The 288,358-nt window shown below is 48.2% G+C and overlaps 2 protein-coding genes across 2 annotated transcripts in view; both read left to right on the top strand.

Annotated features, from left to right (window-relative positions):
- Window positions 1-48,530, top strand: part of LOC139234800 (tetraspanin-15) — a 319,258-nt gene extending 270,728 nt beyond the window's left edge. The window contains exon 8 of the mRNA XM_070865490.1: window positions 46,614-48,530. Coding sequence (XP_070721591.1) covers window positions 46,614-46,883 — 270 coding nt within the window. The 3' untranslated portion in view covers window positions 46,884-48,530. The remainder of the gene's footprint in view (window positions 1-46,613) is intronic.
- A 71,450-nt stretch (window positions 48,531-119,980) lies between these two features.
- LOC139235136 (electrogenic sodium bicarbonate cotransporter 4-like) lies at window positions 119,981-271,255 on the top strand. Its single transcript, XM_070866348.1, has 27 exons — window positions 119,981-120,053; window positions 124,954-125,100; window positions 132,724-132,758; window positions 140,938-140,944; window positions 144,237-144,366; window positions 155,312-155,472; window positions 161,205-161,360; window positions 168,199-168,294; window positions 168,549-168,604; window positions 180,394-180,551; window positions 184,217-184,304; window positions 188,152-188,306; window positions 193,968-194,093; window positions 196,318-196,492; window positions 201,061-201,194; window positions 203,917-204,188; window positions 211,081-211,142; window positions 213,845-214,045; window positions 215,118-215,231; window positions 219,682-219,843; window positions 220,786-220,964; window positions 230,821-230,893; window positions 232,227-232,295; window positions 237,715-237,888; window positions 243,782-243,949; window positions 266,356-266,426; window positions 270,188-271,255. Exons 1-27 carry the CDS (start codon window positions 119,981-119,983, stop codon window positions 270,351-270,353), a joined length of 3,408 nt encoding a protein of 1,135 aa, XP_070722449.1. The 3' UTR covers window positions 270,354-271,255.
- Window positions 271,256-288,358: the final 17,103 nt, after the last annotated feature.

Genomic DNA, 288,358 nt, shown 5'->3' with positions numbered 1-288,358 from the left:
GGTGCCTCAATGCAAGGAGTATTCGGAACCCAGGAGAGGGCTCTGAGCTAGTTAGAGTGGGTGAGAACAGGACCCCAAGAAAGAATGCAAAAGGCAGGAGGCAACAGAGCAGAGTAGCACTGGGGTAAGTGTAAACCACAAGGTGACAGGAAGAGACAATATGTATGAATATAAAGGGGCTGCAGGAGGCCCTAACTAAAAATCATGGTTTAAAAACTAGTATTAAAACACTCTACCTAAACGCATGCAGCATTCGAAATAAAGTAAATGAGTTGACGGCACAAATAATTACAAATGGGTATGATTTGGTGGCCATTACAGAAACATGGTTGCAGGGTGGCCAAGACTGGGAATTAAACATACAGGGGTATCTGACAATTCGAGAGGATAGACAAGAAGGGAAAGGAGGTGGGGTAGCTCTGTTAATAAAGGAAGATATCAGGGCAGTTGTGAGAGACGATATTGGCTCTAATGAACAAAATATTGAATCAGTGTGGGTGGAGATTAGAGATAGTAAGGGGAAAAAGTCACTGGTGGGCGTAGTTTATAGGCCCCCAAATAATAACTTCATGGTGGGGCGGGCAATAATCAAGGGAATAATGGAGGCATGTGAAAAAGGAACGGCAGTAATCATGGGGGATTTTAACCGACATATCAATTGGTCAAATCAAATCTCATGGGGGAGCCTTGAGAAGGAATTCATAGAATGCATACGGGATTGTTTCTTAGAACAGTATGTTAAAGAACCTACAAGGGAGCAAGCTATCTTAGGTCTGGTCCTGTGTAATGAGACAGGAATAATAAACAATCTCCAAGTAAAAAATCCTCTCGGAATGAGTGATCACAGTGTGGTTGAATTTGTAATACAGATTGAGGGTGAGGAAGTAGTGTCTCAAACGAGCATACTATGTTTAAACAAAGGGGACTACAGTGGGATGAGGGCAGAGTTGGCTAAAGTAGACTGGAAACACAGACTAAACGGTGGCACAATTGAGGAACAGTGGTGGACTTTTAAGGAGCTCTTTCACAGTGCTCAACAAAAATATATTCCAGTGAAAAAGAAGGGCGGTAAGAGAAGGGATAACCAGCCGTGGATAACCAAGGAAATAAGCGTGAGTATCAAATTAAAAACCAATGCGTATAAGGTGGCCAAGGTTAGTGGGAAACTAGAAGATTGGGAAAATTTTAAACGGCAGCAAAGAATGACTAAGAAAGCAATAAAGAAAGGAAAGATAGATTACGAAAGTAAACTTGCGCAAAACATAAAAACAGATAGTAAAAGCTTTTACCGATATATAAAACGGAAGAGAGTGACTAAAGTAAATGTTGGTCCCTTAGAAGATGAGAAGGGGGATTTAATAATGGGAAATGTGGAAATGGCTGAGACATTAAACAATTATTTTGCTTTGGTCTTCACAGTGGAAGACACAAAAATATTGCCAAAAATTGCTGGTCACGGGAATGTGGGAAGGGAGGACCTTGAGACAATCACTATCACTATGGGGGTAGTGCTGGATAGGCTAATGGGACTCAAGGTAGACAAGTCCCCTGGTCCGGATGAAATGCATCCCAGGGTATTAAAAGAGATGGCGGAAGTTATAGCAGATGCATTCGTTATAATCTACCAAAATTCTCTGGACTCTGGGGAGGTACCAGCGGATTGGAAAACAGCTAATGTAATGCCTCTGTTTAAAAAAGGGGCAGACAAAAGGCAGGTAACAATAGGCCGGTTAGTTTAACATCTGTAGTGGGGAAAATGCTTGAAGCTATCATTAAGGAAGAAATAGCGGGACATCTAGATAGGAATAGTGCAATCAAGCTGACACAACGTGAATTCATGAAGGGGAAATCATGTTTAACTAATTTACTGGAATTCTTTGAGGATATAAAGAGCATGGTGGATAGTGGTGTACCGATGGATGTGGTGTATTTAGATTTCCAAAAGGCATTCGATAAGGTGCCACACAAAAGATTACTGCAGAAGATCAAGGTACGCGGAGTCAGAGGAAATGTATTAGCATGGATCGAGAATTGGCTGGCTAACAGAAAGCAGAGAGTCGGGATAAATGGGTCCTTTTTGGGTTGGAAATCGGTGGTTAGTGGTGTGCCACAGGGATCGGTGCTGGGACCACAACTGTTTACAATATACATAGATGACCTGGAAGAGGGGACAGAGTGTAGTGTAACAAAATTTGCAGATGACACAAAGATTAGTGGGAAAGCGGGTTGTGTAGAGGATACAGAGAGGCTGCAAAGAGATTTAGATAGGTTAAGCGAATGGGCTAAGGTTTGGCAGATGGAATACAATGTCGGAAAGTGTGAGGTCATCCACCTTGGGAAAAAAACAGTAAAAGGGAATATTATTTGAATGGGGAGAAATTACAACATGCTGTGGTGCAGAGGGACCTGGGGGTCCTTTTGCATGAATCCCAAAAAGTTAGTTTGCAGGTGCAGCAGGTAATCAGGAAGGCGAATGGAATGTTGGCCTTCATTGCGAGAGGGATGGAGTACAAAAGCAGGGAGGTCCTGCTGCAACTGTACAGGGTATAAGTGAGGCCGCACCTGGAGTACTGCGTGCAGTTTTGGTCACCTTACTTAAGGAAGGATATACTGGCTTTGGAGGGGGTACAGAGACGATTCACGAGGCTGATTCCGGAGATGCGGGGGTTACCTTATGATGATAGATTGCGTAGACTGGGTCTTTACTTGTTGGAGTTCAGAAGGATGAGGGGTGATCTTATAGAAACATTTAAAATAATGAAAGGGATAGACAAGATAGAGGCAGTGAGGTTGTTTGCACTGGTCTGTGAGACTAGAACTAGGGGGCACAGCCTCAAAATATGGGGGAGCCAATTTAAAACCGAGTTGAGAAGGAATTTCTTCTCCCAGAGGGTTGTGAATCTGTGGAATTCTCTGCCCAAGGAAGCAGTTGAGGCTAGCTCATTGAATGTATTCAAATCACAGATAGATAGATTTTTAACCAATAAGGGAATTAAGGGTTATGGGGAGAGGGCGGGTAAGTGGAGCTGAGTCCACGGCCAGATCAGCCATGATCTTGTTGAATGGCGGAGCAGGCTCGAGGGGCTAGATGGCCTACTCCTGTTCCTAATTCTTATGTTCTTATGTTCTTATGACCTATTTCCCTTAGCAGAGGTTTCAACAACCAGGGGCATAGATTTAAAGTAATTGGTAGGAGGTTTAGAGGGGATTTGAGGTGAAATTCCTTCACCCAGAGGGTTGTGGGGATCTGGAACTCACTGCCTGAAAGGGTGGTAGAGGCAGAAACCCTCACCACATTTAAAAAGTACCTGGTTGTGCACTTGAAGTGCCGTAACCTACAGGGCTACGGACTCAGAGCTGGAAAGTGGGATTCGGCTGGATAACTGTTGGTCAGCCGGCGTGGACACGATGGGCCGAATGGCCTTCTTCTGTGCTGTAAATTTGTATGATTCTATGCTAATATCTTTACTCTGAGTGTTTTCACTTTAACCTGCTTGATTCCCATGTAGAACAGACAACCTTCCATGCAACTATGACCAACTGCTTTTTTCTGGTGACTGATTTGCAGTTACACAGCTCGGCAGAGTTTTCGCTATTTTGCTATTTAACTTTTCACTAATATTACGCGGACTATACGGCACAGAAACAGGCCATTGGGCCCAACCAGTCCATGCCGGCGTTTATGCTCCACTCGAGCCTCCTCCCGTCTTTCCTCATCTAAATCTATCAGCATAACCCTCTATTCCCTTCTCCCCCATATGCTTGTCCAGTCTCCCCTTAAATGGATCTAGCATTCTCGTAAAAGCATTCCCATAAAAGCATTCCCGTGGAAAGGGTGCTGCACTGTCGGAGGTGCCATCTTTTGGCTGAGAGGTACGACCTAGTCTGTCTGTCTGTCTGTCTGCCTGTCTGCCCGTCTGTCTGTCTGTCTGTCTGCCCGTCTGTCTGTCTGTCTGCCCGTCTGTCTGTCTGCCCGCCTGTCTGTCTGTCTGTCTGTCTGTCTGCCCGTCTGTCTGTCTGTCTGTCTGCCCGTCTGTCTGTCTGTCTGTCTGCCCGTCTGCTCTCTCAGGTGGACATAAAAGATCCCATGTCACTAATCCAAGAAGAGCAGGGGAGTTACCCCCGAATGTCCTGGCCAATATTTATCCATCAACCAACACCTAAAAGTAGATGATCTGGACATTATCACATTGCTGTTATGGGAGCTTGCTGTGTGCACATTGGCTGCGGCGTTTCCCACATTATATCGGTGCATGAGTTAGAAGTGCAACAAAGTCTTGCACAAGCTGAAAGATATGGAGCAAGTTGTGGAGCAAGAGAGGGATCAAACCAGACTAGTTGTAATGTATTTGCTTCATGGGTTCTTTGCTTAAGTTGGTTTATTAGCAAAGGTTTAACAATCGCACGACACATTACCAGCTCATCCACCAGGCTCACAACCACCTGCCCCATCGTGGATCCCCTGAACCCAACTGGCTGGGGTTTTATTGAGCCTTGTGGACATCACGTGACTGGCTAAGCCACTCCCAATGCAACAGCTCTACAACTATTTTAATTGTAACTTTAAAACAAATGCCCCCTTTTGGTAAGGGTACTAGAACCCACAAATTTCTGAGTAAAAACTTTAAAGGAAACTTAGTTCATATTAAAATTCTGTTCCTGGGGCGATGATGCACTCCAGTCCCTCCAGCGCCCACCTCTCGTGGAAGGCCACGAGCCTACCAGTGGACACCGCGTGCTCCATCTCCAGGGACACCCTGCCTCGGATGTAACCATGGCAACAGCTCTACAAACCCGTGAGCATAGTCACAGGTGCATACATTACAGGATGATATAGAACCATGAGCATTGTCCTTATACAATGGCCATTGAGCCAGAAGGTTGTAGGTTCATTTAGAGATTGCTGTTTATTCCAAGGAACATCTTTGAGGCTAATTACTGGGTTTTGTAGGCTCAGACAAACAGTACAAGATTATAATTGCTGGATTCAGCTTTCCTTGGCTTTTTGGAGAATAAAGAGTGAAGGTTATTTTCATCCTTTGTCAAAGTCCCGAGCTGTGATTGGTGTTTGTAAATGAATCCAGATATTCCTGCTGTTAGCACAGGAAAGGAATGTATGAATGTGGTGTGCTAGTGGTTCACTGATACACCGAGAGGCAGGCTATACATAGCAAGGGCACTGCAAATATCCCAGATGGGAAGCAGTTATTCCTCCCATTGAAGTCCATCCCCGCCCACAGCCCAAATGTGTCCATTTTAGCAGTCGGACCTGATTGTGTGTTTGTGCCTGGGATTAATCAGGAGCCGAGTTACCATTCCAGGCTCTCCCTCTCCGGTAGAATCGCAGAAACCCACCACGCCCAGGGAGTCCATTCGGCCCCTGGTCCAGTGCTGACTCTCTGAAAGTCGAGTTGTGCTTAATCTCATGCCCCCGCTTTCTGTCCGTAAGTTACTTGTCCTCTCCCTTTTAGAATGATTTATCAATCAGCTCCCATCACCTTTTCAGGTAGAATGTTCCAGATCCCCACAACTCTGAGTGAAAACAATTCTCTTCATCTCCCCTCGCGACCTTTTGCCAGTGATTTTGGATCTGTGACCTCTGGTTATTGGCCCACTTTCCAGAGGGAATCATTGTTCTGTCGATACTCTTGTCCAAACCTCTCATCATCTTGAAAAGCTCGATTAAGTCACCTCTTCACCTTCTCTGTTCCAAGGAGAATGGTCCTAACTTTTTAAAGCTAGCTTCTTCTTCTTGTGTTTTGGTTGACTGTCGTTCATCCAGTTGCTATCCCTGCCCGAACCTTTGCAACGTAAGACATCAGATCCTTCTCATCAGATGCAGGGACAGTTATGTCATGATGTACATTAGTCTTTCTGTACGAATGTCCGACTTCCATTAGGCTTTAGTGGTAGGCTTTGATTTATGACGTTACTCAGGAGTACTGAACTCATTTAACACTGGCTTCCCATACTTTATTAATGGCACCTATCCATAAAGGGTTGCAATATCTCGATCTGCATGTAAGATGTTCAATTAGTATAAATGATTTTCTAATATCCTGCGAGTCATTGCACAATACACTGTTTGGGGGAACCAGTATATGTCACAATTAGGCCTCAGACAGCTTATCAGCAAAAGTGGAGTTTTATCTTTTTTCTGTTGAATCTTTTTCAAAGTTGGCTTCCGACCACATGACAATCTTGGGTCTGATAGTTAATCAGAAGGCTGTGGGTTCGAGTCCCACTCCACAGACTTGAGCACAAAAATCCAGGCTGACACTCCCAGTGCAGGGCTGAGGGAGTGCTGCACTGTCGGAGGTGCCGTGTTTCAGATGAGATGTTAAACCGAGGCCCCGTCTGCTCTCTCAGGTGGATGTAAATAGATCCCATGGCACTATTTCGAAGAAGAGCAGGGGAGTTACCCCAGTGTCCTGGCCAATATTTATCCCTCAATCAACATAACAAAAACAGATTATCTGGTCATTATCACATTGCTGTTTGTGGGAGCTTGCTGTGCACAAATTGGCTGCCGTGTTTCCCACATTACAACAATGACTACACTTCAAACTGTACTTAATTGTGATAAAATGCATTGGAGCATCCTGAGGTTGTGAAAGGTGCTATATAAATGCAAATCTTTATTTTATTCTTTTACTTGGTGCAGAGATAGAGCCTATCCAGCCCGGAGGAGTCTTTCCTTTGGGAGGTCCCATGCAGCCCCCAAGAGAAAACTCAAACAACGATTTGCTGTCCTCTGCCAATATTAGAAACATAGAAACATAGAAAATAGGTGCAGGAGCAGGCCATTCAGCCCTTCGAGCCTGCACCGCCATTCAATGAGTTCACGGCTGAACATGAAACTTCAGTACCCCCTTCCTGCTTTCTCGCCATATCCCTTGATCCCCCGAGTAGTAAGGACTTCATCCAACTCCCTTTTGAACATATTTAGTGAACCGGCCCCAAAAATTCTCTGTGGCAGAGAATTCCACAGGCTCACCACTCTCTGGGTGAAGAAGTCTCTCCTCATCTCGGTCCTAAATGGCTTACCCCTTATCCTTAGACTGTGACCCCTGGTTCTGGACTTCCCCAACATTGGGAACATTCTTCCTGCATCTAACCTGTCTAAACCCATCAGAATTTTAAACGTTTCTATGAGGTCCCCTCTCATTCTTCTGAACTCCAGTGAATACAAGCCCAGTTGATCCAGTCTTTCTTGATAGGTCAGTCCCACCATCCCGGGAATCAGTCTGGTGAATCTTCGCTGCACTCCCTCAATAGCAAGAATGTCCTTCCTCAAGTTAGGAGACCAAAACTGTACACAATACTCCAGGTGTGACCTCACCAAGGCCCTGTACAACTGTAGCAACACCTCCCTGCCCCTGTACTCAAATCCCCTCGCTATGAAGGCCAACATGCCATTTGCTTTCTTAACCGCCTGCTGTACCTGCATGCCAACCTTCAATGACTGATGTACCATGACACCCAGGTCTCGTTGCACCTTCCCTTTTCCTAATCTGTCACCATTCAGATAATATTCCTCTTGAACCGGCTGTAAGAGGCTGAGCGGGAGTGACACAAGCTAACTGCCTCAGTTTCTGATTGGCCGCACTGTTCATAGGGCCAGCAACACCAGGAAAATACAGACAGCGAGATTCATGATGAGATGGAGTGGCACAGATGTCTAACCCACTTAAACATGCGAGACTGGGTCTCACTTTAGGAGTGGGTTGCAGCAAAATGGATGACATTTTTGGGCCCAAATGAATGGGCCTCACTCCGAGTAAATAAGGCCAGAATTGTTTGTACCTCGTCGGGTCTAGGGTGGGCGATGTCGTTGGCGGGTCGCGACCCTGCTGCTGGCTTCATCCCGCTGCCTAAAAGGAGCTTGTTAAGCAGGTCTGGTGATGTCATTTATGACACATCATCAGCCAGTTTCCTTAAAGGGACTATGGCCAACTTTCTTTTGACAGTTGTGCTGTCAGTGTTCTACAGCATTGAGGTGCTGCAAACATGGACAATCAGCACAGAGGGACACGGCTGCACCCAGACTCTCCCATCACTCCCTCAAGATGCTTATGGAGGGAGTCACAGCAGGCAGGGAGGTCCTCTTCCCTTCCTATGGGCGGAAGAGACCTCCCCAGGAGACCAACGCAACCTGGTTGCACATTTTTACAGGAGGGCACAAGCAGGGATGTGGTCAGGAGGACCAGGCTGCAGTGGTGCAAACCTTTCAATGATCTCAGTGGATCACAAAACATTAGTACAAAGCCACACTCACCTTCATCCTACTGTGCCTCTCACCACATCCACATTACTGTGCCTTCCCTTACGGACTCCTGCACATCCTTACTCCAACTTACCCTGGACCTCCACCCATCCCTCTCTCTCTATCTACATTATCACATCCCCATCTCACTAGCCACCCCTCACACTCACCCTCATCCTTGTCCAATCATACCCCCAACTAACAACACACAAGGCACTTGTGTGTTTTATCCAATGTTCAGAAAGTGTTGAAAATAAAGATCTCAGTGTTCTGTTAATGTGTTGTCAAACATTGAGATCTTTATTTTCAACACTTTGCATTCTTGGACAGATTTGTATGCACCTTTGGAAGTGGCTTAGTGAGTTGCAGTGAATGGCGAGACATAACGGTGACCTCCGCAATGGTCACGAGTGTGAAAGGAATGGGTTGGGCATTGAAGGATGCTTTATGGAGCTGGTGTTGGGTGGTGCCAACCTGGTGCATCATGTGGCAGCCAGGGTGTACAGCGTCCAGTGAAGTAAATGTGACCATGGTGAGGCCATCCCTGGCCTCCCAGGCAGCAATGTGGTCGGTTTCTGATGTCCTGTGTCCTGTGTAGCATCAGGTGATTGTGGAGAAGGTTGTTATTGTTGTTGATGCTCCTGGTGTGTCTGGCGATGTTGGTGTTGGGGCTGATCATGGTCGGATTCTGAGGACCAAGGTGAGACAGTATGAAGGACACCCATGTTGATGGGATAGATGGCAGGTGAAGTAGAGATGACAGAAGCGATCTGTCGATGGTGAGAGAGTTGTTCTAATGAGGTGTGAGTGGATGGAGAATGGAACGTTGCAAGCCTGCAGAATCTGCGCTGCAAATGGACTGAGAGACAGCTTGTGGCTGAGGAAAGTGATGTTCTGTCAGGTGGGAGCTTTTAATGTGCATTTGAAGCTGTCAAGTAATCAGCTGGAGCAATGGCCACTGAACTCCTGCCTCAGGTTCACAGACATGGACCCCGAGCAGCGTGGGCAAGCAGTTAAAGTGAGAAGGTAAGGTTAAAAGCATTATTAAGGATCGATCAACAACCCAATAATTGGTTTAATTGGGTTGTCCACCTCTGCGGGTCAGGTCAGGTCAGAGGTCACACACGCGACTGTGGGTCCCGCTGTCAAAGAAATCAAATTTCCCACCTGAGCCGCCACCGATCCCGCCCATTGACCCCACAGAAAATCCCCTGTAAAGGTCTGCCTGACTGGGACCACAAGGGTTTAACTGGTCGAAGGAACTCGCCATATACATTGCCCGGGGTCTGGAGCTGAAAGATTCCTGTCATTCTATGTCTCTGTTCTTCAGCACACAATTACTCGGCAATTAGAATGAGCTGGCTTGCATCACTTCTCAATTGTCTTCTTTCCGATGATCCTCACTACAGTATGCAAATGACGCATAATTGTTGCATTACAATTCGTGTGCTTCATTAACCTACAGTTCAGATTGATACAGAGGCAGCTAATAATATTCAGCTTGCTCTGACTTGTGAATTAGCAATTCTTGTTCATTGTCATCTTTCTTAAGTCTCGCCTGCCTGGAACAGCTGATATTTAACATGTGATGTCAGGCCCCTGAGGGCCAGAAGGGCCTTAAGCTGGTTCTGATACGGAGCTAGGGGAAAGATATACTATCAGTGGTTTCCTAACTGCAAGCTTGGCCGGTGCCAGTTATAGAATCGTCTTCTGATGCAGTCCCTCGGAGTCGAGTATGACTTGCTGCCACACTAACATGAGTTCTCAGGTGACCGATGAGACCAATGTGGGACCTACAGACTCTGTCACAGGTGGGGCAGAGGGTGGTTGTCGGGATGGGTGGGTGGGGGGCTTGGTTTGTCGTGCGCTCCTTCCGCTGTTTGTACTTGGCTTCCGCGTGCTCCCGACAAAGAGGCTCGAGGTGTTCAACGCCCTCCCGGATGCTCTACTTTGTGCGATCTTGGGCCGGGGATTCCCAACAGTCGGTGGGGGATGTTACATGTTTTCAAGAAGGCTTTGAGGGTGTCCTTGAAGCGTTTTCTCTGCCCGCCTGCCGTGACGTAGCTCGGAGTACAGCGCTTGTTTTGGGAGTCTAGCATCGGGCATGCGGACAATGTGGCCCGCCCATCGGAGCTGATTGAGTGTGGTCAATGCCTCGATGCTGGGGATGTTGGCCTGAGCGAGAACACTGACTGGCAGGATTGGCAGGATTTTGCAGAGGCATGTTGGTGGTACTTCTCCAGTGCTTTGAGGTGCCTGCTGTACATAGTCCATGTCTCTGAAGTTATAGAATGGTACAGCACAGAATGACGCCATTCGGCCCATCTTTGGTAGAGCTATCCAATTCATTCCACTCCCCTGCCCTTTCCCCATAGCCCTGTAGATTTCCTCCCTTCACGTATTTATTCAGTTCCATTTTTAAAGTTCTGATTGAATCGGCTTCCACCGCCCCTTCAGGCAGCTTCATCCTGTAGCACGACTGCAAAGCAATTTATGGTGCTTATGAATGGAGATCATTTTCAATTTTAATGCATTACAGATCCATAATATCTGATAACCTGCAGGATGTCCTGCAAGTCAGAGCAATCCGTGGCGGGATGTATGAGGTGAAATGCTGCCTTGTACAGTACGTTTATTAGAAAAAAATTTTTAAACCTGTTGCAAAATGGAATGGATTGCATCCATATTTTTAATAAGATTGTGTCTCAGGAGCTTACTGTACCCGCGCAGACTGACTTTATTAGTTTCTTTGAAGGAAGAGATGAAATAAAATCCAAAGAATGAATGTTTGCGGAAGGCATATTTAATACTATACCAGTTATTGAATGGGTAAATCTCCTTAGATCTGTGGAACTTAATGCAGCCTGTCTCAAAGAATGATGTGTAATTGTTGATAGTGTTGCCGGTGGGGTTATGCACTTTTTCTATTAAAACAATATCCTGTTCACCCATCGCCGACCTACATGGGCTCCTGGTTAAGCAACGCCTCGATTTCAAAATTCTCATCCTTGTTTACAAATCCCTCCCTGGCCTCTCCCCTCCCTATCTCTGTAATCTCCTGCAGCCCCACAAACTGCTCTAATTCGGCTCTCGTCAGAATCCCTGATTATAATCGCTCACTCATCGGTGGCCGTGCCTTCAGCTGCCTGGGCCCCAAGCTCTGGAACTCCCTCCCTAAACCTCTCCGCCTCTCTACCCCCTTTAATACGCTCCTTAAAAACCTACCTCTTTCATCAATCTTTGATTCATCTGCTCTAATTTCTACTTACACAGCTCGGTGTCAAATTTTCTGTCTATAACGCTCCTGTGAAGCGCCGTGGGATGTTTTACGATGTTAAAGGCGCTATATAAATACAAGTTGTTGTTGTTTTTATGATGGTGCTCCCTCAGCTCCCAGTTGGAGATCTCCCCTTACAGCAATGTCTCCTTTGGCCCCAGAACGCCTGTAACAGTTTAACAGAGGCTTCTTTTGAAACCTGTTAATTATGTCAATGGTGCAGACATAAGATCAGTGGGCATACCTGAGAGGGACGGAGGCAGAATTGGAGTGCTTGTTCACAGATCCCTGAAAGTAGCAGGCCAGGTAAATAAAAAACATAGAAAATAGGTGCAGGAGTAGGCCATTCGGCCATTCGAGCCTGATAAGGTGGTTAAGAAGGCATACGGAATGCTTGCCTTTATTGGCCAAGGCGTAGAATATAAGAGCAGGGAGGTTATGCTTAATACTTATAATACTTTGGTTAGGCCACAGCTGGAGTACTGCATGTAGTTCTGGTCGCCGTATTATAGGAAGGATGTGATTGCACTAGAGAGAGTGCAGAGGAAATTTACTAGGATGCTACCTGGAATGGAGAATCTTATGAGGATAGATTAGATAGGCTGGGTTTGTTCTCATTGGAACAGAGGAGGTTGAGAGGAGACTTCATTGAGGTGTACAAAATATTGAGGAGCCTGGACATAGTGGATAGTAAGTGTCTACTTCCATTGGTGGAGGGGTCTATTACGAGGGGGTATAGTTTTAAGGTGGTGGGTGGAAGATTTAGAGGGGATTTGAGGGGGGCTTCTTTACGCAGAGGGTTGTGGGGATCAGGAACTCGCTGCCTGGAAGAGTGGTGGATGCAGAAACCCTCACCACTTTTAAGAGATGGTTGGATGGGCACTTAAAGTGCAGTAACCTGCAGGGTTACGGACCTAGAGCTGGTAATTGGGATTAGACTGGATGACCTTTTGTTGGACGGTGCAGATATAATGGTGAGTACTGCAGGGAATAGAATACGGCCAGGGTGATCTCCTGGACTAGTGTCGATCACCTGGATGGGTCGGAGAGGAATTTTCACAGATTTTTTTCTCCCTAAATTGGCCTGGGTTTTTATCTGGTTTTTGCCTCTCCCAGGAGATCACATGGCTCCGGTTGGGGTGGAGTGTAAAATGTTTCAGTATAAGGGGAGTCGCAGTTGTGTGAGGCGGACTGGTTGGGCTGGGTGCTCTTTGCCTTTCCGTCATTGTTCATAGGTTTATATGTAACCTTCAGGGCTGCTGACTGAGGGCCGTGCGGCTCTTTGTCGGCCGGCGCGGACACGATGGGCCGGAATGGCCTCCTTCTGCGCTGTAAATTTCTATGTTTCTAATTACTCAGTGTAAACCCAGCTCAGCCAGCAGAGTCGATTCATCCGGTGCTTTACCTCCTGTCTGGCACTTTATCAAATGCCTTCCAAAAGTCCACATACATGGCATCTACTGCATTACCTTGAGCAACCTTCTCTGTTACCTCATGAAAGAATTGAATCAATATTCTTTTATTAGTGCAAATTTTTCTCTCTTTTGTTCTGTATTTTTAATTTTTATTTCATTAACTGGCATTGGAGTAAGTTCCAAGGAAGCTGTTGACATACTTACCAATCCACACAGATCTATTTATCAGCTGCAAAGTGATAGATAAACTGATACCATCATCATATCACCATCATAGTCAGTCCCTCGAAACGAGGATGACTTGCTTCCACACCAATAAAGGATGAGTTCACAGGTGTTTCACTGAAGAAACTGGATACACCACAACAGTGACAACGCTTCAAACATACTCCATTGGCTGTAAAACGCTTTGGGGGTGTCCTAAGGTCGTTGTAATGTATGCACCTGTGCTGCAGGTTTGTAGAGCTGTTGAGTTGTGAGTGGCTTAGCCAGTCACGTGATGTTCACAAGACTCAATAAAACCCCAGCCAGTTGGGTTCGGAGGATCCACGATGGGGCAGGTGGTTGTGAGCCTGGTGGATGAACTGGTAATGTGTAGTGTGATTGTTAAACCTTTGTTAATAAACCAACTAGTTCTTAATAGCAATGTATTGCTATGAATTCATAAGCAAAGAACCCATGAAGCAAATACATTACAGTCTTGAAAGGCACTATATAAATGCACGACATTCTCTCTTTTGAATGCTGCTGAGTTGATTGCTCTTGACGTTGAGTTTGAGTGAGGTGTCTTGGAGGAAATCTGTTCCTCGAGGCTGACGGTATGATACGCCTTGGCTTTTCTCTCACTGTTTAATGCAAGTGAACGCTTGTGAATAAACGAGGAGATTTCAAGATCTCACCACAGCTTCCAGATATTAACCGCACCAAGTAAATCGGAAAGATTGCAAGTGCCAGTACGGTTATTACTTGAAATCAGTCCTTTAGGATAAATCATGGCATCGATTATAGCCTAGACCCAGATTACAGATCAGAGAGGCAAAGATCGCCGCTGGCATTTATCGCTTGCATTTACCGCAAGAAAGTGTTGCACGCAGCGGCCGAACGGTGCTCGCTGTTCATTACACGTACACATGCCCGCAGACTTTCTGTTGGAGGGAGGGGGAGGCGGGATTTTTATTTACTGATGTGGTGAGAGCAGCGGAGGCTGTGGTCTGATGCGCAAGCTAAGTCCGAAAGTTTGGGTTGTCTCCTGCGGGCTGTGGAGATTTAACACCACAGGGTGCGTGTGACGCCATTGACACATTCCCCACCTTGCAATTGATCGGCTTGGCTTCCAGTCGTGCAGCGGACTCTCCAGAGGAGGCTACAGGACTAGGAGGGTCTGACACTCTACCTCAGGGTTTGGCGGGGGAGGAGGGGGGATGTTAGTGGGGGGGGGGAGTGGTGTGATAGTGGGGCAGTTTGGGGGTCCGGGAGGAAACACTCTCTCTCCTCCCGGCCCACAAGGATTGCTCTCCGAGGTTGTCCTTACGTCGCTGCTGCTGCCGGGTTTCCCGAGGCCCAGGAAACGGGGCCGGCCACAGTTAAACCTGCTCAGCCAGTTAAATTTAAGGCTTCCATCCTCATTAACATATTTAAATGCCAGCCCGCCCCCATGTCCTGCCTCGGGTAAAACCCGACACTCCTTGAAGTCTTGTGCATTTAACCCCCCCACCCCGCCATATCCTCTCCCATCTGCTCACCCATGTTAAAATTCCCCCCTCTGTAGGGTTTTGCACTGGAACTTGCTGTAATTCGAAAACTATTTAGGCGCAGCGCCCTCTCCAGGGATCTCGGACCTGTGTGAACAGGCCAAGCAACTGTGTGTCTCCTTAACCAATCAGATTGTAGAATTGCTACTGAGCAGCAGGACGTGTCAGTGGAATATTAAATCCAATGTCAAATCAGGTAGAAAAAGCAAAATAAAGAGAGGGAAAGAAAGATTGGATTGAGAGAGAGATAAAAGAGACAGAAAGAAAGAGTTAAAAGAAAAATATAAATTAAAAAAAAAATCTCCAACAATAATTAAAATCTGAAGGATTGAGACGCCACACTTGTCAAAGTTAATTTTCAGGGGCAGAGAAGTTGTTTGGCTGTAAACAGGACTGAGCACGCTGTTAGCAATTTACTTATACTGGAATGGACAAGCCCTAACATTTTCTAGCGCGTTTAGAACATAAGAACATAAGATTAGGAGCAGTAGTTGGCCATACGGCCCCTTGAGCCTGCTCCGCCATTCAGTGAGATCATGGCTGATCTTCGACCTCAACTCCACTTTCCTGCACTATCCCCATATCCCTTGATTTCTTTAATATCCAAAAATCTATCGATCTCTGTCTTGAATATGCTCAAAAGACTGAGCCTCCACAGCTCTCTGGGGCAGAGAATTCCAAAGATTCACCTCCCTCTAAGTGAAGAAGTTTCTCATCTCAGTCCTAAATGACTGACCCCTTATTCCGAGACTGTGACCCCTGTTTCTAGACTCCCCAGCCAGAGGGAAACATCCTCCCTGCATCTACCCTGTCAAGCCCTGTAAGAATTTTATATGTTTCAATTAGATCACCTCTTATCCTTCTAAACGCTAGAGAATATAGGCCTAGTCTACTCAATCTCTCCTCATAGGACAATCCCCCCATCCCAGGAATCAGTCTGAAATCACTAATTACAGTAAGACGTCTTTACTCTTATACTCAAATCCTCTTGTAATAAAGGCCAACATACCATTTGCTTTCTTAATTGCTTGCTGTACCTGCATGTTAACTTTCAGTGATTGGTGTACAAGGACCCCCAGGTCCCTCTGAACACCAACATTTCCCAATCTCTCACCATTTAAAAAATACTCTGCTTTTCTATGTTTCCTACCAAAGTGGATAACTTCACATTTCTCCACATTATATTCCATTTGCCATGTTCTTGCCCACTCACTTAGCCTGTCTATATCCCCTGAAGCCTCTTTGCATCCTCCTCACAACTTATATTCCACCTAGCTTTGTATCATCAGCAAACTTGGATATATTACATTTGGTCCCTCATCCAAATCATTGATATAGATTGTGATTAGGTGGGGCCCAAACACTGATCCTTGCGGTACCCCACTAGTTACAGTCTGCCAACCCGAAAATGACCCGTTTAGTAGATAAGTGGGTAAGTACCCCAACTTCAACCCGTTCCATGGTTTCAATGCCGAGTCTCTCGACGAGCTATGGGGATGGTGAAGCTTATGGAGGAGGAGACCTCTCAGATAACAACTTGCTGATTTCCACATTTAACTGCGCACGTGCAGTTGGCGAAAGTTGACGTCTGATTTACACTTTAACGGTGGCTAACGCTGATAGCCTCACCATTATCTTTACCGCAAAATCCAGGCCAAGGTTGTGAAATGTCATAGCTCGTGCGCTGAAGGCACTTACATGTTTAATTGTGCCTTAACAATAAAAAAAAAGCTGCGCCGAGGAATTTGCATAAGATTAAATCTGGTGCATAAAAAAAGATGTGATTGAAACCTTAGTGCAGTGTGGTGCTCAATGTTCCATTGATAATTGGCTCAACCGACCATAAGACAGAATACATGTAGGACACACTGGGCTCATTAAGCACTGAATAAATAATACAAATTTTATCTGTATTACACCCAAATGTCCTCCCACACCCAAAAAAATCTCTTCTAACCCCTTCATCAATGTTACCAGACCTTCCTCTGAGAAAGACTGGAGTTCAGTAGTTACTCTGCCATTGCTGAAAAGCGTGATGCATTACCATGGATACAATCTCGGCTGATGGAGCCCCTTCTCCAAATGATGTATTTTGTAAGACAATATTTTTAAAGGTGAGTTTATCGAATGCACTGCTGTTGTGTTTTGGAGGGAACTCTGTGGCACAAAGTGCCTTTGTGGCCAAGAGAGAATATTTGCATCCCTAATGTTGTGCCTCTGATGGAGGGGTATTCCTGGTGCAGTGAAGCTGGTAATGGCATTCATAACATTCTAAAACTCACTAAACATTGGGATGAATTCTGTCCTTTCCAGAGTTCTTCAAAGGCTTCTGTGAATCCCAGCTGAACACAAGCATATGCTCCCATTCTGACACCACAGGATGGTAAGAATTGTTGGACAAAAAAAGGCTAAGGTTCATCTAGTTCACCTTCTACCATCCCGGTTGTAATGTATACACCTGTGAGGATGCTCACAGGTTTGTAGAGCTGTTGGCCTGCCGCGAGAGGTGGGCACCGGAGGGACTGGAGTGCATTATTACCCCCGGCAACCAAATTTTAATTTGATTTTATTTATGTTAAAGTCTAATTTATTTTAAATGCCGGTTTTAGTGTCCCCCTCCCCTTTTATAGGGGGCACTTGTAAAATTTATGATTTTATTGCCCAATAAAAAATCACAAAAAAAAAAGTCCAAAAAAAAAAGGGCAGTTGAAAAAAGTCTGGAGTGTCCCCCAGATTGGGGGGCACTTGACTTAACTGGTTTATTTTGTCTCCTATCAAAAGAGTTGTAGAGCTGTTGCATTGTGAGTGGCTGAGCCAGTCACGTGATGTTCACAAGACTCAATAAAACCCCAGCCAGTTGGGTCTAGCTCATCCACGATGAGGTATGCAGTTGTGAGCCTGGTGGATGAACGGGTAATGTGTCGTGTGATTGTTAAACCTTTGTTAATAAACCAACTAGTTCTTAATAGCAATGTGTTGCTATGAATTCTTAAGCAAAGAACCCTTGGAGCAAATACATGACACTGGTAATCACATGATGCAATGATAATGGAGTTATTGACTATCATAGGCTCAGTCGTTGAGCATATTCAAAACAGAGATCGATAGATTTTTGGATATTAAGGGGACAGTGCAGGAAAGTGGAGTTGAGGTCGAAGATCAGCCATGATCTCATTGAATGGCGGAGCAGGCTCGGGGAGGGGCAAATGGCCGACTCCTGCTCTTAGTTCTTATGTTCTTACAGTGATCAATCTCGATCAATGAGTCTACAGCAGACCCAGACATGAGGCGAGGAGACCTTTAGTGGTGGAGACCTCTGAGTACCACAGTCACCTGTTCCTCACAAGCTCGCTACACTCCCCACACCTCAGGTCTCAAATTACTCAGATGCTCTATCCCAAAATGTTATTTTCTGAATGAAATCTAATTTGTATTTGCATGAATCAACACAAACTACATCCACTATGTCCCGGGGTAGTCTGCTCCATAGATTGACCACTTGCTCACTGAAATTTTGTTTCCACGGATTAGTCTAGACTTTACGCAGAAAATACTGAAAACACTCAGCAGGTACAGCAGGCGGTGAAGAAGGCAAATAGCATGTTGGCCTTCATAGCGAGAGGATTTGAGTATAGGAGCAGGGAGGTCTTACTGCAGTTGTACAGGGCCTTGGTGAGGCCTCACCTGAATATTGTGTTCAGTTTTGGTCTCCTAATCTGAGGAAGGACGTTCTTGCTATTGAGGGAGTGCAGCGAAGGTTCACCAGATTGATTCCTGGGATGGCAGGACTGACATATGAAGAAAGACTGGATTGACTGGGCCTGTATTCACTGGAATTTAGAAAAATGAGAGGGGATCTCATAGAAACATATTAAATTCTGATGGGATTCAACAGGTTAGAGGCAGGAAGAATGTTCCCGTTGCTGGGGAGTTCTAGGACCAGGGGTCACAGTCTAAGGGTAAGGGGTAAGCCATTGAGGACCGAGATGAGGAGAAACTTCTTCACTCAGAGAGTTGTGAACCTGTGGAATTCTCTACCACAGAGAGTTGTTGAGACCAGTTTGTTCGATATATTCAAAAGGGAGTTAGATGTGGCCCTTATGGCTAAAGGGATCAAGGGGTATGGAGAGAAAGCAGGAATGGGGTACTGAAGTTGCATGATCAGCCATGATCATATTGAATGGTGGTGCAGGCTCGAAGGGCCGAATGGCCTGCTCCTGCATCTATTTTCTATGTTTCTATGACACCGAGCCACATAAGAGATATGAGGACAGGTTGGTCAAAGAGGTAGTTTTTAAAGAGAAAAGAGAGGTGGAGAGGTTTAAGGAGCGAATGCCAGAGCTTAGTGCCTAGGCAACTGAAATCAATGGTGGAGCAATTAAACTGGGGAGGTGCAAGAGGCAGAATTGGAGAGCTTTACACTCAGCCAGAGTCAACAACAAATCAAAGCTCGTGATCTTGCTCTCTGTTGGTCAGGAACATTTCTTGCTTTGCCTGCCAGTTACTGACCGACACATTCTCAATCAGTGACACTGGTGTCTGAACCACTTCCCAATCTGTGCTCGGTGTCCTTTTAGTTCAATCATATACTTGTATTCCCGAAGGCTTTCTTTTCCTCTGTGAAGGATTGGCTTCCTTTGATCATTTCCCCAGTTTAATGCATCCTAGTTGTCTGCTTTACGTGGCATGTGCAGAATAATTATCATTCTTGCAAACGGGTTCCATAGTGGGAGACCATTGCGAATATTAATCGCCCCATTAACAGGGTCCCTATGCCGTGAAATAGCAGCGCTGGACTCTGTGGCGAGTTCAGTCCGTTGATTAACGGCACAAATATAGTAATTGGTTCACACCCCTGGGGAGGTTGGGGGCGAGAGCCTGTTTTTGTGAAACTAATGGCTGAGCGTGCAACTCATGGCAAATCGCTTCCTCACCACGAATGGGTGGGTTACACCGGATATACGGCACAGAAACCGTCCATTCGGCCCAACCAGTCCGTGCCGGTGTTTATGCCCCACTCGAGCCTCCTCCTGTCTTTCCCCATCAAACTCTATCAGCATAACCCTCTATTCCCTTCTCCCCCATATCCCTGTCCAGTCTCCCCTTAAATGCATCGATACTATTCGCCTCAACCCCTCCCTGTGACAGCGAGTTCCACATTCTCACCACTTTCCCACATTACAACTGTGACTACACTCCAAAAGTACTTCATTGGCTGTAAAGCACTTTGAGACGTCCAGTGGTCGTGAAAGGCGCTATATCAATGCAAGTCTTTCTTCTTTCTTTTTCTCTTTGGGTAAAGAAGTTTCTTCTGAATTCCCTGTTAGATTTCTTGGTGACTATCTTATATTAATGGCCTCTAGTTATGCTCTTCCCCACAAGAGCAAACATTCTCTTTGTCAACATCATAGGCTTTTGGAATTGAGGAAGACTTGCTTCCACTCTTAGAATGAGTCCTTAGATGGCTGAACAGTCCAATACGAGAACCACAGTCCCTGCCACAGGTGGGACAGATAGTCGTTGAGGGAAGGGGTGGGTGGGACTGGTTTGCCGCACGCTCCTTCCACTGGCTGCGCTTGGTTTCTGCACGCTCTCGGCAATGAGACTCAAGGTGCTCAGCGCCCTCCCGGATGCACTTCCTCCACTTAGTGCGGTCTATGGCCAGGGACTCCCAGGTGTCGGTGGATATGTTGCACTTTATCAGGGAGGCTTTGAGGGTATCCCTGTAACGTTTCCTCTGCCCATCTTTGGCTCGTTTGCCGTGAAGGAGTTCCGAGTAGAGCGCTTGCTTTGGGAGTCTCATGTCAGGCATGCGAACTATGTGGCCTGCCCAGCGGAGCTGATCAAGTATGGTCAGTGCTTCAATGCTGGGGATGTTGGCCTGGTCGAGGACGCTAACGTTGGTGCGTCTGTCCTCCCAGGGGATTTGTAGGATCTTGCGGATGCATTGTTGGTGTTATTTCTCCAGCAACTTGAGGTGTCTACTGTACATGGTCCATGTCTCTGAGCCATACAGGAGGGCGGGTATTACTACAGCCCTGTAAACCATGAGCTTGGTGGTAGATTTGAGGGCCTGGTCTTCGAACACTCTTTTCCTCAGGCGGCCGAAGGTTGCACTGGTGCACTGGAGGCGATGTTGAATCCCTGCATCAAAGTCTGCTTTTGTTGATAAGAGGCTCCCGAGGTATGGGAAATGGTCCACGTTGTCCAGGGCCGCGCTGTGGATCTTGATGACTGGGGGCAGTGCTGTGTGGTGAGGACAGGCTGGTGGAGGACCTTTGTCTTACGGATGTAATCTGTATCCACTCTCTGTATCCACTCTATCGAAAACTTTCATAATTTTAAAGACCTCTATGAGGTCACCCCTCAACCTTCTTTTTTCAAGAGAAAAGAGACCCAGCCTGTTCATCCTTTCCTGATATGTATACCCTCGCATTTCTGGTATCATCCTTGTAAAGTTTCTCTGCACCCTCTCCAGTGCCTCTATATCACATTATTCACACATTAATAACGGTGTCCACCATGAACTGACTCAATTCTGGGCCGTTGGGTCTGGTAAATGAAAGAGCTCTTCGGGCCCACATTGACCATTAATTGATGCTAGTGTAACAATGCTCGGTGACAAATCACATGCTGGGATCTGTTAAACTGAGCTGGAACAGTGCGGTAATCCCATGAGGTTGCTGTTAAAGGATTCTAAAGGGAATATTTACTGTAAATGATGGCGAGCTATTTCACCGTGTCTAGAACAGGAGAACCAGAGGACACAGCCTGAGCTTGAAGAGGGCTTAACTCAAAACTACAAAAGCAAAACACTGCGGATGCTGGAAATCTGACATTGAAAACAAAAACTGCTAGAAATCTCAGCGGGTCAGGCAGCATCTGTGGCGAGAGACGGAGTTAATGTTTTGGGTCGATGACCCTTCATCAGAACAGGATCGTAAGAGATACAACAAATTTTTAAGCAAGTGCAGGGGCGGAGAAAGGGGGGAGAGGGATGTCAATCACAGACCTTCCCTTTTGTTCTTTCCTCCCCTCCGCCTTTCCCTGACCCTGAACTTGCTTCAAATCTGACACCGCTCCAACTTTTTCCCGTTCTGACGAAGGGTTATTGAACTGAAACGTTCACACTGCATCCTTCTCCACAGTTGCTGCCTGACATACATAGAAACATAGAAACATAGACAATAGGAGCAGGAGTAGGCTATTCGGCCCTTCGAGCCTGCACCACCATTCAATGAGATCATGGCTGATCATTCACCTCAGTACCCCTTTCCTGCTTTCTCTCCATACCCCTTGATCACTTTAGCCGTAAGGGCCATATCTAATTCCCTCTTGAATATATCTAATGAACTGGCATCAACAACTCTCTGCGGTAGAGAATTCCACAGGTTAACAACTCTCTGAGTGAAGAAGTTTCTCCTCATCTCGGTCCTAAATGGCTTACCCCTTATCCTTAGACCATGACCCCTGGTTCTGGACTTCCCTAGTATCGGGAACATTCTTCCTGCCTCTAACCTGTCCAATCCCGTCAGAATTTTATATGCTTCTATCAGATTACCATTCTTCTAAACTCCAGTGACTACAGGCCAAGTCGATCCAGTCTCTCCTCATATGTCTATCCTGTCATCCCGGCTCCAGGGACTCGAGCACAAAAATCTAGGCTGACACTCCAGTGCAGTGCTGAGGGAGCGCCGCACTGTCGGAGGTGCCGTCTTTCGGATGAGACGTTAAACTGAGGCCCCATCTGCTCTCTCAGGTGGATGTAAATAGATCCCACGGCACTATTTCAGATCATCATCATCATCATAGGCAGTCCCTCGGAATCGAGGAAGACTTGCTTCCACTCCTGAAGTGAGTTCTTGGTGGTATACAGTCCAATACGAGAGCCACAGACTCTGTCACAGGTGGGACAGATAGTCGTTGAGGGAAGGGGTGGGTGGGACAGGTTTGCCGCACGCTCCTTCTGCTGCCTGCGCTTGATTTCTGCATGCTCTCAGCGATGAGACTCGAGGTGCTCAGCGCCTTCCCGGATGCACTTCCTCCACTTAGGGTGGTCTTTGGCCAGGGACTCCCAGGTGTCGGTGGGGATGTTGCACTTTATAGGGGAGGCTTTGAGGGTGTCCCTGTAACGTTTCCTCTGCCCACCTTTGGCTCGCTTGCTGTGACGAAGTTCCGAGTAGAGCGCTTGCTTTGGGAGTCTCGTGTTGAACAATGCAAACAATGTGGCCTGCCCAGCAAAGCTGATCGAGTGTGGTCAGTGCTTCAATGCTGGGGATGTTAGCCTGAGTGAGGACGCTAATGTTTGTGCGTCTGTCCTCCCAGAGGATTTGTAGGAACTTGCGGAGACATCGTTGGTGATATTTCTCCAGCAACTTGAGGTGTCTACTGTACATGGTCCACGTCTCAGAGCCATACAGGAGGGTGGGTATCACTACAGCCCTGTAGACCATGGACACTGTAGACCACTTCCTCCATCTCAGGAGCCTCCTATCAACAAGAGCAGGCATTGACGACGAGATCCAATGTCGCCTCCAGTGCGCCAGTGCAGCCTTTGGCCGCCTGAGGAAAATAGTGTTTGAAGACCAGGCCCTCGAAACTGCCACCAAGCTCATGGTCTACAGCGCTGTAGTAATATCTGCCTCCCTGTATTTCAAAGAAGAGCAGGGAGTTCTCCCCGGTGTCCTGGGGTCAAAATTTATCCCTAAATTAACATAACAAAAACAGATTATCTGGTAATTATCACATTGCTGTGTGTGGGAGCTTGCTGTGCGCAAATTGGCTGCTTTGTTTCCCACATTACAACAGTGACTACACTTCAAGAGTACTTCATTGGCTGTAAAGTGCTTTGAGACGTCTGATGGTCGTGAAAGGCACTATATAAATACAAGTCTTTCTTTTGATTTCGGAGAGGAAGGGAAAGAAACATCGGACTACACGGGATATACGGTCCAGAAACAGGCCATTGGGCCCAACCAGTCCGTGCCGGTGTTTATGCCCCACTCGAGCCTCCTCCCGTCTTTCCCCATCTAAATCTATCAGCTTAACCCTCTATTCCCTTCTCCCCCATATGTTTGTCCAGCCTCCCCTTAAATGCATCGATACTATTCGCCTCAACCCCTCCCTGTGGCAGTGAGTTCCACATTCTCACCACTCTCTGGGTAAAGAAGTTTCTTCTGAATTCCCCATTGGATTTCTTGGTGACTATCTTATATTGATGGCCTCTAGTTATGCTCTTCCCCAACATTCTCTCTGTATCCACTCTATCAAAATCTTTCATCATTTTAAAGACCTCTGTTAGCTCACCAAGAGAAAAGAGACCCAGCCTGTTCATCCTCTCCCGATAGGTAGACTCTCGCATTTCCTGCTATGTATACCCACAAACCTGGGGGGAAAGACCCGGGGGTTGAGCAGGAGAGGAAGACAACTGTGAAATGACCGGGGCCCATACAACGCTGTAGTTGGCCTTCGTTGTGTGAATTGTTGAGCATGTCGGTCCCGTGGGCACCGAGACTCACCATCTGGAGGCCGAACCGTGCATAGGTCAACCTTCCCGCAATTGTGCCATTCAGTGAGATCCATCTGCAGCGTTTGTGTTGATTGCCAGAACAAACCCAGTTACAATTGGTGACAGTCGCACTGTATAACTGGCGCAATTAAATAGGACATTGAAAGATCACAAATCGCGGCCAATCATATAAATGACTTTGGTGCGGCTTTAGTAAGTAGTTAACAATTAGCCAACTGCTCATTTGAATGTTGTTTTGAGAGCACTGTTGTGCAGTTCTCCTGTCAGCAGCTATTAAATCACCATCTGTTTTCTTGTCATTTATCCATTCGAGCAAATGGAACAAACGGTAACTGCAATTGTACATCTTGGCACACATTCGCCCCCTGCCTCCATTAACCCAATCTGTTCCAAGCCGCAAGACAAGACTTGCATTTATATAGCGCCTTTCATGACCACCGGACATCTCAAAGCACTTTACAGCCAATGAAGTACTTTTGGAGTGTAGTCACTGTTGTAATGTGGGAAACGCAGCAGCCAATTTGCGCACAGCAAGCTCCCACAAACAGCAATGTGATAATGACCAGATAATCTGTTTTTGTTACGTTGATTGAGGGATAAATATTGGTCCCAGGACACCGGGGATAACTCCCCTGCTCTTCTTCAAAATAGTGCCATGGGATCTTTTACATCCACCTGAGAGAGCAGACGGGGCCTCGGTTTAACGTCTCATGCGAAAGACGGCACCTCCGACAGTGCGGCACTCCCTCAGTACTGCACTGGAGTGTCGGCCTAATTAGGGACAACAGAAAATAAAATAGATTCGGTTTACAGACTCAGGTTCTTCAAATTTTGCATGACTGTGGGAGGGTACCTTGATGCTCCAGCGCACCACATTATGGAATGTTAAGGCACTATTTTATCAGGTGCAAGAGTTTTGAGGACATTTGCCAGGCAAGATATGGGTAAATCCCGCAATCTTGCCCCGTGCGACTGTCCACACTCCCGAGATGCGGAGGGTCTGTCCAGCTGGAGCTTGACAGATTGGAAAAGCCGCTTTTCAGCGCATGCGCATTGTGCACTGAAAATCGGCTTTTGCGATGCCTCCCCGGGTCCGTAGACACTCCGTACGGACCCAGGAAGGCCGCGATTTCTGGGCCATTATCTCCTTATGTGGATCGGTGTCAAAATTTGTTCCCGCTCCTGTGACGTGCTGGGATGTTTTACAATGTTGCGGGTGCTATATAAATGCAAATTGTTGGTGTTGGTTTATTGATTGCGGGCTGGAAGCAGGTTGGCTTATCCGAAAGACGGCCCCTCCGACTGTGCAGCACTCCCTCAGTACTGCCTCTCCGACAGTGCGGCACTCCCTCAGCACTGCCCCTCCGACAGTGCCGCACTCCTCCCTCAGCACTGCCCCTCCAACAGTGCGGCACTCCCTCAGCACTGCCTCTCCGACAGTGCCGCATTCCCTCAGCACTGCCCCTCCAACAGTGCGGCACTCCCTCAGCACTGCCCCTCCAACAGTGCGGCACTCCCTCAGTACTGCCCATCCGACATTGCGGTGCTCCCTCAGTACCCCCCCTCTGACAGTGCAGCACTCCCTCAGTGCTGCCCCTCCGACAGTGCAACGCTCCCTCAGTACTGCCCCTCCAACAGTGTGGCGCTCCCTCAGCACTGCCCCTCCGACAGTGCAGCACTCCCTGAGCACTGCACTGGGAGTGTCAGCCTGGATTTTTGTGCTCAAGCCCCTGGAGTGGGACTTGAACCTACAACCTTCTGACTCAGAGGCGAGAGTCATTGAGCTATGGCTGACACAGGAGGATGTTGAACTGGGAGGTGCATTTCAGGATTGGATGCCTAGTAATTGCGATTTGGTTTTGAAGACAACAGCAAACATCTGGTTTTCCGATGCTGGATGAAAGGAGCCAATAAATTTGTGTGCCGCTGTCCTATTTAAATGAGGGTCGGACATTGATCCTGTTGGTGTGCATGCGCTGAGTCGAATTATTTTGCTTATACACCCAGTTTGCTTTGTAGATTGTCAGCCAGTTTTAGCCTGGGCAGAAAGACTTCATCTTACCCAGTAGTTCAGTCCAAAATAATAATGTTGCAGCATGAAAGACAAGCGACACTGTCCATCGGCAAAACACTGGATGATGGAACATCAGTGTTTGAACTAAATCCAAGCACTTGAGTCAGGCCTGCTATACTCACTGAAGCCCTAAACGCCCTGGGATACATGGGTAGCAGTTGTTGTGTCCATTGAAACTGGTTCCAGTGAGAATGTGGAATCGCTCCACCATCGGTGGCCGTGCCTTCAGCTGCCTGGGCCCCAAGCTTTGGAACTCCCTCCCTGAACCTCTCCGCCTCTCTATCTCTCTTTCCTCCTTTAAGACGCTCCTTAAAACTGACCTCTTTGACCAAGCACCTGCCGTAATTTCTCCTTATGTGGCTCGGTGTCTAATGTATTTGTTTTGATTTATAACCCTCCTGTGAAGCGCCCTGGGACATTTTACTACGTTAAAGGCACTATATAAATACACGTTGTGCGGTCTGGTTCCTGTGGGGATGTGTGCAATACACCGAGCAGCAATCTTCTTGCCATGTGTCCCAAACTAATGGAAAAAATCTGTGCACGCAATCCTTCTGCGGGGAGAAACACGGCCTGAGAATTAGAAGACTTTCGGCGGGGTTGCTAAACCGACTGAGAAGTTCTGTTGATTCCGGATTAACTATTGGACTGCCAAATAGCCGCTCAGTGTATGGGCTCAGCGTAGCTGGAATCTTTGCATTGCATGCCATTGTCATCTTACATTTCTGGTCATTTGTGTAACAAAGCTCACACCTCAGAATCTAACAGCATAGATACAGCTGGCAATTGGTGTCAGTGTCTGAGTCCTGGGTCACCAGGACAAAGCAAGTCCCATTCCTTAACCCCAACTCCCGCCCACTTAACTACCTTTCATTTCCCCAGTGCTCATTGACATCATAAATGGCATAATTCACTGCCCCACTGCCTCTTGGGACACTGCTGTTGGCACCCCCTCCTCAAACACACAACTTCATCCTCTCCAACTACCATTGTTTATCTGATCTTCCTTTCCTCTCCAGAGCCCTTGAGCGCGTTGTCACTATTCAGCTGCGGTCCCATGGCTCCCAGAGTTCCCTTTTCAATCAGGATTCCACCCTGCCCACAGCAATGAGAATCACAGGGGGATAACTTGGCCTCAGTCATGGGGAAAATGTTGGAATCAATTATTAAAGATGAAATAGCAGCCCATTTGGGAAGCAGGACAGGATCGGTCCAAGTCAGCATGGATTTATGAAAGGGAAATCATGCTTGACAAATCTTCTGGAATTTTTTGAGGATGTAACTAGCAGAGTGGACAAGGGAGAACCAGTGGATGTGGTGTATTTGGACTTTCAAAAGGTTTTTGACAAGGTCCCATACAAGAGATTGGTGTGCAAAATCAAAGCACATGGTATTGGGGGTAATATACTGATGTGGATAGAGAACTGGTTGGCAGACAGGAAGCAGAGAGTCGGGATAAACGGGTCCTTTTCAAAATGGCAGGCAGTGACTAGTGGGGTACCACAGGGCTCAGTGCTGGGACCCCAGCTCTTTACAATATACATTAATGATTTGGATGAAGGAATTGAGTGTAATATCTCCAAGTTTGCAGATGACACTAAGCTGGGTGGCGGTGTGAGCTGTGAGGGGGACGCTAGGAGGCTGCAGGGTGACTTGGACAGGTTAGGTGAGTGGGCAAATGCATGGCAGATGCAGTATAATGTGGATAAATGTGAGATTATCCATTTTGGGGGCAAAAACGCCAAGACAGAATATTATCTGAATGGCGGCAGATTAGGAAAAGGGGAGGTGCAACGAGACCTGGGTGTCATGGTTCATCAGTCATTGAAAGTTGGCCTACAGGTACAGCAGGCGGTGAAGAAGGCAAATGGTATGTTGGCCTTCATAGCTAGGGGATTTGAGTATAGGAGCAGGGAGATCTTACTGCAGTTGTACAGGGCCTTGGTGAGGCCTCACCTGGAATATTGTGTTCAGTTTTGGTCTCCTAATCTGAGAAAGGAAGTTCTTGCTATTGAGGGAGTGCAGCGAAGGTTCACCAGACTGATTCCCGGGGTGGAAGGACTGACATATGAGGAGAGACTGGATCAACTGGGCCTTTATACATTGGAGTTTAGAAGGATGAGAGGGGATCTCATAGAAACATGTAAGATTCAGATGGGACGGGACAGGTTAGATGCGGGTAGAATGTTCCCGATGTTGGGGAAGTCCAGAACCAGGGGACACAGTCTAAGGATAAGGGGTAGGCCATTTAGGACTGAGATGAGGGGAAACTTCTTCACTCAGAGAGTTGTTGACCTGTGGAATTCCCTGCTGCAGAGAGTTGTTGATGCCAGTTCATTGGATATATTCAAGAGGGAGTTAGATAGGGATCAAGAGGTATGGAGAGAAAGCAGGAAAGGAGTACTGTGGGAATGATCAGCCATGATCTTATTGAATGGTGATGCAGGCTCGAAGGGCCGAATGGCCTACTCCTGCTCCTATTTTCTATGTTTCTATGTTTATTTGCACCTCCCATTAGCGCCTACGGGGGGGGGGCGATAATGGGGCGCTAAGGGTTCACAGACCAAAATCACCGACGCACGGGAAATTTCCTGCCGGTTTTGCGCTGGTGCTAACACTTACCGCCTCGCTCTCTCGCGTCCCGTAGTTCGTGACATCATCCGGTGCGCAGCGCCCCGTCATCGCCCCGGATGCAATATTCGCTTCCGCACCCTGCAGTATCAGCGAGCGAAAACAACGGCAGCTGCAGGAGGCGTTGCCCCCTCGGCCGGCCGCTTGGGGAGCGCTAATTAAAGGCCGTGGTGGGCAGGTCGGGCAAAGTTTATTTATCTCCCCATTGCGGTGCCTCCTGATTTCCTGCACCCGCGATTACTCAGCCTCCTCACTCAGAGAGCTCAGCCTCCTCACTCAGAGAGCTCAGCCCTGCTCACTCAGAGAGCTCAGCCCTCCTCACTCAGAGAGCTCAGCCTCCTCACTCAGAGAGCTCAGCCTCCTCACTCAGAGAGCTCAGCCTCCTCACTCAGAGAGCTCAGCCCTCCTCACTCAGAGAGCTCAGCCTCCTCACTCAGAGAGCTCAGCCTCCTCACTCAGAGAGCTCAGCCCTGCTCACTCAGAGAGCTCAGCCTCCTCACTCAGAGAGCTCAGCCTCCTCACTCAGAGAGCTCAGCCCTACTCACTCAGAGAGCTCAGCCTCCTCACTCAGAGAGCTCAGCCTCCTCACTCAGAGAGCTCAGCCGTGCTCACTCAGAGAGCTCAGCCGTGCTCACTCAGAGAGCTCACCTCCTCACTCAGAGAGCTCAGCCTCCTCACTCAGAGAGCTCAGCCCTCCTCACTCAGAGAGCTCAGCCCTCCTCACTCAGAGAGCTCAGCCCTCCTCACTCAGAGAGCTCAGCCCTCCTCACTCAGAGAGATCAGCCCTCCTCACTCAGAGAGCTCAGCCTCCTCACTCAGAGAGCTCAGCCTCCTCACTCGGAGAGCTCAGCCTCCTCACTCAGAGAGCTCAGCCCTCCTCACTCAGAGAGCTCAGCCCTGCTCACTCAGAGAGCTCAGCCCTGCTCACTCAGAGAGCTCAGCCCTCCTCACTCAGAGAGCTCAGCCTCCTCACTCAGAGAGCTCAGCTCTGCTCACTCAGAGAGCTCAGCCTCCTCACTCAGAGAGCTCAGCCTGCTCACTCAGAGAGCTCAGCCCTGCTCACTCAGAGAGCTCAGCCCTCCTCACTCAGAGAGCTCAGCCTCCTCACTCAGAGAGCTCAGCCCTCCTCACTCAGAGAGCTTAGCCCTCCTCACTCAGAGAGCTCAGCCTCCTCACTCAGAGAGCTCAGCCTCCTCACTCGGAGAGCTCAGCCTCCTCACTCAGAGAGCTCAGCCCTGCTCACTCAGAGAGCTCAGCCTCCTCACTCAGAGAGCTCAGCCCTCCTCACTCAGAGAGCTCAGCCTCCTCACTCAGAGAGCTCAGCCTCCTCACTCGGAGAGCTCAGCCTCCTCACTCAGAGAGCTCAGCCCTGCTCACTCAGAGAGCTCAGCCTCCTCACTCAGAGAGCTCAGCCTCCTCACTCAGAGAGCTCAGCCCTGCTCAGTCAGAGAGCTCAGGGTTGCTCACTCAGAGAGCTCAGCCTCCTCACTCAGAGAGCTCAGGGTTGCTCACTCAGAGAGCTCAGCCCTGCTCACTCAGAGAGCTCGGGGCTGCTCACTCAGAGAGCTCAGGGTTGCTCACTCAGAGAGCTCAGCCTCCTCACTCAGAGAGCTCAGGGTTGCTCACTCAGAGAGCTCAGCCCTGCTCACTCAGAGAGCTCAGCCTCCTCACTCAGAGAGCTCAGGGTTGCTCACTCAGAGAGCTCAGCCCTGCTCACTCAGAGAGCTCAGCCTCCTCACTCAGAGAGCTCAGGGTTGCTCACTCAGAGAGCTCAGCCTCCTCACTCAGAGAGCTCAGCCCTCCTCACTCAGAGAGCTCAGCCTCCTCACTCAGAGAGCTCAGGGTTGCTCACTCAGAGAGCTCAGCCCTGCTCACTCAGAGAGCTCGGGGCTGCTCACTCAGAGAGCTCAGGGTTGCTCACTCAGAGAGCTCGGGGCTGCTCACTCAGAGAGCTCGGGGCTGCTCACTCAGAGAGCTCAGCCCTGTTCACTCAGAGAGCTCGGGGCTGCTCACTCAGAGAGCTCGGGGATGCTCACTCAGAGAGCATGATAACTCAGTCACCCCAGCATTGGCCCTTTAAGCGAGGGAAGGAGCCTGTGCAGACAGCAGCGTTGCACTGAACATTGTTCAGTGCTCTGCCCATACAGCGCTCTGAGGGAAGGGGTAACAGTTGATTTAGCTCCACTTCCCACTGGGATTGCTAAAGCGGAGGTTCCCGTCAACAGCAAATATTTTTCGCCCGGTGATACTTTTGCGTTCCCTGAAAAGTTATCGCCCCAAGCAGGGCGCCAAGCAATTCCTAGCCCCAAGTCACCAATGACATCTTCTATGACTGTGACTCCCTTGTCACTTCAGGCTCACTGTCTCTGGGGTATTCATAAGAGAATAAGAAACAGGAGCAGGAGTCAGCCATTCGGCCCCTCGAGCCTGCTCCACCATTCAATAAGGTCATGGCTGATCTGATCTTGGGCTCAGCTCCACTTCCCTGCCCGCTCCCCATAACCCTTCACTCTCTGATTGTTCAAAAAACTGTCTATCGCCACCTTAAATATATTCAATGACCCAGCTTCCACAGCTCTCTGGGGCAGAGAATTCCACAGATTTACAACCCTCTGAGAGAAGAAATTCCTCCTCATCTCAGGGCAACCCCTTATTCTGAAACTATGCCCCCTAGTTCTAGATTCCCCCAAGAGGGGAAACATCCTCTCTGCAGCTACCCTGTCAAGCCCCCTCAGAATCTTATATGTTTCAATAAGATCACCTCTCATTCTTCTAAACTCCAATGAGTATAGGCCCAACCTGCTCAACCTTTCTTCATAAGACAACCCCTTCATCTCCGGAATCAACCGAGTGAACCTTCTCTGATCTGCCTCCAATGCAAGTATATCCTTCCTTAAATAAGGAGACCAAAACTTTATTCAACAGACCAGAGCTCTGCAGCCTCAGGTAAGAGTAAAATATTAGTGGGAATGATATCAAGACACAGATGAGATAAGATAACAGGTTGTGAGATGACAGTAAGACGTGCAGTAATGTTCCGTGGTTCGAATCCTATCCTGGGCTAAGCTAGCTAACGGCCAGGCCGCAGTTGAGACATTACATTTGACCTCGGAAGCTCTGCTCCCGATCGCCTTCCTGTGACACCTGCTGTGAGGAGCACACATGGCCGTTGGGTGAGAACAGAAAAAAGAAAGCCATGAATTAATTGTCAGCTGTGGCTCAGTGGACTCGCCTCTCAGTCAGAAAGTTGTATATTCAAGTCCCGCTCCAGCAGCACATAAATCTTGGAGCGCTGCACTGTCAGACGTGCTGTTTTTAGGATGAGGCCCCGTCTGCCTTCTCAGGCGGAAGTAAAAGATTCCATTGCACTGTGTCAAAGAAGAGGGGATTTGAGTACAGGGGCAGGGAGGTGTTGCTACAGTTGTACAGGGCCTTGGTGAGGCCACACCTGGAGTATTGTGTACAGTTTTGGTCTCCTAACTTGAGGAAGGACATTCTTGCTATTGAGGGAGTGCAGCAAAGATTCACCAGACTGATTCCCGGGATGGCGGGACTGACCTATCAAGAAAGACTGGATTAACTGGGCTTGTATTCACTGGAGTTCAGAAGAATGAGAGGGGATCTCATAGAAATTAAATTCTGATGGGTTTAGACAGGTTAGATGCAGGAAGAATGTTCCCGATGTTGGGGAAGTCCAGAACAAGGGGTCACAGTCTAAGGATAAGGGGTAAGCCATTTAGGACCGAGATGAGGAGAAACTTCTTCACCCAGAGAGTGGTGAACCTGTGGAATTCTCTGCCACAGAAAGTTGTTGAGGCCAATTCACTAAATATATTCAAAAAGGAGTTAGATGTAGTCCTTACTACTAGGGGGATCAAGGGGTATGGCGAGAAAGCAGGAATGGGGTACTGAAGTTGAATGTTCAGCCATGAACTCATTGAATGGCGGTGCAGGCTCGAAGGGCCGAATGGCCTACTCCTGCATCTATTTTCTATGTTTCTATGTTTCTAAGAGCAGGGGAGTTGTTCCCCGTGTCCTGATCAATATTTATTCCTCAATCAACATAACAAAAACAGATTATCTGCTCATTATCACATTGCTGTTTGTGGGAGCTTGCTGTGCATAAATTGGCTGCTGCGTTTCCCACATTACAGTAATGACCACACTCCAAAGGGCTTTGAGATCGGTGGTCGTGAAAGACACTATATAAATGCAAGTCTTTCAAAAAATGTATATCGTGCCTTTTATGACCAATGGCGTGCAGTCACTGTTGTAACCTGGGAAACCAGGATATGTTTTGGCTGGTGCACTCTGCCAGCCAAGAACCTGCTGACACTCAATGCCTAGGCTCACCCCTGAAAAATGGGCACTTGGGTGAGGTACCGGGGTGAGCCTAACAACACCCAGTGTACAATAGACACAAGAGGCGGTGAGGGAAGGCCAGCACACACATGTACACGGTGCATTTACCGGCATGTGTTCTTCATCTTGATCTGAACTCTGTCATTTCCAAGAGCACTGTTAATTAGACTCTCCAATCTGCAGTTAAAGAACACGGTAAATATTTAGAATTGACAAAATGAATTTGGTCTTTGGCTGAAAAATGGAGCTAATTAAAACATGTTGGCTCAAATGTAATGACGATGTTAGCTGTATCAAATCGATCAGAAATGTGTTTACGGGTGACTAGAAGCTGAAGTTAATGGAATCTGCTGAATTACTGAGTTGTTAATAAGGACTTCTTCACAAGTATTCATCATCTATACGGCCTTTCGTTTTGAAGTCAAGTTGTCGTCACGGCAACACAGGCTGTCCAGGAAGCCAGACAAGCGACCTGCATCCAGTTCCCACCAGAGCCTCTGTCCCGGGCACTCGCCTGGTGACTGTGCCCACCACGGCCCCCTTTGTCTGAGGAAAGTACCAGGTCTCGGCCTAGTACGGCTTCCTCTCTCCCTACAATCCCCACATCCCACCGTCGTTCCCAATCCCATCCCACCCAAATCTCCACCCCACCCCTAACCTCACCCCCCCCACCCCTAACTTCCACCCCACCCCTAATCTCACCCCCCTGCCCTAACTTCCACCCCACCCCTAACCTCACCCCCCCACCCATACCCCCCACCACTTGCAACATCAGAGAGCAGCCATGAGGGTGCCCACTGTCACATTCAGGGTGCCCTGTCACACACTCAGGGTGCCTACTCTCACACTCAGGGTGCCCACTCTCACACTCAGGGTGCTCACTCTCACACTCAGGGTGCCCTGTCACACACTCAGGGTGCCCACTCTCACACTCAGGGTGCCCACTCTCATACTCAGGGTGCCCACTGTCACACAATCAGGGTGCCCACTCTCACTCTCAGGGTGCCCACTGTCACACTCAGGGTGCCCACTGTCACACTCAGGGTGCCCACTGTCTCACTCTCAGGGTGCCCACTCTCACTCTCAGGGTGCTCACTCTCACACTCAGGGTGCCCTGTCACACACTCAGGATGCCCACTCTCACACTCAGGGTGCTCACTCTCACACTCAGGGTGCCCTGTCACACACTCAGGGTGCCCACTCTCACACTCAGGGTGCCCACTCTCATACTCAGGGTGCCCACTGTCACACAATCAGGGTGCCCACCTCTCACTCTCAGGGTGCCCACTGTCACACTCAGGGTGCCCACTGTCATACTCAGGGTGCCCACTCTCACTCTCAGGGTGCCCACTCTCACTCTCAGGGTGCCCACTGTCTAAGAAAGCAATAAAGAAAGGGAAGATAGATTTCGAAGGTAAACTTGCGCAAAACATAAAAACGGATAGTAAAAGCTTTTACCGATATATAAAATGGAAAAGAGTGACTAAAGTAAATGTTGGTCCCTCAGAAGATGAGAAGGGGGATTTAATAATGGGAAATGTGGAAATGGCTGAGACCTTAAACAATTATTTTGCTTCGGTCTTCACAGTGGAAGACACAAAAACCATGCCAAAAATTGCTGGTCACGGGAATGTGGGAAGGGAGGACCTTGAGACAATCACTATCACTAGGGGGGTAGTGCTGGACAGGCTAATGGGACTCAAGGTAGACAAGTCCCCTGGTCCTGATGAAATGCATCCCAGGGTATTAAAAGAGATGGCGGAAGTTATAGCAGATGCATTCGTTATAATCTACCAAAATTCTCTGGACTCTGGGGAGGTACCAGCGGATTGGAAAGCAGCTAATGTAACGCCTCTGTTTAAAAAAGGGGGCAGACAAAAGGCAGGTAACTATAGGCCGGTTAGTTTAACATCTGTAGTGGGGAAAATGCTTGAAACTATCATTAAGGAAGAAATAGCGGGACATCTAGATAGGAATAGTGCAATCAAGCAGACGCAGCATGGATTCATGAAAGGGAAATCATATGTAACTAATTTACTGGAATTCTTTGAGGATATAACGAGCATGGTGGATCGAGGTGTACCGATGGATGTGGTGTATTTAGATTTTCAAAAGGCATTCGATAAGGTGCCACACAAAAGGTTACTGCAGAAGATAAGGGTACGCAGAGTCAGAGGAAATGTATTAGCATGGATAGAGAATTGGCTAACGAACAGAAAGCAGAGAGTCGGGATAAATGGGTCCTTTTCGGGTTGGAAATCGGTGGTTAGTGGTGTGCCACAGGGATCGGTGCTGGGACCACAACTGTTTACAATATACATAGATGACCTGGAAGAGAGGACAGAGTGTAGTGTAACAAAATTTGCAGATGACACAAAGATTAGTGGGAAAGCGGGTTGTGTAGAGGACAAGAGAGGCTGCAAAGAGATTTAGATAGGTTAAGCGAATGGGCTAAGGTTTGGCAGATGGAATACAATGTCAGAAAGTGTGAGGTCATCCACCTTGGGGAAAAAAAACAGTAAAAGGGAATATTATTTGAATGGGGAGAAATTACAACATGCTGAGGTGCAGAGGGACCTGGGGGTCCTTGTACATGAATCCCAAAAAGTTAGTTTGCAGGTGCAGCAGGTAATCAGGAAGGCGAATGGAATGTTGGCCTTCATTGCGAGAGGGATGGAGTACAAAAGCAGGGAGGCCCTGCTGCAACTGTATAGGATATTGGTGAGGCCGCACCTGGAGTACTGCGTGCAGTTTTGGTCACCTTACTTAAGGCAGGATAAACTGGCTTTGGAGGGTGTATAGAGACGATTCACGAGGCTGATTCCGGAGATGAGGGGGTTACCTTATGATGATAGATTGAGTAGACTGGGTCTTTACTCGTTGAAGTTCAGAAGGTTGAGGGGGAATCTTATAGAAACATTCAAAATAATGAAAGGGATAGACAAGATAGAGGCAGTGAGGTTGTTTCCACTGGTCGGGGAGACTAGAACTAGGGAGCACAACCTCAAAATACGGGGGAGTCAATTTAAAACCGAGTTGAGAAGGAATTTCTTCTCCCAGAGGGTTGTCAATCTGTGGAATTCTCTGCCCAAGGAAGCAGTTGAGGCTAGCTCATTGAATGTATTCAAGTCACAGATAGATAGATTTTTAACCAATAAGGGAATTAAGTGTTATGGGGAGCGGGCGGGTAAGTGGAGCTGAGTCCACGACCAGATCAGCCATGATCTTGTTGAGTGGCGGAGCAGGCTCGAGGGGCTAGATGGCCTACTCCTGTTCCTAATTCTTATGTTCTTATGTTCTAACAGTCAGGGTGCCCACTCTCACTCTCAGGGTGCCCAGTGTCACACTCTCAGGGTGCCCACTCTCACTCTCAGGGTGCCCACTGTCACACTCTCAGGGTGCCCACTCTCACTCTCAGGATGCCCACTCTCGCTCTCAGGGTGCCCACTCTCACACTCAGGGTGCCCTCTGTCACACTCTCAGGGTGCCCACTCTCACTCTCAGGGTGCCCACTCTCACACTCAGGGTGCCCTCTGTCACACTCTCAGGGTGCCCACTCTCACAGTCAGGGTGCCCACTCTCACTCTCAGGGTGCCCACTCTCACACTCAGGGTGCCCACTCTCACACACTCAGGGTGCCCACTCTCACTCTCAGGGTGCCCAATCTCACTCTCAGGGTGCCCACTCTCACACTCAGGGTGCCCACTCTCACACTCTCAGGGTGCCCACTCTCACACTCAGGGTGCCCTCTGTCACACTCTCAGGGTGCCCACTCTCACTCTCAGGGTGCCCACTCTCACACTCAGGGTGCCCACTGTCTAACACTCAGGGTGCCCACTCTCGCTATCAGGGTGCCCACTGTCTAACACTCAGGGTGCCCACTCTCGCTCTCAGGGTGCCCACTGTCGCACTCTCAGGGTGCCCACTGTCTAACACTCAGGGTGCCCACTCTAACACTCAGGGTGCCCACTCTCACTCGCTCCTGCAGCCTGGCGGGTGTTCTGCCTCCTTTCTGCACAAAAGCTGCAGGTGACAGTAAGATTTTGGGGAGTGCGGTCAGAGCTACTCCCCCACAGTACGTCACATCGTTTGGAAAACCCAAATGTAGGTAACCGATGCTGCCTGTAATTAGTGTTTGGTGTGCTGCAGGGCCGGGGCCTGTGATGGGCCGGGGGAGAGGCCGGGGGCGGGGTCTGTGCCGGGCCGGGGGTAGGGGGCGGGGCCTGTGACGGGTGGGCCGGGGCCTGTGATGGGCCGGGGAGAGGCCGGGGGCGGGGTCTGTGCCGGGCCGGGGGTAGGGGGCGGGGCCTGTGACGGGTGGGCCGGGGCCTGTGATGGGCCGGGGAGAGGCCGGGGGCGGGGTCTGTGCCGGGCAGGGGCGGGGCCTGTGCCGGGCCAGGGCAGGGCTTGTGCCGGCCCGGGGGTAGGGGGCAGGGCCTGTGACGGGTGGGCCGGGGCCTGTGATGGGCCGGGGGAGGGGCCAGGGGCGGGGCCTGCGACGGGTCAGGGCGGGGCCTGTGACGGGTGGGCCGGGGCCTGTGATGGGCCGGGGGAGGGGCGGGGCCTGTGACGGGCCGGGGCGGGATCTGTGCTGGGCCGGAGGGCCGGGGGCGGGGCCTGTGACGGGTGGGGCGGGGCCTATGACGGGATGGGGCGGGGCCTGTGACGGGGTGGCGTGCGAGCCATTCCATTTTCGAGCAGGTATGGTTAATTCCAAATCACGAAAAGTTGTGACACGGGTTAGCAAGGCCATAAAAAGCAAACCAAGCACTCGTGTTTATTTCTGGAGGGATAGAATTGAAAAGTCGGGAAGTTATGCTAAACCTGTATCGAACCTTGGTTACACCACACTTGGAGCACTGCGTACAGTTCTGGTCGCCATATTATAAAAAGGATATAGAGGCACCGGAGAGGGTGCAGAGAAGATTTCCAAGGATGATGCCAGAAATGCGAGGGTATACATATCAGGAAAGGATGAACAGGCTGGGTCTCTTTTCTCTTGAAAAAAGAAGGTTGAGGGGTGACCTAATAGAGGTCTTTAAAATGATGAAAGGTTTTGATAGAGTGGATACAGAGAGAATGTTTCCATTTGTGGGGAAGACCATAACTAGAGGCCATCAATATAAGATCGTCACCCAGAAATCCAATGGGGAATTCAGGAGAAACTTCTTTACCCAGAGAGCGGTGAGAATGTGGAACTCGCTGCCACAGGGAGGGGTTGAGGCGAATAGTATCGATGTATTTAAGGGGATGCTGGACAAACACATGGGGGAGAAGGGAATAGAGGGTTATGCTGATAGATTTAGATGGGGAAAGACGGGAGGAGGCTCGAGTGGAGCATAAATGCAGGCATGGACTGGTTGGGCCGAATGGCCTGTTTCTGGGCCGTATATCCTGTGTATATGGTCCTGTGTTTATGGTCCTGTGTATATGGTCCTGTGTATATCATGTGTATATGGTCCTGTTTATATCCTGTGTATATGGTCCTGTGTATATGGTCATGTGTATATGGTCCTGTGTATATCCTGTGTATATGGTCCTGTTTATATCCTGTGTATATGGTCCTGTGTATATGGTCCTGTGTAATGTGGGTGAGCAGCCTGCGCAGGACCCTGCGGAACGCTGCGAGGTCACATGACCGTGCAGCTTCGTGGGAATGTTGGTGGTAACTCTCTGAGCTTATTAAAGAGAGGAATGGCACCTCGTTCTTTGTGCCTTCCTGCTGTCTGCTCTTCCAGTGAGACATCACAGCCGTGGCTCCGTAGGCAGCACACTTACCTGTGAGTCAGAAGGTTGTGGGTTCAAGTCCCACTCCAGGGACTTGAGCACAAAAATCTAGGCTGACACTCCCAGTGCAGGGCTGAGGGAGTGCTGCACTGTTGGAGGTGCCGTCTTTCGATGTGCTGTTAAACCGAGGTCTGCTCTCTCAGGTGGATGGGACCGATCCCACTGCACTATTTGAAGACGAGCAGCGGAGTTATCCCTGGTGTCCTGGGGCCAATATTTATCCCTCAATCAACATAAACAAAAAAACAGATGCTGTGAGTGGAACTGTTCTAAGTGCCAATTGGCTGCTGTCAGTTCCTACATTACACCAGTAACTACACTCCATTAGTTATAAATCGCTTTGGGATGTCCTGAGGTCATGAAAGGCGCTATATAAATGCAAGTCTTTTTTCAACTAAACATATTGCAGATAATGTGCAGCATTGGTGAGCGGCCTTCAGTGAACAAACTGATAGTTGGAGATCACCCAAAGAATTCGTGGGTTCCCCCAGGCAACAGAACTACTGTGATTTATTCTTCACAGTCCTCTGTTGGTCCATGAGGCTGATATTGTTCTCCCAGTCACAATCCCTGATTTGCAGCACAAAGTAAGATGTTTGCAAATTAGACCTTTCTCCATCAGGGTCGTAGTTTTTCCTCTGAAGGATTATGGATGAGCAACTGACCCAGGTTACACTCTCGACATAATTATCGCTGCCGAGGCATAACGATGTAACGTCAGTCCTGAGTGATTCACTTCTCAATTAATGATAAGACACATCCAATTATCCTCAGCCCTTGTTTCATGCTGCACCAGCCTGTTCACAATCTCATTGTCCTTAACCCCGAATTCAGCTTCCGAACTCATATCCTCTTCATCACAAAGACCACCTACTTCCAGCCCCATAACATCGCCCTTCTCCGTCCCTCCCTCAGACCGTCTGTTGCTGAAACCCTCATCCATGCCTCTTTCACCTCCAGACTCAACTATTCCAATGCTTTCCTGGCTGGCCTCGCACCTTCCACCCTCTGTAAAGCAAATGGGATGTTGGCCTTTATTACAGGAGGATTTGAGTATAAGAGTAAAGACGTCTTACTGCAATTATACAGGGCCCTGGTGAGACCGCACCTGGAGTATTGTGCACCGTTCTGGTCTCCTTACCTAAGGAAGGATACTTGCCAAAGAGGGAGTGCAACAAAGGTTCATCAGACTGATTCCGGGGATGGGGGGATTGTCCTATGAGGAGAGATTGAGTAGACTAGGCCGATATTCTCTAGCGTTTAAAAGAATGAGAGGTGATCTCATTGAAACATACAAAATTCTTACAGGGCTTGACAGGGTAGATGCAGGGAGGATGTTTCCCTCTGGCTGGGGAGTCTAGAAACAGGGGTCACAGTCTCAGGATAAGGGGTCGGCCATTTAGGACTGAGATGAGGAGAAACCTCTTCACTCAGAGAGTGGTGAATGTTTGGAATTCTCTGCCCCAGAGGGCTGTGGGGGCTCAGTTATTGAGTATATTGAAGACAGAGATCGATAGATTTTTGGATATTAAGGGAATCAAGGGATATGGGGATAGTGCAGGAAAGTGGAGTTGAGGTCGAAGATCAGCCATGATCTTATTGAATGGCGGAGCAGGCTCGAGGGGCCAAACTATTTCTTATGTTCCCTGAATGCCCTCCATTGCTCCTGTACTGGGAGGGCGCTGAGCTCTTCGAGTCTCAGTGCAAAGAGCGTGAAGAGATCAGGCACAGGCAGCGGAAGGAGCGCGCGGCAAACCAGCCCCACCCACCCCTTCCTTTTACGAATGTCTGTCCCACCTGTAACAGGGACTGTGGCTCTCGTATCAGACTGTTCAGCCATCAAAGAACTCACTTTGGGAGTGGAAGCAAGTCTTCCTCGATTCCGAGGGACTGCCGATGATGATAAAAAAAATCAAAGAGCAAGTTATTATTTAAATGGAGAAAGATTGCAAAGTGCCGCAGTACAGCGGGACCTGGGGTTACTTGTGCATGAAACACAAAAGGATAGTATGCAGGTACAGCAAGTGATCAGGGAGGCCAATGGTATCTTGGCCTTTATTGCAAAGGGGATGGAGTATAAAAGCAGGGAAGTCTTACTACAGCTATAGAAGGTATTGGTGAGGCCACACCTGGAATACTGCGTGCAGTTTTGGTTTCCATATTTACGAAAGGATATACTTGCTTTGGAGGCAGTTCAGAGAAGGTTCACTCGGTTGATTCAGGGGATGAGGGAGTTGACTTATGAGGAAAGGTTGAGTAGGTTGGGCCTCTACTCATTGGAATTCAGAAGAATGAGAGGTGATCTTATCGAAATGTATAAGACTATGAGGGGGCTTGACAAGGTGGATGCAGAGAGGATGTTTCCACTGATGGGGTAGACTAAAACTAGGGGACATAATCTTAGAATAAGGGGCCGCCCATTTAAAACAGAGATGAGGAGAAATTTCTTCTCAGAGGGTTGTAAATCTGTGGAATTCGCTGCCTCAGAGAGCTGTGGAAGCTGGAACATTGAATAAATTTAAGACAGAGATAGACAGTTTCTTAAACGATACGGGAATAAGGGGTTATGGGGAGCGGGCAGGGAAGTGGAGCTGAGTCCATGATCGGATCAGCCATGATCTTATTGAATGGCGGAGCAGTCTCAAGGGGCCGAATGGCCGACTCCCGCTCCTATTCCTTATGTTATTATAAAAGCAAAGAGATCATGCTGGAACTTTATAAATCACTGGTTAGGCCTCAGCGGGATTATTGTGGACAATTCTGGGCACCAACCTTCAGGAAAGATGTAAAGGCCCTAGAGAGGGCACAGAAGGGGTTTACCTGGATGTTACCGGGGATGAGGGATTAAATTATGAGGAGAGGTTGGAAAAGTTGGGATGTTCTCCCTGGAACAGAGAAGGTTCAGAGGTGACCCATTCGAGGTTTTCAGGATGATGAGGGGGTTTTGACAATAGATCGAGATAAACTGTTCCCTCTGGCGAGTGGGTCAGTAACCAGAGGCCGGAGATTCACAATCATTGGCAAACCATCGAGCGGGGAGGGAGGGAGGGAGGAGAACGGTTTCACTCGGAGCGTTGTGGGGATCTGGAACGTTCCACCAATAATTTTAAAAGGGAGTTGGACAGGTGCAGGAGGATGAAGAACTGAGGGTTACGGACGGAATGCAGGGGGTGGGACTGGGCACGACTGGACTGTCAAAGAGCCAGCGCAGGCCCGATGGGCCGAATGGCCTCCTTCTGTTCTGTTCTGTAACCTTCTATGATTCTATAAATCAAACTACATTCAGCAAAATGCTGCGGACGCTGAAAATCTGAAAAAAAAGCTGAAAATACTGGAAATACTCAGCAGGTCAGGCAGCATCTGTGGAGAGGGAAGTAATTGGGGGGAGGTTTAGAAGGGATTTGAGAGGAAATGTCTTCACCTAGAGGGTGGTGGGGGTCTGGAACTCACGGCCTGAAAGGGTGGTAGAAGCAGAAACCCTCACCACATTTAAACAGTAATTGGATGTGCACCTGAAGTGCTGTAACCTACAGGGCTACGGACCGAGAGCTGGAAAGTGGGATTAGGCTGGGTAGCTCTTGGTCGGCCGGTGCGGACACAATGGGCCGAGATGGCTTCCTTCCGTGCTGTAAATTTCTTTGATTCTATGAAACAGAGTTAGTGTTTCAGGTCGACGACCTTTCGTCAAGTTGGAGGTGTAACTGGTTTTAAGCAAGTACTGAGGCTGAGAAAACGGGGCAGGGAGGGCTGTGACAGGGTGGAAGGGAGGAGAGATTAAATGATGAAAGGGATGATTCTTCGCAATTCATTGTTGACTTTCTCTCTGGAACTTCATAGCAGATCTGTGTTGAATTCAGAAGCTGCATTCTGAAAGTTGAAGGCTGCAGTCTGCAGTAACAATATGTCAGCTCCAAGCTGTTTTAGTAAAAGCCGACCAGTGTTTCAATAATAAACATGACTGCAATGCAATAGTAAAAGCTTTGCTTATCTCTTTATTTACTTTCCTTCAAGCTTTTCCTCCTCACTTGACAAGGATTACACTGTTTTAATTAAAAAGGAGCCTGACTCAATGCTCGGTAACCTTATTCCATGGCAAGCAAAGTGCCTGTCTGGGTTTAATGAAATCGATGTTGCTTTCTCATTGCCGTTCAGTCAGATGGTATCGCAGTGAGCTGTTTGTGTGAGTCTCAGATCACTGGTAATGAAGGCTATCTCACTGGAGTTGAGGAGTTGTTTCACACAAGTGAAAGATAATTCAGATATTGTAATTAGAATGAGATACATCCGAAACAAACAATTTCACAAGGGATGAAGACACAGTCATGAATGTGTTTGTACGGTTGGTCATATGATTGGAATAATATGTGCGTTTCACAGTTCCCCATTGAGTGCTCTGTCTATAAAAGTGATTTAGCAATATTCCCAAATTAATATTATTTTGCCCTGTAAATCTGATTTGGACAGTTGCCAGACTGGAAGAGGGATTGACACTTTTCCCCGAGTCACGCAAGCTTCTGTCTCCAGTGCACATGCCTGCCATCTTAACAATGTCTTCAGTTAGTAGGATGGCATGGTGAACAAAGTATCGAGGAGGGGGCATTAAGGCTAGATTTCCCCCTGTTACAGAGTGCCCCACCAACTCCCCTCAAATACTGTGCTAAGGCTGGGGTAGGTGGCAGTGGGCGGCTGAACATGATACGCTTTTCTAGTATCAGCTGTGGCTCAGTGGGCAGCACTCTCGCCTCTGAGTCAGAAGGTTGTGGATTCAAGTCCCACTCCAGGGACTTGAGCACAAAAATCCAGGCTGACACTCCAGTGCAGTGCTGAGGGAGTGCTGCACTGTCAGAGGTGTTGTGTTTTGGACCGAGGGCCCCATCTGCTCTCTCAGGTGGATGTAAAAGATTCCAGGGCACTATTTCGAAGAAGAGCAGGGGAGTTATCCCCGGTATCCTGGCCAATATTTATCGCTCAATTAACATAACAAAAACAGATTACCTGGTCATTATCACATTGCTGTGTGTGGAAGCTTGCTGTGTGTAAGTTGGCTGCCGCGTTTCCCACATTACAACAGTGACGACACTCCTAAAGTATTTCATTGGCTGTAAAGCGCTTTGAGACGTCTGGTGGTTGTGAAAGGAGCTGTATAAATGCAAGGCTTTGTTTCTCTGTTGTGTAAACCCGGCCAGCTGTGTTGCAGCATCGCCTGCGAGATGGGAGCGGGTGATTTAATTTATCGCATGGCTTCAGGAGAAGAAAGAGCTTGCTAGCAGACCAGCCTCCTGTTTTACATTTTGCAAAGAGGTGTCACTTGACTTGAGAGTTGTCTCGAAGCACAATAGACCATATGGAGCATGGACTGAGAGAGAGGGAAAGGACCCGTGTACCTGCCCCTGCTGGGAAATCTCAGAGCCAGGGAAAGGACCCGTGTACCTGTCTCCGCGGGAAATCTCACAGAGCGAAGGAAAGGACCCGTGTACCTGCCCCTACTGGGAAATCTCCCAGAGCCAGGGAAAGGACCCCTGTACCTGTCTCCGTGGGAAATCTCACCACAGTTACCTCAGATTTCATTCTTGTTGCTTTGGTTGTGCCACGAAAATTAGTTAAAAAAAGATAGGTTGAGAGAACAAAAGCTGGCAGAGAAAGAAAAGACTTGCATTTATATAGCACCTTTCATGACCACCGCACGTCTCAAAGCGATTTACAGCCAATGAAATACTTTTGGAGTGTAGTCACTGTTGTAATGTGGGAAATGCAGCAGCCAATTTGCGCACAGCAAGCTCCCACAAACAGCAATGTGATAATGACCAGATCATCTGTTTTTTTGATTGCAGGATAAATATTGGCCCCAGGACACCGGAGATAACTCCCCTGCTTTACTCTGAAATAGTGCCATGGGATCTTTTCCATCCACCTGAGAGAGCAAACGTGGCCTCTGTATGACATCTCATCCAAAAGACGGCACCTCTGACAGTGCAGCACTCCCTCAGCACTGCACTGGAGTGTCAGCCTAGATGTTTATGATCAGGTCTCTGGAGTGAATCTTGACCCACGACCTTCTGACCCAGAGGCGAGAGTGCTGCCCACTGACTGAGATGATGTGCACCAGATACAATGGGCCCAAGTTTCGGCCTCAGTTGCTCCTGATTTTTTGGAGCAACTGGTGTAGAATGGAGTATCTTAGAAATTCAAATTCTCGGCATTTAGTTTGCTCCAGTTCGAGTCAGTTAGAACAGTTTCACTTTGGAACAGAATTTTTTTTTCAAAAGGGGGCGTGTCCGGCCACTTACGCCTGCTTTCAAAGTTTCGGCAGTGAAAACTTACTCCAAACTAACTTATAATGGAGTAAGTGAAGATTTTTGTACGTTGGAAAAAACCTTGTACAAAACTTTAGAAAATCAGGCATAGGTTACAAGTCAGGCGTAGGGAATTGGGGGGGGGGTTTAAAGGGAAGTTTACAAACATTAAACACTTCAGTTTTACAAATAAAGAGCCATCATCAATAATAAATGATAAAAACATCAATAAATCAACCAATAAATCAATCAAAAGAAATTAATAAGAAATAATTTTTTTTTAAATCAATAAATAAAACATTTTCTACATACCGACTGCAGCACCGGGAGCCCTCCAACAGCGTGCTGGGATCCCCCCCCCCCCCCCCCCCCAGTGTGTCTCTGTCAGTGTCTCTATCTCTCTGTCTGTCAGTGTCTGTGTTTCTGACAGCGAGGGGAGGGAGGGGGCAGGGGGAGGGAGTGAGGGAGGCAGAGGGGGAGGGAGGGAAGGGGGAGGGATGGGAGAGAAGGGGGGAGGAGAAGGGGAAGGGGGGGAGGAGGAGAAGGGGAAGGGGAAGGGGGGGAGAAGGGGAAGAGGGGGGCAAGGAGAAGGGGGGGAGGCTGAACGGGCTCGGCTGGGCCCAAGACTTCGGGCAGGACCCGTCCCCAGCATCAGATTTACAGGTAGGTGGCGTTGGGTCGGGTCGGGTCCGGGGTCGGGAGCGCGGGTCGGGTCGGGTCGGGTCCGGAGGGGGGTCGGGAGTCGGGTCGGGGTCAGGAGCACGGGTCGGGTCGGGTCGGGTCGGGAGGGGGGTCGGGAGTCGGGTCGGGTCAGGAGCTGGGCGTGGGAGGCAGCCTTATGCACGCAGCCCCAGTGAGGCCATTCGGCCAGGGCTAGGGGGCTGCGTGCTTCGGGCCCCTCCCACTGTAGTGCGCTTGTGCAGAGGTCCCGGCACTGTTTTCAGAGCAGGGACCTGGCTCCGCCCCCTACAGCTCGTGCTGCACCGCGCCTGGCTCCAGAGGACCAGCAGGAAGCCGGAGAATAGGTAAGTTTTTTTTAGGCGCACTTTGTGGCGCGAAAAACGGGCGTCCAGGTCGGGGCTGCGCCATTCTAGGCACGGCCCGAAACTTGGGCCCAATATATGCATCGGGAAAAGTTTTTTTTTAATGAATCGTCTATGTTTGAAGGGTATATTTGTTGTAATAAGCTGTGTAACAGCAGGTTAAGCTGGCCTGTTATCTGTTGCAGGTTTTGGGGATTGTGCTGAGCTGCCTGTACCTGGAGAAACTACCCGGACTGATGGACCAAGTGGACGGATTCACAAGGTCCATTCCGTACCAGCAGCTGGATCTGTCAGGGGCCGGCTGGTGCCTGTGTCTGCCCAGAGAGGAAGGTTACCAGCCAATGGAGGATGCTGACATCCCAGGAGCGATGCAATCTCTCCAAGAAATGCAACTGATCGGCACTGAACATGAAGAGGCCAATTGGGAATCGGCTCCAACGTCCAACATGTGTTGAAAGCGGTCACCAGCCAGTTCAACAACACTAAACAAAGATATACCGGGTTTGGCATTCTGCATATGTAGTGGGACTGGCTTTTATTCATTCTGGCTGGGACAACATCAAGAAGGTTGTGGGTTCAAGTCCCACTCCAGGAAATTGAGCTAAAATAAATCTAGGCTGACATTCCAGTGCAGGGCTGAGGGAGTGCTGCACTGTCGGAGGTGCCATCTTTCAGATGAGACGTTAAACCGAGGCCCCATCTGCTCTCTCAGGTGGATGTAAAAGATCCCACGGCACTATTTCGAAGAAGAGCAGGGGAGTTAACCCCGGTGTCCTGGGGCCAGTATTTATCCCTTAATCAACATAACAAAAATAGATTATCTGGTCATTATCACATTGCTGTGTGTGGGAGCTTGCTGTGTGCAAATTGGCTGCCACATTTCCCACATTACAACAGTGATTATACTCCAAAAGTACTTCATTGGCTGTAAAGTACTTTGGGGCGTCTGGTGGTCGTGAAAGGCGCTATATAAATGCAAGTCATTGTTTTTCTGTTAGTGATGGTGTCCCAATAAGGTGCTCAGTCACCACGCTAGCAAAAAGCCAATGACAAAGGGCTGTGTGCTGAGACGTGTAGATGTGGAGAAGGTCGTGTAGGTCACGTCTGACCCATTCAGACCCCACCGCTCCTGATTGTCAGTTCTGGGCCTTCCACCGCCAAAATACAGTGCAAATTAAATCTCTTTTAAAAGAAAAGGTCTCTCTAAATTTCTCAGCTAAACTTGTTGGAGAGTAACACAAGATGAAAGGTTGTACCATCTTGCCAGCAACTTCTCAAACTGCAATCTCCGATGTTAGTTTTCACTGGGCCACTGGGGAGTAGCAGAGCAGAGGGCACGTATTCCTGTTCGAAGACGGAGAGAATACTGCTCATGCGTTAACCCGGCCACTTTTACACTCCTCCTAACTTCAATTTGTGCAGCATTCAAATCATTTCTCAGTGCCATATTATTTTGCGTGCTTTTCCGTTATTGGTTAGCCAGTGCACACTTTATGCTAATGCCAAGTGATTTTGTCTTCTCATCTATGCAAATGGTGTTAGTTGATGTAGGTGGACATCACGCCAATCAGATGTACGAAGTGGTTGTCAGATCGCCCTCAGTGGGTAGCCTCGTACTGTTTCAGTTGGCATCGGCAGCAGTATAATTACAATCCAAGCAATGTGAAGTCCATACAGTTCCTGTGTATCCACAGCACCATCAGAGAAGTGTTTGTGAATTTAATCTTCTGACTTTTTAATGTTAGCAGGCACTTAATCAGCCTTTAACATTCATTCAATTGGAATTCTAACAGCAGTAAGGTCTCCATTTTCCCTAGTCAGGGATCAATGCGAACTCAGCAATATAATGGGGCTGTCATCTCTGTGTCGATCTAATAGCTACAGGTGTGACCCCTGCTGCATCACAATGCACAGAGTCTGTTGTTCTGTGACATCTTTGTATCTTAACTGAGTTATCCCGTGTCACAGCCCTACACTGAGTTATCCCGTGTCACAGCCCTACACTGAGTTATCCCGTGTCACAGTCCTACACTGAGTTATCCCGTGTCACAGTCCTACACTGAGTTATCCCGTGTCACAGTCCTACACTGAGTTATCCCGTGTCACAGTCCTACACTGAGTTATCCCGTGTCACAGTCCTACACTGAGTTATCCCGTGTCACAGCCCTATACTGAGTTATCCCGTGTCACAGTCCTACACTGAGTTATCCCGTGTCACAGTCCTACACTGAGTTATCCCGTGTCACAGTCCTACACTGAGTTATCCCGTGTCACAGTCCTACACTGAGTTATCCCGTGTCACAGTCCTACACTGAGTTATCCCGTGTCACAGTCCTACACTGAGTTATCCCGTGTCACAGCCCTACACTGAGTTATCCCGTGTCACAGCCCTACACTGAGTTATCCCGTGTCACAGTCCTACACTGAGTTATTCCGTGTCACAGTCCTTCACTGAGTTATCCCGTGTCACAGCCCTACACTGAGTTATCCCGTGTCACAGCCCTACACTGAGTTATCCCGTGTCACAGCCCTACACTGAGTTATCCCGTGTCACAGTCCTACACTGAGTTATCCCGTGTCACAGTCCTACACTGAGTTATTCCGTGTCACAGCCCTATACTGAGTTATCCCGTGTCACAGTCCTACACTGAGTTATCCCGTGTCACAGCCCTACACTGAGTTATCCCGTGTCACAGCCCTACACTGAGTTATCCCGTGTCACAGCCCTACACTGAGTTATCCCGTGTCACAGTCCTACACTGAGTTATCCCGTGTCACAGTCCTACACTGAGTTATCCCGTGTCACAGCCCTATACTGAGTTATCCCGTGTCACAGTCCTACACTGAGTTATCCCGTGTCACAGCCCTACACTGAGTTATCCCGTGTCACAGCCCTACACTGAGTTATCCCGTGTCACAGCCCTACACTGAGTTATCCCGTGTCACAGCCCTACACTGAGTTATCCCGTGTCACAGCCCTACACTGAGTTATCCCGTGTCACAGCCCTACACTGAGTTATCCCGTGTCACAGCCCTACACTGAGTTATCCCGTGTCACAGCCCTACACTGAGTTATCCCGTGTCACAGTCCTACACTGAGTTATCCCGTGTCACAGTCCTACACTGAGTTATCCCGTGTCACAGTCCTACACTGAGTTATCCCGTGTCACAGCCCTACACTGAGTTATCCCGTGTCACAGCCCTATACTGAGTTATCCCGTGTCACCGTCCTACACTGAGTTATCCTGAGTCTCGTGCTGCTAACTTACACCAGATTATTGTCACTGACTCTGGTCTCATGAGAAATTGCCGGAGTAATCAGTTATATTGCACCATCGGAACTGTGGCACTGGATCTATCAGCACCGCACCACTCATGAGTAATAGGAGAAAGATTGAGGAATGCACTAAAAACTAATTATATTAGCTATGGCACCACACTTCAGACCAGAGCAGTTTAGCCTCCATTACTGGTTGTTTTGAAGAGGGTCTGGATGAGTTCAATAGTCAGGACATTCTCTGTTCACCTCACAGAGCTGCACTTTGAATCCAGCCCAGACTGAGTAGTCCTCTATCTTTCCCCTTTCTACCTGCAAGGACCTCAGGCCACAGCGGTCAACACTGCAAAATTGGACACTGAGTTGTCTTGTTGCTCACAGTATCAGAAATGTTGTTGTCGGAGGTGGTATAACATACACACGGGCTGGAGGGGTAGGTTTTGGCATGTGACTGGGACCTATTGTTGGGGAGAGAATCCAGGAACTTTTACTCTGCATATGGCCTCTGAGCGTTTGATGCTGACACTTGATGAGCGCACAAATTCACCCGAGCAAAAGACCATTAAGAAGTAGTTGGATGACTATTTATCGCAGTATTAAACATTTTGGCTATAATTTAGAAGCAATTAGTGTGCTTTGGTTCCAGTATATTGGGTCCACGGGAGCGTGGTTTGTAGGGTTTAACAGGACAGGGTTGAAGGGTGACTAGGTTGATAATCGCAGCATTTGACTGATGTGACACTAGAGACTGATAAATTTATCTCCTCTTAAAATGTTTATGGCCGCTTTTAGCAAATTAAATAAATTTAAAAATCCGCAGTGATGTAAACCTTTGGCTGGCTTCCCTGGAGTGTGTCCCTCCATCATTTAAAGGCAGAGAGGGCGATTGGAACAGATTCAGGAGATTATTTTAGCAGAGCTTTATTTGAGTGGGCGTGGAAGAATGCCCCAGGATAAATGGAGCAGTAAAGATTTCCTGTAAACAATACTGAGTTCCTGCAGTCACCTCCTTTCAGGCGAATTCAGTCAATTCTACTTCATTGTAACGATGGATGCTGTCATCAAATCTAAGAGGGACCTGGATCAATAATTGACAGGGGCAAGTGATTAAGGGGTACGAGATTTAATAGTGTGTTATTTTTCAAACTTTAGCAGCCGGATGAAAAGCGGTGGCCCTGTACACTACAATGTTTATCTGACAAACAAGTGCAAATGACTGAAACTCTCGATTGTCACAGTTCATACTTGGCCAAATCCCATCCAGTATGAAAATATCCATGGTACGGGGTTGAGGAAACAGATGGATTAGTTATATTTAGTATGAACCTACAGGATGGGGTTGGATCCACTGTGACATTCCGTCCCCACTTCTACACAGCGTGCCATTCCCTCAGCAGCCCTGATCATCGGGGTCCCAATGTTGTCGAGACCTACCTGGGCAAAGTTACATGTTTAGGGAAATGTTGTAAGATGATTCTTTGCGGGAAGAGGCCGTCGGAGAAAAAAATTGTGTTTTTAAAAACCTGGAACGGTGTTGGTTCTCATTTGTAGATAACATTGATTTTCAAATACAAAACTGAAGGTGTGTTTTGAAATTAAATTATGAGAACATAGACTCGTGTCTGGCCACTGATGATGTTGTGACAGCTTCTATCACCTCTGTCGTGCTCAGATTTATGGTCCAATGTTGGGGTCAAAAAGTCACTGTTGGATTTTGTGATATTACATATTGATGGATCTGTTTTATAAATTGAATTGTTTCGATTTTGGGGACAAAAAAAGTCAATTACTCACCTACATAATTTATACAGGTGTCAATATTGTCTTTGATGGTTGTTAAACAAATTGAAGAGCAGAATGAGCTGGCCTGAACTGACTCCCACATACTCGCTAAGTGAAACTTTTTGGTAACATTTAGATCGTGGTGATTGGGGCATCTTCAGATTCTTTGTGTGGTGACCCATTGAATGTTGACCATCCATTGATTTTGTGGGAGTTCAGCAGATTTGATGCTGGTTGGATTTCTATTACTCTCCTATTTGTCGTTAAAATATAACAGGATCACAGAGCCTTAACCCATTGGCTCATTGTAACCATGCCAGCTCTTTGCTAGAGCAATCCACTGCCCCGTTCTTGACCCATAACAACAACCACTTGTATTTATATAGCGCCTTTAACGTAGTGAAACGTCCCACGAAGCTTCACAGGGTATTATGCGATTAAAATTTGCCATTGCCACATATCAACCTCTGCTTTAAATCTGTATCTTGCTGCAATCATTGTGCATGAGTGAGCTTAACCAGTGAGGCTGTTTGGCCACAGGATCAGCACCGCAGAAACCAATCCTGCCCTCACCCCACACAACGCGGTTCCAGCAAGGGAGAATTGATAGCAGTCAGGAGAGTGAATACTGGTCTTATTTCCATCCCTAATCAAGGGGCTGTCTGACCAACCGTAGTGTCATTGTGGCTGAGATCAGCACTGACCAGCACAGTACAGGACATAAGAACATAAGAAATAGGAGCAGGAGTCGGCCATTTGGCCCCTCGAGCCTGCTCCACCATTCAATAAGATCATGGCTGATCTGATCCTGGCCTCAGCTCCACTTCCCCGCCCGCTCCCCATAACCCTCCACTTCCCTATCATTAAAAAATCTGTCTGTCTCCACCTTAGATACAGAAAATGCTGGAAATCTCAGCAGGTCCGACAGAATCTGTGGATATGCTCTCTCTCCACAGACGCTGCCTGACCCGCTGAGATTTCCAGCATTTTCTGTTTTTATTCCAGATTCCAGCATCCGCAGTGTTTGGCTTTTGTATCCGCTTTAAATATATTCAATGACCCAGCCTCTACGACCCTCTGAGAGAAGAAATTCCTCCCCATTTTTGTTTTAAATGGGCGACCCCTTATTCTGAAACTATGGCCCAAGTTCTAGATTCCCCCACGAGGGGAAACATCCTCTCTGCATCTACCCTGTCAAGCCCCCTCAGAATCTTCTATGTTTCAATAAGATCACCTCTCATTCTTCTAAACTCCAATGAGTACAGACTCAACCTGCTCAACCTATCATGAAGACCCCCTCATCTCAGGAGTCAACCGAGTGAACCTTCTCTGAACTGCCTCCAATGCAAGTATATCCCTTAAATAGGAACCTGGGCTCATCCTGCTCTTTATAACTCAGCCAACCAGTGGACAAACTCATCTTTTAGTTATGTGGCCTCAATGTGCAAGGTGGGAGCTGTAGAGGCAGGAAGTTTGACGTGAATAAATACAACTTGTGACCCTCCCCATGATGGGACTGTTGACCTTCACTTGGTAAGTCGCTGTGCTGTGGCATCACGGAGCCAGGCATGGGGCAACAAAAGCTGCACTGGCTCCAGTGCGACATTTCGCAGCAAGCGGCTATTCCGCACATCACGGCTCACTTCAACAATACTTAGAAGTTGAAATAAGATTGGAACGTTTACATGGCTGAAGGAATCTAATTTGGATTTGAGCCCAATGGTGTGCAACATCACTTTGGTGTCTGAAAGGGGCAGGGAGCCAAATGTGTGGCTGGAATTGTTATTGATGGGGCAGGTGTGCACCTTTAACCCCAATTCAAAAAATAAAAGTGATGCTGCCTGCTTGATGGCTGGCTCACAATAAGCTGGAGGACACACAGACCAATCTGTTCTCTGCAATCATTTCCATCTCATTTCAGAGTCCTGGACTGTTATCAGCCACTCGAGGCTGTTTAAAATGAGTCAGTCATTCAAGCCTTCGACTAAAGTTCCAGCTCAGACCTGACGGTGCATTAAGCAGCGAAGAAATGCTTAATTCTTCCTTCTTTTATCCTGCATTTACATCCGGGCTTCCCCAATGCTCTTCTCAGTGGCCTCCCCTGCGTAGAATCTAACTCGCCCAAAACACACTTTCCCAAACTAGGTCCCACACTCAACTCTCGTCCCCAGCCTGTCCTCGCTGATCTGATCTGTACTTGCGTGCAGTCAGTCGAAGGCATTTGACCAACTGTCTCCCACCGTCATATCCTGCTGGGAAATAAAGATATCCCACACTTCCTCTCGGGTGGGCATAAACGATCCCACGGCACTACTTCGAAGAAGAGCAGGGGAGTTATTCCTGGTGTCCTGGCTAATCATCATCATAGGCAGTCCCTCAGAGTCGAGGAAGACTTGTTTCCACTCTAACTGAGTTCTCAGGTGGCTGTACAGTCCAATACGAGAATTACAGTCTCTGTCACAAGTGGGACAGACAGTGGTTAAGAGAAGGGTGGGTGGGACTGGTTTGCCGCACGCTCTTTCCGCTGCCTGCGCTTGGTTTCTGTATGCTCTAGCCGACGAGACTTGAGGTGCTCAGTGCCCTCCCGGATGCACTTCCTCCACTTAGGGCGATCTTTGGCCGGGGACTCCCAGGAGTCAGTGGGGATGTTGCACTTGGTCAAAGTCTTCTGGCCAATATTTATCCAGCAATCAACATAACAAAACAGCTCATGACCAAATAATCACATGGGAGCTTGCTGTGCGCAAATTGGCTGCCGCGTTTCCCACATTACAACAGTGACTACACTGCAAAAGTACTTCATTGGCTCTAAAGTGTTTTGAGACGTCCGGTAGTCATGAAAAGCACTATATAAGCTGTGGCAAGTGCCCGATTTCAGCCATTCTCCATCCTCCCTGTGACAAGCTCACCGGCATCGGCAGAAACACCACTATGACACCATCAAGTAATTTCATTCAAGTTCACCCCAGGAAATTAGGCGAGGTGAATTACATAGAGCGCCCAGCACAGATGCCGGCCGTTCAGCCCAACTGATCTAAGCCGGTGTTTGTGCTCCATACAAACCTCCTCTCACCCTATCAGCATACCCTTCTACCCCTTTCAACCTCCTGTGTTTATCTAGCTTTCCCTTAAAGGCATTCATGGTCTTCACCTCAACCACTCCCTGTGGTAGTGAGTTCCACATTCTCCCCACTCTCTGGGTAAAGGACTGATGGTCAGCTGCGTTTTTTTATATTTGTTCACCATGTGGGCATCGCTGGCAAGGTTGGCATTTATTGGCCATCCCTAATTGCCCCTCGAGAAGGTGGTGGTGAGCCGCCTTGTACAACTGAGTGTCGCGCTGGGCCATTTCAGGGGGCAGTTAATCATCAACCACATTGCTGTGGGTCTGGAGTCACATACAGCCCAGACCGGGTAAGGGCGGCAGATTTCCTTCCCTGAAGGACATTCGTGAACCAGATGAGTTTTTATGGTGACCATTACTGATGCTAGCTTTTTCTTTTCAATTACAGATTTATTTAATGAACTGAATTTAAATTCCCCAGCTGTCGTGGTAGAGATTTTAACTCACATCTCCAGGATCATTAGCCCAAGCCTCTGAATTACTAGTCCAGTGATATAACCACTATGCTCCCGAATCCCATGAAACATGGACTCCTTTCAGAGAATCATATGGGCTAGACTTTCCCGAGAGCCCCTCTATCGACTCTGGATCAGTCCCTATGGACTGGAGGGTAGCTAATGTAACACCACTTTTTAAAAAAGGAGTGATAGAGAAAACAGGTAATTATAGACCGGTTAGCCTGACATCAGTAGTGGGGAAAATGTTGGAATCAATCATTAAAGATGAAATAGCAATGCATTTGGAAAGCAGTGACAGGATCGGTCCAAGTCAGCATGGATTTATGAAAGGGAAATCATACTTGACGAATCTTCTTGAATTTTTTGAGGATGTAACTAGCAGAGTGGACAAGGGAGAAACAATGGATGTGGTGTATTTGGACTTTCAAAAGGCTTTTGACAAGTTCCCGCACAAGAGATTGGTGTGCAAAATCAAAGCACATGGTATTGGGGGTAATGTACTGACGTGGATAGAGAACTGGTTGGCAGACAGGAAGCAGAGAGTCGGGATAAACGGGTCCTTTTCAGAATGGCAGGCAGTAACTAGTGGAGTGCCGCAGGGCTCAGTGCTGGGACCCCAGCTATTTACAATATACATTAACGATTTAGATGAAGGAATTGAGTGTAATATCTCCAAGTTTGCAGATGACACTAAACTGGGTGGTGGTGTGAGCTGTGAGGAGGATGCTAAGAGGCTGCAGGGTGAATTGGACAGGTTAGGTGAGTGGGCAAATGCATTGCAGATGCAGTATAATGTGGATAAATGTGAGGTTATCCATTTTGGGGGAAAAAACACGAAGGCAGAATATTTTCTGAATGGCAGCAGATTAGGAAAAGGGGAGGTGCAACGAGACCTGGGTGTCATGGTTCATCAGTCATTGAAAGTTGGCATGCAGGTACAGCAGGCAGTGAAGAAGGCAAATGGTATGTTGGCCTTCATAGCTAGGGGATTTGAGTATAGGATCAGGGAGGTCTTACTGCAGATGTACAGGGCCATGGTGAGGCCACACCTGTAATATTGTGTTCAGTTTTGGTCTGCTAATCTGAGGAAGGACGTACTTGCTATTGAGGGAGTGCAGCGAAGGTTCACCCGACTGATTCCAGGGATGGCTGAACTGACATATGAGGAGAGACTGGATCAACTGGGCCTTTATTCACTGGAGTTTAGAAGGATGAAAGGGGATCTCATAGAAACGTATAGGATTCTGATGGGACTGGACAGGTTAGATGCGGGAAGAATGTTCCCGATGTTGGGGAAGTCCAGAACCAGGGGACATAGTCTTGGGATAAGGGGTAGGCCATTTAGGACCGAGATGAGGAGAAACTTCTTCACTCAGAGAGTTGTTAACCTGTGGAGTTCCCTGCCGCAGAGAGTTGTTGATGTCAGTTCATTGGATATATTCAAGAGGGAGTTAGATATGGCCCTTACGGCTAAAGAGATCAAGGGGTATGGAGAGAAAGCAGGAAAGGGGTACTGAGAGAATGATCAGCCATGATCTTATTGAATGTGGTGCAGGCTCGAAGGGCCGAATGGCCTACCCCTGCACCTATTTTCTATGTTTATATGGCCCACCCAGCAAAAACAGCAACATTTTGAAACTAATGCTGGAAAAAATTTCCATAATTAATTTAAAATTAATCGTCCGACGAGAAAATGGATCTTGCACGAATATTCTCAGCAGTTTCTCGGCAATTAAAGGGGAATCTAAATGAAACGGCATTTCCTAAAATGTTTTTAAAAATATAGTCCGAGCTGTGGTTGGGCCTAGGGAGGGGGAAACTTAAAAAAAAATTCACAAAAAAAAAAATTTAAAGTTAAAAAACATTCCCAAGACAGTTTTACAGTTAATCGCCATTTTACAATTTAACATAAATAAAGAACCTTTAACTTACCTCTCTTTGCAGAGCGCTCACCTGCCGCCCTGTTTAAGCTGCTTTGACCGGGCGGTTCCCTCGGCGACCTGGACGGGCTTCCGTTGAGGCCAAACTGACACCCTGGCGATTTTCTTGGCAGGGCACGTCGACGGGCGTTTTGAGATTTGGACAGTTCCATTCAAAAAGTAAGGGGGAACTTTCGTTGGCGGTTTCTCTCCCAAAAACAGCCGTACCACTGAGGAAACCACTGAAAATAAAGGTGAAAGTTTAGCCCATAGAATCATAGAAATTTACAGCGCCGGCCGACCAAGAGCTACCCAGCCTCATCCCACTTTCCAGCTCTCAGTCCGTAGCCCTGTGGATTACATCACTTCAAGTGCACATCCAAGTACTTTATAAATGTGATGAAGGTTTCTGCCTCTACCACCCTGTCCGGCAGTGAATTTTTAGAAGTTGAATTAACCGAGTTCCATGTCACTAAGTTACGTGTCATTTACATTGAGGATAGGTCCAAAAGTATCTGTGAGTAGAGTTACTCTGGTGGGGACCACAGAAGTAAGCACGAGTGATACTTAATGCCACACTGCTGTCAGTGGGGAAATTCTCAACCCCTCACCATCAGTTATTACTGAATAACCCTTTTCTGCATAAGAACATAAGAATTAGGAACAGGAGTAGGCTATCTAGCCCCTCGAGCCTGCTCCGCCATTCAATAAGATCATGGCTGATCTGGCCGTGGACTCAGCTCCACTTACCCGCCCGCTCCCCATAACCCTTAATTCCCTTATTGGTTAAAAATCTATCTATCTGTGACTTGAATACATTCAATGAGCTAGCCTCAACTGCTTCCTTGGGCAGAGAATTTCACAGATTCACAACCCTCTGGGAGAAGAAATTCCTTCTCAACTCTCTTTTAAATTGGCTCCCCTGTATTTTAAGGCTGTGCCCCCTAGTTCTAGTCTCCCCGACCAGTGGAAACAACCTGCAGCAGCTCCTCCGCTAGCCTGTCAGCTTTGCTATGTTCATGGTGTAATGTATTTGCTCCATAAGTTCTTTGCTTAAGAATTCAAAGCCACACATTGCTATTAAGAACTAGTTGGTTTATTAACAAAGGTTTAACAATCACACTACACATTACCAGTTCATCCACCAGGCTCACAACCTCCTGCCTCATCGTGGATAAACATAAGAACATAAGAATTAGGAGCTGGAGTCGGCCATTCAGCCCCTCGAGCCTGCTCCGCCATTCAATAAGACCATGGCTGATCTTCGACCTCAACTCCACTTTCCTGCACTATCCCCATATTCCTCGATTCCCTTAATATTCAAAAATCTATCGATCTCTGTCTTGAATATACTCAATAACTGAGCCTCCACAGCCCTCTGGGGCAGAGAATTCCAAAGATTCACCACTGTCCGAGTGAAGAAGTTTCTCCTCATCTCAATCCTAAATGGCCGACCCCTTATCCTGAGACTGTGACCCCTGGTTCTCGACTCCCCAGCCCGGGGAAAACATCCTCCCTGCATCTACCCTGTCAAACCCTGTAAGAATTTTTGTATGTTTCAATGGGATCACCTCTCATTCTTCTAAACTCTAGAGAATATCGGCCTAGTCTACTCAATCTCTCCTCATAGGACAATCCCCCCATCCCAGGAATCAATCTGGTGAACCTTCGTTGCACTCCCTCTATGGCAAGTATATCCTTCCTTAGGTAAGGAGACCAGAACTGTCCACAATACTCCAGGTATGGTCTCACCAGGGCCCTATATAATTGCAGTAAGACGTCTTTACTCTTATACTCAAATCCTCCTGTAATAAAGGCCAAAATACCATTTGTTTTCTTAATTGCGTGCTGTACCTGGCTGTTAACTTTCAGTGATTGGTGTACAAGGACACCCAGGTCCCTCTGAACACCAACATTTCCCAATTTCTCACCATTTAAAAAAATACTCTGCTTTTCTATTTTTCTGACCAAAGTAGATAACTTCACATTTCTCCACATTATATTCCATTTGCCATGTTCTTGCCCACTCACTCAGCCGGTCTATATCCCCCGAAGCCTCTTTGCATCCTCCTCACAACTTACATTCCCACCAAGCTTTGTATCATCAGCAAACTTGGATATATTACATTTGGTCCCCTCATCCAAATCATTGATATAGATTGTGAATAGCTGGGGCCCCAGCACTGATCCTTGCGGTACCCCACCAGTTACAGCCTGCCAACCCGAAAATGACCCGTTTATTCCTACTCTCTGTGTTCTGTCCATTAACCAATCCTCAATCCATGCCAGTATATTACCCCCAAAACCATAAGCCCTAATTTTGCTTAATAACCTCTTGTGTGGCACCTTATCGAATGCTTTCTGAAAATCCAAATACACCACATCCACTGGTTCCCCCGAACTATTCTGTAAGTTGCAACCTTAGAAATCTCTAACATGATTTCCCTTTCATAAATCCGTGTTGACTCTGCTCAATTTTATTATTATTTTCTCAGTGCCCTGTTACCACGTCCTTAATAATAGATTACAGCATTTTCCCTACTACTGATGTCAGGCTAACTGGTCTGTAATTCCCCGTTTTCTCTCTCCCTCCTTTCTTAAATAGCAGGGTTACATTAGCTACCTTCCAATCTGCAGAAACCGTTCTAGAATCTATGGAAGTTTGGAAGATGACAACTAATGCATCCACTATCTCTATAGTCACCTCTTTCAAAACGTTTGGATGTAGGCCAACCTCACAGGTTGGGGGAGCTGTTGCACTGTGAGTGGCTTAGCCAGTCACGTGATGTTCACAAGACTCAATAAAACCCCAGCCAGTGAGCACATGTGATCATCCTCACAGGAGCATACATTATGCATGGCAGATTTTGGCTTCTGCCAGCTCAGTGTTGTTGAGCTCAGGGTCTCTCTTGCCCCGGGGTCCTGTCTTCCTGAGCTTTCGGTCACCGACCTAACAAACAGCTGCCTGCGACTGAACACAGCTGTTATTTACCTTCAGTTTTCTCCCCGGAAACTTTCAAGGGCTGTGTGACAGACTGTCAGCAACCATTCTCCTGAGAGTGACTATCCGCTCCAGTTTCAACAATACTTTCCTCCCCACTCCTGAACAACAGGGAAGCTCATCTCAAACCTTTATCTCCAGCTATCGAGCACAGTTCAGTGCAGAACTAAGTGGCTGAGGCAAAAGAATTGAAAAGAAATCTTCTCGTCCTCGTGTTTATAAGATGCCATCCCCTGGAGGTCTGTCTCCATTCAGGTATTAGAAGGAATGACATTCAGAAATCCGAATCATGAATTAGAGGACTGTCTTCCTAAGAGGCCCTCAGGATGTGTCCGTGTGTGATTAAATGGCAATAACGTTACACGTTATGAGCAGGGACGGTGCCACATGCTGAGAGATGTCAAGAATCACTTACTTTAACTGAGGAAGTACAGATGTTTTTGATGATGAACTCCACAAACGGAAGGATATAATCCCCCAATACTTTCATTTTTGTGTTTTGTGCTTGTCAAAATGAGGGTTACTGTCGCCAAGAACAGAATACTTTGCCATTTGAAGTAGTCAGAGTTGACGTCAACTCCTAGCTCAGGCACAAACTTAGTCCCCTAAAGAGTCAAGTTTCCACAGCACTCATCCCAGCTTTGAAAATCCCTTGCCCTGGATTGACATCTGTGCTTCAGTTACACAGAGGGCCTGCAGAAATTGGGGGCGTTCTCCTTCGAGCAGAGGAGGTTAAGGGGAGATTTAATCAAGGTGTTCAACATCACGAAGGGTTTCGATGCAGAAACGGTTTCCAGTGTCAGTAACCAGAGGGCACAGATGTAAAGTAATTGGCAAAAGGACCAGAGGGGGGAATGAGGATAAATTTTTCGCAGCGAGTTGTTGTGATCAGGAATGCGCTGCCTAAAGCAGATTCAGTAAGAACTTTCAAAAGGGAATTGGATAAATATTTGAAGGGAAAAACTTTGCAGAGCTGTGGGGAAAGGGCAGGGGAGTGGGACTAATTGAGTAGCTATTTCAAAGAGATGGCACGGGCATGATGGGCCGATTGGCCTCCTCCTGTGCTTTAACATTCGATGAAAAGCTGCTTTGAAACTGCATCAAAGTCATTTCACTGATGACGAGGACCAATGGCTGACTGTGACTGGATTGCCTGGATTTCCTGATTGGGATCATGGTAATGAAGGCAGTAACCGTGGGTTATTGACAATCCCAATTGGAAAATCTAGGCAAACAAGTTGTTTTATTGGTGTTTTGGGGATTGGATTCCATTCATTTTTCCATGAAAGATCAAACATCGCTGGCCTTTCTGATGATCATTAATGTGAGTAAAGATTTATGCTCGGGCTCAGACGTCACGGGACATTGTTCTCAACTAAAATACAATTGTTTATTTTGGTTATTTACAGCTTATCGTTTTATCTTGCTGATTATTTGTTCTTAATCTCTTGATTCAAAATGAGACGAGATGAAAGGGATTGGCAGACAGTGAAGTGCCGGGTCAAACACTTCAGGTTAGCGAATTGGGCAGACAGGTGGCAGATGCAATTTAATGCAAAGAAGTGTGAGGTGAGGAAGTCTGGGAGAAAGGAGAGCTCCCACTCGATGGAAACTCACTGAAGGGACAAAAATAAACTCTTTCTTAAATGTGTGAATAAATGGGGGTAAAGCCACACAAAAAAAATCACTCGTCATTTGAGCTTTATCAACAGGGCCACAGAGAACAAGATGACGTTTGTACAAACCAGTGGTTAGAGTGTCGTGTGGTGTTTGGCAGCTGATTATAGAGAGAACATTGAACCGATAGAGAGCACAGATTCACCAGCAGAGAAGCTGTGATCATTATGAGAGACTTGAGATACTGAAGCATTGCAGGCTAAGAGGAGATTCAGTAGAGTTTGTTTTTAATTAAGAAGGGTTTTGGTAAGATTGAATGGGGAAAGATTATTTCCTTTGTTTGGGGAGGCACTGAGAATGATGACAGAGGTTTGGAGCGATTTCTTTATGCAGCAGGTTGTTAGCGCATTGAATGCTTTGCCAGAGTGGGTTGAAACGTGTTCTAAGGTAAAACTGGGCAATATTTAAAGCAAAGATCCGGAGCTTATGGGGAGACCAAGGGGTCATGGTATTCATTTTGGATTACTCTAATGCTTTAATGTCAGCTGTGGCTCTGTGGGCAGCACTCTTGCCTCTGAGTCAGAAGGTTGTGGGTTCAAGTCCCACGCCAGGGACTGGAGCACATAAATCTAGGCTGACACTCCAGTGCAGTGCTGAGGGAGTGCTGCAGGTTCAGAGGTGCTGTCTTTTGGATGAGATGTTAAACCGATGCCCCGTCTGTCAGGTGGACATAAACGATCCCATGGCACTGTTTTGAAAAATGTCCAGTGTCCTGGCCAATAATTACTCCTCAATCAATGTAACAAAAACAGTTTATCTGGTCATTATCACGTTAGATTTGTGGGAGCTTGCTGTGCGCAAGTTGCCTGCCACATTTTCCACATTACAACAGTGACAACACTCCAAAAGAACTTAATTGGCCGTAAAGTGCTTTGAGATGTCCGGTGGTCGTGAAAGGCGCTATATAAATGCAAGTCTTTGTTCCTTTTAGTAAAGAGCGGGTACGACTGGAAGGGCCGAGTGACCTTCTTCTGTGCTGTAAACTTGTGTAGTTCTATGGATTAAACAGCAAGGGGTCTGACAGTGTCACTGTCAGTGCGTACCTTTAAAATAATCTTGTAGATTTGTGTTTGTAGATTTGTTTTATTGCTTCCGTATTGATCTTGAGGGGTGTAAGACAAAGGTTCATTGAACTCCCTGCCTCTTTTCCCTTGTTGTTTGTACGTGGCATACAACGCAGTGTGCTTCTCCTAGAAGATCTTGCTTGACCAACCTCATTGAATTTTATGAAGCAGTAACAGAGAGAGTAGACAAGGGTAATGCAGTAGATGTAATATATCTAGATTTTCGAGAAGAATAGGGAGGTCACTTATTACTGGGAGGGTGGAGTCTGGGTGGGGTAGAGGAACAAAGGGATCTCGGATACAAATACACAAATCACTAAATGTTGTGACACGGGTTAGCAAGGCAATAAAAAGCAAACCCAGCACTCGGGTTTATTTCTAGAGGGATAGAATTGCAAAGTCGGGGAGTTATGCTAAACCTGTATCGAACCTTGGTTAGACCACACTTGGAGTACTGCGTACAGTTCTGGTCGATATATTATAATAACGATATAGAGGCACTGGGGAGAGTGCAGAGAAGATTTACAAGGATGATACCAGAAATGCGAGGGTATCAGGAAAGGATGAACAGGCTGGGTCTCTTTTCCCTTGAAAATAGAAGGCTGAGGGGTGACCTAATAGAGGTCTTTAAAATGATGAAAGGTTTTGATCGAGTGGATACAGAGAATGTTTCCATTTGTGGGGAAGAGCATAACTAGAGGCCATCAATATAAGATAGTCACCAAGAAATCCAATAGTGAATTCAGGAGAAACGTCTTTACCCAGAGAGTGGTGAGAATGTGGAACTCGCTGCCACAGGGAGGGGTTGAGGTGAATAGTATCGATGCATTTAAGGGGAGGCTGGACAAGTGTATGGGGGAGAAGGGAATAGAGGGTTATGCTGATAGATTTAGGGAGGAGGCTGGAGTGGGGCATAAACGGCGGCATGGACTGGTTGGGCCCAATGGCCTGTTTCTGTGCCGTATATCTCATGTAATCCGAGATTCAGATTGCTGGAGTGCAGATGTTTAAATGCACTGACCTTTACTGCACTGTCTGTGCAACACTCGGGTTAATGAACAATTGTCCCGCAGTAATTTCAAGCTGAATTCAAAATCTCAAAGTTCCAGTGTCCTGCAGCTAACTCCCAGATTTATTTCATCTCAGTTATTGATTTTCCACAAACATTGGCTCGGCCGTATTAAAGAACTACTTAAGGCAATCAATGAAGCGCTCGTTTGTAAATTGACTGGTGCAGCCAGTAAATTAAAGAACTGCATGGTACTGTCTTGTCATTATCCTTAAAGACACAAAACCTGCAAAAGTGCATATTCCAGGAAGTGGCCTCACAACAGCGGATAAATCACTGGTAATTTGTCGGCAGGAATCGGATTAAATACTTAATTTAAGTGAACTGGCCTTGTTTGTCATCCAGCTGGAATGGCCCTGCTCTAACCAGAACAATAGACAAGTTCAATGGAAACCAGTGAAATTCATCAGACTAAGCCCGATTGGAATGAAGGAGAGAAGGTGGCATGTTTCAATGGCCAATTATATCTGCCACGACTAGAAATCAGAATGGATTTGTTCAAAGTCGGTTTGAGGATGAACACAGTTGGGTGTTTGATTGCTCGAGAGGACTGAGGGTGATGTGAGTTACAATAAGTCCTTTCAGTTTTAGGATTTGTGAACCTCGATGGAAGTGAAGTCTCTTCAGCTTGACCTACTGCAGGGCGACTTAGTGACACTGGACAATCTTCACCCTGTTCCTCGCCGTGGGTTGATGTGAAGAAGATCACAGATAACGAAGCAGCCCATGCCAGCTTACAGCAAGACCTGGCCAACAATCAGACCCGGGCTGTCAAGTGTCAGGTAACATTCGCACCACACACACATCCAAGGTAATGAATATTGGAAACAAGAGAATGTCCGCCATCTCCCCTTGGTTTTCAATGGCACCACCATTGCCGAGCCCCTCACCATCAACATCTTGGAGGCCGCCATTGACCAGAAGCTGAACTGGACCAACCATATTCTCACCATGATTACAAGAGCAGGGCAGAGGCTGGGGGCACAGTGACAAGTGGCTCTCCTCCTGACTGCTCAAACTCTCGCCACCAACAAAAAGCCTCAAGTCAGGGCATCTCTTGTTCTTGCTTTCTGCCTGTTCGACTCTAAACTATGTTCTCCTTAAAAGTTCTCATCATCATCATAGGCAGTCCCTCAAAATCGAGGAAGACTTGCTTCCACTCTAAAAATGAGTTCCCAGGTGGCTGAACAGTCTGATACGAGAGCCACAGTCCCTGTCACAGGTGGGACAGATAGTGGTTGAGGGAAGGGGTGGGTGGGACTGGTTTGCCGCACGCTCCTTCCGCTGCCTGCGCTTGGTTTCTGCATGCTCTCGGCGACGAGACTCGAGGTGCTCAGCGCCCTCCCGGATGCTCTTCTTCCACTTAGGGCAGTCTTTGGCCAGGGACTCCCAGGTGTCGGTGGGGATGTTGCACTTTATCAAGGAGGCTTTGAGGTGTCCTTGAAACGTTTCCTCTTCCTACCTTTGGCTCGTTTGCCATGAAGGAGTAATGGCAGGATTAGGTCTTTTATTTTAAATATTCATACTATACAAAACCAGTATGAAAGTTACTGAGACACTTCACAAAGCCAGTGTAGACACACACCTTCCAATCTCGAGACACTCCATAGTAATGTCTCTCCTCACTCTTATACAAAATCATAGTATCAATGGTACATGCAAATAATTAACATACAGACAATGTAGACTAAACCACCATTGTCCTGAAATCACGGCTAACGGCTTCATGAATTACTGTACACAATCCAGGTGATCAGCAAAGTTTATTCAAAATCAAGTCTTCGATTCCATGCATAGTATCAATGATATATACAAATAATTAACTTACAGATGATGTAGACTAAATGACCAGCTACCCACTGTCGTAAAATCACGTCTCATTGCCGCAATCGGCCCTTGCCATGAATTACTGTAAATACACAGATGATCAGATCGACACATTTGATCAGCCGAATGGCTCCACGTCACCGAGCATTTTATTTTAGTGTGACATTCACTGCTTTGATCCAAACTTCAATACACTCCATGTTCGTCAGAAAGCTGCTTCAATCTTTAAAGCAGCCTGTATCATCTCCAGACTGCGTTGAAAGCGAGGGAATTCAGAAATACGGGCTCTCGCTCCCACATATGTTATTCAGCTCACGGCAGGGACACTTTGGGGATAAAATTTAAACGCATGACATCAAGAAGATTGTCAAAGATTCCTTGTGAGCCAAAATGCTGGTGAATGTCACCGGGACCCTGAGGCCCAGCCACCTACTCAGATAAAAAATGGGGACACACATGAGCAAACTGACTTGCAGCCTTCCATTAATGAATAACCTGAGCTCTCAAGAACTATGTTTAACCTTTTGTGCAAGCCCTATTGCTGGGCCAAGGAGTTCCAAAGAACTGCGATATGTTGCTTCTGAGGGGTTAGGGAGCTGATGCCGTGGCTATCTTGTGTGCCAGGTTGGTGCGAAGATCCTTTCTTTCAGCGTCTCTTCGAATTCCCCAGAATTTATCCAGGAGTGTGTTGTCTTAAAACGAACTGCTGTTTGTTCACTTGAGCAGTGCCGAAGGGCGGTAAGAGAAGGGATAACCAGCCGTGGATAACCAAGGAAATAAGGGAGAGTATCAAATTACAAACCAATGCGTATAAGGTGGCCAAGGTTAGTGGGAAACTAGAAGATTGGGAAAATTTTAAACGACAGCAAAGAATGACTAAGAAAGCAATAAAGAAAGGAAAGATAGATTACAAAAGTAAACGTGCGCAAAACATAAAAACAGATAGTAAAAGCTTTTACCGATATATAAAATGGAAAAGAGTGACTAAATTAAATGTTGGTCCCTTAGAAGATGAGAAGGGGGATTTAATAATGGGAAATGTGGAAATGGCTGAGACCTTAAACAATTATTTTGCTTCGGTCTTCACAGTGGAAGACACAAAAACCATGCCAAAAATTGCTGGTCACGGAAATGTGGGAAGGGAGGACCTTGAGATAATCACTATCACTAGGGGGATAGTGCTGGACAGGCTAATGGGACTCAAGGTAGACAATTCCTCTGGTCCGGATGAAATGCATCCCAGGGTATTAAAAGAGATGGCGGAAGTTATAGCAGATGCATTCGTTATAATCTACCAAAATTCTCTGGACTCTGGGGAGGTACCAGCGGATTGGAAAGCAGCTAATGTAACGCCTCTGTTTAAAAAAGGGGGCAGACAAAAGGCAGGTAACCATAGGCCGGTTAGTTTAACATCTGTAGTGGGGAAAATGCTTGAAGCTATCATTAAGGAAGAAATAGTGGGACATCGAGATAGGAATAGTGCAATCAAGCAGACGCAACATGGATTCATGAAGGGGAAATCATGTTTAACTAATTTACTGGAATTCTTTGAGGATATATCGAGCATGGTGGATAGAAGCGTACCAATGGATGTGGTATATTTAGATTTCCAAAAGGCATTCGATAAGCTGCCACAAAAAAGGTTACTGCAGAAGATAAAGGTACGCGGAGTCAGAGGAAATGTATTAGCATGGATCGAGAATTGCCTGGCTAACAGAAAGCAGAGAGTCGGGATAAATGAGTCCTTTTCGGGTTGGAAATTGGTGGTTAGTGGTGTGCCACAGGGATTGGTGCTGGGACCACAACTGTTTACAATATACATAGATGATCTGGAAGAGGGGACAGAGTGTAGTGTAACAAAATTTGCAGATGACACAAAGATTAGTGGGAAAGTGGGTTGTGTAGAGGACACAGAGAGGCTGCAAGGAGATTTAGATAGGTTAAGCGAATGGGCTAAGGTTTGGCAGATGGAATACAATGTCGGAAAATATGAGGTCATCCACCTTGGGGGAAAAAAAACAGTAAAAGGGAATATTATTTGAATGGGGAGAAATTACAACATGCTGCGGTGCAGAGGGACCTGGGGGTCCTTGTGCATGAATCCCAATAAGTTAGTTTGCAGGTGCAGCAGGTAATCAGGAAGGCGAATGGAATGTTGGCCTTCATTGCGAGAGGGATGGAGTACAAAAGCAGGGAGGTCCTGCTGCAACTGTATAGGGTATTGGTGAGGCCGCACCTGGAGTACTGCGTGCAGTTTTGGTCACCTTACTTAAGGAAGGATATACTAGCTTTGGAGAGGGTACAGAGACGATTCACTAGGCTGATTCCGGAGATGAGGGGGTTACCTTATGATGATAGATTGAGTAGACTGGGTCTTTACTCCTTGGAGTTCAGAAGGATGAGGGGTGATCTTATAGAAACATTTAAAATAATGAAAGTGATAGTCAAGATCGAGGCAGAGAGGTTGTTTCCACTGGTCGGGGAGACTAGAACTCAAGGGGGCACAGCCTCAAAATACGGGGGAGCCAATTTAAAACCGAGTTGAGAAGGAATTTCTTCTCCCAGAGGGTTGTGAATCTGTGGAATTCTCTGCCCAAGGAAGCAGTTGAGGCTAGCTCATTGAATGTATTCAAATCACAGATAGATAGATTTTTTAACCAATAAGGGAATTAAGGGTTACGGGGAGCGGGCAGGTAAGTGGAGCTGAGTCCACGGCCAGATCAGCCATGATCTTGTGAATGGTGAAGCAGGCTCGAGGGGCTAGATGGCCTACTCCTGTTCCTAATTCTTATGTTCTTATGAATTCAGTTATAATCATTGTATTTTTTAACTTCAGCATAAAATGCAATGTACAAGCGGAGTACAGTCACAGATAGAGCACACGTACCTTGGCATGGGTCTTTCCGTGCCACCTGAACAAAGGAAGAAGCTTACATTTATACACAGTTTTCTTATCAAACTTGGAACAGGCATTGCCTAATATGGCCGCCTCTGGCTACTGCATAATCCAGAGACACAAGTCTGCATTTTCTTCAACATATGGCAACAACGTTGGAAGCACATAAAAATATCGTGGCCTTCCTGTGGTATTCTAGTCGCTTATTCATCCTAACTTATTTACTTCATTGGCTGTAAAGCGCTTTGAGACGTCCGGTGGCTATGAAAGGCACTATATAAATGCACGTATTTCTTTCTTTATGCTGTGCTGCCCTGGTCTCTTTCTTATGCTAACATAAGTCAGCAAAGAACAACTAAAACAATGATTAAGAAAGGGAAGATAAATTATGAAAGTAAACTAGCACGAAATATAAAAACAGATAGCAAGAGTTTCTATAGGTATATAAAAAGGAATAGGGTGGCTAAAGTAAATGTTGGTCCCTTAGAGGACGAGACCGGGGAACTAGTAATGGGGAAGATGGGGATGGCAAAACTCTGAACAAATATTTTGTATCAGTCTTTACGGTAGAGGACACGAAAAATATCCCAACAGTGGATAGTCAAGGGGCTATAGGGGAGAGCAACTTAACACAATCACAATCACTAAGGAGGTGGTACTCAGTAAGATAATGGGACTAAAGGCAGATAAATCCCCTGGACCTGATGGCTTGCATCCTAGGGTCTTAAGAGAAGTAGCGGCAGGGATTGTGGATGCATTGGTTGTAATTTACCAAAATTCCCTGGATTCTGGGGAGGTCCCAGCGGATTGGAAAACTGCAATTGTAACGCCCCTATTTAAAAAAGAAGGCAGAGAAAAAGCAGGAAACTATAGACCAGTTAGCCGAACATCTGTGGTTGGGAAAATGTTGGAGTCCATTATTAAAGAAGCAGTAGCAGGACATTTGGAAAAGCAAAATTCGGTCAGGCAGAGTCAGCATGGATTTATGAAGGGAAAGTCATGTTTGACAAATTTGTTGGAAGTCTTTGAGGATGTGACGAAGAGGGTGGATAAAGGGGAACCAGTGGATGTGGTGTATTTGGACTTCCAGAAGGCATTTGACAAGGTGCCACATAAAAGGTTACTGCACAAGATAAAAGTTCACGGAGTTGGGGTAATATATTAGTATGAACAGAAAACAGAGAGTTGGGATAAATGGTTCATTCTCTGGTTGGCAATCAGTAACTAGTGGGGTGCCACAGGGATCAGAACTATTTACAATCTATATTAACGACTTGGAAGAAGGGACTGAGTGTAACGTAGCCAAGTTTGCTGATGATACAAAGATGGGAGGAAAAGCAATGTATGAGGAGGACACAAAAAATCTGCAAAAGGACATAGACAGGCTAAGTGAGTGGGCAAAAATTTGGCCGATGGAGTATAATGTTGGAAAGTGTGAGGTCATGCACTTTGGCAGAAAAAATCAAAGAGCAAGTTATTATTTAAATGGAGAAAGATTGCAAAGTGCCGCAGTACAGCGGGACCTGGGGGTACTTGTGCATGAAACACAAAAGGTTAGTATACAGGTACAGCAAGTGATCAGGAAACCAATGGTATCTTGGCCCTTATTGCAAAGGAGATGGAGTATAAAAGCAGGGAAGCCTTGCTATAGTTATACGGGATATTAGTGAGGCCACACCTGGAATACTGCGTGCAGTTTTGGTTTCCGTATTTACGAAAGGATATACTTGCTTTTAAGGCAGTTCAGAGAAGGTTCACTTGGTTGATCCAGAGATGAGTGGGTTGACATATGAGGAAAGGTTGAGTAGGGTTGTAAACTCGCTGCCTCAGAGACCTGTGGAAGCTGGGACATTGAATAACTTTAAGACAGAGATAGACAGTTTCTTAAACGATAAGGGGTTATGGGGGGCGGGCGGGGAACTGGAGCTGAGTCCATGATCGGATCAGCCATGATCTTATTGAATGGCGGAGCAGGCTCGAGCGACCGTATGGCCTACTCCTGCTCCTATTTCGTCTTATAATATTTCTAATCTAACCATTCTATAATGAATATGCAAGGCCAGCTATGGCAAAGTGAAATCTGTGGGTCTCTCTGTCTCCAATGATACCAACCACATTTTTTCCCTATATTAAATGAATTGTATTGTTTTATTTGTTACGGGATGTGGATGTTGCTGCCCATCCCTAATTGCCCTGAGAAGGTGGTGGTGAGCCGCCGCCTTGAACCGCAGGGGGCAGTTAAGAGTCAACCTCGTTGTTGTGGGTCTGGAGTCACATATAGGTCAGACCGGGTAAGGGCAGCAGATTTCCTTCCCTAAAGGACATTAGTGAACCTGTTGGGTTTTTATGACAATCCGGTAGTTTCATGGTCACCGTTACTGATACTAGCTTTTTATTCCCGATTTATTTAATTAACTGAATTTAAATTCACCAGCTGCCGTGGTGGGAGTTGATGTGTTGATCTCAGTCTTCAAAATTTCAATTGGTCCCCAGCATCCAGAGCCGTCTGGGAGAGAAACATAGAAACATAGAAAGTAGGTGCAGGAGTAGGCCATTCGGCCCTTCGAGCCTGCATCACCATTCAATAAGATCATGGCTGATCATTCACCTCAGTACCCCTTTCCTGCTTTCTCTCCATACCCCTTGATCCCTTTAGCCATAAGGGCCACATCTAACTCACTCTTGAATATATCTAATGAACTGGCATCAACAACTCTCTGTGGTAGAGAATTCCATAGGTTAGCAACTCTCTGAGTGAAGAAGTTTCTCCTCATCTCGGTCCTAAATGGCTTACCCCTTATCCTTAGACTGTGTCCCCTGGTTCTGGACTTCCCCAACATCGGGAACATTCTTCCTGCATCTAACCTGTCCAGTCCCATCAGAATTTTATATGTTTCTATGAGATCCCCTCTCATTCTTCTAAACTCCAGTGAATACAGGCTCAGTCGATCCAGTCTCTACTCATATGTCAGTCCAGCCATCCCTGGAATCAGTCTGGTGAACCTTCGCTGCACTCCCTCAATAGCAAGAGCGTCCTTCCTCAGATTAGGAGACCAAAACTGAACACAATATTCCAGGTGAGGCCTCACCAAGGCCCTGTACAACTGCAGTAAGACCTCCCTGCTCCTATACTCAAATCCCCTCGCTATGAAGGCCAACATGCCATTTGCCTTCTTCACCGCCTGCTGTACCTGCATGCCAACCTTCAATGACTGATGAACCATGACACCCAGGTCTTGTTGCACCTCCCCTTTTCCTAATCTGCCGCCATTCAGATAATATTCTGCCTTCACGTTTTTGCCACCAAAGTGGATAACCTCACATTTATCCACATTATACTGCATCTGCCATGCATTTGCCCACTCACCTAAACTGTCCAAGTCACCCTACATCCTCTTAGCATCCCCCTCACAGCTCACACCGCCACCCAGCTTAGTGTCATCTGCAAACTTGGAGATATTACACTCGATTCCTTCATCTAAATCATTGATGTATATTGTAAATAGCTGGGGTCCCAGCACTGAACCCTGCGGCACCCCACCAGTCACTGCCTGCCATTCTGAGAAGGACCCGTTTATCCCGACTCTTTGCTTCCTGTCTTCCAAACAGTTGTCTATCCACGTCAGTACATTACCCCCAATACCATGTGCTTTAATTTTGCACAGAGCCCCAGAGTCCCAGATTTCCATTACTTTTTCAATGCAGCCCAAAATGAAGCATGAAAATCTCTTGCTGGCAACTCTGAGCACCCAAGGTGCAACTAATACAGGTTGAATCTCCCTTATATGAACACTCGGGACCTGGTCTGTTCTGGATAAGGGATTTTTCCGGACGAGGGGTGGTTCCGGATAAGGGAGTTCTGTATAAGGGAGGTTCAACCTGTATAGGTGACGTGGTTCTTGCTGATGGAAGCCCAGAGCCCAAAGCTGCCTATATTTGGGTGCTGAACTCTCACTCTCACTCATAGACCTCACATTGTCGCTGGGTCACAATCCTGGAACTCCCTCCCTAACAGCACTGTGGGAGCACCTTCACCACACGGACTGCAGCGGTTCAAGAAGGCGGCTCACCACCACCTTCTCAAGGGGCAATTAGGGATGGGCAATAAATGCCGGCCTTGGCAGCGACACCCACATCCCAGGAACAAATTTTTAAAAGACAAAAATTAAAATCGATCCGTTTAAATGTGTTTGGGGATCAGAAGCCAAAGTAGGTCAGCGAGGGTGGGGTTGCTGGGCAAGGGACAGAGGAAGAGGAGGAGGCCATCAGCCCTTGGAGCTTGTTCCGCCATTCAGTGAGATCATGGCTGATCTCCGGCCTAACTCCGTTTACTTGCCTTTGGCCCATATCCCTTAATACATTTGGTTAACAATCTCCGATTTAAAATGAACAATTGATCTGGCATTAATTGCTTTTGGTGGAAGAGAGTTCCAACCTTCTCCCACGCTTTGTATGTAGAAGTGTTTCTTAACTTCACTCCTGGAAGGCCTGGCTCTAAATTTTAAGACGTACGCCCCTAGTCCTAGAATCCCCCAGGGGGCCTTGGGGTGGGATAGGAAACGAGCTATTTTCAGATGTTACGTAGCAATCAATTCAAGGCGGCTGGTTACTACATTGACCGTGTTCCAGCATGTCCCTGCCACAGGCCACATTGCCCATAACTGTAAGCGGAGGCCGGTGTAAGCGGAACGAGGCCCGGCTCACTCAGAGTGTGTGAGGAGGGAGAATTAGAAATGTTTTGCGAGGAGAAAGTAATTACAGGATCAGGAGGGGAGGGTGGAAAAGGAACTCCAGGGGGTGAATTTCCGGCCCCTCTGCACTCCGTTTCTCGTCCCGGAGTGGGGGCAATGGCGGGGGTGAGGTGCTCTGGGCGGGCGGTAGGCCTCCAGCGCCCCGCGGCGATCCTCGGGTCCGGTTTAGCGGCGGCGCGGAGCAGCACGGCCCGGAAGAGCTGCGCCCGGTGTGTAACGCCCCTGGTCGCGACACCGGCGCGAGTTTTGTCTTCCGCCCGACCCGTCCGCCCCGCAGCGACCCGCAGTGACCGCCTGGGAAATCAGGGCGGTCCCACCATCCCGACAGCAGGGAGGTGAGTAATGGGCTCCTGAGGTAAGTGCGATGGTTCTTTATTTTAATATTTTTGTGATTTGTGTTGTGGTGGCGTGGGCAAGGCGTCTCTGGGAGTGCTCCCGGCCCGGCTCTTTACTCGGGAGTTTCCCATCCTAACGCCCCGAGAGCGGGGTACAACGCCTCCCTTAGCACTGTGCCCCCTGACTCAGGGCCCAGCTGACCAATGTTACTGACTGAGGCGCTAAACTTTCCCGCCCCACCGCCATTACCGCCCCGAAATCAGCAAAGCCGGAAATCTGTCCCCCTGGGGACTGCAGAATAATTTGGAGTTGGGAAAGAAAAGAATCTGTCGTGTTTCTGTGGAGAATGTTTCCCAGGAAAAGCAAGATGGATGGTGGGTTGGTGGGATGGGGCTGAAGGGGTCAAATGTTCATGTGCTCACAGCGGATCTTAATAAACGTGCTGTCTCGGGGGAGGGGGAGACTGAAAGCATTAAATATGTTGAGGAAAATAAGAGAAAACCACAGAGACAGACTGGAATACAGGACCAGTGTTTAAAAAAAATGCAAATATTCGTTTACTGAGGATAGTCCTTTCCACCAATCACAGGCGGATGAGAGAGTTGGAGGGAGGCGGAGTGACACAGGGGGAGTGACAGAATGCACTGACATCTGCCGGAGAGCACACTGAGACCACGACACGTTCCGCTCGGATTGTAAACTATCCGTCATTTGAACTTGGGGATTCCTTCCTCCCCACTTTTGTTCTCTTTGTTTTTTCCGTCTCTCTGGGTGAGAAATTCATAGAAACATAGAAACATAGAAAATAGGTGCAGGAGTAGGCCATTCGGCCCTTCTAGCCTGCACCGCCATTCAATGAGTTCATGGCTGAACATTCAACTTCAGTACCCCATTCCTGCTTTCTCGCCATACCCCTTGATCCTCCTAGCAGTAAGGACCTCATCTAACTCCTTTTTGAATATATTTAGTGAATTGGCCTCAACAACTTTCTGTGGTAGAGAATTCCACAGGTTCACCACTCTCTGGGTGAAGAAGTTCCTCCGCATCTCGGTCCTAAATGGCTTACCCCTTATCCTTAGACTGTGACCCCTGGTTCTGGACTTCCCCAACATTGGGAACATTCTTCCTGCATCTAACCTGTCTAACCCCTGGGGGGCACTAGCGGGACATGAAAATGGTTTAATCCCCCTGGGGGGTGGGGGCGTGATTGGCTCTCGTGAAATTGCGCGGGAGTTAGCGGAGGCGTGGAACCGGTAACGTCACCCCCGCTGGTAGCATCCCAGGCCGCTGCGTCTCCGACGATGCCGTCATCACCGTGCGCGGCAACCCCTTTTGCCACGAGGCAGTGATTGGGCAGTGCCGCCGCGGGGCGATGTGAGCGCCAGCCTCGTGGGACGCGACCCAGGCCGCACTGCGCTCGCGGGGCAAAACTTAAAGGGGAGGTGCGTGCCGCCATATTGCTAACCCACCGATTTACCGGTCTGGCTTCAGAGTCCAGCGATCGCGGGGTCTGTGCCGCGATCATGCCGCCCAGCGCTCCGTTTCCGTGCCGGGCTGTGGCCACAGCGCCCCGTGTCTCCAGTGGCCCATTTAACGGAAGGGGAGGGCACTTGGAATGCGTCAGCGCGATGCGGAACGCCCAACATTGCGCTCCCAGGGGCGGTGATCCCAATGTAGGTCATGGGACGTCCTGCCTTGCGGGGGTTACGGCCCCCGAACGGGACGGCCCCAAATGTCGACCCTCTGTCCTATGAACAACAACAACTTGTATTTATATAGCGTCTGTATCATAGTAACACGTCCCAAGGTGCTTCACAACCGTGTTATAAGACTAAATATTGGACACCGAGCCACATTGGGAGGAATTAGGGCAGATGACCAAAGATTCACCACCCTCTGAGTAAAGACATTTCTCCTCATCTCTGTCCTAAATGGCTGACCCCTTATCCTGAGACTGTGTGACCCCTGGTTCTAGACTCCCCAGCCCGGGGGGGAAACACCCTCCCTGCATCTACCCTGTCAAGCCCCCTCAGAATCTTATGTGTTTCAATGAGATCACCTCTCATTCTTCTAAACTCCAGAGAGTACAAGCCTGGTCTACTCAATCTCTCTCATAGGACAGCCTCTCATCCTAGGAATCAGTCTGGTGAACCTTCGCTGAACCGCCTCCAAGGCAAGTATATCCTTCCTTAGGTAAGGAAACCAAAACTGTGCACAGTACTCCAGGTGTGGTCTCACCAATGCCTTCACTAAATCGCAACAAGACTCACTGGCTGTGAAATTCCCCCTCTTAGCGCCGGTATTTAAGAGCCGTTATTTAAGGCAGAAAATGGCGGCCACCTCACTTCCAGCCACCATTTTGGGCAGACCGATCGTTCGGCCATTGTCATAGTCTCAGGATAAGGGGTCGGCCATTTGGGACTGAGATGAGGAGAAACTTCTTCACTCAAAGGGTGGTGAATCTTTGGAATTCTCTGCCCCAGAGGGCTGTGGAGGCTCAGTCTTTGAGTATATTCAAGACGGGGATCGATAGATTTTTGGACATTAAGGCAAGAGCTGGAAAGTGGGATGAGGCTGGATAGCCTCTTGTTGGCTAGCACGGACATGATGAGCCGAAATGGCCTCCTTCCTTGCTGTAAACTTCTATGATTCTATGATATGGGAACAGTGCAGGAAAGTGGTGTTGAGGTAGAAGATCAGCCATGATCTCATTGAATGACGGAGAAGGCTCAAGAGGCCGAATGGCCGCCTCCTGCTCCTAGTTCTGATGTTCTTTAAACCAAGGAATTAACGTCCAGGCAGCAGAGTGACCAGCACTCACGTGGCACTTGGTCCTTCTTCTGGTGAATCTTCCTCCAATTGGCAGAATTTGTTCGGCTCCATTGACTGCATTCCGTCACCGTGTCTCATTTGTATATTTATTCTGCCAGTTGGGCAGAAGTAAAAGTTAGGGGAAGATCCATTTTGTCCCATCAACCACTCTTTCTAGGCATCCATGATGGACGTTTTTATTTGTGTCACTCAACCTCCCACGATGCTAAACCAGGTGCAACCCTTCACCCACAGCCTCCAGTGCACCAGTGTGCATCCAGTGTGTGTCCAGTGTACGTCCAGTGTGTGTCCAGTGTGTGTCCAGTGTACGTCCAGTGTGCATCCAGTGTGCATCCAGTGTGTGCCCAGTGTACGTCCAGTGTGTGTCCAGTGTGTGTCCAGTGTACGTCCAGTGTGCATCCAGTGTGCATCCAGTGTGTGCCCAGTGTACGTCCAGTGTGCATCCAGTGAGCAGGTGTGCGTCCAGTGTGCGCCCAGTGAGCCAGTATGTGTCCAGTGTGCGCCCAGTGTGTGTCCAGTGTGCGCCCAGTGAGCCAGTGTGCGTCCAGTGTGCACCCAGTGAGCCAGTGTGCATCCAGTGTGTGTCCAGTGTGCATCCAGTGTACGTCCAGTGCTGCCAGTGTGTGTCCAGTGTGCACCCAGTGCTGCCAGTGTGTGTCCAGTGTGCCAGTGTGCGTCCAGTGTGCCAGCGCAGCCTTCGGTCGCCTGAGGTAGAGAGTGTTTGAAGACCAGGATCTCAAATCTGGAACCAAACTTATGGTCTACAGGGCTGTAGAGATACCCGTCCTCCTATAAGGCTCAGAGACGTGGATCATGAGCGCTGGAGAAGTACCACCAGCACTGCCTCCGCAAGATCCTGCGAATCCCCTGGGAGGATAAATGCACCAACGTCAGTGTTCTCGATCAGGCCAACATCCCCAGCATCGAAGCACTGACCACACTCGACCAGTTCCGTTGGGCAGACCACGTTGTCTGCATACCTGACACAAGACTCGCAAAGCAAGCGCTCTGCTTGGAATTCCAACATGCCAAGTGAGCCCCAGGTGGGCAGAGGAAACGTTTCAAGAACATCCTCAAAGCCTCCCTGATAAAGTGCGACATCCCCACCGACACCTGGGAGTCCCTGGCCAAAGACCGCCCTAAGTGGAGGAAGAGCATCCGGGAGGGCGCTGAGCACCTCAAGTCTCGTCGCCGAAAGCGTGCAGAAACCAAGCGCAGGCAGCGGAAGGAGCGTGCGGCAAACCAGTCCCACCCTCTCCTACCCTCAACCACTGTCTGTCCCACCTGTGACAGAGACTGTAATTCCTGTATTGGACTGTTCAGCCACCTGAGAACTCACTTTTAGAGTGGAAGCAAGTCTTCCTCGATTTTGAGGGACTGCCTGTGATGATGATGGTTTTATCTCACTTGTTCCAGATTATGGAATGTATAGGCCCAGTTGTCAATATCCAAACCCTCTCAAAGACTTGCTTTGCACAGAAATGGCCTGTTTCTCCCAACAATTTCTAAGTGACACAACTGTGTCACACAAAGGATTGTGTTACGTTGATACATTTTGTTCTATCAGTGTTTTTAGGCACTGTTCCTGATTTGTGCTTCTACAAAGAGGCTTGCACAGGCTGTTTTCACATTCTAAATTCAAAATGTAAAAGGTGTTATTGATATCCATGGGGCTGTTAACCCCTTCCTGCACTTTTTAGCTTCATATTTGCCAATCGTATTGCCACGTTTTCACTATGTTGAAGCCGCTTATATCTACATTTATATCAGCTGTGGCTCAGTGGGTCACACTCTCACCTCTGGGTCAGAAGGTTGTGGGTTCAAGTCCCACTCCCGGGACCTGAGCACAAAAATCCAGGCAGACACTCCAGTGCAGTGCTGAGGGAGTGCTGCACTGTCGGTGGTGCTGCATTATTGGAGCCTTTCTTCATAAGACAACCCCTTCATCTCAGGAATCAACCTTGTGAACCTTCTCTGAACTGTCTTGAATACAAGTATATCCTTCCTTAAATAAGGAGACCAAAACTGAGGCCCCGTCTGCTCTCTCAGGTGAATGTAAAAGATCCCATGGCACTATTTCGAAGAAGAGCAGGGGAGTTATCCCCGGTGTCCTGGGGCCAATATTTATCCCTCAATCAACATAACAAAAACAGATTATCTGGTCATTATCACATTGCTGTGTGTGGGAGCTTGCTGTGCACAAATTGGCTGCCACGTACAGCACTGAGCTCATTGCCCCGCCTGCTGCCCATCGCGCTCCAGGAAGGAAGTACCTGATTGAAGGCTCCACTTCCTTCCTGGAGCGCTAGCCCCAAATGTTTTTAAAGTAGAAAAAGATTCGTGCCTGGTGCCCATACAGGGTGCTCCCGAACTCGTCCCCATATCCCCAGTGAGGGAAAGGATGTGGTATGAAGCGTCCTTTTCTATACACATAATGTCTCCCTGGTGTTTAGGTTGCTGGTTACAGAGAAACATAGAAACAAAGAAAATAGGTGCAGGAGTAGGCCATTCGGCCCTTTGAGCCTGCACCGCCATTCAATGAGTTCATGGCTGAACATGCAACTTCAGGACCCCATTCCTGCTTTCTCGCCATACCCCTTGATCCCCCGAGTAGTAAGGACTACATCTAACTCCTTTTTGAATATATTTAGTGAATTGGCCTCAACATCTTTCTGTGGCAGAGAATTCCACAGGTTCACCACTCTCTGGGTGAAGAAGTTTCTCCTCATCTCGGTCCTAAATGGCTTACCCCTTATCCTTAGACTGTGACCCCTGGTTCTGGACTTCCCCAACATTGGGAACATTCTTCCTGCATCTAACCTGTCTAAACCCGTCAGAGTTTTAAACGTTTCTATGAGATCCCCTCTCATTCTTCTGAACTCCAGTGAATACAAGCCCAGTTGATCCAGTCTTTCTTGATATGTCAGTCCCGCCATCCCGGGAATCAGTCTGGTGAACCTTCGCTGCACTCCCTCAATAGCAAGAATATCCTTCCTCAAATTAGGAGACCAAAACTGTACACAATACTCCAGGTGTGGCCTCACCAAGGCCCTGTACAACTGTAGTAATACCTCCCTGCCCCTGTACTCAAATCCCCTTGCTATGAAGGCCAACATGCCATTTGCTTTCTTAACCGCCTGCTGTACCTGCATGCCAACCTTCAATGACAGATGTACCATGACACCCAGGTCTCGTTGCACCTCCCCTTTTCCTAATCTAACACCATTCAGATAATAGTCTGTCTCTCTGTTTTTACCACCCAAGTGGATAACCTCACATTTATCCACATTATACTTCATCTGCCATGCATTTGCCCACTCACCTAACCTATCCAAGTCACTCTGCAGCCTCATAGCATCCTCCTCGCAGCTCACACTGCCACCCAACTTAGTGTCATCCGCAAATTTGGAGATACTACTTTAATCCCCGAGTCTAAATCATTAATGTACAGTGTAAACAGCTGGGGCCCCAGCACAGAACCTTGCGGTACCCCACTAGTCACTGGCTGCTATTCTGAAAAGTACCCATTTACTCCTACTCTTTGCTTCCTGTCTGCCAACCAGTTCTCAATCCACGTCAGCACACTACCCCCAATCCCATGTGCTTTAACTTTGCACATTAATCTCTTGTGTGGGACCTTGTCGAAAGCCTTCTGAAAGTCCAAATACACCACATCAACTTGTTCTCTCTTGTCCACTCTACTGGAAACATCCTCAAAAAATTCCAGAAGATTTGTCAAGCATGATTTCCCTTTCACAAATCCATGCTGACTTGGACCTATCATGTCACCTCTTTCCAAATGCGCTGCTATGACATCCTTAACAATTGATTTCATCATTTTACCCACTACTGAGGTCAGGCTGACCGATCTATAATTCCCTGTTTTCTCTCTCCCTCCTTTTTTAAAAAGTGGGGTTACATTGGCTACCCTCCACTCCAGAGGAACTGATCCAGAGTCAATGGAATGTTGGAAAATGACTGTCAATGCATCCACTATTTCCAAGGTCACCTCCTTAAGTACTCTGGGATGCAGACCATCAGACCCTGGGGATTTATCGACCTTCAATCCCATCAATTTCCCCAATACAATTTCCCGACTAATAAGGATTTCCCTCAGTTCCTCCTTCTTACTAGACCCTCTGACCCCTTTTATATCCGGAAGGTTCTTTGTATCCTCCTTAGTGAATACCGAACCAAAGTACTTGTTCAATTGGTCTGCCATTTCTTTGTTCCCAGTTATGACTTCCCCTGATTCTGACTGAAGGGGACCTACGTTTGTCTTTACTAACCTTTTTTTCTTTACATATCTATAGAAGCTTTTGCAGTCCGTCTTAATGTTCCCTGCAAGCTTCCTCTCGTACTCTATTTTCCCTGCCCTAATCAAACCCTTTGTCCTCCTCTGCTGAGTTCTAAATTTCTCCCAGTCCCCGGGTTCGCTGCTATTTCTGGCCAATTTATATGCCACTTCCATGGCTTTAATATTATCCCTGATTTCCCTTGATAGCCACGGTTGAGCCACCTTCCCTTTTTTATTTTTACGCCAGACAGGGATGTACAATTGTTGTAGTTCATCTATGCAGTCTGCCATTGCCCATCCACTGTCAACCCCTTAAGTATCATTCGCCAATCTATCCTAGCCAATTCGTGTCTCATACCTTCAAAGTTACCCTCCTTTAAGTTCTGGACCATGGTCACTGAATTAATTGTTTCATTCTCCATCCTAATGTAGAATTCCACCATATTATGGTCAATCTTCCCCAAGGGGCCTCGCACAATGAGATTGCTAATTAATCCTCTCTCATTACACAAAACCCAGTCTAAGATGGCCTCCCCCCTAGTTGGTTCCTCGACATATTGGTCTAAAAAACCATCCCTTATGCACTCCAGGAAATCCTCCTCCACCGTATTGCTTCCAGTTTGGTTAGCCCAATCTATATGCATATTAAAGTCACCCATGATAACTGCTGCACCTTAATTGCATGCACCCCTAATTTCCTGTTTGATGCCCTCCCCAACATCACTACTACTGTTTGGAGATCTGTCCACAACTGCCACTAACGTTTTTTGCCGTTTGGCTCTACCCATATAGATTCCACATCATCCAAGCTAATGTCCTTCCTAACTATTGCATTAATCTCCTCCTTAACCAGCAATGCTACCCCACCTCCTTTTCCTTTTATGCTATCCTTCCTGAATGTTTAAATACCCCTGGATGTTGAGTTCCCAGCCCTGATCATCCTGGAGCTTACGGACTCCTCGAGCTCTCAGCTCTGGCTCCATTACCCTCTGTTGCTTAACGGGTACTGTTCATAAAGCATGGATACTCAACAAACACGGCCTCTCCTATTTTATGATGAAGCATCCACACAGGATAGTCAAAGTGGGGCCAAAAAGGCATTCTTGAACTGGAAACAGCAACACAACTCAAGAGCAAAAAAGCAGCTCTTCCAACGTGTGAAGGCCGGGGTCCAACATATACTGGAATTCTTTGAGGATATAACGAGCATGGTGGATAGAGGTGTACCGATGGATGTGGTGTATTTAGATTTCCAAAAGGCATTCGATAAGGTGCCACACAAAAGGTTACTGCAGAAGATACGCGGAGTCAGAGGAAATGTATTAGCATGGATCGAGAATTGGCTGGCTAACAGAAAGCAAAGAGTTGGGATAAATGGGTCCTTTTCGGGTTGGAAATCGGTGGTTAGTGGTGTGCCACAGGGATCGGTGCTGGGACCACAACTGTTTACAATATACATAGATGACCTGGAAGGGGGCACAGAGTGTAGTGTAACAAAATTTGTAGATGACACAAAGATTGGTGGGAAAGTGGGTTGTGTAGCGGACAAAGAGAGGCTGCAAAGAGATTCAGATAGGTTAAGCGAATGGGCTAAGGTTTGGCAGATGGAATACAATGTCGGAAAATGTGAGGTCATCCACCTTGGGAAAAAAAACAGTAAAAGGGAATATTATTTGAATGCTGAGGTGCAGAGGGACCTGGGGGTCCTTGTGCATGAATCCCAAAAAGTTAGTTTGCAGGTGCAGCAGGTAATCAGGAAGGCGAATGGAATGTTGGCCTTCATTGCGAGAGGGATGGAGTACAAAAGCAGGGAGGTCCTGCTGCAACTGTACAGGGTATTGGTGAGGCCGCACCTGGAGTACTGCGTGCAGTTTTGGTCACCTTACTTAAGGAAGGATATACTAGCCTTGGAGGGAGTACAGAGACGATTCACTAGGCTGATTCCTGAGATGAGGAGGTTACCTTATGATGATAGATTGAGTAGACTGGGTCTTTACTCGTTGGAGTTCAGAAGGATGAGGGGTGATCTTATAGAAACATTTAAAATAATGAAAGGGATAGACAAAATAGAGGTAGAGAGGTTGTTTCCACTGGTCGGGGAGACTAGAACTAGGGGGCACAGCCTCAAAATACGGGGGAGCCAATTTAAAACCGAGTTGAGAAGGAATTTCTTCTCCCAGAGGGTTGTGAATCTGTGGAATTCTCTGCCCAAGGAAGCAGTTGAGGCTAGCTCATTGAATGTATTCAAGTCACAGATAGATAGATTTTTAACCAATAAGGGAATTAAGGGTTACGGGGAGCGGGCGGGTAAGTGGAGCTGAGTCCACGGCCAGATCAGCCATGATCTTTTTGAATGGCGGAGCAGGCTCGAGGGGCTAGATGACCTACTCCTGTTCCTAATTCTTATGTTCTTATGTTTTATAAAGCTCACAACCTAAAGAACAGGTGGAGAAAGTGCAGGAGATCCAGTAACTGGCCACCAAGCACGACGTGCGAGGATTCGTTAGCGCAGTCAAGTCGACCTACGGCCCAAGCACCCAAGGCCCTACCCCTGTTGGCCAAGAACGGAGAGGTGCTCATCAAGGACACCAAGGCAGTCTGTTTCCGCTGGAAGGAGCACTTCGAGAATCTCCTTAACCGAGACTCTGTCTTCAACGTGAGTGTCCTCAACTCCATCCTGCAGCATGCCACCCATCACCATCTCAGCACAACCCCAGCCCGGAACAAGGCCATCCAACAACTGAAGAACAACAAGACCTCAGGAGCAGATGGAATCCCCGCCGAAGCAGTAAAACATGGCGGAGAAGCACTATTGGCGAAAATCCATGAACTCATTTCTCTTATTTGGAAGGAGGAGAGCATGCCTCTCTGAGGGATCTCTGAGATGCAGTAATCGTGAGCATCTTCAAGAAAGGTGACAAGTCCGATTGTGGTAATTACAGAGGAGTTTCCCTGCTGTCTGCCACAGGGAAAGTCATCGCAAGAATCCTCCTCAATCACCTTCTCCCAGTGGCTGAAGAGCTCTGCTCAGAGTCGCAATGCGGATTCCGCCCACTAAGGGGCACAATGGACACGATCTTCACCACCAGTGAGCCAGACCGGGTGGGGCACATCCGAGGTTGTTGAGGGAAGTAAGGGTGGAAATTGCATCGCCTCTGGTCACAATGTTCCAACTCTCCTTGGATATGGGGGGAGGGGCGGGGGCGGCGGCGGGGGGTGGTGCCAGAGGACTGGAGTACAGCAAAAGTGGCACCCCTGTTTAAGGGCAGAGGGACAAGCCCAGCAACTACAGGCCAATCAGCCTAGCGTCAGCGGTGGGGAAATTATTAGAAATAATAATCCAGGACAAAATGAACTGTAATTTGCAAAAGTATGAGCTAATAAATGAAAGTCAGAATGGATTGTTAAAGGCAAATCGTGTTTGACTAACTTGATCGTGTTCTGTGATGAAGTAATGGAGAGGGTTGATGAGGGTAGTGTGGTGGATGTTGTGTGTATGGACTATCAAACGGCTTTGGACAAAGTGCCACATAATAGACTTGTTAGCTAGATTAAAGCCCAAGGGATTAAAGGGGCAGTGGCAGAGTGGGTATGAAATTGGTGAAGGGACAGAAAGCAGAGGTTGGTGGTGAACAACAACAACTTGTATTTGTATAGCGCCTTTAACATGGCAAAACATCCCGAGGCGCTTCACTGCAGTGTTATAAGACAAAATAAATGATTTGACACCGAGCCAGATAAGACAAATTTAGGGCAGGTGACAGAGGTAGGTTTTAAGCAGCGTCTTAAAGGAGGAAAGAGGGGTAGAGAGGCGGAGAGGTTTAGGGAGAGAGTTCCAGAGCTTGGGGCCCAGGCAACAGAAGGCACAGCCACCAATGGTGGAGCGATTATAATCGGGGATGCTCAGGAGGGCAGAATTAGAGGAGTGCAAATATCTCGGGGGGTTGTGGGGCTGGAGGAGATTACAGAGATAGGGAGGGGCGAGGCCATGGATGAGAATTTTGAAATCAAGGCATTGCTTAACCGGGAGCCAATGTAGGTCAGCGAGCACAGGGGTGATGGGTGAGTGGGACTTGGTGCGAGTTAGGACACGGGCTGCCGAGTTTTGGATCACCTCTAGTTTCCTTCCTTTATTGTCCTCAATTTGTAAATACGCTCCTTATGTTTACACACTGTGCACGGCACAACAGCGGATTTGGATCCAATTTGTCCAAACCTTTCATAATTTTAAACTCCTTCCATTTATCATCTTTGTACAGCTGTTGCCAGAACTAAACTGAAATGAAGGTGCTTGTCACAGTTTTGAGTCAGCAAGCAATGAAGGATTAAAACTGACTTCAGAACTTCCCGACTTTATTACACTCTGAGCAGTTTGATTAGAAAGGTGGTGCGTTATTAATAACCGTACAGTATTCCCAACGCGTTTATTCTGCTGAAGAACTGAAATTCATTAAATCAAGGCTGGGAGGGAGTTCAATGCTCTGCTGCCACCTTGTGCTTGCTTTGAATGAGGAGACACTGCACATTCAGGCCTCAACATCACAAGGCGCAGTCCCGATTTTAACCCACACCCCACGGTGGCAATGGTGCCTTTGGGGAATTCAGAATGGCGCTGGCTGTTACCCACTGTGTTCCCATAAGCGTTATCACCCCGAGAACTGGCAGGCAGGCATGGGCCTTGGAAATATTTAAATTTTATTATATCATTTGGACCCCGGAGCCAATTGAATTGCGCTGAGTGCCGGGGCCACTGGCGGAAGCTCGTACGAGCCAGGTGGCAGCAAGAATTGGCCCCGGTAAGTTCTTTTGTCGGGCTCACTGTAAACAGGCGTGTGCTTCCTGTGTAACTGGTGTGTTTCTCCTGTGTACAAGGTGTGTGCCTCCTGTCGTACATGGTGTGTCCTTCCTGTGTACATGGGATGTGTCTCCTGTGTACATAGGGTGTGCCTCCTGTGTACATGGGGTGTACTTCCTGTGTACATGGGCTGTGCTTCCTGTGTACATAGGGTGTGCCTCCTGTGTACATGGTGTGTGCCTCCTTTGTACATGGTGTGTGCCTCCTGTGTACATGGTGTGTGCCTCCTGTGTACATAGGGTGTGCCTCCTGTGTACATGGGGTGTGCTTCCTGTGTACTTGGGATGTGCCTCCTGTGTACATGGGGTGTGCTTCCTGTGTACATGGGATGTGCCTCCTGTGTACATGGTGTGTCCTTCCTGTGTACATGGGGTGTGCCTCCTGTGTACATGGTGTGTGCCTCCTGTGTACATGGCAGTACCTGGGGGTGGGGGAGGAGTGGGTTGGAGGGAGGGGAAGGGAGGGAGTGGGGAGGTGTGGGAGTGAGGAGGGGAATCAGGAGGGAAGGGGTGTGGGAGGGGAAGGGGGGTGAGGATAGTGCAGGGTGGATGGGGGGGGCTTTGGGAAGGGTATGAGGACAGGGGAGAGGTGGAGGTGGGGTGTGGAGGGGAGGGAGTGGGGGGAGGGTGTGAGTGTTATGTATGTAATAACTCGATAGACTGAATGCTTAAACTAACACAGATACAAACCTGGCTCTGCTTTATTAGGGCCCAAAGTGATCACATTACATGATGGCTTGCCTTTTATACCTGGGCCACACAGACGTGCGTACAGCCCAATGAACTCCGACAGTGGCACCACCTGGTGGCCAGTAACCCCAAGCTTACACAAATGACAATATCCCCCTTTAAGATATTAGTAACAGTCTTTTTACAAATTGAGACGGTCCGGGACTTTCCACTCCCGAGTTGATCGTCTCAGTTCAACTCCAGCCTTGGGCGAGTGTTCTGAGTCTGTTATGACTGGGGGCTGGGTAGCCGATCTGATGGGAGTGGCAATGACCATGTCAGGGATTGAAAGTCCAGATTCATTGCTGACAGCGGAGTCCTCTGATGACTGGGGGTAGGTTGGTTGGTCACTGATTGCGTCTTCCTCAGTCTGTTCCGGTTCATCCGTGTGCCACAGCTTTATCTGATCGACATGTTTCCTGCATTCTTGAGCTTGACAATAAACACTCTGTTACCCTCCTTGGCCGTAACAGTACCGTCGATCCACTTGGGACCTTGACCATAATTCAGTACATACACAGATCGTTAACAGAAATATCCCGTGACACAGCAGCGCGATCATGATACCACTGCTGACTTTGACGTCTGTATTCAACATGATCGTTCAAGTCAAAGTGGACAAGAGAGAGCTTGGTCTTGAGACCTCTCTTCATCAATAGTTCAGCAGGGGAGACCCCGGTAAGCGTGTGGGGTCTTGTCCTGTAACTAAGCAATATGCATGACAAGCGAGTCTGCAGTGAACCCTGAGTTAGACCTTTCATACTATGCTTGATGGTTTGGACAGCACGCTCTGCTTGACCATTAGATGTGGGTTTGAATGGTGCTGACCTCACATGTTTGATACCATTGAGTTTCATGAACTCTTGAAACTCCAGACTAATGAAGCAAGGTCTGTTGTTGCTTACAACGATGTCGGGCAGACCATGAGTGACAAACATGACACGAAGGCTCTCAATGGTAGCTGTGGATGTACTGGATGATATGATTACACACTCTATCCACTTGAAATATGCATCCACCACAACTAAAAGCATCTTTCCCAGGAAGGGACCTGCAAAGTCGATGTGGATCCTGGACCATGGTTTAGATGGCCACGATCACAGACTCAGCGGCGATTCCACTGGTGCTTTACTTAGCTGCATGCAAGTGTTGCACTGATGCACACATGATTCCAGATCAGAGTCAATTCAGGCCACCATACATGAGACCTGGCAATAGTTTTCATCATGACAATACTGGGATGAGTGCTATGTAGATCATGTACAAATTTCTCTCTGCCTTTCTTAGGCATAACAACACGATTACCCCACAGTAAACAATCTGACTGAATGGATAATTTGTCTTTGTGACGGTTGTAAGGTTTGGTCTGATCACCCATTTGCTTGGATATGGCAGACCAATCACCACTAACGACACAACGTTTCACAACCGATAATATCGGGTCCTGGCTAGTTCAGATCTTAACTTGTTGAGCCGTGACAGGGGTTTCTTCACTTTCAAAAGCATCCATAACTAACAGAAGGTCTGCAGGTTGTGGCGTCTCCAACTCCGGTGTGGGCAACTGCAGACGGCTCAATGCATCGGCACAATTCTCGGTGCCAGGCCTATGGCGAATGACATAATCATAGGCAGATAATGTCAGCGCCCACCTCTGGATGCGGGACGATGCATTGGTATTGATACCTTTGTTTTCCGAAAACAATTAAATGAGTGGCTTGTGATTTGTTTCCAGTTCAAACCGAAGACTAAACAGGTACAGATGCATGTTTTTAACCCCATACTAATGCTTCTTTTTCTACCATGCTGTAGGCTCTTTCCACCTTTGACAAACTTTTAGCAGCATACGTAACAGGTTGTAGTTTACCCGACTCATTAGCTTGTTGGCGCACGCAACCAACTCCATATGACGAAGCATCACAGGCCAATACTAGACGCTTACATGGATCATAATGTACCAGCAGCTTGTTAGAGCAAAGCAGAATAGTAGCTTTCTCAAAAGCTCTATCTTGAGACGCACCCCAAACCCAGTTGTCGTCTTTTCTTAGCAGTATGTGCAGTGGCTCTAATGAAGTGTTCAATCTAGGTAGGAAATTACCGAAGTAGTTGAGTAGACCAAGGAACGAACGCAGCTCCGTCACATTCTGAGGCTTGGGTGCATTTATGATGGCCTTGGTTTTCGAGTCCGTAGGCCTGATGCCGTCAGCAAAAACTTTCTTCGCCAGGAATTCGACTTCCGGTGCCATGAAGACGCACTTCGAATGTTTCAGTCTGAGTCCCACTTTGTCCAGACGATGTAGAACCTCTTCCAGGTTGTTCAGATGTTCAGCAGTGTCACGACCTGTGACCAGGATGTCATCTTGGAACACAATGGTTCTAGAGACAGACTTCAGTAGACTCTCCATGTTCCTCTGAAATATGGCTGCAGCCGAGCGAATTCCGAAAGGACACCTGTTGTAGATAAACAGTCCTTTATGAGTGTTGATGCATGTAAGTTTCTTCAATGTGTCGACCAGCTCCTGTGTCATGTAGGCCAACGTCAGATCCAGTTTCCCCCAGCTAGCGTTGCAAACAGGTCATCAGCCTTCGGTAACGGGTATTGATCCTGTTTCGAAACTCGGTTGATCGTAACCTTGTAGTCTCCACAAATCCTGACAGTGTCATCAGTCTTCAACACAAGAACAATGCGACTGGCCCACTCATTAAATTCGACCGGTGATATGACCCCTTCATGCTGGAGTCTGTCCAGTTCGATTTCGACCTTCTCCCTCATGATGTGCAGAACTGCCCGAGCTTTATGATGGATGGGTTTTGCATCCGAGTCCACGTGGATCTGCACCTTGACTCCTGTGAAATTGCCGATGCCTGGTTCAAACAGCGAGGGGAACTTGCTCAGCACTTGAGCACATGGAGTATCATCCTCCGACGATAACGCTTTGATATCGTTCCAATTCCATTTGATTTTTTCTAGCCAATTCCTGCCGAACAGCATTGGACCATTGCCTGGAACAATCCATAATGGTAAATCATGAACTGCACCATCGTACAACACCTTGACTACTGCACTGCCAATCACCGTTATGTGTTCTTTAGTGTATATACGAAAATTGGCATTGACTGGACTCAGCTTAGGCCTCACAGCCTTAGTATCCCACAGCTTGTCGAATATCCCCTGGCTCATTATTGATTGACTCGCATCCGTGTCCAATTCCACCGGTACCGGCACACCATTAAGTTTCACAATAATCATTATCGATTGGCTCTTTCTTAGGAACGAATACTGTCCATTCTCTTCCTCCTCTGGTATTTCAGATTGCATATCCGGATCCGCGCTGTACTGGTCATCATCCTCCATGTGGTGTGTTGCAGCACGCTTGCTCAGTTGCAGATACATGCGCTGGAGATGCCCCAGTCTCGAACAGCCTTTACAAATGTACTGTTTAAACTGAAACTGATGAGGCCGATGATTGCCCCAGCAATGCCAACACGGTGAAATTGGATTAATTCCCGTTGGCGAACTTTGAGCAGCCACAGGCTTCGCATACGCAGTCGAGTAGACCCTGCCATATGCAGCTCTGCCAAACGATGATACAATCTTATTTACAGTACTTGCCGAGTTCCAATTTTTCAATGAGATCTGCTTTAAGTTTTTGTCCGTCGTCATGCATGATTGGGCAATCGTGATGGCCTTGCTCAAATCCAGGGTCTCCGCTGCCAGTAGCTTACGCAGGATCACCTCGTGGTTGATGCCTATTACAAAGAAGTCCCGCAGCATGTCTCCCAATGCGTTTTCGAACTTACATGGTCCAACTAGACGTCTTAGGTTGGCAACAAATTCCGATACATCCTGGCCCTCAGAACGGTCATGCTTGTAGAATCGATATCGTGAGATGATGATGCCTTCTTCTGGTTTGAGATGGTCACGTATCAGAGCACACAATTCCTCATAGTCCTTGTCCATTGGACTTGCAGGCGAGAGAAGATTCTTTATGAGTCCATAGATTTTCGGACCACAAACCATGAGGAAGACCGCCCTGTGCCTAACTGCGTCAGTGGGTTCCTCCATTTTATTGGCCACGAAGTACTGGTCCAGGCGAGCTACAAAATCTGCCCAGTCCTCACTCTCCACGAATCTCTCCAGAATTCAAATTGTGCTCATTTTTGCAAGTGAAGGTTCTTAAGTTACCTCGTCGCCAACTGTTATGTATGTAATAACTCGATAGACTGAATACTGTAAACTAACACAGGTACAAACCTGGCTCTGCTTTATTAGGGCCCAAAGTGATTACATTACATGATGGCTTGTCTTTTATACCTGGGCTGCACACACGTGCCTACAGCCCAATGACCTCCGACTGTGGCGACACCTGGTGGCTAGCAACCCCAAGCATACATACATGACAGTGAGGACGGGGGAAGGCTGGGTGGTAGGGGAGGGGAAGGGAGGGGTGGGGAGCGGAGACAGGAGTGGAGGGGGGGAGGGGAGGGCTTTGGGGAGGAGAGGGAGTAATGAATGGATCAGGGACCTGTTTCTACTTTGGAGAAAGTCAGATAAAACCTTTGTTTTCCAAAGACATGTATCAGAAATCTCATTTGCGACACACCTTTTCCCTAAGTGCACTTACTGAAAACAAAGCCAGCCGCTTGCGTTCAGGCAACAAATCATTCACAGTCTCAGAGTTTAGGGAAGTGCCAGTGAGTGTGGAGTTGTGGGAAGTTTCGTGCATACCAAGAAACAAATTGAGTGAGACTAGCTCAAACTCATTTTCTCAGGACTAATGCCAACTTGCATCTTTTGGGCCATTATAGCAGAAAAGGACTTTCCAAGGCACACCACCGAGGTGTAACGAAATAGGAGGCGCACTGATTAATAAGCATCCTTTCTTAAAGAATTAGGATAAATTTTTCCCATCAGATTCATTTGAACTGTGAGCGCTGATCACATTGTCAGATGTGGGGGAACGATGCATTGCGGGAGTCACTGGCTCTGACAGTCAGGGATCACAATAAACATGTTCTTATGTTCTTAACATGGAGTCATTAAAGCCAAGTGAGCCATCGCCTCTCAACATAGAATCATGGGGACCAATCGATGGTGTTACACCTCGGTGGTGTGCCTTGGAAAGTCCTTTTCTGCTATAATGGCCCAAAAGATGCAAGTTGGCATTAATCCTGAGAAAATGAGTTTGAGCTAGTCTCACTCAATTCGTTTCTTGGTATGCACGAATCGGCCCGGGTAAGCGAATGGGCCCAGGGAAGGGAATGGGCCCAGGTAAGGGAATCGGCGCAGGTAAGGCAATCGATCCAGGAAAGGGAATCGGCGCAGGTAAGGGAATCGGCCCCGGTAAGGGAATCGGCCCGGGTAAGGGAATCGGCCCGGGTAAGGGAATCGGCCCAGGTAAGGGAATCGGCCCGAGTAAGAGAATCGGCCCAGTAAGTGAATCGGCCCGGGTAAGGGAATGGGCTCAGGTAAGGGAATCGGCCCGGGTAAGGGAATCGGCCCGGGTAAGGGAATCGGCCCAGGTAAGGGAATCGGCCCGGGTAAGGGAATCAGCCCAGTAAGGGAATGGGCCCAGGTAAGGGAATCGGCCCAGGTAAGGGAATCGGCCCGGGTAAGGGAATCGGCCCGGGTAAGGGAATCGGCCCAGGTAAGGGAATCGGCCCGAGTAAGAGAATCGGCCCAGTAAGGGAATCGGCCCGGTAAGGGAATGGGCCCAGGTAAGGGAATCGGCCCGGGTAAGGGAATCGGCCCAGGTAAGAGAATCGGCCCGGGTAAGGGAATCGGCCTAGGTAAGGGAATGGGCTCAGGTAAGGGAATCGGTCCGGGTAAGGGAATCGGCCCAGGTAAGGGAATCGGCCTAGGTAAGGGAATGGGCTCAGGTAAGGGAATCGGTCCGGGTAAGGGAATCGGCCCAGGTTAGGGAATCAGCCCAGGTAAGGGAATCGGCCCAGGTAAGGGAATCGGCCCGGGTAAGGGAATCGGCCCAGGTAAGGGAATCGGCTCAGGTAAGGGAATCGGCCCAGTAAGGGAATCGGCCCGGATAAGGGAATGGGCCCAGGTAAGGGAATCGGCCCAGGTAAGGGAATGGGCCCAGGTAAAGGAATCGGCCCGGGTAAGGGAATCGGCCCAGGTAAGGGAATCGGCTCAGGTAAGGGAATCGGCCCAGGTAAGGGAATCGGCCCATGTAAGGGAATCGGCCCGGGTAAGGGAATCGGCCCGGGTAAGGGAATCGGCCCGGGTATGGGAATCGGCCCAGGTAAGGGAATGGGCCCGGTTAAGGGAATCGGCCCGGGTAAGGGAATGGGCCCGGGTAAGGGAATGGGCCCGGGTAAGGGAATGGGCCCGGGTAAGGGAATAGGCCCGGGTAAGGGAATCGGCCCGGGTAAGGGAATCGGCCCGGGTAAGGGAATCGGTCCGGGTAAGGGAATCGGCCCGGGTAAGGGCATCGGCCCGGGTAAGGGAGTCGTCCGGGTAAGGGAATCGGCCCGGGTAAGGGAATCGGCCCAGGTAAGGGAATCGGCCCGGGTAAGGGCATCGGCCCGGGTAAGGGAGTCGTCCGGGTAAGGGAATCGGCCCGGGTAAGGGAATCGGCCCGGGTAAGGGAATCGGCCCGGGTAAGGGAATCGGCCCGGGTAAGGGAATCGGGCCGGGTAAGGGAATCGGCCCGGGTAAGGGAAAAGCCCAAGTAAGGGAATCGGCACGGGTAAGGGATTCGGTCCAGGTAAGGGAATGGGCCCGGGTAAGGGAATGGGCCCGGGTAAGGGAATCGGCCCAGGTAAGTGCAGCAGATGCCCGGACAGCAGCAGCAGGAAAGATAAGAGAGAGGGGGAGAGGTGGGCGGGGGGGGCGGTGGTTGTAGGGAGGGGAGGGGGGGGGTGAGGGAGAGGAGTGGGGGGAAGCCTTTCGGGTGTAGTTGGGTGCAGGGACTGGAAGGGAGGAGGCCATTCGGCCAGGGCTAGGGACGGGGGAGCAGAACTGGCTTTAATAATCGGAGGTAAGTTGCTGCAATATATTTAATGTGTTTAAGTTGATGCAATGTGTTTTAATGTGTTGGGAGCTGGCTGTATGTTTCACTTTGCAGCCTCAGCTCGCATTGTGTTCCTGGTCACCGAGGCAACCCGATCTTTTTGGCGCAGATCAAGGTTCCACCCCCAGAACTAAAGGACAGGTTAGGCCGTGCCAAAATGAAGAAATCCAACGGGGGAACTTAAAATTTTTTTTTGGCATACTTGGGGCCAAAAAAAACGGGTGTAACTCTTCAAGTTCGCCAAAAAAAAGCTTTGGGGAAAATTGAGCCCTTAGAACGGTTACAGCACAGGAGGCCATTCGGCCCGTCAAATCCGTGCCGGCTCTCTGCAGGAGCACCTCAGCCAGTCCCACTCCCCCGCCCTTTCTCCGGTGCCCTGCAATTATTTCCTTCAGCTACTTATCCAACTCCCTTTTGAAAGCCACGATTGAGTCTGCCTCCCCCGCCCTCTCAGGCAGCGCATTCCAGATCCTAACCACTCGCTGCGTAAAAACGTTTTCCCTCGTGTTGCCTTTGGTTCTTCTGCCAATCGCCTTAAATCTGTGTCCTCTGGTTCCCGACCCTTCCACCAATGGGAACAGTTTCTCTCGATCTACTCTGTCCAGATCCCTCATGATTTTGAACACCTCGATCAAATCTCCTCTCAACCTTCTCTGCTCCAAGGAGAACAACCCCAGCTTCTCCAGTCTATCCACGTCACTGAAGTCCCTCATCCCTGGAACCATTCTCGTAAATCTTTCCTGCTCCGTCTCTAAGGCCTTCACATCCTTTCTAAAGTGCGGGGCCCAGAATTGGACAATACTCCAGGGCATCATAATTCACTCCAATTAACAATAACTCTTTATCCAAATAATGATTAACATAAGTTTTTTAGCAATGAGTCAGCTGTGGCCTCTGAGTCAGAAGGTTGTGGGTTCAAGTCCCACTCCAGGGGCTTGAGCACAACAATCCAGGCTGACACTCCAGTGCAGTGCTGAGGGAGTGCTGCACTGTTGGAGGTGCCATCTTTGAAATGAGACGTTAAACCGAGGCCACGTCTGCTCTCTCAGGTGGACGTAAAAGATCCCAGGGCACTATTCGAAGAAGTGCAGGAGAATTATCCCCGGTGTCCTGGCCAATATTGATCCCTCAAGCAATATCAGTAAAAACAGATTATCTGGTCATTATCACACTGCTGTTTATGGGAGCTTGCCGTGCACAAATTGGCTGCCGCATTTCCTCATTGGCTGTTAAACTCCACGGTCGTGAAAAGTGCTATATAATTGCAAGTTCTCTCTTTTAACACCTGCCCTGGAGGTTAAAGGTTTTCGATCCATCTGTGGCCAAGGGGGCCATTAACCGGTCCATGCAGCAGGCGGTCGAGGGGGTCATTCAGCCCGACTGCCTGCCTCTCTTCCGCGGTTACATCCGAGCCAGGGTGTCCCTGGAGACGGAGAGCTGGGCGCCGGAGGGACTGGAGTGCATCATCACCCCCGACAACCAAATTTTAATTTGATCTAAGTTTCCGTTAAAGTTTTGCTGGAGATTTGTGGGTTCTCGTGCCCTGACCAAAAGGGGGCACTTGATTTGAAGTTAGAATTAAAATAGTTGTAGATCCATCTGGAGCACTGGCAATCCTGACAGAGTGTGACCCTTCGATTGATATGAAGCACCATCTGACACAATCCCATCAGTCAATATTCTCCGTGCTGCTCACACTGGTGCTGCGACAACTGGTGCTCAGTGCAGAGAGTGTTCGGCTGGGACGATGCTGCCAGCAGTCTGGTCCATGGAATGAACCTCGCTCTGGTTCTGTCTCCGCCACAGTCTGAAGGTAAGATTGCCACATGTCAAGTGGGAGCGGGGCTGTTTCAGAGCAGTAAGGGTGATAGAGCCGGTTATTTATCAACGGTGGGACTGACCAGATGGGTCACCAACACTTTTGTACCCACAAACGTTCCTGCTTACTTTACATCTCTGCCGTCCTGCAGGACTGCATTTCATACAGAGCACGTTATCGTCGGATGAATGAAAATTACAATATCGAGCATTGTCAAAATTTAATTCTGAACTTCATGACGCATGTTACTGGGGTAAATGTCTGATAGCTGATTTTATGAAGTGGATGCATATATACACACGCAGTCATACTGAGCACCTTTACACATATACACACACAGTCATACTGAGCACCTTCACACACAGCCTACAGAGATCATACAGACACAGACAGAGTGTACAGATACAGACGCTGAGTGTACAGACACAGACACTGAGTGCACAGACACAGACGCTGAGTGTACAGACACAGACACAGAGTGTACAGACACAGACACAGAGTGTACAGACACAGACGCTGAGTGTACAGACACAGGCATTGAGTGTACAGACACAGACGCTGAGTGTACAGACACAGACGCAGAGTGTACAGACACAGACACAGAGTGTACAGACACAGACATTGAGTGTACAGACACAAAGTGTACAGACACAGAGTGTACAGACACAGACACAGAGTGTACAGACACAGACACAGAGTGTACAGACACAGACACTGAGTGTACAGACACAGACACAGAGTGTACAGACACAGACGCTGAGTGTACAGACACAGACGCTGAGTGTATAGACACAGACACAGAGTGTACAGACACAGACACTGAGTGTACAGACACAGACACTGAGTGTACAGACATAGACACTGAGTGTACAGACACAGACGCTGAGTGTACAGACACAGACACAGAGTGTATAGACACAGACACAGAGTGTACAGACACAGACACAGAGTGTACAGACACAGACACTGAGTGTACAGACACAGACACAGAGTGTACAGACACAGACACAGAGTGTACAGACACAGACACTGAGTGTACAGACACAGACGCAGAGTGTACAGACACAGACACAGAGTGTACAGACACAGACACAGAGTGTACAGACACAGACACTGAGTGTACAGACACAGACGCAGAGTGTACAGACACAGACACAGAGTGTACAGACACAGAGTGTACAGACACAGATGCTGTCTAAGAAGCGGTAACAGTCCGTTCTGCACGGGGACAGATGGGGGGTGGCAACCCATCTGCAGTTGCCCTCGGTCCGGGGGCGGCAGTCACGGGTTTCCGTCGCTCTCCGTGTTTACGCCCGGCCTGGTGCCTACCCCTTACTGCCCGGCGAGGGAAACTGACCAGCGGGAGCGTGGCCGCCTCACATTGATGCCCCCGCCAGCTTCGCGTGGCAGGAAGCTGCCAGTGGCTGGGCGGTGTGGCCGCCCTTAACGAGAGAGCGCATTGATGCGGCCGCCATTTTGTTTTAATTGTCGGCCAACACCTGAGTCAGCCCGACAATGGCCACCCGGCCAAACCCCTCCCTGGCGGCCCACGTAAGCCTCGCAGCGTTCCTTGTCTCTAAGTGAAGCGAAGGGCCATTGCGACGAGTCAGCGTGATGTGGCACATCTGCGTCACGCTGATTGACACCGTCCTGATACTGCCCCGAGACCGGCCTGACAACGTCCCAACATCGCCCCGACACCGCCCCGAGTCCGCCCGGATACCGCCCCGAGACCGCCCCGAGACCGGCCCGAGACCGGCCCGACATCGCCCCGACATCGTCCCAACATTGCCCCGACACCGCCCCGAGTCCGCCCGGATACCGCCCCGACACCGCCCTGAGACCGGCCCGAGTCCGCCCGGATACCGCCCCGACACCGCCCCGACACCGCCCGGATACCGCCCCGACACCGCCCCGAGACCGGCCCGAGTCCGCCCGAACACCGCCCCGACACCGCCCCAAGTCCGCCCGGATACCGCCCCGAGACCGGCCCGACACCGCCCCGACACCACCCCGAGTCCGCCCGGATACCGCCCCGAGACCGCCCCGACACCGCCCCGACACCACCCCGAGTCCGCCCGGATACCGCCCCGAGACCGGCCCGACACCGCCCCGACACCACCCCGAGACCGCCCCGATACCGCCCCGAGACCGCCCCGATACTGCCCCGAGACCGCCCCGATACTGCCCCGAGACCGGCCCGACATCGCCCCGACACCGCCCCGAGACCGGCCCGACATCGCCCCGACATCGTCCCAACACCGCCCCGACACCACCCCGAGTCCGCCCGGATACCGCCCCGAGACCGGCCCGACATCGCCCCGACATCGCCCCGACATCGCCCCGACACCGCCCCGAGTCCGCCCGGATACCGCCCCGACACCGCCCCGAGACCGGCCCGAGTCCGCCCGGATACCGCCCCGACACCACCCCGACACCGCCCCGACACCGCCCCGACACCGCCCCGAGACCGGCCCGAGTCCGCCCGGATACCGCCCCGACACCGCCCCGACACCGCCCCGAGTCCGCCCGGATACCGCCCCAACACCGCCCCGATACCGCCCCAAGTCCGCCCGGATACCGCCCCGAGACCGGCCCGACACCGCCCCGACACCACCCCGAGTCCGCCCGGATACCGCCCCGAGACCGGCCCGACACCGCCCCAAGTCTGCCCGGATACCGCCCCAACACCGCCCCGACACCGCCCCGAGACCGGCCCGACACCGCCCCAACACCACCCCGAGTCCGCCCGGATACCGCCCCGAGTCCGCCCGGATACTGCCCCGAGACCGCCCGGATACCGCCCCGATACCGCCCCGAGACCGCCCCGAGTCCGCCCCGAGACCGCCCCGACACCGCCCCGAGACCGCCCCGACACTGCCCCGAGATCGCCCCGACACCGCCCCGAGACCGCCCCGATACTGCCCCGATACCGCCCCGAGACCGCCCCGAGATCGCCCCGACACCGCCCCGAGACCGCCCCGATACTGCCCTGACACCTCAATAACGTGAATGAAAAGCAAGGCAGAAAGACCCAAGGATGTGAGTGTGGAGTAAAACTTCTGTCCAACAATAACCGCGAAAACAAAATGGGATTTCCCTTTGTGCATTCACAACTGTTGCACTAAAACTCTGCACAGCAGCAATGTCACTGAACTATTCCCTTCAATCCTCGACTGGTGCAATGTACGATAACCCCACAGTGTAACCAGCTGTGGTATGTATTAGTAACACCTGCCAGTTCATATGATGTTCAACTAAACTGGCTACGTTTTTTACTCGGCTTATATATCAGTGAATAATATTCTCAATATCGGGTGTACAATGACTATCCGTATGGATTATGAAGTGACACATTCAGTATCTGCTATGTAATCACATTACCAGCATACACTAAAAATTAAATCTGTATGTTCTGCATTTCATCATCGGATATATTTCCTGTTCTCCCAGTGCGAGGCGTGTGATTGGTCGATCTTTGCTCGGCGAGGGTATTAAGGGTTTCGGGAAACAAGGCGGGTAAATGGAGAAGAGGTACAGATCAGCCAAGATATCATTGAATGGTGGAATGGGCTCAAGGGGCTGAATGGCCTCCTGTTCCTTTGTCATCTGTGTCTCAGTGGGCAGCACCCTCGCCTCTGAGTCAGAAGGTTGTGGGTTCAAGTCCCACTCCAGGGGCTTGAGCACATAAATCTAGGCTGACACTCCCAGTGCAGTGCTGAGGGAGCGCTGCACTGTCAGAGGTGCTGTCTTTCGGATGAGACGTTAAACCGAGGCCCCGTCTGCTCTCTCAGGTGGATGTAAAAGATCCCGTGGCACTATTTCGAAGAAGAGCAGGGGAGTTATTCCCGGTGTCCTGGGGCCAATATTTATCGCTCAATAAACATAACAAAAACAGATTATCTGGTCATTATCACATTGCTGTTTGTGGGAGCTTGCTGTGCGCATATTGGCTGCTGCGTTTCCCACATTACAACAGTGACTACACCCTGAAAGTAATTGGTTGTAAAGCGCTTTGAGACATCAGGATCACTGAATATATCCTCACTGCAGACCATTATCAGTGTGCATTTAATATTTGCTTTTGGTTTATGTTAGAGATTTATTAGCAAATTATGCTTTCCAACCGAATAAGTGAAGGCAGACTGTTCGGGAAAGCAACAAAGATTGGATCTGTTTTTTAAGCTTGGGGAGGAAATGAAAACGTGAACCTTCGCCCATGTAACGTGACTTTACTGCGCAACAGGAGGTTAATCGCACGAGGCTGGCCGCGAATGGTGTGGTTACGCTTGCTCTGAAAGCGCCTTTGGTGACAGCATTGATTCTGTCAGTGCGGGTAACATCTATCCCAGTGCAGCCGAGCATAAAGGACATTGTCCTGAACTACATAATCAGAGGAGCCCTCATTAGGAGAATGCGTTTGGCCTCTCTCACTTTGGCAATGCTTCCCTTCTCTGTGGAGCTCCATGTCAGCCACGATAGGCGGAGGTCTCCCAGACTGCGTCGTCTCCAAGACGTCTGTCTTTGCAAACACAGGTTCTAATCCAGTGGCAAAGTACTGCGTGATGCTGGAATCTGGAATAAAAACAGAAAGTGCTGGAAATCTCAACGGGTCGGGCAGCATCTGTGGAGAGAGAAACAAAGTTAACGTTTCGGGTCAATGACCCTTCGTCAGAACGGGAAATGTTCGAGATGTAACAGGTTTTTAAGGAGGTGCTGGGGCAGTGAAAGAGGGAAGGGAGGAAAGATAAGGGAAGGTCTGTGATAGGGTGGAAGGCAGGAGAGATTAGAGAGACTCATCTTTTATTTCCTAACTTGTGCCATTACCATCTCATTTTTGGCCATCACCCCGTGTGTCTCTCTAATCTCTCCTGCCTTCCACCCTATCACAGACCTTCCACCCTATCACAGACCTTCCCTTTTATTCTTTCCTCCCCTCCCCCTCACTGCTCCTACACTTAACAACATAAGAAGTAGGAGCAGGAGTCGGCCATTTGGCCCCTCGAGCCTGCTCCGCCGTTCAATAAGATCATGGCTGATCTGATCATGGACTCAGCTCCACTTCCCTGCCCGCTCCCCATAACCCTTGACTCCCTTATCGTTCAAAAATCTGTCTATCTCCGCCTTAAATATATTCAATGACCCAGCCTCCACAGCTCTCTGGGGCAGAGAATTCCACAGATTTACAACCCTCAGAGAGAAGAAATTCCTCCTCATCTCAGTTTTAAATGGGCGGTCCCTTATTCTGAGACTATGTCCCCTAGTTTTAGTTTCCCCTATGAGTGGAAATATCCTCTCTGCATCCACCTTGTCTAGCCCGCTCATTATCTTATAAGTTTCAATAAGATCACTCTCATTCTTCTGAACTCCAATGAGTATAGGCCAAACCTACTCAACTTATCCTCATAAGTCAACCCCCTAATCTCTGGAATCAACCTAGTGAACCTTCTCTGAACAGCTTCCAATACAAGTATATCCTTCCTTAAATACGGAGACCAAAACTGTTTGCAGTACTCCAGGTGTGGCCTCACCAATACCCTGTACAGTTGTAGCAGGACTTCTCTGCTTTTATACTCTATCCCCCTTGCAACAAAGGCCAACATTCCATTTGTCTTCCTGATCACTTGCTGTACCTGCATACTAACTTTTTGTGTTTCATGCACAAGGACCCCCAGGTCCCTCTGTACTGTAGCACTTTGCAGTTTTTCTCCATTTAAATTATAATTTGCTTATCTATTATCTCTGCCAAAGTGGATAACCTCACATTTTCCCACATTATTCTCCACCTGCCAAATGTTTGCCCACTCACTTAGCCTGTCTATATCCCTTTGCAGATTTTTTGTGTCCTCCTCACAATTTGCTTTCCCATTCAGCTTTGTATCATCAGCAAACTTGGCTACATTACACTCGGTCCCTTCATCCAAGTCATTAATATAGATTGTAAATAGTTGAGGAACCAGCACCGATCCCTGCGGCACCCCACTAGTTACAGTTTGCCAACCGGAAAATGGCCCATTTAGTTAACCAATCCTCAATCCATGCAAATATATTACCTCAGCTCTGTGAGCTTTTATCTTGTGCAGTAACCTTTTATATGGCACCTTATCACAAGCCTTCTGGAAATCCAAATACACCACATCTACTGGTTCCCCCTTATCCACCCTGCTCGTTACATCCTCAAACATGATTTCCTTTTCATAAAACCATGCTGACTCTGCTTGATTGAATTATGCTTTTCCAAGTATCCCGCTACTGCTTCCTTAATAATGGACTCCAGCATTTTCCCAACGCCAGATGTCAGGCTAACCGGTCTATAGTTTCCTGCTTTTTGTCTGCCTCCTTTTTTAAATAGGGGCTTTACATTTGCGGTTTTCCAATCTGCTGGGACCGCTCCAGAATTCCTTAAGAATCTGTTACATTTTGAACTTCTGCCAGTTATGAGGAAGGGTCACAGACCCGACACTTTAACTCTGTTTTTCTTCACCGCTGAGATTTCCAGCATTTCCTGATTTTATTTCTAATCCAGAGGGTTTTTTTTCCCCACATTAATATTTTGGGAATCTCTGTGCTCATCAAAACAAGTTACATTTGCCATTTCACACAGCCAGGTTCGGCGTAGAATCAATCGTACAGCACGGAAGGAGATCATTTGGCCCTTCGTGCCTGTGCTGCTTCTTTGCCGAAAGTGCAATTATTCCCACTCCCCACCACCCCTCCCCCTGCTCTTTCCCCGTAACAAGACAATTTTTCCTCATGCGTAATCACTGCATAATCGTTTTCCTCATGTTGTCTCTTGTTCTATTGACGAACTCCCTAAATCTGAGCTCTCTGGTTAGCGACCCTTCTGTTACTGGAAACAGTATTCACTCTATCTAAACATTCATGATTTTGAACATCTCTTTCAAACCTCTGTAACCTTCACCATTTTCTAGAGAACAACCCCAGCTTCTCCAGTCTATCCACTTAACTGAAGTCCATCATCCCTGGTACCATTCTAATAAATCACCTCTGTGTCCTCTCTAAAGCATTGAAAGTCTTCCTAAAGTATGGTGCCCAGAATTGGACACAATACCTCAGCTGAGGACTAACCCGTGTTTTATAAAGGTTTAGTATAACGTCCTTGCTTTTGTACTCAACTCCTCTATTAATACAGCTCCAGGTCTCTCTATCTCTGCACCCCCTTTAAAATTGTAACATTTAGTTTATATTCCCTCTCCTCATTCCTCCTAGCAAAATATCACTTCACATTTCTCTGCGTTAAATTTCATCGACCATGGGTTTGCCCATTTCACCAGTCTGTCCCTGTTCTCCTGAAGGCTATTACCATCCTCCTCATTGTTTACTATATTTCCGGCTTTGCAAACGTTGAAAGTACGCCCAGTATACTCAAGTCCAGGTCATTAATGTATATCAAAAAGAACAGTGGTCCCACACCGACCCCTGGGAACCACGACAGTATACTTCCCTCCTGTCTGAGAAACAATCATTCACCCCTACTCTCTGCTTTCTATCCCTTCACCAATTTTGAACCCACACTGTTGCTATCCCTTTAATCCCCTGAGCTTTAATTTAGCTAACAAGTTTACTATGTGGCACTTTGTCAAACACCATTGAAAGTCTATATACACTACATCAACCACACTGCGCTCATCAACCCTCTCCATTACTTCACCAAAGAACTCGATCACATTATTTAATCATAATTTGTCTTTAACAAATCCGTGCTGACTTTCATTTATTGGCCCATGCTTTTCCAAGTGTCAATTACTTGTGTTCCGGATTATTGTCTGTAAAAGTTTCTCCGTTAAACTGCCTGTAGTTACTGGGTTTATCCCGCTCCCCTTTTTTGAACAGGGGTGTAACATTTGCAATCATCAGTCCCCTGGCAGCACCCCTATATCTAAAGAGAATTGGGAGATTGTGGTCGGAGCCTTCACAATTTCAACCCTCACTACCCTCAGTAACCGAGGATATATCCCATCCGGACCAGGTAACTTTTCTAATTTGAGGACTGTCAACCTTTTAAATACATCCTCTTTATCTATTTTTATCCTGTCCAATCTCTCTACTGCATCCTCCTTTACTGTGACACTGGCAGCATCCTCTTCTCATTTAGTATGTCGGTTACGCCCTCTGCCTCCACAAGTAGATATAATTTTTGATGCCTAATTGACCCCACCTTTCCTTTGACTAACCTTTTTCTATTTATAGAAACATAGAAACATATAAAATAGGAGCAGTAGTAGGCCATTCGGCCCTTCCAGCCTGCAACGCCATTCAATATGATCATGGCTGATCCTCTATCTCAACACCATATTCCCGCTTTCTCCCCATACCCCTTGATGCCTTTTGTATCTAGAAATCTATCTATCTTCCTCTTAAATATATTCAGTGACTTGGCCTCAACAGCCTTCTGTGGTAGAGAATTCCACAGGTTCACCACCCTCTGAGTGAAAACATTTCTCCTCATCTCGGTCCTAAATTTCCTACCCCGTACCCTGAGACTGTGATCCCTTGTTCTAGACTTCCCAGCCCCGGGGAAACATCCTCCCCGCATCCAGTCTATCCAACCCCGTCATAATTTTATACGTTTCAATGAGATCCCCTCTCATTCTTCTAAACTCTAGTGAATACAGGCCCAGTCGACCCAATCTCTCCTCATACGACAGTCCTGCGATCCCAGGAATCAGTCTGGTGAACCTTCGCTGCTCTCCCTCTATGGCAAGTATATCCTTTCTTAGGTAAGGAGACAAAAACTGCACACAATACTCCAGGTGTGGTCTCACCAAGGCCCTATATAATTGTATTAGGACATCCTTGCTCCTGTACTCAAATCCTCTTGCAATGAAGGCCAACATACCATTTGCCTTCCTAACTGCTTGCTGCACCGGCATGTTTGCTTTCAATGACTGGTGTACAAGGACACCCAGGTCCCTCTGTACATCGACACTTCCCAAGCTATCACTATTTAAATAATACTTTGTCCTTATGTTTTTCTGACCAAAGTGGATAACTTCACATTTATCCACGTTATATTGCATCTGCCATGTGTTTGCCCACTCACTCAACCTATCGAAATATCCTCACAGCGTCTTTGCATCCTCCTCACGACTCACAATCCCACCTAGTTTTGTGTTGTCAGCAAACTTGGAAATAGTACATTTGGTTCCCTCATCCAAATCGTATATATATATTGTGAATAGCTGGGGCCCCAGCACTGATCCCTGTGGTACCCCACTAGTCACTGCCCACCACCCCGAAAAAGACCTGTTTATTCCTACTCTCTGTTTCCTGTCAGTTAACCAATTTTAAATCCATGGCAATACATTACCCCCAATCCTATGTGCTTTAATGTTGCACACTAACCTCTTATGTGGGACTTTATCAAAGGCCTTCTGAAAATCCAAATACACTACATCCACTGGTTCTCCCTTATTTATTCTATCAGTTACATCCTCAAAAAACTCCAGTAGGTTTGTCAAACACGATTTTCCTTTCATAAATCCATGTTTACTTTGTTTAATCCCATTGATATTATCTAAGTGTGCTGTTATCACATCCTTTATAATAGACTCCAGCATTTTCCCTACTACTGATGTCAGGTTAACCGGTCTGTAGTTCCCCATTTTCTCTCCGTCCTTTTTTAAATAGTGGGGTTACATTTGCCACCCTCCAATCTGCAGGAACTGTTCCATAATCTGTAGAATTTTGGAAGATGACAACCAATGCATCCACTATTTCCATGGCTACCTCTTTTAGTACCCTGGGATACAGATCATCAGGCCCTGGGGATTTATCGGCCTTCAGTCCCATTAGTTTCTCCAGCACTATTTTCTAACTAATAATCATTTCCTTTAATTCGTCTTACTCACTAGACCCTTGGTTCCCGAGCATTTCTGGGACGTTATTTGTGTCCTCTGCCGTGAAGACAGAACCGAAGTATGTATTTAATTGTTCTGCCATTTCCTTGTTCCCCATTACAAATTCTCCAGTTTCTGTCTGTAAAGGACTTACATTTATCTTCACTAATCTTTTTCTTTTTACATACTTGTAGAAACTTTTGCAGTCGGTTTTTATGTTCCTTGCAAGTTTACTCTCATACTCTATTTTTCCCCTCTTAATCAATCTCATGGTCTTTTTTTGCTGAATTCTAAACTGCTCCCAATCCTCAGGCTTGCTACTTTTTCTGGCAACTTTGTATAATTCCTCTTTGGATCTAATACTATCCTTAATTTCTTTTGTTAGCCATGATTGGGCCACTTTTTCTTTTGTGTTTTTGCACCAGAAAGGAATGTATAACTGTTGCAATTCATGCATTCATTCCTTAAATGTTAGCCATTGCCTATCCACCGTCATGCCTTTTAATAAATCTTCCCAATCTATCGTAGCCAATTCATTCCTCATACCTTCATAGTTTACTTTGTTTAGATTTAGGACCCAAGTTTTGGATTGGACTACTTAACTTTCCATCTTAATAAGAAATTCAATCAAGTTCTGGTCACTCTTCCCTAAAGGACCCCGCACAACAAGACTGTTAATTAACCCTTTCTCATTGCACAATACCCAATCTAGGATAGCCCGTTCCCTAGTAGGCTCCTCAACATACTGGTCTAAATAACCATCTCGTACACACTCCATGAATTCATCTGCCACAGTATTATTACTAATTTGGTTTGGCCAGTCTATATGTAGATTAAAGTCACCTACAATTACTGTAGTACCCTTGCTACATGTATCTCTAATTTCCTGTTTGATGCCGTCCCCTACACTACCACAACTGCTTGGAGGCCTATAGACAACTCCCACCAATGTTTTCTGCCCCTTGGTGTTCCTTAGCTCCACCCAGACTGATTCTACATCTTGATTTTCTGAGCCAATATCCTTTCTCATTATTGCTCTGATTTCATCCTTAACTAACAAAGCCACACCACCTCCTCTTCCTTTTTGCCTGTCCTTCCGAAATATCGAATATCCTTGGATATTCAGTTCTCAACCCTGGTCACCCTGCAACCTTGTCTCTGTAATTGCAACTGTATTGTATGCATTTACATCTATTTGCGCTGTTAATTCGTCTATCTTATTACAGATGCTTCGTGCATTCACATACAATATTTTAAATTTGTCTTTTTAACATTATTAGACATCTTAACATTATTTTGTACTATAGTCCGATTTGTCTTATCGCTACTTTTTCTTACCTGGACCCTATTTGCTAGTGCACTCTTTATGCATTATAAAATACTTTTGGGTTTCTGTTTATGTTAGCCGCTAATCTATTCTCAAACTCTCTCCTTGCCCCTATTGTTCCCTTTCTTAGATCTCCTCTGTACTGTCTTTATTAGGCTTGGTTCTTTACTATATTACCAAACGAACATTTGTCATAAGCTTCCTTTTCTCTATGAACAAAAAGATTCTGGGGTTTAGTGCCACCTGTTCCGGCCATATTCGGGGAAAAGATCTCCCGCTGCCGATGGGTACCGCTGCGGTCGCCATTGTCGTCAGGTCGGTAGCGCAGCCAATACCTGCATTCACGGAAAATATTGAAACGAGTGGGAACATGACAGCAATCGGCATGCAAGGTCGGCTTGACTCCCACTTATCCGTTTCGGATTTGGTGTTTCAGCGGTGTTAACGGCCGTGGGCAGTCTGGCAAGACTTGCCGATTATGGACGTGAATGGACACCTGAGACGGACGCCGGAGCTTCAAAGGCCTCCTTTGCAGAGGTTCTTCATAGAATCATAGAAATTTACAGCATGGAAGGAGGCCATTTCGGCCCATCGTGTCCGTGCCAGCCGACAAACAGCTATCCAGCCTAATCCCACTTTCCAGCTCTTGGTCCGTAGCTTTGTAGGTTACCAATGTTGGGGAAGTCCAGAACCAGGGGTCACAGTCTAAGGATAAAGGGTAAGCCATTTAGGACCGAGATGAGGAGAAACTTCTTCACCCAGAGAGTGGTGAACCTGTGGAATTCTCTACCACAGAAAGTTGTTGAGGCCACTTCACTAAATATATTCAAAAAGGAGTTAGATGTAGTCCTTATTACTAGGGGGATCAAGGGGTATGGCGAGAAAGCAGGAATGGGGTACTGAAGTTGCATGTTCAGCCATGAACTCACTGAATGGCGGTGCAGGCTCGAAGGGCCGAATGGCCTACTCCTGCACCTATTTTCTATGTTTCTATGTTACGGCACTTCAAGTGCACATCCAAGTACATGCTAAATGTGGTGAGGGTTTCTGCCTCTACCACCCTTTCAGGCAGTGAGTTCCAGACCCCCATCACCCTCTGGGTGAATAAATTTCCCCTCAAATCCCCTCTAAACCTCCTACCAATTACTTTAAATATATGCCCCCTGGTTGTTGACCCCTCTGATGAGGGAAATAGGCCCTTCCTATTCATTCTATCTGGGCCCCTCATAATTTTATACACCTCAATGAGGTCTCCCCTCAGCCTCCTTTGTTCCAAAGAAAAGAACCCAGCCTCTCCAATCTTTCCTCATAGCTAAAATTCTCCAGTCCCGGCAACATCCTCGTAAATCTCCTCTGCACCCTCTCTAGTGCAATCACATCTTTCCTGTAATGTGGTGACCAGAACTGCATGCAGTACTCTAGCTGTGGTCTACCTAGTGTTTTATACAGTTCAAGCATAACCTCCCTGCTCTGTATTCTATGCCTCGGCTAATAAAGGCAAGTATTCCGTATGCCTTCTTAACAACTTTATCCACCTGTCCTGCTACCTTCAGGGATCTGTGGACATGCACTCCAAGGTCTCTCTGTTCCTCTACACTTCTCAGTGTCCTACCATTTAATGTGTATTCCCTTTCCTTGTTAGCCCTCCCCAAATGCATTACCTCACACTTCTCCAGATTGAATTCCATTTGCCACTGTTCTGCCCACCTGACCAGTCCATTGATATCTTCCTACAGCCTGCAGCTTTCTTCTTCATGATCAACCACACGGCCAATGTTAGTATCATCTGCAAACTTCTTAATCATACCCCCTGCATTCAAGTCTAAATCATTGATATATACCACAAAAAGCAAGGGACCTGGTACTGAGCCCTGCGGAACCCCACTGGAAACATCTTTCCAGTCACAAAAACACCCGTTGATCATTACCCTTCTTTTATACTTTCATTATCTGCCCATCAGTGGGGGAGAAGGGGGGTGGGGTTGCATTTTCAGGCGGTTTGCTGGGGTGCCTCCCGTGTTCGAGGGTCAGTAAATCAATGGGTGAAATCTCGTGGGAGCTCAGAGCTGAACACTTGCACAAAACTGCAAATCCCCGGTGGATTCCCAGTATATAAAAAACTCATTCCTGAAGACCATTAGACTGCCCGGAACTCTATCGCAACGTTCGAAGATCATCTCTGATCCGATCGCTGTCACCACAACGTCACCCCCGAGAAAATCTGGACTCAGCTGCTTCAGATTTTCAGCAATTATAATTAATTTATTCAAAATTCCATAACCAATTAGTTATCAAATAATAATTTTGTGTTGAGTATGCAAAGCCCGCTAAAAGCTGGCATGGTTACTACACATTTAAACACTTTGAAGAGTGACCATTGGGGAAAGATTCGTGTTACAGAGAACACAGACGCATTCATTTCATGAACTCCTTCTAGTGTCAGCTATGGCTCAGTGGGCAGCACACTTGCCTTTGAATCAGAAGGTTGTGGGTTCAAGTCCCACTGCACTGTCAGAGGTGCTGTTTTTCGGATGAAATGTTAAACTGAGGCCCTGTCTGCTCTCTCAGGTAGATGTAAAAGCTCCCAGGGCACTACTTTGAAAAAGAGTTGGGGAGTTATCCCTGGTGTCCTGGGGCCTCAATCAACATCACCAAATCAGGTTATTATCACATTGCTGTGTGTGGGAGCTTGCTGTGCACAAATTGGCTGCTGCGTTTCCCACATTACAACAGTGACTGCACTCCAAAAGTACTTCATTAGCTGTAAAGTGCTTTGAGATGTCTGGTGATCATGAAAGGTGCTATATAAATGCAAGTCTTTCTTTTCTTAAAAAATCAACAAACCTCAGTTAGCAGGTGATAGTTTTGTAGCAAGTATGCCAAATGTCCAGTCCACGGGCGGCAAACTCGGCCCTCAGCCTCCTGCAGAGCTTAGATCTGGAAAGAGCCCGTCACACCACAAAATCAATGCTCCGCTGATGTTAATTATTATGCGTTCTCAGTGGGCGGCTGTTAGCCTTGGCCAGGATTGGTACCAGCATTCTCGAATGATTACATAAGAGCATAAGAAATAGGAGCAGGAGTAGGCCACCTGGTCCCTCGAGCCTGCTCCACCATTCAATAAGATCATGGCTGATCTGATCATGGACTCAGGTCCACTTCCCTGCCCACTCCCCATAACCCTTTACTCCCTTATCGCTCAAAAATCTGTCTATCTCCGCCTTAAATATATTCAATGACCCAGCCTCCACAGCTCTCTGGGGCAGAGAATTCCACAGATTTACAACCCTCTGAGAGAAGAAATTCTTCCTCATCTCAGTTTTAAATGGGCGGCCCCTTATTCTGAGACTATGTCCCCTAGTTCTAGATTCCCCAAGGAGTGGAAAGATTCTCTCTGCATCCACCTTGTCGAGCCCCCTCATTATCTTATATGTTTCGATAAGATCACCTCTCATTCTTCTGAACTCCAATGTATATAGGTCCAACCTACTCAACCTATCTTCATATGTCAACCCTCTCATCTCAGGAATCAACCTCGTGAGCCATCTCTGAACAGCCTCCAATGCAAGTATATCCCTCCTTAAATACGGAGACCAAAACTGTACACAGTACTCCAGGTGTGGCCTCACCAATACCCTGTACAGTTGTAGCAGGGCTTCTCTGCTTTTGTACTCTATCCCCCTTGCAATAAAGGCCACCAGTCCATTTGCCTTCCTGATTACTTGTTGTACCTGTATACTAACTCCTTGTTTAGCCCATAAATATAACTTTAGTCATCCAGGTGACTCTCTCTTTGGTTGCCCTTCCTTTCCCCCTCCTGGGAATGTATCTACTCTGTACCCAAACTATCTCCTTGTTAAGGCGTCCCATTGTTCAATTACTGTTTAGCCTGCCGGAGGATGGGATTGTACTCCTTTGAGCAGAGAAGGTTAAGGGGAGACCTAATTGAGGTGCTGAAAATTACGAGGGGCTTTGCTAGAGCAAGCAGGAAGAGACTGTTTCCCTGGCAACAGGTTGGCAACCAGAGGGCAAGACATAAAATAATTGGCAAAAGAACTACAACAACAACAACTTGTATTTATGTAGCAGCTTTAACATAGTCCCAAGGTGCTTCACAGGAGAATTATGACATTAAAAATTTGACAGCGAGCCGCATAAATAGAAATTAGGTTAGGTAACCAAAACCCTGGTCAAAGAGTTAGTTTTAAGGAGCGTCTTGAAAGAGGAAAGAGAGGCAGAGAGGTAGAGAGGTTTAGGGAGGGAGTTCCAGAGCTTGGGGCCCAGGCAGCTGAAGGCACGGCCACCGATGGTGGAGCAATTATAATCAGGGATACTTAAGAGGACAGAATTAGAGGAGTGCAGATATCTCGAGGGGTTATGGGGCTGGAGGAGATTACAGAGATAGGGAGGGGTGAGGCCATAGAGGGATTTGAAAATAAGGATGAGAATTTTGAACTTGAGGCGTTGCTTAACCGGGAGCCAATGTAGGTCAGTGAGTACAGGGGGTGATGGGTGAGTGGGACTTGGTGCGCGTTAGGACACGGGGCAGTGAGCACAGGGGGTGATGGGTGAGTGGGACTTGGTGTGAGTTAGGACACGGGCAGCAGAGTTTTGGATCACCTCTAGTTTACGTAGGGTAGAATGTGGGAGGCCAGCCAGAAGTGCGTTGGAATAGTCAAGTCTAGAGGTAACAAAGACACGGCTGAGGGCTTCAGCAGCGGATGAGCTGAGGCAGGGGCGGAGATGTGGGGGAAGGAGGAGACATTTTTTCACGGAGAGTTGTTAAGATCTGGAACGTATGACCGGAAAGGGTGGTGCAATCCGCTTCCATAGGAACTTTCAAAAGGCAATTGGACACATACTTGAAGAGGACTCATTTGCAGGACTCTGGGGACAGAGCAGGAGAGTGGGACTAATAGGATTGCTCTTTCAAAGTGCCTGCACAGGCATGACGGGCCGAATGGCATTCTCCTGTGCTGCAAGATTCTATAAGAGTCTGCCTTGTGCACCAATCAGCCACCACAACTCTTTTGGAGGGGGGAACAAAATAAACGTTAGAACAAGTGCTCCCCCGATCTGGGGGACACTCCAGACATTTTTAACTGCCTCTTTATTTTTTTTAATGTTTATTTTTGTGAATTTTTTGGGGGGGACATTAAAACCATATATTTTACAAGTGCCCCCTATAAAAGGGGAGGGGGACACTAAAATCAGCAATTAAAACAAATTAAACTTTAAAACATATAAAATCAAATTAAAATTTGGTTGCCGGGGGTGATGATGCACTCCAGTCCCTCTGGCGCCCACCTCTCGCGGAAGGCCACGAGCGTACCGGTGGACACCGCGTGCTCCATGTCCAGGGACACTCTGGCTCGGATGTAACCGTGGAAGAGAGGCAGGCAGTCAGGCTGAACGACCCTCTCGACCACCCGCTGCCTGGACCGGCTGATGGCCCCCTTGGCCATGCCCAGGAGCAGTCCTACGAGGAGGCCCTCGGACCTACCCGCTCCCCTCCGCACAGGGTGCCCAAAGATCAGGAGTGTGGGACTGAAGTGCAGCCAGAAATTGAGGAGCAGCCCCTTTAAATAATGAAACAGGGGCTGCAACCTCACACATTCCATAAAAACATGGAACACGGACTCTTCCAGACCGCAGACAATGCAGGCGGCCTGGGAGCCTGTGAACCGACTTAAAAATTTATTGCACGGGACTGCTCCGTGCACCACCCTCCAGGCCAAGTCCCCGATAAATAGTGGGAGGACTCCCGCATAGAGTGCCCTCCATCGGGGACCCCCGCCTCCTCCGGACGGCAAGATGGTACGCCATGGCGTGTCCGGACGGCAGGCGAGGATGGCAAAGTTGAGAGTGTGCAGGAGCAGCCCGTACAGGAAAACCCTCCGCGCGGAACTGAAAGGCACGGAGGGGATTTCCCCGAGGCGGCTCAAGTTGTGCCAATCAGCCACCAAGCTCAAGAATACCTGAGCAGGTTATTTCAATTTGGCAATTATCAGGAACTTACCTGGTTTGGCAAAATACGTCCCAAACTATTGGCAACAATTGGATTGGCCTTTCTCAATCTCCTGCTTTGCATTAGCTCGGGACAGTTCAGAATTTTAAAGACACTGCGAAAATAGCAGACTGCTGATACGAACAATCTTTCCAATGCAGGAAATGTTCAGGCCCAGAAACCCTGTTCGGCTGCTTCCCGCGAGCGATCGAGGGAAAAAGTTACCAAAGATGCGTACCTACCTGTTCCTGCTGCTCTCGCGCGAGTTCCCGGTCCTGAGGCCGCCACTGACTGCGCGTCGCAGTGCGTGTACGTTGGGAGTCACATGACTCTGGGCAGCCAATCAGGTAAAGTATGTTCTCATTCATAATAATGGGAACTCGGTAAGTTGGACTTCCTATTATTATGAATGAGAAACAGCCCCCAAACGCACAAAACATGAATAAAAAATAGGAAAAATACACCACATATTTTTAATAATTAAAATTAAAGTTATTTATGTATTATAAAAAAAACTATTTAAAAAAGGTTTTTTAAATTATGGTTTAAAATAAACTTACCGTAGTGGGGAGGGTTTTTAACAATAACATTTGTTTTTTAAATTTATTTTATAATGTTTTTGTGTATTTTAAAACGCTTACGACTGTAACAGAAGGCTATGCGCCTGCTTTTACCAGGCGCAAGAGTTTTCAGGACATCCGCTGGGCAAGGTACGGGTAAATCCCGCAATCCTGCCCGTGCGAATGTCCTGGCTGTGGGGATATGGAGGATCTGTGAAACTGGAGCTGGACAGATCAAGTCCTCCGAGGTGATGTAAAAAGCCATCTAAAGCGGAATCTAAGCAAAGCAATCCCTTAACACGATGCTCATTGATAATAGATCCCTCGTCAACAGTGAACTCAAGTAAACCACACGCTCCCTCACACACACATTGAGCTGCCCCTCTCTCCAGTACAGAAATCAGATAGCCGCTGGAAGATTGCGTCCCAATCATCCTTTAACACAAGCGTTTAGTGTCTCTCAGAAACTCACCATTCTGAGGCATTGGCTAGTTTACTCAACAGATTATTGTCTTCATGCAACAATATATCCCTTCTGGTTGTCTGCTGTGAATTTGGTGCAATGTTACAGTTCGCAGAGTGATCTGTCTTGAACACCAAGCGCCAGTCCGCACCAAGTGACTGAAAGACCCCAGCTCACAACGCACAAAATTGCTTCCCAATGACGTTTAGAATGAATGTGGAAATTTCCTGTTATTAAAAGCAACTCGCACTCATTTCTACAGAGGGGCGAACATGTGGCAAATGTGCTGGGCCGTGCAATTTTCATAATTCTGTCAGCTTTATGAATTCGTCACAATATATTTGTGCAAATGAAATGACACGCTAACATTTGACATGGAACATGCACAGATCTCAATCAATGAGTTCTGGAAGCGTAGTGCGAGGGATTAATCGGGGTTGACAGCTGAATCACACTCCAAAGGGAAATATGGATTTATAGAGGCAGCGAAAATCAAAATGCAGATCCTTATATTCAATTCCAAGCTAATTAAAGGGGCAGCATTGGCCTGGTGAAAAATGGGCCATCGGTTTCGAACAATTTCGGCCCGTTTGTACGATGCATACATTCATACAGATGTAATGATATATTTTTTTAATTTATTAATTCCTGGGATGTGGGCGTCGCCGGCAAGGCTAGCATTTATTGCCCATCCCTAACTGCCCACGAGAAGGTGTAGTATTAGGCAGTCCCTTGTGTCGAGGATAACCTGCTTCCACTCCAAAAAAAATAATTCTCAGGTGTTTTCATGAGGCTCCTGACATTCCGGATCTTGAACTACATCCTGAAGAGTGGAAGATGCCTGTGCATGGATTTTTTTAATGTATGGTGGCCATTGCACACCAGCCACCACACGGGCTTGACGGGCTTGGTCCAGTGCAAGGGTTAACCAAGATGACTGGAGACCTGCTCTGCTGCACGGGCCCAGTGTGCACACATACTCCTTCTGTCCTTGGGATTCATAGAGGATTCGTAGGCAGAGTGGGCCTCATGGCCTCGCTATTGGCCCGTGCTGCACCTTCCCTGGGCCCCGACCTTGCCAAGGTGCCGGTGAGGAGCCTTACATAACTGAGTGTCTCGCTGGGCCATTTCAGAAGGGCAGTTAAGAATCAACCACATTGCTGTTGGTCTGGAGTCACATATAGACCAGACCAGGTAAGGACGGCAGATTTCCTTCCCTAGAGGATTGGCTCACTAACAGAAAACAGAGAGTCAGGATAAATTATTCATTCTCCGGTTGGCAATCAGTAACTAGTGGGGTGCCGCAGGGATCAGTGCTGGGACCCCAACTATTTATAATCTATATTAACAATTTGGAAGAAAGGACAGAGTGTAACATAGTCAAGTTTGCTGACGATACAAAGATGGGAGGAAAAGCAATGTGTGAGGAGGACACAAAAAATCTGCAAGTGAGTGGGCAAAAATGGAGAAAGATTGCAAAGTGCCACAGTACAGCAGGACCTGGGGGTCCTGGTGCATGAAACACAAAAGATTAGTATGCAGGTACAGCAAGTGATCAGGAAGGCCAATGGAATCTTGGCCTTTATTGCAAAGGGGATGGAGTATAAAAGCAGGGAATTCTTGCTACAGTTATACAGGGTATTGGTGAGGCCACACCTGGAATACTGCGTGCAGTTTTGGTTTCCATATTTACGAAACGATATACTTGCTTTGGAGACAGTTCAGAGAGGTTCATTCAGTTGATTCCGGGGATGAGGGGATTGACTTACGAGGAAAGGTTGAGTAGGTTGGGCTTCTACTCATTGGAATTCAGAAGAATGAGAGGTGATCTTATCGAAACATACAAGATTATGAGGGGGCTTGACAAAGTGGATGCAGAGAGGATGTTTCCACTGATGGGGGAGACTAGAACTAGAGGGCATGATCTTAGAATAAGGTCCATTTAAAACAGAGATGAGGAGAAATTTCTTCTCTCAGAGGGTTGTAAATCTGTGGAATTTGCTGCCTCAGAGAGCTGTGGAAGCTGGGACATTGAATAAATTTAAGACAGAGATAGACAGTTTCTTAACCGATAAGGAAATAAGGGGTTATGGGGAGCAGGCGGGGAAGTGGAGCTGAGTCCATGATCAGATCAGCCATGATCGTATTAAATGGCGGAGCAGGCTCGAGGGGCCGTATGGCCTACTCCTGCTCCTATTTCTTATGTTCTAATGTTCTTAAAGGGGAATAGTGAACTGAACAATCGATAGTTTCATGGTCATTGAATCACTGGTCTGCCAATCTTCACAAATTCACTATTTTTCCCTCCTCCCATCAGAAGACCTCGGGGTTGAAATAGGTTTTGGGCGGCAGTGAATGGAAGTGATAATCGGGCGGGGTGTAAAACGGACACGCTGATTCCTCATCACCCAGTTGGTGCGACTGGTCATGACCAATTTCACCGCCACTGACTCCTGTTGGCGTGAGGGCAGGGGTTCCAAAATCCGCCCGCTGCCTCACCCAAGTAATCATTCCTCAAATGTGAATCTCGATGGTGAGTGGCAGAAGCTTATTCAACAATGGGGGACATCACCCAATCCTGCCGTCATCCCACCATCGACACTCGTAGATTCCAGTTTGAGGTATTGGATAGGAACGTAGGAACAGGAGGAGGCCATTCAGCCCCTCGAGCCTGTTCCGCCATTCAGTGAGATCATGACTGATCTGCGACCTAACTCCGTATACCTGCATTTGCCCCAGATCTCTTAGAACCTTTGGTTAACAAAAATCCCAATGTTGGGGAAGTCCAGAACCAGGGGTCACAGTCTAAGGGTAAGGGGTAAGCCATTTAGGACTGAGGTAAGGAGAAACTTCTTCATTCAGAGAGTTGTTAATCTGTGAAATTCCCTACCGCAGAAAGTTGTTGATGCCAGTTCGTTGGATATATTCAAAAGGGAGTTAGATATGACCCTTACGGCTAAAGGAATCAAGGGGTATGGAGAGAAAGCAGGAAAGGGGTACTGAGGTGAATGATCAGCCATGATCTTATTGAATGGTGGTGCAGGCTCGAAGGGCCGAATGGCCCACTCCTGCACCTATTTTCTATGTTTCTATGTTTCTATACATGTCCACTTCAAATGCTGATAAATGTGGCAGTGACAGACCATGCTAAACTAATCGTCACGTCTATTTATAAGTGAGACACCCACAGAAAGGCAAGAAAATAGCAGTGCAATACCTGACTTGCACAGTGCATAAACTATTTCAAAACAACGATGCTCCCTCTACCTCTCGCGCACTCACCTCTGCATCAGAAGGTTGTGGGTTCGAGTCCCACTCAGGGGACTTGAGCACATAAATCCAGGCCGACCCTCCAGTGCAGTGCCAAGGGAGTGCTGCACTGTCAGAGGGGTAGTGCTGAGGGAGTGTTGGACTGTCGGAGGGGCAGTGCTGAGGGAGTGCTGCACTGTCGGAGGGGCAGTGCTGAGGGAGTGCTGCACTGTCAGAGGGGCAGTGCCAAGGAAGTGCTGCACTGTCAGAGGGGCAGTACTGAGGGAGTGCTGCACTGTCGGAGGGGCAGTGCTGAGGGAGTGCTGCACTGTCGGAGGGGCAGTGCTGAGGGAGTGCTGCACTGTCGGAGGAGCAGTGCTGAGGGAGTGCTACACTGTTGGAGGGGCAGTACTGAGGGAGTGCTGCACTGTCGGAGGGGCAATACTGAGGGAGTGCTGCACTGTCGGAGGGGCAGTGCTGAGGGAGCACTGCACTGTCAGAGGGGCAGTACTGAGGGAGTGCCGCACTGTCGGAGGTGCAGTACTGAGGGAGTGCTGCACTGTCGGAGGGGCAGTACTGAGGGAGTGCTGCACTGTCGGAGGGGCAGTGCTGAGGGAGCGCTGCGCTGTCGGAGGGGCAGTACTGAGGGAGTGCCGCACTGTCGGAGGTGCCGTCTTTCAGATGAGATGTTAAACCGAGGCCCCATCTGCTCTCTCTAAAAGATCCCAGGGCACTATTTTGAAGAAGAGCAGGGGAGTTATCCCCGGTGTCCTGGGGCCAATATTTATCCCTCAATAAACATAACAAAAACAGATTATCTGGTCATTATCACATTGCTGTGTGTGGGAGCTTGCTGTGTACAAATTGGCTTCCGCGTTTCCCATATTACAACAGTGACTACACGCCAAAACTACTTCATTGGCTGTAAAGCACTTTGAGACTTCCTGAAGGAGTGAAAGGCGCTATATAAATGCAAGTCTTTCTTTCTCTCACGCCCTTCCTCTCTTCCATTGAGACCTTCCATAAGGCTCAACTCTTTGATAAAGCTTTGGTCAGCCATGATCTCATGGAATGGCCAAGTGCCTACCTCCTGCTCCTATTCCTTATGTTTTTATGTCCTGAACATCTCCTCGGTTGATTCGGCATCTGTTTGTGTCACTGCCTCTGTGAAGCACCCTGGGCTGCTTTTGTACATTAAAGGTGCCATATAAATGCAAGTTGTTGTTGAATCATTAGAATTCAATTGCAATAACTTCTGAACAGAGTCTCTGAAGAAACGTTGCGAGTGGTTTATAAATCCCTCCAGGACCTCGCCCCTCCCTATCTCTGTAATCTCCTCCAGCCCCACAACCCCCCTGAGATGTCTGCGCTCCTCTAATTCTGCCCCATCCCTGATTATAATCGCTCCACCATCGGTGGCCGTGCCTTCTGTTGCCTGGGCCCCAAGTTCTGGAACTCCCTCCCTAAACCTTCTCCACCTCTGTATCTCTCTTTCGTACCTTTAAAACGCTCCTTAAAACCTACCTATTTGACCAAGCTTTTGGTCACCTGCGCTAATTTCTCCTTATGTGGCTCGGTGCCACGTGTATCTGTTTTGTCTATAACGTTCCTGTGAAGCGCCTTGGGACATTTTACTACGTTAAAGGCGCTATATAAATAAAAGATGGTGTTGTTGTGGTGACTCTCATGGGGCCTCTCTTCTCCATCTCAAATGGCATACACGATATCAGTAATCATACAATGAGGGTATTTATCATTTCGACCATTCCAGTAGATAAGGTGTGAACGGGAGACCCTTGGCTGTCCATTGAGTCAGTTATTTTGGACAATCAGCCACCAAAGAACCTACTGTAAATGTCTGAAATGGCCAGAAGTTTGGACCTATCAGAAGCGTGAGTAACAAACTTGATCTGATTGAGTCACAGGTCAGCTAGTTGTAATGTATTTGCTTCATGGATTCTTTGCTGAAGAATTCATAGCAACACATTGCTATTAAGAACCAGTTGGTTTATTAACAAAGGTTTAACAATCACACTACACATTACCAGTTCATCCACCAGGCTCACAAGCACCTGCTCCATCGTGGATCCCCCGAACACAACTGGCTGGGGTTTTATTGAGTCTTGTGAACATCACATGACTGGCTAAGCCACTCACAATGCAGCAGTTCTGCAACTATTTTAAAGTTGAAACATTAATCCAAGTGCCCCCTTATTAAAGGGGGGGGGACACTAAAACCAACACAATAAACAAATTAAACTTTTGACAGTAAACTAATTCAAATTAAAATTTGGTTGCCGGGAGTGGTGATGCACTCCAGTCCCTCCGACGCCCGCCTCTCGCGGAAGGCCGCGAGCGTACCGGTGGACACCACGTGCTCCATCTCCAGGGACACCCTGGCTCAGATGTAACTGTGGAAGAGAGGCAGGCAGTCAGGCTGAACAACCCCCTCGACCGCCCACTGCCTGGACCGGCTGATGGCCCCCTTGGCCAGGTCCAGGGGCAGTCCTACGAGGAGGCCCTCGGACCAACCCGCTCCCCTCCGCACAGGGTGCCCAAAGATCAGGAATGGGACTGAAGTGCAACCAGAATTTAAGGAGCAGCCCCTTCACCTCACACACTGTACATACACGTGGAACACGGACTCCTCCAGACCGCAGAAATTGAAGGCGGCCTGGGAGTCCATGAACCGACTTAAAAACCTATTGCACGGGACTGCTCCGTGCACCACCCTCCAGGCCAAGTCCCCAATAAATAGAGGGAGGACTCCCGTGTAGAGAGCACTCCATTGGGGACACCGCCTCCTCCGGACGGCAAGATGGTGCGCCATGGAGCATCCAGACGGCAGACAGGGATGGCAAGGTGGAGGGTGTGCAGGAGCAGCCTGTACAGGAATCCCCTCCATACAGAACTGAAAGGCGCGGAGGGGATTTCCCCGAGGAGGCTCAAGTTGTGAGGTGCCGTACAACCTGTGACCATTCTCACACGTGCATACATCACACTAGTGAAACCAAAGAAAACCTGCTGCTGAGACTAAGGACTATCTCTTTGCTCTTTTGTATATTGTTTCCCTCCCCTGATACCAAGACGGTAGAACCCTGTGTCAGACCCATGGCCAACTAAAAGGCAATTTTAAAGTCACATTGCTTTACCCAACCAAAGTCAGTTCAAATCATATAAGACAGATAATGATGGCGCTCTGCTGTCAGTGATATGTTACCAGGACAGTTCAGCATATGTTGTAAATATTAGAATGTCTCTGTGCGTTTCCTTTATCCATGCCGTTAAAACGTGTATCAGAAGCGCGCACCTCTTCTGTTTCATCTCCAACTGCTTTGTTCCCTTTAGGATGGACCATGAAGCATTCATTGAAAGCGGAAAGGGAAACTCAAGAAGGCGATATGATGATGAGGAGGAGGGGGGTAAGATAGTTGAAGTACAAGTAAGCCTCACCCAATGTGTACTGAGTTCCTCCAACATAGAAGGTACCAGGTTTGATCTTCAGTCTAGTTTGAGTTAGCCGATTTCCGCTAGAGTTGTGGTACAATTGATCTGAGTGTCCCTGGGCCAGGCGGAGGAGAAAAACCACACAGTGATCGTTATCCAATAGCCCTGGTGGATGTACGTGTGGAGATGAGAAACCTGTCACCTCAAAAAGTGATTAAATATTTACTGTGATGGACTGAGCAACATATTAGGCTCCGAGAACATTGAAATTATTCAAAACACAACGAGAATGTCAGCCGTGGCCCAGTGGGCAGCACCCTCGCACCTGAGTCAGAAGGTTGTGGGTTCAAGGCCCATTCCAGGGACTTGAGCACAAAAAATCTAGGCTGACACTCCAGGGGAGTGTTGAGGGAGTGCCGCACATCGGAGGAGCCATCTGTCGGATGAGACGTTAAACCGAGGCCCCGTCTGCTCTCTCAGGTGGATATAAAAGATCCGATGGCTCTATTTTGAAGAAGAGCAGGGGAGTTATCCCCGGTGTCCTGGCCAATATTTATCCCTCAATCAACATAACAAAAACAGATTGTCTGGTCATTATCACATTGCTGTTTGTGGGAGCTTGCTGTGGGCAAATTGGCTGCCACGTTTCCCACATTACAACAGTGACTACACTCCAAAAGTACTTCATTGGCTGTAAAGCGCTTTGGGATGTCCAGTGGTCATGGAAGGCGCTATATAAATGCAAGTCCAAGATATAACTCCGAGAGTGCTACCCACTGAGTCACAGTTGGCACTCTCATTGTGTTTGTGGTAATGCAGTAGATGTAATGTATCTAGATTTTCAAAAGGTCTTCGAGAAAGTACCCCATAATAGACTGATGAACAAGGTCAGAGAATACGGAGTCAGGGGAGAGGTAGCAGAATGGATCGCTAGCTGGCGTTAAGACAGAAAGCAGAGAGTAGGGATAAAGGGTAGTTATTCACAGTGGCAGAAGGTGGGTAGTGTGTGCCACAAAGATCAGTGCTGGGACCGCTGCTGTTCACAATTTATATTAACGAATTAGACTTTGGAATCAACAACACAATTTCTGAATTTGCAGATGAAACCAAATCTTAGTCAATACTGAGGAGGACAAGACCGGGGAGTTAATAATGGGGAACATGGAGATGGCAGAAACTCTGAACAAATATTTTGTATCAGTCTTTACGGTAGAGGACACGAACAATATCCCAACAGTGGATAGTCAAGGGGCTATGGGGGGAGCAACTTAACACAATCACAATCACTAAGGAGATGGTAACTCAGTAAGATAATGGGACTAAAGGCAGATAAATCCCCTGGACCTGATGGCTTGCATCCTCGGGTCTTAAGAGAAGTAGCGGCAGGGATTGTGCATGCATTGGTTGTAATTTACCAAAATTCCCTGGATTCTGGGGAGGTCCCAGCAGATTGGAAAACTGCAAATGTAACGCCCGTATTTAAAAAAGGAGGCAGACAAAAAGCAGGAAACTATAGACCAGTTAGCCGAACATCTGTGGTTGGGAAAATGTTGGAGTCCCTTATTAAAGAAGCAGTAGCAGGATATTTGAAAAGCAAAATTCAGTCAGGCAGAGTCAGCATGGATTTATGAAGGGGGAGTCATGTTTGACAAATTTTCTGGAATTCTTTGAGAATGTAAGGAACAGTGCGGATAAAGGGGAACCAGTGGATGTGGTGTATTTAGACTTCCAGAAGGCATTTGACAAGGTGCCACATAAAAGGTTACCCGGGGATGATGGAGACCTGAGGTGCACCTGTATACAGAAGTGGGCGGAATCAGCAGCGGAGGTCAACAACACTGCATTTTACAATCAATAAAATTAGTAACATCGTAATGCAATTAATAAAATGGCTATGGGGAAAGAGCAGGCGAGTGGGACTAATTGGATAGTGTTTTCAAAGTGCTGGCACAGGCTCGATGGGCTGAATGGCCACCTTCTATGCTGTATCAATCTATGAGTCATCTGTCCAATTCTGGGCACCACACTTTAGGAAGGATGTGAAGGCCTTAGAGAGGGAGCAGAAAGGATTTACGAGAATGATTCCAGGGATGAGGGAATTCAGTGACGGGGATAGACTGGAGAAGCTGGGGTTGTTCTCCTTGGAGCAGAGAAGGTTGAGAGGAGATTTGATCGAGGTGTTCAACATCATGAGGGGTCTGGACAGAGTAGAGAGAGAGAGAAATTGTTCCCATTGGTGGAAGGGTCGAGAACCAGAGGACACAGATTTAAGGCGATTGGCAGAAGAACCAAAGGCGACACGAGGGAAAACGTTTTTACGCAGCGAGTGGTTAGGATCTGGAATGCGCTGCCTGAGAGGGTGGGGGAGGCAGACTCAATCGTGGCTTTCAAAAGGGAATTGGATAAGTTCCTGAAGGGAAATAATTGCAGGGCCCCGGGGAAAGGGCGGGGAGGGGGACTGGCTGAGGTGCTCCTGCAGTGAGTCGGCACGGGCTCGATGGGCCGAATGGCCACCTGTGCTGTAACCTTTCTCTGATTCATTGTCTTCTATCGTTTTCAGTCAGATATTCATCCAGCTCCTTTCTAAAACATTTGGATGATGCAGAATAAACTTTTACTGATGAGACTCGTTTCCACATCGCTCAGCTCTAAAGGGTCCGAAATTGATGGCCTGACTACCCACTGCCCCCCACTCCCCCCACTGTCCCCCACTGTCCCCCACTGCCCCCCACTCCCCCCACTGTCACCCACTGTCCCCCACTGTCCCCCACTGCCCCCCACTCCCCCCACTGTCACCCACTGTCACCCACTGCCCCCCACTGTCACCCACTGCCACCCACTGCCCCCCACTCCCCCCACTGTCACCCACTGTCCCCCACTGCCCCCCACTACCTCCCACTGCCCCCCACTGCCCCCCACTGCCCCCCACTCCTCCCACTGTCACCCACTGTCACCCACTGTCCCCCACTGCCCCCCACTGTCACCCACTGTCCCCCACTGTCACCCACTGCCCCCCACTGTCACCCACTGCCTCCCACTGCCCCCCACTGCCCCCCACTCCTCCCACTGTCACCCACTGTCACCCACTGTCCCCCACTGTCACCCACTGCCCCCCACTGTCACCCACTGCCCCCCACTGCCCCCCACTGCCCCCCACTCCCCCCACTGTCACCCACTGTCCCCCACTGCCCCCCACTACCTCCCACTGCCCCCCACTGCCCCCCACTGTCACCCACTGCCTCCCACTGCCCCCACTGCCCCCCACTCCTCCCACTGTCACCCACTGTCCCCCACTGTCACCCACTGTCCCCCACTGTCACCCACTGTCCCCCACTGTCACCCACTGCCCCCCACTGTCACCCACTGCCCCCCACTGCCCCCCACTGTCACCCACTGCCCCCCACTCCCCCCACTGTCACCCACTGCCCCCCCACACTGCCGTCCTACTGCTGCCGACATTTCTCCTCGAGTTGCGCCCAGTGTCACTTTCGATTATGGCTGGGGTGGGCGGGCGGGGAGAGCTGCCAGGAACCGCCCGCTGATGTCAGCGGACGGCCGAGTGTGGTAGGTGGCCTCCCGCCAGCCGAGATGCCAGAATGGTGTGTGCGGGAGTCGGTGCCAGAACGGGGAAGGACCGCTGTGAGGAGGCTGGTCTGGCCCCGACGGTGAGTATGAAGATCTGGAAAAAAAGGTGAGTGAACATTTTATAATGTTTTTCTTTACAGGGACTGACCTGTATGCAGTCCCCTCGAGGTCTTCCGATGGTTTTTTGGATGCTTTTCCTTTTCAGGACTTATCCCTCCGTGGGCCCGACTCCATCCTCGGCGGCACTTGGGCGACAAGCGCCTTTGCCGCCGAGATTGGGAGCTCCCGCTGATTGCCGCCCAGATTGACGGGGTAAGTCCCTCATTTGCCACCCACCGCCCTTTGAAGGACCTTTTTGATGAAAACCCCACCCAGCGTACCGTACCATCCGGCACCTCGGCGGCCATCGGCGGTCCTTTGGGCGACACTAGGGCGGGGGCCTTCACCAAATTCGGCCCCCAAGTTTCTCCAGAATGATACTGGGGCTAAAAGGGTTCGATATGGTCTAGGCCTGTACTCCTGAGTATAGAAGATTAAAGAGTGATTTACTCGAGGTGTTTAAGGCGATTACAGGAATTGATCGGATCGATCGAGGGAAACTATCTCCTCTGGTGGGGGAGTGCAGGACAAGGCGGAATCGCCTTAAAATGAGAGCCCAGCCGTTCAGGAGTGAAGTCAGGAAGAAATTCTTCACACAAAGGGCCGTGGGAATCTGGAACTCTCTCCCCAAAAAGCACTTGAGGACAGGAGCCAATTGAAAATGTCAAAACTGAGATTGCTCGAGGTTTGTTGGGTAAGGGTATTAAGCGTTATGGAACAAGGCGGGTAAATGGAGTTAAGATACAGATCAGCCACGATTTAATTCAATGGCGGAACTGGTTCGAGGGGCTGAATAGCCTCCTCCTGTTCCCATATTCCTAAGTTGGTGCAAAATATTGACAGCTGCAGCTATCTGCTTCTGACCAAAGAGCGGCGTCTTGCCACGGAAACTAAACAAGTTTAGGAACGTTAATGAATATGTTGATAGTCACAACGTATTTCTTTTGTCTAAGCTCTGGAACTCCCTCCCTAAACCTCTCCGCCTCTCTACCTCTCTCTCCTCCTTTAACACGCTCCTTAAAACCTACCTCTTTGACCAAGCTTTTGGTCACCTGCCCTAATTTCTTCCAACGTGGCTCATTGTCAAATGTATCTGTCTTGTTTTATAACACTTCTGTGAAGCGCCTCGGGACGTTTCACTACGTTAAAGGCGCTATATAAATAAACGTTGTTGTTGTTGTTGTTGCCCAGATCAAAATGCAATCTATATCGGGATCCCCATGCCCCAAGGCTACAGGAGGAAGAGACGGCGGAGGAAATTCTCGACAACGCGTGAGAGGTCCCACGAGGAGGAATGGTACCCCAAGAGGCAAGATAGATCCGATACCGATGAAGGAGGTGGCAAAATGCCCAGTACTGCAGACTGCGCCAACATTACCAGTAGGTCATTTACACATTACAGTAGAGATGTCACGGCTCATCTGGGATGGCCGCCTCTGGTTGGCCGTATTCCTGGAGCTTGCATCACATGATCTCTCGCCTCCGACCTTTTTCCCCATCTCCAATGTTTTAATAACTGACAAAGTTTTCAATAAAAATCAAAAAAAAGTTAGCATTTTTTAAATGCCCCGATGATGGTGTTTCTCCCAGGTTGCTTACAGCACTAGACACGAAATTAATCTCTAATTCTCAAGACACCAGGGCAATCTTGAAGGATTGGCCATCCTGAACTCATCCCCTCAATTTGGTCAGGGCCAATGTTTCCATTCTATTGTCATCAAAACTGGACAGCAATAAGAAAATAAGAATTGGAGCAGGAGTCGGCCATTTGGCCTCTCGAGCCTGCTCTGCCATTCATGGCTGATCTTCGACCTCAACTCCACTTTCCCGCACTATTCCCCCTTAATTCCCTTAGTTCCCAAAAATCTAGCGATCTCAGCCTTGAATATACTCAGAGACTGAGCCTCCATAGCCCTCTGGGGTAGAGAATTCCAAAGATTCACCACCCTCTGAGTGAAGAAATTTCTCCTCATCTCAGTCCTAAATGGTCGACCCCTTATCCTGAGACTGTGACCCCCCCAGTTCTAGACTCCCCAGCCAGGAAACTGTGATGATAAACAGGCTAAGTGAGTGGGCAAAAATTTGTCAGATGGAGTATAATGTTGGAAAGTGTGAGGTCGTGCATTTTGACAGAAAAAAAATCAAAGCGCAAGTTATTATTTAAATGGAGAAAGATTGCAAAGTGCCGCAGTACAGCGGGACCTGGGGGTACTTGTGCATGAAACAAAAGGATAGTTTGCAGGTACAGCAAGTGATCAGGAAGGCCAATGGAATCTTGGCTTTTATTGCAAAGGGGATGGAGTATAAAAGTAAGGAAGTCTTGCTACAGTTATGTAGGAATACTGCGTGCAGTTTTGGTTTCCATATTTAAGAAAAGATATACTTGTTTTGGAGGCAGTTCAGAGAAGGTTCACTAGGTTGATTCCAGCGTTGAGGGGGTTGAATTATGAGGAAAGGTTGAGTAGGTTGGGCCTCTACTCATTGGAATTCAGAAGAATGAGAGGTGATCTTATCGAAACGTATAAGATTATGAGGGGGCTTGACAAGGTGGATGCAGAGAGAATGTTTCCACTGATGGGGGAGACTAGAACTAGGGGGCATGATCTTAGAATAAGGGGCCGCCCATTTAAAACTGAGATGAGGAGAAATTTCTTCTCAGAGGGTTGTAAATCTGTGGAATTCGCTGCCTCAGAGAGCTGTGGAAGCTGGGACATGGAATAAATTTAAGACAGAAATAGACAGTTTCTTAAACGATAAGGGGATAAGGGGTTATGGGGAGCGGGCGGGGAAGTGGAGCTGAGCCCATGATCGGATCAGCCATGATCGTATTAAATGGCGGAGCAGGCTCGAGGGGCCATATGGCTTACTTCTGTTCCTATTTCTTATGTTCTTATTATGATGTGGGTGGTGGGAGTGTCAGCGATCTCTCCCCCTTCACCCCTGGGATTTTGATTTGTGGAGCCAGGCACACATCCTTATTCACGACTGTTGGAAGCCACCATCCCTGCCCCCATTGGCCACAGATTCTGAGGATAAGCACTGAGAATTATGTGCTTTTTCACCAGATGGCTTCCCTCCCTCCCCCCGCACTCGCACACTCTCCTCCACATAACCAGCTCAGTCAGCATGATGCATCTCCCCCACCACAACCAAGTTTTCCTCGTGAGGAACCATTGACTTCCATTTGAAGGTTCTCAATAGAATCACAGAACGGTCACAACATGGAGGCCATTCGGCCCGTCGAGCCCGTGCCGGCTCTCTGCAGGAGCACCTCAGCCAGTCCCACTCCCCCGCCCTTTCCCCGGAGCCCTGCAATTTATTTCCCTTCAGGAACTTATCCAACTCCCTTTTGAAAGCCACGATTGAGTCTGCCTCCCCCACCCTCTCAGGCAGCGCATTCCAAATCCTAACCACTCGCTGCGTAAAAACGTTTTCCCTCGTCGCCTTTGGTTCTTTTGCCAATCGCTTTAAATCTGTGTCCTCTGGTTCCCGACCCTTCCACCAATGGGAACAGTTTCTCTCGATCTACTCTGTCCAGACCCCTCATGATTTTGAACACCTCGATCAAATCTCCTCTCAACCTTCTCTGCTCCAAGGAGAACAACCCCAGCTTCTCCAGTCTATCCCCATCACTGAAGTCTCTCATCCCTGGAACCATTCTCGTAAATCTTTTCTGCTCCCTCTCTAAAGCCTTCACATCCTTCCTAAAGTGTGGTGCCCAGAATTGGACAAGGCTCCAGTTGGGGCTGAACCAGTGTTTTATACAGGTTCAGCATAATTTCCACACTTTTGTACTCTATGCCTCTATTTATGAAGTAACCGGGTTCCCGTTAGCTTTTTTAACCACTTTCTCATCCTGCCCTGCCACCTTCAGCCATTTGTGCCCATATACCCCCAGGGCTCTCTGTTCATGCACCCCCTTTAGGATTGTACCCGTTAGTTTATATCGCCTCTCCTCGTTCTTCCGACCAAAATGTATCACCTTGCACTTTTCTGCGTTAGATTTCATCTGCCACGTGTCTGCACATCCCACCAGTCTGTCTGTCTTCTTAAAGTCTATCCCTCCCCTCCTCACTGTTGACTATATTTCCAAGTTTTGTGTTATCTGCAAATTTTGAAATAGTGCCCTGTACCCTCAAGTCCAAGTCATTAATATATATCAAGAAAAGCAGTGGTCCCAGGACCGACCCCTGTGGAACACCACTGTATACCGTCCTCCAGTCCGATAAACAACCATTCACCACTACTCTCTGTTTCCTGTCACTGAGACAATTCCGTATCCATACTGCCCCTGTCCCTTTTATTCCACGGGCTTCAACTTTGCTGCAAGCCTATTATGTGGCACTTTGTCAAACGCCTTTTGGAAATCCATGTACACCACGTCAACCGCATTGCCCTCATCAACCCTCTCTGTTACCTCATCAAAAAACTCGATCAAGTTGGTTAAACACGATTTGCCTTTAACAAATCCGTGCTGGCTTTCGTTAATTAATCCACACCTATCCTAGTGACTGTTAATTTTGTCACTAATTATTGTATCAAAAAGTTTCCCCACGACCGATGTTAAACTGACTAGCCTGTAGTTGCTGGGTTTATCTTTACACACTTTTTAGCACAAGTGTGTAACATTTGCAGTTCTCCAGTCTCTGGCACCAACCCCTGTATCTGAGGAGGATTGGCAGATTATGGACAGTACTTCCGCCATTTCTTCCTTCACCTCCCTCAGCGTCCGAGGATGCATCCCATCCGGTCCTGGTGACTTATCTACTTTAATACAGCCAGCCTTCCTGGTACCTCGTCTTTATCAATTCCTATCCCAACCAGTATCTCCCATACCTCCTCCTTCACTATGTCTATGGCAGCATCCTCCTCCTTGGTGAAGACAGATGCAAAGTACTCGTTTAGTCCCTCAGCCGTACCCTCTGCCTCCATGGACTGGTCTCCTTTTTGGTCCCTAATCGGCCCCACCCCTCCTCTCACTGCCCGTTTATATGGCAATAGAAGATTGTTTGATTCCCTTTTATGTTCGCTGCCATTGCAACAAAGGCTCACCAGACTGATTCCTGGGATGGGGGGGATTGTCCGATGAGGAGAGATTGAGTAGACGAGATCTATATTCTCTAGCCTTTAGAAGAATGAGAGGTGATCTCATTGAAACATACAAAATTCTTACAGGGCTTGACAGGGTAGATGCAGGGAGGATGTTTCCCTCGGGGTAGGGAGTCTAGAACTAGGGGTCACAGTCTCAGGATAAGGGGTTGGCCATTTAGGACTGAGATGAGGAGAAACTTCTTCACTCAGAGGGTGGTGAAACTTTGGAATTCTCTGCCCCAGAGGGCTGTGGAGGCTCAGTCGTTGAGTATATTCAAGACAGAGATCGATAGAGTTTTGGATATTAAGGGAATCAAGGGATATGGGGATAGTGCAGGAAAGTGGAGTTGAGGTTGAAGATCAGCCATGATCTCATCAGTGTAACTATTTATATTGCATTTTTTTTCACAAACATGTGTCTGTCAAGCTCCTCCCCGCCCTCATTGTCCCGGCCCAGAATCCTTCCCTCCACGTGGTGCTGAGAAGCAGGACCTGAGACTGCAGCCCTCTCCCCCAGGCCCTCTCCCCCCAGACCCGACCCCCCCCACCCCTCCGGCCCTCTCCCCCACCGGACCCGACCCCCCCGGCCCTCTCCCCCCCAACCCCAATCTCCCCTCGCCCCTCTCCCCCCACCGGCCCTCTCCCCCCAGGCCCTCTCCCCCCCCGGACCTGATCCCTCCCGGCTCTCCCCCCCCAGCCCTCTCCCCCACGGACCCGACCCCTCGGCCCTCTCCCTCCCCACCCCAATCTCCCCCCGCCCCTCTCCCCCCACGGGCCCTCTGACCCCCCCGGCCCTCTCCCCCCCAGACCCGACCCCTCCCCTGGCCCTCTCCCCCCCCCCGGACCCGAACCCCCGACCCCACCGGTCTTCTCCCCTCCTGCCCTCTGCCCCCCGCCCCGGCCCTCTCCCCCCCCCACCCCAAATCTCCCCCCCTCGCCGACTCTCTTCCCCTCCCCCCCCCCCCGGCCCTCTCCCTCCCCCACCCGACTCTCTCCCCCCCCCCAACTCTCTCACCCCCGACTCCCTCGCCCACGACTCTCCCCCCCAACCCCCCTCAACTCTCCCCCCACGGCCCTATGTCCCACCCCCCCGAATCCTCCCCCCGACTCTCCCCCCCGACTCTCCCCCATCCCTCCCCCTGGCCCTCTCCCCTCCCCCTCCGGACTTCGGCTGGGGGAGGGATGTATTTGGACTGGGGTACGGGACTTTGGCTGGCCCTTGCTGTGTTTTGGGGAGCTGTGTCGTCTGTCACTTCAGGACATCAAAGTGGATCGAGTTACAATTTGCAAAGTCAGTGAGACCTTGGAATGGACAGTTCCAGTTACACATTCCTGTGAAACTTATCCTCCAAGGGGACCAATCATAAACAAAGGGTGGGGGCTGGTGGCCATTTTGGCAGTACAAATAAGCGCATGCTTATCACATTGAATGGTGGAGCAGGCTCGAGGGGCCGAATGGCCTACTCCCACTTCTAATTCTTATGTTATGGACGGGCGAAGTGGAGCAAGTCCAAGAGCTAAGACCACAGGCCACTTTGCCCTGCAGCTCCTGGCCATTGTCACACAGCCCTGTCCGATTTCTACAAACGGATTTGATCTTTCACAACCATGGCCGACGTGGCCACCTGACCCTGAAGCAGCGGGATGTCCCACCATGCACTTGGTGCAGCGCTAACGCAAGCTTTTGGTTTTCAGAGTAATTAAAACAAAAAGGTTAGATTGCTGGAATATTAATCTTCGCATTTTTCAACAACTTGCAGTTAGTGCTGAGTTGTAGCTTCTTTAAATGAAAACCGACCACATGCACCAGCAGGAGCTGGTTTTAATGATAATATATATCATTGTTATTTGTTATCAATTTGCAGCATTGTGGAGATATTTGCCGAATGTCAAATGCTCACATCTGCAATGAAGCATTAAATTGTCGGGTGCATGAAGTTAGTACGGCCGTATCATTGATTCACAACTCTGATTGACTGCGATAGCAAGACTTACATCTATATAGTGCCTTTCATGTCGCAAAGTGTTTTACAGCCAATGAAGTGTAGGAACTGTTGTAATATGGGAAACGCAGCAGCCAATTTGCGCACAGCAAGCTCCCACAAAGCAGATAATGACCAGATAATCTGTTTTTAGTGATGATGATTGAGGGATAGACATTGACCCTAGGACACCAGAGATAACTCCCCTGCTCTTCTTCACAGTAGTGCCATCGGATCATTTACATCCACCTGAGAGAGCAGACGGGGCCTCAGTTTAACGTCTCATGCGAAAGACGGCACCTCCCACAGTGCACCACTCCCTCAGTACTGCCCCTCCCACAGGGCAGTGCTCCCTCAGCGTCAGCCTAGATTTTCATGCTCATGTTCCTGGAGTGGGTCTTGAACCCACAACCTTCTGACTCAGAGGCGAGGGTGCTGCCCACTGAGCCACAGCGACATGCTGAACAATATTGTTCCATGACTCATCAAGATATCCCAATACTCTAGAACAAGGAGACATAGGCTAAAGGTAGTGAAAGGCAGGTGTGAGAAAGACATTGTAGAGTCACTCAGGTGAGGTGTGGTGATGGGGGGATACTCTGGATAGGCAAACTAAGATTGACCGAATCGCGTTCATCATTCAGCTTGTAGGCAATAAGAGCCCACATTTAATCCCTGGCCATTGCTGAGGTAGCTGGGCTGATCTAGGGTGGCCACAGGCTGGATATGAACAGCTTCATTATCCCTGAGATAGAGGAAATCAGCCACAATCTCGGTTCTTTCTCATCCCTGCCTTTGTTAGCTCCAGACTTGACTATTTCAATGCACTCCTGGCTGGCCTCCTACATTCCACCCTACGTAAACTTGAGGTCATCCAAAACTTGGCAGGCCGTGTCCTAACTCACACCAAGTCCCGTTCACCCATCTCCCCTGTGCTCGCTGACCCACATTGGCTCCCGGTTAAGCAACGCCTCGATCTCAAAATTCTCATCCTTGGTTTCAAATCCCTCCATGGCCTCGTCCCTCCCTATCTCTGTAATCTCCTCCAGCCCCAAACCCCCTGAAATACCTGCGCTCCTCTAATTCTGCCCTCTTGAGCATCCCTGATTATAATTGCTCAACCATCGGTGGCCGTGCCTTCAGCTGCCTGGGCCCCAAGCTCCCTCCCTAAACCTCTCCCCCTCTCTTTCCTCCTTTAAGACGCTCCTTAAAACCTACCTCATTGACCAAGCTTCTGGTCACCTGCCCTAATTTCTTATTTTGTGGCTGGATGTCACATGTATTTGTTTTGGGTTAAAACACTCCTGTGAAGCGCCTCGGGACCTTTCACTACATTAAAGGCGCTATATAAATACACGTTGTTGTTGTGTTGGCCCCAATCCGGGAAGCTCCCTGTGTGAACACAGGTGAGGTCTGAATCTGGCTGCGATATCGTTCTACGCCCATCCCCCCACTCCCCTCTCCCCATGGTTAAATAGTCACCTGGCACTCCGTGTCTACGCGCACGTTGGAAAATTGGCGCTTGAGTGAGGTGCCGGAGAACTGACTGTGGAACTGTAGCGCAAGATGAATCCTTTCAGGAGACGGCAGTGAATGCTGTACCTGTGGCCCCAATGTACAGCCAGTGCAATGCTGAGAAAGACATTTCACTGTCACCAATCCTGGCCCCGTCAGTTGCATCATTCGCCCGCTCTGCATTGGTCTCTGATGTTATCGCGAGAGCTCCGACACTCCGCCTGGTCTCAGTCACTGCCGCACGCCACTTGCGGCTTGCCTGCTTACCGGGGTCACACAAGGGTCAAAGCCAGCTTCCAGGTCAGCTTGCGATGAGTGTGTACAAAGGACATTGGGACTGCTGTGTGCTCTGTGCCAGAATCTGAAAGCATAGACAGTCGCGAGGAAGTAAAGGGCACATTGTTTTCAGTCGGGATTTCAAGGTACAAATAGCTCAGCATTGCAAATGCTAATCTGTTAACTGTTGCCATTCTATGGGCCTGGCCAGTGAATATCTTACACTCTGCAAGGAGCCTACACCACCAGTACACAAACACAGGAACTCCCTGCAGCCCGTGTGCAATTTTAATCACACTGCTGGTGAGATGGTCAGTACATAGGAACAGGAGGAGGCTATTCAACCCCGAGAGCCTGTTGCCCCATTCAACTCGACCATGGCTGATCTGTACCTCAACTCCATTTAACAACATAAGATATAGGAGCAGGAGTACGCCGAACGGGCCCTCGATCCTGCTCTGCCAGTCAATAAGGTCACGGCTGATCATCGACCTCAACTCCACTTTCCCGCCCGATCCCCATATCCCTGGATTCCCCGAGACCCCAAAAATCTATCGATCTCGGCCTTGAATATACTCAGAGACTCAGCACCCACAGCCCTCTGGGGCAGAGAATTCCAAAGATTCACCACCCTCTGAGTGAAGAAATTCCTCCTCATCTCATTCTTCAATGGCCAACCCCTTATCCTGAGACAGTGACCCCTGGTTCTAGACTCTCCAGCCCAGGGGAAACATCCTCCCAGCATCTACTCTGTCAATCCCCCTCAGAATCTTATGTTTCAATGAGATCACCTAAACCCCAGAGTGTATAGGCCCATCCTACACAGTCTCTCATCATAAGACAGCCCTCTCTTCCCAGAAATGTACCTGCCTCCTTGCCATGCCTCTTGATACATTCACCCAACAAAAATCTCTCGATCTCAGTCAGGGTCAGTTCTATTGCCATCCAGCAATGACCTACTGAAATGTGAATTGACTCCTGACCGATGGTTCCAGCTCCCGGGAAGGGTTATTCCATCCCTCTCCCTGTCCCTTCCTTGCCGAATTTCAGATGTCCTGGAGTGCCGGCTGTTTATAATGTTCCTGAAGAGAGAGTGAGATAATTAAAGTAAATATAGAGCGACATTAACTTCCAAACATCGATCCATCTTTATGTCGAAAGAAAGCCTTGCATTTATATAGCGCCTTTCACAATCTCCGGACTTTTCAAACCGCTTTACAGCCAATAAAACACTTTTTGGAGTGTAGTCACTGTTGTAATGTGGGAAACGCAGCAGCCAATTTGCGCACAGCAAGCCCCCACAAACAGCAATGTGATAATGACCCAGATAATCTGTATTTTTGTTATGTTGATTGAGGGTTAAAAATTGGCCAGGACACTGGGGAGAACTCCCCTGCTCTTCTTCGAAATAGTGCCCTGGGATATTTTACTTGAGAGAGCAGACGGGGCCTCGGTTTAACGTCTCATCCGAAAGACAGCACCTCCGACAGTGCGGCTCTCTCTCAGCACTGCACTGGAGCGTCAGCCTGGATTAAGGAGAAGTGGGCTAGCGAGTCCCATCCCTCTTGAGGGAAAGATGTCCTTCCTGTGCTGCCCCGAGCAGGCAGATATTCACCAGTTGCCTCGGGGAAAGATGCAAGTCCGATATGTTTCCTTATCTGTTCACCATTTGCTAAACATCAGTTTCAGCTTCTTACAAACCTTGAAAATGGTAAGGGGGGGGGGTGGGTGGGGGGTGGGGGCATTTTAATGCGATGGTTGATCTGCTTTTTTTGCGGGGTGGTGCATTTTTAATGATGCACGGAAGAGTCTTTTCGAAAAGGTTTGGGAATAGTTAAGGTCGAAGCTTTCTCAGAATTAAAATGGGTAAGCTCTACTGGGTTTGGCATAATTATCAATAGGACTCAACTCAGCAAAGGGCGTGCTATTCCATTTAATCTCCAGGGTAGGCCGCTCTGTGTGACAGGCTTTGACACACTCACTGAAGCTGCAGCAAGTTATCCCGAGCACAGACAGGCCTGCTGCTAATGTGTGGGACAAAATGAGCGAGAGCGAAGCAGGTAGGGCTGAGACCGTGACTTCCGTGGCCGAGTTTGTCATTCGCTTTTCGAGGCCAGCATTGGCGCGCATGTCTAGCAGCTACAATACAACTGATGTAATTCACTTTGTTTCTCTCTGCTGGGTCCTTAACACTTTGTGGGCTGCAGTAACGTTTCTTCGTCAAAGTAAGGAATATAACCAGGTCACTGCAAAAACTATTGAGCCTTTGCTCTTGTTCTCTTGAATTCGACATCAGGGTGCTTGGCTTTGCAAATGGACGGAGAGTACTTTACACTTTTTCTCTTTACAGAGAGGTAGTGTGTCGGTCTGCCTATACCGATGAGCTGCTCTGGGCATCAATTTGGATGCAACTCAGATTTGAAGGGGCCAAATGTTAATTTTTAAGCCGTTTAGAATTTGATGCTTTTTTAAAAAATGCCACAATTTGAGGCAGTGGGATTATTTGGTGCTCCCCTTGTTGCTCAGCCAAGAAGGCAAAAACCCAATCTATTTACTGACCACTGAAACATTCAACTCAGCTTCAAGGAGCAGGAGAGCGGGCTGCTGTCAATCAGCTATTCATGTTCCTCGTAAGAACAGAACAATAAGAAATAGGAGCAGGAGTCAGCCATACAGCCCCTTGAGCCTGCTCCGCCATTCAATAAGATCATGGCTGATCCGATCATGGACTCAAATCCACTTCCCTACCCGCTCCCCATAACCCTTGACTCCCCCCATAACCCTTGACTCCCTTATCATTCAAAAATCTGTCTATCTCCACCTTAAATATATTCAATGTCCCAGCCTCCACAACTTTCTGGGGCAGAGAATTCCTCAGATTTACAACCCTCTGAGAGAAGAAATTCCTCCTCATCTCAGTTTTAAATGGGCAGCCCCTTATTCTGAAACTATGCCCCCTAGTTCTAGATTCCCCCACGAGGAGAAACATTCTCTCTGCATCTACCCTGTCCAGCCCCCTCATACTTTTATATATTTCAATCACACTACACATTTCCAGTTCATCCACCAGGCTCACAACCACCTGCCCCATCGTGGATCCCCCGAACCCAACTGGCTGGGGTTTTATTGAGTATTGTGAACATCACGTGACTGGCTAAGCCACTCCCACTCAACAGCTCCACCACTATTTTCAGTAAACCTATAAAGCCGAGCGCTCCCTTATTAAAGGGGGCACTAGAGCCAACAAATTAACAAATAAAACATTTTGAACATTAAACGGTCAAATGAAAATTTGGTTGCCGGGGACGATGATGCACTCCAATCCCTCTGGCGCCCACCTTCAGCAGCGCTACAAACGTGTGAGCATACTCACAGGTTCATACGTTACAGGCATCTGCCAACACTCACTGTCACATCAAGTGCAGCATTTGGACACAGAAGCTAAAGGCTGCCAGTGTCTGCCGAAGTGAACCTCAGGACTGGGGGTGGTGAGGGTCATGGAAGGGGGGGGGAGAGAGTGGGGGGGAGAGAGGGTCATGGGGTAGGGGGGAGAGGGTCATAAGGGGGGGAGGGAGAAAGGGTCATGGCGGGGGGAGAGAGGGTCATGAGGGGGGGGTGGAGAGAGGGTCATGGGGGAGGGGCGAAAGGGTCATGAGGGGAGGTGGGGGAGGGGTCATGGAGGGGGAGGGGGGAGAGAGTCATGGGGGGGAGAGAAGGTCATTGGTGAGTAGACGGTCATGGGAGGGAGAGAGGGTTATGGGGGGGGAGGGGGGGCAATGGGGGGGGGGGGGAGGGTAACAGGGCAGTCCTGGGCCCTCCTCCAAGGAGCAGTTTAACACCCAGCTTCCCAGTTTGATGCTGGAGGAGGGCACGATGTGTTGATGGTATGAGTATGTGGCACGTTGAGAAGATACAATGAAAAGGAATGACGACCACATGAAGGCTTGCAGCTATCACAATTCACTTGCAAGGGAATCAAACACTTGGAGCTCGTGGAGTGGCCAGAATTCGACTGGCCCTCCATCACCACTTTAAGAGCATTTTACCAGAAGCCGCTGGGCTAGTAACCATGGGAACTGGAATTCCTGCCCAGAAGCATTTGTTACAATTGCTTTTCAGTCAGAAAGTTTTACTTGCAGTGTCGAAGGAGAAGCAGGCCTGCAAATGGTCGGTAAATGATGGGAATGAGGACCTGGAACATTGTGAACGTCGGCATTTCATCTCCGGGTTAAAGCCAGGGCTCTCCTCCAATTGATGCCGGGGAGCAAAGTGATGGTTAATAGAATTCAAGCTCTATTTAATTGGATTAACTTCTATGAGCAGAAGCACAACGCAGGCTGGTAAACTAATGGAAAGCTGGTGAAACAAAACAGCTGAATGGTGTCCCCGAAACAAGGTGCGGGACCCAGGTTCACCAGGTTCACCAGCACATGCCGGGAGCATAGTGAGAAGTACAAAAACCGGCTAAGGACAAAGGCCAGTATTAGAGAAGCTAAACATGATAATACACAACTGTCTATTATAGCATTTATATAGCGCCTTTCACAGCCACCGGACGACTCAACACGCTTTACAGCCAATGAAGTACTTTTGGAGTGTAGTCACTGTTGTAATGTGGGAAACACGGCAGCCAATTTGCGCACAGCAAGATCCCACAAACAGCAACATGATAATGACCAGATAATCTGTTTTAGTGATGTTGATTGAGGGATAAATATTGGCCCCAGGACACTGGGGATAACACCCCTGCTCTTCTTCGAAATAGTGCCGCGGGATCTTTTACATCCGCCTGAGAGAGCAGACGGGGCCTCGGTCTAACGTCTCATCCAAAAGACGGCAACTCTGACAGTGCAGCACTCCCTCAGCACTGTACTGGGATTGTCAGCCTAGATTTATGTGCTCAGGTCTCTGGATGGGACTTGAACCCACAATCTTTTCGACTCAAAAGCAAGTGGGCTACTCATTGAGCCACAGCTGACATTCAATAGTAATGGGAAAGTATTTTCCAGTTATGTTCGAAGTCAGGAATCAACCAAACACCACAGGGATCCTTGGAGGGATTTATTATTAGCTCAGGTTAAGCATCAAATCAGAGAAATTTACAGCACGGAAGGAGGCCATTCGGCCCATCGTGTCCGCGCTGTCCATCGAAGAGCTACCCAGCCTAATCCCACTTTCCAGCTCTGGGTCCGTAGCCCTACAGGTTACAGCACTTCAGGTGCACATCCAAGTACTTTTTAAATATGGTGAGGGTTTCTGCCTCTACCACCCTTTCAGGCCGTGAGTTCCAGACCCCCACCACCCTCTGAGTGAAAGAAGTTCTCCTCAACTCCCCTCTAATCCTCCTACCAATTACTTTAAATCTATGCCCCCTGGTTTTTGACCCCTCTGCTCAGGGAAACAGGTCCTTCCTATCCACCCTATCTCGGCCCCTCATAATTTTATACACCTCAATTAAGTCTCCCCTCCGCTTTCTCTGTTCCAAAGAAAACAACCCCAGCCTATCCAATCTTTCCACATATCTAAAATTTTCCAGTCCTGGTAACATCCTCGTAAATCTCCGATGAGACCAAATATATGACTGATGATCTAAGTAGTTACTATGCATCAATTTTCACTTTTGAAGATGATGCTACAGCCCTAATACTTGATAGGTGTCCAGTAAAAATTGCTTCAGTCGAGGTAACCTCAGAAATGGTCTCGGCTAGGATTAAGATGCTCAGGGTCAGGGTTGAATGGGACCCGATCATCACTTGGCTCCATGCTGGGGCAATCCCCGATTACCACACGGCTCCATGCTGGGGCAATCCCCGATTACCACACGGCTCCATGCTGGGGCAATCCCCGATTACCACACGGCTCCATGCTGGGGCAATCCCCGATTACCACACGGCTCCATGCTGGGGCAATCCCCGATTACCACACGGCTCCATGCTGGGGCAATCCCCGATTACCACACGGCTCCATGCTGGGGCAATTGTTCTTCACCACACAGCTCCATGTTGGGGCAATTGTTCATCACCACGTGGCTCCATGCTGGAGCAATTGTTCATCACCACGTGGCTCCATGCTGGAGCAATTGTTCTTCACCACAAGGCTCCATGCTGGAGCAATTGTTCATCACCACGTGGCTCCATGCTGGGGCAATTGTTCTTCACCACACAGCTCCATGCTGGAGCAATTGTTCTTCACCATCTCCATTCCTGATTTGGATCAGGGCATTCATGGAACTATTTGTAATTTAACAGATAGCACAAAAATTGTGCGTAGCGATTATTAATTCAGATCAAATCGGGATGCTACAGGCTAATGGAATCTGGTCCAGAAAGGAATCGCTGGCTCGTGTAACCAACAGCTCGGGAAAATCTGGGTTAGTCCCATAGATTGGAAGAAGGTCACGTGGTCCTATTAATTAAGAAGGGGAAGCGATCAGACCCTAGCAATTATAGGCCCATCAGTTTGACATGGGGTGCAGGGAACTGTTGGAAAGTATTATATGTGCTAACTGACTCTTGGAGCGTCTGATAGTTATTAATAACGCCCTACACTGCTTCAGGGACTGTAGATCCCCCCTTACGAATCTAACTGCGCTCTTCAATGGAATGATCAAAGTAGTGCATCTTGACATCCTGTTAATGCTGTATATCCTGATTTCCAAAAAGCCTTCAATAAGGTGACTGGTGGAAGCTTATTACGGGATTATAGGATGTATATTATGCGGGTTAGGAAAGTTGTTGAAATCGTGTAGGTGGAGGGTTATCATCAAGGGGCAGGGTTTGAACGGGACCGGATCACCACAAGGCTTTATGCTGGGACAATCGCAATTCACCATTTTCATTCCTGATTTCGATGGCGATGTTAATGTAAGCCGTGGCTCAGTGGGCAGCACACTTGCCTCTGTGGCAAAAGGTTGTGGGTTCAAGTCCCACATAAATCTAAGCTGACACAGCAATGGAGTGCTGCACTGTCGGAGATGCTGTCTTTCAGAAAAGATGTTAAACTGAAGCCCTGTCTGCTCTCTCAGGTGGATGTAAAAGATCCCATGGCACTATTTTGAAGAAGAGCAGGGGAGTTATCCCCGGTGTCCTGGGGCCAATATTTATCCCTCAGTCAACAAAACAAAAACAGATTATCTGGTCACCATCACATTGCTGTTTGAGGGAGCTTGCTGTGCGCAAATTTGCTGCCGCGTTTCCCACATTATAACAGTGACTACATTCCAAAAAAACGTCACTGGCTGTAAAGTGCTTCGAGACACTTGGTGGACGTGAAAGGCGCTATAGAAATGCACGTCTTTCTTAACATCAAGGACACTTTACTGCCTTGGGCTCCAATCCTGCCCTGTGTGTGTCAGTCTGCTCATCATCATCGGCAGTCCCTCGGAATCAAGGAAGACTTGTTTCCACTCCTGAAGTGAGTCCTTAGGTGGCTGAACAGTCCAAAACGAGAGCCACAGACTCTATCACAGGTGGGACAGATAGTCGTTGAGGGAAGGGGTGGGTGGGACTGGTTTGCCGCACGCTCCTTCCGCTGCCTGCGTTTGATTTCTGCACGCTCTCGGCGACGAGACTCGAGGTGCTCAGCGCCCTCCCGGATGCACTTCCTCCACTTAGGGCGGACTGGTCTTTGGCCAGGGATTCCCAGGTGTCGGTGGGGATGTTGCACTTTATCAGGGAGGCTTTGTGGGTGTCCTTGTAACGTTTCCGCTGCCCACCTTTGGCTCATTTGCCATGAAGGAGTTCTGAGTAGAGCACTTGCTTTGGGAGTCTCATGTCAGGCATGCGAACTATGTGGCCTGCCCAGCGGAGCTGATCGAGTGTGGTCAGTGCTTCAATGCTGGGGATGTTGGCCTGGTCGAGGACGCGAATGTTGGTGCGTCTGTCCTCCCAGGGGATTTGCAGGATCTTGCGGTGACATCACTGGTGGTATTTCTCCAGCGACTTGAGGTGTCTACTGTACATGGTCCACTTCTCTGAGCCATACAGGAGGGCGGGTATCACTACAGCCCTGTACACCATGAGCTTGGTGACAGTTTTGAGGGCCTGGTCTTCAAACACTCTTTTCCTCAGGCGGCCGAAGGCTGCACTGGCGCACAATCTCATCGTCAATGCCTGCTCTTGTTGATAGGAGGCTCCCGAGATAGAGGAAGTGGTCCACGTTATCCAGGGCCACGCCATGGATCTTGATGACTGGGGCCAGTGCTGTGCAGCGAGGACAGGCTGGTGGAGGACCTTTGTCTTACGGATGTTTAGCATAAGGCCCATGCTTTCATACACCTCGGTAAATACATCGACTATGTCCTGGAGTTCAGCCTCTGTGTGCACAGATGCAGACATCGTCCGCGTACTGTAGCTCGACCTCAGAGGTTGGGGTGGTCTTGGACCTGGCCTGGAGATGGTGAAGGTTGAACAGCTTCCCACTGGTTCTGTAGTTTAGTTCCACTCCAGCGGGAGCTTATCAACTGTGAGGCGGAACATGGCAGCGAGGAAGATTGAGAAGAGGGTTGGGGCGATGATGCAGCCTTGCTTGACCCCGGTCCGGACGTGGATTGGATCTGTGATGGATCTATTGGTAAGGATCACGACCTACATGTCGTCGTGGAGCAGGCGAGGATGGTGACGTACTTTTGGGGGCATCCGAAACGGAGGAGGATGCTCCATGGACCCTCGCGGTTGACAGTGTCGAAGGCCTTTGTAAGGTCGAAGGCGGCCTTGTATAAGGGCTCGCGCTGTTCCCTGCATTTTTCCTGCAGCTGTCGCGCTGCAAAAATCATGTCCATTGTGCCCCGTAGGGACCGAAATCCGCACTGTGACTCCGGGAGGAGTTCCTCAGCCACGAAGAGAAGACGGTTGAGGAGGACTTGAGCGATGACTTTCCCAGTGGCTGATAGCAGGGAGATTCCTCTGTAGTTGCCGCAGTCGGACTTGTCCCCCTTTTTAAAGATGGTCACCATCACTGCATCTCTGAGATCTCCCGGCATGCTCTCCTCCCTCCAGGTGAGAGAGATGAGGTCGAGTATTGGCGCCAGTAGTGCCTCTCCGCCATATTTCAGTGCCTCAGCGGGAATTCCATTCGCTCCCATCGTCTTGATGTTTTTTAGCTGTCTTATGGCCTTTTCTAGCTCGTGCAGTGTTGGGGTCTCACTGAGGTGGTGGTAGGTAGCATGCTGCGGGATGGAGAACGCTCGAGTCAAAGGCAGAGTCTCGATCTAGAGACACAGTGACTGGCTGCAGGGCTGCAATTGACAGTATCAAACAAAAACATTAATTTAATGTCCAGAGGTGCAGTCACAGCAATGCAAGGGGTTTCGAGTTTTCTTGGTGAGAGTAGATGGAAAGAACTTTTAATGTGGCTGGGATCTAATGCTGGTTATGGTGCACTGTTCTGAGTGCTCACGATCCATTTCCTACTAACGAACCTGTCAGCAACATCTTCATTCTAAATTTGAATGGCGTATAAAGAACAAAGTTGTCAAAAACTGACTGGTCCGGTATGTGAAGCAGAGAGGTGCAGGGCATCAATGTAATGTTTCAACCCCAACTTGATTGGCGATAAAGACGGGGTTCAGTGGCTAGAGCCGAGAGCAGGCTCATCTTGAGGTAACGGTTTCACACTGGGCATAAGAACATAAGGACATAAGAATTAGGAACAGGAGTAGGCCATCTAGCCCCTCGAGCCTGCTCCGCCATTCAACAAGATCATGGCTGATCTGGCCGTGGACTCAGCTCCACTTACCCGCCCGCTCCCCTTAACCCTTAATTCCCTTATTGGTTAAAAATCTATCTATCTGTGACTTGAATACATTCAATGAGCTAGCCTCAACTGCTTCCCTGGGCAGAGAATTCCACAGATTCACAACCCTCTGGGAGAAGAAATTCCTTCTCAACTTGGTTTAAAATTGGCTCCCCCGTATTTTGAGGCTGTGCCCCCTAGTTCTAGTCTCCCCGACCAGTGGAAACAACCTCTCTGCCTCTATCTTGTCTATCCCTTTCATTATTTTAAATGTTTCTATAAGATCACCCCTCATCCTTCTGAACTCCAATGAGTAAAGATCCAGTCTACTCAATCTATCATCATGAGGTAACCCCCTCATCTCCGGAATCAGCCTAGTGAATCGTCTTTGTACCCCCTCCAAAGCTACTTTATCCTTCCTTAAGTAAGGTGACCAAAACTGCACGCAGTACTCCAGGTGCGGCCTCACCAATACCCTGTACAGTTGCAGCAGGGCCTCCCTGCTTTTGTACTCCATCCCTCTCACAATGAAGGCCAACATTCCATTCACCTTCCTGATTACCTGCTGCACCTGCAAACTAACTTTTTGGGATTCATGCACAAGGACTCCCAGGTCCCTCTGCACCGCAGCATGTTGTAATTTCTCCCCATTCAAATAATATTCCCTTCTACTGTTTTTTTTCCCAAGGTGGATGACCTCACACTTTCCGACATTGTATTCTATCTGCCAAACCTTAGCCCATTCGCTTAACCTATCTAAATCTCTTTGCAGCCTCTCTGTGTCCTCTACACAACCCGCTTTCCCACAATCTTTGTGTCATCGACAAATTTTGTTACACTACACTCTGTCCCCTCTTCCAGGTCATCTTTGTATATTGTAAACAGTTGTGGTCCCAGCACCGATCCCTGTGGCACACCACTAACCACCGATTTCCAACCTGGAAAGGACCCATTTATCCCGACTCTCTGCTTTCTGTTAGCCAGCCTATTCTCAATCCATGCTAATACATTTCCTCTGACTCCGCGTACCTTTATCTTCTGCAGTAACCTTTTGTGTGGCACCTTATCGAATGCCTTTTGGAAATCTAAATACACCACATCCATCGGTACACCTCTATCCACCATGCTCGATATATCCTCAAAGAATTCCAGTAAATTAGTTAAACATGATTTCCCCTTCATGAATCCATGTTGCTTGATTGCACTATTCCTATCTAGATGTCCCGCTATTTCTTCCTTAATGATAGTTTCAAGCATTTTCCCCACTACAGATGTTAAACTAACCGGCCTATAGTTACCTGCCTTTTGTCTGCCCCCTTTTTTAAACAGAGGCGTTACATTAGCTGCTTTCCAATCCGCTGGTACCTCCCCAGAGTCCAGAGAATTTTGGTAGATTATAACGAATGCATCTGTTATAACTTCCGCCATCTCTTTTAATACCCTGGGATGCATTTCATCAGGACCAGGGGACTTGTCTACCTTGAGCCCCATTAGCCTGTCCAGCACTACCCCCTAGTGATAGTGATTGTCTCAAGGTCCTCCCTTCCCACATTCCTGTGACCAGCAATTTTTGGCATGGTTTTTGTGTCTTCCACTGTGAAGACCGAAGCAAAATAATTGTTTAAGGTCTCGACCATTTCCACATTTCCCATTATTAAATCCCCCTTCTCATCTTCTGAGGGACCAACATTTACTTTAGTCACTCTTTTCCGTTTTATATATCTGTAAAAGCTTTTACTATCTGTTTTTATGTTCTGCGCAAGTTTACTTTCTTAATCTATCTTTCCTTTCTTTATTGCCCCCATGTAATATTGATAGCCTCGTTCAGGCGTGATGTTACTGTAATGTGACGTGTTTTGTTGCCTCTGTTGCACGCAGTGTCTCCCGCTGCTGAGCGTCTGAGATACATTCTCGGAGAAGAGGACGATGGGCCAACTCCAACACTTTTCACGGAGATGGATACGCTTCAGCATGATGGAGATGAAGTGGAATGGAAGGAAACTGCCAGGTGAGTAGCTAAAGCCCAAAGAAATGTCCTCCTATTTAATGGACCTTTCCTATGCTGATGTTCTGCATCTTTACGTTAAGCACTGGCCACCATTTCTGATGGAAGCATTGAGGGGAAAACTGCCAAGCAGTGGTTTTCTGGGTTGCTGTCACTGTGTTTGAAACATATGGGCTGGATTCTCGGCCCCTCTGCGCCCCGTTTCTCGCCCCGGAGCGGGGACAATGGCGGGGCTGAGGTTCTGGGCGGGCGGTCAGCCTCCAGCGCCCCGCGGCGATCCTCGGGTCCGGTTTAGCGGTGGCGCGGAGCAGCACAGCCCGGAAGAGCTGCTCCCGGTGTGTAACACCCCGGGTCGCGACACCAGCGCGAGTTTTATCTCCCGCCCGACCCGTCCAGGCAGTGCGCCCTGCAGTGACCGCCCGGGAAATCAGGGCGGTCCCGCCATCCCGACAGCGGGGAGGTGAGTAATGGGCTCCTGAGGTAAGGGCGATGGTTTGTCTTTTAATATTTTTTTGCGATTTGTGTTGTGGTGGTGTGGGCAAGGTGTCTCTGGGAGCGCTCCCGGCCCGGCTCTTTAGCTCGGGAGTTTCCCATCCTAACGCCCTGAGAGAGGGGTACAACGCCTCCCTTAGCGCTGCGCCCCCTGACTCAGGGCCCAGCTGCCCAATGTTACTGACTGAGGCACAAACTGTTCCCGGGCGCTAACTTTCCCGCCCCGCCGCCATTACCGCCCCGAAATCAGCAAAGCCGGAAATCCAGCCCATGGAAACCACATGAAAGAACACCATACAGATACGTAACAAAAGCAAGACACTGAAGATTAATGTCACCAATGCCAAGCCTATGATCACAACAAGTGCTGTAAATGTACTTTATGTAGGCTAAGATTGCATAGTAAATTTGAAGAAAATGAAAAAGTATTTGCACCTTCATCCCACAATCTTGACTGGCAGAATCCCTCTAATTTGTCTTTGCTGGGAATGAAACTCAGATTGGGACAACAGTTAGTAAGACTATTGAGACCAACAGTTGAGCAAACAAGTTCTAAACTTTAGTGAATGTTTGGCTTCTGTGTGTAGATCATTGCCATGGTAATGAAGATCTGATCTGTTCATACAAGGGAAGAAAGATATCTAATTACATCGGATTACACGGGATACACAGCCCAGAAACGGGCCATTGGGCCCAACCAGTCCGTGCCGGTGTTTATGCTCCACTCGAGCCTCCTCCCATCTTTCTCCATCTAAATCTATCAGCATAACCCTCTATTCCCTTCTCCCCCATATACTTGTCCAGCCTCCCCTTAAATGCATCGATACTATTCGCCTCAACCCCTCCCTGTGGCAGCGAGTTCCACATTCTCACCGCTCTCTGGGTAAAGAAGTTTCTCCTGAATTCCCCATTGGATTTCTGGGTGACTATTTTATATTGATGGCCTCTAGTTATGCTCTTCCCCACAAGTGGAAACATTCTCTCTGTATCCACTCGATCAAAACCTTTCATCATTTTAAAGACCTCTATTAGATCACCCCTCAACCTTATTTTTACTGAGAAAAGAGACCCAGCCTGTTCATCCTTTCCTGATATGTATACCCTCGCATTTCTGGTGTCATTCTTGTAAATCTTCTCTGCACCCTCTCCAGTGCCTCGATATCCTTTTTATAATATGGCGACCAGAACTGTACGCAGTGCTCTAAAGGTGTCGAAATTGGTTATGGCTGCTTTTGAGGCGGTGTCACAGTCAAACTAATGTTACAATCTCATCGCCATTTCTCAACTATCAACAAGTCCATTACATGAAAATTATCGTCTTTCGGATGAGATGTTAAACTGAGTTTAATAACTTAAACAAGTCTGTTCTCTCAGGTAGACAAAAAGATCCCATGGCACTATTTCAAAGAAGAGCAGGGGAGTTCTCCCCGGTGTCCTGGCCAATATTTATCCCTCAATCAACATCACAGAACAGATGATCTGGTCATTATCACATTGCTGATTGTGGGAGCTTGCTGTGCACAAATTGGCTGCGAGAGGAATGGGAGGAGGACACGAGGCCAGGCAGAGACTAGCGACTGCAGGAGAGAGGGAGAGGAGGGCGAGGAGGGTGAGGAGAGCGAGGAGGGTGAGGAGGGTGAGGAGAGCGAGGAGAGCGAGGAGGGTGAGGAGAGCGAGGAGGGCGAGGAGGGCGAGGAGGGCGAGGAGAGCGAGGAGGGTGAGGAGGGTGAGGAGAGCGAGGAGAGCGATGAGGGTGAGGAGGGTGAGGAGGGTGAGGAGGGCGAGGAGAGTGAGGAGGGTGAGGAGGGTGAGGAGAGCGAGGAGAGCGATGAGGGTGAGGAGGGTGAGGAGGGTGAGGAGAGTGAGGAGGGTGAGGAGGGTGAGGAGAGCGAGGAGAGCGATGAGGGCGAGGAGGGCGAGGAGGGCGAGGAGAGCGAGGAGGGTGAGGAGAGCGAGGAGGGTGAGGAGGGTGAGGAGAGCGAGGAGAGCGATGAGGGCGAGGAGGGCGAGGAGGGCGAGGAGAGCGAGGAGGGTGAGGAGAGCGAGGAGAGCGATGAGGGTGAGGAGGGTGAGGAGAGCGAGGAGAGCGATGAGGGCGAGGAGGGCGAGGAGGGTGAGGAGAGCGAGGAGGGTGAGGAGGGTGAGGAGAGCGAGGAGAGCGATGAGGGCGAGGAGGGCGAGGAGGGCGAGGAGAGCGAGGAGGGTGAGGAGGGTGAGGAGAGCGAGGAGAGCGATGAGGGTGAGGAGGGTGAGGAGGGCGAGGAGAGTGAGGAGGGTGAGGAGGGTGAGGAGAGCGAGGAGAGCGATGAGGGTGAGGAGGGTGAGGAGGGTGAGGAGAGTGAGGAGGGTGAGGAGGGTGAGGAGAGCGAGGAGAGCGATGAGGGAGAGGAGGGCGAGGAGGGTGAGGAGAGCGAGGAAGGCGAGGAGGATGAGGAGGGTGAGGAGAGCGAGGAGGGCAAGGAGAGCGATGAGGGCGAGGCGGGCGAGGAGGGCGAGGAGGGTGAGGAGAGCGAGGAGGGCAAGGAGAGCGATGAGGGCGATGAGGGCGAGGAGGGCGAGGAGGGCAAGGAGAGCGATGAGGGCGAGGAGGGCGAGGAGGGCGAGGAGAGCGAGGAGGGTGAGGAGGGTGAGGAGAGCGAGGAGGGCGAGGAGGGTGAGGAGGGTGAGGAGGGTGAGGAGGGCAAGGAGAGCGGGGAAGGTGAGGAGAGCGAGGAGGGTGAGAAGAGCGAGGAGAGCGAGGAGGGTGAGGAGGGTGAGGAGAGCGAGGAGAGCGAGGAGGGTAAGGAGGGTGAGGAGAGCGAGGAGGGTGAGGAGAGCGAGGAGGGTGAGGAGGGTGAGGAGAGCGAGGAGGGTGAGGAGGGTGAGGAGAGCGAGGATGGTGAGGAGAGCGAGGAGAGCGAGGAGAGCGAGGAGAGCGAGGAGGGTGAGAAGAACGAGGATGGTGAGGAGGGTGAGGAGGGTGAGGAGGGTGATGAGGGCGAGGAGAGCGAGGAGAGCGAGGAGAGCAAGGAGGGTGAGGAGAACGAGGATGGTGAGGAGGGTGATGAGGGCGAGGAGAGCGAGGATGGTGAGGAGAGCGAGGAGGGTGAGGAGAGCGAGGATGGTGAGGAGAGCGAGGAGGGTGAGGAGGGTGAGGAGGGTGAGGTGGGCGAGGAGAGCGAGGAGGGCGAGGAGGGTGAGGAGGGTGAGGTGGGCTCCTTGCTTCCTGCGGGTACGGGACATCCCTCCAGTGCCATGTCGGAGAAGCTGAGCGCCCTCTCCCTCGGTCTCTGAGCCACCCTGCACCCTGCCGCTGTGAGCCAGCCAGAGCGCTCCTCACCCTCAGTGGAAGTGGGAGAGAGGAGCCCACACATACCGCTCCACGAAAATTGCGTCCAGTCAGCACTTGAGCGTTAAACCTGCAGGTGTCTGTTTTACCGCCTCCAGGCAAGTTCAAATTACAGTGCTCAGCAATTAGGACCAAAATTGCGTGCTAAAACCAGACTATTACAGGTGTGTCTTATGAGCTGTGCACCCACTCAGTGCCTGTTTTTAACCTTTGGTCAAAATAACCCCTTGCACCCCCGAGTTCTGGACTCTCCAAACAGGATTGATCCTGTCCTGCCAGCTAAGAATGTTATACATTTCAATGAGATCACCTCTCGTTCTCCTAATCTCCAGAGAGTATAGGCCCAATCTACCCAATCTCTCCTCATAGAGCAATCCTCTCATCCCAGGAATCAATCCAGTGAACCTTTGTTGCATCTCCTCGAAGGCAAATATATCCTTCCTCAGATACAGAGGCCAAAACTGTGCACAGTACTCCAGGCGTGATCTCACCAAAGCTCTATATAATTCCAGTAAGACTTCATTATTCTTATACTCCAACCCCACTGCAATAAAGGCCAACATACAATTTGTCTTCCTAATTGCTTGCTATACCTGCATGTGAACTTTCTGTGATTTGTGTACAAGGACATCCAGATCCACATTTACTGGTCACGGACTTTAAAAAAAAATTCTGCTTGTCCATTCTTCCTACCAAGGTGGATAATTTCACCTTTCCCCACATTATACTCCATCTGCCCCCTTACTGCCCAATCACTTAACTGGTCTATATCCATTTACAGGCTTCTTCACAGCTTCCTCTTACTTCCCTATCTAGGTTTGTATCATCAGCAAACTTGGCTACATTACACTCATTAATATGGATTGTAAATAGCTGAGGCCCCAGCACTGATCCCTGCAGCACTCCATTAGTTACAGCGTACAATTTTGGTCTCCGTATTTAAGGAGGCATATACTTGCATTGGAGGCTGCTCAGAGAAGGTTCACTCGGTTGATTCCGGAGATGAGGGGGTTGACTTATGAAGAAAGGTTGAGGAGGTTGGGCCTCTACTCATTGGAATTCAGAAGAATGAGAGATGATCTTATTGAAACATATAAGATAATGAGGTGGATGCAGAGAGGATATTTCCACTCATAGGGGAAACTAAAACTAGGGGACATAGTCTCAGAATAAGGGGCCGCCCATTTAAAACTGAGCTGAGGAGGAATTTCTTCTCTCAGAGGGTCGTAAACCTGTGGAATTCTCTGCCCCAGAGAGCTGTGGAGGCTGGGTCATTGAATATATTTAAGGCGGAGATAGACAGATTTTTGAGCATTAAGGAAATAAAGGGTTATGCAGAACGGGCAGGGAAGTGGAGCTGAGTCCATGATCGGACCAGCCATGATCTTATTAAATGGCGGAGCAGGCTCAAGGGGCCGAATGGCCAACTCCTGCTCCTATTTCTTATGATCTTATGTTACAACCTGCCAACCTGAAAATGACCTGTATATTCCGACTCTGTTTTCTGTCCGTTAACCAATCTTCAATCCATACTAATACCTTACACCCAACTCCATGAATCCTAATCTTGTGTAAATCTTGTATAAACAATAGAGTATAAGTCAGAGGAAATCATGTTCAAACTGTGCAGGATTCTGGTCAGAACACACCTTGAACCTTGTGTCCAGTTCTGGCCATTAAGAAATAAGGAAGCTATTCAGTGAAGCTCAGTGCAGAGTCATATGACTGATCCCTAATATCACAGACATCAATCTTTCAGTCTCGTCACTTATCATTCAGATGATACCTCATCCCTGTCTTTGTTACCTCTAGACTTGACTATCCCAACGCACTCCTGGCTGGCCTCCCACATTCTATCCCACGTAAACTAGAGGTGATCCAAAACTCGGCTGCCCGTGTCCTAACTTGCACCAAGTCCCGCTCACCCATCACCCCTGTGCTCGCCGACCTACACTGACTCCCGGTTAAGCAATGCCTCGATTTCAAAATTCTCATCCTTATTTTCAAATCCCTCCATGGCCTCGCCCCTCCCTATCTCTGTAATCTCCTCCAGCCCCACAACCCACCGAGATCTCTGCGCTCCTCTAATTCTGCCCTCTTGAGCATCCCTGATTATAATCGCTCCACCATCGGTGGCCGTGCCTTCTGTTGCCTAGGGCCCAAGCTACCAGGCACCAAAGGCGATATGAGGAAAATCTTTTTTTATGCAACAAGTGGTTAGGATCTGGAATGCACGGCCTGAGAGGATGGTGGAGGCAGACTCAATGGTGGCTTTCAAAAGGGAGTTGGATAAGTATCTGAAGAGAAATAATGGGCAGGGCTCCGGGGAAAGGGCGAGGGAGGGGGACTGGCTGAGAGCCGGCACGGGCTCGATGGGCCGAACGGCCTCCTGTACTGTAACCATTCTATGACCGTTGGACAAAGGGATCAAATGTTCATAAGAAAAATTTAGGACTGATGTGAGGAAGGTCTTCTGCACAGAGAGTGATTAACACACGGTATGGACTTCCAGGTAAGGTATCAAAGGCACAACCCTTCAAGCATTTAAGAATTAGTCGGATGCCTTCACGGGCAATGTAGGGTCTTGCTGCATGGATAGGCCAAGATGACCAATGACCTTGTTCATCTGTATCTATGTTGTAATCTAGCGCTTTCCAAGTCAAACTATTTTTTTTACTTGGAAAGAGGAACTTGAAAATATTTGGCTGGAAGACGAGACTCTTCAATTTTAGAGTTCAGTTAACTTTATCCTCTGAAGGGAAAGTTTGGTCGTGGGGTGATGGTCCAGGGGGAGGTAGGAGGAGGTGTCAGAGAGTTGGCGATCAGCTTCTGCAAGGTAGAGGTCGGTTCGCCAAACAACAACAGCGCCACCCTTGTCAGTGGTTTAATGACAATGTTGGGGTTGAATCTGAGTGAGCGGAGGGCTGTATTTCCGAGGGAGGTTGGAGTGAGTGAGGGGAGCAGAGAAATTGAGGCGGCCAATGTCCTGCCGGCAGTTCGCAGCGAATGTTCAGTCGTGGGGCCACAATTATAATTGTTTGAAGGAGTGCTGGGACAGGAGCAGAACAGAGAGGGACTACAATCACTAGGCAAGTCACAAAAGCAGCCAGGACCCTGCTTCTTCATGGCGCTGCCTCAAGGGGTTTAACAGCAGATAAATGTATAATCCCAATGGAATTTCCGCAGCCCTCTGTCGATTGTTTCTTACTTACGACAGTAATAGGCAGCTAGTGGTCTCCTCGATAAAACTACATGACCAGACTGCTCAGCATTGTAACATGGTTTGACAGTATCTCCTGCAGGCTCGAGCCCAATCAATCCACTACCTCAGGATTTGTCAAGACATCACGAGAAGAGGAAGTTATTCAGTCAAACACCATGATTTGCCTATTCTAAATATGCTTTGCAAACATAAGTCTTTGAAGTCAATAAGTAGCTTTAGATCTGCATCATGACTTAAAACATCAGTTAGGCGTTAGGATTAACATTTTTGTTTTTTCTAAAAAAGGACCCTTTGTGCCCAGTTTAATTATTTTTTTAACTCTGGTGCATTAATTATATTCGTAAATCACAAAGAGACCCAACCTGCACCATGGGAACCACAAATCGTCTTGTAATTAAAATGTTGTTTCTTTAAGCTTTTTGTCCTGCATGTTTTGCCTGGAACCTTGTCTATAATTGGTGAACTCTCACTTGACCACTTTTTGGGCAGATCTGGTGTGGCCAGAGAGAGAGAGAGAAAGCCTTGCATTTATATAGCGCCTTCGACGATCACCGGACGCCTCAAAGTGTTTTACAGCCAATGAAATACTTTTGGAGTGTAGTCACTGTTGTAATGTGGGAAACGCGGCAGCCAATTTGTGCACAGCAAGCTCCCACACACAGCAATGTGATAATAACCAGATAATCTGTTTTTGTGATGTTGATTGAGGGATAAATATTGGCCCCAGGACACCAGGAATAACTCCCCTGCTCTTCTTCAAATATGTTCACCTGAGAGAGCAGACGGGGCCTCGGTTTAACGTCTCATCTGAAAGATGGCACCTCCGACAGTGCGGCGCTCCCTCAGTACTGCCTCTCCGACAGTGCAGCACTCCCGCAGTACTGACCGTCCGACAGTGCAGCGCTCCCTCAGTACCGCCCCTCCGACAGTGCAGCGCTCCCTCAGTACTGCCCCTCCGACAGTGCAGCACTCCCTCTCCGACAGTGCAGTGCTCCCTCAGTACTGACCGTCCGACAGTACAGCGCTCCCTCAGTACTGCCCCTCCGACAGTGCAGCACTCCCTCAGTACTGCCCCTCTGACAGTGCAGCACTCCCTCAGTACTGACCTTCCGACAGTGCGGCACTCCCTCAGTACTGACTCTCCGACAGTGCGGCGTTCCCTTAGTACTGCCCCTCCGACAGTGCAGCACTCCCGCAGTACTGCCCCTCCGACACTGCAGCGCTCCCTCAGTACTGACCGTCCGACAGTGCAGCCCTCCCTCAGTACTGCCCCTCCAACAGTGCAGCACTCCCTCAGTACTGACCGTCCGACAGTGCAGCACTCCCTCAGTACTGACCTTCCGGCAGTGCAGCACTCCCTCAGAACTGCACTGAAGTGTCAGCCTAGATTGTGTGTGCAAGTACCTGGAGTGGGACTTGAACCCACAACCTTCTGACTCAGAGCCAGAGTGCTGCCCACTGAGCCACAGCTGACACACAGAGGGAGGATTAACCACACTCCGTTGTTCTCAATAAACTTTTAGAAGGAAAAGAGTTTGGTTTAGTATGGCAGGGGACAGCTGAGGCCGGTGATGTACAGCATCAAAACTCCTGGTGCATCATACAGTTTGTAAGGAGAGAGGCAATAGACGGCTGTAGAGCTATGAGAGATTTCGATAAGGTAACTCAGGATATACATTTTCCACAGTGAATCAGTAACTAGATGGTGTAAATTATCACAAACAAAATAATGTAGAGAGCAGTTGGAAGGATGTTTTTCACACACCAGGAACTATGCCGTAGTGGTTATGTTACTGGGCCAGTAATCCCGAGGCCTGGACTGATGATCTGTGAGACGTGGCTGCTGGGGGAATATAACTCAGTTAATTAAATACTTTTGAAATTAAAAAGCTAGTATCAGTAATGGTGACCATGAAACTATCGGATTGTTGTAAAAACCCGTCTGGTTCACTAATGTCCTTCAGGGAAGGAAATCTGCCGCCCTTACCCGGTCTGGCCGGTATGTGACTCCAGACCCACAGCAATGAGGTTAACTCTTAACTGCCCTCTGAGTTGTACCAACCTGCTACAGAGGGTACCATCAAATGGGCTGCACCTTCTGAAGGGACAAAGGGATGGGCAATAAATGCTGGCCTGGCCCGTGACACTGACATCCTGCAAATAAATTTAAAAAACATGGACTGCCTTACCAGAAGCAGTGGTGAAAATGTCACAAAAGGTCACAGCTTTTAAAGGGGAATTGGATAAAGAAAAAAAGACTTGTATTTACATAGCACCTTTCACAAACTCAGGATGTCCCAATGTGCTTCAGAATGAAATAGTTTTGAGGTAAAAATCAAATAGATTTTGTTAAGTTCAGAATAACTACACGAGACTGTGTTGTAAGCTCAAACCATTGTGACCTTGATCTCTTTAATATAACTCCAAAGCGAGGCAGCAGCGTGGTGAACTGCCTTTTATACCTGCTTGCACCAGGGTACACAGGTGACCCATAGGTCTCCCACAGATATGCCCCCTGGTGGCAAGTCTTGCACACAGGTGAGGTTCACATACATAACAGATTTCTCCTGTACTGTGCATTTTTGTTGGCAATGCTTATAAGCAGAGCATCACTGCTGCAAGGTAGGGGTTGAAAAAGGAAACATTAAAAGGGTATGGGAAAGGGGATTACGTAGAGAGTTCTTGCAGAGAACCAGCTCAGGCACGATAGGCCAAGTTTCCACTTTGCTATAAAATTCTACAATTTTGTGTTAATATTACTGCGACTAGTGAGAGCATAAGAGCATAAGAATTAGGAGCAGGGGTAGGCCATTCGGCCCCTCGAGCCTGCTCCGCCATTCAATGAGATCATGGCTGATCTTCAACCTCAACTCCACTTTCCCGCAAGGTTCCCATATCTCTTCATTCCCCGAGAGTCCAAAAATCTATCGATCTCAACCTTGAATATACTCAATGACTAAGCCCTTTGGGGCAGAGAATTCCAAAGATTCACAACCCTCTGAATAAAGAAATCCCTCCTCATCTGTGACCCCTGGTTCTAGACTCCCCAGCATGGGGGAAGCAATCTCTCAGCATCTATCCTGTCAATCCCCCTCAGAATCCTGTATGTTTCAATGAGATCACTTCTCATTCTTCTAAGCTCCAGAGAGTATAGGCCCATTCTACACAATTTCTCCTCATAGGACAACCCTCTCATCCCATGGATTAATCTGATAAACCTTTGTTGCACTGCCTCCAAGGCAAGTATATCCTTCCTTAGATAAAGAGACCCAAACTGTGCACTGTACTCCAGGTGTGATCTCACCAAAGCCCTGTACAATTATAGTAAGACTTCCTTACTCTTGTACTCCAACCCCCTGCAATAAGGGCCAACATATCATTTGAGGACATCGCCATTCATGGCCATGTGTTTACGATATATTCTTTACAACATCGCAAACACAATGCACACAAGATGGTTCTGCAGGAACTTGTCATGTGACCTTGTCACATAATCCCATTATTACAGCCATCAGCAGTTGCATTACCACAGTAGTCTACTAGGAGGAGCTCTGTTAGAGTGTTCAAATGCTGCAACAGATGCACAATTAGCCAAAGCCCACTCCCTTCCTCTGGGCAAGAGTGATGTCCACTCTCCCCAACTGATGGCAAGCTACAAGTAGGAGCTGCCTTCAAACCTCAACTTCTCCCCCCCACCCCCACCGTGTGGCACAGGCGACATTGTGACATTCCTACCATTCTCTTGCTCTTCTTTCCTACTATGTAAATGTTGTTGTAGTGTCTGGGTTGAGTGTACTGATGCACAATGATAAAGGCATGTGCTGCATTGCTATTATTAAACCTACACCAAAAAGTCTGCGTGAAATGCATGTGCTAAATCTTTCTCACTCTCTCTCTCTTTCCAGATGGGTAAAATTTGAAGAGAAGGTGGAGGAAGGAGGAGAAAGATGGAGTAAGCCTCATGTGTCGACGTTATCTCTGCACAGTCTGTTTGAGCTGCGGACATGCCTCCAGACGGAGACAGTACTGTTAGACCTGGATGGATACTCATTACCACAGATCATAGGTACAACACTGATTGCTTGTCTTCTGCTGTGCCCTGGTTCAAAATCTTTAAAACCAAGGAGGTCAGTGCACATGGCCTGGAGTATAGTCGGTGCGTCTCCCACTCAACAATATACCAAAACCATACGCCAACATTACTGTTAAACCGCAAAACATCTGCGATCAATTAGTGTCTTTATTGCATCAGTACTTGTTTAGACTATTATTATCTCCTTCGTCTATAGAATAAATGCTGATATCCTCCCAACCACTTTCCCTCCCTCCGTCTCTCTCCCTTCAACCTTCTCTCTCCCCCCTCACCCCCCTCCCTCTCTCATCCCCCTCTCCTCCCCCTCTCCCTCCCCCCCCCTTTCTCCCACCCGCCACGCCCACCATTTGCTCCTCTCGGCTCTGCAGCAATGCCTGGGGAGGCCCTACTTACAGCCTCCCATGCCCATTGGCCCCACCGCATCCACTGCCACCTCCTCATTGGAGCAGACCCATTGTTCCCCACCCTGATTGGTTGCGAGGTCGGTAGGGCCCTGATCGCCCATTGGTCGGTGCAACTGTCACTCAGCCCCTGGCCCTACCCCCGCCCCAGCACAGACAAATGCTGACTATTATTATATTCTGATTAATATTATTATTATGGATATGACACCAGTCACACTCTGGCACAAAGCCCAAGTGGCACTTTGATAAAGGAAGATGAAGTTCTTCAGCCTTCAAAATAAGTGTCGCAGGATGTACAAGACACTAAATGGGATCGAGAAAGTACAAGATACTGAATAGGGACTAAGCCCAGAACAAAACTTTCAGAGACACCAAGGCAGCAGGGTGAGGGGATAGGTGGGAAGGTTTGAAGAGCAGAATTCTGACAGAAGCCAGGAACACCTCAATAGATGGAGTCTGTTGCTGGGAAAGCTTGTTGGGGCCATTGCCCTGTTGTAACGGGAAGATGGTAGATTTGGCATTGTGGAATGAGGAGATTCTGGAATGCAAAGGTAAACCCCGGCTTCTATTCTCCGCTGCTAACCATCTTCTTAAACCCCTCTCCCCAGTCTCCACCCTCACCTCCGACATCATGTGAGGAGCTCATGGACTTATTTATCTCTAAGATTGAGACCATTTGTTCAGCTGCCTCTACCACTTCCATTCCTTCCCCTAGCCTGCTGGGCCAAACTTCCTCTGAGGCTCCCACCTGCCCTAACTCTGAGGTCACATCTTTCTCCAGTTTCTCTCATTTCTCCCCTCTTGATCTCTCCAAGCTCATCCTGTCCATGAGACCCACTTCCTGTTCCCTTGACCCTATTCCCAACAAACTGCTGACCCCCCAACTTCCTTTTCTGGCTCCCATGTTATAGTTCTCTGTCCTCAGGCACTGTCCCCCTCTCCCTCAAATCTGTCGTCATCACCCCTCTCCTCAAAAAAACACTTTATCCCCTCCGTCCTTGCAAACTACCACACCATCTCCAACCTCCCGTTCCTCTCCAAATCCTTGAACTTGTTGTTGCATCCCAAATCCGTGCCCATCTTTCCCGCAATTCCACGTTTCAATCCCTCTAATCAGGATTCCATCCCTGCCGCAGTCCCGAAACGGCTCTTGTCAAAGTCACAAATGGTAAGCTATCTCTCCTCGTCCTTCTGGACCTGTCTGCAGCCTTTGACACGGTTGACCAGTCCATCCTCCTCCAACGCCTCTCCACCATCGTCCAGCTGGGTGGGACTGCACTCTTATTCTTATCTATCTAATCGCAGCCAGAGAATCACCTGCAACGGCTTCTCTTCCCGCCCCCGCATCGTTACCTCTGGTGTCCTCCAAGAATCTGCCCTTGGCCCCTCCTATTTCTCATCTACATGTTGCCCCTTAGTGACATCATCCGAAAACACAGCGTCAGTTTCCACATGTACGCCAATGACACCCAGCTCTACCTCACCCCCACTTCTCCCGACCCTTCCATGGTCTCTAAATTGTCAGACTGCTTGTCCGACATCCAGTTCTGGAGAAGCAGAAATTTTCTTCAATTAAATATTGGGAAGACCGAAGCCATTGTTTTCGGTCCCGGCCACAAACTCCGTTCCCTAGCTACTGATTCCATCCCTCTCCTTAACATCTGTCTGAGGCTGAACCAGACTGTTCGCAATCTTGGTGTCATATTTGACCCTGAAATGAGTTTTCGACCACATATCCGCAGCATAATGAGAGAGGATTAATTAGCAATCTCGTTGTGCGAGGCCCCTTGGGGAAGAGTGACCATAATATGGTGGAATTCTGCATTATGATGGAGAATGAAACAGTTAATTCAGAGACCATGGTCCAGAACTTAAAGAAGGGTAACTTTGAAGGTATGAGGCGTGAATTGGCTAGGATAGATTGGCAAATGATACTTAAGGGGTTGACTGTGGATGGGCAATGGCAGACATTTAGAGACCGCATGGATGAACTACAACAATTGTACATTCCTGTCTGGCGTAAAAATAAAAAAGGGAAGGTGGCTCAACCGTGGCTATCAAGGGAAATCAGGGATAGTATTAAAGCCAAGGAAGTGGCATACAAATTGGCCAGAAATAGCAGCGAACCCGGGGACTGGGAGAAATTTAGAACTCAGCAGAGGAGGACTAAAGGGTTTGATTAGGGCAGGGAAAATGGAGTACGAGAAGAAGCTTGCAGGGAACATTAAGACGGATTGCAAAAGTTTCTATAGATATGTAAAGAGAAAAAGGTTAGTAAAGACAAACGTAGGTCCCCTGCAGTCAGAATCAGGGGAAGTCATAACGGGGAACAAAGAAATGGCGGACCAATTGAACAAGTACTTTGGTTCGATATTCACGAAGGAGGACACAAACAACCTTCCGGATATAAAAGGGGTCGGAGGGTCTAGTAAGGAGGAGGAACTGAGGGAAATCCTTATTAGTCGGGAAATTGTGTTGGGGAAATTGATGGGATTGAAGACCGATAAATCCCCAGGGCCTGATGGACTGCATCCCAGAGTACTTAAGGAGGTGGCCTTGGAAATAGCGGATGCATTGACAGTCATTTTCCAACATTCCATTGACTCTGGATCAGTTCCTATGGAGTGGAGGGTAGCCAATGTAACCCCACTTTTTAAAAAAGGAGGGAGAGAGATAACAGGGAATTATAGACCGGTCAGCCTGACATCGGTAGTGGGTAAAATGATGGAATCAATTATTAAGGATGTCATAGCAGTGCATTTGGAAAGAGGTGATATGATAGGTCCAAGTCAGCATGGATTTGTGAAAGGGAAATTATGCTTGACAAATCTTCTGGAATTTTTTGAGGATGTTTCCAGTAGAGTGGACAAGGGAGAACCAGTTGATGTGGTATATTTGGATTTTCAGAAGGCTTTCGACAAGGTCCCACACAAGAGATTAATGTGCAAAGTTAAAGCACATGGGATTGGGGGTAGTGTGCTGACATGGATTGAGAACTGGTTGTCAGACAGGAAGCAAAGAGTAGGAGTAAATGGGGACTTTTCAGAATGGCAGGCAGTGACTAGTGGGGTACCGCAAGGTTCTGTGCTGGGGCCCCAGCTGTTTACACTGTACATTAATGATTTAGACGAGGGGATTAAATGTAGTATCTCCAAATTTGCGGATGACACTAAGTTGGGTGGCGGTGTGAGCTGCGAGGAGGATGCTACGAGGCTGCAGAGCGACTTGGATAGGTTAGGTGAGTGGGCAAATGCATGGCAGATGAAGTATAATGTGGATAAATGTGAGGTTATCCACTTTGGTGGTAAAAACAGAGAGACAGACTATTATCTGAATGGTGACAGATTAGGAAAAGGGGAGGTGCAAAGAGACCTGGGTGTCATGGTACATCAGTCATTGAAGGTTGGCATGCAGGTACAGCAGGCGGTTAAGAAAGCAAATGGCATGTTGGCCTTCATAGCGAGGGGATTTAAGTACAGGGGCAGGGAGGTGTTGCTACAGTTGTACAGGGCCTTGGTGAGGCCACACCTGGAGTATTGTGTACAGTTTTGGTCTCCTAACCTGAGGAAGGACATTCTTGCTATTGAGGGAGTGCAGCGAAGGTTCACCAGACTGATTCCCGGGATGGCGGGACTGACCTATCAAGAAAGACTGGATCAACTGGGCTTGTATTCACTGGAGTTCAGAAGAATGAGAGGGGACCTCATAGAAACGTTTAAAATTCTGACGGAGTTAGACAGGTTAGATGCAGGAAGAATGTTCCCAATGTTGGGGAAGTCCAGAACCAGGGGACACAGTCTAAGGATAAGGGGTAAGCCATTTAGGACCGAGATGAGGAGGAATTTCTTCACCCAGAGAGTGGTGAACCTGTGGAATTCTCTACTTCAGAGGAAGATTGTCGGTGCTGATCTGAGTAAATTTAAACAGCCGAGTAAAACAGATTTATTCTGGGCCATTTCTTTGGTTTGTTTATTTCTGGTGGTATTCAGCTTCTCGTGTCTTGGTGCGAGAGACATAAGAACATAAGAAGATAAGAATTAGGAACAGGAGTAGGCCATCTAGCCCCTCGAGCCTGCTCCGCCATTCAATAAGATCATGGCTGATCTGGCCGTGGACTCTGCTCCACTTACCCACCCGCTCCCCGTAACCCTTAATTCCCTCATTGGTTAAAAATCTATCGATCTGTGACTTGAATACATTCAATGAGCTAGCCTCACCTGTGGAATTCTCTACCACAGAAAGTTGTTGAGGCCAATTCACTAAATATATTCAAAAAGGAGTTAGATGAAGTCCTTACTACTAGGGGGATCAAGGGGTATGGTGAGAAAGCAGGAATGGGGTACTGAAGTTGCATGTTCAGCCATGAACTCATTGAATGGCGGTGCAGGCTAGAAGGGCCGAATGGTCTACTCCTGCACCTATTTTCTATGTTTCTATGTTTCTATGTTAACTAAACCCGCCTATTTCCACCTCCATAATATCATCCATTTCCACCCCTGCCTCAGCTCATCTGCTGCTGAAACCCTCATCCATGCATTTGTTACCTCTAGACTTGACTATTCCAACGCACTCCTGGCTGGCCTCCCACGTTCTACCCTATGTAAACTTGAGATGATCCAAAACTCGGCTGCCTGCTCACCCATCACCCCCTGTGCTCGCTGCCCCGTGTCCTAACTCGCACCAAGTCCCACTCACCCATCACCCCTTGTGCTCACTGACTTATTTTGGCTCCCGGTTAAGCAACGCCTCGATTTCAAAATTCTCATCCTTGTTTTCAAATCCCTCCATGGCCCTCGCCCCTCCCTATCTCTGTAATTTCCTCCAGACCCACAACTCCCCGAGATGTCTGCGCTCCTCTAATTCTGCTCTCCTGAGCATCCCTGATTATAATCGCTCCACCATCGGTGGCCGTGCCTTCAGCTGCCTGGGCCCCAAGCGCTGGAACTCCCTCCCTAAACCTCTCCGCCTCTCTACCTCTCTTTCCTCCTTCAAGACACTCCTTAAAACCTACTTCTTTGACCAAGCTTTTGGCCATCTGCCCTAATTTCTCCTAATATGGCTCAGTGTCACATGTTTTGCCTTATGATGCTGCTGTGAAGCACCTTGGGACTTCTTGATCCAAACCGATCATCTGATCTTGTAGGAAAGTAACAGAGTTACCGTGGAGTGGCAGATGTAAGTTTGCGCCCATGGTTTCCCAACTGTAATACATAACTTTACAGGTTAACTAAAGATTAACCACCAGCCCCATAAATGCCCAGACATGAATTCGCCAGTGTGACAGTGTGTCTATAATTACAGATGACATAATTGACAAGCAAATTGAAGATGGCCTTATTAAAGCAGAGGTACGAGAACAGATATCGTACATCCTCCTGAGGAAACACCGTCACCAAACCAAGAAGCCCATCCACCGCTCGCTGGTTGACATTGGGAAATCATCGGCAGCATCGTCCGGTAAGGAGAGCAGCCCAGCCTTGTGTGATGTGGCAACAAGGCGTTCACAGCAAACATTAATAACACTTCCTGGATAAGAACCAAATGGGGAAATTCCATCACGCCCCATTTGGTAGCGGTAACACTCGCACTCAGCTCACTCTCTGGGTGGGAGCGGGGCCGGGGGGTCGGGGGCGGGGTGGGAGCGGGGTGGACAGGGCGGGAGCGGGGTGGGAGCAGGGTGGACAGGGCGGGAGCGGGGCGGGAGCGGGGTGGGAGCGGGGTGGACAGGGCGGGAGCAGGGCGGGAGCAGGATGGGAGCGGGGCGGGGCGGGGTGGGAGCGGGGTGGGAGCGCGGCGGGTGGGACAGCAGCGGGGCGGGGGGGTCGGGAGTGGAGGAGGGGAATGGGTCAGGAGGGATGCGGACAGGGCAGAAGCGGGGTTGACGGGTCTTGAGCGAGTGGGGGGGGGGAATGGGTCGGGAGCGGGGTGGGGGGGTCGGGAGCGGGTCGGATGGGTGGGGGGTGGGGATCAGTGCTTACACATTAGCTCGTAGGTGGGGGCTCTTCCCTGAATTCAAGGGGAGGGCCCAAGCTACAAACTGCAGGAATGAAAGGGGCCTCCCTGGACCACCGTGGGTTGGGGGTGCCATGCCAACAACCCGGTGCTCAAGCCGCGTGCCGGGCTGACCGATCGCGGCACGGACCCTGCGTCAAAGCGCCAATGGGCTGCTCGGTACAATCGGCTGAATGTTTTGTGATGGCCGACGCCACCCTTTAACTTGTACCCTGCGAGCACCGACGCCCAGTACGTGCCCCCCTGGAATGGTCGCTGGCATCGCACGACGCAGCTTCAGGGGGCGATACCCAATTTAGGGTCCGGGGCACTGCACGCAGTGATGTCATCATCATCGACAGCGCCAAACTCACGCCGAAGTTAGTGGGTGTCATTAGTGGTGCCACACCCAGGCACAAACCACCCACAATTCTAGGCCAACGAATTGGGGATGGGCTTTATCTGTCCTTTCAATTGTCAGTTATGAGCAGAATTCACATTGGGGTAACTCCCACATCAACAGCAATGCCTGGGTTCGAACCACCATTCAGACTGTTGCTGTGGGAACAACAAACCTTCACCTTTTCCCAATTCCTTCTCATTTCTTGCTATCCTGTTAAACGCAAATTGGTTTCACCAATCAAAATGATGTGACACCGTGCATTTTATAAATTATTTGAAGGACTTGAGGTCCCCAGAATTCTTCCCATATGCAGTCAATCTCCTTCTAAATATTCATCCCATTTCTTTCTGTGACTAATTTATACTTGCTGAAACTTTTCTGAATGTGCCGGATACAACAGATTGGAGGTGCTTCTTATTGCCAAGTCAATGCCTGACCAAAACATCGTCTACTCAAGAGGATGGGCTGCACTCATAGAAATGCTGATGATACAAAGATGGGTGGGAAAGCAAGTTGTGAGGAGGACACAAAGAATCTACAAAGGGATATAGACAGGCTAAGTGAGCGGGCAAACATTTGCCAGATGGAGTATAATGTTGGAACATGTAAGGTTATCCACTTTGCAGAAAAAATAGAAAAGCAAATTATAATTTAATTGGAGAAAAATTGCAAAGTGCTGCTTTACAGAGAGACCTGGGGGACCTTGTACATGAAACACAAAAGGTTAGTATGCAGGTACAGCAATTAATCAGGAAGGCCAATGGAATGTTGGCCTTTATTGCAAGGGGGATAGAGTATGAAAGCAGAGAAGTCCTGCTACAACTGTACAGGGTATTGGTGAGGCCACACCTGGAGTACTGCAAACAGTTTTGGTCTCCGTGTTTAAGGAAGGATATACCTGCATTGGAGGCTGTTCAGAGAAGGTTCACTCGGTTGATTCCAGAGATGAGGAGGTTAACTTATGAGGAAAGGTTGAGTAGATTGGGCCACCACTCATTGGAGTTTAGAAGAATGAGAGGTGATCTTATCAAAACATAAGATAATGAGGGGGCTTGACAAGGTGGATGCAGAGAGTATGTTTCCACTCAGGGGAAACTAAAACTAGGGGACCTAGTCTCAGAATAAGGGGTCACCCATTTAAAACTGAGATGAGGAGGAATTTCTTCTCTCAGAAGGTTGTAAATCTGTGGAATTCTCTGCCCCAGAGAGCTGTGGAGGCTGGGTCATTGAATATATTTAAAGTGGGGATAGACAGATTTTTGAGCGATAAGGGAGTGAAGGGTTATGGAGAGCGGGCAGGGAAGTGGAGTTGAGTCCATGATCAGATCAGCCATGATCTTATTGAATGGCGGAGCAAGCTCGAGGGGCCATATGGCCAACTCCTGCTCCTATTTCTTATGTTCTTATGTTCTTAAATGGTCGCGTGCATTAAATTAGGATGGCCGTTTCATTAATTCAGAACTCTGATTTACTGCTGTAGAAAGAAGAAAGAAAGACTTGCATTTATATAGCGCCTTTCATGATCACCGGACGTCACAAAGCGCTTTACAGCCAATGAAGTACATTTGAAGTGTAGTCACTGTTGTAATGTGGGAAACGCAGCAACCAATTTGCGCACAGCAAGCTCCCTCAAACAGTAATGTGATAATGACCAGATAATCTGATTTGTAATGTTGATTGAGGGATAAATATTGGCCCCAGGACATACAGGCCCCAGCGCTCCTTCAGCACTGCACTGGTGTGTCAGCTTAGATTTTTTGTGCTCAAGTTCGTGGAGTGGGACTTGAACCCACAACCTTCTGACTCAGAGGCGAGTGTCCTGCCCACTCATCGGAACAGGAGTTGGCCATTCAGCCCCGCGACCCTGCTCCACCATTCAATTAGCTCATGGACAACCTACGCCTCACGCACCATTCACCCACCATTTCTCCATATCCCTTGATACCCTTACCCATCAAAAATCTATCACTCTCGTTTTCAGTTTCAGTTTACCCAGCATCCACGGCTTGTTGGGCAAGAATTGCAGAATTCCACTAGCCACTCGCGTGATATCAGTGAATGTGGTGGCTTTGGACAGAGAAGAGCATGGGAGACAATTGGTCAATCGTCAGGTATTCGTATCGAATCAGCGTGGCAGATTTAAGAGTCTGGTCAAACAGAACTGCCAGGCTGTTTATGTGAAGATCTGTGCGCTGACTCACGGGAAATAAAACCCATTGTGACTGACAGGCCAGTGGAACATGATGGCGCTCCAGGAATCTGTGCCGGGAAACAGAAGCAATTACAGTCACATCTGCTACTTCCCTGTATATTGATTTCCGAGCATTTGTCTCAACGGTTGTAGGGAGTTGCTCAGCATTAGAACGGCCCCAAAGGGAGGGATCGATGAGAAAAAAAAACCCTAACCCTAACCCTAACCCTAACCCGAGGGACAGACGGTGATCCTGAGCATATCTCACGTAGGGGGCGGGGATTGTGAGGCTAAAGCAGATTACGGAGATAGGGAGCGGGGAGGCCATGGAGGGATTTGTAGCAGCCTACTTTAGAGCAGTGTTGATATAGAAGCTTGTTGCTTGCTAAACCTCGTTCTGACATTTGGCACAGTGTGTGAGAATATAAAGTGAGTAGATGGAGCACACACACTGTCACCTTCAGGCGTGTGCCTGTATAGGCAGTGCTTTGTGTATTGGATATTGTCGGTCTCACCTTGTGTTACATTGTCCAACTGTATGATCTCTTCGCTCCTCTAATTCTGCCCTCTTGAGCACCCCTGATTATAATCGCCCCACCATTGGTGGCCGTGCCTTCTGTTGCCTGGGCCCCAAGCTCTGGAATTCTTGTGAGCACACTGTTCCACATCACAGATTGCCATCCTTCACTTTGTTCAAATATCCGTTATTCATGAGAGCGAGGGCTGGGCATTTGATTGTAGAAAGCATCACAGCAGAGTCTAATATGGTCCATAGATGCATATTATCAGCCGAGATCATTGGATAGCTATCAGAACCAGGAACAACAGCAGCAACACAACCAGTTGTGTTTATATCGCGCCTTTAATGTAGTGTACGTAAACTTGAGCTCATCCAAAACTCGGCTGCCCCGTGTCCTAACTCACACCGAGTCCTGCTCACCCATCACCCCCTGTGCTCACTGACCCCGTGTCCTAACTCACACCGAGTCCTGCTCACCCATCACCCACTGTGCTCACTGACCTGTGTCCTAACTCACACCGAGTCCTGCTCACCCATCACCCCCTGTGCTCACTGACCTGTGTCCTAACTCACACCGAGTCCTGCTCACCCATCACCCCCTGTGCTCACTGACCTGTGTCCTAATTCACACCAAGTCCCGTTCACCCATCACCCCCTGTGCTCACTGACCCGTGCCCTAACTCACACCAAGTCCCGCTCACCCATCACTCCCTGTGCTCACTGACCCGTGTCCTAAATCACACCGAGTCCCGGTCACCCATCACCCACTGTGCTCACTGCCCCATGTCCTAACTTGCACCAAGTCCCACTCACCCATCACCCCCTGTGCTCACTGCCCCATGTCCTAACTCGCACCGAGTCCCGCTCATCCATCACCCCCTGTGCTCACTGCCCCATGTCCTAACTCGCACCGAGTCCCGGTCACCCATCACCCCCTGTGCTCGCTGAACTACATTGGCTCCCGGTTAAGCAACGCCTCGATTTCAAAATTCTCATGCTTGTTTACAAATCCCTCCATGACCTCGCCCCTCCCTATCTCTGTAATCTCCTCCAGCCCCACAACCCCCCTCCCCCCAGCACCCAAGATGTCTGCGCTCCTCTAATTCTACCCTCTTGAGCACCCCTGATTATAAGCGCTCCACCATCGGTGGCCATGCGTTCTGTTGCCTGGGCCCCAAGCTCTGGAACTCTCTCCCTAAACCTCTCCACCGCTCTACCTCACTTTCCTCCTTCAAGACGCTCCTTAAAATCTACCTCTTTGACCAGGGTTTTGGTCACTTTCCCTAGTATCTCCTTGTGTGGCTCGATGTTAGATCCTGTTTGATAAAGTTCCTGTGGAGTGCTTTGGGATGTTTTATTGCATTAAAGGGCGCTAAAAAAAGGCAAGTTGTTGTTGTATTGCTTCAGGGTGACAGATAAGATAAAGCACCAACGCACATGGATGGAAAACATTAGAACATCAGAAATAGGAGCAGGAGTAGGCCATACGGCCCCTCGAGCCTGCTCCATCATTCAATAAGATCATGGCTGATCCGATCATGGACTCAGCTCCACTTCCCTGCCCGCTCCCCATATCCCGTGGCTCCCTTATCGCTCAAAAATCTGTCTATCTCCGCCTTAAATATATTGAATGTCCCAGCCTCCACAGCTCTCTGGGGCAGAGAATTCCACAGATTTACAACCCTCTGAGAGAAGAAATTCCTCCTCATTTCCATTTTGGGCGACCCCTTATTCTGAGACTGTGTCCCTCGATGGGCGAGAGTTATTTTGTTCCCTTCACGCTCTCCGCCAGCCGGAAGTGAATGAAGTTTGGGCGAGGCTGCGGTCAGCTCCCAGAGAACCTGAGTCTTCAGCACAAGCGCACTCGTGAAAATTTACAGGCGACTGAGGTGCAAGTGTGAGGCTCGTGTCTGTAATGGCGATTGTGTCCCGGATAACTCAATGGTTGAGACAGCACGGAGATAGCTTTACTGTGTGCGCTTCACCTCTTATTCGTCTGACGATGGCATTTGAAATGGGAACCACATTCTACAACAAATACATTGGAGTTTAGAAGGATGAGAGGGGATCTCATAGAAACGTATAAGATTCTGACGGGACTGGACAGGTTAGATGCGGGAGGAATGTTCCCAGAACTAGGGGACACAGTCTTAGGATAAGGGGTAAGCCATTTAGGACCGAGATGAGGAGAAACTTCTTCACTCAGAGAGTTGTTAATCTGTGGAATTACCTGCCGCAGAGAGTTGTTGATGCCAGTTCATTGGATATATTCAAGAGGGAGTTAGATGTGGCCCTTACGGCTAAGGGGATCAAGGGGTATGGAGAGAAAGCAGGAAAGGGGTACTGAGGGAATGATGAGCCATGATCTTATTGAATGGTGGTGCAGGCTCGAAGGGCCGAATGGCCTACTCCTGCACCTATTTTATATGTTTCTATGTTTCTACAACAACAATTTATATAACACCTTATATAGTGTAACGTCCCAAGGCGTCTTACAAGAGGATTATGCGATAGAAATTTGACACCGAGCCACATAAGTAGAAATGACTGCAGATCACCAAAAACTTGGTCAAAGAGGTAGGTTTTAAGGTGCATATTGAAGGAGGAAAGAGAGGTAGAGAGGCGGAGAGGTTTAGGGAGGGAGTTCCAGAGCTTAGGGCCCAGGCAACAGAAGGCACGGACACCGATGGTTGAGCGATTATAATCAGGGATGCTCAAGAGGGCAGAATTAGAGGAGCGCAGACATCTCGGGGGGGTTTGTGGGGCTGGAGGAGATTGCAGATTTAGAGAGGGGTGTAGCGGCTGGAGGAGATTACAGAGATAGGGAGGGGTGTAGGGGCTGGAAGGGGTTACAGAGATAGGGAGGGGTGTAGGGGCTGGAAGGGGTTATAGAAATAGGGAGGGGTGTAGGGACTGGAGGGGGTTACAGAGATAGGGAGGGGTGTAGAGGCCGGAGGAGGTTCCAGAGATAGGGAGGGTGTAGGGGCCGGAGGGGGTTACAGAGATAGGGAGGGGCGAGGCTATCCTCATGCCAGTAATGAAACCTATCACCGTAAGAACAGAGAGGGGGAAAAAAAAATCTCATTTTCTTGCCATGGTTGTTTCATGTCCACATTCCAATGCTACCCGTCACTAACTATATATCTTTGTTTCTTTGCCGACTAACCATGAATTACCACGCTGCTTGCAGCTCGCAGTCCCAGCCGGATCCCCAGCACTGGGGCAAACTTTTACCGCTCTACCGAAGACTTGGGAATGAGGCAAGCTCCCAGTTACGGACGGCTACGTAAGTGACCTTCCGAAGTTACCCGGTGGCCGGGTAACATAAGACGGAGGCACCACATACAGCCTACACACATGCAACCATTCCCTCGGTTATCATCCAAACCAAGTACCCGCCAGTACCTTGAAGGCCTTCCCCCAGCTCTGAGCCCCTGCCCTTCCCTTCCGCTGTCTCCTCAACCCCGGCCTTTTCACTCAGAGATGGCTGTGTCAAGGCCAAAATTACGCAAGGTGATTATGCAACTTTCTCTATTACAGGTCACGCTCAAAGCAGAAGTATGAGTGATATTGCAGATACGCCCAGCACAGACCAGGTAAATCTCAGTGGGCCAATGGATGTAACAGTCATCAGGTGCTCTGTGTCTCAATTGTTGGTTGGATTTCCATTTTGAAGTTAGCATAAGAACATAAGAAATAGGAGCAGGAGTAGGCCATACGGCCCCTCGAGCCTGCTCCGCCATTTAATAAGATCATGGCTGATCCGATCATGGACTCAGGTCCACTTCCCTGCCCGCTCCCCATAACCCCTTATTCCCTTAACGGTTAAGAAACTGTCGATCTCTGTCTTAAATTTATTCAATGTCCCAGCTTCCACAGCTCTCTGAGGCAGTGAATTCCACAGATTTACAACCATCTGAGAGAAGAAATTCCTCCTCATCTCAGTTTTAAATGGGCGGCCCCTTACTCTAAGATCATGCCCTCTAGTTCTAGTCTCCCCATCAATGGAAATATTCTCTCTGCATCCACCTTGCCAAGCTTCCTCATAATCTTATACGTTTCGATAAGATCACCTCTCATTCTTCTGAATTCCAATGAGTAGAGGCCCAACCTACTCAACCTTTCCTCATAAGTCAACACCCTCATCTCCGGAATCAATCTAGTGAACCTTCTCTGAACCACCTCCAAAGTAAGTATATCCTTTCTTAATTATGGAAACCAAAACTGCACGCAGTATTCCAGGTGTGGTTTCACCAATATCCTGTATAGCTGTAGCAAGACTTCCCTGCTTTTATACTCTATCCCCTTTGCAATAAAGGCCAAGATTCCATTGGCCTTCCTGATCACTTTATGATCAGCATCCATCGCTTCAAGCTGCCCTTGTAGAGATCTATCTCTCAGAGTCTCTCCACCATCTACAAGGCACAAGTCAGGAGTGTGATGAAATACTCACCACTTGCCTGGATGAGTGCAGCTCCAACAATTGAAGAAGCTCTACACTATCAAGGACAAAGCAGCCGCTTGATTGGCTCCCCATCCACCACCTTCAACACTCACTCCCTCCACCACCGGCGCACCGTGGCTGCAGTGTGTACCATCTACAAGATGCACTGCAGCAACTCGCCAAGGCTTCTTCGGCAGCACCTCCCAAACCCGCGACCTCAAGGGCAGCAGGCGCATGGGAACACCACCACCTCCACGTTCCCCTCCCAGTCACACACCATCCTGACTGGGAAATATATCGGCCGTTCCTTCATCGTCGCTGGGTCACAATCCTGGAACTCCCTCCCTAACAGCACTGTGGGAGCACCTTCACCACACGGACTGCAGCGGTTCAAGAAGGCGGCTCACCACCACCTTCTCAAGGGCAATTAGGGATGGGCAATAAATGCCGGACTTGCCAGCGACGCCCACATCCCAGGAGCGATTTAAAAAAGCTTGAGCAGATGATGTGTCTATCCATCAGTTGGGCCAGTTAGTCTGGTTATGGCTACCCCTGACTGATATCAGAAGATGGTGGTTGCTGATGAGCACTTCCGTTGGTGAGCAGCGCTGGTCTGTACTGTCGAGTTGACCTTTCCAGATATGCTGGTGCTGCAAAAAACAGATTAATGTTTTTATTTTGTTCCTAAAGTCAGGAGTATCCTGCTCAGCACCCACCGACCATTGAACAGCTGACCTGCTCATGATATAGAAAGATGGCATAGGATTCAGATACAAACTTGTCATGTCCCAAGATAAAACGGGCCCGGTCTGTACAGTATAGTGCTAGTAGCTGTCACGGCATAAGAGAGATTGTTTAATTTATTTATTCATTCCTGGGATGTGGGCATCGCTGGCAAGGTCAGCATTTATTGCCCATCCCCAATTGCCCCATGAGAAGGTGGTGGTGAGCCGCCTTCTTGAACCGCTGCAGTCCGTGTGGTGAAGGTGCCCGCTTTGTCGTAGCGGTTTAGTACAACGGTGTGTGTCACTGGGCCATTTCAGAGTCACCACACTGCTGTGGGTCTGGAGTCACATATCGGCCAGACCAGATAAGGGTGGCAGATTTCCTTCCCTAAAGGGCATTCATGAACCAGATGGGTTCTTCCAACAATCCACTAGTTTTACAGTCATCATTACTGATGTTAGCTTTTTAATTCCAGATTTATTCAGTTAACTGAATTTAAATTCTCTCAACTGACGTGGTGGGATTTAAACTTACATCTCCGAATTACTGCTCCAGTAACTTAACCAGCTATCGTACCCATGGGGCTGGGCCGTGGATTTCATCCATTTCTTCTCTCTTGAGAAAGAAAGGCAAAAAAAAAGACTTGCATTTATATAACGCCTTTCACGACCACCAGACATCTCAAAACGCTTTACAGCCAATGAAGTATTTTTGGAGTGTAGTCACTGTTGTAATGTGGGAAACGTGGCAGCCAATTTGTGCACAGCAAGCTCCCACAAGCAGCAATGTGATAATGACCAGATAATCTGTTTTTGTTATGTTTATTGAGCGATAAATATTGGCCCCAGGATACTGGGGATAACTCTCCTGCTCTTCTTCGGAATAGTGCCATGGGATTTTTACATCCAACTGAGAGAGCAGGCAGAGCCTTGGTTTAACGTCTCATCCAAAAGATGCACCATCGGAGCTGTTAGGTTGCAGATCCGTAGGCAGCCCATTCGTCAGGGTGGAGCCTCGCCACTGAGTGTCTACTGCTGTCCTCACTACTCACTGGGCAGCAGTCAAGGGCAGGCTTCAGGCCCACCTCCCCCCCCGCCCCCCCCCCAACGCAGGGGGCTCCACTCTCAAATGGCAGCAGTGCTACTGAGGATGGAGCAGGGCATTTCCTGGAGCACTGTATCGGTAACACAACACCTGGTACATTGTCACTGGAGAAGTGGAGGTGTATTTACTAGGCAACCAACAAGTTACACCATTGACGAAATTCCCACCTCCCCTGGGAATCGCATTAATCCCCAGGAATTCACTTACAGTGCCATTTCTGGACTAAGCCCTCAGCACTTCCAGGTATCTTCATCATCATCGGCAGTCCCTCGAAATCGGGGAAGACTTGCTTCCACTCCAAAAGATATTCTTAGGTGACGGAACAATTCAATACCCATTCCAGGTATCACGGCACTGAAGATAAAAAATGCATAGGAAAAAATCTCAAGGCATTGAATGGTCTTGATGCACCTCTGCCGGTTCGCTCATTGACTCAGGATATCTAAACCTTTCAGTTACAGCATTGGAATCACCCCCCCAGGTATCCGCTGTTTCAAATGAACATTAAACCTCTCAGTCCTTTAAATATTATGATTGAATACTATATTAGGGCCAAAAGATCCCATGGCACCATTCACTGAAGAACAAGTAGCTCTCCTGGCAAATTCTTCCCCTTCCAACACTCACAACAAAAGATAAATTGGTCATTTAGCTCATTGCTGCTTGTGGGACCTTGGGCAAATTGGCAGCCGCGTTTGTCTAAATAACAACCGCGGCTGCAGCTCAAGAGTAACTCATTGGATGTGAAGAGTCTGGAGATGTCTTGAGAACCTTATTTTCTTTTGAAAGCGCACCGTATCCATCAGGAAATGGCCAGGGAACATAAGAACATAAGAATTAGGAACAGGAGTAGGCCATCTAGCCCCTCGAGCCTGCTCCGCCATTCAATAAGATCATGGCTGATCTGGCCGTGGACTCAGCTCCACTTACCCGCCCGCTCCCCATAACCCTTAATTGACTTATTGTTTAAAAATCTATCTATCTGTGACTTGAATACATTCAATGAGCTAGCCTCAACTGCTTCCTTGGGCAGAGAATTCCGCAGATTCACAACCCTCTGGGAGAAGAAATTCCTTCTCAACTCAGTTTTAAATTGGCTGTCCCGTATTTTGAGGGCTGTGCCCCCTAGTTCTAGTCTCCCGACCAGTGGAAACAACCTCTCTGCCTCTATCTTGTCTATCCCTTTCATTATTTTAAATGTTTCTATAAGATCACCCCTCATCCTTCTGAACTCCAACAAGTAAAGACCCAGTCTACTCAATCTATCATCATAAGCTAACCCCCTCATCTCCGGAATCAGCCTAGTGAATCGTCTCTGTACCCCCTCCAAAGCTAGTATATCCTTCCTTAAGTAAGGTGACCAAAACTGCACGCAGTACTCCAGGTGCGGCCTTACCAATACCTTATACAGTTGCAGCAGGACCTCCCTGCTTTTGTACTCCATCCCTCTCGCAATGAAGGCCAACATTCCATTCGCCTTCCTGATTACCTGCTGCACCGGCAAATTAACTTTTTGGGATTCATGCACAAGGACCCCCAGGTCCCTCTGCATCTCAGCATGTTGTAATTTCTCCCCATTCAAATAATATTCCCTTTTACTGTTTTTATTCCCAAGGTGGATGACCTCACACTTTCCAACATTATATTCCATCTGCCAAACCTTAGCCCATTCGCTTAACCTATCCAAATCTCTTTGCAGCCTCTCTGTGTCCTCTACACAACCCGCTTTCCCACTAATCTTTGTGTCATCTGCAAATTTTGTTACACTACACTCTGACCCCTCTTCCAGGTCATCTATGTATATTGTAAACAGTTGTGGTCCCAGCACCGATCCCTGTGGCACACCACTAACCACCGATTTCCAACCCGAAAAGGACCCATTTATCCCGACTCTCTGCTTTCTGTTAGCCAGCCAATTCTCTATCCATGCTAATACATTTCCTCTGACTCCGCGTACCTTTATCTTCTGCAGTAACCTTTTGTGTGGCCCTTTATCGAATGCCTTTTGGAAATCTAAATACACCACATCCATCGGTACACCTCTATCCACCATGCTCGTTATATCCTCAAAGAATTCCAGTAAATTAGTTAAACATGATTTCCCCTTCATGAATCCATGCTGCGTCTGCTTGATTGCACTATTCCTAACTAGATGTCCCGCTATTTCTTCCTTAATGATAGTTTCAAGCATTTTCCCCACTACAGATGTTAAACTAACCGGCCTATAGTTACCTGCCTTTTGTCTGCCCCCTTTTTTAAACAGAGGCGTTACATTAGCTGCTTTCCAATCCGCTGGTACCTCCCCAGAGTCCAGAGAATTTTGGTAGATGATAACGAATGCATCTGCTATAACTTCCGCCATCTCTTTTAATACCCTGGGATGCATTTCATCAGGACCAGGGGACTTGTCTACCTTGAGTCCCATTAGCCTGTCCAGCACTACCCCCCTAGTGATAGTGATTGTCTCAAGGTCCTCCCTTCCCACATTCCTGTGACCAGCAATGTTTGGCATGGTTTTTGTGTCTTCCACTGTGAAGACCGAAGCTAAATAATTGTTTAATGTCTCAGCCATTTCCACATTACCCATTATTAAATCCCCCTTCTCATCTTCTAAGGGACCAACATTTACTTTAGTCACTCTTTTCCGTTTTATATATCGGTAAAAGCTTTTACTATCAGGGCTGTGTGTCTTCATCTTTACTTAGCTGTGCGACCATGGTGGACAGCTGTAATCACCATCGCTGCAATCGCAGACAAAGTAAACACTTGCTGAACCTTTGAACAAACTCTCCCAGTCAACTATTGAGTTTAAAACCCTCATTAATGTTACAGAAAAACACAGGGCGCACGCTATAAAAAGCTACATACAAAGTCTTTAAAATGATGAAAGGTTTTGATCGAGTGGGTACAGAGAATGTTTCCACTTGTGGGGAAGAGCATAACTAGAGGCCATCAATATAAGATAGTCACCCAGAAATCCAATAGGGAATTCAGGAGAAACTTCTTTACCCAGAGAGTGGTGAGAATGTGGAACTCGCTGCCACAGGGAGGGGTTGAGGCGAATAGTATCGATGCATTTAAGGAGAGACTGGACAAGCATATGGGGGAGAAGGGAATAGAGGGTTATGCTGATAGATTTAGATGAGGAAAGACGGGAGGAGGCTCAAGTGGGGCATAAACACCGGCATGGACTGGTTGGGCCGAATGGCCTGTTTCTGGGCCGTATTTCCCGTGTAGTCCGATGACGGATAGGAATAGATTCTCCGGCCCATCCAACCTGTCCCACATAATTGTGCTGCCTTAATCATCATAATATATTTTTTTTTGATCATTCCTGGGATGTGGGTGTCACTGACAAGGCCAGCATTTATTGCCCATCACTAATTGCCTTTGAGGTATACACTTCCCACTTCACATGGAGATATGCCACCTCCTAGTACAGATCAGCCACGATCTAATGATCTAATCTAACATCAGTCGTGGCTCAGTGGGCAGCACCCTCACCTCTGAGTCAGAAGGTTGTAGGTTCATAGTCCCACTCCAGGGGCTTGAGCACAAAAATATCTAGGCTGTCATTCCCAGTGCAGTGCTGAGGGAGTGCTGCACTGTCGGAGGTGCCGTCTTTCCAATGAGACATTAAACCGAGGCCCCGTATGCTCTCTCAGGTGGCTGTAAAAGATCCCACGGCACTATTTCGAAGACGAGCAGGGGAGTTATCCCCAGTGTCCTGGGGCCAATATTTATCCCTCAATCAACATAACAAAAACAGATTATGTGGTCATTATCACATTGCTGTGTGTGGGAGCTTGCTGTGTGCAAATTGGCTGCTGCGTTTCCCACATTACAACAGTGACTACACTCCAAAAATCATCATCACCATAGGCAGTCCCTTGAAATCGAAGAAGATTTGCTTCCACTCTAAAAGTGAGTTCTCAGGTGACTGAACAGTCCAATACGGGAATTACAGTCTCTGTCACCGGTGGGGCAGACAGTGGTTGAAGGAAGGGGTGGGTGGGACAGGTTTGTCGCACTCTCCTTCCGCTGCCTGCGCTTGGTTTCTGCATGCTCTCGGCAATGAGACTCTCCTGATGCTCTTCCTCCACTTAGGGTGGTCTTAGGCCAGGGACTCCCAGCTGTCAGTGGGGATGTAGCACTTTAATCAAAAGTACTTCATTGGTTGTAAAGTGTTTTGAGACATCCGGTGGTCATGAAAGGCGCTATATAAATCCAAGTCTTTCTTTAATTGAATGGCGGAACACGCTCAAGGGGCTGAATGGCCTCCTCCTGTTACTATGAGAGGCGACAAAACAGATTAATTCAGTGGAGAAAGCTGGCAAGTTTCCCTCCGACTCGCGTGGGTGATGGCACTAGTTCAAGCAGGCAACTCTGGCCCTGATTAACGCTACTCCAGAAGAGTCCCCATTAATGCACGCCAGTTTCATGGAATGAATTTGACAAAAAACATTCCTGATTGTGCACCGGCTGGTAAGGGCGGCAAAATGTTCGGCCGAAAATAATGATTGAGAGACTCGCCGATCGATACATGTACGCAGGTACCCTCTCACAGCTGACCGGAAGTCACTTCAGAAACTGATCAGATGGAATATGCCATTCATGTGACAAGTGAAGAGTTAAACTTCAAGCCAAACTCTGGGCAAAGCTTTGATTGGAGCTTCAGGAACAAGGCGGGGCTTGACGATTTTGAGCGAGTTCACCAACATCCCAACAGGCACATTATACAAGATGGCTCTCACTGAAAACCGTTAGCATGTGACTTGTCACATGACCCTTTTATTATTAGACATCAGTAGTTGCATTACACAATAGACCACCAGATGGGGCTCTCTATTACAGTGGACAATCAAACCAACACTGTTGCTCCATTTATCAAGTTTCTCCGTCTCAATATTAAATTGTATCCTTTGGAACAAAGTCATTTTTTCCCCTAACAGCACTGTGGGAGTACCTTCACCACACGGACTGCAGCGGTTCAAGAAGGCGGCTCACCACCGCCTTCTCAAGGGGCAATTAGGGATGGGCAATAAATGCCGGACTTGCCAGCGATGCCTGCATCCCAGGAACGAATAGAAATCTGTGTACACTGTGTATGTCCCAGGATTCAGTCTTTAAAAGTTCACAAAATGAACTCCTAGCTTTTGGCTAATTTTATCTGTCAATCGCAAGTCCTATTAACCTCACTGTGTCTGGGATAACTTGATGACCACAAGGGAAGTTGTCATTTTGCTCTGCGTGACCATTAGCTCAGCTCCCTCACACTGTTGGGCTCAGAATTTCCCTTGGGTCGAACACAGTATTCAAAAAGATTGCGTGACTAGGCCCATATTCCCTCGAGCTTAAAGGAATGAGAGGATATCTAATTGAAACATATAAAATTCTTAAGGTTCTTAGAGTTAATGCTAGGAAAGTATTTCCCCTGGCTGGGGAATCTAGAACACGGGGTCACAGACGCGTATTCTCCTCATTTACACACCGTCTTGTTCTGAAGTGTTCCCTCCCTTGAGAGCACCTCACTAGCTCCGTGAGTTGTTGCGTGTGGTGCGAAGTATTGGAGACAAGAAAGGTCCTAGACTCAATCCCTGGCCTGTGCTAACTGAGCTGGTCTTACCCAGGGTAACCAATCACTGAAAGGTAACATGCAGGTACAGCAAGCAATAAAGAAAACATGTGGTATGTTGGCCTTTATTACAGGAGGATTTGAGTATAAGAGTAAAGACGTCTTACTGCAATTATACAGGGCCCTGGTGAGACCACATCTGGAGTATTGTGCACAGTTTTGGTCTCCTTACCTAAGGAAGGATATACTTGCCATAGAGAGTGCAACGAAGGTTCACCAGACTGATTCCTGGGATGGGGGGGATTGTCCTATGAGAAGAGATTGAGCAGACTGAACCTATATTCTCCAGTGTAGAAGAATGAGAGGTGATCTCATTAAAACATATAAAATTCTTACAGGGCTTGACAGGGTAGATGCAGGGAGGATGTTTCCCCCGGGCTGGGAAGTCTAGAACCAGGGGTCACAGTCTCAGGATAAGGGGTCGGCCATTTAGGACTGAGATGAGGAGAAATTTCTTCACTCAGAGGGTGGTGAATCTTTGGAATTCTCTGCCCCAGAGGGCTGTGGAGGCTCAGTCATTAAGTATATTCAAGGCTGAGATCGATAGATTTTTGGGAACTAAGGGAATGAAGGGATATGGGGACAGTGCGGGAAGGGGAGTTGAGGTCGAAGATCAGCCATAGTCTCATTGAATGGTGGAGCAGGCTCGAGGGGCCGAATGGCATATCCAGCTATTATTTCTTATGTTCTTATGTTCTTAAACACACAGGCACAATAAAGATGTAGGTATGCAGTCCCTCGTCAGCATTTGAACGTCAAATACTGAGGGGAAGACCTTTTCCAATTTGATCCCCATCTCTCATGAAAGCACCGACTCTTTCTGGGGTTCAAAGGCATCATAGCTGCTGTTGGTGGCTATTCTTCATTGGTGAGCCCAAGCACAGTGCTCGCAGGCTACGCGCGCATGGACCATCCAAGCAAAACCAATGTCCTTATCCCACATCCACACATACACTTTCCAACAGGGATCACTGGCTCGCAAACCAGGCCTGAGAGCAATGGCTTAATCTTCCCATCCCCGGGACCCACTGCTGTGCTCACTGAGAGCAGCTAACTAGTACGGTGAGGGAATCAAACCGAAGACTATTGAGCTTTGCGTGAAGGAAGATGGTACCTTTATCCAGTTTTTGGGAGAACAGAAAGATCTTTTTAAAAGGAGGCCGTGTACAAAACATAAAGAAAGAAAGACTTGCATTTATATAGCGCCTTTCACGACCACCGGACATCTCAAAGTGCCAATGAAGTACTTTTGGAGTGTAGTCACTGTTGTAATGTGGGAAACGCGGCAGCCAATTTGCGCACAGCAAGCTCCCACAAATAGCAATGTGTTAATGACCAGCTAATCTGTTTTTGTTATGTTGATTGGCCAGGACACCGGGGATAACTCCCCTGCTCTTCTTCGAAATAATGCCATAGGATTTTTTATTTTGAGAGAGCAGACAGGGCCTTGGTTTAACGTCTCATCCGACAGACGGCAACTCCGACAGTGTAGCGCTCCTGTGCCCTGTCAGCCCTGCACTTGGAGTGTCAGCCTAGATTTCTTGTGCTAAAATCCCTGGAGTGGGACTTGAACCCACAACCTTCTGACTCCGAGGCCAGTGCTGCCCAAAGAACAGACATATTCAATAACTCGGTGCAATTCAACTCAAGACTGGTATGAAATCAGTGAATAAACCCACTTGTTGAACTTAGCTGGTGTGCACACCGAAGATGAACGTTTTTGCCTGTGATTTTCAAAGTTGGCAGCTTAGAAACAAAAAATGTGGCCAAAAAAAATAAGCAATATAATCACGTTCAATTCTCCTCGGTCCAGTTTCAATAAAATATGCCACATTTTTAAATTGTTAATCAGATTATGAGCAGCAGATTGCCATTGATTGTAATCACGAGGATGGAACTTAATCCTAGGCTCACAGTCCTGACTGCACACACTGCTTATAGACCGCAACATGTTGGCTGGCTAGATACTGAGTGATATAGGTCCAGCAGGAAGCTCGTCAGGGATCTAGGGCCCATGTGTTTGGCAGAGTGAGTCCCTGTGAAAGAGGAACTGTGGTTCTTAGCTGTAATGTATTTGCTTCATGGGTTCTTTGCTTAAGAATCCATAGCAACGCATCGCTATTAAGAATGAGTTGGTTTATCAGCAAAGGTTTAACAATCACACGACACATTAACAGTTCATCCACAAGGCTCACAACCACCTGCCCCATCGTGGATCCCCCAAACCTAACTGGCTGGGGTTTTATTGAGTCTTGTGAACATCACGTGACTGGCTAAGCCACTCCCAACTCAACAAACCTGTAGCATCCTCACTGGTGCACACATTGCATTATCCAAACCATGACTCTTTCTCTTTAACTACCTTTATGGGAAGGTTAATGGCATCTGGGCCATGGAGATAACTGCAGCCCTTAAGATCACAAAGAACTGCCATTTCTCAATGGTTGGTTTAGTTGTCATAGCAAGGGCGGGATTCCGGCCCACCACTCTCTTAAGCTGATCCAATGCTTTGGTTCAAACAATTAATCATTGCACCAACCAACCTGTGGCAGTGCAACCGTAGATTTTGATAGCTAGTCCAAGAATTGACAGTTGGGCAGGTAAAATCACCTGCAGCAAATTCACAAAACTGCGCCAGTGTCGAGAAACACTGCTCTCTTTATGAATCATTTAAAAACTGTTCATAAGAACATACATAAGAAATAGGAGCAGGAGTCGGCCATTCAGCCCCTCGAGCCTGCTCCACCATTCAATAAGATCACGGCTGATCTTCGACCTCAACTCCACTTTCCTGCACTATCCCCATATCCCTTGATTCCCTTAATATCCAAAAATTTATCGATCTCTGTCTTGAATATACTCAATGACTGAGCCTCCACAGCCCTCTGGGGCAGAGAATTCCAAAGATTCACCACCCTCTGAGTGAAGAAATTCCTCCTCATCTCAATCCTAAATGTCCGACCCCTTATCCTGAGACTGTGATCCCTGGTTCTAGACTCCCCAGCCCAGGGGAAAACACCCTCCCTGCATCTACCATGTCAAGCCCTGTAAGAATTTAATATGTTTCAATTAGATCACCTCTCATTCTTCTAAACTCTAGAGAATATAGACCTAGTCTACTCAATTTCTCCTTGTAGGACAATCCCCCCGTGAATGGTCTGTTCTTGGAGTCACTTTGAGCCTTTGGTATCAGTCCGCACTTTCTCCTGACTCACTGCCTCAGGCTGAAGGCACAATGACCCTCAGCAATGTGCATTTCATAGCCGGCCTTCCTTCAGCACTGGGGAGAGGCCAAGTGCAGGAGGAATTGGCCAATCAGCTGCTCTCACATAACAAGGTAATGCACCAACAACCAGGGTTCCTAGTTCATGGTCACAGCAGGCCCTCACTATTCCTTCTCTCCTTTCTCACCTTCCACGCGACAGAAATCCACTGTACTAACCTCCACACTCACACACATCTTTAATTCTTTGCAGCTCAAGAACAAATTCAAGAAGAAAATACCTCACGACTCGGAAGCCTCGAACATCCTTGTCGGTGAAGTCGACTTTCTGGAGAAGCCATTTGTAGCCTTCGTCCGCCTCTTGCAGTCGACGATGTTGGGCGGGCTGACTGAAGTGGCAGTTCCAACAAGGTATTGGTCCAAGACTTATCTTTTATAAGGGTAGGTTTCAGCCAGTAAGATTTGCCTCGACCCTCCACTTCACAGGGTTCAGACTTGTGAGCCAGGTTGTTCCTCCAGCACCCCAATCGAGGGGTTATCTTTACTTAGAATAATCAAAAGAACTACAAGGAATAATGCACAATTGGTCTGCACCAACCTATCCCATTAAGGTACCTTATAACAGTTAAAATTGCCGATTCCCTAAGTTATTAACGTAAAACATAGAAACATAGAAACATAGAAAATAGGTGCAGGAACAGGCCATTCGGCCCTTCTAGCCTGCACTGCCATTCAATGAGTTCATGGCTGAACATGAAACTTCAGTACACCCTTCCTGCTTTCTCGCCATAACCCTTGATCCCCCGAGTAGTAAGGACTTCATCTAACTCCCTTTTGAATATATTTAGTGAATTGGCCTCAACTACTTTCTGTGGTAGAGAATTCCACAGGTTCACCACTCTCTGGGTAAAGAAGTTTCTCCTCATCTCGGTCCTAAATGGCTTACCCCTTATCCTCAGACTGTGACCCCTGGTTCTGGACTTCCCCAACATTGGGAACATTCTTCCTGCATCTTACCTGTCTAAACCCGTCAGAATTTTAAACGTTTCTATGAGGTCCCCTCTCAATCTTCTGAACTCCAGTGAATACAAGCCCAGTTGATCCAGTCTTTCTTGATAGGTCAGTCCCGCCATCCCGGGAATCAGTCTGGTGAATCTTCGCTGCACTCCCTCAATAGCAAGAATGTCCTTCCTCAAGTTAGGAGACCAAAACTGTACACAATACTCCAGGTGTGGCCTCACCAAGGCCCTGTACAACTGTAGCAACACCTCCCTGCCCCTGTATTCAAATCCCCTCGCTTTGAAGGCCAACATGCCATTTGCTTTCTTAACCGCCTGCTGTACCTGCATGCTAACCTTCAATGACTGATGTACCATGACACCCAGTTCTCGTTGCACCTTCCCTTTTCCTAATCTGTCACCATTCAGATAATAGTCTGTCTCTCTGTTTTTACCACCAAAGTGGATAACCTCACATTTATCCACATTATACTTCATCTGCCATGCATTTGCCCACTCACCTAACCTATCCAAGTCACTCTGCAGCCTAATAGCATCCTCCTCGCAGCTCACACTGCCACCCAACTTAGTGTCATCCGCAAATTTGGAGATACTGCATTTAATCCCCTCGTCTAAATCATTAATGTACAATGTAAACAGCTGGGGCCCCAGCACAGAACCTTGCGGCACCCCACTAGTCACTGCCTGCCATTCTGAAAAGTACCCGTTTACTCCTACTCTTTGCTTCCTGTCTGACAACCAGTTCTCAATCCACGTCAGCACACTACCCCCAATCCCATGTGCTTTAACTTTGCACATTAATCTCTTGTGTGGGACCTTGTCGAAAGCCTTCTGAAAGTCCAAATATACCACATCAACTGGTTCTCCTTTGTCCACTTTACTGGAAACATCCTCAAAAAATTCCAGAAGATTTGTCAAGCATGATTTCCCTTTCACAAATCCATGCTGACTTGGACCTATCATGTCACCATTTTCCAGATGCACTGCTATGACATCCTTAATAATTGATTCCATCATTTTACCCACTACTGAGGTCAGGCTGACCGGTCTATAATTCCCTGTTTTCTCTCTCCCTCCTTTTTTAAAAAGTGGGGTTACATTGGCTACCCTCCACTCCATAGGAACTGATCCAGAGTCAATGGAATGTTGGAAAATGACTGTCAATGCATCTGCTATTTCCAAGGCCACCTCCTTAAGTACTCTGGGATGTAGTCCATCAGGCCCTGGGGATTTATCGGCCTTCAATCCCATCAATTTCCCCAACACAATTTCCCGACTAATAAAGATTTCCTTCAGTTCCCCCTCCTTACTAGACCTAGACCTTTTATATCCGGAAGGTTGTTTGTATCCTCCTTAGTGAATACCTAACCGAAACAAAGACACACATGCGGTTAATTCCAGTCGTGGTCAGCGATCGGAAATTAACCCCCAGATTCCCTTAGTAACTGACCAGGTAACCGATCACATGACTGCCGCAGCCTATCTCAGGTGTTACAGCCATTTTATACTATTTTTTTGGATGCCTGCCCATCGGGTAGGCGTTATACTTCTAGCATTGAAACAAAGGGACACTCTCTCAAGATGAATAGGTCTTTCATTCTCTTATCTCCTGGACAGTCTTTTTCCCGCAGTTCCCAGATGAGTGTTTTGCAGCTGCGATGTGTTAAAACTCACAAGAAAGTCTTTTGAATTCGCATCACTAGAAAAATGGTCAAGCCATGTTTCAGCCAACCTTGGAGCAGTTTGCAAGCACAGATATTGGCAGAAAAATGAGACCAAAAAAATGCTGCAGTGTTGCACTGATTACACTGAGAGGGCATGTTTGCGAGGCCAAGGTCAAACAAGCCACACATGGTACAACTGAGATGGGCTTGCTGTGGTCCATGGACACGTTAGAAGCAGGTTACAAAAGCAAAACACTGCGGACGCTGGAACCTGAAATAAAAACAGAGAAACTGGAAATCTCAGCGGGTCAGGCAGTGTCTGTGGAGAGAGAAACAGAGTTAATGTTTCAGGTCAATGACGAGGGGTCACCGACCCGAAACATTAACTCTGTGTTAGAAGCCAGGTTAACTTCTTGTTTTGAAACGTTGTGTTGGACAGTTCTACCTGCTGTAAGTTCATTCCACAAATTTACTTCATTCAAAGCAATATTATAGCTTGGGCCTCAAATTTAACTTATGAGGACTTACTACTAAATATTGATTTCCACATAAGAACATAAGAATTAGGAGCAGGAGTTGGCCATTCGGCCCCTCAAGCCTTCTCCGCCATTCAATGAGATCATGGCTGATCTTCGACCTCAACTCCACTTCCCCGCACTATCCCCATATCCCTTGATTCCCTTAATATCCAAAAATATATCAATCTCTGTCTGAGCCTCCACAGCCCTCTGGGGCAGAGAATTCCAAAGATTCACCACCCTCTGAGTGAAGAAGTTTCTCCTCATTTCAGTCCTAAATGACTGACCCCGTATCCTGAGACTGTGACCCCTGGTTCTAGACTCCCCAGCCCGAGGGAAACATCCTCCCTGCATCCACCCTGTCAAACCCTGTAAGAATTGTGTATGTTTCAATGCGATCACCTCTCATTCTTCCACACTCGAGAGAATATCGGCCCAGTCTACTCAATCTCTCCTCTTTGTGTAGATTGTTAATAATCTTTGCCAAAATATCTAGCATGATAGCAGCCCGGTGATTCAGTTGCTGTGAAACACTATCTACTGGCCTGGATAATTTCTTGTGTTCGATTGAGGAGTTAATCATCCTTTGGATAGCTGACACATGCTTCGATGGAACACCACAGTGTCGGTGCTTAATTTACCCCAAGCACACTCAGTCCGTCTGGGTCCTCTCTATGGGTCAGCTGTACTGTGAATGCAATTAGCCCTCTGCTGATACGTTATTAAACGATGTCAGGCCAGATGCAAGCTCGGTGCATTACCAATATACTTCCACTTTTCTTAAAAAAAGATTTCAATATCCCATGGAATGGAAAAAAAAGAAAGTGACATTTTTATGTTCACCGTTTTAACTTATCGACATCTTTCCCAAACAGGTTTATTTTTATTCTGTTGGGTCCTCAAGGGAAAGGGAAATCTTACAGCGAGATTGGAAGAGCAATGGCAACACTGATGGTGGATGATGTGAGTTATCAATTTATAACCTGTGAGAAAAAGTGTCGCTCCTGCTATCACACGTGGGCAGTGAAAGGAAAATGATCGCCAGTCAGTGACTTCAGGGGAAGATTGTCGGTGCTGATCTAAGTAAATTTAAACAGCCGAGTAAAACAGATTTATTCTGGGCCATTTCTTTGGTTTGTTTATTTCTGGTGGTATTCAGCTTCTCGTGTCTTGGTGCGAGAGACATAAGAACATAAGAAGATAAGAATTAGGAACAGGAGTAGGCCATCTAGCCCCTCGAGCCTGCTCCGCCATTCAATAAGATCATGGCTGATCTGGCCGTGGACTCTGCTCCACTTACCCACCCGCTCCCCGTAACCCTTAATTCCCTTATTGGTTAAAAATCTATCTATCTGTGACTTGAATACATTCAATGAGCTAGCCTCACCTGTGGAATTCTCTACCACAGAAAGTTGTTGAGGCCAATTCACTAAATATATTCAAAAAGGAGTTAGATGAAGTCCTTACTACTAGGGGGATCAAGGGGTATGGCGAGAAAGCAGGAATGGGGTACTGAAGTTGCATGTTCAGCCATGAACTCATTGAATGGCGGTGCAGGCTAGAAGGGCCGAATGGCCTACTCCTGCACCTATTTTCTATGTTTCTATGTTTCTATGTTTCTCAACTGCTTCCCTGGGCAGAGAATTCCACAGATTCACAACCCTCTGGGAGAAGAAATTCCTTCTCAATTCGGTTTTAAATTGGCTCCCCCGTATTTTGAGGCTGTGCCCCCTAGTTCTAGCCTCCCCTACCAGTGGAAACAACCTCTCTGCCTCTATCTTGTCTATCCCTTTCATAAGATCATCCCTCATCCTTCCGAACTCCAACGAGTAAAGACCCAGTCTACTCAATCTATCATCATAAGGTAACCCCCTCATCTCCAGAATCAGCCTAGTGAATCGTCTCTGTACCCCCTCCAAAGTCAGTATATCCTTCCTTAAGTAAGGTGACCAAAACTGCACGCAGTACTCCAGGTGCGGCCTTACCAATACCCTGTACAGTTGCAGCAGGACCTCCCTGCTTTTGTACTCCATCCCTCTCGCAATGAAGGCCAACATTCCATTCGCCTTCCTGATTACCTGCTGCACCTGCAAACTAACTTTTTGGGATTCATGTACAAGGACCCCCAGGTCCCTCTGCATCTCAGCATGCTGTAATTTCTCCCCATTCAAATAATATTCCCTTTTACTGTTTTCTTTCCCAAGGTGGATGACCTCACACTTTCCGACATTGTATTCCATCTGCCAAACCTTCGCCCATTCGCTTAACCTATCCAAATCTCTTTGCAGCCTCTCTGTGTCCTCTACACAACCCGCTTTCCCACTAATCTTTGTGTCATCTGCAAATTTTGTTACACTACACTCTGTCCCCTCTTCCAGGTCATCTATGTATATTGTAAACAGTTGTGGTCCCAGCACCGATCCCTGTGGCACACCACTAACCACCGATTTCCAACCCGAAAAGGACCCATTTATCCCGACTCTCTGCTTTCTGTTCGCCAGCCAATTCTCTATCCATGCTAATACATTTCCTCTGACTCTGCGTACCTCTATCTTCTGCAGTAACCTTTTGTGTGGCACCTTATCGAATGCCTTTTGGAAATCTAAATACACCACATCCATCGGTACACCTCTATCCACCATGCTCGTTATATCTTCAAAGAATTCTAGTAAATTAGTTAAACATGATTTCCCCTTCATGAATCCATGCTGCGTCTGCTTGATTGCACTATTCCTATCTAGATGTCCCGCTATTTCTTCCTTAATGATAGTTTCAAGCATTTTCCCCACTACAGATGTTAAACTAACCAGCCTATAGTTACCTGCCTTTTGTCTGCCCCCTTTTTTAAACAGAGGCGTTACATTAGCTGCTTTCCAATCCGCTGGTACCTCCCCAGAGTCCAGAGAATTTTGGTAGATTATAACGAATGCATCTGCTATAACTTCCGCCATCTCTTTTAATACCCTGGGATGCATTTCATCAGGACCAGGGGACTTGTCTACCTTGAGTCCCATTAGCCTGTCCAGCACTACCCCCCTAGTGATAGTGATTATCTCAAGGTCCTCCCTTCCCACATTCCCGTGACCAGCAATTTTTGGCATGGTTTTTGTGTCTTCCACTGTGAAGACCGAAGCAAAATAATTGTTTAAGGTCTCAGCCATTTCCACATTTCCCATTATTAAATTCCCCTTCTCATCTTCTAAGGGACCAACATTTACTTTAGTCTCTCTTTTCCGTTTTATATATCTGTAAAAGCTTTTACGATCCGTTTTTATGTTTTGCGCAAGTTTACCTTCGTAATCTATCTTTCCTTTCTTTATTGCTTTCTTAGTCATTCTTTGCTGTTGTTTAAAATTTTCCCAATCCTCTAGTTTCCCACTAACCTTGGCCACCTGATACGCATTGGTCTTTGATTTGATACTCTCCTTTATTTCCTTGGTTATCCACGGCTGGTTATCCCTTCTCTTACCGCCCTTCTTTTTCACTGGAATATATTTTTGTTGCGCACTATGAAAGAGCTCCTTAAAAGTCCTCCACTGTTCCTCAATTGTGCCACCGTTTAGTCTGTGTTTCCAGTCTACTTTAGCCAACCCTGCCCTCATCCCACTGTAGTCCCCTTTGTTTAAGCATGGTACGCTCGTTTCTGACACAACTTCCTCACCCTCAATCTGTATTACAAATTCAACTATACTGTGATCACTCATTCCGAGAGGATCTTTTACTAGGAGATCATTTATTTTTCCTGTCTCATAACACAGGACCAGATCTAAGATAGCTTGTTCCCTTGTAGGTTCTGTTACATACTGTTCTAAGAAACAATCCCGTATGCATTTTATGAATTGCTGCTCCAGGCTACCCCGTGCGATTTGAGTTGACCAATCGATATGTAGGTTAAAATCCCCCATGATTACTGCCGTTCCTTTTTCACATGCCTCCATTATTCCCTTGATTATTGCGAGACATTTCTGTACTCTCCGCACCAATGGGGTTCTCCATCAGAAATCCTCCGGTGTAAGTTTAATAAGAGCCAAGAGAACAAAAAGTAAAGACTGAGTTTGCACCAACCGCTCAGAATGTTAGATCCTCCTTCTGGACAGCATTCATGGATAGTCCTCCCCATTTTGTCAGTAACTATTAAAATTATGAATTAACTTAATTTAAAAAAAAATTTGTTTACAGAATGTGGGCATCACCGTCAAGGCCGGCATTTATTGCCCATCCTTAATTGCCCTCGAGAACGTTGTGGTGAGCCACCTTCTTTTAGCGCTGCAGTCCGTATTTCTTTGTAGTTGTACAAACACCGACTTAACATAGCGTAAAAAATAGCAGCAGGAGTGGGCCACTTGGCCCCTCGAGCCTGCTCCGCCATTCAATGAGATCATGGCTGGTCTGATCTTGGCCTCAACTCCATTTCCCTGCCCGTTCCCCATAACCCTTGACTCTACCACAAGAGTAACCACATTGCTGTGGGTCTGGAGTCACATATAGGCCAGACCGGGTAAGGGCGGCAGATTTCCTTTCCTAAAGGGACATTGGTGAACCAGATGGGTTTTTACAACACTCCTGTAGTTTCATGGTCATTGTTATTGATACTAGCTTTTTATTCCCGATTTTTGAATGAACTGAATTAAAATTCCCCAGCTGCCGTGGTGGGATTTGAACTGACGTTCCTGGATTACTGGTCCAGTAACATAACCACTGCTGTACCCCTAAATGTAATGAATTGAGCTGTAGTTGTGCATCACTGCCGCGCATTGACAGCCTGGGATGCCTCACCTTCACCTTCTGCTTTGGTTACACTGGGTTCCAGCTGTTCAGTGACGTGGCTTACAAAGCGAGGGACAGAGACGACCTGATTGCTGGGATCGACGAATTCCTCGATGAGGTCATTGTCCTCCCCCCTGGCGAATGGGATCCCAAGATCAGGATCGAGCCGCCCAAGAAAGTGACGTCTGCCGAGAAAAGGTAGGAATCCATTAACCCCTTCCTGCTCACAGGGCCTCTCCATCGAGCCGCGTACCTTCTCCATCTCCGTTAACCCCTTCCCGCTCACAGGGCCTCGCCATCTCCTTTTCACGGTCGGATACATAATTCCCCGTGACATGGAAGATGATCCACTTGGAGCACATTCCCCGATCTACTGTTTCTTTGGCCAATAACAAACCCATTCCTCTGCCCCCAGGTGCAATTACCTTGAAACAGAGATCAAACTGTGATATATTCTTTCACCATCATCATAGGCAGTCCCTCGAAATCGAGGAAGACTTGCTTCCACTCTAAAAGTGAGTTCTCAGGTGACTGAACTGTCTGATAAAGGAATTACAGTCTGCGTCACAGGTGGGACAGACAGACGTTGAGGGAAGGGGAGGGTGGGACAGGTTTGCCACACGCTCCTTCCGCTGCCTGCGTTTGGTTTCTGCATGCTCTCGGCGACGAGACTCGAGGTGCTCAGCGTCCTCCCGGATGCGCTTCCTCCACTAAGGGCGGTCTTTGGCCAGGGACTCCCAGGTGTCGGTGGGGATGTTGCATTTTATCAGGGAGGCTTTGAGGGTGTCCTTGAAACGTTTCCTCTGCCCACCTGGGGCTCGCTTGCCGTGTAGGACTTCCGAGTAGACCTCTTGCTTTGGGAGTCTCGGGTCAGGCATGCGGACAATGTGGCCCGCCCAGCGGAGCTGGTTGAGTGTGGTCAGTGCTCCGATGGATGGTGGCCTGAGCGAGAACACTGACGTTGGTACGTCTATCCTTCCAGTGGATTCCGCAAGATATATCGCAAACACACATACACAAGATGGCGCTACAGGATGTGTTGTCATGTATCTTACATTATTATATATAACTGTGTCCTAACATGCTATACATGACTGTAATAAGATATGACCTGTAACCACCAGCATACCTTACCACCAGGGGTGCACTTGCAAGAGACAGGTATATAAGGACAGGTCTCAGGCAAGTACAGCATTCCAGAGCTGTGAAATAAAGGTGCAGGTCCAGATTGACCTTAACTTCACTACATGCCTCGTGTGAATCTGTACTGAGGGGACAGGACTTTACAGTGGCGACGAGTTACGGGATTACAGAATCCACAGAATGGCGAACAACGGATCAGATGAAAAGTACAATGCTGGAGACAATTGGGAGGACTTTATAGAAAGGCTCCAGCAAAGCTTTGTAACCAAAGACTGGTTAGGCGACGATAAGGCAGACAAGAGAAGAGCCCATCTCTTGACCAGCTGTGGCTCGAAAACATACGCTTTAATGAAGGATCTGTTGGCACCCGAGAAACCAGCAAGCAAGTCGTTTGAAGAATTGAGCACACTGGTAAGAGACCACTTGAAGCCAGCGAGCAGCCTACACATGGCCAGACACAGGTTCTACAACTACAGACGCTGTGTGGGCCAGAGCATACCCGACTTCGTGGCGGAACTTCGGAGGTTGGCTAGTTTATGTGAGTTCTCCGATGAACTGAGGAGAGAAATGCTGAGAGACTTTTTCATTGAAGGAATAGGCCACGCAGGCATATTCCAAAAGTTCATAGAGACCAAGAACCTGACCTTAGAGGCAGCAGCACTGGTTGCACAGACATTCTTGGTAGGGGAAGAAGAAACAAGGTTGATTTACAATGCAGGTACGACAACTAACAAAATATCGGAACAAGAAGTTCACAGCACTAAACAAGCTGCTACCCCCACACACAGACAAAACCGGGAGAACAGGCTCTCGACAGAAGGCAGAAGCCATCAAGGGCCACAGGAACGGCCGTTCACACCTCATCAACCCACAATGCGAGCAACCAACTACAAACTGAGAGAAGCTCAAGAGAGATCAGCCAGACGCAGCTTATTCTTTGGGAACACTTTGAACAATGGAACAGGTCTGTGCTGGAGATGTGGGGGTGGGCACTCGTCAAGGGGATGTCGATTTCAGCAGGCTGTTTGCAGAAATTGTGAATATACAGGGCATTTGGCCCGCATGTGCAAAAAAATGGCAGCTCGGCTGGTATACGAATTGGATGGGTCGGAAAGCGGACCAGTAGATGGTGGGGACAGTACCCGGGACACCGATGTACAGCAGGTCAACGCGATAAATGGCCGCTGCTCCTACAACAGGACGCCTCCTATAATGATGAGGGTCCTACTCAACGGGATATCTGTCAACATGGAGCTGGATACAGGAGCGAGTCAATCTCTCATGGGCGCTCAACAATTTGAACAACTGTGACCGCATATAAGAGACAGACCAAAACTCACAAGGGTTGACACCAAACTAAGGACCTATACCAAAGAAATCGTACCAGTTCTCTGTCACACACAAAAGGACAGTGAACCGACTTCCCCTGTGGATTGTCCCCGGAGACCCCCCAGCACAGCTGGGGAGAAGCTGGCTGGCAAAACTAAACTGGAAATGGGATGATGTCCATGCCATGTCATTAGAGGAACGGACCTCCTGCTCAACAGTTATAAAGTGATTTGAACATCTCTTTCAGCCAGGTATGGGCACTTTCAAAGGGGCCAAAGTCAAAATCTACATCACACAGGATGCTAGACCGGTCCATCACAAGGCCAGAGCTGTACCCTATGTGATGAGGGAAAAGATTGAACACGAACTTGACAGGCTTCTGCGGGAAGGCATTATATCACCTGTGGAATTTAGCGACTGGGCAAGTCCCATCGTCCCAGTCATGAAGTCTGATGGATCCGTACGAATCTGTGGGGACTACAAATCTACCATAAACAGAGTCTCCCTACAGGACCAGTACCCGCTGCCCAGAGCGGAGGACTTATTTGCCACATTGGCTGGAGGTAAACTTTTCTCAAAACTAGACCTCATATCTGCTTATATGACGCAAGAATTGACCGAGGAATCCAAGCTACTCACCACCATCAACACACATCGAGGCCTTTTCATGTACAATCGATGTCCATTCGGCATCAGGTCGGCAGCTGCCATATTCCAGCGCAACATGGAGAGTCTGCTCAAGTCCATCCCGGGGACGGTTGTGTTTCAAGACGACATACTTATCACGGGCAGGGACACTCCCATCTCCGTAATTTGGAGGAAGTACTAAAGCGGTTGGATCGGGTAGGCCTACGAGTCAAGAAATCCAAGTGCCTGTTTCTCGCACCCGAGGTTGAATTTTTGGGCAGAAGGATTGCCGCTGATGGAATCCGCCCAACAGAGTCCAAAACAGAAGCAATTCGCCTGGCACCCAGGCCCTGGAATGTCTCAGAACTGCGTGCCTTTCTCGGGCTACTCAATTACTTTGGGAACTTTATGCAGAACTTAAGCACGCTGCTGGAGCCTCTCCACGCGCTACTCAGGAAGGGTTGCGATTGGTTTTGGGGGGGACGCCCAGGAACGCGCCTTCAATAAGGCACGCAACCTGTTTTGACAGTGTTTTGACTTTCTTTGATCCAGGTAAAAAGCTCGTTCTCACTTGCGATGCGTCAGCGTATGGGGTCGGGTGCGTTTTGCAACATGTCAATAGTGCGGGCAAATTACAACCCATAGCTTATGCCTCCAGGTCACTTTCGCGGGCGGAGCGCGGGTACGGAATGGTAGAGAAGGAGGCGCTCGCGTGCGTGTATGGTGTCAAAAAGATGCACCAATACATTTCGGGGCCAAGTTCGCATCAGAAACTGACCACAAGCCCCTCACGTCCCTCCTATCCAAGAGCAAGGCAATAAACGCCAACGCCTCGGCACGAATTCAACGGTGGGCACTCATACTGGCGTCCTACGACTATACCATAAGGCACAGACCAGGCATAGACAACTGTGCCGACGCGCTCAGCAGGCTACACCTGGCAACCACTGAAGGGTCTGATGAACAGGACTGTGAGATAGTCATGGCAACCAATGCCTTTGAATCCACAGGTTCGCCCATGACGGCTCGCCAAATCAGAGCCTGGACGGCCAGCGACCCCACGTCATCCTTAGTAAAAAGATGTGTCCTAACTGGTGACTTGGCAGAGGCTCGCGATGCCTGCCCCGAGGAATTAAAACTCTTTCACAGGCGCATGCATGAGCTATCACTACAAGCAGACTGCCTGATGTGGGGCAGCCGAGTAGTCATGCTTCTGCGAGGCAGAGAGGCATTTGTCCAGGAGCTCCACCGCGAGCACCCGGGGATCGTTCTCATGAAGGCCATAGCCAGATCCCACGGTCTGGTGGCCTGGTATTGACACGGACTTGGAGCTCTGCATCCGAAGGTGCACCATTTGTGCCCAACTCCCCTGAGCACCTGGCCCTGGCCTACCAAACCGTGGTCGCAGGTGCACGTAGACTATGCGGGCCCATTCATGGGCAAAATGTTCCTCGTAGTTGTAGATGCATTTTCAAAGTGGATCGAATGCACCATTTTAAACTCGAGCACAACCTCCACCACTGTGGAGAGCATCGCAACCATGTTTGCAATGCACGGAATCCCTGACATATTGGTCAGTGACAATGGTCCATGCTTCACCAGCGCAGAATTCCAAGATTTTATAATTGACCACGGCATAAGTCAGGTCAAGACGGCACCATTCAAGCCGGCCTCCAACGGCCAGGCGGAGAGAGCAGTGCAAATCATTAAACAAGGCATGCTTAAAATCCAAGGTCCCACGCTGCAGGGTCGCCTGTCGCGACTGCTGCTGGCATACAGATCTCGTCCACACTCACTGATTGGGATCCCCCACCGCGCAACTGTTGATGAAAAGGACTTTAAAAACAAGTTTCTCATTAATCCTCCCAGACATGCACGAAATCGTTGAGGCAAAGTGCTGTAAGCTGACTGAGTACCATGACAGAAATTCGAGGGGGAGATGGAATGAGATAGTGTTTGTACTAAACTATGGCAGGGGTCCCAAATGGCTTGCAGGGACAGTAACGGGCAAGGAAGGAAACAGGCTACTGGTAGTACAAATGGACAATGGCAAAACCTGCCGGAGGCATGTAGACCAAGTCAAAAGCAGATTTACCAACAACACTGCGGAACCAGAGGCAGACTACAATGTGGAACTCACACCACACCTGGTGGACAGACAGAGGGAACAACCTGAGGAAAGGGCAATCCCAACAGACAGCCCAGGCGAGACACCAACAATCACACCCAAAGAAAAACAGACACCAAGGCAAACAACTGAACCACAACTCTGACGTTCCACGCGAGAGCGTAGACCACCCGAGAGACTGAATCTATAAAGACAATAAGACCTTGGGGGAGGGTGATGTCATGTATCTTACATTATTATATATAACTGTATCCTAACATGCTATATATGACTGTAATAAGATATGACCTGTAACCACCAGCATACCTTACCACCAGGGGTGCACTTGCAAGAGACAGGTATATAAGGACAGGTCTCAGGCAAGTGCAGCATTCCAGAGCTGTGAAATAAAGGTGCAGGTCCAGAGTGACCTTGACTTCACTACATGCCTCGTGTGAGTCTGTACTGAGGGGACAGGACTTTACATGTGTCATGTGCCTTTGTCACATGATCCTTTTAGTATATACATGAGCAGTTCCATTACCACAGTAGTCCACTAGGGCGAGCTCTATTTTACACAACATTACTTGAGAGCACATGAAGACTGACCATCGCTCTCATTTTTTGTCTCTCTCTTTCTCTCACTGTAACAGGAAGTCTCTTTACTCCCTGAATGAGGCAGGGCAGATGAATGGCTCAGCTGGAGGTGGCGGAGGAAGTGATGATGAAGAAATGCCAGCACCGCATGAACTTGGGGAGGAGCTGATGTGGACGGGAAGGTACACATTTCCATTGGAGCAGTTGCACTGTAATCGCCATCGGAGACAGCACATTGGGTTATTGTAGGTTGCAAGGGGACAGGCCAACGTGTAGGTGAGGGAATCCTTTAGGAGGATGTGAAGCGTCAGTCTACTCATAGGCAAGTCTCACATTCATCACTGGCTGTTTTAAAAACCCCATTACAAGTTGAAGCTCCCTTATCCGGAACCCTCGGGACCTGGCCTGTTCTGGATAAGGAAGTTTTCCGGATGAGGGGTGGTCACGTTAAATTGGATGGTACGGGTACTGAGCAAGGGGATATCGGGGCTGGCTGGATTGGGGCTGGGAGCGCGGCAGAGAGATCATGGGGGGGGGGGGGGGGGGGCAGTGGATCGCAGGGTCAGGCCAGCGATTGCGGGAGTCGGCCGCAAGGAAGGACGTCAATTTGTTCATGTCGGAGTTCTGCGCATGCGCCACCCGGTGGCCGGGAATGGTTCTGGACGAGGGGTGGTTCTGGATAAGAGAGTTGTGGATAAGGGAGGTTTCACCTGTAATATGAAATTATAGGAAAATACCACAACAGTTTATGTCAGAGATGAAACAGTTTCAGACCCGCAATTTTGCACTGGTGAGTTTTTCACCTCACATGACCAAGGACCCCACCCTCACCCAGCGAGAATGGTGCATGGGAGGGGTTAACATTCGTCTAAATCCACTTCCGGCCTCACTCAGTTTATTCCCGTCAGACTGCGTCGTATCTTAACCGACACTGAGGTGTAAAACCCGGCAGTCGAGCCACGGTGGGAGGAACAGGAGAGTTTCCCCTTCCCCAGAACCATCGAGGAGTCCTTCAGCCGTCCCAGGCCCTGGCCTTTCCTCTCCTTCTGCGCGCTGACCTTGGCCGGCTCAAGCTTCATGCTGAGCACCATTCCCTTGGATCCCCGGCATCCGAAGATTCACAGCCCAATGCCCTTCCTGCTCCCAGCCACCAATCCCGACCCACTCCCGCTCCCACTCACCAATCCCGACCCACTCCCACTCCCACTCATCAATCCCGACCCACTCCCGCTCCCACTCACCAATCCCGACCCACTCCCACTCCCACTCATCAATCCCGACCCACTCCCGCACCCACTCACCAATCCCGACCCACTCCCACTCCCACCAATCCCGACCCACTCCCGCTCCCACTCACCAATCCCGACCCACTCCCGCTCCCACTCATCAATCCCGACCCACTCCCGCTCCCACTCACCAATCCCGACCCACTCCCGCTCCCACTCACCAATCCCGACCCACTCCCACTCCCACCAATTCTGACCCACTCCCGCTCCCACTCACCAATCCCGACCCACTCCCACTCCCACTCCCACCAATCCCGACCCACTCCCGCTCCCACTCCCACCAATCCCGACCCACTCCCGCTCCCACTCACCAATCCCGACCCACTCCCGCTCCCACTCACCAATCCCGACCCACTCCCACTCCCACCAATCCCGACCCACTCCCGCTCCCACTCACCAATCCCGACCCACTCCCGCTCCCACTCATCAATCCCGACCCACTCCCGCTCCCACTCACCAATCCCGACCCACTCCCGCTCCCACTCACCAATCCCGACCCACTCCCGCTCCCACTCACCAATGCCGACCCACTCCCGCTCCCACTCACCAATCCCGACCCACTCCCACTCCCACCAATCCTGACCCACTCCTGCTCCCACTCATCAATCCCGACCCACTCCCGCTCCCACTCACCAATCCCGACCCACTCCCGCTCCCACTCACCAATCCCGACCCACTCCCGCTCCCACTCACCAATCCCGACCCACTCCCGCTCCCACTCCCACATACTAGCCCTGACAAGCAACTTATAAAGTATTAAAAAAACGCTCTGGGTTCAAAAGCCCTTATTCGGAGCATGTAACTTGAACATATTTGAACCAAGAAATCCGACTGTATCAAAACACTATTTCCCCAGGAGTTTATTAGACGACGGAGTAACATTAAATCTGGCACTCGGCATATAGTGTCGGGCGATGTAACCATCCAGTTCAAACTTGGAGCACAGAGAAAGAGCTGGGGTCCAAAAAGAGAGAAAAGTAGAACTAGCTTTCGAGTGGTCCGAGGTACTAAGTTACACCTGCACACAACTTCCTGCACACCAGCACTCCTGCCATGTTCCCTGAATGATCTGCTGCTTCCTATGTACACCCCTGAGTTCGCTCTCTCTCACCGGCTGCAGGTTTTGCGGAGGCATGATACTGGATATCAAGAGGAAACTCCCCTGGCTGCCCAGTGATTTCTACGAAGGATTCCACATTCAATCCGTTTCCACCATCCTCTTCATCTACCTAGGCTGCATCACCAATGCCATTACATTTGGAGGATTATTGGGCGAAGCAACTGACAATTATCAGGTGACAGACATCATGATACAAAATTCTTACAGGGCTTGACAGGGTAGATGCAGGGAGGGTGTTTCCCCCGGGCTGAGGAGTCTAGAACCAGGGGTCACAGTCTCAGGATAAGGGGTTGGTCATTTAGGACTGAGATGAGGAGAAACTTCTTCACTCAGAGGGGGGTGAATCTTTGGAATTCTCTGCCCCAGGGGGCTGTGGAGGCTCAGTCATTGAGTATATTCAAGACAGAGATCGATAGATTTTTGGATATTAAGGGAATCAAGGGATATGGGGACAGTGCAGGGAAGGGGGAGTTGAGGTCGATGATCAGCCAAGATCTCATTGAATGGCGGAGCAGGCTCGAGGGGCCGAATGGCCGACTCCTGCTCCTAATTCTTATGTTCTTATGACACCATGCTGCTACTTCCAATTATTGAGTCCCGACTCGCCCAAACACCCGTGAATTGATCAAAAGAAAAAGAAAGACTTGCATTTATATAGCACCTTTCACAACCACCGGACGTCTCAAAGCGCTTTACAGCCAATTATGTACTTTTGGAGTGTAGTCACGTTGTAATGTGGGAAACGTGGCAGCCAATTGGCGCACAGCAAGCTCCCACACACAGCAATGTGATAATCTGGTTTTGTTATATTGATTGAGGGAAAAATATTGGCCCCAGGACACCGGGGATAACTCCCCTGCTCTTCTTTGAAATAGTTCCACGGAATCTTTTACATCCATCTGAGAGAGCAGACGGGGCCTCGGTTTAATGTCTCATCTGAAAGACGGCACCTCCGACAGTGCAGCACTCCCTCAGCATTGCACTCGAGTGTCAGCCTGGATTTATGTGTTCAAGTTCCTGGAGTGGAATCGAACTCCCAAACTACTGGCTCAGAATAAAGTGACAAACACCGGGGCCCAAAATACTGTTCATTCAACAAACAAGAGATTGTCCGATTTTGTCTGAAATGAACAAAATTGGTGGTCAGTTTTTTTTAACACATGCCATTTCTGAGGAGTCCTTTAATCGAAGAGAAAAATACATTCTTTTGGTTATCGTTAAAGGAAGACCATTATCTCCTAAAATAAAGCAAACCATGTTTCCACGATGAGCCTTGGCTGACACTGAGGGCGCAGCATGTCTTCGTTCCTCAGTGGCTCATGTGGAGGAGCAGGCTTTGATTGTCCCCGATGGCAGGCCCGATACACTGGTGCTAGGTGGAGGGGCATTCACCTCATATCTGGCTGTACTCGATACGGTCACCTCACACTCGGTTTTGAGGTACGATGGACGCTCCTGTGGCCCACGGTCTTTCAGTTTTGATGCACCCTTGACCAGCAGAGTGTGTGTGGCCAGTTGCCCCGGTAACCAGCAGGTCCTATATTCACGACACCTTCTGTTCCCTGACATACTAGCTGTGCAAGGCTCAGATTGTGCTTTTAAAATTAACCACACAACAAGGAAAGCTTTCATCCACTTTCCACATACAATCAGACAAGTTTACAGCACGGTGGGAGGCCATTCGGCCCATCGTGTCCGCGCCGGCCGACCAAGAGCTACCCAGCCTAATCCCACCTTCCAGCTCTCGGTCCGTAGCCCTGCAGGGTACAGCACTTCAGGGGCACATCCAGGTACTTTTTAAATGTGGTGAGGGTTTCTGCCTCTACCACCCTTTCAGGCCGTGAGTTCCAGACCCCCACCACCCTCTGGGTGAAGAAATTTCCTCTCAAATCCCCTCTAAACCTCCTACCAATTACTTTAAATCTATGCCCCCTGGTTGTTGACCCCTTTGCTAAGGGAAATAGGTCCATCCTATCCACCCTATCCAGGCCCCTCATCATTTTATACACCTCAGCCTCTTCCACCCGCTGACTTGATGAACTTAAAAGATTATCTGAAACAGTCCCTATAACAGCTGACTTGCCTGTGTGCGAATGTGTGTGTTTATGAGTAGCTTGCAGTTGTAAACTGGCTGGTGGTGCAACTGGAGTGGAGAATATATCCATTTGCTCCGTGATCGGAGGACATTTATACCCAGCTGCATTCAATCTTGGGATAGGGCCTCAAAACAATTTGTAGATTATCTTGAAGCAACATGAATGCTCAATTCTAATTGCCATTTTGATTTTGTAGGCTGCACAGGAGTTTACTGACTTTCATCGAATCACAGAACGGTTACAGCACAGACGGCCATTCGGCCCGTCGAGCCCGTGCCGGCTCTCTGCAGGAGCACCTCAGCCAGTCTCCCCCTCCCCCGCCCTTTCCCCGGAGCCCTGCCCATTATTTCCCTTCAGGAACTTATCCAACTCCCTTTTGAAAGCCACGATTGAGTCTGCCTCCCCCGCCCTCTCAGGCAGCGCATTCCAGATCCTAACCACTCGCTGCATAAAATGTTTTCCCTCATGTCGTCTTTGGTTCTTTTGCCAATCGCCTTAAATCTGTGTCCTCTGGTTCCCGACCCTTCCACCAATGGGAACAGTTTCTCTCTATCTACTCTGTCCAGACCCCTCATGATTTGGAACACCTCGATCAAATCTCCTCTCAACCTTCTCTGCTCCAAGGAGAACAACCCCAGCTTCTCCAGTCTATCCACGTCACTGAAGTCCCTCACCCCTGGAACCATTCTCGTAAATCTTTTCTGCTCCCTCTCAAAGGCCTTCACATCCTTCCTAAAGTATGGGGCCCAGAATTGGACACAATACTCCAGTTGAGGCGAAACCAGTGTTTTTATTTATGAAGCCCAAGATCCCCTAAGTTTTTTAACCGCTTTCTCAACTTGCGCAAACCTTCACCGATTTGTGCACATACACCCCCAGAACAAACGTTCAAATAAACAGTACAGTGACTAGCATGTGTTTCACAGAGGAAGCAAAGATGGGTATCACAGATGAGGAGACAGTTTTTTACACAGTGAGTCGTTGTGATCGGGAACACGCTGCCTGAAAGGGCGGTGGGAGCAGATTTGATTAACTGTCAAAAGGAAAGATTTGCTGGATTATGGGGAAAGAGGATGGGGAGTGGGACTGATTAGATCGCACTTTTCAAAGAGCCCTCAGAGACACCGTGGGCCAAATGGCCTCCTTCTGTGCTTTAGTAGGCATGGTGCTCAATATTAATCAACATGAAGGAACAATGAGGAAAACAAATAGAACACCGAGGTATATCTTCTTCTCTTCTGAGGCAGTCCCTCGGAGTTGAGGAACACTTGCTTCCTCACTAATATGAGTTCTCAGTGATTGATGAGACCAATGTGGGATCTACAATCTCTGTCACAGGTGGGGCAGAGGGTGGTTGGTGGGGCGGGTGGGTGGGGGGCTTGGGTTAGGGTTAGGGTTACGCTCCTTCCGTTGTTTGTACTTGGCTTCCGCGTGCTCCCGGCGAGGAGACCCGAGGTGTTCGGCATCTTCTCGAACGCTTCCTCTCCACTTTGAGCGGTCTTGGGTCAGGGATTTCCAAGAGTCGGTGATGGATGTTACATTGTTCCAAGGAGGCTTTGAGGGTGTCCTTGAAGTGTTTTCTCTGCTCTCCAGGGCCTCGCTTGCCGTGACGTAGCTCGGAGTACAGCGCTTGTTTCAAGAGTCCAGTATCAGGCAAGCGGACAATGTGGCCCGCCCATAAGAGCTAGTCGAGCGTGGTCAATGCTTTGATGCTGGGGATGTTGGTATATAGCCAAAATACCACAGTCAAAGTCAGAGGAAATTATGTTTAAACTGTACGGTGCTTTGGTGAAACAAAACCTTAAGGCTCTGCAGAGAAGAATCATGAGACTGGCCGCGAGTGTCAGCAGACAGAATTATGGGCAGTGGCGTCTGAAACGTGGACCATTCTCCCTTGAAAGGCAGACCCTCAGTGATGTACAGGTGGTAAATATTGTCGACACGGTTAAACGGAAGTGTTACTTCACATGATACCAAGCCCAATGGCCGGGGGGCACAGGTTTAAATGAGTGGAAACCAAATGTCAGGAAGTAGTTCTTCAGATAAAGGGTTCTCACCGAGTGAATGGGCAGTGGTTTCAGAAACCCTCGAATCACTGAGAAAATAGCTGCCATGTTTCCCACTTTACAACAGTGACTACACTTCAAAAAATATGTCATTGTCTGTAAAGCGCTTTGAGATGTCCAGTGGGTGTGAAAGGCGCTATATCAATGCAAGTCTTTATTTTCCTTTGCTGATTGTTGAAATAGTGCCACAGGATCTTTATGTCCTGAACTGCAGTGTCAGCCTGGATTTCTGTACTCAAGTGCCTGGAGTGGGATTTGAACCCACAACCTTTTGACATGGAGGCGAAAGTGCTGCCCACTGAGCCACAGCAACAGTAACTAGTGTGGCCTCAATCATATCTATCAAGTGACCCTGTGAATGAATGTGTCGCTCCCTTTTACTTAATGTGAGCAGCTGAAACACAAAACACAACCACAGTGTGTGATGGAACGTTGATCTCTGGTGAATTGAGTCGGATTAGTTCAAGCTTTGTCCACGAGGTAGTAATCTTGCATGTTGCCCGGACCCGCCATTACATCCAATTCAATTGAAACCTAGTGGCTTCCACTGCAAACTAACTGACTTTTTGTTTGACGAACAGGGTGTGATGGAAAGCTTTCTGGGCACTGCGTTCGCTGGAGGCGTGTTCTGTTTATTTGCGGGTCAGCCTCTCACCATCCTGAGCAGCACAGGTCCGATCCTCATTTTTGAAAAGCTGCTGTATGACTTCAGCAAGTGAGTATTCGGCTATTCTTCAACTGCAGTGCCCACCGTGTAGGGACAGTCTGTCATTTTAATTGCCTTATTGCCAAAGGGAGCGAGATGGATCTTAACAGGACAGCCATTCTGTGAGTGCACTCCTTCATTTAGCAAGCCTTGGGGATATGTTGCATGTTTTGTGTCTGTAATCAGGGTGAGGAGCTGGGTCTGGTGTAAGGAGCCCTTCTCTTTAAAATGCCAATTAAATATAATGGTTATGACTTTAAGCTATTCTTTCAAATGATCTTGAAAAACATTTTTTTATTTATTCATTCACTGGCATCGCCAGCAAGGCCAGCCCTCGAGAAGGAGGTGGTGAGCCGCCTTATACAACGGAGTGTCTCACTGGGCCATTAAGAGTCAACTACATTGCTGTGGGTCTGGAGTCACATGTAGGCCAGACCGGGTAAGGGCGGCAGATTTCCTTCCCAAAAGGACATTAGTGAAGAGGTGGGGTTTTTACAATAACCCAATATCACCATTAGCTTTTTGTTCCCATGGATGCAAGTCATGTCTCGATCCAAGGGACTGCTTAATAAGAAGATTTAGTTAACTGAATTTAAATTCCCCAGCTGTTATTTGAATTCATGTCCCCAGGATCATTAACCTAGGCCTCTGGATTATTAGTCTAGTGATATAACCACTGTGTTACCATACTAGTAACAAAGATACTGAGCAAACTTCAGAGCATTGCTCTTTTTACAGAGGGTCACCTACACTGTGGGCTCGACTTTGCTGTAAAAATAAGGGTGAGGCTAACAGGGCTCACCGGTATTTACGTGGAGACCGGACAGAAACTTCCTGTAATTCACACTCACAGTTAAATGCAAAGATCTGGAAATTTCTGCTCCGCCAAAAGCTGTTTGAAAGCAGTTTCTCGCTGCCTGACTCACCATTCACCAGCATTGCACAGGGTGAAGTTACTGCAATTACCCCGTAGATAGGGACTTAACTCACCAACAAGGGTTAGGACTTGACCAGTCCTGGCCAAGTACCTTTTAATGAAAGAAAGACTTGCATTTATATAGCGCCTTTCATGACCACCAGACATCTCAAAGCGCTTTACAGCCATTGAAGTACTTTTGTGCACAGCAAGTTCCCACACACAGCAAAGTGATAATGACCAGATAATCTGTTTTTGTTATGTTGATTGAGGGATAAATATTGGCCAGGACACCGGGGATAACTCCCCTGCTCTTCTTCGAAATAGTGCCATGGTTTTTTTTTACATCCACCTGAGAGAGCAGACGGGGCCTCGGTTTAACGTCTCATCCGAAAGACGGCACCTCCGACAGTGCAGCACTCCCTCAGTACTGTACTGGGAGTGTCGGCCTAGATTTAGGTCCTCAAGTCCCTGGAATGGGACTCGAACCCACAACCGATGTGATAAGTCTTTAATTACTGCCAAATAACCTCTCTGACACCGAAAAATTACTTTTACAAGTGTGGAGTTTCAATCCTTCAGATTTGAATTATTGTTGGAAATGTAAAAAAAATTAATTAACTTTTTTTCAACTTTTTCTTTCTGTCTTTTTTCTCTCTATCTTTCTCATCCTCTTTTTATTATGCTTTCTGTTCCTGATTAAACATTGAATTCATTATTCTAACTGACACTTCCTGGTTCAGACTCTGCGCTGCTCATTAACAATTCTTCAATCTGATTGGTTAAGGAGATCACCCAGTAGCTTGCCCCGTTCACAGAGATCCCAGATACTCCCGTAGAGGGCGCTGCACATTTTGGATGTTTGGCTGACGGGTTTATATCAAGTTAACTCGCGCAACCAGATCATAACCTCAACCAGGCTGAGGAGGGAGGCGCTTGTCTATGAATTAATGTTTGCTTATTTTCATTGAAAAAGAAAACATACGTTTGTGGACTCGGTCATTGGAAAATCATTTGAATGCAGTATGCCTTTTTAAAAACATTGATTCAAAAGGTGAGGACAATGCAGGCCAGGTCGTATTTATTGTCCATCCCTGGTCATCCGGTACAACAGCGTGGCTCGCTTGGCAACTTGCGAAGGCTTTAAGGGTCAGCCACGTCACGCGGTAATGAGCAGGCAAGCAACAGGTTAGGGCAGCAGGAAGGAAGTGAGGGGAGGGAGAGGAGGGAGGGAGGGAGGGAGGAAGGAAGGAAGGAGAGAGAGAAAGGAAGGAAGGAAGAAAGAAAGAAAGACTTGCATTTATATAGCGCCTCTCATGACCACCGGGCGTCTCAAAGCGCTTTACAGCCAATGAAGTACTTTTGGAGTGTATTCACTGTTGTAATGTGGGAAACACAGCAGCCAATTAGCGCACAGCAAGCTCCCACAAACAGCAATGTGATAATGACCAGATAATCTGTTTTTTTTGTTATGTTGATTGAGGGATAAATATTGGGGAATCAGTTGGGTCTTTAGGAATCAAGCAGCTTCATGGTCATTCTACCTGCCCAGTACCCGCCGAGCGGACTTGCTTCTGCTGCCAACCCAGTGCCTTACTGATGGAAATGGAGTCTTGAGTTCCTCCATTACTGCAAGTGCTGTTGTTTTAATTCCTTCACCAGACATAAACAGCACTGGTCTGACACAATCGCCCTCAAAACTTACTGCGATATTATCCTTGCACTATTCAGTCTGAAGGGCACATGTCTCTCTTGCAGGAGTAACGATATTATCCTTGCACTATTCAGTCTGAAGGGCACATGTCTCTCTTGCAGGAGTAACGATATCGACTACCTGGAATTCCGGCTCTGGATTGGTCTCCATTCTGCCCTTCAGTGCCTTCTGCTGGTCACCACGGACGCCAGCTTCATCATCAAGTACATCACCCGTTTCACAGAGGAAGGCTTCTCCATGCTCATCAGCCTGATCTTCATCTACGATGCCATCAAGAAAATGATTGGGGCCTTCATGTACTACCCCATCAACTCGGGCTACAAACCCGACTACGTAACCACGTACAAGTGTGAGTGTGAGGCTCCAGACCCAGGTGAGTCAGACATCAACTCAGCGCAGAGGGGAGAGACAGGACGGAAAATGGAATAGAAATGTCTCAGTATCAGAGCTAGTTTCCACCTTCTGAAGAATTTCACACTTCATTTCTCCTCTGAGCTCACTTCTGTTAGAGACGGACCTGAAGTAGACAATTTCGAACCAGTTTATGTCCATTAAGGCTAGAGGTTCCCATAGATTCTCTCAATTGTCATCATAGGCAGTCCCTCGGAATCGAGGAAGACTTGCTTCCACTCTAAAAATGAGTCCTCAATTGTTGTGCAGCAGTAAATACGTCATCACTGTTCCCATTGGTCGGGCAGGGTTAAAATTGGGCCTAAAGCGTTTCCGTGCTTTCAGAGCACCCACTTGTATTTACAGGGACCACCCACTCATAGAGCTGCCCCACTTCATACCGAGGGTCGATGCAAGCAGCTGACACACACACTGCATTGCTGCCCAGAGAAGGCCAACATTAGCTGGAACCCTCAGAGACACTGCCTCAGCAGCTTGCGAAACACCTTCCATTAACATCGGGGAAGGGTTCACAGCCACAATCATGGAGCGACTTGATCGGGGCCCAGGGGAGGCAAGAGTTTGAGGCCTAGGAGAGGTGTGAGTTTGGGGCCTGGGAGAGGTGTGAGTTTGGGGCCTGGGAGAGGTGTGAGTTTGGGGCCTGGGAGAGGTGTGAGTTTGGGGCCTGGGAGAGGTGTGAGTTTGGGGCCTGGGAGAGGCGTGAGTTCAGGGCTCGGGAGAGGCACGAGTTCAGGGTCCGGGAGAGGCGTGAATTCGGGGCCAGAAGAGGCGAGGGCCCAGGGGCAGCACGGGTCAGCCCACACTCCGATATGTGTGCGCACTGGGTCCGTGCAGCAGAGCAGGTCTCCAGTCGTCTTGGTTAACCATTGCCACTGGACCAAGACCGAGCTCTGTCAAGCCCGTGTGGTGGCTGGTGTGCAACGGTCACCCCACGTTAAAAAAATCCACGCACAGGTATCTTCCATCCTTCAGGATGTAGTTCAGGACCGGGAATATTAGGTCATCGAAACCCTGTGAACGCAATCCCTTTCTGGAGTGGAAGCAAGTCATCCTCGATACGAGGGACTGCCTAAGAAAGAAGAAAGTCCACAGCCAGATGAGAAGGTAGCAGCTCCCGCTTTAGGCTACTGCTCCTACACGATTATTTTGGCCAATGCTCTGAGATCTGTCAGGCAAGGTGTCGGGAGAGGATGTGACCATACCAGGAGTGTTTTGGCCTGAAGCTCTTCTTTTTATTGTAAAGGCAACTCATGCCCACGATGGTCAGGGCAGCATTCATCTGTAAATGCCATTTCTTTGAATGAACATGTTTATGTCAATACTGTTAATTTGACTATTGTAACTGATTATTTACTATCTTTATATCTGCTGCGAACTTTGTTTGGCTGCTTTCAATCCTGGGTAAGTATCTCCTAGAGCCGATCGCTTTGTTCCTCTTTCCTCCCCCTATGTCTGACCACTTTGACTCGACCTGTAATTGAAACTACTCCCACTTAGGTTTCATTTGATGTTAATGTTTTATAGCACTTGCTTAAAACAAGAAATTAAGGGATATGGGCCAAAGGGGTACATGGAGTCTCATTGAATGGTGCAACAGTCTTGAGGGACTGAATAGCTTCCTCCTGTTCCGATAAAGAAATAAAGGCTTGGATTTATATAGCAGCTTTCATCGCCACCAGACATCTCAAAGCACTTTACAGCCAATGAAGTACTTTTCAAGTGTAGTCACTGTTGTAATGTGTCAGCCAATTAGCACACATCAAGCTCCCACAAACAGCAACATGATAATGACCAGATAATCCGTTTTTTTGATTGAGGGATGGATATTGGCCAAGACACTGGGGATAACTCCCCTGCTCTTCTTCAAAATGGTGCCATGGGATCTTTTACATCCACCTGAGAGAGCAGACAGGGCCTCGGTTTAACATCTCATCCGAATGACAGCACCTCCGACAGTGAGGTGCTCCCTCAGCACTGCACTGCGAGTGTCAGCCTAGATATTTTGTGCTCAAGCCCCTGGAGTGGGACTTGAACTCACAACTTTCTGACCTAGAGGCGAGGGTGCTACCCACTGGGCCACTGGTTGACACTTCTGTTCCTAAGTGTTGGGAAGGGAGAATCTAGCAAACGGATTTCTCCATTCAACTAACTGCAGGTAACCTCACTCATCTTTCACCCTGCCCATGATTCGTGCTTTGCATATCGGAAGCCTGATTGTTGTGAACCATAATGGCGCCAGGCATAAATTAAGTGACATCATTCTCTTGCGGAAGAACATTCCCTTATTGCCATTATTGCTAGTAGCATTACTGTTCTGACTGCCGCAGGGCCGTAGCAACATGAGCCTGTTCAGCCATTCAGTGAGATCATGTCTGATCTGTGTCCTAATTCCATTTACCCGCCGTGGCTCCATGTGCCTTAATACCCGAGGGTTAGCAACAATCTAGCAATCTCAGATTTAAAATGATTAATTAAGCTAGCGTCAACTGCTTTCTGTACGAGAGAGTGCCAACTTCAACCACACTTTGTGTGAAGAAATATTTCCCAACTTCCCTCCTGAATGTCCTGGCTCTGATTTTAAGGTTAAGTCCCCTTGTTCTAGACTCCCCCACCAGCAGAAAAAGTTTCTCTCTATCTACCCTCTCAATTCTTCTGAAAATCCTAAAAACATCAATCAAATCACCTGTTAACCTTCTATACTGCAGTGAGTACAAGCCTAATGTATGTAATCTCTCCTCATAATCTAACCCTTGGAGCCCTGGTGACATTCTGATTAATCTGTGCTGCCCTCCTTTATCGCAACTTTAACGTAGTACAGGTGGAACCTCCCTTATCCAGAACTCCCTTATCCAGAACCACCCCTCGTCCAGAACCATTCCCAGCCACCGGGTGGCGCATGCGCAGAACTCCGACATGAACAAATTGATGTCCTTCCTCGCTGCCAACTCCGGCAATTGCTGGCCTGACCCCGCGATCCACCGCCCCTCTCCCCCCTCCACCCCCCATGATCTCACTGCCGCACTCCCAGCCCCAAGCCAGCCAGCCCTGATATCCCCTTGCTCAGTACCTGTACCGTCCAATTTAACGTCACCGCCCCTTGTCCGGAAAAATCCCTCATCCAGAACAGTTCAGGTCCCAAGGGTTAAGGGTTCCGGATAAGGGAGCTTCAACCTGTAATATGTGTCAAGGCGATTTACAGCAGTATAATGGGACAAAAATTGCCTGATTAAAAATTAAGTCAGGCAGAGAGATCCACGTTTCAATGTGGACAATTGCAGGTCGCAACCAACATGTAGCCCTTCCATGGGATATTGAAATGCCATGGACTCGATCTCTCCCCCACTGGTTTGAAAGCAGGCAGGGTTGGACAGGTTGATCATTCTCTGGAAGGTAGGAATTTAAAAAGCAGAGACTGGCTTCCAGTCCAAGGTATCACCATGTTTTGGGTTCTCCCACGCAAACCTCTGACTCCTCGATGAATAGCGGCAGGTGAACTATAACTGTAATGGAAGTACGATTCAGAGAGTGAAGAACACATGATGTGAATAAGCTGCACGGGAACCTTTAGTGAATCCATAGTTTGTGCAGACATCCTCCTGCTTACACAGCAAGTAATCGCGATCAAACTGACTCAAGCGGACACCTGGACACCAGGGTTTACTTAAGGACAAAATCTTTGAAATGCATTTAAGAATATAAGAACGTAAGAATTAGGAGCAGGAGTCGGCCATTCAGCCCCTCGAGCCTGCTCCGCCATTCAATGAGATCACGGCTGATCTTCGACCTCAACTCCACTTTCCTGCACTGTCCCCATATCCCTTGATTCCCTTAATATCCAAAAATCTATCGATCTCTGTCTTGAATATACTCAACGACTGAGCCCCCACAGCCCTCTGGGGCAGAGAATTCCAAAGTTCACCACCCTCTGAGTGAAGAAGTTTCTCCTCATCTCAGTCCTAAATGGCCGACCCCTTATCCTGAGACTGTGACCCCTGGTTCTAGACTCCCCAGCCCGGGGGAAACATCCTCTCTACATCTACCCTGTCAAGCCCTGTAAGAATTTTGTATGTTTCAATGAGATCACCTCTCATTCTTCTAAACTCTAGAGAATATCGGCCTAGACTACTCAATCTCTCCTCATAGGATAATCCCCCCAATCCCAGGAATCAGTCTGGTGAACTTTCGCTGCACTCCCTCTAGAGTAAGTATATCCTTCCGGGTGCAATACTCCAGGTGCTGTCTCACCAGGGCACTCTTATACTCTTGCAATAAAGGCCAACATTACCATTTGCTTTCTGAATTGCTTGCTGCACCTGCAGTAAAGGTGGAGTTGAACTGTTTATTGTAACCCGATAATACATTTCATTTTATGGAGCGTGCGCATTTTGACAGCACATACATCTTAAACAGAAATCAGTTTAGACACGTTAAATATATGAGATTTCTAAATTATTTAAGCTTCTCGGAATGTTCACCTTCATTTCCAAGTAAAGCAGATGTTACCGTTGTGTGTTAGTAATTTAGAAGCTGCACTAACATTTGTGGGGGGTGTGAGCAAGATTGGATTCCTGAACTACACAATCGGTTGCTCCTTATCATAGATTCACTCAGCAGTGAAAGGTATTCTGTAATACAATCTGCCGGTCTGCGATTCTCTGTCGATCTTAGCGCTGCTGTTTAATCCGATATTTCCGGAGCTTCTGGCTCCTTCCTCCCTCATACAGATCCCATGCTGCTTGCCTATGGGTTCATATTTGAGTGGCAATTAATGATGTGGGGTTTAGCAGTCAGGTTAAAGCGGAGATTAGACCAGCCCATACATCTCACAGATGCGGTCAGGGTACCATGAGCTGTAAACGTTAGCTCACACTAATTTAGTTTTGTTACCCAGATTGATTCCTGGGATGAAAGGACTGACAAATGATGAGAGATTGTATAGACTGGGCGTGTAGAAGAGTGGGAGGTGATCTCATTGAAACATACAAGTTTCTGAGGGGGATTGACAGGGAAGATGCAGGGAGGATGTTTCCCCCGGGCTGGAGAGTCTAGAACCAGGGGTCACAGTCTCAGGATAAGGGGTCGGCCATTTAAAACTGAGATGAGGAGAAATTTCTTCACTCAGAGGGTGGTGAATCTTTGGAATTCTCTGCCCCAGAGGGCTGTGGAGGCTGGGTCTTTGAATATATCCAAGGCCGAAATCGACAGATTTTTGAGGTCTAGGGGAATCCAGGGATATGGAAATCGGGCAGGAAAGTGGAGTTGAGGTCAATGATCAGCCGTGATCTCATTGAATGGCGGAGCAGGCTCGAGGGGCCAAATGGCCTACTCCTGCTCCTATTTCTTATGTTCTTATGTAATGAGCTCGTCGTGTCCAAAACCACTTGTGAAAAACGTAGGGCTGGAAATTCGTTATGGCCCACTGTGAGGCGATGATGGTGCCGGGGTGCTCCCTTTAGCGCCGGGCGATGTTTACCGCCTCAAAGTGCAATATTCACTTGTATTGCCCCAAGAGGGGAGTGGAACGCCAAGGGAAGTGTTCCCCATCCTCCTCGGGCACTAACAGAGCGATAGTGCAGGAGGCCGGCTCAAATTTCAATAAACCTCACCCACCCTTCCCCACTGCTGCAACAAATACATAGAAGTTGAAAAACTGAGATTTCAGCACGGACCTTGCGCTCCAGACGATGTCGCCCAGGATCGTCGCTGGACCGACTGCTTACCCCACCAGTCTCAGCGCCAGGCGCTACGACAGGCCAAAGAGTCAATTTTGCAAACGCGCAGCCACGGTGACGTCACTAAGTGGGCGGGGCAAGTGAGCACATCGCAAACTGTCAGCGCTGCCGCTATATCTTCACTGAGGTCCGCGGCAGGCTGTCACAGCACGGCGCTCGGGCGGGAAGTGTTCAGCAGCCCCTTACCGCCCCTCTCTGGCGCTAATGGAGGCGCTAAACAGCCGAATTTCTAGCCCAAAGTCCTTTCATTGTTAATCAAAAAATGTAACTTTTCCCCACAGCTCAATCCTTGCCTTTAGCAGGGTGGGATAATCCATCTCAAAAAAAAGAAAGACTTGCATTCATATAGCGCCTTTCATGACCTCAGGATGCCCCAAAGTGCTTTACAACCAATGAAGTACTTTAGGAGTGAAGTCACTGTGAGAAACTCGGCAGCCAATTTGCACACAACAAGCTCCCACAAACAGCAATATGATTTTTTTAGGGATAAATATTGGCTAAGGATACTGAGGATACCTCCCCTGCTTTGTTTGAAATAGTGCCATGGGATCTTTTATATCCACCTGAGAGAGCAGACGGGGCCTCGGTTTAATGTCTCATCTGAAAGACAGCCCCTCCAACAGTCCGGCACTCCCTCAGCACTGCACTGGGAGTGTCAGCCTGATTTTTATGCTCAAGGAGTGGGACATTGAACCCACGACCTTCTGACTCTAGAGGCAAGAGTGCTGCCCACTGAGCCATGTGAAGGCTGTGATAGTAGCCCCAGGATACAGAGAGGAGATGGAAAGTAAGATACTGCCCGTCTTTCTGGATGATTCGAATGAACAACTTGGAGCAGTCAGAGTCAAGCCTAGCTCCAATTCCATCTCCTTTGCTGTGTGTGACACCAAGGCCAAACACTTTGCTCAGGTGGGAAGGAAGAGAAGAAAATGATGGGTTTTATGCCAGCTCCCAGAGGTCAGATTTAGAGTTTTGCTAAAGGTTGGCCGTGCATATTATTGGCTGGGATGATTTATGAAAACACCCAGAAGGGAATGGGGCAGAAAGTTTTAACCTCGACAAAGGCTGTAACGCTGAGAGTGTGTTGATGATACTAAACACATTTATTTCGTTGCCTCACAGTGAATACAACTTTCTTCAATGCTTCAGTTTCACTGGCTCTGAACACCACTAACATTTCTTTGGTAAGTTTCTGCTTTTTATTTCCATAACTTGACCCGTGTTCTGGTTATCTCAGTAAGAGCTGTTTCCTTCGGTCTCCATCAGCAGGCAAGGCAGAAAAATTTGGATTATGGCTTTCCACAGCACCAGAAAAGACTGGAACTAGAAAAGGCATATCCTCTTTCTGTACCCACAAAGCACAAAGTCTCCTGCTGTTTCTAGCATCTGCGGGCACATTGCTGTAACTACAAATGCACACCTCCCAAAGTCCAGGGAGTAGGCAAGTGGGAACACCATCACCTCCAGGTCACACACTATATCGCAATCCCTTCACTGTCGCTGGGTCAGTACTCTGGAACTCCTTCAAGAACAGCACAGTGTGACCACCTTCACCACATGGACTACAGCGGATCAAGAAGGGAGGAAGAAATGTGAAATATTAGATAAAATAAACATAATGAGAGAGGGAGGTATTAAGGGGTTTAGCATCTTTGAAAGTGGATAAATCCCCAGGCCCATTTGAAATGTATCCCAGATTACGGGAAGCAAGAGAGGAAATAGCAGAGGCTCTGACCATCATTTTCCAATCCTCTCTGGCTTCAGGTGTGGTGCCAGAGGACTGGAGGACTGCTCACATTGAACCTTTCTTTAAAAGGGGAGAAAGGGATAGACCGTGTAATTACAGGCCAATCAGCCTAACCTCGGTGGTGGGAAAATTATTGGAGAAAATTCTGAGGGACAGGATAAATCTTCATTTAGAAAGACACGGATTAATCAAAGACAGTCAGCATGGATTTGTTAAGGGAAGGTCATGTCTGACTAACTTGATTGAATGTTTTGAGAAGGTAACAAGGAGGGTCGATGAGAGTAGTGTATCAGAGGGTGGTGGGGGTCTGGAACTCACTGCCTGAAAGGGTGGTAGAGGCAGAAACCCTCTCAAGGACAACTAAGGATGGGCAATAAATTCTGGCCTTGCTGGTGATGCCCACACCCCAAGAGTGAATTTAAAATAAATGCAACATCTAACAGGGGCTACCAATTCAGTTTCTGTCTGTACATGCACACTCTTGTTAATGACACGCTGGTTCAGGGGTTAAACAGGGGTTCAGCACAGCTTCAGCGACAATTTCCGAGCACGTTTTTCATGCATCTATGGCAAAGGTGAGAGATCAAACATTCGCCTCGCTTCTCCAGCTGTCTGGGTGGAGTAACATGACCAGACGTTGTTGCCAGGTACAGATGCCCAAAACATTAAAAGTTAACAAATATTGGACCAAAAAAAACCACGTCTGGGTGATGGAGTGTATTTGCTTCAGAATTCACAGCGACACATTTGCTGTAAAGAACGAACTGGTTTATTAGCAAAGATTTAATAATCGAACTGAACATTACCAGTTCATCCACCAGGCTCACTACCACCTGCCTCATCGTGGACCCCCTGAACCCAACTGGCTGGGGTTTTATTGAGTCTTGTGAACATCACGTGACTGGCTCAACAGTTCCACAACTATTTTGGTAGAATATTAATTCAAGTGCCCCTTTTTGTACAGGCACAAAAATCCACAAATTATCCAATAAACATTAAAGAGAACCTTGACAAATCAAATTAAATTAAACATTTTATTCCCTGTTCAAATGCTGCACTCCAGTCCCTCCGGCGCCCACCTCTCGCGGAAGGCCGCGAGCGTACCGGTGGACACCGCGTGCTCCATCTCCAGGGACACTCTGGCTCGGATGTAACCGCGGAAGAGAGGCAGGCAGTTGGGCTGAACGACCCCCTCGACCGCCCGCTGCCTGGACCGGCTGACGGCCCCCTTGGCCATGCCCAGGAGCAGTCCCACGAGGGGGCCCTCGGACCTACCCGCTCCCCTCTGCACAGGGTGCCCAAAGATCAGGAGTGTGGGACTGAAGTGCAGCCAAAAATCGAGGAGCAGCCCCTTACAATAGCTCGACAAACCTGTGAGCATGTGCACACATTACAGGTGAGAACTTGTACAGGTATAAAACTGCAACTCACTGGGGTCCTCAATTCACAACTAAAGTTATGATCAACAGATCTAACAACTAAAGTATATTTTGCATTAGCTGACTACTTAATAATCAAGGCCCCCCAGTGAATTGTGGAGTTACAAAGAAAGAAATAATGTGTATTTATATAGCACCTTCCACAACCACAGGACCACAGCACTTTACAGCCAATGAATTGTAGTCACTTGTAATGTAGGAACAAGGCAGCCAAATTGCACACACCAAGGTCCAACAAACAGCAATGTGATAGTGGCCAGATAATCTGTTGTAGTAATGTTGATTGAGGGATAAATATTGGCCAGGACACCAGGGATAATTCCACTGCTCTTCTTCGAAAGAATGCCACAGGATCTTTTACATCCACCCAAGAGGTTTAATATCTCCTCTGAAAGACAGCACCTCCAACAGTGCAGCACTCCCTCAGCACTGCACTGGGAGTGTCAGCCTAGATTTTTATGCTCAAGTCCCTGGAGTGGGACTTGAACCCACAACCTTCTGACTCAGAGGCTAGAGTGCTGCCCACTGAGCCATGCCACAACTATACCTGTGTGTGTATAGTAGGGGAGAATGTGTATTTGGAACTTGTAACAAAGCTGCTTAAAGCAACAGGAGGTTGAGTCCAGGTACGGCCCAGATAATGTGTTTATCAGCTGATAGTTTCCTCCGAAAATCCTGACTTTCCTCTTTTTGTTCCAAGTATAATGTTGTCAACACAACAGCACTGGACTGGACTCAGCTCAGCAAGAAGGAATGCCTGAAATATGGCGGGAACCTGCTTGGAAAGTCCTGCAAGTATGTTCCAGACCTGGCTCTAATGTCTTTAATCCTCTTCTTTGGCACCTACTCCTTGACCGTGACTCTCAAGAAGTTCAAGTTCAGTCGCTATTTCCCGACCAGGGTAAGTGCTCCATGGAAACCCTGCTGGATTGTGGACAATAGAATGACCTGTCTCTGCCTCGTGGCATTGTTTGCCCCTTATTGTCGAGCCTCCAGCAGCTAAACCTTGTCTCAGGCCTCTTGGAAAGGCAGCCATTGTGCTCCGAAAGCCCTTCCCAAATGGCCAAAGAGCTAGCGATCTGGAACCATGGGAGGCCTGCCTCAGAAAGGGATTTGGCCTCAACCCAGAGTGTGAATGGGCCAGGTGCCGCCCCACAATCCTGTTACACAAATGTCCTGTGTATCAGGGCGAGACAGCACGGAATCCAGCAGGATGATCTGCAGCACAAACAGGCCGAGACCATCACTGCACTGGGGCAAGTACCTTGTCCACAGGCTCTGTCACATCTCCCAAACATTGTCCAAGCTGCCTCACAAATGTCCCAACAGGCCACTTGCTTATTGTCCGTGTCCCAACAGTGTCCGTTTCAATCCTTTGCGCTCTCAAGCTTTTTGCAGAAGGTGAAGTTGCTCTGAACAATTGATGTTCAGATACACACTCTGGCTTCTGTCAGCCTGATCCACCGGTGAGAGTTAGAAACATTCTCGGTTCAAGTACTGACTGAGCAGTCCACAATAAACCCACCCACTGCCCAACAAACAGAGCACAGTTCCCCTCTGATCCCAGCCACGATCCACAACTGGTTTGTGAGCAGCTTGAAACGGGACTCTGTGACACCACATCAGTCACTTTAGCCACAGCAGGTCGAGAGGCCCATGGGGAGCGGAGGTGGAGGAGTGTCCTTTTCCTGGACACTTCACAAGGGAGGTACAGGTGAACGCAGCGCGGGAGTTATAGTCCAGTTATTTTTCTGGCTTGTGTTAGCAAAGATTCCCGCAATTCCCATGTTGAGCCTGTCCCTGCAGCCACTCTAATTCTCTCCTCATTCACTCCGCCGTGTAAGCAAGGGCTCAGACCAGAGTACTTTCCCTCAACACTGCCCCTCCCCTTGTGACCCTGACCCCTGCACGTGTACATCTCCTTCCTTGCTTGTCTCCTTCCCCTTTCTACTCTTCCCTTTATTTTCCGTTAGATCCGAAGCCTGATCACTGACTTTTCCACCGTCATCTCAATTCTGGTTTTCTGTGGAATCGATGCTGCCGTTGGATTGGATACACTCAAGCTGCATGTCCCCAGCGAAATCAAGGTTTGCATAGAACTTGGCTATTTGCTACCTGTAGTTATTTTCCCGCTGCTACGTATAGTTTAGAGATCATCTTCCCAACTGTCTTTGAATTGAGGGTGCACGATACCACGCTGAATAAATAGGCATCCTTCTTCTTCATTGGGCCTGCTGCCTTACAGGTGTTTCAGAACCACGAGGGCCACACCAGGAAACCTTCACCACTTCCCCAAGACAACTTCGCTTCCATATGGTTTACTGTCCTGTTGAGTCCTCCAAATGCCCCATCAGAAAAGCGTTGGCTTTTTCCCATACCATAATTACCCCGCGGATGTCCTCTTTGGCACTGAGGCGGGCGAGGGGTGTGGGGGGGAGCTGGGTAGGTTAGGGCTGGCACAAATTCTTGCTTGCTCTGCTCTCCCCCAAAAGCCTTTCCCTCAAGGTCCTGGCACCAGGCTGACACCGGCTGGTCGCAGAGTATGAAGACCTGAAATGCAGGTTAGATATGCCAAATATAAGCCACTCTAAATATAAACGCCCTCCTCGTGAGGATATGTTCATATCATCTCAACCGGGAACGAATACATGTTTGTTTTTCCAAGCTGCTCTGTTGGTGTCAGTTGCAGCACCATGAAAGAAAGAAAGACTTGGATTTATATAGCGCCTTTCACGACTACCGGTGTCTCAAAGCGCTTTACAGCCAATGAAGTACTTTTGGAGTGTAGTCACTGTTGTAATGTGGGAAACGCGGCAGCCAATTTGTGCACAGCAAGCTCCCACACACAGCAATGTGATAATGACCAGATAATCTGTTTTTATTATGTTGATTCAGGGATAAACAACTCCCCTGCCCCTCTTAGAAATAGTGCCGTGGGACCTTATATGTCATTTTGAGAGGGGAGACTTTGTTTAACATCCCATCCGAAAGACGGCACCACCGACAGTGCGGTGCTCCCTCAGCCCTGCACTGGGAGTGTCAGCCTAGATTCATAAGAGAAAGGCTGAGGAGCAAGAATTTGTTCCAGCCCCAATCCCCAACTCCCGCCTCTGTGCCAGGTAGGACATCCATGGGGTAATTATGGTATATGAAAAAGCCAATGCTTTTCTCATGCAGTGGCATTCCTAGATTCCTCTGAAGTCACTGTTCAGGTCAAGAACTGCTTCACCTTTTCTGCCCGACTCCTTCTTCATACAGTGGGAGTTGCCCATGAGGGGACCAATGACAGGCCTCTTCGGCAGCACCTCCCAAACCCGCGACCTCTACCACCTAGAAGGACAAGGGCAGCAGGTGCATGGGAACACCACCACCTCCACGTTCCCCTCCCAGTCATACACCATACTGACTTGGAAATATATCGGCCGTTCCTTCATCGTCGCTGGGTCACAATCCTGGAACTCCCTCCCTAACAGCACTGTGGGAGCACCTTCACCACACGGACTGCAGCGGTTCAAGAAGGCGGCTCACCACCACCTTCTCAAGGGACAATTAGGGACGGGCAATAAATGCCGGCCTTGCCAGCAATGTCCACATCCCAGGAACGAATAAAAAAGTGTCTTTCAGTTAATTCAATGAGTTAACATGGGTCAACTTTCCCGTTCCGTGACTGGTGTTCACTCAACAGGCAGCAGTACTGATGCACTCTGTAAATCACACTCTTGGAATCATTTCTCCCCCAAAATGTGTCTGGTTTTTTAGAACTCTGGACATCACGGTTGTAAGAGTCTAGTGTAACTGGGGACGGTTCGATGTGAGTCACATTGTTTGAGATGAAACGTAACTTCTTTCCTCTAACCAATGTCGAAAATACCTATTTTAATTCTTCCTCTTTCTTTTCTCATTGACCTTATTTTCTTCTCGTGTCATGCCTCTGTCTGGATCTCCTTGCAACTGTTCTGTCGGCCTATCTTAGCTCCGGAAACTTATCAGTGACTTTTCTATCTTCGCGTCTATTCTGACTTTTGTTGGGATTGATACATATTTTGGACTGAACACACCAAAACTTCAAGTGCCTGTTGAGCTGAAGGTAATTTACCAAGGGCTTCTCTCACAGTTACAAGTTGGTAAATCAAATAATTAGGAAATATTTTTGAGTGGTGTCCTGGCTTACGGAACTGCCCTTGAATATACGGCCCCTTGTCCAAGCCACAAACGGTGAGATTGAAGTCCACTCTGTGCTGGTTATACCAATTCCATGTCTATTGAATTCGTCTCCATCCTGCTGGGCATAGAACTGAAGCAGAACATTGCTTCCACACAATGCCCGTGGCATCCCGTGGTGTTAAGGATGTCTGATACCAAGAATAGTAATTAGATACTGGCAACAGCAGCTATTCATCGGAGATTGGGTTTGATCCAAGTAAGGCATCTTTATTCTACATCAAACCCTAAGCCATATTTGATAACGGGAAAGTTCGGTGTTCAAACTGCATGCTACAATGTGGTTGTGTTCCATTCCCTAATAATGACATCACAAATCTTTAGTGCACAAGGGTTCACTACTTAAACTGAAAATAAATTGCACCAAAGAAATCATAATACATTAAAATAGCCTGAGGGTGGGTGAGGAGGGAGTGGGGGAGGGGTTGAGGGGGGGGCGCGGGGGCGGGATTTAAGGGAATGAAGAACTGTGCGTATTGAGCCCAGAAGGAATTGGAAATAAAAAGTGTGTGGTACAATGAGCAGGGTGGATTTAGCCTGTGGATTTATAGAGTAGGAGATATACCAGCAATCAGCTATACCAAGGATGCTGGAGAGAAATGAGCCCTGGACATTCCCTTCAGGCACACTGGGTCCCTCCCACAGGCATTTCTGGGAGTGGGCCGCTGTTCCTACTTTGCGATCATTATCCAAAAGGGAGGTTGGTGAAGATTAAACTACTTGCTACAATTGTAATGTATTTGCTCCATGGGTTCTTGCTTAAGAATCCATAGTAACACATTGCTATTAAGAACTAATTGGTTTAGTAACAAAGGTTTAACAATCACACTACACATTACCAGTACATCCACCAGGCTCACAACTGCATACCTCATCGTGGATCCCCCAAACCCAACTGGCTGGGGTTTTATTGAGTCTTGTGAACATCACATGACAGGCTAAGCCACTCACAATGCAACAGCTCCACCAAACTGTGAGCATACCCATGGGTGCATACGTTACAACAATCACACCTCCATCTTGCTCAGATAGCTTCGTGATGGCCATAGAAACATAGAAACATAGAAAATAGGTGCAGGAGTAGGCCATTCGGCCCTTCTAGCCTGCACCGCCATTCAATGAGTTCATGGCTGAACTTCAGTACCCCATTCCTGCTTTCTCGCCATACCCCTTGATCCCCCTAGTAGTAAGGACTTCATCTAACTCCCTTTTGAATATATTTAGTGAATTGGCCTCAACAACTTTCTGTGGTAGAGAATTCCACAGGTTCACCACTCTCTGGGTGAAGAAGTTTCTCCTCATCTCGGTCCTAAATGGCTTACCCCTTACCCTTAAACTGTGTCCCCTGGTTCTGGACTTCCCCAACATTGGGAATATTCTTCCTGCATCTAACCTGTCTAACCCCGTCAGAATTTTAAACGTTTCTATGAGGTCCCCTCTCATTCTTCTGAACTCCAGTGAATACAAGCCCAGTTGATCCAGTCTTTCTTGATAGGTCAGTCCCGTCATCCCGGGAATCAGTCTGGTGAACCTTCGCTGCACTCCCTCAATAGCAAGAATGTCCTTCCTCAAGTTAGGAGACCAAAACTGTACACAATACTCCAGGTGTGGCCTCACCAATGCCCTGTACAACTGTAGCAACATCTCCCTGCCCCTGTACTCAAATCCCCTCGCTATGAAGGCCAACATGCCATTTGCTTTCTTAACCGCCTGCTGTACCTGCATGCCAACCTTCTTGAACCGCTGAAGTCCGTGTGGTGAAGGTGCTCCCACAGTGCTGTTAGGGAGGGAGTTCCAGGATTGTGACCCAGTGACGATGAAGGAACGGCCGATATATTTCCAAGTCAGGATGGCGTGTGACTGGGAGGGGAACTTGCAGGTGATGGTGTTCCCATGCGCCTGCTGCCCTTGTCCTTCTAGGTGGTAGAGGTCATGGGTTTGGGAGGTGCTGCCGAAGAGGCCTGTCATTGGTCCCCTCATGGGCAACTCCCACTGTATGAAGAAGGAGTCGGGCAGAAAAGGTGAAGCAGTTCTTGACCTGAACAGTGACTTCAGTGGGATCTGAAAGATCTGGGAGTCTGGCAGCACTGCTGGAACCGTACCCCGACGGGGGAGAGAAAGTTCAGGGGCCCTAAAAAAAAAAATCAATACTTCAGAATATTCCAACATCCTGAGTAATTCAATAGTCTTTCAACCGTTTTATGGCATTGTACTATCTCTTGAGCTTCAGGTGGAGGTCACTGCTGTAAAATTATACAATTCATGACCACGTCTGGAAATCATACAAACTTACTGTATCTCTGCCTTTCCCTGTAGCCAACCCGTTCAGATCGAGGATGGTTTATTATTCCCTTTGGTAAAAACCCCTGGTGGGTCTACATCGCCAGTGCGCTGCCTGCTCTACTGGTCACCATCTTGATCTTCATGGACCAGCAAATCACAGGCGTAATCGTAAACCGGAAAGAACACAAGCTGAAGGTAGGTGACTGTGCTTCAGTGCCGGGCACGGTCGCTACAGATGTTTTGCTTCAACAGCGACAGATGTTAATGGTAAGGCCTAAGGAGTGCAACGAGCTGAAATCTCAGTAACATCCCTACAGGAAGCAGAAATGTTCACGGCGTTAGAACCAGGCTCAATTACATTGCTGGCAATTTAAGGTTTTCAATGGATATTTTTGACTGACCTGGAAAATCGGCTGTGGCAGCACTCTCAACTCTGAGTCCGAAGGTTGTGGGTTCCAGTCCCACTCCAGGGACTTGAGCACGTAAATCTAGGCTGACACTCCAGTGCCGTGCTGAGGGAGTGCTGCACTGTTGGAGGTGCCGTCTTTCAGATGAGACATTAAACCGAGGTCCTATCTCTCTCAGGTGGATGTAAAAAATCCCACGGCACTATTTCAAAGAAGAGCAGGGGAGTTATCCCCAGTGTCCTGGGGCCAATATTTATCCCTCAATCAACATCACAAAAAACAGATGATCTGGTCATTATCACATTGCTGTCTGTGGGAGCTTGCTGTGCGTAAGTTGGCTGCCGCGTTTCCCACATTACAACAGTGACTACACTCCAAAAGTACTTCATTGGCTGTAAAGCGCTTTGAGGCGTCCGGTGGTCGTGAAAGGCGCTATATAAATGCAAGCCTGTCTTTCTTTTTTTCACATTATGACCAGTACAGAAGATTGTTGTCACATCAGTGAGTCTCATGTGAAGTACTGGATCACAAGCATGATCCAATCAAACCATTTTCCAAATGATATTTGGCAACAGAAAGTGATGGAATGCGTGTGATAGGTCTCAGCTTTTTTTTAACATGAGGTGATAGTTGACGTTAGCCCGTGCTTCAGTTCAAATTGTGAATTAAATCTCTGCTGAACCACCATGACCTTCGGGTCAACTAAAGTCTTTCTCCCTCTGTGCTGCAGAAAGGGGCTGGTTACCACCTCGACCTATTCTGGGTTGGTCTTCTGTTGGCGATTTGTTCCTTTATGGGCCTGCCATGGTACGTAGCAGCAACTGTTATTTCCATCGCTCACATCGACAGTTTAAAGATGGAGACGGAAACGAGCGCACCGGGAGAGCAACCGCAATTTCTTGGGGTGAGGTACGTGAGCACGCAGACGCTGGCTTCATTTCTTCTGTATCCACATGCACGGTGAGGTGAAGCTGGTCTCCAAGTTTGGGCAGGTTACTGGCTGCTTTCCATCAAAGTTTCACCGCCATGTACTATAACTGCACAGTACCGAGCACTCTTAATCTGTTTTTTTATTCGTTCCTGGGATGTGGGCATCGCTGGCAAGGCCAGCATTTATTGCCCATCCCTAATTGCCCCTTGAGAAGGTGGTGGTGAGCCGCCTTCTTGAACCTCTGCAGTCCGTGTGGTGAAGGTGCTCCCACAGTGCTGTTAGGGAGGGAGTTCCCGGATTGTGACCCAGCGACGATGAAGGAACGGCCGATATATTTCCAAGTCAGGATGGTGTGTGACTGGGAGGGGAACGTGGAGGTGGTGGTGTTCCCATGCGCCTGCTGCCCTTGACTTCTAGGTGGTAGAGGTCACGGGTTTTGGAGGTGCTGCCGAAGAAGCCTTGGTGAGTTGCTGCAGTGCATCTTGTAGATGGACATTCCATCTTGCCAACATTCCATCTGGACAAGTGGATTAAACTCAAATCACTGGCACATCCCTTCAAGGTGAGGGCACTCTGCAGCCAATTATCAAAATCAATTGATAGCTACCCATGGGTGTTGCGTAATCATACATTTCTATTAATTTTTTCTAAGGGTCTTTAAGACGCTCTGTTCAGAACCTGTCAATATACATTTTATAGAAACATAGAAAATAGGTGCAGGAGTAGGCCATTTGGCCCTTCAAGCCTGCACCGCCATTCAATGAGTTCATGGCAGCTCGTGGAGTTGGGAAGTTGCATGAGTGACTTTAGCAAAAGCTGAATGTAGAAATTCAACGTGTCCACATCACCGTATGGTAACCAACATACAGAAAGACTATGCTGAGTTCTGTCGTTATGTCTCGTCAGACAACGAAACACTCTCAAGCAACAGGTAAAAGCCAAGTGTGAGCCTGATTAGTGCAAGACCAAGTTTATAGGTGTGTGTAACAGGATCCCCGTGTAATACACTCTACGCATTGTATGCAGTGAATATTTACAGGACTTCATTCAAGTGAAGTAGTCCTAAGTATAAACAAAAACAACAACAACAAAAACAATGTGTATTATATAGCGCCTTTAACATAGTAAAACGTCCCAAGTCGCTTCACAGGAGCGTTATAAGGCCCCAAAAAAAAAATTGACACCGAGCCACATAAAAAGAAATTACAGCAGGTGACCAAAAGCTTGGTCGAAGAGGTAGGTTTTAAGGAGCATCTGAGGAAAGAGAGGTAGAGAGGCAGAGAGGTTTAGGGAGGGAGTTCCAAAGCTTGGGGCCCAGGCAACAGAAGGCACGGCCACCGATGGTGGAGCGATTATAATCAGGGATGGTCAGGAGGGCAGAATTGGAGGAGTTCAGAGACCTCGGGGGGTTGTGGGGCTGGAGGAGATTATCGAGATAGGGAGGGGTGAGGCCATGGAGGGATTTGAAAACAAGGATGAGAATTTTGAAATCGAGGTTTTGCTTAATCGAAAGCCAATGTAGGTCAGCGAGCACAGGGGGTGATGGGTGAGCAGGACTTGGTGCGAGTTAGGACACGGGGCAGTGAGCACAGGGGGTGATGGGTGAGCGGGACTTGGTGCGAGTTAGGACACGGGGCAGTGAGCACAGGGGGTGATGGGTGAGCAGGACTTGGTGCGAGTTAGGACACGGGGCAGTGAGCACAGGGGGTGATGGGTGAGCGGGACTTGGTGCGAGTTAGGACACGGGCTGCTGAGTTTTGGATGACCTCAAGTTTACGTACACTCAAAAGGAGGCAAGAATTTGATGATAAATACCTACTGCGGGCAGTTCTGACTGACCATCTTCCCCTTGCAGCCAACGCTGCACAGAAAACCGTAGCAATGCAGGCAGTCCCTTACAGTTACAATCCCAATTGCTTCTATTGCAAATGATTTGTTTCTGTCCACATTCCGAGTAGGGACCTTCTTCCCTCAATGTTCTTTTCTCCCTAAAAGATGCTGCTTGATATGCTCTGTGTTTCCAGCGTTTGCAGTTTTTCCCCCTTCACATATAATGCAAGTTTGGTTAACAAACAGTATTAGTAACTTGCTGCATCTTTTTAGCTTCTTATATTGTTTCAGCAGTTAATAAACTCTGACCAAATGAATTTAGCCTGTACACATTGTCGCAGCAGAGTGCTAATTTCTGAGATAGTAGGTGAATGCGGTGAGCGACCTACACATTCTCCAGGGGATGATAAACCATAATTAGGGGCTAGTTATTAAACTTGGACAGGCTGACCCCTGCATGATGGAGAACAAGGATGAAGATAAGGGGGCCGAATTGGTGAGGGCCAAGTCCCGCCCAAGTGCTGCCCAAAAGGCCGCCGATGGCCGCCAGGAGACCGGGCGGCACTTTGGGCGTGAAATTGATGAAAAATAATTTAAAAGTTGGGCCGGCGGCAAACGAGCGATGTACGATGTCAATCTGGGCGGGAGTGGGCGGGAGCTCCCAATCTCGGCGGCAAAGACTCTTGCCGTCGACGTGCCGCCGATGAGGGAGTCGGGCCCTCGGAGGGGAAAAATGATTGGGAAAAAACAAATTACCCGGAAAAGCTTCGGGGAACCCATTAAGGTAAGTCACTGTGGCAAAAAATGTATTACAAAGTTCACTAACCTTTTTTTCCCGTTTTTTAAACTTACCGTCGGGGTTAGATCAGCCTCCTCACGGCGGTCCTTCCCCCTGCTGGTGCTGACTCCCGCCGACTCCCGCCAGCACCGATCTGGCATCTCAGCGGGCGGGAGGTCACTTGCGCCACTCGGCCGTCTGCTGATGGCAGTGGGCAGTTCCTGGCGGCTCTCCCTTCCCTCCCGCCCCAGCCCAAGTACTAACTAGCACTGGGCGCAACCCGGAGAGGAACGTTGGCGGATCTCGGCGGCAGTGGGCGGCAGTGGGCGACAGTGGGCAGCAGTGGGCGGCAGTGGGCGACAGTGGGCGGCAGTGGGCGACAGTGGGCGGCAGTGGGCGGCAGTGGGCGACAGTGGGCGGCAGTGGGCGACAGTGGCCGACAGTGGGCGGCAGTGGGCGACAGTGGGCGGTAGTGGGCGGCGGTGGGCAGCAGTGGGCGGCAGTGGGCGGTAGTGGGCGGCAGTGGCCGACAGTGGGCGGTAGTGGCCGACAGTGGGCAGCAGTGGGCGGTAGTGGGTGGCAGTGGGCGACAGTGGGCGGTAGTGGCCGACAGTGGGCGACAGTGGGCGGCGGTGGGTGGCAGTGGGCGACAGTGGGCGGTAGTGGCCGACAGTGGGCGACAGTGGGCGGCAGTGGGCGACAATGGGCGGCAGTGGGCGGCAGTGGGTGGCAGTGGGCGACAGTGGGCGGTAGTGGCCGACAGTGGGCGACAGTGGGCGGCAGTGGGCGGTAGTGGGCGGCAGTGGGTGGCAGTGGGCGACAGTGGGCGGTAGTGGCCGACAGTGGGCGACAGTGGGCGGCAGTGGACGGCAGTGGGTGGCAGTGGGCGACAGTGGGCGGTAGTGGCCGATAGTGGGCGACAGTGGGCGGCAGTGGGTGGCAGTGGGCGACAGTGGGCGGTAGTGGCCGACAGTGGGCGACAGTGGGCGGCAGTGGGCGGTAGTGGCCGACAGTGGGCGACAGTGGGCGGCAGTGGGTGGCAGTGGGCGGTAGTGGCCGACAGTGGGCGACAGTGGGCGGCAGTGGGCGGTAGTGGCCGACAGTGGGCGACAGTGGGCGACAGTGGGCGGTAGTGGCCGACAGTGGGCAGCAGTGGGCGGTAGTGGCCGACAGTGGGCAGCAGTGGGCGGTAGTGGCCGACAGTGGGCGACAGTGGGCGACAGTGGGCGGCAGTGGGCGGCAGTGGGCAGCAGTGGGCGGTAGTGGCCGACAGTGGGCGACAGTGGGCGGCAGTGGGCGGCAGTGGGCGGTAGTGGCCGACAGTGGGCAGCAGTGGGCGGTAGTGGCCGACAGTGGGCGGCAGTGGGCGACAGTGGGCAGCAGTGGGCGACAGTGGGCGACAGTGGGCGGCAGTGGGCGGTAGTGGCCGACAGTGGGCGACAGTGGGCGACAGTGGGCGGTAGTGGCCGACAGTGGGCAGCAGTGGGCGGTAGTGGCCGACAGTGGGCAGCAGTGGGCGGTAGTGGCCGACAGTGGGCGACAGTGGGCGACAGTGGGCGGCAGTGGGCGGCAGTGGGCAGCAGTGGGCGGTAGTGGCCGACAGTGGGCGACAGTGGGCGGCAGTGGGCGGCAGTGGGCGGTAGTGGCCGACAGTGGGCAGCAGTGGGCGGTAGTGGCCGACAGTGGGCGGCAGTGGGCGACAGTGGGCAGCAGTGGGCGACAGTGGGCGGCAGTGGGCGGTAGTGGCCGACAGTGGGCGGCAGTGGGCGGCAGTGGGCGGTAGTGGCCGACAGTGGCCGACAGTGGGCGGCAGTGGGCGGCAGTGGGCAGCAGTGGGCGGTAGTGGGCGACAGTGGGCGACAGTGGGCAGCAGTGGGCGGCAGTGGGCGGTAGTGGGCGACAGTGGGCAGCAGTGGGCGACAGTGGGCGGCAGTGGGCGGCAGTGGGCGACAGTGGCCGACAGTGGGCGGCAGTGGGCGGCAGTGGGCAGCAGTGGGCGGTAGTGGGCGACAGTGGGCGACAGTGGGCAGCAGTGGGCGGCAGTGGGCGGCAGTGGCCGACAATGGGCGACAGTGGGCGGCAGTGGGCAGCAGTGGGCGACAGTGGGCGACAGTGGGCGGTAGTGGGCGACAGTGGGCGGCAGTGGGCGACAGTGGGCGACAGTGGGCGACAGTGGGCGGTAGTGGGCGACAGTGGGCGGCAGTGGGCGGCAGTGGGCGACAGTGGGCGACAGTGGGCGGCAGTGGGCGGCAGTGGGCGACAGTGGGCGGCAGTGGGCGGCAGTGGCCGACAATGGGCGACAGTGGGCGGCAGTGGGCGGCAGTGGGCGACAGTGGGCGGCAGTGGGCGGCAGTGGCCGACAATGGGCGACAGTGGGCGGCAGTGGGCAGCAGTGGGCGGTAGTGGGCGACAGTGGGCGGCAGTGGGCGGCAGTGGGTGACAGTGGGCGACAGTGGGCAGCAGTGGGCGGCAGTGGGCGGCAGTGGGCGGCAGTGGGCGGCAGTGGGCGGCAGTAGGTGACAGTGGGCGGCAGTGGGCGACAGTGGGCGGCAGTGGGTGACAGTGGGCGGCAGTGGGCGGCAGTGGGCGACAGTGGGCGGTAGTGGGCGACAGTGGGCGGCAGTGGGCGACAGTGGGCGGTAGTGGGCGACAGTGGGCGGCAGTGGGTGACAGTGGGTGACAGTGGGTGACAGTGGGCGGTAAGGCCATCATTTCAACCCCAAGGAACTTAATAAGGGACATGGATTGATTTTGGGTACTGCCATCTAGCTGTGAACCGGAGTAAAGGCGTTGAGCCAAAGCCTGAACTCGAACGTTCATTATTCAGCTAAATATACGGATGGAGCATGAGATTACACAAGATGCAGAGGTAGCTTTGTCACCTTTGACAGTTCAAATTAGCAAAATGCGATGGAATACTTGGACAATTAGTGTCCGGAAAATTATTATCCTTGGCCTCAACATTCCCTGTAACAACCTTGCAACATGTAGTGTGTAGTTCTTTGCAAGTTTCATTACAAGCAACTGGTCCATGATGATGAGATTTGCGATAAAGAAGACAGCACATAATGTCGAGATTAGCCAATGTCCAGGTTATGAGTAGAATGATCCCACCAGGCAGGTTTGGGGGGGGGTTAGTTTGGAGGGGGAATAACATTTAGTTCTGACGATCAGCAGGTAAATAATATATGCCTCATCTTCAATCATTAGAGCAGTGTATGTTGCTCACAACAAATCCAGAGGAAATCGTCCAATTTATTGACTTGTACCAGTCAAGGCAAAGTATTCAACGCTGTATTTTCTGAGAGTTGGTTGCTGAGATTGCAGGAGATTCGTGCGCAACTATTCTTCTCTCGGATATTGCCAACATCTGAGGTTAAAAGGATGCAGGGAAAGAGAAAAATTCATAGTTCTTCCACAGAGCTAGCACAGGCCACGATGGGCTGAATGGCTGCCTTTTGTGGTGTAACATTGTGGGATTCTCTAACTTTGGGCATAATTCACCTCCATGAACTGATTCCTGCACTGAGCCATGCGGAGTGCGAAAGTCCCGTGTTCGATTGCGAGTTATCTGGTGTCGGCAAGAGCAGCACTAGTTGGTGCTAGAGTTGGCCTCAGTGCCGCTGAGGCAGTGGGTGTTGGGGTGGGGGAGGGGAAGAGATATCAGCCAGTGTTCCTGGAGCAATTCCTGATTATAATTGCTCAACCATTGGTGGCCATGCCTTATGTTGTCTTGGCCCTAAACTGTCTAAATCTCTCCACTCGATTTCAAAATTCTCATCCTTGTTTTCAAATCCCTCCATGGCCTCGCCCCTCCCTATCTCTGAAATCTCCTCCAACCCCATAACCCCCCGAGAAGTCTGCACTCCTCCAATTCTGCCCTCTTGAGCATCCCTGATTATAATCGCTCAACCATCGGTGGCTGTGCCTTCTGTTGCCTGGGCCCTAAGCTCTGGAACTCCCTCCCTAAACCTCTCCACCTCTCTACCTCTCTTTCCTCTTTTAAGACGCTCCTTAAAACCTACCTCTTTGACCAGGGTTTTGGTCGCCTGCGCTAATTTCTCCTTGTGTGGCTCGGTGTCAAATTTTTTTGTCTCATAAAATTCGTGTGCAGTGACTTGGGACACCTCACTATGTTAAAGGCATTATATAAATACTCTTTGTTTTAGTTACTGTTGTCGTTCTTAGTTTTGATAGCTATCCAATGATCTGCTGGGAACTGAATATTCAAGGGGGTTTGATATTTTGGAAGGATAGGCAGAAAGGAAAAGGAGGTGGGGTAGCTCTGTTAATAAAGGCTGAGATCAGAGCAGTAGTGAGAAATGATATTGGCTCAGAAGATCAAGATCTGGAATCAGTTTGAGAGGAGATAAGAAATAATAAGGGAAAGAAGTTACTGGTGGGAGAGGTCTACAGGCCCTCTAACAGTAGCTACACTGTGGCAGAGTATAAATCAAGAAATAATGGGGGCTTGTAAGAAAGGTACTGCAATAATCATGGGCGATTTTAATCTTCATATAGATTGGAGAAATCAAATTGGCCAAGGTAGCCTTGAGGACGAGTTCATAGAGTATATTTGGGATGGTTTCTTAGAACAATATGTTGTGGAACCAACCAGGGAACAGACTATTTTGATCTGGTAATGTGTAATGAGACAGGGTTAATTAATGATCTCATAGTAAAGGATCCTATAGGGAAGAGTGATCATAACATGATAGAATTTCAAATTCAGTTTGAGGGTGAGAAACTTGGGTCTCAAACTAGTGCCCTGAACTTAAATAAACGCAATTATAAAGGTATAGACAGAGTTGGCTAAAGTGGACTGGGAAAATAGATTAAAGGTAAGATGGTCGATAAGCAGCGGCAGGCATTTAAGGAGATATTTCATAATTCTCAGCAAAGATATATTCCATTGAGAAAGAAAGACTAAATGAAGGACAAACCATCCGTGGCTAACTAAGGAAGTTAAGGATGGTATTAAATTGAAAAGAAAAAGGCATACAATGTTGCAAAGATTAGCAGTAGGCCAGAGGATTGGGACATTTTTAGAAACCAGCAAAGGACGACTTAAAAAATAATAGAGAGAGAAGATAGATTATGAGAGTAAACTAGCAAGAAATATCAAAACAGACAGTAAAAGCTTCTAGAGGTATGTAAAAAGGAAGAGAGTAGCGAAAGTAAACGTTGGTCCCTTCAAGGATGAGACTGGGGAATTAATAATGGGAAACATGGAAATGTCAGAGACTTTGAACAAATATTTTGTATCGGTCTTCATGGGAGAAGACACTAAAAGCATCCCAATAATTGATAATCAAGGGGCTATAGGGAGGGAGGAACTTAAAACAATCACTAGAGAAAAAGTACTAGGCAAACTAATGGGACTAAAGATTGATAAGTCCGCTGGACCTGATGGCCTGCATCCCAGGGTCTTAAAATGAGTGGCTGCAGAGATAGTGGGTGCATTGGTTGTAATCTACCAAAATTCCCTGAATTCTAGAGCAGTCCCAGCGGATTGGAAAACCGCAAATGTAACGTCCCTACTCAAGAACGGAGGGAGACAGAAAGCAGGAAACTATAGACCAGTTAGCCTAACATCTGTGGTTGGGGAAATGCTGGAGTCCATTGTTAAGGAAGCAGTAGCAGGACAATTAGAAAATCATAATACAATCAAGCAGTCAGCATGGTCTTATGAAAGGGAAATCATGTTTGACAAATTTGCTGGAGTTCTTTGAGGATGTAATGAGCAGGGTGGATAAGGGGGAACCAGTGGATGTGGTGTATTTGGATTTCCAGAAGGCATTCGATAAGGTGCCACATAAAAGGTTACTGTACAAGATAAAAGTTCACGGGGTTGGGGGTAATATATTAGCATGGATAGAGGATTGGCTAACTAACAAAAAACAGAGAGTCGGGATAAATGGGTAATTTTCTTGTTGGCAAACAGTAACTAGTGGGGTGCCGCAGGGATCAGTGCTGGGTCCTCAACTATTTACAATCTAAATTAATGACTTGGATGAAGGGACCGAGTGTAATGTAGCCAAGTTTGCTGATAATACAAAGATGGGTGGAAAAGCAATGTGTGAGGAGGACACAAAGAATCTGAAAAGGGATATAGACAGGGTCAGTGAGTGGGCAAACATTTGGCAGATGAACTATAATGGCATAAGGAAGAATAAAAAAGCAAATTATTACTTAAAGGAGAGAGACTACAAAATGCTGAGGTATAGAGGGATCTGGGAGTCTTTGTACCTGAAACACAAAAAGTTAGCAGGCAGGAACAGTAAGTAATTAGGAAGGCAAATGGCTTTTATTGCAAAGGGGATGGCGTATAAAAGTAGGGACATCTTGCTACAATTGTGTGAGGCCACACCTGGAGTACTGTGTACAGTTTTGGTCTCCTTATTTAAGGAAGGATATACTTGCATTGGAGGCAGTTCAGAGAAGGTTCACTCGGTTGATTCCAGAGATGATGGGGTTGTCTTATGAAGAAAGGTTGAGCAGGTTGGGCCTATACACATTGGAGTTTAGATGAATGAGAGGTGATCTTATTGAAACATATAAGATTCTGAGGGGGCTCGACAAGGTAGATGCAGAGAGGATGTTTCCCCTCGTGGGGGAATCTAGAACTAGGGGGCATAGTTTCAGAATAAGGGGTCACCCATTTAAAATGGAATGAGGAGGAATTTCGTCTCTCAGAGGGCGGTGAATCTTTGGAATTTTCTGCCCCAGAGAGCTGTGGAGGCTGGGTCATTGAATATATTTAAGGTGGAGATAGACAGATTTTTGAGCGATAAGGGAGTCAAGGGTTATGGGGAGTGGGCGGGGAAGTGGAGCTGAGGCCAGGATCAGATCAGCCATGATCTTATTGAATGGTGGAGCAGACTCGAGGGGCCAAATGGCCGACTTCTGCTCCTATTTCTTATGTTCTTATAATATGCACCTATGGTCCATATTGTACTCTGTTGTGACGCTTCGTACAATCAAATGCCCATCCCACGCTCTCATGAATGACGGCTATTTGACAAAGTAGAGGAAGGCATTCTGGGCATGCTCACAAGAAGTCTATGCCTTCAAGAGCGACGGGGAGGAAAACTATTGAGAAAAAAAGAGAAGATTGCCCTTTATATAAAATATAGCATGGGCTGGGCACCCCAACTATTGGATTGGAGTCTTTTAAGGTTTATTGTCCATTCCATTGCACTTAAATGTTTATTTTCCTTTTCCAGGGAGCAAAGGTTCACCGGTATTGTGGTGTTCATTCTGACAGGAATTTCTGTGTTTCTGGCTCCAATTCTGAAGGTAAGCTTTTCGGGCTGATTAGCAACAAACCTGAGCCCTCCGTTTTGGCGCTTTTCATAAACTTGCCTCCTTCAATCGTGAAGGAGTCAGAAGTTTTTTAAATGGAACCAAGGGTTGCCATGGTATTAATCATGGTTATCCAAATGGGCATAAAGATTGGTTCCCTTGTCTCTGCTTCAGCTTTGAATTCATTGCTGTATTTAATAGCTGATGCTGTCATTAAACTATATTCCCTCGAGCTTAGAAAAATGAGGTGATCTCGTTGAAACATACAGGATCCTGAGGGGGATTGACAGGGTAGATGCAGGGAGGATGTTTCCCCCGGGCTGGGGAGTCTAGAACCAGGGGTCACAGTCTCAGGATAAGGAGTCAGCCATTTAGGACTGAGATGAGGAGAAACTTCTTCACTCAGAGGGTGGTGAATCTTTGGAATTCTCTGCCCCAGAGGGCTGTGGAGGCTCAGTCTTTGAGTATATTCAAGGCTGAGATCGATAGATTTTTGACCATTATGGGGGATCAAGGGATATGGGGACAGTGCAGGAAAGTGGAGTTGAGGTCGAAGATCAGCCATGATCTTATTGAATGGTGGAGCAGGCTCGAGGGGCCGAATGGCCGACTCCTGCTCCTAATTCTTATCTTTATGCGTTCTTAAACCATTCCATTAGGATGAGAGTCCTGACATTTGGCAGAGTTAGTGGTACGTTTCTCTTTGGTTAACTTTAGTCTCATTAATGAAGACTAAGACCACAGGCATAGGACCCGATCCCAGCTTCCTGCCAATGAGATTCTGGATTTCCTTTATTAGCCGAGGTAAAATACAAGAGCAGGGAGGTTATGCTTGAACTGTATAAAACACTAGTTAGGCCACAGCTGGAGTACTGCGTGCAGTTCTGGTCACCACATTAAAGGGAAGATGTGATTGCTCTACCGATTGTACAGAGGAGATTTACGAGGATGTTGCCTGGACTGGAGAATGAGAAAAGATAGGATAGGTTAGGGTTGTTTTCCCTGGAACTGAGGAGGCTGCATTACAACAGTGACTACACTGCAAAAGTACTTCATTGGCTGTAAAGAGCATTGTGACATCCTGAGGCCATGTTAGGCACTATATAAATGCAACTTCTTTCTTTCTTTCACTCTTTATCACTTGCTGAAAGTACATGTTGGTGCATGATCCTACTATATCAGCGGAGAATTAGATTGCCTGGGAATGAGCGTGCTCAGAATTTGATTGCATAATCTCTCATTTTAACCGCTTTAGAGCGTCTTAAGCTATTTAAACAGCCACATGTACCTTTGTCCAATGCTAATGTCTTCCTTTGGTCATTCGCAGTACATTCCAATGGCGGTGCTATATGGAGTCTTTCTTTATATGGGCGTGGCCTCTTTAAATGGTATTCAGGTAGGTCTGAATTCAGATTCCACCAAGCCTCCCATTTTACTGCCTTTGATAAACCAGCAGAGGAATCATTGAGCCATCAGTTCCGATTACTGCCACTGGGAGATTGGTTCAGGGGAAACAAGCTCAGGGTTTCTGAATTACCAGTTGATATCGCCTGGCACTGCTCATGGACAAATACATTTTCTCCCTCAGCCTGTGCTCACCCTGCGTGGTTTAACTCATGATTTATGTCCATTTATCTTTCATCCTGCCTTCCTCTTTCCCGCTCTGCCTTGCTTCGCAGACACTGCCACTTCTCCGTCTCATTTTCTCTCTTTTTCTTCAAGTCTCTCCTTCCGTGAATCTTTGTGTCACTCTCTGGGTATGGTAGCGCAATGATTAAGTTACTGGACCAGTAATCCCAAGGTCCCGACTAATGATCCAGAGACATGAGTTCAAATCCCACCACGACAGCTGGGGAATTAAATAAATCGGGAATGAAAAGGCCAGTGTCAATAATGGTAACCATGGAACTAGTGGATTGTCTTAACAAATCCATCTGGTTCACTAATGTCCCTTTAGGGAAGGAAATCTGCCGCCCTTACCTGGTCTGGCCTATACGTGACTCCAGACCCACAGCGATGTGGTCGACTCTTAACTGCCCTCTGAAATGGCCCAGCCAGACACTCGGTTATACCAAACTGTGACAAAATAAACAGTGGTCCTTCTCAAGGGCAATAAATGCTGGCCTTGCTGGTGATCGAATAAATTTTTTAAAATTTCTCTCTCATTCACCGCATTTCTCTCATTACCTCATCTCCCACAGCTACTGGCTCTCAGGCCCCAACCCTCTGACTGGTCTACAATAAATAAATCACAGTAGTGAAGCATATACCAGTTTATAGGTCTGCCAACCTAGCAATTGGAACTGGTCCAAAATTAGAGTTCCATTTGGATAGCTTGGATCAGATCTGCGTACTCAAGGTCTTAATCCCAGATGGACCTCAAAACGTAGCCAGGCTGAACACCAGAGCTGGGCACATTCCCTGGAGTACAACTTGCTGCAGACACTCACTCAGATACTGTCTCCACAGTTATTCCTGCTTACACCTGTTAATATAACATGCACAGAGGGAGAACTGACGTTACCTTTTATTCATGACGGCTAACGGTTGAAATTCAGTGTTTACCGCCGGCAGGAGGCGGCTAACCGGCAGCAAAGGCCGACCTTCGACTGTACGCGGCGTCTGCGCCTGCACAGAAATTCAGTCGGCCCTTTGGCAGAGGTGCCAAGAGTTAACATTACTCTGGCTAACGCCACACGCGAGGTGACGTCATCCAGTGTGCAACGCCTCCTTGGCGCCTCTATCGCGATATTTAGTTTGACCTTCGGCCTTCCCAGCAGGTGTTCTTGCTGCCTGGAAAAGGTGGTGAGTAAAGAGTGGGAGCCGGGCAGAATTGGCCAGAGAGCAAGGCGAGCTTTTCGCTTTAGTATTTCTTCATTATTTCATTAGTTGTAACAGTCGGGAAGTTTGTGTGCGGGTCGGAGAAGGTTGTGTGACAGTTGAGAAGTTTGTGTAACAGTCAGGAAGTTTGTGTGCGGGGTCAGAGAAGTTTGTGTGTGGGTCGGAAAAGTTTGTGTGACAGTCAGGAAGTTTGTGTGACAGTCGGGAAGTTTGTGTGCGGGGTCAGAGAAGTTTGTGTGTGGGTCGGAAAAGTTTGTGTGACAGTCAGGAAGTTTGTGTGACAGTCGGGAAGTTTGTGTGAGCGTCGGAGAAGTTCGTGTAACAGTCGGGAAGTTTGTGTGCGGCGTCGGAGAAGTTTGTGTGTGGGTCGGTAAAGTTTGCGTGACGGTCGGGGAGTTTGTGTGCGGGTGGGAAAGGTTTGTATGCGGGTCGATGAAGTTTGTGTGCGGGTTGGAGAAGTTTGTGCGCGGGTTGGAGAAGTTTGTGTGTGGGTCGGAGATGTTTGTGTGCAGGTTGGAGAAGTTTGTGTGTGGGTCGGGGAGGTTTGTGTGTGGGTCGGGAAGTTTGTGTGTGGGTCGGAGAAGTTTGTGTGACAGTTGAGAAGTTTGTGTAACAGTCAGGAAGTTTGTGTGCGGGGTCAGAGAAGTTTGTGCGTGGCTCGGAAAAGTTTGCGTGACAGTCGGGAAGTTTGTGTGTGGGTCGGAAAAGTTTGTGTGACAGTCAGGAAGTTTGTGTGACAGTCGGGAAGTTTGTGTGAGCGTCGGAGAAGTTCGTGTAACAGTCGGGAAGTTTGTGTGCGGCGTCGGAGAAGTTTGTGTGTGGGTCGGTAAAGTTTGCGTGACGCTCGGGAAGTTTGTGTGCGGGTGGGAAAGGTTTGTGTGCGGGTCGAAGAAGTTTGTGTGCGGGTCGGAGCAGTTTGTGTGCGGGTCGGAGATGTTTGTGTGTGGGTCGGAGAAGTTTGTGTGCGGGTCGGAAAAGTTTGTGTGTGGGTCGGAGAAGTTTGTATGCGGGTCGGAGAAGTTTGTGTGCGGGTCGGAGAAGTTTGTGTGCGGGTCGGAGAAGTTTGTGTGTGGGTCAGGGAAGTTTGTGTGTGGGTCGGAGAAGTTTGTGTGTGGGTCAGGGAAGTTTGTGTGTGGGTCAGAGATGTTTGTGTGTGGGTCGAAGAACTTTGTGCGTGGGTCGGAAACGTTTGCGTGACAGTCGGGAAGTTTGTGTGCGGGTCGGAGAAGTTTGTGTGCGGGTCGGAGAAGTTTGTGTGCGGGTCGGATAAGTTCGTGTGCGGGTCGGATAAGTTTGTGTGCGGGTCGGAGATGTTTGTGTGTGGGTTGGAGAAGTTTGTGTGTGGGTCGGATAAGTTTGTGCGTGGGTCGGAAACATTTGCGTGACAGTCGGGAAGTTTGTGTGTGGGTCGGAGAAGTTTGTGTGTGGGTCGGAGATGTTTGTGTGTGGGTCGAAGAACTTTGTGCGTGGGTCGGAAACGTTTGCGTGACAGTCGGGAAGTTTGTGTGCGGGTCGGAGAAGTTTGTGTGCGGGTCGGATAAGTTTGTGTGTGGGTCGGATAAGTTTGTGCGTGGGTCGGAAACATTTGCGTGACAGTCGGGAAGTTTGTGTGCGGGTCGGAGAAGTTTGTTTGTGGGTCGGAGAAGTTTGTGCGCGGGTCGGGGAAGTTTGTGCATGGGTCGGAGAAGTTTGTGTGTGGGTCGGGGAAGTTTGTATGTGGGTCGGGGAAGTTTGTGTGTGGGTCGGGGAAGTTTGAGTGTGGGTCGGGTAAGTTTGTATGTGGGTCGGAAAAGATGTGTGCGGGTCGGAAAGGTTTGTGTGCGGGTCAAAGTACTTTGTGCGTGGGTCAGAAACGTTTGCGTGACATTCGGGAAGTTTGTGTGCGGGTCGGAGAAGTTTGTGTGCGGGTCGGAGAAGTTTGTGTGTGGGTCGGAGAAGTTTGTGTGCGGGTCGGAGAAGTTTGTGTGTGGGTCGGAGAAGTTTGTGTGTGGGTCGAAGAAGTTTGTGTGCGGGTCGAAGAAGTTTGTGTGCGGGTCGGAGATGTTTGTGTGTGGGTCGGAGATGTTTGTGTGTGGGTCGAAGAACTTTGTGCGTGGGTCGGAAACGTTTGCGTGACAGTCGGGAAGTTTGTGTGCGGGTCGGAGAAGTTTATGTGCGGGTCGGAGAAGTTTGTGTGTGGGTCGGAAAAGTTTGTGTGCGGGTCGGAAAGGTTTCTGTGCGGGTTAAAGAACTTTGTGCGTGGGTCGGAAACGTTTGCGTGACATTCGGGAAGTTTGTGTGCGGGTTGGAGAAGTTTGTGTGCGGGTCGGAGAAGTTTGTGTGCGGGTCGGAGAAGTTTGTGTGTGGGTCGGAGAAGTTTGTGTGCGGGTCGGAGAAGTTTGTGTGTGGGTCGGAGAAGTTTGTGTGTGGGTCGAAGAAGTTTGTGTGCGGGTCGAAGAAGTTTGTGTGCGGGTCGGAGATGTTTGTGTGTGGGTCGGAGATGTTTGTGTGTGGGTCGAAGAACTTTGTGCGTGGGTCGGAAACGTTTGCGTGACAGTCGGGAAGTTTGTGTGCGGGTTGGAGAAGTTTGTGTGCGGGTCGGAGAAGTTTGTGTGCGGGTCGGAGAAGTTTGTGCGCGGGTCGGGGAAGTTTGTGCATGGGTCGGAGAAGTTTGTGTGTGGGTCGGGGAAGTTTGTATGTGGGTCGGGGAAGTTTGTGTGTGGGTCGGAAAAGTTTGTGTGCGGGTCGGAAAGGTTTGTGTGCGGGTCAAAGAACTTTGTGCGTGGGTCAGAAACGTTTGCGTGACATTCGGGAAGTTTGTGTGCGGGTCGGAGAAGTTTGTGTGCGGGTCGAAGAAGTTTGTGTGCGGGTCGGAGAAGTTTGTGTGTGGGTCGGAAAAGTTTGTGTGCGGGTCGGAGATGTTTGTGTGTGGGTCGAAGAACTTTGTGCGTGGGTCGGAAACGTTTGCGTGACAGTCGGGAAGTTTGTGTGCGGGTCGGAGAAGTTTGTGTGCGGGTCGGATAAGTTTGTGTGTGGGTCGGATAAGTTTGTGCGTGGGTCGGAGATGTTTGTGTGCGGGTCGGAGATGTTTGGGTGTGGGTCGAAGAACTTTGTGCGTGGGTCGGAAACGTTTGCGTGACAGTCGGGAAGTTTGTGTGCGGGTCGGAGAAGTTTGTGTGCGGGTCGGATAATTTGTGTGTGGGTCGGATAAGTTTGTGTGCGGGTCGGAGATGTTTGTGTGTGGGTTGGAGAAGTTTGTGTGTGGGTCGGATAAGTTTGTGCGTGGGTCGGAAACATTTGCGTGACAGTCGGGAAGTTTGTGTGTGGGTCGGAGAAGTTTGTGTGTGGGTCGGAGATGTTTGTGTGTGGGTCGAAGAACTTTGTGCGTGGGTCGGAAACGTTTGCGTGACAGTCGGGAAGTTTGTGTGCGGGTCGGAGAAGTTTGTGTGCAGGTCGGATAAGTTTGTGTGTGGGTCGGATAAGTTTGTGCGTGGGTCGGAAACATTTGCGTGACAGTCGGGAAGTTTGTGTGCGGGTCGGAGAAGTTTGTGTGTGGGTCGGAGATGTTTGTGTGTGGGTCGGAGATGTTTGTGTGTGGGTCGGAAACGTTTGTGTGTGGGTTGGAGAAGTTTGAGGGCTTCCTTTCTCTCCGTTTCCCAGCGAGCACGGCGGCACGGGGAAATTCAGTCAGCCCCCTGAGCTCCCGCCCGGGGGTGAGTGTGAAATGCCATTTTTAGTGCTGCTCTCTCATCTTTGGGCATAAAAACTGAATTTTGCGGTTTGAGGCTGTGCCTAACGCCCGGCGGTAAAATCAGCACTCAGGCGGTGACACCGCCTCAAAAACGGCGGTAACGAATTTCAACCCCAGAATGATCAAACTGTGGGATGTTATTGGCACAATCAAATCAAATATTTCTTAAATGTACAAACTTGAAGTAGGATCTGCTTGATTGCGATGCCAAATGTCTGACTTTGTTAAAATCTTCCTCCTGCAGTTTTGGGATCGGTGCAAACTGCTCCTGATCCCCTCCAAACACCAGCCAGATTACACCTACCTTCGCCATGTGCCCCTCCGCCGAGTCCACTTATTCACCCTGGTGCAAGTCATCTGCTTGACTGTTCTCTGGGTCTTGAAGTCCACTGTCGCGGCCATCATTTTTCCAATCATGGTAAGAGCTCATCAGTAAGGCGTCACAGGCAAGCTTTAAGTTGCAACGACACTTGCATTTATAAAGCACCTTTAATGTAGTAAAACGTCCCAAGACACTTCACTGAAGAATAATCAAATTGCCACTGAGCCAAAGAGGGAGACATTAGGGCAGGTTCCCAAGCTTGGTCAAAGAGGTAGGTTTTATGGAGCGTCTAAAGAAGGAGAAAGACTTGCATTTATATAGCGCCGTTCACAACCACCGGACTTCTCAAAGCTCTTTACAGCCAATGAAGTACTTTTGGGGTGTAGTCACTGTTGTAATGTGGGAAACGGGCAGTCAATTTGTGCACAGCAAGCTCCCACAAACAGCAATGTGATAATGACCAGATAATCTGTTTTTGTTATGTTGATTGAGGGATAAATATTTGCCCAGGACACCAGGGATAACTCCCCTGCTCTTCTTTGAAATAGTGCCATGGGATCTTTTAAGTCCACCTGAGAGAGCAGACGGGGCCTCGGTTTAACGTCTCATCCGAATGTCAGCACCTCCCAACAGTGCAGCACTCCCTCAGCACTGCACTGGAGTGTCAGCCTGGATTTATGTGCTCAGGTTCCTGGAGTGGGACTTGAACCCACAACCTTCTGACTCAGAGGCGAGTGTGCTGCCCACTGAGCCACAGCTGACACTCGATCGTGGGACGAAGGAACTCGGGAGTGCACAAGAAGGCAGAATTGGAGGAACGCAGACATCTCGGGGAGTTGTAGGGCTGGAGGTGGTTATAGAGACAGGGAGGGGCGAGGCCTTGAAGGGATTTGAACTTAAGGATGAGACATTTGGCTCTTTAACCCACGATAGAATCCAAAAATAGCCAGAACTCTGCTGTCCAGCAATTGTTAGTGAAGTCCAGTCACATCAAAGTAAAACTCATCTCCTGAGGTAGCTTTTCCAACTGCACTAATGTACTCTCAATGTTTAGATTGTGAAACCATGAGGCATTTATCTGAATCAGACAACAGCGTTATTTCAGGGCTTGGAGCTTAACACTGGCAGCTAAGGATAGATACGGGGAATTTAATTTAAGAAAACTGGCAGAAGAACCAGGAGGGAGTTGAGGAAAATGTTTTTAATGTAGTGGGTTGTTAAGGCCTGGGTAACACTGCCTGAAAGGCTGGTGGCAGCAGATTAAATGGCCCGTGTTTTACCGCCCCCACAGTGTTAACATGTCTGTAAGGGCCGCGCAGGTTCTCGCTCGCGAAGCGCATGCACAAAAACCCAGAGCTAGAGATACGGCACGTCCCAGGAAATGGACAATCACGGGCAGAGAGTGGACAATCACGGGCAGAGAGTGGACAATCACGGGCAGAGAGTGGACAATCACGGGCAGAGAGTGGACAATCACGGGCAGAGAGTGGACAATCACGGGCAGAGAGTGGACAATCACGGGCAGAGAGTCGGGCTACTTGCCCAACTGCTGTCCAGTGAATGCCCGTGAAATTCTTAGCCTAGTGAAGCAAGTGTAAGGCCTGATTTTACCAGCGTAAGAGTTTTAAAAAGCATTACACATTAAAACACCTACAAAACAAAATAAGGTTATTTTTAGCCTCTTTAAAATGTTTAAATTTATTTTTCAAAAATGTACATATTTGTTTTAAATGTTTAATTAAATGGTATTTCAATTCATTTTCAATGTGTAATGTTTTAATTTAATTGGTGTGTAATTTTGTATGTGATCCCCATTCATATTTATGGGGGTACACACGAAAATGGAATCCCTATAAAGCATGAATGGTGATTACCTTCTTTTATTGGTTGGGCCGGCCCATGTGATCCCAGGGGCGCTTGCTGACCACGTGTGCGCCTGGAATACGTGGACCTCTACCCGCGCGTTCCCTGAGAGGCCCAAGAGCGCGAGTTGCCGCGGATCTCGAGGCCCCAGGTAGAATCGTAGAATCATAAATTTACAGCACGGTGGGAGGCCATTCGGCCCATCGTGTCCGTGCCGGCCGACCAAGAGTTACCCAGCCTAATCCCACTTTCCAGCTCTCGGTTCGTAGCCCTGCAGGTTACAGCACTTAATGCACATCCAGGTACTTTTTAAATGTGGTGAGGGTTTCTGCCTCTACCACCCTTTCAGGCCATGAGTTCCAGACCCCCACCACCCTCTGGGTGAAGAAGTTTCCCCTCAAATCCCCTCTAAACCTCCCAGCCCCCCGCCGTAGACACAGATTGTAAGTGCGGATCGGGAGGCCGTTCGGCCGCAAATTCAGGTCCAACAGTAATTTTCAAAAGAGAATAGAAACATAGAAACATAGAAAATAGGTGCAGGAGTAGGCCATTCGGCCCTTCTAGCCTGCACCGCCATTCAATGAGTTCATGGCTGAACATGCAACTTCAGTACCCCATTCCTGCTTTCTCACCATACCCCTTGATTCCCCTAGTAGTAAGGACTTCATCTAACTCCTTTTTGAATATATTTAGTGAATTGGCCTCAACAACTTTCTGTGGTAGAGAATTCCACAGGTTCACCACTCTCTGGGTGAAGAAATTCCTCCTCATCTCGGTCCTAAATGGCTTCCCCCTTATCCTTAGACTGTGTCCCCTGGTTCTGGACTTCACCAACATTGGGAACATTCTTCCTGCATCTAACCTGTCTAACCCCGTCAGAATTTTAAACGTTTCTATGAGGTCCCCTCTCATTCTTCTGAACTCCAGTGAATACAAGCCCAGTTGATCCAATCTTTCTTGATAGGTCAGTCCCGCCATCCCGGGAATCAGTCTGGTGAACCTTCGCTGCACTCCCTCAATAGCAAGAATGTCCTTCCTCAGGTTAGGAGACCAAAACTGTACACAATACTCCAGGTGTGGCCTCACCAAGGCCCTGTACAATTGTAGCAACACCTCCCTGCCCTTGTACTCAAATCCCCTCGCTATGAAGGCCAACATGCCATTTGCTTTCTTAACCGCCTGCTGTACCTGCATGCCAGCCTTCAATGACTGATGTACCATGACACCCAGGTCTCTTTGCACCTGCCCTTTTCCTAATCTGTCACCATTCAGATAATAGTCTGTCTCTCTGTTTTTACCACCAAAGTGGATAACCTCACATTTATCCACATTATACTTCATCTGCCATGCATTTGCCCACTCACCTAACCTATTGAACATGTACTTGAAAAGAAAAAAAAATGCAGGGCTATGAGAAAAGAGGAGGGGCTTGGGACTAACTGGATTGTTCTTTCAAAGACACAGTACAGGCACAATGGGCCAAATGGCCTCCTTCTGTGCTGTACGATTCAGTGCTGTATGATTGGCCACCCAATCATCTCGCTGTGCTCTCACAGGTGTTAAGTTATTTCACTTTAAGGATATTTGTACTGTCTACTATTGCTGTATAACAGTGACGACATTCAGAAATGATTCATTAGTAGTGACAAGCATTGAGATAACTTAAGGACACGATAAGTTTCTATCTTACTCACACTCTGTTAGAAAAATTGTTTTTTTTGTTCCTGGGGTATGAGCGTCGCTGGCAAGGCCGGCATTTATTGCCCATCCCTAATTGCCCCTTGAGAAGGTGGTGGTGAACCGCCTTCTTGAACCATTGCAGTCCGTGTGGTGAAGGTACTCCACAGTGCTGTTAGGGAGGGAGTTCCAGGATTGTGACCCAGCGACGATGAAGGAACGGCCGATATATTTCCAAGTCGGGATGGTGTGTGACTGGGAGGGAAACGTGGAGGTGGTGGTGTTCCCATGCACCTGCTGCCCTTGTCCTTCTAGGTGATAGAGGTCGCGGGTTTGGGAGGTATATTGTATGCATCTGTGACTATGCTCACACGTTGGTGGAGCTGTTGAGATGGGAGTGGCTTACCCAGTCACGTGATGTTCACAAGACTCAATAAAACCCCAGCCGGTTGGGTTCGGGGGATCCACGATGGGGCAGGTGGTTGTGAGCCTGGTGGTTGAACTGGTAATGTGCAATGTGATTGTTAAACCTTTGTTAATAAACCAACTAGTTCTTAATAGCAATGTGTTGCTATGGATTCTTAAACAAAGAACCCATGGAGCAAATACATTACAGGAGGTGCTGCCAAAGAAGCCTTGGCGACGTTGCAGAGCTTCTTGGCTGTTTTGGTTAGATTCTACAATTTGACATGCAATTTGCTTCTTTCCTTTTATCACGGGCCTTGCTCGCAGTGTCTGTGAGGGCCGTTCCATCCCACAGCGGAGAACACGTGGTGACTATTCAGAAAAATGAAGCGGTGATGAGGGACAGCTCACCTGTAGCAAGGTTTACTTGTCTTCTGCCTGTTGGTACAGCGTGTTGCTAAACCCAAGTACTGTGTCAGGGCTGGGGGAAGAAAGGAGACTATCAGAGCGATCTTTATAAACCACAGAAGCCACAGTTGCAAGCTCCATCCTGCAGATTTACGAGAATGGTTCCAGGGATGAGGGACTTCAGTGACGGGGATAGACTGGAGAAGCTGGGATTGTTCTCCTTGGAGCAGAGAAGGTTGAGAGGAGATTTGATCGAAGTGTTCAAAATCATGAGGGGTCTGGACAGAGTAGAGAGAGAGAAACTGTTCCCATTGATGGAAGGGTCGGGAACCAGAGGACACAGATTTAAGGCGATTGGTAGAAGGACCAAAGGCGACACGAGAGAAAACGTTTTTACGCAGCGAGTGGTTGGGATCGGGAATGCACGGCCTGAGAGGGTGGTGGAGGCAGACTCAATCGTGGCTTTCAAAAGGGAGTTGGATAAGTCCCTGAAGGCAAAAGATTTGTGGAGCGGGGGAGTGGGACTGGCTGAAATGCTCTCTTGGCGAGCCGGCACAGGCTCAATGGGCCGAATGGCCTTCTGCTGTGCTGTTAGTAATCTATGGCTCTGTCCAGCACTGTGGCCACAATACATCATGTGGGTCACCATGACCAGCCTTTGTGTGGCACACCGCACCATCCCATTTCTGCAAGCTTTTCAACTTGGCTTCTTGGAATTCAAAAGGGGAGAAATTGGCCTCCTTTACGCCTCCTATTCGTGTCTCTGGGGGACGGTAACTGGATGTTAACGGCTTTCCGACCGGGCGCGGTGAGTGTACCGATGCCCGCGAAGTCCCTGGCGGGTTAGCGCCGGCAGTAAATCGTACCGCCTCGATCTCCTGTGCCCCGGAGATCATGACATCATCAGGAGCACAGCGCCCCGTTACCACCCCGGATGTAATATTCACTCCCCCCTCCTGCAGCATTGCCAGGCCTCAACACCGGCAGCTGCAGGAGGTGTTGTCACCTCGGCTGTCCACTTGGGGAACGCTAATTAAAGCCAGTGGTTGTCAGGTAGGCCGCAATTTTATTTTCACCCCTCTATGCTGCATTAGGAATTTTTCCCCTGCTGCGACTGAGCGGGCCCTCACTCCGTTAGAGTGCTTGGGGAGGCTCTTTGTGGATCGCAGGTCCCAGCCTTACCATCAAACCACGTCAGCATGGGCCCTGTCCTTTAAGGGAGGGGAGGAGCCTGTGATCCCGGCAGCGCTGCACGGGACATTGCTCAGCGCACTGCCGCTATCGCCTCTCTCGCTCCGTGTCGCACTCCAAGGGAAGCAGTAGCGCTTGATTTAGCGTTCCACTTCCCTCCTGGAGCGCTGAACCGGAAGTTCGTGTCCATGGGAATTGCGTAACGCCCAGCAATATTCTTGTGCTCCCACAACAGTTAGCCCCAAGTGGAGCACCACGCAATTTCAAGCCCAAAGACCGAGCACAAAAGTGGAAAAAATGACCGACAAAAGCCTCTCTCTGGAAAAGGTTCATACTTCGCAAACACTCTGATTGTGGAAGAACTGCATTGTGTGTTCATTTATTGGCAGCAGTTTTGCACAAGTGATCGCCTGCAAGGTCTCACACTTATTTCCATTCCCGCTAGATTCTCGCACTCATTTTTGTGCGAAAGCTGCTGGATCTGGTTTTCTCCCAGCATGACCTCGCCTGGTTAGACGACATCCTGCCTGATAAAGACAAGAAGAAAAAAAAGTCCAAGACCAAAGACCGAGAGCGAGAGCAAGAGCGAGACAGCGGCGATGAGGTGAGCAAGGTCAGTGCAATGAAATACTCTCCATTTCACCAGGTGATTTACACTCTGTGTTTTTAATGTACTTTTCAAGCCCTCTGGTGAACAGGTTCGCAATCAGAAACAAACAGAAGCTTTGACATTAAGGCACACAGCTAGTGTACTGTATAGTAATGCACACAGCTAGTGTACCATATACTAATGCACACAGCTAGTGTACCGTACAGTAAGGCACACAGCTAGTGTACCGTACAGTAATGCACACAGCTAGTGTACCGTACAGTAAGGCACACAGCTAGTGTACCATATACTAATGCACACAGCTAGTGTACCGTACAGTAATGCACACAGCTAGTGTACCGTATAGTAATGCACACAGCTAGTGTACCGTACAGTAAGGCACACAGCTAGTGTACCATATAGTAATGCACACAGCTAGTATACCGTATAGTAATGTACACAGCTAGTGTATCGTACAGTAAGGCACACAGCTAGTGTACCATATAGTAATGCACACAGCTAGTGTACCGTACAGTAATGCACACAGCTAGTGTACCGTATAGTAATGCACACAGCTAGGGTACTGTAAAGTAATGCACACAGCTAGTGTACCGTATAGTAATGCACACAGCTAGTGTACTGTATAGTAATGCACACAGCTAGTGTGCTGTAAAGTAATGCACACAGCTAGGGTACTGTAAAGTAATGCACACAGCTAGTGTACCATAGAGTAATGCACACAGCTAGTGTACTGTGTAGTAATGCACATAGCTAGGGTACTGTAAAGTAATGCACACAGCTAGTGTACCATATAGTAATGCACACAGCTAGTGTACCGTACAGTAATGCACACAGCTAGTGTACCGTACAGTAATGCACACAGCTAGTGTACCATATAGTAATGCACACAGCTAGTGTATCGTACAGTAATGCACACAGCTAGTGTACCATATAGTAATGCACACAGCTAGGGTACTGTACAGTAATACACACAGCTAGTGTACTGTAAAGTAATGCACACAGCTAGGGTACTGTAAAGTAATGCACACAGCTAGTGTACCATGCAGTAATGCACACAGCTAGTGTACCATACAGTAATGAACACAGCTAGTGTACCATATAGTAATGCACACAGCTAGTGTATTGTACAGTAATGCACACAGCTAGTGTACCATATAATAATGCACACAGCTAGTGTACCGTGCAGTAATGCACACAGCTAGTGTACCGTACAGTAATGCACACAGCTAGTGTACCGTATAGTAATGCACACAGCTAGTGCACCATATAGTAATGCACACAGCTAGTGTAACGTGCAGTAATGCACACAGCTAGTGTACTGTACAGTAATGCACACAGCTAGTGTACCATATAGTAATGCACACAGCTAGTGCACCATATAGTAATGCACACAGCTAGTGTACCGTGCAGTAATGCACACAGCTAGTGTACAGTATAGTAATGCACACAGCTAGTGTACCATATAGTAATGCACACAGCTAGTGTACCGTATAGTAATGCACACAGCTAGTGTACCGTACACCAGGCACACAACCTTGCATCCAAAGGACCAGAAACTGCCAGGACAAGTGCGCAGATTTTTTAAAAAATTATTCCTTCACAGGATGTGGGCGTCACTGCCAAGGCCGGCATTTATTGCCCCTTGAGAAGGTGGCAATGAGCTGCCTTCTTGAACTGCTGCAGTCTGTGTGGTGAAGGTGCTCCCACAGCGTTGACTTTGTCGTAGTGGTTTGGTATAACAGAGTGTTTCGCTGGGCCATGTCAGAGTCAACCACATTGCTGTGGGTCTGGAGTCACTTTTAGGCCAAATCAGTAAGGGCAGCAGATTTCCTTCCCTAAAGGGACATTAGTGAACTAGCTTTTCTTACAATGTGTTGGTTTCAAAGTCACCATTACTGATGCTTGCTTTTTAATTCCAGATTATTTAATTAACTGAATTTAAATTCCCCAGCTGCCATGGTGGGATTTGAATTCATGTCTCTGGAGCATTAGCCCAGGCCTCGGGATTACTGGTCCAGTAACTGACCACTGTGCTACTACACCCCTAGAAGCTACGACTCTGAAGGGAGTTACAGTCCATACTAAAATGAGCTTGGCTAGTTGTGGGATCCATAAACCACCCACGAATCAGCGCCAACTTCCTGGGCTCAAACTCCCAACACATCTGGATTATCACAGCACCAACTACTGGGCAGGACAAGGCCCGACACTGTGCTGTGGTTAAGCAGAACTTGTATTGGAGGCTGTTCAGAGAAGGTTCACTCGGTTAATTCCGGAGATGAGGGGGTTGACTTATGAGGATAGGTTGAGTAGGTTGGGCCTCTACTCATTGGAGTTCAGAAGAACGAGAGGTGATAAGAAATAGGAGCAGGAGTAGGCCATATGGCCCCTCGAGCCTGCTCTGCCATTTAATAAGATCATGGCTGATCTGATCATGGACTCAGCTCCACTTCCCTGCCCGCTCCCCATAACCCCTTATCCCCTTATCATTAAAGAAACTGTCTATTTCTGTCTTAAATTTATTCAATGTCCCAGCTTCCACAGCTCTTTGAGGCAGCAAATTCCACAGATTTACAACCTTCTGAGAGAAGAAATTTCTCCTCATCTCTGTTTTAAATGGGCGGCCCCTTATTCTAAGACCATGCCCTCTAGTTCTAGTCTCCCCCATCAGTGGAAACATCCTCTCTGCATCCACCTTGTCAAGCCCCCTCATAATCTTATACGTTTCGATAAGATCACCTCTCATTCTTCTGAACTCCAATGAGTATAGGCCCAACCTCCTCAACCTTTCCTCATAAGTCAACCCCCTCATCCCCGAATCAACCGAGTGAACCTTCTCTGAATTGCCTCCAAAGCAAGTATATCCTTTCGTAAATATGGAAACCAAAACTGCTCGCAGTATTCCAGGTGTGGCCTCACCAATACCCTGTATAACTGTAGCAAGACTTCCCTGCTTTAATACTCCATCCCCTTTGCAATAAAGGCCAAGATACCATTGGCCTTCCTGGTCACTTGCTGTACCTGCATACTATCCTTTTGTGTTTCATGTACAAGTACCCCCAGGTCCCTCTGTACTGCGGCACTTTGCAATCTTTCTCCATTTAAATAATAACTTGCTCTTTGATTTTTTTTCTGCCAAAGTGCATGACCTCACACTTTCCAACATTATACTCCATCTACCAAATTTTTGCCCATTCACTTAGCCTGTCTATGACCTTTTGAAGATTTTTTGTGTCCTCCTCACACATTGCTTTTCCTCCCACCTTTGTATCGTCAGCAAACTTGGCTACGTTACACTCAGTCCCTTCTTCCATGTCGTTAATAAAGATTGTAAATAGTTGGGGTCCCAACACTGATCTCTGTGGCACCCCATTAGTTACTGGTTGCCAACCAGAGAATAAACCATTTACCTTGATCCTCTGTTTTCTGTTAGTTAGCCAATCCTCTATCCATGCTAATATATTACCTCGATCCCTGTGAACTTTTATCTTGTGCAGTAACCTTTTATGTGGCACCTTGTCAAATGCTTTCTGAAAGTTCAAATACACCACATCCACTGTTTCCCCGTTGTTAAGTATGCAAACCTCACCAATGTTTAAGACTTGCCATCAGGGGGCACACCTGTGGGAGACCTAAGGGTCACCTGTGCACCCTGGGCAAGCAGGTATAAAAGGCAATCCAGCATGCTGCTTCCTCACTCTGGAGTTACATTAGAGACCAAGGTCACAATGGTTGGAGCTTACAGTCTTGTGGAGTTATTCTGAACATAACAACCTTTATCCATCCTGTTCGTTACATCCTCAAAGAATTCCAACAAATTTGTCAAACATGACTCCCCCTTCATAAATCCATGCTGACTCTGCCTGACCGAATTTTGCTTTTCCAAATGTCCTGCTACTGCTTCTTTAATAATGAACTCCAGCATTTTCCCAACCACAGATGTTAGGCTAACTGGTCTATAATTTCATACTTTTTGTCTGCCTCCTTTTTTAAATAGGGGCGTTACATTTGCAGTTTTCCAATCTGCTGGAACCTCCCCAGAACCCAGGGAATTTTAGTAAATTACAACCAATGCATCCACAATCTCTGCGCGACTTCTCAAGACCTTAGGATGCAAGCCATCAGGTCCAGGGGATTTATCTGCCTTTAGTCCCATTATCTTACTGAGTACCACCTCCTTAGTGATTGTGATTGTGTTAAGTTCCTCCCCCCCCCTATAGTCCCTAGACTATCCACTGTCGGAATATTGTCAGTGTCCTCTACCGTAAAGACTGATGCAAAATATTTATTCAGAGTTTCTGCTATCTCCATGTTCCCCATTACTAATTCCCCGGTCATGTCCTCTAAGTGACCAACATTTACTTTAGCCACCCTTTTTCTTTTTATATACCTACAGAAACTCTTGCTATCTGTTTTTATATTTTGTGCTAGTTAACTTTCATAGTCTATCTTCCCTTTCTTAATCATTTTTTTATTCTCATGAGATGTTCCATAATAGCAAAGGGTACTACTCACTTAATATGTGCCTACACCCAGCGTATGATTAAAGTGAATACCCGCTATCCTGGCAGTAGTCATGAAGGCTTCATCCTGTGCCAGTTCACTGTGGCAGCTATCATTAAGCCGTCATGTTGAACCCATGGGTGGCTGCTATCTACTCTACACCTGGTTGATGACCTTTCCGCAACCCCTTGTGGCCAGGGGTCATATAATGACAGCTATGCTGGCACGAGGAACATCATCGGGCAAACCATCGGGGTGCTCAAGCAACAGTTCCGCTGCCTTGACCGCTCGGGAGGAGCCCTTCAGTAATCGCTGGAGCTGGTGTCCCAACTCGTGGTAGTCTGCTGCATCCTCCACAACTTGGCCATCATGAGAGTGCAGGCATTACTACTGCAGGTTCCGCGACCACCTTATGAGGAGGAGGGGGAGGAACAGGAGAAAGAGGAGGAGGGGAAGGAGGGAGCCTGCAAGACCCATGTTCCAGATGTGCTGTCCATCAGCGCATCATCGGACACCACTTCCCCTGATGAAACCCCAGATCCCTGTTGCTCAATAATTCCAGAACCATACCATCCCTCTGTTATGGAACATCACACAAGATCATAAGAATATTATAATTAGGAGCAGGAGTAGGCAATATGGTCCCTCTAGCCTGCTCCACCATTCAATACGATCAAGGCTGATCTTCAATCTCAACTCCACTTGACTCACTTAGAATTCAAAAGTTTTTCAATCCAAGCCTTGATATATACAACAATTCTGCATCCACAGCCCTTTGGAGTAAACATTTTTTTTATTGAAACGTATAAGATAATGAGGGGGCTCGACAAGGTGGATGCAGAGAGGATATTTCCACTCATAGGGGAAACTAAAACTAGGGGACATAGTCTCAGAATAAGGGGTCGCCCATTTAAAACTGAGATGAGGAGAAATTTCTTCTCTCAGGAGGGTTGTAAATCTGTGGCATTCTCTGCCCCAGAGAGCTGTGGAGGCTGGGTCATTGAATATATTTAAGGCGGAGATAGACAGATTTTTGAGCGAAAAGGGGATAAAAGGTTATGGGGAGCGGGCAGGGAAGTGGAGCTGAGTCTGTGATCAGCTCAGCCATGATCTTAGTAAATGGCGGAGCAGGCTCGAGGGGCCGAATGGCCGACTCCTGCTCCTATTTCTTATGTTCTAACTCCTTCAATAAGCTCGCGGACACAGGCAAAGCATTGGTGTCAGTCTGGGAAGGTGGTCTACAGTCTTTCCCCTGGACCAGGCAAGTTGGGCAGTGTCCCTAGACACCTGCTTGCCACACTCAGCCCCGCTCAACGCCCCTGCCAAAGAGCCGACCAGGATAGCCTGTACAGTGCAGGACATCAGCCTCTGAAGAGGGGGAGGGAAGAGGTAGAGACTCCTAGAGTGGGACAGGCCCCCACCTCCAGAGCCTGAGCCAACTACCCACTCATGCAGCATGCCTGCACCACACAACCCTACCACAGGAGGGCTGATTCTCGGAGCCGCTGTTTACAATGGCCAGGGAGACTCACAGGGAGCACGGTATCGTCACATCGCATAGTAAACTACAACTTGCATTTATATAGAAAGAAAGTCATTCATTTATATAGCGCCTTTCATGACCACCGGACGTCCCAAAGCGCTTTACAGCCAATGAAGTACTTTTTGGAGTGTAGTCACTGTTGTAATGTGGGAAACACTGCAGCCAATTTGCGCACAGCAAGCTCCCACAAACAGCAATGTGATAATGACCAGATAATCTGTTTTTTTGTGATGTTGATTGAGGGATAAATATTGGCCCCAGGACACCGGGGATAACTCCCCTGCTCTTCTTCAAAATAGTGCCATGGGATCTTTTACATCCACCTGAGAGAGGAGACGTTTAACATCTCATCTGAAAGACGGATTATTATTTGAAAGCAGGAACCTGACTCCCTAAATTAAACTGCAGTCTGCAATCACTCCCGGGATTCCATTCGTTTGTATGTAAACCACCCCAACAGTTGGATTGGATTCCTGTCTCGAAGCTTGTGAAGGAGAAGAATTTCTGTATGCCAGAATAGCCCTGGCTGGTGTTACAGTGCCCTCTGCTGGTCAGGCACCAGCATTGCATCACAAGCAAAGTACAGCGTTTGACAAGTTAATGACTCAGTTATAAAACGTGGTGACTCCTGCCAATGGAGTGACTCCTGCCAATGGAGTGACTCTTGCCAACGGAGTGACTTTGCCAACGGAGCGGGAGATACCAGCTTCCAAACTGTCAGGTCCCAAAATTTTAAAAATAATGTTCACCACAACGGGCGGAGAATCTGAGAGATGCTGAAGCACATCATTAATGATGTGTCATTAATGTTACTATAGTTTGATTAACATTACTGGGCTGGGTTAATGTTACTTGTGAATTGTCCAGTTTAAGAACCTGTCCTGAAGGCCAAAAAACAACTTTTAAAAATAATGCACAGTTTGAATTTTATTTAACCTTAACAGTTCTAACAAAATGCTCTAAATCCACATCTTTATTTCTCATTTTGGGCGACAACAAAAAAAGCGTACTGGAGTTGTGCACGCACAAATACTTCCGATTCATAAGAACATAAGAAATAGGAGCAGGAGTCGGCCATTCGGCCCCTCGAACCTGCTCCACCATTTAATACGATCATGGCTGATCTGATCCTGGCCTCAACTCCACTTCCCTGCCCGCTCCCCATAACTTTTGACCCCTTATCATTCAAAAAACTGTCTATCTCCGCCTTAAATATATTCAATGACCCAGCCTCCACAGCTCTCTGGGGCAGAGAATTCCAAAGATTCACCACCCTCTGAGAGAAGAAATTCCTCCTCATCTCCATTTTAAATGGGCGAACCTTTATTCTGAAACTGTGCCCCCTAGTTCTAGATTCCCCCACGAGGGGAAATATCCTCTCTGCATCTACCCTGTCAAGCCCCCTCAGAATCTTATATGTTTCAATAAGATCACCTCTCATTCTTCTAAACTCCAATGAGTATAGGCCCAACCTGCTCAACCTTTCTTCATATGACAACCCCTTCATCTCAGGAATCAACCGAGTGAACCTTCCCTGAACTGCCTCCAATGCAAGTATATCCTTCCTTAAATAAGGAGATCAAAACTGCACACAGTACTCTAGGTGTGACCTCACCAATACCCTGTACAGTTGTAGCAGGACTGCTCTGCTTTTATACTCTATCCCCCTTGCAATAAAGGCCAACATTCCATTTGCCTTCCTGATTACTTGCTGTACCTGCATACTAACTTTTTGCGTTTCATGCACAAGGACCCCCAGGTCCCTCTGTACTGCAGCATTTTGTAATCGCTCCCCGTTTAAATAATAATTTGTTTTTTTATTTTTCCTACCAAAATGGATAACCTCACACTTTCCCACATTATACTCCATCTGCCAAATATTTGCCCACTCACTGACCCTGTCTGTATCCCTTTGCAGATTCTTTGTGTCCTCCTCACACATTGCTTTCCCACCCATCTTCGTATCATCAGCAAACTTGGCTACATTACACTCGGTCCCTTCATCCAAGTCATTAATATAAATTGTAAATAGTTGAGGCCCCAGCACTGATCCCTGCGGCGTCCCACTAGTCACTGTTTGTCAACCTGAAAATAACCCATTTATCCCGACTCTCTGTTTTCTGTTAGTTAGCCAATCCTCTATCCATGCTAATATATTACCCCCAACCCCGTGAACTTTCATCTTGTGCAGTAACCGTTTGTGTGGCACCTTATCGAATGCTTTCTGGAAATCCAAATATACGATAACAACTGGTTCTACTTTATCCACTTTACTTGTTACATCCTCAAAGACCACCGACAGATTTGTCAAACATGATTTCCCTTTCATAAAACCATGCTGACTCTGCTTGACTGCAATATGATTTTCTAAATGTCCTGCTACTACTTCCATAATGATGGATTCCAGCATTTTCCCAACTGGTCTATAGTTTACTGCTTTCTGTCTGCCTCCTTTCTCAAATAGAGTTGTTACAATCCACTGGGACCGCCCCAGAATTCAGGGAATTTTGGTAAATTACAACCAATGTATCCACTATCTCTGCAGCCACTTCTGTTAAGACCCAGGATGCAGGCCGTCAGGTCCAGGGAACATCTGATTTTAGTCCCGTTAGCTTGCCGAGTACTTTATCTCTAGTGATAGTGATTGTTTTATGTCCCCTGACCCTGCAATAGCTCCTTAATTATCAATTATTGGGATGTTTTTAGTGTCTTCTACCGAGACAACCGATGCAAAATATTTATTTGTTGGCAGTATCTGCGTCCTTTATTAAATTGCTCTGTCACTGAGCTATTAGACAGAAGCTATTGAGGCACTTTCCCCACAGAAACAACAACACTCTGCCTTTATATAGCCCCTTTAAACACCTTTATATTGCACATTTATATTGCACTTTAAACACCTTTGTTACCTCTAGACTTGACTATCCCAACACACTCCTGGCTGGCCTCCCACATTCTACCCTACGTAAACTAGAGGTGATCCAAAACTCGGCAGCCCGTGTCCTAACTCGCACCAAGTCCCGCTCACCCATCACCCTCTGTGCTCGCTGACCTACATTGGCTCCCGGCTAAGCAACACTTCGATTTCAAAATTCTCATCCTTGTTTACAAATCCTTCCATGGCCCTCGCCCCTCCCTATCTCTGTAATCTCCTCCAGCCTCACAACCCTCCGAGATATCTGCGCCCCTCTAATTCTGCCCTCTTGAACATCCCTGATTATAATCGCTCTACCATCGGTGGCCGTGCCTTTTGTTGCCTGGGCCCCAAACTCTGGAACTCCCTCCCTAAACCTTTCCGCTTCTCTAACTCTCTTTCCTCCTTTAAGACGCTGCTTAAAACCTACCTCTTTGACCAAGCTTTTGGTCATCTGTCGTAATTTCTTCTGCTTTGGTTCGGTGTCAAATTTATTTGTTTTGTCTTAAAACATGCTGTGAAGCACCCTGGGATGTTTTGCTCCATCAAAGGTGCTATATAAATACAAGTCATTGTTGCAGTAAAACAACAACAACAAAATACTTCACAGGACACCGAGCCACACAAGGAGATATCAGGACAGGTGGCCAAAAGCTTGGTCAAAGAGGGAGGTTTTAACTAGCGTCATAATGGAGGCACGTGAGGTGAGGGGGAGGGGTTTAGAAAATGTTACACACTATAGCTCTCCTCTACCTCACCCAAATCATTATTTTTGATCATTTGGCCTTGGTGCTGGATATTGTAATGTATTTGCTCCATGGGTTCTTTGTTTAAGAATTCATAGCAACACATTGCTATTAAGAACTAGTTGGTTTATTAACAAAGGTTTAACAATCAAACTACACATTACCAGTTCATCCGCCTGGCTCACAACTTCATACCTCATCGTGGATGACCGAGACCCAACTGGCTGGGGTTTTATTGAGTCTTGTGAATATCACGTGACTGGCTCAGCCACTCACAATGCAACAGCCCTACAAACCTGTGAGCATCCACACAGGTGCATACATTGCAGGTATGGACAAGTCCTTTTCCATGAGGCCATCACAGCTAATACTCACCCTGTCTTTACCTGGTGTTCACACATACAAAGCTCTCAGCACAATCACTGGAGAATTGTTGGGAGTGGGAACGTCGGCCGATCTATACCCCCCCGCTCACCAAGGTCAGAGGCCAGGTCAGGAAACCACTTCCACCTGACCCTCGCAAGGGAAGCCCACTGAATTCACTGAACCTGAAAAGCCATTGGTGCCACTGTCTGGAAAGGCTGACGGTGCAAAGTGTTTCTGAGCCGTCGCTAGCGAGCTCGCTCAGAATTTTGCACACCTCAGAAACAGAAAACAATAGAATAATATAAGAACATAAGAAATAGGAGCAGGAGTCGGCCATTCGGCCCCTCGAGCCTGCTCCGCCATTCAATAAGATCATGGCTGATCTGATCCTGGCCTCAACTCCACTTCCCTGCCCGCTCCCCATAACCCTTTACTCCCTTATCGCTCAAAATCTGTCTATCTCCACCTTAAATATATTCAATGACCCAGCCTCCACAGCTCTCTGGGGCAGAGAATTCCACAGATTTACAACTCTCTGAGAGAAGAAATTCCTCCCCATTTTCATTTCAAATGGGCGACCCCCTATTCTGAAACTATGGCCCCTAGTTCTAGATTCCCCCATGAGGGGAAACATCCTCTCTGCATCTACCCTGTTAAGCCCCCTCAGAATCTTATAAGTTTCAATAAAGACCACCTCTCATTCTTCTAAACTCCAATGAATATAGGCCCAACCTGCTCAACCTTTCTTCATAAGACAACCCCTTCATCTCAGGAATCAACCGAGTGAACCTTCTCTGAACTGCCTCCAATACAACTATAAACAAAAGGTTTGCAGCTGGCGATGGGATTCCAGTGACCGCTTGTGACTGAAACCCACCTCAGGATCAGTACACAACATGGGCTTTAGTTGCAAACTGTGACCAGTCGTGTGAGAAGCTTTTATTATGAGGAGGAACGACAGAAACAGAAGGAAAAATTGCAGGGGTACGGGGAAAAAGCAGGCGGGCGGGACTAACTGGATTGCTCTTTGAGGGAGCCGACGCTGACTCGGGCTGAATGGCCTCCTTCTGTGCCGTACTGCTCTCTGATCCTGTGAAACTGGGCCTCTTTTCATTGGATCAAAAGGAAAGAAAACTGAATTGATATAGCGCCGATCACAGCTTCAGGGCGCACAAAGCGCTTTACAACCAATTAAGTCGTTTTGAAGAGTAGTCACTGTTGTAATGTGGGAAACGCAGCAGCCAATTTATGCACAGCAAGCTCCCACACACAGCAATGTGATAATGACCAGATAATCTGTTTTTGTTCTGTTGATTGAGGGATAAATATTGGCCCCAGTACACCAGGGATAACTCCCCTGCTCTTTTTCAAAATGGTGCTCATGGGATCTTTCACGTTCACCTGAGAGAGCAGACGGGGCCTCGGTTTAACGTCCCATCCGAAGGACAGCACCTTCGACAGTGCAGCACTCCCTCAGCACTGCACTGGGGTGTTAGCCTGGATTTATGGGGTCAAGCGTCTGGAGAAAGTCTGATCTTCTCCCAGGACTACTCTATAGACCTCACACCACAATTTGCCCTGTGGGGAAATCACAGGTACAAGTGTGTTCGACCAGTCCATAACATGGTATCACAGGGAGCACTGCTTGAGAACAAACCTTCGGATTATCACGACATTCTGCTCTTTAACATACCTCTCACTTCACTTTGTTGCTAGATTCGAGATCACGATGCTATACTTGTTCAAGTCCTAAACCTTGTGCCTGAAATTCTAGGTTACCTTGCAGCCCAAGCCGTGCCCTCTCTCCGCACCAGTAAAGATTCCTATGGAGCTAATTGAACCTCAGAAAAATGGCTCCCAGGGCCCTGCTAGTGAGTAAAGTGCTCAGCAAGAGCTGCTTGTTATTCAATGTCTTATCTCGGTACTCAGCCAATCAACTCCTCCCTGCTACACGCTTAAAGCTAATAACCACTTTCATCCCTTTAACAATTTAATCACCTCTGCTCCACATTAACCACTGAGTCTTTGAGCACGCTCGCTTAACTATTGCAACCCTTAGCTGAGTATCACTATTTCTTTGGCGTTATTCCTCCCTCTGCCTTCCCTTTTGTGGTTCGCAGGCACTTGGCCAAAGTGGCCAGTTATCCCCTGTCAAGCTCTGGGTCACTGAAACTGATTGTCCAGTCCCACCCTGGCCAAGGTCAATCTCTTATCTTCTCATCATGTGCTACTTGTCTGTTGACACTCAATGTTTGAAAGCACGAGCAGCAAATAACAGTTGAAACGAACGGGAACTTGATGACTTCATGATTAGCATATTTCCTAAATACAATGTAACGTACTTGCTTCATGGGTTAAGAACATAAGAACATAAGAAATAGGAGCAGGAGTTGGCCATTTGGCCCCTCAAGCCTGCTCCGCCATTCAATAAGATCATGGCTGATCTGATCATGGGCTCAGCTCCACTTCCCCGCCCACTCCCCATAACCCTTCATTCCCTCATCGCTCAAAAATCTGTCTCCACCTTAAATATATTCAATGTCCCAGCCTCCACAGCTCTCTGGTGCAGAGAATTCCACAGACTTACAACCCTCTGAGAGAAGAAATTCCTCCTCATCTCAGTTTCAAATGAGCGGCCCCTTATTCTAAGACTATATCCCCTAGTTTTAGTTTCCCCTATGAGTGGAAATATCCTCTCTGTATCCACCTTGTCGAGCCCCCTCATTATCTTATATGTTTCGATAAGATCACCTCTCATTCTTCTGAACTCCAATGTGTATAGGCCCAACCTACTCAACCTATCCTCATAAGTCAAACCCTCATCTCCAGAATCAACCTAGTGAACCTTCTCTGAACTGCCTCCAATTCAAGTAAATACGGAGACCAAAACTGTACGCAGTACTCCAGATGTGGCCTCACCAATACTCTCTACAGTTGTAGCAGGACTTCTCTGCTTTTATACTCCATCCCCTTGCAATAAAGGCCAACATTCCATTTGACTTCCGGATTACTTGCTGTACCTGCATACTAACTTTTTGTGTTTCATGCACAAGGACCCCCAGGTTCCTCTGTACTGCAGCACTTTGCAATTTTTCTCCATTTAAATTATAATTTGCTTTTCTATTTTTTCTGCCAAAGTGGATAACCTCACATTTTTCCACATTATACTCCATCTGACAAATTTTTGCCCACTCACTTAGCCTGTCGAAATACCTTTGCAGATTTTTTGTGTCCTCCTCACAATTTGCTTTCCCACCCATCTTTGTATCATCAGCAAACTTGGCTACATTACACTCGGTCCCTTCATTCAAGTCATTAATATAGATTGTAAATAGTTGAGGACCCAGCACTGATCCCTGTGGCACCCCACTAGTTACTGTTTGCCAACCGAAAAATGATCCATTTATCCTGGCTCTCTGTTTTCTGTTAGTTAGCCAATCCTCTATCCAGGCTAATATATTACCCCCAACCATGTGAACTTTTATCTTGTGCAGTAAACTTTTATGTGGCACTTTATAGAATGCCTTCTGGAAATCCAAATACACCACATCCACTGGTTCCCCCTTATCCACCCTGTTCGTTATATCCTCAAAGAACTCCAGCAAATTTGTCAAACATGATTTCCCTTTCATAAAACCATGCTGACTCTGCTTGATTGAATTATGATTTTTCAAATGTCCTGCTACTGCTTCCTTAATAATGGACTGCAGCATTTTCCCAACCACAGATGTTAGGCTAACTGGTCTATAGTTTCTTGCTTAAGAATTCAAAGCAACACATTGCTATTGTGGCACAATTTGCAAATTTGCCGATGATATCAAGATCTGTGCGAGTGCTAGAATTGTAGAAGAAGCTCGTCTGATTCAGGAAGATCTCAATGTATTGGGAGACTGACCTTAAGACTGGAAAATGATGTATAACTTGGATAAGTGCAGGGTTATGCATGTGGGCAGGGCAAATGCTCAACATTCATACACCCTCCAGGAAGAAAATAGGTTGCAACAGTCAGACAGGGCAATAGGATAATAGGGCAGTTGGTGAGGCGCGAGTCCGGGGTCGGAGGCCTATAAAAGGCCTATGTTTCATTTCAATCTCTCACTGCACCAGTGTGCCATTGTGATTCCCAAGAACATAGAAACATAGAAACATAGAAAATATTTGCAGGAGCAGGCCATTCGGCCCTTTGAGCCTGCACCACCATTCAATATGATCATGGCTGATCATTCCTTCAGTACCCCTTCACTGCTTTCTCTCCATACCCCTTGATTCCTTTAGCCGTAAGGGCCATATCTAACTCCCTCTTGAATATATCCAATGAACTGGCATCAACAACTCTCTGCGACAGGGAATTCCATAGGTTAACAACTCTCTGAGAGAAGAAATTTCTCCTCATCTCAATCCTAAATGGCCTATCCCTTATCCTAAGACTATGTCCCCTGGTTCTGGACTTCCTCAACATTGGGAACATTCTTCCCACATCTAACCTGTCCAGTCCTGTCAGAATCTTATACGTTTCTATGAGATCCCCTCTCATCCTTCGAAACTCCAGTGAATTAAGGCCGAGTTGATCCAGTCTCTCCTCATATGTCAGTCCAGCCATCCCTGGAATCAGTCTGGTGAACCTTTGCTGCACTCCCTCAATAGCAAGAATGTCCTTCCTCAGACTAGGAGACCAAAATTGAACACAATATTCCAGGTGAGGCCTCACTAAGGCCCTGTACAACTGCAGTAAGACCTCCCTGCTCCTATACTCAAATCCCCTAGCTATGAAGGCCAACATACCATTTGCCTTCTTCACCGCCTGCTGTACCTGCATGCCAACTTTCAGTGACTGATGAACCATGACACCCAGGTCTCGTTGCACCTCCCCTTTTCCTAATCTGCCGCCATCCAGATAATATTCTGCCTTCGTGTTTTTGCCCCCAAAATGGATAACCTCACATTTATCCACATTATACTGCATCTGCCATGCATTTGCCCACTCACCTAACCTGTCCAAGTCACCCTGCAGTCTCTTAGCGTCACCCTCACAGCTCACACTGCGACCCAGTTTAGTGTCATCCAAAAACGTGGAGATATTACACTCAATTCCTTCATCTAAATTATTAATGTATATTGTAAATAGCTGGGGTCCCAGCACTGAACCCTGCGGCACTCCATTAGTCCCTGCCTGCCATTCTGAAAAGGACCCGTTTATCTCGACTCTTTGCTTCCTGTCTGCCAACCAGTTCTCTATCCACGTCAGTACATTACCCCCAATACCATGCACTTTGATTTTGCACACCAATCTCTTGTGCGGGACCTTGTCAAAAGCCTTTTCAAAGTCCAAATACACCACATCCACTGGTTCTCCCTTGTCCACTCTGCTAGTTACATCCTCAAAAAATTCCAGAAGATTTGTCAAGCATGATTTCCCTTTCATAAATCCATGCTGACTTGGTCCAATCCTGTCACTGCTTTCCAAATGCGCTGCTATTTCATCCTTAATGATTGATTCCAACATTTTCCCCACTACTGATGTCAGGCTAACCGGTCTATAATTACCCGTTTTCTCTCTCCCTCCTTTTTTAAAAAGTGGTGTTACATTAGCTACCCTCCAGTCCATAGGAACTGATCCAGACGCGATAGACTGTTGGAAAATGATCACCAATGCATCCACTATTTCTAGGGCCACTTCTTTAAGTACTCTGGGATGCAGACTATCCATGTGATCTTTAAATGTTTGCCATTGCCTATCCACCGTCAACCCTTTAAGTAACCTTTGCCAGTCTATTCTAGCCAATTCACGCCTCATACCGCCGAAGTTACCTTTCCTTAAGTTCAGGACCCTAGTTTCCGAATCAACAGTGTCACTCTCCATTTAATAAAGAATTTTTCCATATTATGGTCACTCTTCCCCAAGGGGCCTCGCACAACAAAATTGCTAATTAGTCCCTTCTCATTACACATCACCCAGTCTAGGATGGCCAGCTCCCTAATTGGTTCCTCGACATATTGGTCCAGAAAACCATCCCTAATATACTCCAGGAAATCCTCCTCCACTGCATTGCTACCAGTTTGGTTAGCACAATCAATATGTAGATTAAAGTTGCCCATGATAACTGCCGTACCTTTATTGCACACATCCCTTATTTCTTGTTTGATGCTGTCCCCAACCTCACTACTACTGTTTGGTGGTCTGTACACAACTGCCCTTTGGTATTCCGCAGCTCCACCCATACCAATTCCACATCATCCAGGCTAATGTCCCTCCTTACTATTGCATTCATTTCCTCTTTAACCAGCCTCCTTTTCCTTTCTGTCTATCCTTCCTAAATGCTGAATACCCTTGGATGTTGAGTTCCCAGCCTTGGTCACCCTGGAGCCATGGTTGAAGGGGACCTGACCCTACATATACACCGTGTCTACTGGATAATGACACTGGGAACAGAGCAGGAAGATGTTACATTCCTCATATTATGGATATAAATTTATTTTCTACCAAAAGAAATGGGTCAATAGTGTGACGTGGTAATTTGTTCTGCAGACTATGTGACATTTCAGGTTTAGGTTTTGTGTTTCTTTACTGCTATAATTTTCAGTCAAGCTGTTTAGTATGCACCATCAACAGAGCTGGGAGGCTTTCCCTTCGGGTCAGAGACAATTCGAGTGCAAATCGCCTCATTGCGCTTTCACATACTTTTGGCTAGAGGGTATTGGTAGGGTGCTAAAGAAGCAGCTAAATTGCCCACTGTCTCACTCCAGGGATTGTGGGGAGAGACATAAGGGGTGGGGGGGGGGGGTGGGGGGGGAGATGGACACAATCACTTTCTGTTCCTCTGCCTTTTAATCACTACGAGAAAGTATGAGAAAAAGTCAAGATGATTTCCCAATCAATTTTTCTGGGTAAGTGCTCAGGCTCGACGAACTGTAATTTATTGGTGTCTATCGTGCATTAAGGGGGTGATTGTAATCCTACTCACGCAGCAGAAACCTGGCAGGTTTGCAGTTAAAATCTGGCTGTTAACTGGCCAAAAGCCGCCATGAACCTGTGGAATTCTCTACCACAGAAGGCTGGGGAGGCCAAGTCACTGAATATATTTAAGAGGGAGATAGATAGATTCCGAGACATAAAAGGCATCAAGGGGTATGGTGTTGAGATAAAGGATCAGTCAGATCATATTGAATGGTGGTGCAGGCTCGAAGGGCCGAATGGTCTACTCCTGCACCTATTTTCTATGTTTCTAAGAAAGGCATTAAAGATGGTGGAGATAGAAAGAGATTTGGGCATTCTAGTGCATACATCCTTAAAGGTACACGAGCAATGCAGCGATAGCTGGAGCAAATATGGTGTTGGGATGTATCCATAGGACAGTTGAGTATAAGACTGTGTCCAATTTTGATCTTCTCACATGGTGGGTGATATTGAGGCCCTGGAAAGGGTGCAAAGAGAGCCACTGGACTAATTCCAAGTCTATAGCATCCTAGTTATCAAGATAGGCTAAAAGAGTTGGGACTCTTTACCTTAGAGCAGCGTAGACTTGGGGCGGGGGGGTTGATTGAGTTTTGTGAGATAATTAAGGGAATAGACGGTGTTCCAGCTGACAGTTAGGGAGGACCAGGGGGCACAAGTTTAAGTTGTATAGGGCTAGATTGAGGTTAGGTGTCAGGAGCTGGGTCGTTTCCCAGAGAACAGTCGATCTCTGGATCAAGCTGCCGTTCCATGTGGTGGATGCAGACTCGCTGAGTTCCTTCAAACAAAAGCTGGACTTGTTTCTGGCTTTGGCGGAGATTAACTCTTTCAGCAGGTAGGTACTGCAGGGAACTTAATGGCCAGAGTGATCTCCTGGACTAGTTTCGATCGCCTAGATGGGTCAGAGAAGAATTTCCCAGATTTTTCCCCTCAAGTTGGCCTGGGTTTTTTATCTGTTTTATTGCCTCTCCCAGGAGATCCCATGGTTTGGGGTGGGGTGGAGTGTATATGTTGTGATGCACAAGGTATCGCAATTGTGTGGGACAGGCTTGATGGTCTTTACCTGTCATTGTTCATATGTTCGTCTGAAGAACTAGTTGGTTTACTAACAAAGGTTTAACAATCACACGACACATTACCAGTTCATCCACCAGGCTCACAACCACCTGCCCCATCGTGAATCCCCCGAACCCAACTGGCTGGGGTTTTATTGAGTCTTGTGAACATCACATGACTGGCTAAGCCTCTCACAGTGCAACAGCTGTACAAACCTGTGAGCATGCTCACACATGCATACGTTACATACACCAGTTTAGCTCAGATAATGAAGAACAAGTGTTGACACTTAGATTAGAACATGAAGATGATATTGTCTTTCATAAATGCAACAATTATCTCATTGGGAATAATATGTTTTCTTTAAAAGTTCTACGGCTTGTAGAGCCTAACGTGTTTTTGACGAACTATAAAATAGTGCACAATGATAGCAGATAGGACAATTGGACTCAGATCTCAACCATAATCGGCTGATACTTGTAGTCCCTGAAAAATTTTCTTCAACAAAATATCAGGAACCCCTCTTGAACTCAGTCACAAACACATGAGATGAACTTCAAACTTTTACTGCTCACCCCGGTTTCACAATTTGCACAGTTCAGGGCTTTGAACTCGAGGTTTACCGTGATGTAATGAGTAACTGTATTATCTCACCCGTGCTTTCTACTATCAAGGTGAATTCACTCTTGTGTTGATGACTCCACTAGTATTCATTAACTGCCTTCAGAGCATCTTGCTTTAGACCTTCTCTTTAATTGATATTTTGGTCATCATTCCGTGCTATTCTTCCCAAACTCCACATAGGAAACCTACGCTCTTCCTCCGCCCGGCCTAGTCTGTTGAAATTGAGACTCAGAGCTAACTCGTCCTTTCACACCTCGAACTACTTACCTTCCTCGGTCTTTCTCATACCACATAATCATTACTTGCTAACTTATCTTATCTCCTTTCCCACTTCTTCCATGTGTGCCACACTGTGCATTTCTCAATTTGAAGGACATTGTAGGGTGAAACAAATTAGTGACACGTTTCATAGGAAGGTGTTGCCATTGAAAGCGATGGTTGATGGGAGCCTTTTATTTTTGGAATAACACAGAAACTGCTTGAAATACACAGTCAGCATCTTAAAGATAGGTTCACATACTAGGTGGGACCCCTCATTAGAGCAGTTTCAGCTGAACTGTTAATCTATTACTTTCAGATGCTGGCTGTGCATTGTCTTTTATTCGTTCCTGGGCTTTGACCGTCGCTGGCAAGGCCAGCATTTATTGCCCATCCCTAATGGCCCCTTGAGAAGGTGGTGGTGAGCCGCCTTCTTGAACCGCTGCAGTCCGTGTGGTGAAGGTGCTCCCACAGTGCTGTTAGGGAGGGAGTTCCAGGATTGTGACCCAGCGACGATGAAGGAACGGCCGATATATTTCCCAGTCAGGATGGTGTGTGACTGGGAGGGGAACGTGGAGGTGGTGGTGTTCCCATGCGCCTGCTGCCCTTGTCCTTCTAGGGGGTAGAGGTCGCGGGTTTGGGAGGTGCTGCCGAAGAAGCCTTGGCGAGTTGCTGCAGTGCATCTTGTAGATGGTGCACACTGCAGCCACGGTGCGCCGGTGGTGGAGGGAGTGAGTGTTTAAAGATGCATTTCAAGCATTTGTATTTTCTTTATTTTTTTTACTAACCTAGCCAAGATGACAGGCCCATAACACAGCCGGAGGCTGAAAAGAGCAGGAGAGATAACTAGGCAATTCAAGAAGTGGTGATTAATCGTCACTAAGCTTTTTAAAATCTCTTTTGCTAAGAGAAAAAAATAAAACAGATGAAAAATGGGGTGGGCCTCTACCAACCTTGGCTGAGATCATCCCAATCCAACAAAGGCAAAACCGTGTGGTTGCTGTAACTCTGAACTATAAACAGAAAATGCTGGAAGTACTCAACAGGTCAGGCAGCATCTGTGAGTGAGAGACAGAGTTAATGTTTCAGTTCGATGGCCTTTTGTCAGAACTGGAAAAAGTTGAGCGATGTAACAGGTTTTTAAGCCAGTGTAGGGGCAGGAAATGGGGGAAGGGAGGAAAGAACAAAAGGGAAGGTCTGTGATTGGGTGGAAGGCAGGAGAGATTAGAGACACATGGAATGATGGTGCGAGGCGAGAGGGACGGTAATGGGACAAGTGAAGAGACAAAAGATGGGTCAAGAGGGGCAGAATCATCAACAGCTCTCATCCGAAAAAATTGGAGCTGTGGTTACGCTCTGAAATTGTTGAACTCGATGTTGAGTCCAGAAGGCTGTAAAGTGCCTGAACGAAGGATGAGGTGTTGTTCCTCGAACTTGCGTTGAGCTTCATTGGAACAGTGTAGGAGGCCGAGGGCAGAGAGGTCAGAGTGGTAGTGGAGCGGGGAATTAAAGTGACAGGTGACCGGAAGCTCAGGGTCACGCTTACGGACTGGACGGAGATGTTCCGGAAAGTGGTCACCCAATCTACACTTGGTCTCCCCAACGTAGAGGAGACCACACCGTGATCAGCGAATACAGAATACTGCATTGCAAGAAGTACAAGTAAATCGCTGTTTCACCTGGAAAATGTTACAGATGTCAACGGTTTTAAGCAAGCACAGAGGCAGGGAAAACAGCTTTGTTAAACTCTGCTGTTCTTGGAATTGGCTTCTCGGCTCCACACCCTTTCTCTGCCTTGATTAAAACCTGTTACATCTCCTACATTTTCCGGTTCCAATGGATGGTCAGCAAACTGTTTTTTCTCCACAGATGCCGCCTGACTCGCTGAGTCTTTTCAGCATTTTCCGATTGTATTATTGGATTGGTTCACAGGTTGTGGGCATTGCTGGCAATATTTTCCCATCCCCAGTAGCCCAAGGAAGGTGGTGCCCTAATGTATTTGCTTCATGGGTTCTTTGCTTAAGAGTCCATAGCAACACATTGCTATTAAGAACTAGTTGGTTTATTAACAAAGGTTTAACAATCACACTACACATTACCAGTTCATCCACCAGGCTCACAACCACCTGCCACATAGTGGATCCCCCGAACCCAACTGGCTGGGGTTTTATTGAGTCTTGTGAACATCATGTGACTGGCTAAGCCACTCATAACTCAACAGCACGACCAACCGGTGAGCATTCTCACAGGAGCACATATTACAGTGATACAACTGAGTGGCTTGTTGGGCCACCAGAGGGCAGCTTCGAGTCACCCACGTTGGCTTGGGGCTGGAATCCCCTTTGGCCCAGAGTGGTTATGGGAGGTCTCCTTTCTCTGTGTCGCAGTGGGTCATTGTTGAGGAAGCCATGTTTTGCCAGTGGGTTTACTTTCATGCTTTTATCCCCGTATTTCTCGAGTGTCATTTTTCCACAAAGTATAACGTACCGATTGACAAAACATCCTACTCTGAACCTTGGATTATAACGTCTGCCCCCCTCCCCTGTGAGCTTTCCTCGAATTCATTCTGCCAAGTCAGCCAATTTGTCAAAATTGTTTTTACATATCCGCTCTGGTCATCACCGCCGTCCCAGCCTTTCACTCCCAACTCAACGATGAGAGAGAGAGATGGGTATCAATGTCCTCATGTGACCCCCGTGGGCAGGACAGCTCCCCTCCCGCAAATCAGGCATCTTACATCACAAGGCTTAAGCTACTTTGCACAAATATATAAAAACATAAAAAATAGGAACAGGAGTCGGCCATTCGGCCCCTCGAGCCTGCTCCGTCATTTAATACGATTATGGCTGATCCGATCATGGACTCAGCTCCACTTCCCTGCCCGCTCCCCATAACCCCTTATCCTCTTATCGTTTAAGAAACTGTCTATTTCTGTCTTCAATATATTCAATGTCCCAGCTTCCACAGCTCTTTGAGGCAGCGAATTCCACAGATTTACAACCCTCTGAGAGAAGAAATTCCTCCTCATCTCAGTGTTAAATGGGCGGCCCCTTATTCTAAGACCATGCCCCCTAGTTCTAGTCTCCCCCATCAGTGGAAACATCCTCTCTGCATCCACCTTGTCAAGCCCCCTCATAATCTTATACATTTCGATAAGATCACCTCTCATTCTTCTGAACTCTAATGAATAGAAGCCCAACCTCCTCAATCTTTCCACATAAGTCAACCCCCTCATCTCCGCAAACAACCGAGTGAACCTTCTCTGAACTGCCTCCAAAGCAAGTATATCCTTTCATAACAAAAAAGGAGGCTGATTTTGCTACTGTTCTCCATGGTGCTGATTATCATTGGGCGTGTCAATGGAGCCACGCCCAGTTGAGAGGTGCGACACGGGGTCTTGTTTAATGTTTTTACTTTGCCTGACCTGTGAATGTGATTGGTCACCAGGAGAAAGGTCCTCTAGCTGGAGCTATGTGTGCTGAAACGTCGTCAAGCAACTCCGACTTGCTAGACCGCAGGTAGCCTCTGCTTTTCGATTTATTTCTCTCGTTTTAAAAGAAGAAGTGGTGCCGAGCTTCCACATGGAGTTCTGATGAACCTGCGTCGGCCCCAACTGGAGCATTGTGTCCAATTCTGGGCACCACACTTTAGGAAGGATGTGAAGGCCTTAGAGAGGGAGCAGAAAAGATTTACGAGAATGGTTCCAGGGATGAGGGACTTCAGTGACGGGGATAGACTGGAGAAGCTGGGGTTGTTCTCCTTGGAGCAGAGAAGGTTGAGAGAAGATTTGATCGAGGTGTTCAACATCATGAGGGGTCTGGACAGAGAAGATAGAGAGAAACTGTTCCCATTGGTGGAAGGGTCGGGAACCAGAGGACACAGATTTAAGGCGATTGGCAGAAGGTCCAAAGGCAACAAAACAAAAAAATGTTTTTACGCAGTGAGTGGTTATGCGGAATGTGTGGCCTGAGAGGGCGGGGGAGGCAGACTCAATCGTGGCTTTCAAAAGGGAGTTGGATAAGTCCCTGAAGGAAAACATTGCAGGGCCCCGGGGAAAGGGCGGGGGAGGGGGACTGGCTGAGGTGCTCCTGCAGAGAGCCGGCACGGGCTCGACGGGCCGAATGGCCTCCTTCGGTGCTGTAACCGTTCGGTGATTCTGTACGAGTTTGCAGATTTGCATTGACGAGATTTCCAGCTCTGCTGTATTCCGCTGTGTGCCCAGAGTACAGAACATACAAACAATCAAACGTGCAGAGGCCCAAAGGGGATCACACCAATCACTAAACGTTGTGACACGGGTTAGCAAGGCCATAAAAAAGCAAACCAAGCACCAGGTTTATTCTTAGAGGTATGGAATTGAAAAGTCGGGAAGTTATGCTAAACCTGTATCGAACCTTGGTTAGACCACACTTGGAATACAGGTTCAGCGTCCGAAATCCAGAGTTCCGAAATTCAGAATGTTCCGGAATCCGGAGACTGGGCCGATCTGTGGCGGGGTCGTCCGGAATCCAGAAAAATGTTCCGAAATCCGGACATTTTCTTCAATCGATTACTGCTGCGAAGGGAAAACCCCACCCCCACCCCGCCGCAAAATTCCAAAAAAAAATATTCACAAAGCCATTCATTACCTACCAAATTGCTGAAAAATAATTTTAAAATAAATATTTTAACTTACCTTTTTTGCAGGTCGTCAATGCAGGTTTTTCCCGGCCGCCGACCCCTGACCCGCCGACCCCTGACCCGCCGACCCCTGACCGCCCTCCCCCTGACTCCGCCCACACGTTCTGACTGTTACATAAGAACATAGAATTAGGAGCAGGAGTCGGCCATTTATCCCTCGAGCCTGCTCCGCCATTCAATAAGATCATGGCTGATCTTCGACCTCAACTCCACTTTCCTGCCCGATCCCCATATCCCTCGATTCCCTCAATATCCAAAACTCTATCGATCTCTGTCTTGAATATACTCAACGACTGAGCCTCCACAGCCCTCTGGGGCAGAGAATTCCAAAGATTCACCACCCTCTGAGTGAAGAAGTTTCTCCTCATCTCAGTCCTAAATGGCCGACCCCTTATCCTGAGACTGTGACCCCTGGGTCTAGACTCCCCAGCCCGGGGGAAATACCCTCCCTGTCAAGCTCTGTAAGAATTTTATATGTTTCAATAAGATCACCTAAACGCTAGAGAATATCGGCCTCGTCTACTCAATCTCTCCTCATAGGACAATCCCCCCATCCCAGGAATCAGTCTGGTGAACCTTCACTGCACTCCCTCTATGGTAAGTATATCCTTCTGTAGATAAGGAGACCTGGGGCAGAAATTGCTCCTTTCCTGAAGACCTCTTAACACCGGGAATCAGCGGCCACGCTGCGGAGGGCAATGGCAGCCAACTTTTCATGGAATGGCAACCATTATCAAAATTCTGCTCCCGCGGTATCCCAGCGATGACCCGCTCTCTCCCCCCCGCTCCACTGCTGCCGCTCCGTACTAAGTGCGTCATCACCGTGTGCTCCGCCAATGTCCCGCCCGGCAGTGAAATCCCACCGTGAAAATCTTCAACCCGCCTGGCGGTGCCAAAACCTGCTTTTCCCAGCGGTCCAGTGAGGCTGTGGCCCGGCCAAAACCCGCCCTGGTGGCCCAGTGGGCCGCAGAGGCTCTCCCCTTTAATGACATCATTGGGCAGTCACTCTGCACCGCCCCCAACTCCCGCCCCCTTAGTGATGTCACCACCTTGTATTCGCCCCCCCCAGTGATGTCACCGCCGTGTATCCAGCCCCTAGTGATGTCACCGCCGTATATCCGCCTCTAGTGATGTCACCGCCGTGTATCTGCCCCCTAGTGATGTCACCGCCGTGTATCCGGCCCCTAGTGATGTCACCGCCGTGTATCTGCCCCCTAGTGATGTCACCGCCGTGTATCCAGACCCTAGTGATGTCACCGCCGTGTATCCGCCCCTAGTGATGTCACCGCCGTGTATCTGCCCCCTAGTGATGTCACCGCCATGTATCCGGCCCCTAGTGATGTCACCGCCGTGTATCCGCCCCTAGTGATGTCACCGCCGTGTATCTGCCCCCTAGTGATGTCACCGCCGTGTATCCAGCCCCTAGTAATGTCACCGCCGTATATCCGCCCCTAGTGATGTCACCGCCGTGTATCCGCCCCCTAGTGATGTCACCGCCGTATATCCGCCCCTAGTGATGTCACCGCCGTGTATCTGCCCCCTAGTGATGTCACCACCCTGTATTCGCCCCCCCTAGTGATGTCACCGCCGTGTATCCGGCCCCTAGTGATGTCACCGCCGTGTATCTGCCCCCTAGTGATGTCACCGCCGTGTATCCGGCCCCTAGTGATGTCACCGCCGTGTATCCGCCCCTAGTGATGTCACGCCGTGTATCCGCCCCCTAGTGATGTCACCGCCGTGTATCCGCCCCCTAGTGATGTCACCGCCGTGTATCCGCCCCCTAGTGATGTCACCGCTGTGTATCCGCCCCCTAGTGATGTCACCGTCGTGTATCCACCCCCTGGTGATGTCACCACCGTGTATCTGCTTCCTAGTGATGTCACCGCCGTGTATCTGCCCCTAGTGATGTCACCGCTGTGTATCCGCCCCTAGTGATGTCACCGCCATGTATCCGCCCCCTAGTGATGTCACCGCCATGTATCCTCCCCCTAGTGATGTCACCGCCATGTATCCTCCCCCTAGTGATGTCACCGACGTGTATCTGCCCCTAGTGATGTCACCGCCATGTATCCGCCCCCTAGTGATGTCACCGCCATGTATCCGCCCAGATTAAGAGCGACTTCCGGATCCGAGTGAAAAAAGAGCTAAAGAGTGGAATTTCGCTCAAGAGGCCACCTCAACCACCGCGGCGGTAAAAACCAAAGAAATGGGTTCCATGTGCCCCGTTTTGGGCGAGGGGCATTTCCGGTCCCCTAAACTGTGCACAATACTCCAGGTGTGGTCTCACCAGGGCCCGATATAATTGCAGTAAGACGTCTTTACTCTTATACTCAAATCCTCCTGTAATAAAGGCCAACATACCATTTACTTTCTTCATTGCTTGCTGTACCTGCATGTTACCTTTCAGTGATTGGTTACCCTGGGTAAGACCAGCTCAGTTAGCACAGGCCAGGGATTGAGTCTGGGATCTTTCTTGTCTACAATACTCCTTACCACACGCAACAACTCACGGAGCTAGTGAGGTGCTCTCAAGGGAGGGAACACTGTAAAACTGTAAATGAAGAGAATAATGTTGCCTTCTTTCTGAATCTCTCCCCAGTATAACTTTGCACCTGAAGATTTCGTGCCCATCCTCCCCTGCCACCAACTATTCCCAGAATGCCATATGCTCCGTCCCGCAGGTGAAGATCGAAATGGAGTCGGATTATAATGACACGAACACTGAGAATGCCCAGAGAGACATGAGGGGTGAGACCACTTTGTAGCCTGGCCGTCAAGCTTCAGAACGTGCTAGGGCGGGTCCCGCCAGGAACACTTTGTTAGCACACGGACCTCATGAAGTGTTGTTGGGCCGACAGATCAGGGCCACAGTGTGCACGTGTTAACCCTCCGCGAACTGCACTTTGCCCAGAAATAATACCGGGACGGAATCTCTGCCGCAAAGTGAAGACTTCTGTACATCTACGCTGTGCTTTGGCTGTGTTGTGTAAAATATGTTTTCAAAGAACATTGCCATTATTATTAAAGATTAGGAAACCACAGTTAGTGCCAGTCAGACAAGACTGCAGTACATTCCAACACATTCCAGCAATTAGGAACTTGCTTTGAGGTAATTGTAACTTTTCAAGCCAGGAGCAGGCTCAGGGGGCCAAATGGCCTCCTCCTGTTCCTATTCTGTTCTTATGTTCTCTTTTGACAGTTAACGTTGATGTGAAGAGGGTGAAACGTTGATTGTGTAAATGCTTTCTTTGCTGCCTTCTTGCCTGTAAGCTTCTCTCCTAAAGACCAATGCTGTTAAGAGCAAGTTGCTCCATTCATTTCTACAGGATAGCATCCCTGATGTTGGAACAACCTACTGCTTTTGCAAGCAAGTTGATTTTAATGATATTGCACAGTGCGTGAAGTGGAGGGAGCTCAGGGTCGAAGTCAAGTAGCTGTTAACCATCCAGTAGTTTTAATGTAGATTTTCAAATGCTCCTGGACTGTAAATGTTTCATGTGATGTTCATGCAGCTTATTCCTATTTCAGTGCTTCTAAAGTGGGAATACCTGATCAGACTTAATGATTTTTCTTGGCAGATAGTGACAAAAAACAACCATGTCTTTCTTTACTCCCCTTTTAATTTATGATGTAATTGCTGTATTTGAAATGATAATTATCTGTAGAAATTACCATGCTTGACAAATTAGCACTGTGACCTTTTTTTGGCTGGCAGTCTATCTTTGTGCTGATAAAAGCATTTCAGACAGTGAGAGATCAAACGAAATGGACCAGAAATGTGTTCCTTGGATCAAGCCTTCAGATTCTTCAGGATTTCAATTCTTCCTCAATTTGGTTGACAAAAAAAATCAGTTGACGGTAGAATCATTATAAAAACATAGAATGCAGCACAGAGGAGGCCATTGAGCCCGTCAGGTCTGCACTTGCTCTTTCAAAGAGCAATCTACCACTCCCCCGCTCTCCCCACATCCTTACAATTTTTCCTCCTTCAAGTATTTATCCAACTCCCTGTTGAAGGCTACGATTGAATCTGTATCCACTGCCCATCAGGCAGCACATTACCAAATACCAACTTCTTGTTGCATAATAAAGGGACCAAATTTGGTCAAGACCCCCGCCCTCCCAAGTACTGCCCAAAGTGCCGTCATTGGCCGCCGAGGTACCGGACGGTACTTTGGGCGGGGTTTTCATCGCCGAGGTCCTTCGAGGGTCAGCGGGCGACAAATGAGGGACTTACCCCGCCAATCCGGGCAGCAGTCGGCGGGAGCTCCCAATGCCCAAGGGCCGCCGAGGTTGGAGTCGAAGACCTGAAAATAACAAATTAACAAAAAATTTAAAAATTATCAGAAGACTTTCAGGGGACCCCACCAAAGTAAGTCGCTCTGGAAAACACAAATAAAAAATGTTCACTAAACTTTTTTCCACAATCTTCCTACTCACCGTCTGGGACAGACCAGCCTCCACCGCCGTTCTCCCGCCCACACCAATCTGGGAGCTCGGTGGGCGAGAGTCCACTTACGCCACTCGCTGACAGCGATTCTCCCCTCCCGCCCGCTCCAGGTCACCCCGAAAGTGGCACTGGGCGGGTCGACCGAGGGCTGTCGGCGGCAGTGGGCAGTGAGTTCATCAGTTTTGGCCCCAATGTTTTTCCTCATATTGTCAGTCACGTTTAATGTGTGGCCTCTGGTTAACCACCCTTCAGCCGTTGGAAACAGTTTCAGCAAACAAATCCCCGCTTCCTCAATTCAGAAGTGACAGAGGATTGACAACTTTGAGTTCGACTAGCAGATCAACTTTAGAATAACTTCAGTAAATAACAAAAGCCTCACCTGCACCTTCCCAAAGTGTACGGCTAAAGGCAGTTGAAATGCATCAGGAGCTGTATCCTCAGCGCCTGCTCCTGTTCAGGGCTGACAGTCAGCCGTTTGCAATAGGACACTGCCCATCAACACAGATCGAAGATTAAATAGTCCGAAACAATTTGCCAACATTTGCATTCAGGATCTGAAATTAATTTTTCACTTGGCAATGAACAGGTTTAATCATAAGATCAGAAGGCTTACCTACACATCGGGCCTGTCTGGAAATATAAAGGAAGATTAATGCATGAGCTCGGTTACACAACTGTATTTTGGAATCACCTTGTCTCGTGCACACTTTGCCAAAAGGCTTTAAAAAGGAAAGACTTGCATTTATATAGCGCCTTTCACGACTACCGGATGTCTCAAAGCGCTTTACAGCCAATGAAGCACTTTTCAAATGTAGTCACTGTTGTAATGTGAGAAACGCGGCAGCCAATTTGCGCACAGCAAGCTCCCACAAACAGCAATGTGATGATGACCAGATAATCTGTTTTTGTTATGTTGATTGAGGGATAAATATTGGCCCCGGGACACCGGGGATAACTCCCCTGCTCTTCTTCGAAATAGTGCCACGGGATCTTTTACATCCACCTGAGAGAGCAGACGGGGCCTCGGTTGAACGTCTCATCCGAAAGACGGCACCTCCGACAGTGCAGCACTCCCTCAGTACTGCACTGGAGTGTCAGCCTAGATTTTTGTGTTCAAGTCCCTGGACTATGAACCCACGACCTTCTGACCCAGAGGCGAGGGAGTTACCCACTTTTTTTTTCTTTATATAATTTATTCAACATTAAAAACATTTACAACCTCGTAATCATTCCATTGTATCATACAAATCCTTTCCGCCCCTGTGCACAGCCGTTGCTCCAACACATATAACATCAAAACCTGAACTTTCATTTCTCTCCTGTAACATATATTAATCTATTGTACTTTAAAAAATGATCATAACCAAACCTTCCGAACTCGTTCTAGGATCTCCTCATCCCAAAAGGTTTCTTGCAGACACAACACACGGCAACAACTGCTGCCATTTCTTCTCCCCCCTCAGTCCGTTCACATTAATCGAGACCAATGTAATCATGGCTCCAAAAGGAAGTGTGCCTGATAATCCCCCCATCATTTAATCTCCGGCCCTTCCCTCCCCTCATGTTCCTTCCCAACCTTTAGGGCAGCTGTTGTTTTCTCCTGCAGCCTCCGGCTCTTTCTCACCTCCTGTTTGAACCTTCCTGCTGTTTCAGCCTCTTCCTTACATTAGGTTTAGGCCGAGGAACTGCCCCTTCTCCCTCCTTCTGCCCCTCACTAACCTTTCCCTTTCCACATGATGCCCCCCCACCCCCCAATTCCATGTCTCCATCCCCCTCTGACTCCTCACTCTCGAGCTGTTCTGTAATCTCCCGTCCCTGTTCCCCGTCAGATACAGAATCTCCCTGAGAGAGTCCTCCTGCTAACCTGGTTTCTCCAACAGTGCCACTCCCTTCGGCCTCACCTCCACCGCTGACCCTTGCTCCCCGTTTCTTCTCTCGCTGGGACAATGGTGCGTCTCCACCCATCTTGCTCCCTTTTGGTGTCTTTGTCGCCCCGCTCCCGTCCTGCTGCCCCTTTAAGGCTCCTGCCTCTTGCACCCTCTCCTGGTCTTGCCCCCTCCTGCTCCCCAAGATGTACAACTCCGCATCTCGCTTTGGAGTATTTACACTTACCCCACACCCGCCTCTGCTCCCCCCACGGACACCTGAAGCCGAGCCATATTATAACTCGACACTGTCCCTGACCCGTGGCCCCCGCTGACTTTGTCCTTTTCCACCGTACTTGGTGCATTTTCCACCTGCTCCATTTTCTTGCGCTCTTTCCTCATTCCGTTCGGTGGCTGTGTCCTCTGCCTGCTCCACTCCTCCGGCCACTCCACTCACACCTCCTGCTCCTTCTCCCATCTCCTCATCACTCAAGGAGCTTCCCTCTGCCTCACACTCACAGCGGGTGGGGCCTTTGTGACACACCCCACAGCTTTCTGCCTTGCAGTTCCGAGCGATGTGTCCAGACTCACCGCAGTTATAACAGTACAGGTCTGGACAGCTTCTTACTAAATGGTCGCGTCCAAGACAGTAATAACAAACCTTCAGCTGGTTATTATGCAGAACCCGGAAGTCCTGCACTCCTTCCATTGTCTCGAATTTCATGCTGTAGGGCAATGACTTCACCCTCTCTGGGAACCGCACCTTTACATAACGGGTTCTCTCGGCTACCCATGTTCCAGGAGAGTATCTCCTCTTCATTGCCGAGCAAAGTTTAATGTCCCACGCCTCCAACTTTTTTATCAGCACATCGGCATAAACGGTCAGGTTTAAGAATGAGACCACCAGTGCTGGTGAATATAGCAGAGATACATTGAAGAACTTCTCACCAACCTTCAGGCTCAGTAAAAGTCTCTCCACCTCCTCTCGGCCACTGACCGTCACCTCGATCCCAACATTCGGCTTTGGTCGGCAGGCAAAGTAACTTCCCTCACCGCAGTCCTCGTGTACCGCCCGGATAATATCCCAAGCTCGCATCTCCTTATCCCGGCACTGAACCACCACCGTGTTTTCTGTTCCAAACCTCCTGGGGTCCCGGCCCAAACCTTTGGGCCTTTTATTCTCCCTTCCCCCAACATTTTCTCCCCTGATTATATTGATCCTGGAAACATTGTCCTCTGAGGGGCCCGGCACTTCGGGAAATGGCTTCTGTTTATCGGCCAAAAAGGCCCCAAAACCTGGAAAAAAAAAACACACCACCATTTTAGAAATTGACTTCAACTCCCTGCAGTAATCAGCAGCACCTGCTCACTCCTGGCCCCTCCCACATCGAGCGTGCTACCCACAGGGCCACAGCTGACATGGTGGAGTCTGTTGCACATTATTACTTCCAACCAAGTGCAAGTTTGCTCATGGCTGAGCCAAGGACTGGTTATAGACAAGCAGCGCGTGGTGAATCTTTGGAATTCTCTGCCCCAGAGAGCTGCGGAGGCTGGGTCATTGAACATATTTAAGGTGGAGATAGACAGATTTTTGAATGATTATGGGTTATGCGGAGTGGGTGGGGAAGTGGAGTTGAGTCCATGATCAGATCAGCCGTGATCTCATTGAATGGCGGAGCAGGCTCGAGGGGCCAAATGGCCGAATCCTGCTCCAATTTCTTATGTAAGCACCATGTACGAGTTCCAACCTCCATTGCTATACACTTCCATAAATTTACCATGGCCCAAAACTAGGAAAGCTCTTGAAGCATCAGGAAAAGCTGTAATCTAAGAGCTGGGCATGGGATATGAAGGGTCACAACCATGGCTCCTTTCTGCATGAAGTTACCAATGCGAGATCATTTGAGCATATGAAATGTTCATCGACGTGATCAATAAACCCTCTGGCACACTTTGTGCATCTGTTGACCTTCAGATTTATTTATCAAAGCTTCATTGACATTTGTCAGGGAGGTGTGAGTACTGTGGTGTGCAGATGAAGCCAGCCGATGAAGGCTTGCCACAACAAACCCAACCACTGTGTGGAAAACATTCTATGACTTGCCACCACTATATTCGTGAGCAACTCTGGTTCGAAGCGGCCGCCCAAGGCTGAGGACTATAGGACAGCTTGACTCAGTTGCCATTATTCCCATGTCTAGTTACTAAGTTTGTGGGTTAAGTGTCAATCATGGGTAGCACCCTCACCTCTGAGTCAGAAAGTTGTGGGTCAAAATAATCGAGCACAAAAACCCAGGCTGACACTCCAGTGCCGTACTGAGGGAGTGCTGCACTGTCGGAGGTGCTGTCTGTAACGTATTTGCTTCATGGGTTCTCGCTTAAGAATTCATAGCAACACATTGCTATTAAGAACTAGTTGGTTTATTAACAAAGGTTTAACAATCACACTACACATTACCAGTTCATCCACCGGGCTCACAACCACCTGCCTCATCGTGAATCCCCCGAACCCAACTGGCCGGGGTTTTATTGAGTCTTGTTAAAATCACATGACTGGCTAAGCCAGTTCACAATGCAACAGCTGTACAACTATTTTGTTGTGCAATAGCTCTACAAACCTGTGAGCACCCACACAGGTGAATACATTACACTGTTTTTCGGATGAGACGTTAAACCGAGGCCCCGTCTGCCCTCTCAGGTGGATGTAAAGGAGCAGGACTTTGTGAGGTCCTGAGGTTGTGAAAGGTGGTTTAATGTAGAAAATGCGGCAGCCAAACATGCGCACAGCAAGATCCCACAAACAGCAATGTGATAATAACCAGATAATCTGTTTTTGTTATGTTGATTGAGGGATAAATATTGGCCAGGATACCGGGATAACTCCTCTGCTCTTCTTCAAAATAGTGCCATGGGATCTTTTATGTCCACTTGAGAGAGCAGACGGGGCCTCAGTTTAATGTCTCATCCAAAAGATGGCACCTCTGACAATGCGGCGCTCCCTCAGCCCTGCACTGGAGTGTCAGCCTAGATTTTTGTACTCAAGTCTCTGGAGTGGGGCACTCGATAAATGCACGTTGATTACTTCAGGTTACTTGAAAGAAAAGTTGGTGAAAGAGAGACATAATACAAGTGTTGGAGGCATGTCGAGAATCTTCCATTTTTTAATTGAAAATATTCTCACAATGAAATGATCATTATCAACTCATTTTACTTTGCCCTTATCGCCTACTCAGAGAGTCGGAGGGGTTAATTTGACCAAAGTTTAAAAACAGGTATAAATGAGCGCCGTACTAATGAGACACGTTAGTTGATAATCTGGTTTTAGCACGCAATTTTGGTCCTAATTGAATGAGAGAGAGAGAGACAGAGATACTCACGTTTGGAGAGACCAAATTCTGTTACCATCAAGTTAATCTCCAACTAGGTCTCCTTGCAATGTTCCTAAAAGCCCTTTCCTTGCAGTAGTTGGAAGCTTTATAACCAATATCAGTGTTTTTTTTTAATACAGTTTGAGAGACAAACTATAACCACATTTAAAGGGAATTGGAAACTATTTGAAAAGGAAGAATATGAAAGGAAGTGTGAGCACCTTAATTTGAACTTGCCTGGAGGCGGCAAAACAGACACCTGCAGGTTTAGCGCTCAAGTGCTGACTGGACGCAATTTTCGCGGAGCGTTATGTGTGGGCTCCTCTCTCCCACTTCCACTGAGGGTGAGGAGCGCTCTGGCTGGCTCACAGCGGCAGGGTGTAGGGTGGCTCAGGGACCGAGGGAGAGGGCGCTCAGCTTCTCCAACACGGCACTGGAGGTCCTGGTGGAGGAGGGATGTCCCGTACCTGCAGCGGGCAAGGAGCCCACCTCGCCCACCCGCCCTCCTCACCCTCATCGCCCTCCTCACCCACCCGCCCACCTCACCCTCCTCACCCTCATCGCCCTCCTCACCCTCCTCACCCTCATCGCCCACCTCTCCCTCCTCACCCTCATCGCCCTCCTCACCCTCCTCACCCCCCTCTCCCTCCTCGCCCTCCTCACCCACCTCGCCCTCCTCACCTCGCCCTCCTCACCCACCTCTCCCTCATCGCCCTCCTCGCACTCCTCTCCCTCCTCGCCCTCCTCACCCACCTCGCCCTCCTCACCCACCCGCCCACCTCACCCTCCTCGCCCTCCTCACCCACCTCGCCCTCCTCACCCACCCACCCACCTCACCCTCCTCGCCCTCCTCACCCACCTCGCCCTCCTCACCCACCCGCCCACCTCACCCTCCTCACCCACCTCACCCTCTTCTCCCTCATCGCCCTCCTCACCCACCTGCCCACCTCACCCTCCTCACCCATCTCACCCTCCTCACCCTCCTCTCCCTCATCGCCCTCCTCGCCCTCCTCTCCCTCCTCACCCACTCGCCCTCCTCGCCCTCCTCACCCTCCTCTCCCTCATCGCCCTCATCGCCTTCCTCGCCCTCCTCGCCCTCCTCACCCACCCGCCCACCTCACCCTCCTCACCCACTTCGCCCTCTCTCCTGCAGTCGCTAGTCTCTGCCTGGTCTCATGTCCTCCTCCCATTCCTCTCGCAGACCAAGGGAGCCCCTGGCGAGATGCCCATGACCAAGCTCCCTCTCCCTCGGTGACTCCTATAAGGTGTCCAGTAGGGCGGATGCACAGCATTCACTCTTTTTAGGTGAAGTCATCAGAGAATTTCCAGAATAAATGTTGCACGAGTGTTGGTGAAGACTTGACAACGTGTCTCAGATAATCTCCCAATGTGTTTCAAAAGTGCTCTTCAAACCTCCAGCAGCAAGTGAACAGTAAACGGTGATATGCCTTTAAGTAGCACTGGAAATCCTCAGCAACGATTAGTTAACTCCCAGTCAGCTGGTTGCTGTTAGGAGAGGGTGTCAGGTCAAGTGTGAGCCACTAAAAGCGTGAGCCTCCTCAATGAGCGCGAGCAGGCAATTTAAGCGGCAATCAGTCCGTTAATGACCCCCAGGCGACCGGTCCGAGCGCAAACGTCCACTCCTTTACCAAGATGGCAGCCTGCGCTAAACGAGGGCTAAACTGGCGTTTCAGCTTAACATCCCACCTTGGCCATCTCGGAGGCTCTGTAGGGCCTAAACTATCCAGGGGAAAACGGCCAGCAATGGTTCTACATCACCCACCAAGCCCAAAGGCAAGTCCTTCAGACTCACACGTTGGCGTTGCAGGCCGGGCCTGCTAGTTATGGTGGTGTTACAGAGACAAGGTCAAGGGTTGGACGTTCCTCTCCTGATCCAGTCAAGGTAGACGGAATGCGCCACTCCAACAAAGAACTGACACAACTCAAGTGCGTTCTCATGCTGCTGGACTGGGCACTGGGAGTGGGGCAGTTCTGGTGATGCAGCGTCTGCCATAGGATACCTAGGGAACAGCAAGCAACATTGCAGGGCTGCTGGGAGAGGAAGGATACCCAAACTCCAAAACAAAAGAGGCTCCTCAAAAGCAAACAGGAATCCAAGGTTCAAAATTCGATGGAATTACTCTGAGAGTCTATTCATAAAGTAATATAATAAAGCAGCAAAAATACTACCATGCAACTTTGAGAACCCAGCTCCTAGCTTGTGACATTTTAAATGGGCTGACACTACACAGTCAGAAAATGACTTTACGCACAATAGTTGTTTAAATACATTTGCAAGAGCAGCTCCTTGAATGAGCCTCGTGTACAATATTTGTATATTGTTAAGTCCCATTGGAAAAGATTGTGAGTCTAGAAACGGGCAGATCTCCAGCCTCCTGGCTGAGTTAGAACCCTCCCCCCTCTCCCCTGCACCATTGCAATTTCTACACTGATACCTCAGGGGAGGAGGGAGAAAGGAGCATCCTATCCCGAGCTGTATCACAGCTGCCTCCCACCCCACCAAACACCAGTGTCAACCAACCGAGTACAAGTTCCAAGCCGGAGCTGCCCCCATCCCACTGAAGGATTTTGAAGAGCTCCCTCAACTAAGGCTGAGGAAGCTCAGCGTGCAGTCGGACATCCGGCAGGTCCGTGTAATGCAACTCTCCATTGCTGATTTTTTTTAAGAGTTTTGTGACATTTATATAGAAATATAGAAACATAGAAATTTACAGCGCAGAAGGAGGCCATTCCGGCCCATCGTGTCCATGCCGGCCGACAAAGAGCCACACGGCCCTCGGTCAGCAATCCTAAAAGTTACATACAAACCCATGAACAATGTCAGAAAGACAAAGAGTATCCAGCCCAACCAGTCCGTCTCACACAACTGCGACACCCCTTATACTAAAACATTCGACACTCCACCTCAACCGGAGCCATGTGATCTCCTGGGAGAGGCAAAAACCAGATAAAAACCCAGGCCAATTTAGGGAGAAAAAATCAGGGAAAAATCCTCTCCGACCCATCCAGGTGATCGACACTAGTCCAGGAGATCACCCTGGCCGTATTCTATTCCCTGCAGTACTTACCATTATATCTGCACCGTCCAACAAAAGGTCATCCAGTCTAATCCCAATTACCAGCTCTAGGTCTGTAACCCTGCAGGTTACTGCACTTTAAGTGCCCATCCAACCATCTCTTAAAAGTAGTGAGGGTTTCTGCATCCACCACTCTTCCAGGCAGTGAGTTCCAGATCCCCACAACCCTCTGCGTGAAGGAGCTCCCCCTCCAATTCCCTCTAAACCACCTAAACCAACCACCTAAAAACTATGCCCCCTCGTAATAGACCCCTCCACCAATGGAAATAGACCATTACTATCCACTATGTCCAGGCTCCTCAATATTTTGTACACTTCAATGAGGTCTCCTCTCAACCTCCTCTGTTCCAATGAGAACAAACCCAGCCTATCCAATCTGTCCTTATAACTAAGATTCTCCATTACAGGCAGCATCCTAGTAAATCTCCTCTGCACCCTCTCAAGTGCAATCATGTCCTTCCTATAATATGGCGACCAGAACTGCACGCAGTACTCCAGCTGTGGCCTAACCAAAGTATTATACAATTTAAGCATAACCTCCCTGCTCTTATATTCTATGCCTCGGCTAATAAAGGCAAGCATTCCGTATGCCTTCTTAACCACCTTATCCACCTGGCCTGCTACTTTCAGGGATCTGTGGACAAGCACTCCAAGGTCCCTTTGTTCATCTACACTATTAAGTGGCCTACCGCTTAATGTGTATACCCTTTCCTTATTAGCCCTCCCAAAGTGCATCACCTCACACTTCTCTGAATTAAATTCCATTTGCCACTGCTCTGCCCACCTGACCAGTAGATTGATATCCTCCTGCAGCCCATGACTTTCCTCTTCATTATCAAACCACACAGCCAATTTTAGTGTTATCTGCAAACTTCTTAATCATACTCCCTATATTCAAATCTAAATCGTTGATATATACCACAAAAAGCAAGGGACCCAGTACTGAGCCCTGCGGAACCCCACTGGAAACATCCTTCCAGTCACAAAAACATCCATCAACCATTACCCTTTGCTTCCTACCTCCAAACCAATTTTGGATCAAACTTGCCACTTTGCCCTGGATCCCATGGGCTTTAGCCTTCATGACCAGTCTACCATGTGGGACCTTATCAAAAGCTTTGCTAAAGTCCATATATACTACATCGTACACACTACCCTCATCGACCCTCTTGGTTACCACCTCAAAAAATTCAATCAGGTTAGTCAAACACGATCTTCCCTTAACAAATCCGTGCTGACTGTCCCTAATTAATCCTTGCCTATCCAAATGCAAATTTATCCTGTCTTTCAGGATTTTTTCCAATAGTTTTCCCACCACTGAGGTTAGGCTGACAGGCCTGTAATTATTCGGCCTATCCCCTTTTCCCTTCTTAAACAAGGGTACCACATTAGCAGTCCTCCAGTCCTCCGGCACCATGCTCAGATCCAAAGAGGACTGGAAAATTATGGTCAAGGCCTCTGCTATTTCCTCTTTTACTTCGCTCAACAACCTGGGATGCTTTCGTCCGGGCCTGGGGACTTATCTACTTTCAAAGCTGCTATAAGAGTGTGATAATCAGAAATCTAGTCTTGACCTCCAAGTGAACCAATCAGAAATGTGGTGTTGCAATTAAACACAGCCAGTATTGTTTTCCATCACTTTATGATAAAAATAGATTTCAGTCTCTAATGCCTGGGATACTGATGTCTTTGTGAAGATTGAACCTCTAGCCCCCAGCGCTTGTCATTTCAAGTTTTGGCCCCCAGTGTATTTTATCGACAATTGCTCGTGATGAGGGCTGATAATTATTCTGCGTTTAGTGTTGTGAAGTAACGAATTAAAGAGAGACAGATGTTCTGCGGAGTTGAGTCTTGGAGAAGGCAAAACGTGGTTCCATGATCTGTGACTGTGGGATGAGTAAAAGCCGCACTGGGATCGAGCCTGCATAAACTGACAATAGTCCCAAACAGTGAGGACCCGTTCCCAGGCCAATCACCATTTACATTTTCATTCATTTCAAGGTGAAAAAAACCCATGTAATTTTCATATATTTTAATTTCATTTTGTGGTAATGATTGAATACTTCAATCTTCCAAGTTAGGCCAATCAAAAGGAATTGTGGAAGGCTTACCGTTCATCAGTCAGTGGGCGATTGGGGATGGGGTGGTACATTGGGCAAGAACATAAGAAATAGGAGCAGGAGTTGGCCATTCGGCCCCTCGAGCCTGCTCCGCCATTCAATAAGGTCATCGCTGATCTGATCACGGACTCAGCTCCACTTCCCCGCCCGCTCCCCATAACCCTTCACTCCCTTATCGCTCAAAAATCTGTCTATCTCCGCCTTAAATATATTCAATGACCCAGCCTCCACAGCTCTGTGGGGCAGAGAATTCCACAGATTCACCGCCCTCTGAGAGAAGAAATTCCTCCTCATCCCCATCTTAAATGGGCGGCCCCTTATTCTTAGACTATGTCCCCTAGTTCTAGATTCCCCCTCGAGGGGAAACATCCTCTCCGCATTCTTTCAGCTCTGAGGTCAGCGGTTGAATAGGTCGATTGGATTGAAATTTCTTCTCTCTAATCATCCTAAATAAAATGGATTGGCCACTGTGAATACAAGTGTCTGCATTGAGGATGAAGTGACCCACTTTGAGGTTATTCAAATGGTTAGTAGGGGAAGTGGAAATATCACAATACTGCGATGAGATGGCAAGGGATGGGGTGCAGACCCTGGTTAGTACAGAGGCAACAGCTTCACTCTCCCTCTCTCGCTCGTCTGAACCGTTTCATTCTATAGCACTGCCATCTTACATCAATGAAATTAATTGTGGGCTCAAGTCCCACTCCAGGAACTTGAGCACTTAATCTAGGCTGACACTGCAGTGCAGGGCTGGGGGAGTGCCGCACTGTCGGAGGTGCCGTCTTTCGGATGAGATGTTAAACCGAGGTCCCGTCTGCTCTCTCAGGTGGATGTAAAAGATCCCATGGCACTATTTGAAGAAGAGCAGGGGAGTTATCCCCGGTGTCCTGGGACCAATATTTATCCCTCCATCAATATAACAAAAATAGATTATCTGGTCATTATCACATTGCTGTTTGTGGGAGCTTGCTGTGCGCAATTTGGCTGCCGCATTTCCCACATTACAACAGTGACTACACTCCAAAAGTACTTCATTGGCTGTAAAGCACTTTGAGACGTCCGGTGACCATGAAAGGCGCTATATAAATGCAAGTCTTTCTTTCTATATTGGAATAGTGCTTGTGAGTGCACAGTGCCCTGGCTGTGCTTGTTTTACTGAGACTGAGATTGGAGAAAGCAATTGATTGGTTTCTCTGAGGGGGTAATTTGCTGCGTCCATTACAGGCAAGGTCGGTCCGAGTGGGGCAAGGTCATAGGAAAGGTCAGCCCGAGTGGGGCAGTGCCTGAAACACAGTCCTCTGAGCACAACACACGAGTTTGCATCTGAAAAAACAATTACCCTATTTACTTTGGGCCGAAAGTTCCGGCCTCGCTGGGTCCGTACGGAATGCACTCCGACCCGGCGAGGCCTCACAAAAGCCGATGCTCGTGGCGCACAACTTTTCCGATCTGTCAGGATTTCTCCGTACAGATCCTCCGCATCCCCGGGAAAAGGACATCCACGTGGAAGAGATCAGGTGGTTTGCCCAACTCACGCTCAGCGACTGTCCTTCAACTCTTACACCTGGTGACAGCAGGCGTATAGCTTACTTTTACCAGCGTAAGAGTTTTAAAACATAGAAAAATTTAATTTAAACATTAATTTTATATTTAAAACCCTGCCCATTAAGGTAAGTTTATTTTTAACAATATTAAAACATATTAAAAAAATTCCAAAAAATATATATTTTTTCTAAAACATTTAATTACATTTAATTTCAATTAATTTTAAATAAGTGAGTTGTTTTATTTATTTATTATGCTGTGTTTCGGTGTTTTAGGGGGTTTTCTCATTGTTTATATGAGTTCTGTCCCTATCAGAGTTTCCATTTTTATCAATGAGAATACTGCCTAGTGATTGGTGGTCCAGGCCCATGTGACTCCAGTGCGTACGTATGTATGTGAAAGACATCTCCCCGAGCGCTGCGCAGCGAATCTCGGCCTCCGACCGGGATCCTCCGGGACCACCAGGTACTTTCGTCGATTTTATTCGGGTCGGAGGTGCTCGTACGAAGGAAGCCTCCGATGACAATATTGCCCTCAAATATTTACAGGCACAAACGTGTAAACCCCAATACCAAAGGTCACTGAACACCTAGAAACCCCTATTCCGTTGGGAGTTTGTCCGGTGTCTGTTTGTTGGCAGCAAAGACAGCCAGTGACTGCTGATGAAATGAAGGTCATCGCTTGTCATTTTAGGTCTGGAAAGGGATGTGCTGGCCCCAGGAGGAATTTCTTCTCTCAGAGGGTTGTAAATCTGTGGAATTCTCTGCCCCAGAGAGCTGTGGAGGCTGGGTCATTGAATATATTTGAGGCGGAGATAGAGAGATTTTTGAGCGATAAGGGAGTCAAGGGTTGTGGGGAGCGGGTGGGGAAGTGGAGCTGAGTCCAGGATCAGATCAGCCATGATCTTATTGAATGGCGGAGCAGGCTCGAGAGGCCGAATGGCCGACTCCTGCTCTTATTTTTTATGTTATGATGTTCACAACCCACTCACATGGACCAGCATGGATTCTCCGCATTGGGAAAAATTCACGGTCCAATCCAGCCAGTTGCAAATATCACTTTATTGTGTTTGCACAGGTGCTTTATGAATTCATTTGTAACTTGAGAGCATCTGAAGATGCTTGAACCTCACGTAACAGTTAACCCATGTGTATTGTATTTGTTTCATGGGTTCTTAGCTTAAGAATTCATAGCAACACCTTGCTGTTAAGAACTAGTTGGTTTATTAACAAAGGTTTAACAATCACACTACACATTACCAGTTCATCCACCAGGCTCACAACTACATACCTCATCGTGGATGACCTAGGGCCCAACTGGCTGGGGTTTTATTGAGTCTTGTGAACATCACTTGACTGGCTCAGCCACTCACAATGCAACAGCTCTACAACTATTTTAGTTGAAACCATCAATCAAATGCCCCCTTATTAGAGTGGACACTAAAACCGACAAATAGACAAATTAAATTTTGACCATCAACTTAATTCAAATTAGAATTTGGTTGCCGGGGGTGATGATGCACTCCAGTCCCTCCGGCGCCCACCTCTCGTGGAAGGCCGCGAGCGTACCGGTGGACACCGCGTGCTCCATCTCCAGGGACACCCTGGCTCAGGATGTAACCGCGGAAGAGAGGCAGGCAGTCGGGCTGAACGACCCCCTCAACCGCCCACTGCCTGGACCGGTTAATGGCCCCCTTGGCCAGGCCCCGGAGCGGCCCTACGAGGAGGTCTGCAGCAGCTCTACAAATCTGTGAGCATACTCACAGGTCCGTACATTACACCATTTTTGTTGAATTCATCTCGCAGTGCAACGTGGCCCATTCAGCAACAGAACCGCTGCCAAGGCTGTGGACAGGATCAGCCATGCTGGAAATGAACAGAGGTACCTTGCAGAACCATTTCCAAAGTGGCAGGCAGGTTTTTTCTTGAACTACTCAACAGCAATCAGTAGAACAGAGAGCATTCACATGAATCGACATGTATCTATCTCGAGCTATCAGTCTAATCCCACTTTCCGGCTCTTGGTCCTGTAGGAATGTAAAGGGTTAACGCAAAAAATGGTAAACATTTTGCAAAAATAATCTATCTTGCTAAACAAGGCATTTTTTGCAAAAGTGGTAAACCACGGCAGCATCCAGTTATAGATTAAAGCCGCTACAGCGCTGACATCATTGCGAAGCCGATGTTACACGTGAGGTGGGGGGACAAAAGGACAGATTAGGGTATATTTGTTCAATATGCTAGACAAAGATAAGTGCGTACGTGCCGATTTGGACAGAGTCGATTGGACGTTGTTAGTCAAATGATCAGAACTCTGAAGGATAAAAGAGGGATTGCGAACACACAGCGCAGAGATAGAAGATCCAACAGGGGTGTCGAGCTTGTGTCAGTGAACGTATTGCTGACTACCTAGCCAGCTACTCTGACTACTCTGTCCAGTGACTGAACAGCTATTAACCACACAGAACTGTAAATTCATACACAGAGAGGTATTGAGCTAATAAAAGATTTACTGTAACCAATTGGTATCAAGTTCGAATCCTTAAGAATTCTTACAGTCCGTAGCCCTGTAGGTTACGGCACTTCAGGGGCACATCCAAGTACTTTGTAAATGTGGTGAGGGTTTCTCCCTCTGCCACCCTTTCAGGCCGTGAGTTCCAGACCCCCACCGCCCTCTGGGTGAAGACATTTCCCCTCAACTTCCCTCTAACTCTCCCCCCAATTACTTTAAATCTATGCTCCCTGGTTATTGACCCCTCTGCTAAGGGAAATAGATCCTTCCTATCCACTCTATCCAGGCCCCTCATAATTTTATACATCTCAATCAAGTCTACCCTCAGCCTCCTCTGTTCCAAAGAAAACAACCCCAGCCTATCCAATCTTTCCTCATAACTAAAATTCTCCAGTCCTGGAAACATCCTCGTAAATCTCCTCTGTGCCCTCTCTAGTGCAATCACATCTTTCTGTAATGTGGTGACCAGAACTGCACGCAGTACTCTAGTACTTACTTCCAATGTTGTTTCCTTCCAATGCTGGAATTGCCCAAGTTCCCAAAGTTATGTCAGACTTTTTAAATTGGTTTTCTTCTGCAACAATCCTCATATTTCAGTTACGGGGATAGACTGGAGAAGCTGGGGTTGTTCTCCTTGGAGCAGAGAAGGTTGAGAGGAGATTTGATGGAGGTGTTCAAAATCACGAGGGGTCTGGACAGAGTAGAGAGAAACTGTTCCCATTGGTGGAAGGGTCAGGAACCAGAGGACACAGATTTAAGGCGATTGGCAGAAGAACTAAAGGCGACATGAGGAAAAATGCTTTTACTCAGCGAGTGGTTAGGATCTGGAAAGCGCTGCCTGAGAGGGTGATGGAGGCAGACTCAATCGTGGCTTTCAAAAGGGAGTTGGATAAGTATCTGAAGGGAAAAACATGGAGGGCTCCGGGAAAGGGCGGGGGAGCTGGACCAGCTGGTGATCTTGCACGGGCCCAATGGCCTCCTTCAGTGCTGTAACCGTTCTATGATATCTGTGACCACACTTTAAAAAATCCCAAATTTGGAACAAGTTGAATAATATCGTTTTGATCATTTTACTGCTCCACAGAAATTGATTTGCTGATTTGTCGTCGGTTGTGGATCAAAATTGATCAACAAGGGGTATGGACAGACAGTCCATCTGCAGCCAAAGCTTCCAAATGGCACATGGCAATGTCAGTGGTGCATTAGCCCAGGCTATTGTGTGGTCTTCACCTTTGCTCATCTTTCATTTAACACAAAGACAAACCTATAATGTTCTCCCTCCTTGCATCAGTGGCAGAGCCTTCAGACCTCAGTCATGTACTGCAGAATACTCCTCCTCAAAAGCTCCAACTTGCTGCCTCTTCCCCTCCCCATCATCAACTCCCCTCCCCAAAAACAATTCCTCTTTGCCCCTTGCAGCTCAGGTCTTCTGTGACATTGTGTTCTGACACGTTAAGTGTATTGTTGATTAAAGTCACCCTTATTAATATGGTCAGTAAAAAGTACTCCCACCCATCCTTAATTTTCATCTTAAACTAAGAATTCAAAATGCAATTTAATTCACAAATAAAGTACATTTTACATTGGTGTCACTGAAGAGTTATGAAGAGCAGGAACGCTGATGTAATTCTCCCCAACGGGACCATGGACATTCCTTGTCTAATTTTGTTCCTTCTACTGATTGAACCACGATGGTGCTGTGGAATCTGATTGGTTTACTTTCCCTGGCAACATGGTTATGCCCCCATTTGGTCATTCTTGTTGAGCAGTAGCCACTAATTAAGTCGATCAGTTTGTTCAGAGCGATGACTGC

Source organism: Pristiophorus japonicus, chromosome 22, assembly GCF_044704955.1.
Source record: "Pristiophorus japonicus isolate sPriJap1 chromosome 22, sPriJap1.hap1, whole genome shotgun sequence".
NCBI lineage: Eukaryota > Metazoa > Chordata > Chondrichthyes > Pristiophoridae > Pristiophorus > Pristiophorus japonicus.
The sequence above is the reverse complement of the archived record's forward strand: the minus strand, read 5'-3'. Positions and strand labels throughout refer to the sequence as shown.

What these genes read in the sequence shown, in the direction of transcription:
- LOC139235136 (XM_070866348.1), top strand. Translation starts at nt 119,981, where the DNA reads ATGGACCATGAAGCATTCATTGAAAGCGGAAAGGGAAACTCAAGAAGG. An exon ending in TCCCAGTTACGGACGGCTAC is followed by an intron (nt 168,295 to 168,548) that starts GTAAGTGACCTT and finishes TCTCTATTACAG; the next exon opens with GTCACGCTCAAAGCAGAAGT. An exon ending in CTGCTGTATGACTTCAGCAA is followed by an intron (nt 201,195 to 203,916) that starts GTGAGTATTCGG and finishes TCTCTCTTGCAG; the next exon opens with GAGTAACGATATCGACTACC.